Source organism: Xenopus laevis, chromosome 7S (genome assembly GCF_017654675.1).
Source record: "Xenopus laevis strain J_2021 chromosome 7S, Xenopus_laevis_v10.1, whole genome shotgun sequence".
NCBI classification, from domain to species: Eukaryota; Metazoa; Chordata; class Amphibia; order Anura; family Pipidae; genus Xenopus; species Xenopus laevis.
Window position 1 is genome coordinate 3,574,912 of NC_054384.1, and position 220,773 is coordinate 3,795,684.

The window sequence follows — 220,773 nt, forward strand, 5'->3', positions numbered from 1 at the left end:
GGTGCTGGGAGTTGTAGTACAACCGTGGGTTATATAGGCAGGTACATCATTCTCACCTGTGGCCGTCCGGAGATCTTCACATTGACTGATGTGCGGGAATTTTAGGATCTCCTTCCACTTTTTGCTCTTCCCCTTGCGTTTCCCACCTCCGCCTGGTAAGAAAGAACAACAATAAGACTTTAATGGATCCCAAAATATAGGTTGACAAACGGCTGTATTTTTGGATGCTGAATGGATAAATACTTTATAGTAGACAAATGTCTAAAATTTTCAGAAATAAGAATATTTAAAATAAGATTTTAATGGATCCCACAATTAGCGGCAGCTGCTGGTGTTGCTGAACTAGAGTTCATCATGGTCTCAGCCAGACAGACCGACCAACAACCAGAATTTGGCTCCCGCCAGCAGGGGGGGATAGTGAGTTGCACAAGAGATTCCAGTAGGAAACACAGGGGCAGAGGGAAAGAGACTGCTATGGACTGTAAAGTGACTGCTTAGCACGACACAATAAAATATACACATTGTTGTTGCTCATTTATTATTAATGTTCCTAATCAGGCAGGAGCAACTCCCTGCAACTCCCAGTAGAGCACACGTGTTACATGGACTCTTTGCTCACGGTCGGCCTTTGTCATATTGTTGGAGGAGGAAGGGTTAACCACGCTGATTCCACACACACATCTCTCACATATAATTTGGGCACCAATGGGTCGTCTCTACATGAATGTTTAGTTGGATGTAGAGAGGGATATTCTGAGACAATTTGCCATTGGTCTTCATTCTTTATTATTGTTGCTGGGCCCCAGCCAATGGATGACTCTATAATGGGCCAAACACCAGAACATAAACAGCGCCAAGTGCAATGGCATCACAAGTGGCAAACATGGATGGGAATTAATATACTTTACTACACTGCTGAGCTTCCAGAAACACAAAGGGAAAGCTACGAGCCCCTTAACAATAAATCGGATTCGATATTTATGAATCATATGAAACAATAAGCACCACAGTCAGAGCCAGGGGTCGGCCCAGTCACACGGAGTGAATCTCAGAGCTGAAACGTGAGCAAAATCCACTCCATGCACCTGCGCAGCAACACTCCAGCCTTGCTTTATGGCACAGATAAGAGTGTAGCCCTTAGACGAAACACACTGCGCTTTCATTGCCCCCAATTACTAGAGGTGATGGAAATACCGGCGAGTAAATAAAGACAGGCCTTGATCCAAATTTGAAATGAAATATAAATTAAAATTAAGGAAAAAATATTCACGACCCATTTGCTTCTGCGGAAAATGTAAATGAGAAAACAATTGATTTAAACACCTGCACATTCGCTCATCTCCCCAAATTGTATATTGGAAAAATGAATTTATTTAGCCCTGACCCTGATCCTCCCCCCATCTTTGTACAGTTACACCCAGACTTACCCTGGGGGCTCCGTTGGCCCAAACCCATATCTCCCAACTGTCCCGTTTTTAGAAGGACAGTCCCTCTTTTGACACAACCCGCAGTCCCTCGTTTGTACTGGAAAGTCCTGTTTTTCTCTGCACTGAAGAGCCAGAAAATGAAACAATGTTTGTAACTTAATTGGCTTTTGGCAGAGAGCCCAGAACAGCCACAGCTGCAGATAAGATACTTTTGTAACAATTTCTAGATAAGCAAATAAGTAATTGTAACAATATAAGATAACAGGTCCCTTGGGAGAAGTTAGACTCACAGCTTAAAGGTCAATTCACCTTCATTAGCAAAACTGTAATAACTGAAAAAAACCACAGAAATATGTTCAAACTTTCATAACCTGCCAAATTTTGTAAAACGAACATCGTAATTAGGGGGTGTGGCCATTAAAATGGGTGTGGTCACACACTACATGTGCCTACTTTTTGTCCCTCTTTTTGTTTTCAAAATGTTGGGAGGTGTGCAAACCCCATTCCCGCTGGATCTCCCCCAGGCCGCTGATCTCCCTCCCCCCAACTTACTGAATTTAGGGTTCATTTACGAGGAGGAGGTTGGGTAGGTAGTGGTCCCTGTAGGGGTGTGTGGGGTTTACGGCTGCCCTGCACCCACCTCTCTGACCCTGGGGTTACCCCAATATCCACCCCTTTCAGTCAGGCCCATTAGCAGCAGACATTGAGGGATATAAAGGCCAACGTCACGGAACTGCATGAAAATCCCAATTTATTCCCCTTTGTGAAAAGTTCTTCTCTTTACCATCTGCTGATTTGCTTTTAAAAGAGAAAGAACAAAAGCCTCCAAAAGAAATAAAATAACAGAAGTAATTGTTGGGAAATGAAGACGATGGCAATAGTTTTGGGGGGCCCCTGATGCTGCCATATTGACTTAGGGAAACTTGGTACTGGTTGGGCCAATCAGGGTTGGTTTCTCACTCCGAAATATAAATGTATTTCAAAGGGTAACCTGTTCTGACACTTTTCATCTTCTAGTCTGTCATTCAATCTATTGCCTGGTTGCTAAAGTATTCAGGACCGTAGCAACCAGATAGTTTAATGGCAAACTGTAGAGAGGAACTGCAGACTTACACGGTCAGTTTGGGCTGAAAGAATTCGTATCCATCAAAGCAACACTATTTCTGAACCTTGTCTATACAGGTGTGGGACCTGTTATCCAGAATGCTTGGGACCTGGGGTTTTCCATATAACAGATCTTTTTTCGGTTTTCCGGATAATGGATCTTTCTGTAATTTGGATTTTCATACTTTAAGTCTACTAGAACATCATGTAAGTATTAAATAACCCCAATAGGCTGGTTTAGCTTCCAATAAGGATTAATTATATCTTAGTTGGGATCAAGTACAAGCGACTGTTTTATTATTACACAGAAAAAGGAAATCGTTTGAAAACATTTGGATTATTTGGTTACAATGGGGTCAATGGGAGACGGGCTTTCCCCGATTCAGAGCTTTCTGGATAAAGGGTTTCCGGATAAGGGATCCCATACCTGTACCACCATTAAAGTTCCTTTTGAAGGACAAATTCCCATGCGTTTCCCACGTATAAGATGAATGGGAATGAATGACATTTCGGCCGGTGGATTTTACACGTGCCCAGCCTTAAAGGGGTGAGATTATTTTGGTTTTGGCGAAAGGGTTAATGTCGTGGGTTAATTTGTGCCGTTAGGTTGCAGAAGTCTCCTGCAGGGGAGGGCAGGGGGTCTCATTCTCACACTTCTGACTCCCGTCCCTGCCAGATATTTAAGCCATTTTGTTCCAGATAATTTTATTTTAACATTTCCAACTTCCTGAGTCCGGCACCGTGTCCTGAGCTCAGCACAATCCTGTTCTGCTCCCCCCGAGGAACAAGCAAATCGGGGGAACAGGGAGGCCTAGGGGTTACAATAGATGTTCTAACTCTGCACCAATGCAGCTGCCATGGAACTGCAACTCCCAGCACCCCCTCCTAACTTTATCCCTACAGTCACTGGAGGGGCAGTTTGTTTGGACCCCCAGTGTATAACTTCCCCACCCTGGGGTGCACCCTCTAACTTCTTACAAGTATCTCCTGCCCAGGGCAGCACAGAGGATACCAGGGGGCACTCAGTTACTCATAACTCATGGTACTATTGTTTGTTTATTTATTTATATATATTATACTACCCTATAACAACCCTATAACTACCCTATAACAACCCTATAACAACCCTATAACAACCCTATAACTACCCTATAACAACCCTATAACTACCCTATAACAAGCCTATAACTACCCTATAACTACCCTATAACAACCCTATAACTACCCTATAACAAGCCTATAACTACCCTATAACAAGCCTATAACTACCCTATAACAAGCCTATAACTACCCTATAACAAGCCTATAACTACCCTATAACAAGCCTATAACTACCCTATAACAACACGATAACTACCCTATAACTACCCTATAACAATCCTATAACAACCCTATAACTACCCTATAACAACCCTATAACAATCCTATAACAACCCTATAACTACCCTATAACAACCCTATAACTACCCTATAACAAGCCTATAACTACCCTATAACAAGCCTATAATTACCCTATAACTACCCTATAACAATCCTATAAAAACCCTATAACTACCCTATAACAACCCTATAACTACCCTATAACTACCCTATAACAACCCTATAACTACCCTATAACAAGCCTATAACTACCCTATAACAAGCCTATAACTACCCTATAACAACCCGATAACTACCCTATAACTACCCTATAACAATCCTATAACAACCCTATAACTACCCTATAACAACCCGATAAACTACCCTATAACAATCCTATAACAACCCCATAACTACCCTCTAAAAATCCTATAACAACCTGATAACTACCCTATAACAATCCCGTTCTGATGCTACAAATAAGCCTGTGCCTCATACATGCCCCAAATGCTAAAGTCTTAAAGGAGAACTCAGCGCTAAATACATCACATATTACATCACAGTATTTTATATACTGTACTTACTGTACCAGCCCAGAGGATCAGCAGCTCTATAACAGTAATGATCCAGCCTTTCATAGTTGCCCCAGCAGCTCCCCAACTTGGACCTTGTTAGGCCTCTCTTGTGAGTCAGTGGCACTGCACATGCTCAGTGGGCTCTGGGCTGCTATTGGGAAGTGAAGCTTAGGGGCAGTGACCCCCAACCAGTAGCTCACAAGTAATATTTTGTTCACTAACCCCTTGGATGTTGCTCCCAGTGGTCTCAAAGCAGGTGATTATTTTTGAATTCCAGGCTTGGAGGCAAAGTTTTGGTTGTATAAAAACCATCTGAGTTATACAGGGAACTCTGAGTGTCACTCATGTATTATAAGGGATAATGTACCCCCTACTGTAAATGATAAGGATATTAGAAGTCACTGAGGGGTTGTTCTGTGACCATATAAAGACACAAGGCTGCAGGCTGAGTTATACAGGGAACTCTGAGTATCACTCATGTATTATAAGGGATAATGTACCCCCTACTGTAAATGATAAGGATATTAGAAGTCACTGAGGGGTTGTTCTGTGACCATATAAAGGCACAAGGCTGCAGGCTGAGTTATACAGGGAACTCTGAGTATCACTCATGTATTATAAGGGATAATGTACCCCCTAATGTAAATGATAAGGATATCAGAAGTCACTGAGGGGTTGTTCTGTGACCATATAAAGACACAAGGCTGCAGGCTGAGTTATACAGGGAACTCTGAGTATCACTCATGTATTATAAGGGATAATGTACCCCCTACTGATAAGGGAAAATGTGTATAATGATATGTGTTATACATTATAATAGGCCAACTTTTGCATTATATATATATATATATATATATATATATATATATATATATATATATATATATATATATATATATATATATATATATATATATATATATATATATGTATATATATATATATATATATATATATATTTAATTTATTCATTCCATAATAAACATGACATGCTGCTAATGAATAACTTGTCTATGAGCAGAATATCAATGATAACCCTAGGCCGAGATACAGAATACAGGCAAGATGTGCACAATACAGATACAATACAGGATAATAGATAATACATATTATCCCACTGAAAGAGGCTTTTCATTTCTACAAGATGTTTCATAACAAGTAACTGAAAGTGAATGTGACTTGCAGTACCACTGCTCACCTGTTCCCAGAGTCAACCTTTACATAGACAGTGACAGAACAGCGCCCCCACTCACAGATAAACTGCCTGCAATGCACAAACCTTCAAGCAGGGCATCTTACAGCAGCAAAATGATCTCATGTTAATTATGTTCAATTGTATAAATAGAAATTACACACACACACACACAGAAAATCTGGGTTCATAAAGTACTGTGACCCCTCTTAGCTCCCCCCAACTCTGGTCTGGGAATATTATAAATTATTATCTACTGCTGATGTGTGTGTATAGGTGTGAGTGTGTATAAGTGTGTGTATAAGTGTGTGAGTGTATAAGTGTGTGTATAAGCGTATGAGTATAAGTGTGTGTGTGTATAAGTGTGTGTATAAGTGTGTGAGTGTATAAGTGAGTGTATAAGTGTGTGTATAAGCGTATGAGTATAAGTGTGTGTGTGTATAAGTGTGTGTATAAGTGTGTGAGTACACACACACACACTGATACACAATAGCTATATATACACAACACAATATGCATGGGTGACGCAAGGCAGTGCACACACACACACACTGATACACACACTGATACACAATAGCTATATATAGACAATACAATATGCATGAGTGATGCAAACCAGTGCACACACACACTGATACACACACACTGATACACACACTGGTACACACACACTGGTACACACACACACTGATACACACACACTGATACACACACACACTGATACACACACACTGATACACACACACACTGATACACACACTCATACACAATAGCTATATATTACAATATGCAAACCAGTGCACACACACACTGATACACACACACACTGATACACACACACACTGATACACACACACTGAAACACAATAGCTATATATACACAACACAATATGCATGAGTGACGCAAACCAGTGCACACACACACACACAATGTACAGTACACACACACACTGATACACACACACAATAGTATAAGACACAATACATATGGGGGTACAAGGCTACAGACACACAGTGTCCCCGGTTGGTGCAGATGATTGGGGGGGGGGACTGAGTGAGAATCAGAGACCGAGGGACACGCACCCCCCTCTCACCTTCTCTCGCTTTCAGCAGCACCGTGTTCGCTACGATGTTTTCCAGCTCCATTGACAGCGGCTGCGGGAGAGCGAGGGGGGGGAGGGGGAGCGACACAGCGGCAGGAGGGAGAAGTAGGGGAGGGAGGGGGAATGGGGGGTGTCAAGGGGGAAAGATGATTTGGGGGGTGGGGGAGAGGCAAGTGAGGGGAACAGGTGACAGTTTGTGGGGAGAGATTATAATGAAATGGAAATGAGGGGATGAAGGGGGGGCAGGTGATTGACAAGTAAAGGAGTGACGGGTAATGATCAGACTGGGGACACATATTATATAGTGAATAAAGTAGCCCCTCTTGTAAAATATAAGGATATTATAAGTCACTGAGGAGTTTCATGACCATATAAAAGTACGAGGCCGAAGGTCGAGTTATACAGGTCATGGAACTCCGAGGTAACTTCTAATATCCTTATATTTTCAACTGGGGGTACTTTATTTATTATAATACACAAGTTTCAGTGAGTCATGTGACAGAAATGACATCACTACTCACCGTTTATAACTGATGACATCACTACTCACCATTTATAAGGATATAATTTACAGGATATTCATGGCTATTGTGTATTATATATATATATATATACTGTATATACTGACACGGCGGGGTGTTGGGGCACAAACAGTGTGTGTGTCTCTTTCTGCCCGGGGGCACACCCTCTCTCTCTCTGCCCGGGGGCTCCCCCCCTCTTTCTCTGCCCAGGGGCACCCCCTCTCTCTTTCTCTGCCCGGGGCACCCCCTCTCTCTCTGCCCGGGGGCACCCCCACTCTCTCTGCCCGGGGGCTCCCCCTCTCTGCCCAGGGGCACCCCTCTCTCTTTCTCTGCCCGGGGCACCCCCCCCTCTCTCTACCCGGGGGCTCCCCCTCTCTGCCCAGGGGCACCCCTCTCTCTTTCTCTGCCCGGGCACCCCCCCTCTCTCTACCCGGGGGCACCCCCACTCTCTCTCTGCCCAGGGGGCACCTCCTTTCTCTGCCCAGTGGTGCCCCCTCTCTGTGTGGCCAGGGAGCTGCAGAAGCTGCAGGAATAAAGACGCAGGAGCAGCAGCGAGTGAGTCATGAGTGAGTCATATAAAGGCTGATCAGTGACTGAGGCTGAAGCTCTGCAGAGACACATCCCTCCCAGTCACGTAACACAGAGAGTACATGGAATTATCCCTTCAGCTGCTACAGAACCTCTTGGGGATCTGCTCTCAATAACCCATCAACTGCCTACAGCAAAACCCTGGAATTAGACTCATTCAAGCGCATTCACTGCATCCGTGCCCTGCACCCCCACCCTCTGTGTAATTAGCCGTCACCTAATTATCTAACCCACCATGTCTTGCTGGAACCCCCAAAGCCATAGGAATTGGCAGCAATAATCTACCTGTGTGTCCCACTCACATTCATTCTTTTACCCTTCCCTCCCCACAGTCTCTAACATCCTCCACATTCAACTGTTTAACTCCTGCCCTGCCACATGCCAGTCTCTAGCGCTCAGTGTCAATGAGTTTGGACAAAGGAATCAACTTGATGGACGTGTCAGTTCTCAGCCCCTTTTACGAAGTACGAAGGCCACTGACTCATTTCAATAGTGACTGCAGCAAAGGCAGCGAATATCGAAAATATCCAGAATGTCGACTTTACCTGCACAGAAACATGGAAAATTCTGCCATCTTCTGGCACAAGGTGAGGATGCAAAATACACATACAGTTGTGTTCAGAATAACAGCAGCGAGTTTAAAATAGGGATGCACTAAATCCACGACTTTGGATTCGGCCGAACCCCCGAATCCTGCACAAAAGTTTCGGCCGAATACTGAACCAAATTCGAATTTGCATATGCAAATTAGGGGTGGGAGTGGGAAAACATTTTTTACTTCCGTGTTTGATGGCAACAGGTCACGCAATTTCCCTCCCGCCCCTAATTTGCATATTTGTTCGGCCGCGCAGAAGGATTTGGCCGAATCTGAACCCTGTTGAAAAAGGCAGAATCCCAAACCGAATCATGGATTTGGTGCATCCCTAGTTAAAAAAAACTCAAAATCCTTATAGTAGGTTGAATTTCCATCCAGGCAAATTCATTGGGAACACTGCACTTTCTATTCCTTAATCAATACATGAAGAAACATGGATGGAATCAGTGTTATTCCTTTAGAGAAAGTAAAGAAAAGGGAATATTAGGCAACGGCCCCTCATTGTTCTTTCCCAACTCAGTGACTGGATCAAGTGAAAGATGTTTGTGTTGAATGAGGGAACTAATATTGAGTTGTGTAACAGTGTTTGTGCTGCACATCTGTGTTGTATGGACTCCACCAACTCCCAACAACCTCTTCCACAATTCCTAATGCATTTCTTGCTTTTGCCTCACACCCCATGTCACTTCTCTATTGGATTGGGGGGCCATAACGTCAATGTTGTTGGGGTGGAACCAAGATGTTGCTCAGTTACTGGTGAGTTTGGGCTCAGTGTCCCCCCATTTCAAGGGCATTTGCTCTTGGACATAAGGCAACATGACAAGTATTTGGAGTGAAACGGATCCATGATCCCTGGTATAAAGGGAGAAATAGTCCCAACACCAGAGTATGAGAAACACCCCCATATCATGATGCTTGTGCTTCACTCTCTACTGGGGCTACAATTCTGTGTTTGGGGGTGTCTGTGGCCCCGACACCCAAAAAGAACAATCTCTTGTTTCATCAGTTCATTTCTCTTTAGGCCAGTCAATGGGTTCTTTGGCAAATTGTAAGCTCTTCAGCACGTCTTTTTTTCAACAATGTGACATTGCTGGGGCGTCTTGCTGATAACTTGGCTTCACATAATAATAGTAATTTCTAATTGTAACAGTATCACAGGTAACTTTACTCCTTCTTTACTCATCTTGCCAGAGCTGATCATTGGCGGAGTCTTTGCCATTTTGCACACTGTTCTATAATACACAAAAGCCATGAATATCTTGTAAATTATAAGCCTTATAAACGGTGAGTTCTGATGTCATCAGTTATAAACGGTGAGTAGTGATGTAATTTCTGTCACATGACTCACTGAAACTTGTGTATTATAATAAATAAAGTACCCCCAGTTGAAAATATAAGGATATTAGAAGTTACCTCGGAGTTCCATGACCTGTATAAAAACACTCGGCCTTCGGCCTCGTACTTTTATATGGTCATGAAACTCCTCGGTAACTAATAATATCCTTATATTTTACAAGAGGGGGTACTTTATTCACTATATCCATTCCAATGGACGTTTTCTTCTACAGCTTTCAGTGCCATGTTAATGAATTTGAGATCATTTTAGCTGAACAGCCTCTGATTTTCTGCACTTCTTTATATGTTTTCCTCTCTCCAATCCAAACGTTTGAATCAAAGTCGTCTGTTCTTCTGAACAATGTGTGGAAGGAGCCATTTGGGTGAGAGTTTCAGAGAGAAATTCACTATAACCAGCAGCACAACATTTGCTTCTTCCTTCCTTAAATAAGGGCCGGAATTGACCGGGTTTTCCCCACATGCTATTATTTGGAAGAAGCTATTATTATTATTATTATTTTGAACTAGACTCAATGCATGAGTCAATGACACAGAATCCGCAGACATAACGACAGTTGGGTCTGTGGGTTTCTATTACTCCACTACACCTACTAGTACATTATTTGCCATGTGGAAATAGAATTTCTACCAAAAACACTGATAGATCAGGTAAGTGATGTCAGACTACTATTATTCTGAACACAACTGTATTAATTGAACAGGGGAGCTTAAAAGGCAATTGAATGATAATAATTTGTATTAATAATTTTGTAAGCGCTATGGGCTGTACCTTGTACCCCTTTCTGGGGCAAAGATCCAGGAACCCCTTTCTAGTACACCCTGTAGAGTTAATCTCACCTAGAAAGCAGTTCATGTCTCTGTATTTATTTTTTTTTGACTAGAAGAAAAACCAGAGCATCCAGGAGCGACCCACACAAACACAGAGAGATCATGTACATCCCACCCATGGCAAGAAGCTCTGGCTTCAACTCTGATTAGTCAGCTCAACTATATATATACACAACTATCTATACAGTACTAACTGTAGAACTTAAAGGCGAACTAAACCCTAAAAATAAATAGGGCTTAAGATGTCCTATTTTCTATAGTGAACTTATTGCACGAGGCTAAAGTTTGAGCTTGTCAATAGCAGCAATGATCCAGGACTTCAAACTTGTCACAGGGGGTCACCATCTTGGAAAGTGTCTGTGACACTCACATGCTCAGTGGGCTCTGATTGGCTGTTGAGAAGCTAAGCTTAGGGCTCGTCACTAATTATCCAGCAGAAAATGAGCTTCCCTGGCTGTATTATAAGCTGATGCTACAGGTTTGCTGATTATTCAATTCTGATGCTAATTGCACTGGTTTCTGTGCTGCCATGTAGTAATTATGTGTATTAATTACTAATCAGCCTTATATTGTGACATTTCTATTCTATGTGTACTGTATATTGTGAGTGGCTCCCTAAGCTCAGTAAGTGACAGCAGCACAGAGCATGTGAATCAGTGAATCAGCAGAAAAGAAGATGGGGAGCTACTGGGGCATCTTTGGAGACACAGATCTTTACTGCTAAAGGGCTGTGGTTGCCTTGGGCTGGTACAGAAGCACAAAACATCATGTACAACATTTCTAGCTACTTCTTTAGTTTAACTTTCCTTGTCCTTTAAGTCAGCAAGACATTCAGAATCTCCTTTCAACAATACAACTAAGCAAAGAACTTGTCACTTATCACTCTGAACCTCAGGTTGGCATCTGACAAACCTTCTGATGGACCAGCAATTTGACTGATGCCGTCATATATTACCAGCCAATTGACTGCATGATTACTCTACTGATCCACCCAATTGTGCCCCATGTTAACAAAGAACTTCCAATCCAAGATGATGTCTTTACTAGGTAATTAGCATCAACTCAGTTCTACAGGCCCCCAATTCTGTGAGCACTACATTCAAAAGAAGCCTCGTACAATGTATTTGTCCTTTATTAAAGAGATGAAGTGCTATTATCATTAGTCAGTCCTCACATGCACCCCAGTCTGCTACTTTTATAATCAATGCCTTTCACTGATGAATGTGAGGCATGTGCCATCGGAAGAATTCACAGCCTTTTTGGGGTTAGTGCACTTTCTCAAAGTAGTCCTTGGATCCTTCTGGACTGGGTTTGATCTGTAAGGAAACGAGAAAGTTTAAGGAAAAACAGCAGACAGTGTAAGGTTGTGGCACATGGGAGAGTTCTGGGTGATTGTCAGGCAACTGCATGTTTCAGGCACTTTTCAACTGCATTCTTGAGCCATTTAAAAATGTGGACTTTAAAGGGGAACTAAAGCCTAGCTAAAGAAGTAGCTAGTAATGTTGTACTTTATGTTTTGTGCTTCTGTACCAGCCTAAGGCAACCACAGCCGTTTAGCAGTAAAGATCTGTGTCTCCAAAGATGCCCCAGTAGCTCCCCATCTTCTTTTCTGCTGATTCACTGATTCACATGCTCTGTGCTGCTGTCACTTACTGAGCTTAGGGAGCCACTCACAATATACAGTACACATAGAATAGAAATGTCACAATATAAGGCTGATTAGTAATTAATACACATAATTACTACATGGCAGCACAGAAACCAGTGCAATTAGCATCAGAATTGAATAATCAGCAAACCTGTAGCATCAGCTTATATTACAGTCCAACCTCATTTTCTGCTGGAAAATTAGTAACGACCCCTAAGCTTAGCTTCAACAGCTGTTCACCTTTTAAGTTAACTTTTAGTATGTTATAGAATGGCCTATTCTAAGCAACTTTTCAATTGGCCTTCATTTTTTATAGTTTTTGAATTATTTCTCATTCTTCTGACTCTTTCCAGCTTTTAAATGGGGGTCACCGGCCCCATCTATAAAACAAATGCTCTGCACAACTACAAAATGTAGTATTGTGTAAGTAGATGGATTTAGGTAAGTACTTACTGTTGGTGAGTCAGGAGTCCAGTTGGCTGGACAGACTTCCCCGTGCGTCTCCACAAACTGAAAAGCCTTTACTAGTCGCAGGGTCTCCTCCACGCTCCTTCCGACGGGAAGGTCATTCACACTCATGTGCTTGATTATTCCATTAGGATCAATAATAAAAAGCCCCCTATGAAAATAAATCAGATTTGATAAAAAGTGCAGACAGAATATAATGCCAAACCAATGAATTTGTGTTCATGGTAGGGATGCACCGAATCCACTATTTTGGATTGTCCGAACCCTTTGCGAAAGATCCGGCCGAATACCGTACCAAACCAATCCTAATTTGCATATGCAAATTAGGGGTGGGAAGGGGAAAACATTTTTTTACTTCCTTGTTTTGTGAAAAAAAGTCATGCAATTTGCCTCCGTGTCCCTAATTTGCATATGCAAATTAGTATTTGGTTCCCGTGGGCAGAAGGATTCAGCCGAATTCTGCTAAAAAAGACCAAATCCCAAACAGAATCCTGGGTTCGGTGCATCCCTAGTTCATGAAGCACCTTCCCAGTCATGGAGGAAAAATCTTAATGCTCTTGCTGTGCTACCTAAATCCAAGCTTCCTGGTAAAGGGTTAAATCCAGTTGCTAGGGAAGCTGGAAACACTAATCCTTTACCACCGAACATAACAGAAACCTACCTAAGAGCGATGCCGGCAGTCTCCATCAGAACCCCATAATCCCGGGAGATTTGTTTATTCAGGTCAGAGAGCAGGGGGATGTTCATTTGACCCAGTCCTCCACTCTAGGTCAAAACAAATACACAGAGTAAGGAAATCAATTCCAAAGGGAACGATGTATTAGGTCTGTACAGCGCCGTGGGCTATGCCAGTGCCATATAAATAAAAAACAACAGCCGTACCTTTCTAGGTGTGTTGGTCCATGCAAGGTGACAGAAGTGAGAATCCACAGACACTGCCACGACCTCACAGTTGACATCATGAAATTCATTGGCCTTGTTACTGAAAGCCACGATCTCCGTGGGGCAGACGAATGTGCTAGAAATATAGAAAATATGTATCACCAGTCTGTTGTTTTACTTACAGGCTCCCGGCAGTGAAAATTTGTATATCCAACGCATATCAAACAACACATATCAAACAATAAATACTTCTTCATCCTTTGGAATCCAAATCCGGCTCATTAAAATTCCAGGTTTTACAGAGTACCAGAAGGATTACCTGGAATCTGCCTATTAAAGGAGAACTAAAGAAGTAGCTAGAAATGTTGTACATGATGTTTTGTGCTTCTGTACCAGCCCAAGGCAACCACAGCCCTTTAGCAGTAAAGATCTGTGTCTCCAAAGATGCCCCAGTAGCTCCCCATCTTCTTTTCTGCTGATTCACTGATTCACATGCTCTGTGCTGCTGTCACTTACTGAGCTTAGGGAGCCACTCACACTATACAGTACACATAGAATAGAAATGTCACAATATAAGGCTGATTAGTAATTAATACACATAATTACTACATGGCAGCACAGAAACCAGTGCAATTAGCATCAGAATGTAATAATCAGCAAACCTGTAGCATCAGCTTATATTACAGCCAGGGAAGCTCATTTTCTGATGCATAATTAGTGACGAGCCCTAAGCTTAGCTTCTCAACAGCCAATCAGAGCCCACTGAGCATGTGAGTGTCACAGACACTTTCCAAGATGGTGACCCCCTGTGACAAGTTTGAAGTCCTGGATCATTGCTGCTATTGACAAGCTCAAACTTTAGCCTCGTGCAATAAGTTCACTATATAAAATAGGCCATTTTTGGCCATTTTCATTTTTAGGGTTTAGTTCTCCTTTAAACTGGAAAAAACAGTATTTTCAAATACTGCCAGAGGGCAGCTGAACCAATAAAATAATTGTTTTATAAAGACGTTATAATGACCTATCATGGATTTAGAAAGCAACCAGTTTTCATAGGAATTTAGCCATGGGAAGCCACAATATATGGATTAGGGTTGCACTGAATCCACTATTTTGGATTTGGCCGAACCTCAGAATCCTTTGTGATAGATTCGGCTGAATACTGAAACAAATCTGAACCCTAATTTGCATATGCAAATCAGCAAGGGTAAAAGAAATCGGTAGCGGCTAAACATTTTTTACTTCCTTGTTTTGTGACAAAAAGTCACATGATTTAAAGGATTCGGCCAAATCCGAATCCTGCTGAAAATGTCATAATCCTGGCCAAATGCTGAACTGAATCCTGGATTCGGTGCATCCCTAATATGGATGGTTACTTTGGTTTTAAAGGGATCCGGTATATAAATTCCAAAAAAGGTACAGTTATGGGACCTGTTATCCAGAATGCTCGGGACCTGTTATCCAGAATGCTCAGGACCTGGGGTTTTCTGTAATTTGGATCTCTGTATGATAAAAGTCTACTAAAAATGAATTTAAGAATTAATTATATCAGTTGGGATCAAGTACAAGCTACTGTTTTATTATTACACAGGAAAAGGAAATCAGTTTAAAATATTTGTATTATTTGATGTGAATGGAGTCTATGGGATAAGGCCTTTCTGTAATTTAGAGCTTTCTGAATAACGGATCCCATACCTGTACTATACTGTGCTTTCACCCAGCCTGGGGTGGTGCATGGAAGCAGTGAGACCCTCTGCAAGAATGTACTGTCAAATCTTCAATGGAAAATGGCTGCTTCATTAGGGATAACAGACAGTGCACAGTCAGGATAAGCTGGAACGCAGCGATAGTGATTCTCTATTCTAGTTCTATGGGTGTTCCCTGCATGGGATCTAATCAGCCTTGGAAGTCTGGACACAAGCAGAAGGCCCTGCCCCTGCCTATTTATTTCACTGAGCAGGAAACCCTGTAGCTACATTGAGTCCATGCAAAGTTCAAGGCCCAGTGAGGGGCACTTTAATTAATGGGTAACTATTTAAGTGATTTCATCATCTAATGAAGAAGCAGTGAACCCGCTCTGCAATGATTTTTACTTGGTCTACAGAGAACACACTGGAGGAACTGGTATAATATTAAAAGCAAAAACCTGCCCTGGTCCAGATCTGCAGCCAATCGGCTTTCACTGCTCTGGTACAAACCAAAAGGAAACCTAATTGGTTGCCATGTGGAACTAAGACTGGGACAAATGTACGTGACTCTTACAAGTCCAGAGGGTAAAAGAAGAGAACCAAATATTTCCCCTTGAAGTCTTCCAGGCTCAGCTCTTTAAACTCCCCATTGACTACAGCCGTGCCTTTAAATTGTGGAGCATGCTGGGTAACGGCAGGAAGGAACCGCCCTGAACCTGTATAAAAAAACAAAAAACATTAGTATACAGGTATGGAGCCTGTTATCCAGAATGCTCGGGACCTGGGGGTTTCCGGATAATGGATCTTTCTGCAATTTGGATCTATGCCTTAAGTCTACTAGATAATCATGTAAATATTAAAACCCAATAGGCTGGTTTTGCTTCCAATAAGGATTAATTATATCTTAGTTGGGATCAAGTACAAGTTACTGTTTTATTATTACACAGAAAAAGGAAATCAGATTTTACAATGTGTGTTACCTGATTATAATGGAGTCTATGGGAGACGGCCTATATTTCTATACTGGGAATAAGCTCAGTGGTTGATACTCACTGGTGCTGAACTGGAGTTTCTGAGCGGCACAAATAGAAGGTGTAACGGCAGTCATGTTCCTCGGCACAGAAGACCCAGCGACCCGGGGGAGTTGCCCAGTAAGACGGCCTGTGCGACCCACCTGCACCCGGACACAAAACAAGGTGGGTTCAGGCACTTTGGCAACACACGGGCAACACTAGCCATTCTTCCTATTGCCAACTGTGCAGTGTATGAGTAGTGCCCTCATTACAAGGGCTCGTGGCCAATCACAAGACAAACTTGGTGCTCAATTCAAGGCCAAAAGAATGGACGACACTCAGTTCAAGGAGGAAGCAAGTTTATTTCACGCCCCACGCGTTTCAGGATTCAATCCCTTAATCACAAGCAAACTTGGTGCACTGGTCTGGGACAATTTAATTGGCAGCCTGCTGGCACGTGGGGCTGGGAGTGAGGGCCGGCTAATTAAATATGTGGCCACACTGATGCTGGACACTGGCACAGGTTTGGGGGGGGGGGGGGGGGGAAATCATAAAGGGGGGGGGCTGCCTAAGTGGCTGCACTGATGCTGGACACTGGCACAGGTTCAGGAGGGAAATCATGACGGGGGGGGGGGGTTCCTAATATTTGATGTGGCAGCACTGGACAGTGGCACAGGTTGGGGGGCACAATCAGGAAAGAGGGGCTCATGTTATGTGACTTGTTGCCAGTACAGTTACACGGGGGCAATGGGGAAGGTTATTTTTATTCCCTGTATAATATTGTACAATTGTACTGCAGGATTTAGTCATTAAAATGTGAAATGTTAAAAAGGCAATTTGGGACAACTTGGCAACTGGAGCACTCGCCTTGGCTACCGAAATACCTTGGGCCTAGTGACAGGTCTTGTGGAACTACAACTGACAGAAAGGTGCCAGGCAGCGACAGGGGCACACGGGGAATACGCTCCTATCGCACTGGCCCAGTAGAAGGAGGGACAGGGAGTCGCACAGGGGGGCAGGGAGTCGCACAGGGGGGCAGGGAGTCGCACAGGGGGGCAGGGAGTCGCACAGGGGGGCAGGGAGTCGCACAGGGGGGCAGGGAGTCGCACAGGGGGCAGGGAGTCGCACAGGGGGGCAGGGAGTCGCACAGGGGGGCAGGGAGTCGCACAGGGGGGCAGGGAGTCGCACAAGGGGGGCAGGGAGTCCGGCAGCTTCACACACAGACATTAGGGCGGCAGCAGCAATTTCTCTTTAACCCGGAGCTCAGCAGTGTAACTCCTTGTGTGCTGCTGAACTACAACTCTCAGTCTCCTCCGGGAGCAGAACGCGCCAGGGTGAAGCCAAGGAGTAACTACGCCAACACATTTGTCAGAAAACTCCAGCCAATAGCATTTCAGCTGGGCCCCAGACAGCAGTAGGCAGCGCACATTGTACATATCCATACGCACCCACGATGCCAATAACCTTCCACAGGACGCCGCCATCTTGCCTGCAGGACACTCTGACCACCCGCCGAGCTCTCAGGCTTAGTGGGAGGAGCTTGACACAGTCTCACGGTTGTTACAGTGCGGGGCGGAGCTTAGTTGAAAGCGAACAGCGTGATAGGAAGATAACAGCTCTCTCATTGGCTGCTCACTGACAGAATGCTGAGTCATAGGGCTGGGTTTATACGGAACGATTCTATTTGTAGGGGATCTGCGAGAGCGTTTTGGCGCCAGTTGTTGCTGCTGAAGCTTTGGTTATAGTCTCTGCTTCAGTTATGAGGGGATGTGTATTGCCCGTACCAGTGGCCACACATAACAGCAAACAAGCCCTGGCCTGACTCACACATTGTTCCTTACTGTGGCTGCTGTCACTTGTTTTCCCTCACGTTCACGTGTGCTTTTGTGGGGAGAGAACAAGGAAATATCTATGGTTTACATTACTTCAGCTTAACTTGTCAAAATGGAGAACTGGGGATGTTTGTTGCTTGTGAGGTAAATCATTCCCAGCTGAGGATTTGTCTGTTTTCTGGGAATCCCATTAATTTCCTCTCAGGCACCAAACATGGAGAAGCGTCAGTTTCCCTGAAAATTGGTTTGGCCAGGTTGCCGCCTTTTTCAACACGATTCGGCCGAATCCTTCTGCCCGGCCGAACAGAATCTGAATCCTAATTTACATATGTAAATTAGGGGTGGGAAGGAAAACGCATGACTTTTTGTCCCAAAACAAGGACGTAAAAAATGTTTTCTCCTTCCCACCCCTAATTTGGATTCGTTTCAGTAGGATTCGGGGGTTCGGCTGAATCCAAAATAGTGGATTCGGTGCATCCCTACAAATTCCCCTAGTAACCATGCACTGATGTGAATAAGAGACTGGAATATGAATAGGAGAGGCCTGAATAAAAAAGATCAGGAATAAAAATATCAATAACAATACATTTGTGGCCTTACAGAGCATTTATTTTTTAGATGGGGTCAGCGATCCTCATTTGAAAGCTGGAAAGAGTCAAAAGAAAAAGGCAAATAATTTAAAAAAAAAACTATGAAAAAAAAAATGAAAACCAAGGAACCCTAAAATGCTCCTGGTGATAAGTGCATCTGCACCTTGTTTCTCACAATTAACTCAAGCCCCAAAAATGCTTAATGATTGAAGAACTTTATGTTATTTATGTACCTTTGTGTTTCCTTTATGCCAAGCTGAGCCGGTGGAAATGTAAACTCTCGCAACCAACACAACAAAGATACTACAAATGTCTCCTTACATATCCTTAATCATTGCTGGATGAACATGTTTTTTTTCAATATGCATCAGTTATTAATACTGCTCTGGCAGATTTTTGTTTTTTCAAAAGAGCAAACTGATTTTTTTATATTTAATTTTGAAATGTGACATGGGGCTAGACATATTGCCAGTTTCCCAGCTGCCCCCAGTCATGTGACTTGTGCTGATAAACTTCAGTCACTCTTTTCTACTGTACTGCAAGTTGGAGTGATATCATCCCCTCCCTTTCCCCCAGCAGCCTAACAACAGAACAATGGGAAGGTAACCAGATAGCAGCTCCCTAACACAAGATAACAGCTGCCTGGTAGATCTAAGAACAACACTCAATAGTAAAATCCAGGTCCCACTGAGACACATTCAGTTACATTGAGTAGGAGAAACAACAGGCTGCCATAAAGCAGTTCCATCCTAAAGTGCTGGCTCTTTCTGAAATCACATGACCAGGCAAAATGAGCTGAGATGCACCTACACACCAATATTACAACTAAATACACTTGCTGGTTCAGGAATGACATTTTATATTGTACAGTGAATTATTTGCAGTGTAAACAGTGTCATTTAGAAATAAAAAACTACATCATAAAAATCATGACAGAATCCCTTTTAAACATAGGAAAGAAGACCCCCATGCAGAATTTATTTTATTGTGAAATATCTCTGCGATGGTTTGTGTTTGGCTGCAGAAATCTGTTATTGATCTCTGATATACCGAGGCTCATCTAGATCTTGTCTCATCATCTAGGAAACAAAATGCAGATGGATGTAAATATAAAAAACAAAAAAGAACCCAACAGACCTTATGGCGTAACATAAATAAGGTTTGTTCTAGTCTAGGAACCCAAAGCAACCAAACAGAATCAAACATTACCTTTTAGTATTTTAACTGACCAGGGGCTGAAGAGTAATACCATAAGGAAAATGGTAGAATAAGTAAAAACAATAAGGAATAAAAAGCAGTAGATTGAGTAGAAGGGGAGAAGGAAGAAACCAGTAGAAATAAGGAGATGTACAATACAAAGTTATATATAGTATCTTGACAATAGACGTGGCAGGTCTAATGGCTACTGAGGGCTCCTGGAGCAAAGTGAAAATACCAACTGATACTGTCTAGAGTAGAAATAGAGAATCAGATCATCGTCCAACTTCTAGTTAACCATTAAAAATATATAATATTAATATATAATATTATATTATCAATAATAAAGAATCCAAGCATCAGTTTTAGGTAAAGAAAGCAAAAGGAACTGAAAGCCATTGAGCCCTGAGGAGAAGATTTCCTCGGCACATTAAATCTGGCCTGAAAGTGCAGTATCAAGGAATAGCCAAGAGGGGCGCTGAGATGTTGGGGGATATGGATGAACTGAATCTGTACCATGTTCTTACCTGAGCTGCATGGGGAGTTGTACTCGGTAACGGCATGTTCCGCTGGAAGCAGAAGAAGAACAGAGCAGTAATTCATTTAGTCATCAATACCTTAGTGTGTGATATTCAAAGTAGGGATGCACCGAATCCACTTTTTTGGATTCGGCCGAACCCCCGAATCCTTCGTGAAAGATTCGGCCGAATACCGAACCGAATCCGAACCCTAATTTGCATATGCAAATTAGGGGTGGTAAGGGGAAGACATTTTTTACTTCCTGCTTTTCTGAAAAAAGTCATGCAATTTCCCTCCCACCCCTAATTTGCATATGCAAATTAGGATTCGGATTTGGTTCGGCTGGGCAGAAGGATTCGGCCGAATCCGAATCCTGCTGAAAAAGGCCGAATCCTGGCCGAATCCCGAACCGAATCCTGGATTCGGTGCATCCCTAATTCAAAGTATTAAGACTTGTACATCAAGTTCATGCTGATAAAGAGAATTATCTTACCTGTCTCATAATAATCATAGACTTTCACTGTGGCCGGCTTAAGGTCCTTCACTACAATGTCTTGTTCCACCATAAATGTGAGGTGAACTGAATCATGTCCTACCTAGTAAGGGATGGAGAGAGGAAGAAAAAACTTCAGTATCCAGTGTTGTCTTCTATACAAATAAAATGAAAGATGCTGAGAAGTCAGAGATTGATGTGACCCACCTCATTCAGGTACAATGTCACCATATCAGTTTGGATCTCACTCCGCTGTATCTTTTTGCTACTCACTAGCTGAGAAAGGGAAACCAGACCTGAGATCAAAGTCCAAAACACACAAAGGATTTCTAATGAATGTTCTTACAAACTGATGTTCTGCAAAAGCCTGGGGTCCAGAACAACAGTATCTAGGAAGTTGCTGAGATGTCATAGAAGGAAGGAAAGTGGAGGACATGTTCCATATATTATAATGGCTCACAGAAGCCATGAATAAGCTGCAAAATATATCCTTAGAAATGTTACTTAGTGATGCTTGGTGCTTAAAGGACCAGTAACATCAAAAAATTTTTTAAAAAAATTCGTTAGTACACAACGAAAAAAAACACATACACAAATTATACTTTAAAAAAGCAAAGTCTTTATTAAGAAATAACTTACACAAACTCTGCTTCCTGTCTTCTACAGAAACGGCGAAAGGGCGACCATCCATTGAGCGGTACTTGATTTCTCCTCCCTGGCTCTCTGCTGCTGGATCCTTCAGCTGCCACATTCTGTGCTTTCTGTAGTGCAGCGGCGCTTCCAGCAGGAACTTGAGGCGGATCTGCGGTGCCGGTGTTCCTGTGGGCCATGATCTCTCTATCACTGCTGTAACAGCTCAGGCCCTACAAGATCCCCCTCCGCTGGGGGAGGTGAGTCCTGGTCAGTTCCCGACAAAACTCTCATTGCTGTAACAGCTCAGGCACTGCTGAGCTGCGGGGCTCTGCATCCAGCTGACTACAAGTCCCTGCGTCCCACTGCCGGTAACGCTTTCGCAGAAGCAGATGGGACGGATGCATGGTGGGACTTGTAGTTTTGTCGGTAGCTGCGAAGCGCCAGAGAGAAACAGTTGCAGCGGGTGTGCGCAGCTGCGAGGGCGCACTACCGGTTGTCCCAGCAAACTGTCCCTTGCCACACAGCCGCCCTACAGGGAACTGACCAGGACTCACCTCCCCCGGCGGAGGGGGATCTTGTAGGGCCTGAGCTGTTACAGCAGTGATAGAGAGATCATGGCCCACAGGAACACCGGCACCGCAGATCCGCCTCAAGTTCCTGCTGGAAGCGCCGCTGCACTACAGAAAGCACAGAATGTGGCAGCTGAAGGATCCAGCAGCAGAGAGCCAGGGAGGAGAAATCAAGTACCGCTCAATGGATGGTCGCCCTTTCGCCGTTTCTGTAGAAGACAGGAAGCAGAGTTTCTGTAAGTTATTTCTTAATAAAGACTTTGCTTTTTTAAAGTATAATTTGTGTATGTGTTTTTTTTCGTTGTGTACTAACGAATTTTTTTAAAAATTTTTTTGATGTTACTGGTCCTTTAATTATGTCACTTGTATCACATAATAATAAGAGGATATTACAAGTCACCATGGAGTTCCATGCACGAACATGGAGAGCTCGACCCAATCCCAAGTAAAACACTTGTTGTAAGTGTAGGGTGCTTATTCGGAAGACCCTTCCCTCGCATAGGGGTCAGTGGGATGATAGCAAAGAAATCCGGATGCACACCTGTTAGTTGCAATTGTGTCCAAACGGTGATTTATTTAAAGCCCAAAATATACATCACAAAGGGGAAACATTTTGGACCCCTCCGGGTCCTTTATCAAGGCTTGATAAAGGACCCGGAGGGGTCCAAAACGTTGCCCCTTTGTGATGTATATTTTGGGCTTTAAATAAATCACCGTTTGGACACAATTGCAACTAACAGGTGTGCATCCGAATTTCTTTACCATGGAGTTCCATGGCTTGTATAGATAAGGACATATAACTCGACTTCTAATATTCTTATACTTCCTATGGAACTCCCTTAAAGAGATACTGACACCAGAAAATAAACTTTTTTTAATATCTATCATAACATTATCTTTGAATGCTCGTTATATTTTTGCCATAAAAAGTATCTGCCCGATGCTTTTACACCTTTCTTACCCCCTTTTTTCCCTATGAGGGGGCTGCCATATTTGCAGGAGTCCGTTAGCATTAGAAACTCAAGACAAGTTGAGAAGGGACAGCCAGGTTGGCGAAACAGTCAGGTTCAGGAACTTCAAGAAATAATTACTTACAAAAGGAGAATTATCAGCAAAAAACGATCAACATGACCTATAAGTAACTTTTCTTGTAGATTAATATTTTGAAAATAATTTTTTTAGTGTCAGTATCACTTTAATTCCCACCAGTCTTAGACCCCACTGTTGAATTCCTTCAATGAGTCTCCGGTCTCAGACCAGTTATAACCTAAATGAAACACTTAGCACCATCCCAAATATAAATATCAACATAATAAGCTCATTTCAGTCCTTCGTCAGAAGAAACCAAAGTTTGAACTTCTTTCTCAGAAGTAGGTAAAATATCCTTGTTCTGCAGGATAGTAACTTACCTGCTTTACTGAGCTCTTCATTGGGATAAAGCCAGAGAGCATCTTAACCTCAACCAGAGCCATGTTGGATTTCTCCCGTGACCCTGTGTATCTGCAAGAACAGCAGTATAAAAGCTCAGCAGTTGTGGGACCCATTCTACCCAAGTGAAGCAACATAGTATGCATAACTTTATTTGTAAAGCACATAAAATACAATAATTTAAAGTACAATGAATACAAGTACACACAGGGAGGACAAGTCAGGTAAGAATTACAAACAGGGGAAAGTTGTGCTCACCATTATTTTTTAAAACCATTAGGCGGGGGTGCAATGAGGGTGTGACCACAAAATACATAGTCAACTACAAGAGGTCCTCTGCACTCAACCCATTATCAATATATTTAAGACAGAGACATTTTGTGCTACTGCTACTAAAAAATGCCTTACCCTTTAAACAACACAGGGATTGTTTGTCCATATATTGCAATATATTTAAGCTGGCCAACTACGTCAAAGTCATCCCATATCTGGCCAGTCCTACGCTCAATTTTATCTGATTCATTAAGAATTCTATTGCTTAATTATACATTTTACAAAGGGACTAAGTCCCCCTGCCCTGTAGAGCTTACAGTCCAAGTGGGTGGATGGCTAACATACAGGGGGAATTCCCTTAGGGCAATATGCAGTTGATGCAAACTTTATTAGGAATTCCACCACTCCACCAGAGAATACTCACTCAATATAAATGTCTATGCTCATTATTGGAACCAGGGAACATGGGGTTGGTGTCTCCACTCGTACTGAGAAGGTGGCATCACTTCTAGGTGGGGGAATGTTGTATCTCAGAACAGTCTGTGCGACAAGAACAAGGGGTTGGACTGGGAATGGAACAGATTGAGGAACAGTAAGAGAGTGAGTGTCCCCTCACCTGTACATACACACAGCCGCTCCCAGTGACTGACACAGAGAACTCCCCAGGGATATCTGACAGTGAGGATTTTTGTAGCAGGAGGCGGTTAGTGTGATCCACATGGAACTGTTGATGGAATCCAGTCTTGGAACTGACTGTGACTGTTACATCTCCCTTGTCAGTGAATGTGGCCTCGGCATACTTAGCAAGAGCCTGTAGAGCTACAACTGTGTCCTGTGAGATAAAGTAGAAAGTTATAATAGAGGGATGAGATAGCAAGTTCAGACCTTTCCAGACCCATCACTGTTCAACCCTTTATCTTTTTTAAAAGGTATTTATTTATTTTCAAGACATTTCCACACATTTTGCATATACAAAGTCAACTTTACAATCCTATTTTGCATTTGTATTTGGTATCTCCTGGAAAATTTTCTTCATTTTCAACCATGGGATCCCCAACCTAAAAGAGATGATTAAAAAAAGGGAAGGAAACAGGAATAAAAGGAAGTAAATAGAGAAAATGAGTAAGGTATAGTATAGTGGGGGGAGGTTACTTATTTTAAAAGGCGATCATACAGACAACAAAACATTTCCGCTAACCCTTTTATTAAAAGAGAGGAGAAAGCATAATACAATGATGACCTCAATTCATTATTTTCTATCTTAAATTAGTTACTGGTACCTAAAGTACCCTTTATGAAACGAAGTAGGTAAGACTTGAACAGTAGTTTCAAGGCAGTCCAGTGGTTGCTCCGGTGTATTTGTAGTCCTGTTTGTGTATGACTCATTTAGTAGAATCCAGAGTGTCCAAATTTTGTTGAATTTCTACCCTTAACTTACCCAAAAGTTAAGGGTAGGAGAGGACTCATCCTTCCATTTAATGGCTATGGCTTTTTTTGCGTGGAACAGTAGGAAGGTGAGTAGCGTACTTTCTGCTCTCGAGGTGGTTGTATCCTTTAGGAAATTCAGCAGTAAAACCTTAGGGTGAAATTCCACCGGCATTATCTAAAAAGCACTAGCCTTTTTAATTGTAAGTTGTGGCCTTAACTTATTAAGGAATGAAATTTGGTAAGTGCATAAAAAGTTAATTTTATTACTAACCCACTGCAAAAGATATAAGTCTATGTAGAAGGCCAGAATAGCAGGTCTATCCTATACCTATGAAAGATGAAGGTGCAGCTGGAAGCAACAATGTTCTGTTTCTAACTTCAATTTCCCCAACTTCCATTTCCCCAACTTCCATTTCTTCAGCTCATTATTGGTGACTTTTCTCGAGAAACTGAAGGTGTGTATGTGGCACTGGAGAAGCATATTGAATGTGTGAAGGCATCTGCTGCACCTTATTATCTGCAGGACTTACACTTACTCATTAGCTCCAGTGTTACCAGCAGTATGATCTCTTACAGACTCATAGTGTCACCTACAGTATCCCCCACCCTCTTAGTTGTAGCTGCATTACCTCCCACTCCTTCACTGTCCCCACAGTAACTCAAGCATCTTTTCTGTTACTAAGATCTCTCATGACATTTCCTTCTTGTCCCCAGCAATAGTTTATACTCCCTCAGTGTCACCTTCAGTAGCTTACACTCTGTCACCTGCTGTACCCTGCAGCCCATTATTGTCAGCTGAAGTATCTCTCACTCGTATCTCACACTCGTATCTCACACTCGTATCTCACACTCGTATCTCACACTCGCATCTCACACTCGCATCTCACACTCGCATCTCTCACTCGTATCTCTCACTCGCTCAGGTGTCATCCACAGTAACTCACGCATGCAGTACCTCAACTAACTATCTCAAAACCACCTTCAGGATCTCTGTCTGTAGAGTATCTTACATTATTGTTACCTGCTGTTTTTCATAGTCCCTTATGCATCAACCACATCACTACACAGTCTAATTTAATGTCATCTGTATTCTCCCACACTCCCTTAGTACCTCATGCTGCATGTTACAAGCAGAACTTTGGACATCCCAATTATTACCGACACTGCCTCAGTTCTATTCACAGTACACCTATTCAGTTCTACCTATAGTACTTTATACACCTTTATATTATTATCCTTTCATTTACCTGAGTAGAAGAAAATCCCCCATAAGGATTTTGCTGCTTGCTCAGCCAGTTGACTATCTCAAAAGCTTTGTCCAGGTCCTTGTTGGGGCCAGAGAGCAGGGCCAGCAGTACATAGGAGGTCAACTCCACCTCGGCCGAGGGAGCCCGGGACCAGTATGGGAGGTCAGAGGTTGCAGAGGCAGGTTTCCTCTCCCAGTGTAGTTGTCCATCTAAGAATAAAAAGAATAATGTTTGTTTCTCTACTGTTGTTATGGTTGACTATTTGCTCTGGGTCCAAGGTCACCTCTAATAAAGGAGGAAACTTTGGTTTGACATTACAAAACTCATAGGGTATTCATTTTTATGGGATTTTTACTAGAGTATTTATTAATGGGTCAAAGTGAAAGTTCACGCCTTTCAAAATCCCATAGAAAAAAATGGAGAGTGGCGGAATTTCAATCTAGAGGACTGTAGGGACCTCTAACTTCACTCTTTGATAAATATACCTCATACAGTGTACCCTTGAACAGCATGGAACAACATTCCTTAGAATTCATATCAAAGACTAAAGGAGTGATAGTGATCTTTTCGAATGGAATGACACAGTTCATTTCCGGTATCAATCAGAACATGGAGACCGATGGATGTTAGACATTAAGGAGCCTTGTACTTGCCACCTGGTAGAAGTGCAAATCTTTGCAAGGATTAATTTATATTCCCACTCCTTTTGCTCCTGCTGTTTATTAATACAGTGACTTGATAGTCATTAATAGTTTGGTCACTGCTGCAGGAATCCACTGCTACTGGGAGATCAGTTCTTAAAAGCCCAATGTGGATCTGGATTGATCCACTGCCATAGACCTTGTCCAGTTTCAACCACATGTAGCCCATAAGTTGGACATTTCCTTAACAGTATGAGGTAGACCTCACTGGATGATTTGAAGAAGAATGATCTTTTACTATGTGTTCCTGTTGCCAATATGGTATAGTTACTTGACCTGTAACCTTCAACATTTGTCACATTTTTCAGTTTTACATTAAGGTTTGTTTAGGGTGCCATTAGAAAACATACACACACAAGACATATTCCATACCATTCCTGACAGCCTTCTCCTCCAGTTTGGCCAGCAGCATCTTCCTAAGTTTAGTATGGCCACTCAGAGTGAAAGTGTAGGCCAGCAGAGCCTGGGTGTAGACACTGCTCACATTTTTGGCAGCCTTCCTCAGACAGGATAAAGCATCCCTAACCATTCGGTCCTACAGAAAGAAACAGGGTCATTTGTGCAGAGCAGTGTGAAAGGAAGAAAGAAGAACCTAAGATACATTAACTATAATAAACCTTGTTTTTTTTATCAAAGCAACTCCCTATTAGATCATTACTGGTCACCAATAGAGACATACACACAACAGTACGTAGCCTGACACTTTCATATACAATGCATTTATATATTTTGCTATGGAGTCACTCTGTAAACTTTTTTTAACCCTATAGTTTCATACTTACCTTTATGCTAATCCTTATAATCCTTTAGCCAACACAATTTTGCTCACCTCTTTCTCCAGACCTGCTTCCATTAGAGCAATGGTGACATAAGCATTGAGAGATATTTCATCATCCACTCCACCCTAAAAGAAAAAAAGTGCTCATTCAAATATACACTGATTATCTATGTTTTTCTTCCTATGTAGAGTGATTTTGTGATTAGGCCCACATAGACTAACACAGTCATCAATTTTACTAGCCAGGATACAATGGCTGAAGTACCTTCAGATCATTATTGAAGAGTTTCCCCACACTCCGGAAGCAGCCTCTTCTATTGCGATTGTTCTTCAGCCAAGAGAAAGATTGCTTTAGATGGTCACCATCTATGAAGATGTAGGGACGAGCCTTGTTGAAGGACTTCACTACAAATGCAGTCAGCCTACATAGAGAGCAGAGAACAAGAACAACGGATAATGTCTTCACTTCACTAAAAGTGAAGTTAGAAATGAAGAATGCAATGGCCACAGGTCATTGGCGACAATAGACACCCAATCATAGAGATTTATGTGGAACTGGGAAATCTTTCTAGTGGGACTCTTATATACTCATAACTAAAGATTCCTCTTACACATCCCCATATGCTGTCTTCATGTCCCTTAGGCTTATTTACAAATTATTGCACAGAAATTAGTCCAGCACCCACAGTTTTCAATAAAACGGCCTTTATTGGACCAAGGGCATTACAGCAATGTTTCAGACCAAATGGTCTTTTATCAAGCTTCTATCAAGCTTTTATGAAACGTTGCTGTTAATGATGTTTATTAGTGCTGCCCTACAGTTATCCATATAATCGAATGATTATTCACTATACAAAGTTTATTTTTCACGGAGACTATGAAAACCTCCAGTTGAATGAACCTAATATTTATGATCATTCTTATAAATACTGCACAATCCCTCACCAATAAATAAGATCACTCTTCAATATATAGAATTACTCACCATGTGTTTCCTTCAGGGTCCCTTGACCCAAATGCACTGTATGATCCATCGTTACGTTTGTACGTCAGTTGTCGTTGGTACCCTGAGCAAAAAATAAAACATATTGTATGTACTTTTGTGCCAGTTAAAAAGTATGCACAAAGTGCCTGTGCTTAATGATAGTCAACCATACTTGTGCCAAGACAGCCCTGCACTTGCTTTGGCCATTGGGTTGCACCTATAGGTGTTCTTTGTTCTACAATTTCCAGAACTAAAGGGCATTTAAGTGTATACCCATGTCCTGTCCACATGCACATCTGACATTTCAGACACAGGTGTGTTTGGTTGTGCACCTTTCACTAACTGACACAGTATCTTGTGCAAAATATTTTTTATTTTTTTTATTTTGAGTAATTTTGTTGAAAGTATAGAAGAGAATATTGCATTGTGGTTACGAAACACAATCAAAAGCACCTCTATTTTGCACCTGTTTGGTAAACAGGCCCAAAGTTCTTTAAATATGACAAGACAAAAGCCATCAGCAAGTTGGTTGCATATTGAACTTCACAGGGGGGAAGCTTTCCTTTACAAACTCAAAACAGAGGCCAATAACTACTGTTTAAGCAATCACAATTACAAATGCCCTTTTTGCTAGATATACTGTACATCCCTCTTAATGTCACCACAAAATCACTCATGTGTCTAGGTAGGAAATTTCATAATATTATTGGCTTTTATGGTGGAGAAACTTTCCTGCACTGTTGGGCAATCTCCTACAAACTCATAGCTCATGGTCATATTATAGTAGTAAATGGCTACTTTTCTTAAGTGCACAAAAAAATAAAAGATCCAAAATCCCTCACCTCTTTCAAGGAACCTTTTAGCTTTGCTCTGGATCTCAGGGCTCAGTTGGTGAGTATTTTCCAGATACTGTAAAATGAAGATATTGGGGGCAAAAAGAATCATGTTCTGCTCCCCGCATCCATACGGCATGGCCAGGAGACGGTCCAGGTTCTGCAGGGCTGTTCCCATCAGGTCTCCTGAAGAAAACAATGTGTATATCACAGTATAGTACAGAACACCACTCTCTACTGGATCTGGTATAGTGCAGTTATTGCTTTATCAGGCAGGGAGAAATTTCAACAAAAATGTATTTAAGTAATATTAACAAATAAAGTATAATTACTCTCACTGCACAAATTATCCCTATTCGTGAGTTTTTTTGTGGTCAGTGCTTATTTCTGCAGACAGGAGGCATCAGCAAGTTGAGACAAGGTTATGCACTTTGGCAAAAATAATATAAATGCAAGTTATACACTAAATGGCAGTGTGTTGGGAGTTTCCTTAAATGAGAAGGATCTAGGGGTCTTTGTAGATAACAAGTTGTCTAATTCTGGGCAGTGTCATTCTGTGGCTACTAAAGCAAATAAAGTTTTTGTATAAAGAAGGGCATTAACTCAAGGGATGAAACATAATTGTGTCTCTTTATAGGCAGGGTCGGACTGGGGGGCCCGGGGCCCACCGGGACTGCTGGTCCAGGGCCCCCCGCTCCCCTACTGCGCCGCACCGAGTTCGGCCGCTGGAACGCCGCCATGCGCATGCGCGAGCGGCGATGCGCATCGCCAAAAACTTTTTTTCTCTAAATTTTTATATGTAGAGGGGGTCTGGCCCGGCAGGGGCCCACGAGGGTCGGTGCCCACCGGGTTTTTTCCCGGTGTCCCGCCGGGCCAGTCCGACACTGTTTATAGGTCCCTGGTGAGGCCTCATCTGGAGTATGGGGGCAGTTTTGGACTCCAGTCCTTAAGAGTATAAATGAGCTGGAGAGAGTGCAGAGACTAAGTGCAACTAAACTGGTTAGAGGGAGGGAAGAGTTAAATTATGAGGGGAGACTGACAAGGTTGGGGTTGTTTTCTCTGGAAAAAAGGCGCTTGTGAGGGGACATGATTAGACTTTACAAGTACATTAGAGGACATTATAGACAAATAGCAGGGGACCTTTTTACCCATAAAGAGAATCACGTACCAGAGGCCCCTCCCCTTCAGACTAGAGGAAAAGAAGTTTCATTTAAAGGAACAGAGTAGGGGGTTCATCACAGTGAGGACAGTGAGGTTGGGGAATGCACTGCCGGGTGATGATTCAGTTAATGACTATAAGAGGGACTTGGATGATTTCTTGGACAGACATAATACAAAGGCTATTGTGATACTAAACTCTATAGTTAGTATAGATATGGGTATATAGAATTTAATTAAAAGTAGGGAGGGGTGTGTGTATGGATGCTGGGTTTTCATTTGGAGGGGTTGGACTTGATGTACTTTTTCTTTTTACAACCCCATTTAACTATGTAACTATGTATCTGTCTCTAGATGTCGATTATTCCTTTCCTCTCAAAGCTGAGCATCTGCCACAGACATTGAACCCCCTGACCAACCCTGACTCAGGACTGGAAACATGACGAAGTACTGACACAAAAGTGGTTTCTTATAAGATTTCAAAAATGTGCCAGTGCTCTTTGTAACTTACACATTTATCTCAAAAAAATAATAAAATGAGGTTCTCCTCACCCAGTGCTGATACATAAGCTCTCTCGGAATCCTTCAGGATATTCTCGGGAACTTTCAACGATATCTCCTCTGTCTTAGAATGGTCTGGAACAGAAGGATACAGAACAGTAGAAAATATTTTTAGGTCTATGAACTGTACAGAACTACAGATACTTATATATGCTGTATAGCACGTGACTTGTGGATGATGGTCATTAACTTTCCTTTAATAACAAACATAAGACGATATACTTATAAAGGTTGTCCATTTAAACCACTAACAAAACTCAATGTAGACGGCACTTCTGGACAAAGTTTAATGTAGCAGGTTGCTGGACAAATAACGCATTTCAGGATCAAATCCCTTAATCATAGGTTCATTTAAACACATTTAAACACATTGGCTGTCATGTTGACCACTCTTGGTGTTTTAATTAATGTTATTGATCCTATTTTATGGCTTAACGATATGGGGATTTAACTCAATGCCTGGATGGCCAAATCAGGTAAAGATCTGCTTATCCAGCAACCAGTAGACAAGCAGATCTCTATGTGTATGGTCAAATTAAGATGGCATTTGAAGTCCCAACATTCACTATATTTTTCTGAGAGATGAAATCTGGACAGCCCTATATATATATGTGTATATATATATATATATATATATATATATATATATATATATATATATATAATTAAAATTGGCAAATCCTCTGTGTTTGGTTGAAATTTTCATTGGCAAAGATGCTTCATACCTGATTAATTTCTGTTTCAGCCAAATGTCATCAAACTTTTTTTTTTTTTAAACCAAAATTTAAATTCCATAATTATCTCACTTATTATTTTCTATTGGAGGCTGAAGAATGTAAATGACATATTTCACAATACCTTGAAAATACAGTATAAGAGGAGGTCAATGAAACTAGATGAAGCTAGACTGGAACTGTTGAATATTGTTTTCCCTCTAACATAAGAGAAAGCCAAATAGTCAGAAATTGTGTGAATTGACCATCAACATGGAGGAGATCTGAGCATATGTGAAAAGTGGCTCTTCTCACTTTTTAATCTACATGTTTCTTGTGGCCACATAACAAGAAGAGACCAGGGCAAGTATATTAATACAAATGACGTTAACACTAATAATACAGCACAAAATTATGTTATGTTTGACCCTCCTTCACATCTTACCTTCTCCCTCTTGGCTGCAGATCAGAGAGCCATGAGATTTCTCTACTAGGATCCCCCCGGGCTGATATAAATCAGAAGACCAAAGCATTAGTAATGTATAAAAAGACCTTCTTCCAATCTTCTGCCACACCTCAAATCTAAATATTTTCAGGTAGGTAAGTCTAATCACATTCTAGATCAAAAGTCCATGCAGTTGCAGCACCCATGCATGATGGGTACGGGTATCTACAACATCATGGATGTTTAGCTTGCCTATCTGGCAGAATAACACATACAATAAAAAATTACCAGGGTTGTGGAAGTGCACTAAGACAAATTTATCGTGGAAGTGCTTCTGGCCAGAAGTCTAACACATTTTGGACAATTTGGCCCTCACCCACTGACTTCCAAGAAGCCAAAGATTCTATGGCAAGAACTGAACCCCATTTCAATGATCAGAGTTTCCTTGAGACTCACCTGCACCAGCAGTGGCTTAATCACAGTGTCTGAGTTCCCCTGCTTGGGCACAAGAGGAATCTCATTATTGCACATGTCCTGAGTGTTCAGAGCCTCCGTCCTCACAGTGATGTTCACCTCTCCTAGTTAGTGGGACAGAAACATAGAGGTTTTGGAGATGGTGTAAAATAGTAAAAGTCCTTTTATTAATAGGAATGAGCAAATAATTTGGCAAAGTTATGAAGTTCTAGTTGTGTTCTTTCTTCCTAAAATTTGACCCAGAAAAACAATATTTTCACTGAGATCTGAGAGATTAGCCATAATTATTCAAGAATTTTCAGCTAATATACCTGCTTTTTAATAAACCTGACTCCATATAGGAGATTAAAAAAATTTTGGGTAATTGTATATAACTGCAATTACATTTTATACTGTATTGGGTGGTATTAACGAAAGGGGTACAATTTAGTGAACAATATTGACCAATATTGGCCAAACAATACAGAACTGTATGTGATATATTTGTATTATGGTGGGCAATATGAGTTAAGAGCATATCATATACTACAAGAATCTGGAAACTCCATTTTAAGCAAACAATTTTAAAAAATAATTTCCTTTATTACAATCATTTTGGGTAACAAAGCCTATACCTGTACAACACTTTTCATTCCACACAACTGGGTCTATTTAGCTTTAATTAAGGGGCATCCAGTCCAAACAAATAATGTCATTAATAGGGTTGTTTTAATGGGTTTTAGGTAACAGAGGTTATACCTTATGCTGTAATAAAGGCTTTGCATTTTCTATATTACATTTTTGGCGGTGTTGTGGATTAGAATCTCTTACTCCTTGACAAGAGGGTAAATATTTCTGGTTAAAGGAAGTGCATATCCGGTTGCTGGAGCAAATTTATAATTGTTTTGTTTATAACCACCTTTACAACATTAGTATTAATAAAAAAAAGTGTCAACAAGTGAATATTTGAAATGCAAAGAATACATTGTCTTACAAAAGGTTGGAACTCATCAAGCCTTTTAATCTGGACCAGTGGGTGCTGAGCTTCATGCCAACTTGTTTGTTGATGGCAATACAATTAATTGGCTCCGAAATGGAAGCACCTACCCTCTGATTATCGTTGTTAGAGGAATTTCACTAGTTTAACATCTTACCATAATAATGACAGCACTTCATGTATGTATTTACTGGACTAGATTAAGGTCACATGTCCTGTACATTTAGCTATCAACTGTATATACAAGTGTGAGAGTTCCATATCTCACCCAGGTTAGAGGCTTTAAGGTTCCAGTAGAAGGTCTTGCTTTCCTCTGCACAGACACAGCTGCTATACTGACAGTCAGTACATGGTTCCTCCTCTAGTTCTAGTGATGGCAGTAGGGTGGTCTGAACCTGTTATTATAAAGATGAGATGAGTTGAAATGTGCACTTTGTACCAGAATATTTTTGAAGTTTGTCTGTCGTCATTTCCGGCAGTTCACTGGCATAATTTCTGTGAGAGTGACGTGTTCACCTGGCGCAACTGAACTACTGAAGATACTGACTAGTACAGTTCAATTGGAAACGTAGGAGGGTTGAAAGGACTGAGGAAGTGCAAAGAGAGCATTGAATGCAAGTGGTTAATGGTGCAACTCGCTATAGGAAAAAGCACAAGTTGCCCACTGCAGAAGTAAATGGGTTGTAATGTTTACTCCGCAGCAGAGACTTTCATCAACTTTATGCGCAATACAAAAATGTATGTGTAATATATAGGGATGTAATATATATAGGGATGCACCGAATCCACTATTTTGGATTCGGCCGAACCCCCGAATCCATCTCGAAAGATTTGGCCGAATACCGAATCCGAATTTGCATATGCAAATTAGGGGTTGGAAGGGGAAAACATTTTTTACTTCCTTGTTTTGTGACAAAAAGTCACACAATTTCCCTCCCTGCCCCTAATTTGCATATGCAAATTGGGATTCGGATTTGGTTAAGCCGGGTTGAAGGATTCGGCTGAATCGTGCTGAAAAAGCCTGAATCCTGGCCGAATCCCGAACCGAATCTGGGATTTGATGCATCCCTATAATATAATCTAAATTTGCCACCAAACAGGGTTAGATTAGCCAACCAGCAGATTAGCCAGTGGGTCCCATCATCAGTGGCTACACATGTTTATCCCAGCCTTTATCATTGTGTGCTCGTGTCATAGCCTGTTCCCCTTCCACTATAAGAAAGGTGAGGAAAAATGGAGGTATGGAGAAAGAAAAGGCAAAAAGGTACTACTTGGGATATTCTAAAGAAGGAGAATAGCAAATAGGCTTGAAAGGAACTCTTAGTAGGAAACAATTTCAGCTCTAAAACTTGTTTTGGGATACTTGTAAGAAAACTGTTGATGAACTGATAAAATCTAGATGCATTTGTCATAAAAGGAAGGAAAACATCAGCCACCTTTATACACTGCTTCAGGTAATTAAAGACAGAGGCCTTGAGAGTGAAAGACTCTCCTCGCACCACAGAGTACGGCAGAGTGAGCTCCACAAAGAAGGGCTGGAAGACTCGAAGGGAGGTTGGTGGGGAGATGCCAAATCCACTGGGTCCCATACAGAAAGCTCCAGCATTCCAGTCTGTGATGGTGTCTGGGGCTGAACGATGGAGCTCTGTCTTTCCATTATCACTGAGGGTTGGACAAGATAAGGATTTTACTGAAAAACAATCAAAATATTCCAACTGACAGATCAAGAAGAGGACTTTGTTTCGGAAGCTTTTGCAAATAATAAGGTCAATTTAGAAACTTAAGAAACTTTCAGAAAATGAAATGATCTTCATTTTTAAGTTTGAACCATTGGACACATCCAGGATTTTCCATGTTGTAGGCTGATTATCTGCTCTTTAACTTGTTTGGGCAGTGGGGGTTGGTATAAAACAACGATGATGACATGATAATGGAAATCTTGGGCATGCTGGGAACCGTAACAATTGCAGGTCTCCAGTTGGAAAGATGAGTCTACAGAATGCAATTTACCTTTGTAGAACAGAAAGAAAGAAGTTGTAGAGGAAGAATAGAGAAGTAGCAAAAGAAGAAAAAATACAGCTAAGGAACTACAGGTATGGGATCTGTTATCCAGAATACTCAGGACTTTTTCTGTAATTTGGATCACCATGCCTTCAGTCCACTAGAAAATAATTTAAGCATAAATAAAACCCAGTAGGATTGTTTTGCCTCCAATAAGGATTAATAATATCTCAGTTGGGATCAAGTACAAGATAATGTTTTATTATTACACAGAAAAGGGAAATCATGTAAACATTAAATAAACCCAATAGGCTGGTTTTGCTTCCAATAAGGATTAATTATATCTTAGTTGGGATCAAGTACAAGTTACTGTTTTATTATTACAGAGATAAAGGAAATTATGTTTTAAAATTTGAATTATATTAAAATGGAGCCTTCCTGTAATTTGGGTTTCCAGATAACGGATCCCATCCCTGTATCTGGTGAATCATCCTCTTTTTCACAAGTTCTCACTTCTCCTCTGTTATTTTCCCTGTGCTTTATCTTTCCCTGCCATGGCTTCAAATGTACAGCGCCGCGGAATATCTTAGCACTTTATAAACATGTATGAATAACAATGGCTTGATTTGTTTGCCATATTTTATAGTACTTACCCCACAAATACTAACTGCCAGATCCAGGTCTCTGGGAAATACGCCCGAATTTTATGAGCAGCTGATTTAGTGATTTCATTCTTCAGTCTTTCTAAGCTTGGCATTCCCACATCTAAAGAAAATGTAAAAAAAAATCAAAAAACATTTTTACATAGATTATTCCATAGATCTTATAAGATTTACAGTCTAAGATTTGGGATGTATCATGTGCAGGATGATAAAGTGATATGGCTCCTCGCTCGCTGAGAGATTCAATCCCAAGAAATATTCAATGATTTCTGTAATACTCAAGCAATTTCTTTCTTAGACTTCAGTAGCCCTTCTAAAAACATCACAAAGATATTTCCATATTTAATGGAGACGTATCACTGCGTGGAAATGCAATAACAATAAGGTCTTACCGTATGAACCATAACCAAAGAACATAAGCTCAGTATATTCAAGATGGCAGGTCAAAGACTTCTTCATCTCCGCATTACTGACAATCTTAAGGCGCATGTCCTTTTATTAAAAGCAGACAAGAGATTGTTAAAGTGAAGCTGTTGTCAGAAATGTCACTGTGTCAGAAATGTCAAAATGTGTTTGTGGAGAAACAATTAACACTGAAGAAATGAGATGAGTCTCTTGGATGGGACCACGGCTTATGGGACTCAACACTCAACAAGTTACTGCCGCACCCCCTTAACATTTTGCAAGTGGATGTGGGGATCTTCTCCTGGGAGTATCTTCCTGTCGGAGCCTCCACATTTTAAATAACTTCTGTCCTTATATTTTGGAATGGGGGCATACATTAATAGTTATGTAATAGTGGGACAAATATTAGTACAATATTAATAGCAGATTAGGAGATGTGTTTTTGTTAAAGTAGAATGGGCAGGGTCATGGAGATAACACAGTGAATATCATTCTACAATACTATAGATTTAGTCCAATAAGGAGTAACACTGGTCAGGAAACTCTGAGTATCACTCATGTATTATAAGGGATAATGTACCCCCTACTGTAAATGATAAGGATATTAGAAGTCACTGAGGTAGGAGGGAATGAAAAAGATAATAAAAGAAAGTGATATATTTTGATAAAAGAATATTGTAATTTGTAATTATGCTGATGTGTATTTGATATTCTTTATTTTATACGCAATAAAAAAGAATTTAAAAAAAAAGAAGTCACCGAGGGGTTGTTCTGTGACCATATAAAGGCACAAGGCTGCAGGCTGAGTTATACAGGGAACTCTGAGTATCTCTCATGTATTATAAGGGATAATGTACCCCCTACTGTAAATGATAAGGATATTAGAAGTCACTGAGAGGTTGTTCTGTGACCATATAAAGGCACAAGGCTGCAGGCTGAGTTATACAGGGAACTCTGAGTATCACTCATGTATTATAAGGGATAATGTACCCCCTACTGTAAATGATAAGGATATTAGAAGTCACTGAGGGGTTGTTCTGTGACCATATAAAGGCACAAGGCTGCAGGCTGAGTTATACAGGGAACTCTGAGTATCACTCATGTATTATAAGGGATAATGTACCCCCTACTGTAAATGATAAGGATATTAGAAGTCACTGAGGGGTTGTTCTGTGACCATATAAAGGCACAAGGCTGCAGGCTGAGTTATACAGGGAACTCTGAGTATCACTCATGTATTATAAGGGATAATGTACCCCCTACTGTAAATGATAAGGATATTAGAAGTCACTGAGGGGTTGTTCTGTGACCATATAAAGACACAAGGCTGCAGGCTGAGTTATACAGGGAACTCGGAGTATCACTCATGTATTATAAGGGATAATGTACCCCCTACTGTAAATGATAAGGATATTAGAAATCACTAAGGGGCTCTGTGACTATAGGCACAAGGTCTGGCTATGGAGATCACAGTATGAATAAAATACATCTTTGTGTTTGTCACTGATACCTTAAATAGGCTGTACACATCAACATAATCGTAGAGAGGCGTGTACCATTCATTGGTACAATCATCATCGCCATCTTGGACCCGAGTGTCATACCCCCCATGATCAGGGAAAGGAAAAAGATTGTGAATCTGGAAAAGAAAGTAAATGTGAGAGTTAGAAAACAATGTTGCCTTCTCATGCATCAAAGGCCAGAAGTACAAGTGATGTTCCGATAGCCTGGTTCATTCATTCTCCTACCTAAAACATCCTTGCAATGTAGAAAATAAGCAAGCATTTGGGGGCTCATTTGCCAAGGGCAGGGTCCCAATTCAGGCATTGCAATATTTGTACCACTAAGAGTCCATATTCTTCATACCTGGCTCATGCCCATAGTTAGTAGTGCTGCACTCCATACCTTATTCTGGATTGTAAATTGATGCGAGTTGCAGGCAGCTCCGTGTATTAGCTTTTTTTATTATGCAGAGAGTTTATTAGAAATCCAGGTCAGGCTTGGCAGGGTACATTGGCAGCAGAAAACACACCACATAATGTTTATGTAAAGAAGGGCATTATCAGAGGGATAGGGGCCTTTTAAGCAATATACCAGAAATAATGACTATGAGCCACAAAGGAAGTTGGTGAGTTTGACAAAGAGTGGAGATTCTGAGCCTGATATTGTGTCCAGAGCTTCTAAGCCACGTCCAATAAATATAATACTTTACTGAGAAGAGCTCAGTTGCTCAAGTTGTGTTCCTTACGCAGTTTACTTGTTCAGAAGGTCTGGGACATGTATGGGACAGAACAGAACTATAATCCTGAAGGTTTAGTGCCCTGTGGCAGAGTTTTGTTATTTCTAAAACGAATGCTCATGTGTGAAGCTGCATAATGGAAGATACGTGAAAAATTCCCCATTGTGCGTTTCCCTTATGCTTGGTATGAGATGGATATGAGTATGGCTCCTACCTTATCAGCTGTCAGTTCTTCCTTGGGTTTCATTAGCACCACACTCTTATCCACCACTCTCAGGCCACAGAGGGACCCGGCAGCTGCCTGAACCTGTAGAGAAACATCTGATCCTGGTAGAACTTCATCTGGGGAGAACCCAACTGTTACCTGGACAAACACAAATGTACAGGCAAAACAACTGCCCTTGTTAGAGTCTAAGCAATAAATATTTGAGAACAGCAGTGAGAGGAGAGCTAAGGTATTACAGGTACAAGGGAGTCACAGAAACATCTATACAACCTACTTTATTCTTGAAGCATCTTTGCAGTTTGAATGTTGCAGAATCGGCCACTAATTCTCCATTGGGAAGGAAACAGAACACAAGAGCGCGGAGAGTTGGAGAGACGTCGACACTAAGTGTAAGTCTGATGGAGACCCGACCCCTCAGGACTGAAGATCATACCCAGTAACAAGGGGAAAGAGGAAAAGGTATTCAATAAGTTATAAATTAAGGACTGGGGAGGTGCAGAACAGGCCATCAGGGGTAGAGTAGCAGGGCAGGTAGAACACAAGTTATAAGCAATGTGTTATCTAAAGGAATAGGAAACAAGTTGCTGATGTGGGGAAGCTGAGGAAAAGCAGATTTCTCAGATAAGGGGAAAGGCTTACAGTCTCACCTTCACCCTCATTTGTGACGGGCACTTCCAGAGATCCTGAATCCTTTATAAGCCCTTTAGAAGCAATCTATATAAAAGAAAACATGATGAATATACATTATTTAGCAGGTCTGGCCTTTTTAGGTTTTATGGGATGCACAAATGACTGTAACTTGTTTTTTTGGCCTGTAGATATAAAGACAAGCACAAGATATTAAGACTGCTGCTTTTCTAGTTGTCGTGGACATGGATACATCACAGATTTTGTTGCAACTGCCATTTTGGATGACGTCAGTCACATCCAGTGAACTCAATCTTCTGTTTGCCTAAAGCTGAGCTTTGCAGCCTCCAGTAGGGAGCATTGTACTACACTCGGCCTATCAGATATAGAACAGGGATTTCTCAGCCGACACAGACACCATGAGATGCAGAGGGCCAAAAATCCCCAAATAATTACACGCATGCATGGTGTGAACATGGGGGCACATATAAGAGCACAAGATGAAAGAGTAGCAGAGCCCATTACCAGGTAGTGTAGCTCCATGTGCTTTGCATCCATCCCCAGTTCAGAGTTTTGGATAAAATACTCCACTTGGACATCTCGTTGCCCCTCACATGGGAGCTCCCCCTGCAGGGAGTGCAGTTTCAGGAAACTCTTGCTGCTGGAGTGGAAGGGTATTAGGTCGAGAGATGAAATCAAATAATGATCAGGATTAATAAGTCCACCCTGAAGGTACGGAGATCCAGGGTCATGCCTTTTTGTACTGGCCTGTGGAACATGAAAAGAAACTTTATTAGTGGCACATAGAGAGTAATGTATGTCCTGGTGATGGTTAGCAGTTATGCTGTTTTTTATTGGATTTGGATTTTTGGGGTCGGTAAAGGGAACTTGGGCCAAGATCTTAACATGTTCATAATTTATTACTACATGATGGCTAAACAGACAGTTAGATTGCCCTCATAAATGGGGCAGTGCTTTTTTATATTCATCTTATTGCTGAGGGCTTAACTAGGGAAAGCTAGCATTAAAGTGGACCTGTCACCAAACTGGTGATGATGGCTCTTGTTTCTGGTACTGCCCATGTGATATGGCTCCAACTAAGAGAAAGCAGTCTCTCTATGGTTCCTCCAGGCTCAACAACTTCTCCTACCCTCCTAAGGTGGCACCTCATGTCCATCAACACAGGAGGTTCTATATTACGGTTAGCTATTGTTCAAATTAAAGCGTTGGACTGGCCCACCGGATACCAGGACAACTCACGGTGGGCCCAGGTGTCAGTGGCCCTCAGGCTGCTAAACATTTGGCCTATTTCATGGCCATTCCCAATTTCAATGAAAACAAAGAGGCTAAATAGATGGAATAATAGATTATAATATGTAAAGAAAATAGAGGTTGAGGGAGGAGAGAAAGAATAATAGTACCGAGAGTGGGTCCCTGGTCTAAGGTTTTTGGGTGGGCCCCTGGTGTCCCAGTCCGACTTTAAATTAAAGGGACTGGCAATAGAAAAATGAAAGCTTTTCTGATAGGGTGGTACCCTGCTTATGAAAGAAGGCATTATACTGGCTCAACTCTGAAGTACAAATGAGGAAGGACTATTTGTTGTGTGTCTGTGTGTGATTTTAATTAGATCATGAGCTCAGGTCTTTTTTTGTTAATCCCTTTCACAATTGTGGCAAAAGAGAAGACTACTAGAAATGACTAACTTTCATTTTTATACATTTGTGAACAGTATGGCCTTTCTATCACTAATAATAGTGTCCATGAGTGAGCAGTCATAGGATGTTGGTAATTGAGGAGCGATGTGTAGTTCTAGGGGTAGGTGCTGAGCAGTCATAGGAAGGTAATAGATGGTTTATTTGAAGCACTTAAAGAAGCAGTTGCCCTTAACCATGGATGACACTGCTCTTTTATTAGAATATCAACCCTAGGGCCATGAGAAGGTTGATGTTCCCATCCATTTACATCTTCCAAGGTTTAGAAATTCAGTATATGAGCAATTTTCCTCAATCCCATCAAGGCAGAATGTTTTTCTTTTTCTCATAGCTTTATCTCATAGGCTGGGGAATGGTGCTGGTATTCATTACTTATTTTTCTAATGCAATGGGCATATAAATCAATATGAATAAAGACATAAATAAGATTTGTGCAACGTGTAGCCTCTCAGATGTTGCTAAATATCAGCTTCCAGCATCACAACAACACCTGACTAGGAGTCTTACACCGACATCATTTGGAGGAGGAGTACAGGTTTACAAATCCTAGAGAACTGCGACTCCCCTACCGTAAGCTGCATCTCTCCCTCCCACTCTGCTGTGTTCTCCAACTGGAAGGATACGAGTCCTTTCTCATCCGACACCAAGGTCTCATTTACTTTTTTAGGGCGACTGGTTAAATAGACTGTCTGGTTTGGGATGGGATCATCATTGGCATCGACCACCTTTATCTGCACAGGGAAAGAGCAGGACACAATTTAGGAAACAGTGACTTTAGGCTGTGCAAATAAATATATTAATAGTGATATTAAGATCTTACTGTCCCGCTGTATGGAATCCCAGGCTTGTAATTAGTGTCGGCATCCAGGAAACTACAGCTCATGACTACAGCTGAAATTATGGTTTTACCACTTCCAGAGTATTCCACTCCTATGAGAAAAGGTACATGTGCAGAAACACTGTACAACTAGGACTCCATTCAATGAAAGATGCTTGTTCTACAAAAAAAAACCCTATCTATTTATAGTGGTCATTTGCTATTACTTCTACCTACCCCCAGTCCCATCCCCACTGTTACTATAGGTACCATCTCTCCCTACTATACCTGCTATCCCACAGTCACACTCCCTTCCCAGAGACTATTATCCACTGTTACTATAGGCACCATCTCTCCCTACTATACCTGCTATCCCACAGTCACACTCCCTTCCCAGAGACTATTATCCACTGTTACTATAGGCACCATCTCTCCCTACTATACCTGCTATCCCACAGTCACACTCCCTTCTCATAGACTATTATCCGACTGTTACTATACGCACCATCTCTCCCTACTATACCTGCTATCCCACAGTCACACTCCCTTCCCAGAGACTATTATCCACTGTTACTATAGGCACCATCTCTCCCTACTATACCTGCTATCCCACAGTCACACTCCCTTCCCAGAGACTATTATCCACTGTTACTATAGGTACCATCTCTCCCTACTATACCTGCTATCCCACAGTCACACTCCCTTCCCAGAGACTATTATCCACTGTTACTATAGGCACCATCTCTCCCTACTATACCTGCTATCCCACAGTCACACTCCCTTCCCAGAGACTATTATCCACTGTTACTATAGACACATCTCTCCCTACTATACCTGCTATCCCACAGTCACACTCCCTTCCCAGAGACTATTATCCACTGTTACTATAGACACCATCTCTCCCTACTATACCTGCTATCCCACAGTCACACTCCCTTCCCAGAGACTATTATCCACTGTTACTATAGGCACCATCTCTCCCTACTATACCTGCTATCCCACAGTCACACTCCCTTCCCAGAGACTATTATCCACTGTTACTATAGACACCATCTCTCCCTACTATACCTGCTATCCCACAGTCACACTCCCTTCCCAGAGACTATTATCCCACTGTTACTATAGACACATCTCTCCCTACTATACCTGCTATCCCACAGTCACACTCCCTTCCCAGAGACTATTATCCACTGTTACTATAGACACCATCTCTCCCTACTATACCTGCTATCCCACAGTCACACTCCCTTCCCAGAGACTATTATCCCACTGTTACTATAGACACCATCTCTCCCTACTATACCTGCTATCCCACAGTCACACTCCCTTCCCAGAGACTATTATCCACTGTTACTATAGGCACCATCTCTCCCTACTATACCTGCTATCCCACAGTCACACTCCCTTCCCAGAGACTATTATCCCACTGTTACTATAGGCACCATCTCTCCCTACTATACCTGTTATCCCACAGTCATACTCCCTTCCCAGAGACTATTATCCACTGTTACTATAGGCACCATCTCTCCCTACTATACCTGCTATCCCACAATCACACTCCCTTCCCAGAGACTATTATCCACTGTTACTATAGACACATCTCTCCCTACTATACCTGCTATCCCACAGTCATTCCCTTCCCAGAGACTATTATCCACTGTTACTATAGGCACCATCTCTCCCTACTATACCTGCTATCCCACAGTCACACTCCCTTCCCAGAGACTATTATCCACTGTTACTATAGACACATCTCTCCCTACTATACCTGCTATCCCACAGTCACACTCCCTTCCCAGAGACTATTATCCCACTGTTACTATAGACACCATCTCTCCCTACTATACCTGCTATCCCACAGTCACACTCCCTTCCCAGAGACTATTATCCACTGTTACTATAGGCACCATCTCTCCCTACTATACCTGCTATCCCACAGTCACACTCCCTTCCCAGAGACTATTATCCACTGTTACTATAGACACATCTCTCCCTACTATACCTGCTATCCCACAGTCACACTCCCTTCCCAGAGACTATTATCCACTGTTACTATAGGCACCGTCTCTCCCTACTATACCTGCTATCCCACAGTCACACTCCCTTCCCAGAGACTATTATCCACTGTTACTATAGACACCATCTCTCCCTACTATACCTGCTATCCCACAGTCACACTCCCTTCCCAGAGACTATTATCCACTGTTACTATAGACACCATCTCTCCCTACTATACCTGCTATCCCACAGTCACACTCCCTTCCCAGAGACTATTATCCACTGTTACTATAGACACATCTCTCCCTACTATACCTGCTATCCCACAGTCACACTCCCTTCCCAGAGACTATTATCCACTGTTACTATAGATACCATCTCTCCCTACTATACCTGCTATCCCACAGTCACACTCCCTTCCCAAAGACTATTATCCACTGTTACTATAGGCACCATCTCTCCCTACTATACCTGCTATCCCACAGTCACACTCCCTTCCCAAAGACTATTATCCACTGTTACTATAGGCACCATCTCTCCCTACTATACCTGCTATCCCACAGTCACACTCCCTTCCCAGAGACTATTATCCACTGTTACTATAGACACCATCTCTCCCTACTATACCTGCTATCCCACAGTCACATTCCCTTCCCAAAGACTATTATCCACTGTTACTATAGGCACCATCTCTCCCTACTATACCTGCTATCCCACAGTCACACTCCCTTCCCAGAGACTATTATCCACTGTTACTATAGACACATCTCTCCCTACTATACCTGCTATCCCACAGTCACACTCCCTTCCCAGAGACTATTATCCACTGTTACTATAGATACCATCTCTCCCTACTATACCTGCTATCCCACAGTCACACTCCCTTCCCAAAGACTATTATCCACTGTTACTATAGGCACCATCTCTCCCTACTATACCTGCTATCCCACAGTCACACTCCCTTCCAGAGACTATTATCCACTGTTACTATAGACACCATCTCTCCCTACTATACCTGCTATCCCACAGTCACACTCCCTTCCCAAAGACTATTATCCACTGTTACTATAGGCACCATCTCTCCCTACTATACCTGCTATCCCACAGTCACACTCCCTTCCCAGAGACTATTATCCACTGTTACTATAGGCACCATCTCTCCCTACTATATCTGCTATCCCACAGTCACACTCCCTTCCCAGAGACTATTATCCCACTGTTACTATAGACACCATCTCTCCCTACTATACCTGCTATCCCACAGTCACACTCCCTTCCCAGAGACTATTATCCACTGTTACTATAGACACCATCTCTCCCTACTATACCTGCTATCCCACAGTCACACTCCCTTCCCAGAGACTATTATCCCACTGTTACTATAGGCACCATCTCTCCCTACTATACCTGCTATCCCACAGTCACACTCCCTTCCCAGAGACTATTATCCCACTGTTACTATAGGCACCATCTCTCCCTACTATACCTGCTATCCCACAGTCACACTCCCTTCCCAGAGACTATTATCCACTGTTACTATAGGCACCATCTCTCCCTACTATACCTGCTATCCCACAGTCACACTCCCTTCCCAGAGACTATTATCCACTGTTACTATAGGCACCATCTCTCCCTACTATACCTGCTATCCCACAGTCACACTCCCTTCCCAGAGACTATTATCCACTGTTACTATAGACACCATCTCTCCCTACTATACCTGCTATCCCACAGTCACACTCCCTTCCCAGAGACTATTATCCACTGTTACTATAGACACATCTCTCCCTACTATACCTGCTATCCCACAGTCACACTCCCTTCCCAGAGACTATTATCCTCTGTTACTATAGACACCATCTCTCTCTACTATATCTACTATCCCACAGCCACATATTATCCCACTGCTACTATAGCTAGCTGCTGACCTGCCTTTACAATCAAAAAGCTAAAATAAAGTTCAATTTGAAGCTTTCCCAAGCTCTTCCTGCCTACAGTTTCTGCTGTGCAGGGAAGCTAACGCTGCTTGAAACCCCCCCCAAAGACAGACAGAGTTAGATTCATGGACGTCCTTACCTGTCCCTTCCTCTGTAATAGTAGATGTTCCCTCTAGGCTCATTTGATGAGTGTAGTAGGCAAGACTGAAGTTAACCGAGTTCACTTTTAATGTGGAACACCCAGAAGGTTCCAGCTAAAGGGAAAACATGATTAAAGGGATTGTTCAACTTTGAGTTAACTGTTAGTAGGATGTAGAGAGGGATATTCTGATACAATTTGTAATTGGTTTTCATTTTTTATTATTTGTGACTTTTGAGTTTTTTTGCTTATAATTCAGCAGCTAAATTTCCCTATCAACCATTTATTGATGTGAATAAGAGACTGGAATATGAATAGGAGAGGCCTGAATAGAAAGATGAGGAGTAAAAAGTAGCAATAGCAATAAATGTGTCGCCTTACAGAGCATTTGTTTTTAGATGGGGTTTGTGGCCCCGTTTGAAAGCTGAAAAGATTCAGAAGAAAAAGGCAAATAATTCAAAACTATAAAAAAGAAAAAATGAAGGCCAGCTGAAAAGTTGCTTAGAATTAGCCATTCTATAACACACTAATGGGGTTATTTATCAAAGTCCGAATTTATCTCAATATTTTCTGCTGCAAACTCCGATCAAATCCACTCGGGTTTTTTACTCTTATTTATTAGTACATTTTCCCGAAAATTTGCTTTGCGGGAAAAAAATCAGATTTTCACGATTTTTCATCTGATTTTCATGATTTTTTTGGTATTTTCACCCGAAAACTTTGGGGTATTGCACGAAACTCATTGGAACTTCTCCCATTGACTTATATGCAACCTCGACAGGTCTAAGATGCTGGATTTTCAGATTCTGACTTTTCCATCCTCTGGGTTTAAGAGTTTTTCATGGTGTTTGCATTCGGTGTTTAGTAAATAACCCCCTAAAAGTCAATATAAAGGCAAACCACCCCTTTAAGCATTTTTAATCCAGCTCAATCAAATTGTTTAACCTTTCTCATGAAATATGTTTGAAGGCATAATCTAAATGTTGTAATCAGAGAATCCCTGTGTCATAAGGCCCATTATATATGGTCAAGAGGAGTTAAGCAGTAGTGATGGGCGAATTTATACGCCAGGCATGGATTTGTGGCGAATTCTCGCATTTTGCCACCTGCGAATTCTTTCGCGAGAATTGCTGCGAGGAAAATTCGCTCATGTAAAAATTGTGTGAATAATTTTGACACCCATTGACTTTAATGCATTTGGACAAAAAAGTTGCACATGTAAAAATTGGTGAGCGCATTAAAAATTGTCAAAGATTTGCAAAACTTCCCATAGGTTATTAGAGTTGGCACATTATAGTCAGGGAAGAAGAAGAGAGTCACCTCGCACACCCTGGCCGTCCAAGTTCCGTGACACCTGGTGCACAACAGGTTATTTCCAGCAGGGAAACCCTTGCTCGTTTATTTTGCGGATGCAAAGTTTCGGGGCGTAACCCCTTGACATGCTTGACAAAGGGGTTACGCCCCGAAACGTTGCACCTGCAAAATAAACGAGCAAGGGTTTCCCTGCTGGAAATAACCTGTTGTGCTGGTGATTTCTTCCTTCCCACATTATAGTCAGGGCCATTCCGGCCATGGGGCAAGAATCTCGCCTCAGGCGGCTCGGAGCGGCCAGTTACTAAGGGCGGCAAAAAGCCACCTTTGGTAACCTTAAGAGCCAAATTTCCAACTCTTCTAGTGCAGCGAGCGCAATAGCACTCACTGCACTAGAGATTCAATGGGGGTCATTTATCAACACTGGGAAAATTTGCCCATGGGCAGTAACCCATGGCAACCAATCAGATTGCTGCATTCATTGTTCTACCTGCAGTTGGCTTTAAAAAGCTAATCACTGATTGGTTGCTATAGGTAACTGCCCATGGGCAAATTTGCCCAGTGTTGATAAATGAGCCCCAATGTCTCAATCCGACGCAACAAGTTAGAAGCATGGAGCGGGAGGGGAGCGGCATCAGGGCCCCTGAAACGCGCCTGATTATAGTTAAATGAACCTCTGACTGTTCTCTCCAGTGTTGGACTGGGACACCAGGGGCCACCCAAAAACCTTAGACCAGGGGCTCACTCTCAGTGCTATTGTTCTTCCTTGTATTACTCAACCTCTAGTCTCCTATTCTCTTTTCTTTACATATTATAATGTATTTAGTCTCTTTGTTCTCATCAAAATAGAGAATGGCCATGATATAGGCCAAATGTTTAGCAGCATTAGGGGCCACTGACACCTGGGCCCACTGGGAGTTTTCCTGGTATCCAGATGGGCCAGTCCGACACTGGTTCTCTTTGTTGTTGAGTGGAGATAGGAGCAAGGGTATTAGTTGGAAGTAGTTTGTACTGGCTATAAAGCTCATTTACCATTGACCCTCTCAAAAGAACAAGGGCACCAAGGGGTGAAAAATTCACCACTACTTAGGACAAAGAACTTGATAAACTACGTTACAATAGTGCAATTTGCGTTCTTCGCCTTGTGCTGGTGCTGTTGGGTACTTAGGTTCAACCACAGACAGGCAGTAAAAGGTGTGCCCTAGTTTACATATTCATAGGAGCACCTGTCCCTATGAATACAGTGCTGCCCAAAGCAAGCAGCAGTGTATTCATAGAAAGGCGCAGCTCTTTTATGGGAACACCGGTTTCTTGTACTTTGCCCCTGCCCTCTTTTTAAATTATCCTAATGTTTTATTTTGTAATTATGCAAGAGATCCTGTTGCTTATATACTGTATTGTTGCACCAATTCTAATCGAAATCTAATCTTGAATACCAGTAGTTGAGTCCATATTCTTAAATAAATGCATTGATGGTATGTTTGACTACTCTGGAGCTTTGAGCGTCAGCTCTAAAATACTTGTTGTCAGTCCACAAGTTAACCTTTTCAACTTGTTATTTATATTTCACAAGGTGAGCACATACCATTCACTATCCAGGTACCAATATATCACAAGTTCTATAATTAGATACAACTTCCAGTTCAGTATGGTTGTCTCACCTTCCCACTGAAATCAACACACAGGTCGAAACGATTTTTAGGCAACCCGTACAATCGTTTGGCATAACGGCATACTTTAGCCTTATATGTCCCTTGCACGCGCTTGCCATATGTGTACCTGTATATAAGAATACAAAAGGAATCCATTACTGTAAAGGCAACTGTGGAAGACTTCAGTGGTATCCAGGAATTGTACAGAACAATAGAGATGAGTGAAACATTAGAGTAAGTATGGAAACCCTTCGATTTTCAATGGTTTGCTACATGTAAAACTATTTGTGCCACCCCCCTATAAAACCCATTCAATGTTGCAGCTTATGGACTTAAAATACAAACTGATGCAAAAAGAAATCCAGGAGTACACCATTGAATTGCTCAGTGAAGTCAGTGTTTTATTATGCTCGTGTGTATCCGAAAAAAGGGCAACGTTTCGGCCCGCTCTGGGCCCTTTATCAATCCCTTTTGGGGGATACACATGGGCTTAATAAAACAGCAATTCAATAGTGTACTTGTGAATTTCTTTTTGCATTTATCTATGACCCCATGCAAGGGAGGACTCTTCTTCATCCAGCACTTTCAACAAGTGATTACTAATCAGGTAGAGCACTCTGCTATCAAACATTAAAATACAAACGGAGTCTCATTGACCTCCCTATAACTTGGGTATCATATGTATTTGTTTTTTCTTTTCTTTAATCCATGAGCAACAGAAGACATTTACCTTTATCTTAACCAGGAAACCTTAGACTAGATTGCTACATATTTAAATATTCTTTCCAGTCTGTTGCCATCTTCTCTCAACATCACGTGCTACAGTGTAGACCCATATAAATATTCTCCTTCTCTCAACCACGTTGCCTATGGCTTTCTGCTTGTTTTCTGCTACTATACTAATCTTCTCCTTGTTCCTCCCTCATCAGCTTTCTTTCTCTGCTCTGGCCTTTATTATTCTTCTACTTCTGACCACAAGAAGTCTACTATGTTGCTACGTGGTATCAGGTACTTGAGTCAAAATAATGTTTAGTCTCTTCTCTATCACCTATTTTGCCATTGCCATTGCTGCAAAAGGGGAAAAGGAATAATATTAGTGAATTTGATGCAAAGATAATGCTGAAATGCCTCACCTGCCACATATTTTAAGCTGGAATTGTTCACTGTTAAAAAGAACCACCTTGGGGAACTGGAAGGTGACCTCGAATTTAGGAAGGACTGCAAAAATGACATAAGTCAATATGAAAAATAAAAACAAATAGATGATATCTCATATGAAGTTAGTCAACCACTTGCTCACCATATTCATCCACACTAAAGTAATGCTCAGTGTCCCCCACACGAATGGAGTATTGCCCCAAAGTAGGTTGAGGGGTCAGTGGAAATGAGAGTTCAGTGATTCCCTGCTTGAGATTCACATTCAGCCACTGGGCGATACGGTTCTTTTCTGGATCCTGAAAGGAACAAACCATTATTCTCAAAAATTCACTTTTGTAACTTTGTTGCTTTTTTTTTACATTAAAACATTATCCATTGCTTTACTGACATTTTAGTCATTTCCACATTTGATGGATATAACCAATGTCTGCCATACCAATTCCTTTTTTAATTGTGCTATATATATTAAACCCATTTAGTAACTTGCTCTGCATTATGTTATTTAATGTATTTATCATCCTTTCCATTATTCTTCTTTTGAGTTTTCCTTCATCCAAGTTTATTTTGTGAAAGTTCTCGCCATTTTCCACTGCTGGGAAAAAGGTCTGTCCAGTATATTCTCACTTTTTGTGCTGGTAACACCCATACTAACACCCCATATTGCCTAGTGTACAGAAGTGGGGCCTGAAGGTCACCTTCTCTGATTGGCCCAGCCCAACACTGAAAAGTACAAACCATTATCTAGTCCTCAAATTTTGCTCCTGATTTACACGGCTCCTGTGGTGCTCCATCACTCTCTTCCTATGGAGCATCTTGAGTTTATGACCTACAATATCAATAGTATCTAGACCTGTCTCACTTTTATTCTTCAATTTTTACATTTGGCCCTTTAAAGGACATGGCAACCCCCCTAAAAAAGAAGAATATGTTTACTCAATTCAGAAGCACTCTCAATTCTACTCAGTAAAGGGTAAGTTTCCCTCTATTGCTATCATCCACTTGTAAATATATTATTATTTTTGGCGTTGATTTCCCATAATCCCTCAGACCGTGATTCTGTACAAATTCATTTTACACATTCTTGTAAGAGTGCAGGTAAAGAGAATCTTCTGACAAGATGGTGATATTGCCAGGGCCAATGGGCGGGCTTATGTTAGCGCATGTACAGGACAATCTTATTGGCCATCTTGTATACGTCATAGGAGACAATATGGGGGATGAAATTGAAGCTGTAGAATAAGAAATTTGGATTTGCGATGAACTATAATGGAAGCACTCTAGCTCAAAAACAACAAAGGGCAAGAGGTGGCCTAAAAGTTGGAGAATTGTTGTTAAAGTGGGTTTATCTTGTTATTTGTTGTGGTTGTGGTGCTGCCGAGTCCCTTTTTACTTTACTGCAGTTTGGTCTTGAGTCATTAAAAGCAACAGTTGTGAATTAAAGTAGATTTTTTGAGACCCGGACCAGACTCGGACCTGTGACCCGCAGCCCGCGATCCAGACAATAACCAGCATATTTACCTACTTGGATCCGCTACCCAACCCGCAATTGCCTTATCCGCAACCCAACCTGCAACCTGCTGACCACCATTAAACAGGAAGTCCTGTTGCTGCAAACCAGATGTGACATCATCAGAAGTGGGCGGGGACAGATTTTTTTTTTTAAACATAGATAATAAAACATAAGATAAGAATAGAGATGAGACCTGCAACCTGACCCACAACCTGCAGACCTGCAAACCCGCATCTATACCCGCCCTCGAAAATCCTACTCTCAACCCACAGGGTACCCTCTTTTTTGTGTGGGTATCCCTGGGTAACCGACCCACTGCAGGACTCTAGTTATGGGGAAAGACTGACCAAGTTGGATTTGTTTATTCTGCAGAAGAGGCAACTATGTATGTATGTAACTATGTATAACAATATCACACACAACAACACCTAAGTATGACAGGTCGCCTAACTAATGTGATACTAACTTCAAACTTGCATCGACCAATTCTGAGTCCCAAGACAAAGGGATGTGGAGAACTAGGTACCAATTTTGAGAAAAACGTGTGAACAAATATCCCACGTACCTGTAATTCAATGAGTGGAAGCTGCAAGAAACAGAGAGAGGACAAAACTTTAGGAAAATATTCCCAGTATTACGTTACATATAGGGACATATGTATTCATTGTTTGTTGCACAAGTAACCTACCACGACTAATGATCAGTGAAAATTTTCGCCAGGTTTTGCGGCGAAAAAATGCCCTTAGACTCCAATGTATTGCGCGCTATAAAAGTCGCCACTAAACAAAGTTGCTGTAGATTGGAAATAGTTATAGTGAAAAAAAAATGCCCATTGACCAACGCATTTTGTGAATTTTCCAGTTTCACAAGTTTTTTGGTGATGCAATTCACCCATCACTTACCACGAGTTAGCTAATGATTTGGTTCTGTTAAAAAAGTGAAATCTGAATGGTAGTTGTAATAAACCCCAATAGCACAGAAGCAAGCTCCACCCACATCTGGTAGACAATTCACTACTAACTGATTAGTGGGGAGCAGGACCGCCATCAGAAATCGCAGGGCCCCATACGACAAAATTTCCTGGGCCCCTTGGGCTGCACCCACCGCAAGCCCCACCTACAGGTCTGCCCTCCCCACCCCCACAGGTCCGCCCCCCACCACACAGTAAGAAAACAAAAAAAATATTGGTGGCTATGGTTCCCACATGTTAATAAAAAATAAAAAGATATTGGTGGTCAGGGCCCCCCATAAAAAAACATTTGTGGCCAGGGCCCCTTAAACGTCCATGCCTTCCCGAAGTCAGCAGCTCTCAGAAAGATGGGGGGCCCGGCTAATCAAGTAAGTGTGGTGTGGTAGGGCCCCCCTTACCCTTGGGGCCCCCTACAACTCTCCTCCCTATCCCCCCCCTGATGGCTGCCCTGGTGGGGAGGCACCGAAATCAATATTTTGGATTCGGCTGAACCCCAGAATCCTTTGGCAAAGATTCGGCTGAATACCGAACTGGATTAAACCCCTAATTTGCATATGTAAATTAGGATTGGGAAGGGAAAAATTACCATCATTTTTTTTTCTTCCTTGTTTTGTGATGAAAAGTCATGTGATTTCCCTTTCCGTTCTCAATTTGCATATGCAAACTAGGCACAGGGATTTGGCTGTATCTGAATCCTTCTGAAATAGGCTGAATTCTGTCTGATTCCCGAACTGAATCCTGGATTCAGTGCATCCCTATTGATTAGAAAAGCACTACTTTACTTTGCCTTCTGTTCCTGCAATTCCTGTTTATTCTCCACTTACCTGATTCTCTCCTGGTTGTAGATTTTCTTTCAGCGAAACAACTCGGAATTGAACTGTGGAGAGTAATAAATGACACCATCAACTTGACCGTGCAAGTCCAATATGCTCATCTGCTTATTTCTTACTCGTCCCAGTCCCGCCCCCGAGGAGCACAAAAGCAGAGAAGTAAAAGCTAAACTTCCCAGGCATATACCAAACCATTTCATTTGTATTTCTGCTCTTCTGCTTCCGAAACAAACATCCATTTGGGATCAATGAAATTTCTCTTGCCAGTATTTAGATTCATATTAATGGTTTACAAGCTCTGAATCTAATTACTATTTGGATTGTTTTAACCATCTCTACACATCAAGGATTAAAGGAGACATATCGGGTATATAAAAAATCCCTAATTTTGTAGGCAATAATGAATAATACACATTGCTGGTTTACTGGAGGCTAAAAACATTCTTTAAAAATGGTCCCTTTATTGGAGTTCCCTATAGATCTGTAATGGTCCCTGTCTCTGTTTCAAATGAGAGGTGGGTGTGTCTCACTGGTCCCTGCCAGAAGCACAGAAGGAGGGGGACAGCCAATCACAACCCTGCAGTGACACAAGCAGAGACAGGTTTCAGTTCCCTATCAGGTCCACCTAGCTGCTGATTGGTTCCTGTCCTAAAGTGCCAATTAAGTGAGCAGAAAGTGGAACAGATGGGCAGGGCTATTTGGGTTTTGGGAGAATTTCAATAAATCAGCCCCAAACACATTTTTTAAGCACATTCCTTGTATAGTTAGAGGAGTATAATGCACTGGTAGATTTTTATTTTTACACAAGATGTCTCCTTTAATATATTAATAGAATATAGGCAGGGATGGAATGTCCAAATCTCACCCTACGAGCTAAATTGGAAATAACTATGTATTTCACAGATGAATTGGCTTCATAGGTATGTTCAATATTACCTGTTTGTCCTGGTTTATAAACAGCTTTGTCCGTCTGGATGAAAGTTCTGGTTCTTCTCCTCCTCACAAGAACTTTGCTGCTGTTGGTTATGGTCTCCCCTGCAGCCTCAATAAGAATTTCCATGGTGGCCACTTCTTCATTCCCTTCGGAGGGGGGAGGCACCTGGATGGGAGAAATGACTGAGAATTTTTGGGGTTTGAGCCATCTAGCTATGAAGCCGTTAATTATCTTCGTCTATTATAATACGACTATCATTCACACAACTAAAAAATAAAATATCTTCATTTCTTTCTGTTTTGGTTTTCATTTCGTATTTGGTTATATTTCTGGTTGCAGCCAGTTGCCATTCTGGTTTCTATAGTTTGTATGTAAATGGCTGTCGCTAACGAAAATTCACCAGAAATTCCACAGGGACTTCACCAATTTACTAACAAGCGTAGACAACAATTACTAACTAAAGAGACCATCGTTAGCGCAGTTTCGCACCAAGTGAACAATTGTTACTCCGCAAATTCACTAAAGTCCGAATGTTCCAAAATGTTACCAAATTTTTCAAAATGTGATCCATGCTCCCAATTTCGTTTGAGCAACTCAAGGAAACTTTAGCTGTAGAGGTACCAACTCTGAAACATGTGGTGGTGAGACTTGTTGATGTGTTTATAGTGGTACTGGTAAACCCCAGCTTATTCTTAAAGGATAAGTAAACCTTCAAAATAAGTGAATGTAAAATTGATGAGCGTTGCTTTTTTGTCACAAAACAAGGAAGTAAACATTTTCCCCTTCCCACCCCTAATTTGCATATGCAAATTAGGACTTGGTTCGGTATTCGGCCTAATTCTTCCCGAAGGATTTGGGGGTTCGGCCGAATCCAAAATAGTGGATTCAGTGGATCCCTAATTCCTAATAAGCCCTGGCATTTCAAGTGCACGGAGGCCCAAACAGCCTCCCACCTCCACCATCCCAATAAATATTGACTGTCTCCGGCATTTGCCAGCACCCACAGATTGCCAGTCTGGAGCTGATGATGGGTACCTCAAATGTAACACAGCTGAAGAAGGATTTCTGCTGGAGGTTCTTCTCTATCACCGTTGTGTTACGTTGGGCCATGTTCAAGGTAACCTGTATCCTGATGTCTTCCTCCACTCCACTGAGGTGCACACAGGCTTGTTCAGAACTATGGCAGCTCATCTCCGAGGGGAAGATCACAGCATAATGCCTGTGGGGGAAATCATTGATTGTCAGTTAGATTACCCCAAAACACTTCCTGTTATCTTAAGCCACCAAATCAATCCAACAGACTTCTGGTTAGAGATACCACTAAGCACCTTCTCCTAAAGTTAAATCCTGCAATGAACATGAATATGCGCAGTTCATGAATAAAATGTTGGGTTTGAGGGTGCCTAGACCTATAACTATACAACTGTCGACCCTGTGCTAGCCATACAGTTAATGCCTCCTGCCTGTCAGGGGCCTATTGGCTCCCAGCGGGGGACGTCCAGGTCAAGGAGGAAGCTTCTGGTAAAAGTCCAAGTTCTCAGTAACAGACAAGGGTTCAGGAACAAGCGTAGTCAAATCCAGGCAGTATTTCAAAAGGCAGGCAGATAATCAGCAAAGTCATGGTTCAGGCAGTGCCAAAAGAATACAAATAACACAAATTTAGGAACACCCAGGAATGCTTGAAACAAATCCTACAATTGGGCATTGAACAGGCGTCCTCCTGGGCGTCCTTTTATTTTGAATTTGGCGCCAAAACGCAGTTGTTGTAAATCATAAAGCTTGTGCGCTGATGTCAATGCGCCGGAGCCTGAACCCACGCGGCGTCCATGGGCACCACCATCTTGGATCTCCCTCGGACGCTGCAGAGAGCTGCGGAGTGCTCCTGATACTGCCAAGTCATTGGATGGTCTGGAGTATTTAATAATGATGCTGGATATAAACACCAAGCTGCTCCAAGCTATGAATTCTATCATTGGCTGTGATGTATTTTGTATATTTTTCTTGCACAGATGAATTATTGGACTAATATGGCAATACCTATTCCTGTGGACTGGAGGGGCAACTGGTTAAAATTGACATTTTTTTATTAATCATAATGTGAAAGAGAGGTCACCACCGCTCAACAGAACTGAAATGTCATATTTCTCTATTAATTTGTATGAGATTTTTAGAAGCATATTTATTACTGTAGGGATGGCAATTTAACCTTTGATTACAAATGCCTCTACCAGACAACATACAGTACATAGTGGCTATTTCTGGGGTTCAAACCCCACCCTGTTTCTGGACAACAAATGGGGCCCAGTCTTACAATTTGAAGACGGTTTTTATACCATAGAATAAATATTAAAATTTGTGGCAACACTTCTATAAAAATACTCACAGCTTTGCCTCCAGCGTCCCAGAGAGCTGAAATAGGAGCAGCCCCAAACACGGGGCCCTGAGCAGCAACATGTTGTGTGTCCTCAGTCTGTCTGTGTCATTTAAATATCTATCCCACCCACAACCCAACTTGCCTCACAATCACTCCCAGGCTTCTGCAATGATCATTGGATGACAAATATTTTTCTACTGGACTCAAGGTCTGCGTAGGGGTTAGAATAAACACAGATATTTCATGTTTAGTTCCAGTGAGCTTTTATACAACCCAATAAACTCGTGCAAACTAGAAAGCTCGGATTAGGAATCTGAGCATCAACAGGATTCGCAGGAATTTACAGGGAAAATGAAGCTTCTGAGATGAGGAGCCAAGTTCTTCTGTATGTCGGAACATCTGTGCCTTTCCGTATAGTCATAGTGATTTCTGGTAACCTTCCTATGGTTACTCCCTGGCAATATCCTAGGAACATGATGGGTGTGGTTGGTCTCCTCTTGTTGAAAATTTTTAATTTTTGGTTGTTTTTTTTTCTTTCAAATTTCGAGTTTATGTGAGTTTTTAAAAACTCCCATAAACTCGAAATTCGACCTTTGATAAATCTGCCCAGGGGCATAACTACACAGGAAGCAGACCCTGCGGTTGCTGGGGGGTCCAGGAGGTATAGGGGCCCCATGATCCCCTAATTCATACACAATTTCAATAAATATTGGTAAAACAATCTGGGGGCCTGAAAAATAATTTGTGGTGGGGCCCAGTAACATCTAGTTACACCACTGAATCTGCCCCTTAGTGGCTGATTTATCCATGTTCGTAGTTTTATTTCTGCAGTATGATTTTTTTTTTTTTTCTAAAAATCATGAAAAATCATTTAAAAAACACTGTCTGTTGTTTAGGATAGCAGCTGCCATATTAGCTTGCTGTGACATCACTTCCTGCCTGAGTCTCTCCCTGCTCACTCATAGCTCTGGGCTCAGATTACAGCAGATAGGGGAGGAGGGGGAGAGGAGCAAACTGAGCATGCTCAAGCCCAAGCCCTGGAGGTTTAAGCTGAAAACAGTTAGTCTGATACAGAAGCCCATGAGTACACAATAGAAGGAAAGAAATGTGCTGTTTGACAGAGGACTCAGAGCAGCATTACTTTGAGGGGTTACTGGTGTATTTATATAGACCTTTCTGATAAAGTTTACTTACTTTTAGCCTTTCCTTCTCCTTTAAACTATTCAACTTGAGGTATTCAAGTTCTTTGTTGAGCTTGGAGACTAATTAAAATGAGTTAATCACAAATTCAAGGTATTTGAGTTTTTTTCCATGTCTTCCATGTTTTTCTTCGATAAAAAAAACCTCTAAATTCAGACAAATATAATTTTTTTTATAAATAGGCCTCCAGTTAAAAGCAAGTCCAGATCCCTGTGTGTCTTTTCCCTGGTTCATTATCTCAGCCACATGCCCCAGTTATTTCTGCAAACCCTGTGTAAGGTGCCAAAACAGATTTAAAGAGAAACAAGACATGCAAAGGAGTACACGAGAAGCTTACAACATAAAACAATAATCACAATAGAATAGTTAAGGAGGATTTGAGAGGCATTGAGAAACTTTTTTTAAGAATATTTTCTCTTAATAAAAGATATCTTCAGAAGATGTTATCCATTGTTATCTCCCAACATTGATGGACAAAAGGAATTACTGGTGGGACCACAAGAATTTAAAATAGAGAAGATGTTGTGGCAGAAGACAAAAGGCCATTGGGGATGAAAAAACATATTTAATTGAATGTAGTTCCTACAAAAAGAATTTAGGAGGGGTTAAAATGCTGCTTTTGACAACAGAGTCGAAAGTATGTGAAGTATTTGAAGTTAAGTAACTAATATATTTGGGGGCCCATTCATTAAGTTCGAGTGAAGGAATAGAAGTAAAAATGCTTCGAATTTCGAAGTTTGTTTTTTGGCTACTTTGACCTTCGACTACGACTTCAACTTCGAATCGAACAATTCGAACTAAAAATCATTTGACTATTCGACCATTCAATAGTCGAAGTACTGTCTCTTTAAGAAAAAACTTCGACCCCTAGTTCGCCACCTAAAAGCTACCGAAGTCAATGTTAGCCTATGGGGAGGGTCCGCATAGGCTTTCCTAAATTTTTTTGGTCGAAGGATAATCTTTCGATCGTTGGATTAAAATCCTTCGAATCGTTCGATTCGAAGGATTTAATCGTTCGAACGATTATTCCTTCGATCGTTCGATCGAAGTATTTGCGCAAAATCCTTCGACTTCGATATTCGAAGTCGAAGGATTTTCATTCCCCAGTTGAATATTGAGGGTTAATTAACCCTCGATATTCGACCCTTGATGCATCTGCCCCTTAGTGTAATGAGTGCCCTGTGATGAGGATTATTCCAGGGTTGTCTGTCTTTAATGGGCAGACTTGTGTACCTATCAGAGTAAATATATGTACAGGTCTGTTATCTGAAATGGCCACCTCCCATAGACTCCATTTTAATCAAAGAATCCAAATTTTTCAAAATGATTTCCTTTTTCTGTGTAATAATAAAACATTATCTTGTACTTGATCCCAACTAAGATATAATTAATCCTTATTGGAAGCAAAACCAGCCTATTGGGTTTAATTTATGCTTAAATTACTTTCTAGTGGACAAAAGGCATGGTGATCCAAATTACAGAAAAATCCCTTATCTGGAAAACCCAGGTCCTGAGTATTCTGGATAACAGATCCCATACCTGTAGTTCCTTATCTGTATTTTTTCTTCTTTTGCTACTTCTCTATTCTTCCTCTACAACTTCTTTCTTTCTGTTCTATAAAGGTAAATTGCATTCTTTAGACTCTTCTTTCCAACTGGAGACCTGCAATTGTTACGGGTTCCCAGCATGCCCAAGATTTCCATTATCATGTCATCATCGTTGTTTTATACCAACCCCCACTGCCCAAACAAGTTAAAGAGCAGATAATCAGCCTACAACATGGAAAATCCTGGATGTGTCCAATGGTTCAAATGGTTTTTGAAGTTTCTAAATTGACCTTATTATTTGCAAAAGCTTCTGATACAAAGTCCTCTTCTTGATCTGTCAGTTGGAATATTTTGATTGTTTTTCAGTAAAATCCTTGTCTTGTCCAACCCTCAGTGATAATGGAAAGACAGAGCTCCATCGCTCAGCCCCAGACACCATCACAGACTGGAATGCTGGAGCTTTCTGTATGGGACCCAGTGGATTTGGCATCTCCCCACCAACCTCCCTTCGAGTCTTCCAGCCCTTCTTTGTGGAGCTCACTTTATTCTTCATATATCTTGCCTGAATTTCAGTCGATTTTACTCCTCTCCATGAAGTCAATAATGGATCAGTACAATTTCTCTTCTCTATACACTGCACTTTCTTCTTCAGAGTAAAGTTCTACCGATTTGTTTTCAAAGTTCTTTTCTTAAACTACATGTGATTAGATTTCAAGTATAGTTTTCCATAAATCCCTACTCCTAAGAAAATAAAAGAGAAACAAACAGAAAGTGACAAAATATATTCATTTTATTATCTGCCAATTTACTGTAGATGTTCCTTCGTTTGTGTTCCGCTTATGGATCTTTGAATGATGTCTGTAGAGATCTTGCGTTGTCTTTCTCTTCATCTAGGAGGAAAGAGAGGGAGGATAAATGTGACAGATACTGTACATTCAGTTTTACATGACATTGGTAGGGCCAAATATCTGCCTCTCCCCCCAACTAGCGTAGAAATAATGAACTCTTACCACGTGCAATGTTTGTTGGCCACAGCTTTATTACAAGACATAAGCATTGACAATACATAACCATAAATATAAATAACAGGTACATATTAACAATGTTATAACAATAAATATCAAAAGTGATATAACGATCACCTAATAATCAGGCCCGGACTGGCAATCTGTGGGTTGTGGCAAATGCCAGAGGGGCTGCTAAAGGTGCCATACACAGTCACTATTTAGTGGGCTGGTGGGGACTGTTTGGGCCTCTGTGTACCTGAAATGCCAGGGCCTATTTTAATTCACAGTCCGGACCTGCTAATAATACTCAGCATCTGCAAGATCCCTGACAATGGACCTAAATTATGTGCATGACAGTTGCACCAGCCGCTTGTGCCTTCCAGCATGGTGGTTACGCCAGATTGCATGCCTCACCCAATGTACCATAACACCTTAGTAAATTTACTAAGCAGCAAAGATTTGCCAGCTACGGCTTCGCACCCATTGCAACACTTTTCCAGGCGAAAATTCAATGGGACAACGCTGATATACAAAATTTACTAAATGGCCGACGGACTCTGGCGACTTTTCGCTAGCATTATTTCGGTAATGCGAGCAAATAAAAGAGTAGATACGCTAGCATTTAATTCTGCCTAGCACAAATTCATTCGAGGTCTTGCACTCTACTAATTTGCATACGGCGGGAAATTTAAAGTTGAATGAACGTCTTTATGTTACATGTTACATCTAATACATTGACACTGATAACTAGACATGTCCAGGGAACCTTAATAAATTCAATAGAGTTGTTTTAATGCCCTACACATGAGTCCACTGTATAGTTTATGTTCCATATGTTAGAAAATGTATGGGGGAACCCGGTTACCCAAAAACAATTTTTTAGGGCTTTTGCAGCCAATCATTTTTTGGACTTTTCCACTAAAAAATATGGTGTAAGTAACAGGGAATTGAGGAAGATCTCTGCACTTCAATGCACTTCTCCTGGTCTGAGCTGGTGACGGCACACTTACGGCTTCTCAATAAGTCTGTATGACTGTAAATATTAAAATTCCGTTTTTTTTTTTGTTTTTTTTATTTCACAGCAAAGTTTGACCTTACATTGGAAAAAAAATAAAAATGAAAAATGACTAAAAAGAACAAAAGGTTAGCGTATAAGTGGAAAATAAATTCAGGGTAATAGGATGAGAATAAAAAAACAAAAAAGATAATTTTGGCAAATCAGGCACAATAGCGACTTCAATGATGCTGGGAATCTGTGAAAAATGATGCACTATAGGGAAATAACATGTTGACTGTGCTCAAAATTGCACTTGTGGTCGTAAATGAGCCCTTCAGTCATTCCAGGGATATGGGAGATAACTCATAGTATAAGTGAGGGAATACAGGGATATGGGAGATAGCTCATAGTACAAGTTGATCCAGGGACTGGTCCCATTGCCATTTTGGAGTCAGGAAGGAGTTTTTGTCCCTTCGAGAGGCTTCACATGGGTTTTTTTTGCCTTCCTCTGGATCAACTGGCAGTTAGACATGTTAAAAAAAAGTGAAAAGGATGAACTTGATGGATGTTTTTTTTTCCCACCTAACTTACTGTTACTGTTTATAAAAAAAAATATACTTGCTCATCTAGAAATGAAATAACGAGTAAATATTGAACAAAACAAAATGAATTGCATCAATGATTTCAACGTTTTTTCCAGTAGGGTCCTTAGTAATGAGATTTAGGCTAATGATGGGTTAGATATGTATCATTTGGATGGGGTTATTTTTCTATGGACTATAAACTATTCACCTCCCTTTAATAGTACAGATGCAGAATATTCAATATATTTCAACATGGTGTCTAACTATAATCTACAATTGAGAAAATTGTTTTGACGCTGTGTTCAACCTGTATATAGCAAACTATTCATTTCAAAAGAACCTCAGGGAATGTGCCAAAATGCCTTAAAAAGTCTGCTCCATTGGAATATGAACCCCAGTAAATTCATTATATGGCGTTGGTGGGGGGCTCTCACCAGAGCTGCAGGGGGAGTTGTATTCGGCAACTGCTTCTTCACCTGGAAGTTGAGCAAAAACAGGAGAGTCAGTGGGATCAGAAACCCAAACGCTGTACTATATGTGTAATTAGTGTAATTAGAAAACAGCTATTTCATTAACGATCTGTGTGAATGGACAGTCAATTACTTCAACAGAACAGCGGAATATGTTGACACTCTTCAAATATGTGATAAGAATTATTCTCAAAATCCACTGAGCTGAATGAGAGACACTCTGAGACACATAACACAAGGCATTTGAATAGAAATGATTGATTGATCAAAACAATAAAAAAAAGTTTAAAGGGATACTGTCATATTTTTATGGTGTAGTTTTTATTTCTAAATTAATTTCTAAATTAATATTGGTGTGTAGGTGCATCTCAGCTCATTTTGCCTGGTCATGTGATTTCAGAAAGAGCCAGCACTTTAGGATGGAACTGCTTTCTGGCAGGCTGTTGTTTCTCCTACTCAATGTAACTGAATGTGTCTCAGTGGGACCTGGATTTTACTATTGAGTGCTGTTCTTAGATCTACCAGGGAGCTGTTCTCTTCCCATTGTTCTGTTGTTAGGCTGCTGGGGGGGGTGATATCACGCCAACTTGCAGTGGAGCAGTAAAGAGTGACTGAAGTTTATCAGAGTCACATGTCTGTGGGCACCTGGGAAACTGACAATATGTCTAGACCCATGTCAGATTTCAAAATTAAATATAAAAAAATCCATCTGCAGATTTCAGTGCAGAAGTCTGCTGGCGCAGCACTATCAACTGATGCATTTTGAGAAAACAATATCCCTTTAAATAACTGTTAGTTCCATTTTATGTCACTTGCCTGTTTCTGCTCAAAAGAAAGAAAAAAGTTTAAACCCAGAGAAGTCCCTTACCTGTCTCATAATAATCATAGACTTTAATAGTGGCCGGCTTTAGATTCTTCACCACAATGTCTTGTTCCACCATGAAGGAGAGATGGAGAGGCTCATGTCGCAGCTGGAGGAAAGTGAGAGAGACACCAAAATCTCATGTTGCACTTCTTAAGAAATTAACTGAGCATCGTTTGAGAGTCATAAAGGCTCTTTTATGACAAGCACAATATTGTATCCATTAGAATGCACCTGCTTAAAGGAGCACATTGCACCTCGCTTATGGTGCTCTAACCCAGTGGTCCCCAACCAGTAGCTCGTGAGCAACATGTTTCTTACCAATCCCTTGGATTTTGCTCCCAGTGGCCTCAAAGCAGGTGCGTTTGTAGGCAAGTTTTAATTGCATAAAAACTAAGTATAGTGCCAAGTAGAGCCTCCTGTAGGCTGCCAGACCACATGGGGCTACCAAATAGCCGATCACAGCCCATATTTGGCACCCCCGTTACTTTTTCACGCTTATGTTGCTCTCCAACGGTTTTTACATTTGAATGTGGCTCACAGGTAGAAAAGGTTGAGGACCCCTGCTCTAGACTATAGGGGATGCATTTTATGGTTATGGAATAATGTACAAGCGAGGAGTGGATGCACATGTCATACCCACATGCCAACACGTACATGGAAAGTGCACCCAAATGGCATCTATTCACCCTCAAGCACAGATCTTTCTGCCTCAAGAATAGAATGCAAAGTTTGCTGACCTAGGGCTCAATTACACTGGAAAACTTCTTCTTTGGCCTAAGCAGACATCAGCAGGCAGGACAAAAGCCAGACCAGGTGAGAAGCTGTACCTTGTTAGGGTTCGAAGGCGAATTAAGAGATTCATATCAACTCACTTTAGGAGTGAGAGATAGCCAGGCTAGCCAACAAGAACAGTTTGGTGTCTGGCAAGGAAAGTGATTTTGGGTAGAGCCTCAGGCGATTGTGCTCAAGTTAGGGATCATATTGGTCAAGAGCACCTATGGGAGCTATAGTGAGACAACATGGGAATCGCTTATGCACTATATGCTGGACACATCAGAGAAGTAGCGGAAAGCTAAATTGGGAGACACGACCCCCTCAATGGCTAATGGCATTCTGCTAGTTCATTTCCTGCATGAGACGAGCGCTGGAGGTTTCTGGAGAGGGATTGCTGTGCTTGTGTGAGGATGTGAGAAGATCAGTTGGAGAAATGCTTATTTGTGTAACTAATGTACTCTGGTTCCAGCTTCCAGTGCTCCAGTCTGTACCTGTTATACCTGTGAAAAGCTGCTTAATAAAGTCTGTACCTTGGTTCATTGAATTATGTGGTCTGATGTTGTCTACTTTCTACACCAAACACCTCCACTATCAACCTCCCTGAGACAGGAGTCTATCACCTACAGGTTGTCCCTTTACAAGCCTACCTGTGTAGCAACTACATATTTATACTGAGCACTACAACTCTCACACCAATATGAAACTTATATAGAGTAGTTCACTCTACTATTCATTTGACAGCAGAGGCATTAGACACACAGAGAAAGACAATGGACTCCAAAGTGACTCACCTCATCTAAGTATAATGTCACCATGTCTGTCTGAATCTCACTCCGCTTTATGGTTTTGCTCTTCTCCAGCTGTGAAAAGGAACCCAAGTCTGAGAGCAAAGTCCAATAACACACACATAATGGATTCTTACGGTCTCTCTGGCACTAGTAATTCACTTTGTCTATATTGATGATTGACATACTCTATTCTTGGAATTCAACCCCCTGAGTAATGATATTTAGACTTCATAATAATTTGTACAAGAATGCATTTAATAGAATACACTTCAAACCCAGCCAAGCAGAATAAAGAGACAAATAAATGGGATTCAGAGAACTGGGACTTACTTCTCTCACTGAGCTCTTCACTGGGATAAATCCAGAGAGCATCTTACACTCGATCACAGCCATGTTTGATTTCTCCCGAGATCCTGTATATCTGTATAAACAGAGTCACAACAAAGGAAATAAAAGAACAAGCTTTGTTTTCATATTGGGATGATAATGAATGGAAAATACATGGATATGTATATGCAGTGAAAGCTACAGGTGGTGAAAGAGCACAGATTTATACAATAGTGTCACATGGTACAATTAGGGATAGTAAGAACTAGTTGTGGAAGTATGAAGCATATCTATAGTAAGGCTTTTCTTGTTTAATAAAAACAAAGGTCTGTCTTGTAACTAATACAGATTAAAGGGAATCTGTCATGATTTTTATGGTGTAGTTTTTATTCCTAAATGACACTGTTTTCACTGCAAATAATTCACTGTACAATATAAAATGTCATTCCTGAAGCAGCAAGTGTATTTAGTTGTAATATTGGTGTGTAGGTGCATCTCAGCTCATTTTGCCTGGTCATGTGATTTCAGAAAGAGCCAGCACTTTAGGATGGAACTGCTTTCTGGCAGCCTGTTGTTTCTCCTACTCAATGTAACTGAATGTGTCTCAGTGCGACCTGGATTTTACTATTGAGTGCTGTTCTTAGATCTACCAGGCAGCTGTTATCTTGTGTTAGGGAGCTGCTATCTGGTTACCTTCCCATTGTTCTGTTGTTAGGCTGCTGGGGGGGGGAAAGGGAGAGGGTAATCAGTGGCGTAACTACCGGGGAAGCAGGGGGTGCAATTGGGCCAGGGCCCGCACCCTCAGGGCCCCCCCAGCAGTCATACGCCCACTGGAGTCGGCTGCACGGCCCGCACCAGGGCCCGCCCCCACCTAGTTCCGTCACTGGGGGTAATATCACTCCAACTTGCAGTACAGCAGTAAAGAGTGATTGAAGTTTATCAGAGCACATGACTGGGGGCAGCTGGGAAACTGACAATATGTCTAGCCCCATGTCAGATTTCAAAATTAAATATAAAAAAAATCAGTTTGCTCTTTTGGGAAATGGATTTCAGTGCAGAATTCTGCTGGAGCAGCACTATTAACTGATGCGTTTTTAATTTTTTTTCCATGACAGTATCTCCTATCCCTCTAAGGAATAATTCACATGCACCAGAGTATGTAAAAGGGAGAATGCTCACTGGGCAGTGATGTTTATCTTTATCACTTTTAATGAACCTTGAGGACATTTGTCTGGTTGTGTCTCCACTCGTACTGAGAAGGTGGCATCACTTCTAGGTGGGGGAATGTTGTATCTCAGGACAGTCTGTGGGACAAGAACAAGGGGTTGGACTGGGAATGGAACAGATTGAGGAACAGTAAGAGAGTGAGTGTCCCCTCACCTGTACATACACACAGCCGCTCCCAGTGACTGACACAGAGAACTCCCCAGGGATATCTGACAGTGAGGATTTCTGTAGCAGGAGGCGGTTAGTGTGATCCACATGGAACTGTTGATGGAATCCAGTCTTGGAACTGACTGTGACTGTTACATCTCCCTTGTCAGTGAATGTGGCCTCGGCATACGTAGCAAGAGCCTGTAGAGCTACAACTGTGTCCTACAGATAAATAATGAAATACAGATGTTAAAGGACCAAAAAACAAAAATGTGCGTTGCCTTATTTTAAAGTGTTGACAAGTATAGTTGGAAAAATACAGACAAACAGTTGAAGGATTTTAGTTTAGAAATTAAGATGTTTGAGATAAATCGGTGCCTGAGGCTGAATCTGAAAGAAAAAAACTAAAGAACTTTGGGAGAAATATTTATGAAGACAAATACTTTTTTTTGCCCAGGACATTTACTTGGTGCTCTTCACAATTACCTGAGTAGAAGAGAATCCCCCATAAGGATTTTGCTGTTTGCTCAGCCAGTTGACTATCTCAGAAGCTTTGCCCAGGTCCTTGTTGGGGCCAGAGAGAAGAGCCAGCAGTACATAGGAGGTCAACTCCACTTCAGCTGAGGGAGCCCGGGACCAGTAGGATAAATCAGAGGGAACTGTGGCAGGTTTCCTCTCCCAGTGTAACTGTCCTTCTGTGGATAGAAAATTGTATTTATATTTTCTATTCAGAATGTAGACACGTGACATAACATGAAATGGCTATACACATTATAAACTCAGATATGAGCCATGAATTGCAGAGACTTGAAGGAGGTGCTGCATGATCTGGGCTAATCCTACAGCATCATTGGTCAGTTCAAGGGACAGCAATGCCAAAACATTGAAGTGGTATAAAGGAGTCGTAGAGCAGAAGATTTGTCTTTAAGGTGTTATAAAGATTGTCCTTGCATAGACTGGTCTCCATTAGAGAGATATAAATGTATAAATGCAGCACGGGTTGACCAGGCTCTTAGGCTACAGAATGGACAAGTTTGCCCAAGGCTAAATAAGGGGAATTCCAATCTTTTGTCAACATACTAAACCCACGTTTTATTGTTTGTACAGGAGGACATAATTCAAACACTTATTCCTTGTGGAACTAACAATGTGCATCACACACGTCCAATAAACATACCATTCCTTACAGCCTTCTCCTCCAGTTTAGCCAGCAGCATGTCCCTGAGTTCAGTATCGTCACTCAGAGTGAAAGTGTAGGCCAGCAGAGCCTGGGTGTAGACACTACTCACATCTATGGCAGCCTTCCTCAGGCAGGATAAAGCATCTGCAACCATTGAGTTCTACAGGAAGAAACAGGATTAACGGGAACTGGACAGATACATTTTTCCCGCAGCTGGTACAGAGAAAATGCATTACATTCAATAAGAAGAAAATCAAATTCCTTACATATATCAGTCTGTGTAATTTATGATCTAGGCCACTTACCTGGACAGATACACCAGCTTCCAGCAAAGCCATTGTTACATAAGTAGAGAGAGAGACTTGATCATCTATTCCTCCCTGTAACACACACACATGGTGTTGGTACCAATAATACCAGCACAGAAGCCAACACAATAACACTTTCTACTGGTATCATAGCTGAAGTACCTTCATAGCATTATTGAAGAGTCTCCCCACACTCTGGAAGCAGCCACTCTCATTGCGATTGTTCTTCAGCCAAGAGAAAGTTTGGTTTAGGTGACTTTCATCTATGAAGATGTAGGGACGAGCCTTGTTGAAGGACTTCAGTACAAATGCAGTCAGCCTGGGTGAGAAGAATGACACCAGGGAAAACACATTTTTGAATTTGCTATTGTCAAGCCTGTGACTAAATGTCCTAGTGACACGAAATGCGTTAGGCGTGAGATGTTTAACATTTTCTAACTTTTACCAATTATTAGTCTGATCTATGCGTGACCTACTCGAGTGCCTTGCTCCAACATTTGTTAATCTACATACGGATTGTCCACTCTCTTGAGTTGAGGGCCTGGGGCAGGAGCACCTGGGCCACCTATTTAACTTGGTGAGTTAGTCCATTGGCAAAGTGTCAGGCTTAAACATATATATTCTGTTTGCCTAAGCACTCACCATGTATTTCCCTCTTTGTCTCTTTGCCCAAATGCGCTGTATGATCCATCATCCCGTTTGTATATCAGCTGCCTCTGGTACCCTGAACACAAACAGATTTTCCAGTATAAATAATTATGACTTCGTTGTGCTCTTTCTTATTAGTTACATCTCTTTTAACCTATTAGCTTTGTGGATCTGATACATCAGACCTAATAAACTGGATCTATTGTATTTCATTTCTCTTAGATCATTTACACAACCAACTACTGTAATCGAAATAATTGGCATTACCCCAAATTGCCGTGTCCTGTAGAAAAGCATGGGAAACACTCTCTGGGCCATTTACAAAAACTTGGGGCAGAAATGGGGGTCCCATTTAGATCTCATTCGGGCAACACATCTTCCCTTGGTCTGACTGTGTGAACTTCACAAAAATAATTTGGCACAAGGTGTAGACGCAGCATCATGGGGTCCAGGGCAGCCCTGTCCTTATCTCCTCGGGTCAGGTTATTTGTGCAAAGAACTGTGCAATCATGTTGTACAGTATATACATAAAGTATAAAAATGAAGGCTTAAATAAGAAGGAGTGAAGGCAAACAGGTATTATGTAAAAAGGATAAGGAATGCACACATTTAAAATAATCTTGATTAAATCCATAAATTCCTCACCACTTTCAAGGAACCCTTTGGCTTTGCTCTGGATCTCAGGGCTCAGTTGGTGAGTCTTTTCAAGATACTGAAGAATAAAAATATTGGGAGCAAAGAGAACCATGTTCTGCTCCCCGCATCCATACGGCATGGCCAGGAGATGGTCCAGGTTCTGCAGGGCTGTTCCCATTATGTCTCCTGTAGGATATAGATAAGAATCCAGCATGACAAGGTGAACACTTCATGCTGTGGTATAGCTTTCTAATCATCCCATGGACTATTCCATACGTTTTGAGTTTGGAGCATTGGTGACATAAGAGCTTTAAACTGAGCATATAAGAAAAAATATGTGAGTGGCCAAGGTAGGCTGATTAGATCATTTGTGTCTCAAGCCTACAATTGGATCATAAGAGAAGTTTATGTAAAACTCCTTGCAGAATATCACATAAACAATGTAAATAAATCCATACCTGATTTCTAGTAACTCATATCAACCAATTAGACACGAAAATTCTACTTCCTGATTGACCTTTAGGCTTGGCCCCTGGCAGATACCCTGACCTTCCCATATGGGAGCCAGTCATACAGTTGGAGGACACCCACTTTAGAAGGTTACAGAGACAGAAGGCAGAGCTCTAGTACCTAGAACTGTGACGTATGCTCTTTCGGAATTCTTCAGAATATTTTCTGGAACTTTTAGCGATATCTCCTCTGTTTTAGGATGATCTGGAACAATACAGCACATAAATATTGTATGCTCAGGAAAATGAAAACATTTAGACCTGGTTTCCCATTCATACATGGATTTGCCTTTGCTAGTAATTGACATTATACCATGAATAGTTCATCTCACACAGCCACACCCATTTCTTCATATCACCATATGCTTCTTTTTTTGGGGCACAGAATAGTATAACAAAAATATATATATATTTATATCACAGCTGTGGTCTATCAAGAGTGGGAGGAATACATCAGAAACACAGTCGTACATTAGGGTTCACATTAGCCTTGTACATTGCAAACTAGTCTTAGCATATGTTAATTAGGGTCGGCCAGGGAAATCACGTGACTTTTTGTCACAAAACAAGGAAGTAAAAAATGTTTTCCCACCCCTAATTTGCTTATGCAAATTAGGATTCGGATTCGGTACGGTATTCGGCCGAATCTTTCTCAAAGGATTTGGGGGTTTTGCCGAATCCAAAATAGTGGATTCGGTGCATCCCTACTATTTAGTCTCTTTGTTCTCATAGAAGTAGGCAATGGCCATGAAATAGGCCAACTGTTTTGAAGCAGGAGGGACCACTGACACCTGGGCCTACCGGGAGTTTTCCTGGTATCCCTGTGGGCCAGTCCGACACTGCTAAAGAGGTACAAATTAAAGGAATACCGTCATGGGAAAAAATGCTCTTTTCCAAAATGAGTCCTGCTGCTCCAGCACACTTCTGCACTGAAATCTGTTTTTCAAAAAGCAAATGGATTTTTTATATTTAATTTTGAAATCTGACATGGGGCTAGATATATTTTCCCAGGTACCCCCAGTCAGGGCAGCCATCAGGGGGGACAGGGGGGAGAGTTGTAGGGGGCCCCGAGGGTAAGGGGGGCCCAGCCATGCCACACTTACTTGATTAGCCGGGCCCCCACCTTTCTGAGAGCTGCTGACTTCGGGAAGGCATGGACGTTTAAGGGGCCCTGGCCACCAATTTTCTTATAATGTGGAGGGGGGGGCTGGCCACCAATTTTGGCCACCAATTTTTTTTTCTCGTTTGGGGTCCTAGCCAGCAATATTTTTTAATGGGGGGCCCTGGCCACAAATGTTTTTTATGGGGGGCCCTGACCACAAATATCTTTTTATTTTTTATTAACATGTGGGAACCCTAGCCACCAATATTTTTTTTTGTTTTTTTACTGTGTGGTGGGGGGCAGACCTGTGGGGTGGGGAGGGTGGACCTGTAGGTGGGGCTTTTTGGGTGCAGCCCAGGGGGCCCAGGAAATTTTGTCGTATGGGGCCCTGTGATTTCTGATGGCCGTCCTGCCCCCAGTCATGTGACTTGTGCTCTGATAAATTTCAGTCACTTTTTACTGCTGTACTGCAAGTTGGAGTGATATCACCCCCTCTCTCCCCCCCCCAGCAGCCTAACAACAGAACAATGGGAAGGTAACCAGATAGCAGCTCCCTAACACAAGATAACAGCTGCCTGGTAGATCTAAGAACAACACTCAATAGCAAAATCCAGGTCCCACTGAGACACATTCAGTTATGGAATGACATTTTATATTGTACAGTGAATTATTTGCAGTGTAAACAGTGTCATTTAGAAAAAAAAACTACATCATAAAAATCATGACAGAATCCCTTAAACATATTCTTCATCGGACCCATCTTTATCCCATGCACACTGTACCTTCTCCATTTTGGCTGCAGAGCAGAGAATTATGAGATTTTTCTTCCAGTACTCCTCCTGGCTGAGAAAAAAACGTGTATATTAATCAGTTAAAATGGATCTATTGATAGAATTATGTTGTATTTACGTAGTTTATACAATATGTCACAAACAAGGAAACAACCGGACTCTTCAATTACAGTTGTACATTTCAGGATCTTGACATTTTCTAAAGGCCACAGCTTTCCAGGAGACTCACCTGCACCAGTAGAAGCTTAATCACAGTGTCGGATCTCCCCTGCTTAGGGACAATAGGGATTTCATTATTGCACAAGTCCTGAGTATCCAGAGCCTCTGTCTTTACCGTGACATTCACCTCTCCTGGTGACAACAAGAGAAAAAAAACCCAATGAAAATGTTGAAAAAATTGAAATGGGAAAAGAAAGCAGAGAGAAGAGTAATGTAACAGTGGAACTCTGCAATGACATTACGAAAGACAACCAGCTCCAATACAACAGACCCAGTAAGTATGTTTTACACCACTGATCCCCAACCAGTAGCTCGTGAGGAACATGTTGCTCTCCAACCCCTTGGATGTTGCTCCCAGTGGCCTCAAAGCAGGTGATTATTTTTGAATTCTAGGCTTGGAGGCAAGTTTTGGTTGTATAAAAACCAGGTGCACTGCCAAACAGAACCTCATTGTAGGTTGACATCTCACCCAGGTTGGAGGCTTTAAGGTTCCAGTAGAAGGTCTTGCTTTCCTCTGCACAGACACAGCTGCTAAACTGACAGTCAGTACATGGTTCCTCCTCTAACTCTTGTGATGGCATCAGGGAGGTCTGAACCTGTTATTAAAATGAATAGATCAATTTCATTTTTAAAAAAAATGCTGTGTAAAATATACAGTAAATGGACAGAGAATGTGATGCTTTGTGAATTTATCTATACCCTCCTGAAGGTGAGAAATTAGATTGTATCGCTGATTGTTTTCTGAAAAATAACTGCTCATTTTTACCTTAAATTCAGCAAGATGTTTGACAAAAGGTTGGCCGAGTGGAAATAAAAGACTGGAAAAGTTGTGCAACGCTAAATAGAGAGGATCCTGGAGAGGGTCTCAGAAGTAAAAATGGAGGGTACCCCACTCTATGACACACTTCGCAAGCAAATATTACAACAATTTAATAATACTGCTCCACAAAGTAAAACTGCAAAGAATTTAGGGATATCATCATCTACAGTACATAATATCATTAAATGATTCAGAGAATCCAAGGGACAAGGCTAAAAGCCAATATTGGGTGCCATGATTTTCAGACCCTCAGGCAACACTGCATTAAAAACAGACCGGTTTTGTAATGGAAATCAGTGCATGGGCTCAGGAATACTCCCCAAATCCATTGTCTGGGAATACAGTTTGCTGTTGCCCCCACAAAAGTTACACCTGTACCATGCAAAGTTGAAACCACAGAAACGCAACCCAGAAACACTGATGCTTCTTCTTGGCCTTGATGCTTTTCTTGGTTTAAAAATTTCCAGTGGTCTCACCAATCAAAATTTGAAATTCTGTTTTTGAAAATCATAGACTCTGAGTCCTCTGGGCTAAAGAGAAGAATGGCTATCCAGCTTGCTATCATTCCACAGTTCAAAAGTCAGTATCAGTATGGGGCTACCTTAGTGCACACAGCATGGGGAGCCTGGACATTGGTGATGGTATGGGGGTGCATTACTTTGTAGACGAGGCATGGAGCACAATGGCTTTAAAAGGGTCATTTGATGTTGTTCTGGAGGGAATGGGGACCTTTGCAGCTGCATATGGTGGTTTTGTTGTGGTTTATGGTATACATGGTTCCTTATGAAAAGAAAATATATTTTCTAGGTACCTTCATACATTCCCTTAGGTAATTAAAGACAGAGGCCTTGAGAGTGAAAGACTCTCCTCGCACCACAGAGTACGGCAGAGTGAGCTCCACAAAGAAGGGCTGGAAGACTCGAAGGGAGGTTGGTGGGGAGATGCCAAATCCACTGGGTCCCATACAGAAAGCTCCAGCATTCCAGTCTGTGATGGTGTCTGGGGCTGAGTGATGGAGCTCTGTTGTACCAGACTCACTGAGGAAGAGGGTGATGAAAAAAGAAGACACAGACATAGAAAGTAACTTGTAGACATTACAGTAGGTCATTTATGGAGAAACCATATATTTAATGCCACCTATTTTATATGAAGTAAATAAATAGGTATACTCCATTCTTTCTTTTCACCAAAAAACAACTGTGTAGCCATGGGGGCAGCCATTCAAGCACAGGATACACAGTAGATAACAGATAAGTACTACTATAGTTTATATAAACAAGCTGCTGTGTAGCCATGGGGGCAGTACTACTATAGTTTTATAGTTTATTTTTGACGATCCCTAAGCAGCCTAGATCACACTGAGCATGTGCACAGTCTTGGTCTTGCAAAGATGTTTAACAAAGTTACAAGATGGTGACCCCCTGTGGCCAACGTTGAAAGCATAAATCATTTTTTTGATTTGGTATGTGATACAGTAAGTTCATGATTATGTTTAGTATACAAAATACAGCATTCCCAACCTTATTATACTTTAGACTGTACTTCCCCTTTAAAAGAACAAATATTATATAAAGTCTTATATTCTGCCCCATGTACTGCAAGTCTGCTTTATCTCAACCCTCCACTTCTGAGTCATTGCATTATTCATTCCCTATATCCCCTGGCACTCACCCCACAGGTAGCAGCTCCCATATCCATGTCTCTGGAAAGTAGGATCGGATCATTTCAACTGACTCAGACTCTGCTTCTGGGATCTCTGCTTCTGGGACCACAATAGGTCTAACTACCCTTGCATTGCGGGGTATCCAATGGACGTGGTAGTTCAATTCTGCACAGGTAACAGAATAAACAAATGTGTTACTGTTTATTAAAAGTTGGTGCTCAAGGCACACTGTAAAAAGTCATATTTTGCTTTATAATGGGCTGAATTACCCTACAAATAAAGGTCATTGCTGACTGGGGATGCCTATGAGTCGGTTTCTTGTTGTGCCAATAAGGGTGGCAGTGATTGACTGTCTATGGCACCTTACAGCTGGAGTTTATATACAGATTGTCCTGGTCTGGTGGGGTGCACAATTAAAGCTATATAACTAAATAGTCTGATTTTTTACAATAACTATCCATTTGGGGTTTCACCAGTCTATCCAGTAAGCAGCAGCCCTGCTTGATTTCTAGTTATGATTATGAAGTGAGGATATATAAAATGTATAAATGGTCTCACCAGCTGAGCGGTCTTGAGTTTGTACTTCATACTTTCTCTTAATAAAATAATCATATGGACACTTCTCAGGATTCATAATGTCAGCGCTGGTGATGATTTTTAGTCGCAAGTTCTGAAATCAAAAGGAGCACAGGTAGAAGCCAATAGTTGTTCCATGTCACAAACTGTTCTAAATGTTAAGCCTAGTACCTCAAAGAGACTGAAAACATAAACTTTCTCTGCTCTAAAGCGTCTGGAAAGTCTACTATGCGATGGACAGATGTATTCATAGGCTCGATCATCATCATCATCTCCAAGCTCAGGGGAGAGGAAGAGACCATGAATCTGGAAAACAGGGAGACAGAGGCCGGTTACAAGCTAGTTTACTGCTGTCCCTATTGTAGTTGCCTTGGGTAACCTGAAAGTTCTAAGCTCGGTTCTAGTTCTGATAAACCATGGAAATTATAACCCCAGTGACCTGTGCCTAACACTGTAGACTTTTGTGAACCAAATATTTGTTGAGCAGGCACTCAGATGAAGGCAATCTTCCACAGCCTTACGCATTTCATGTAACACTTAGCCATAGACTGTAGACTTTTCTGCCTGCCTTTACTTTACTGGTCATTTATGAACACAAGTGCAGAGAAGACCTGTACCTACAACATTTATATTGATCAAGTGGTAAGTACAATGTACTGGGACTTGAGTACACTACATTTTGTAAAGATTTCAATAACACCTGTGTACTGCCCCTTATTTCATAGTCAATAGTTGAGGAAAGATACCTGTTATTCAATTTGTTATTTACAGCACCTTGAGTAATGCTTGAATTGGTTGGTGCCGTTTAATCAGCTGCATCCAGGCAAGTGAATGTTCATACCTGTACATATGCATCTCTTAGGCTTGATTCCAGATAAAGATAAGAATATATCTTACCTTATCAGCTGTCAGTTCTTTGTCAGGTTTCATTAGCACCACACTCTGATCCACCACTCTCAGGCCACAGAGGGACCCGGCATCTGCCTGAACTCGTAGGGAAACATCTGATCCTGGTAGAACTTCATCTGGGGAGAACCCAACTGATATCTGGACAGGAAGACAAAGCATTCAGATTTAACCCAACCCAGATATTCACTCTTTCAATTAATAATCCCACTCCCTAAAAACTGCACTAATCACCCCTATACTGTCACCTGACCACTTTTCTACTTCCTACAGCCTTCAGGATAAGAGACTGGTGTTTAACCATGTGCTGGTGCTTACTGTAGCCCCTACACATTTAGCCATGCTCACCACACTCACCAAAATGCACAGAATCCACATGACTCTCAAATTACGTTCTCACTGCCAAGGCCAAGCCAACATCTCCAACTAATAGTTATAAAGAGCTCAGCTTTTCACACTATCAACCGTTCATCCTGCCACCGCTTCATTTTGTTAGATGACCATTCAAATGTATTTCTACTTTTTGCATCCAAGCTCTATAATTTGAGGTATCTGCCAGTATATCTAGAAGTCTAGGCCTACAAACATGGGGCATGATGCCCAGGAAATTTGGCCAATGCCTTGTGTCTTATCAAAAATGTGTAATGGTAATTTATTATTTCTTTTGAAACCCTTCTAGAAACTAATTGGACTTATGGTAACTGTTGTTGCAGGGTTTACATCATGTAGCAATGCCCCTGGGCATGTCTGGTTTTTTTAGTCAATAGCTCTAGTTCCAGGTCTATGTGCAGGAGACACATTTCAGGAGAATAGTCATAATGACCCATCCAATACCCCGGTCCTCTTGGAACTGTGGCTGAATGTATTTGTATAGCAACTTTTTTTTATGTAGCTTTGTTATGACCTACGTATGTAGAGCCCTGACCAAAGGTTGGACCTCAAAATAGGTCCTAGAACCAAACAGACTGCAAATCTACAATGCATAGAATAGTTTATAGTTTTATATGGAATCATTTATATTGCTTATTTGTTTGAAAATAAATATTTCATTTTTGAATTATATTTCAAAAATTTGAATTTTTACAGTACTATCTTGTTGATAGGACCCCAGTTATACCATCAGCCAAGCACTAGTTTGAATGACTAAATTATGAGTTTTCATCAAATTTCTTATTGTCACTTACCTTATTCCTAAAACATTTTTGTAGCTTGAATGCTGCTGTATCCGCCACCATCTCTCCACCAGGGAGTAAAATGTAGATTAGAACTCGAAGAGTTGGAGAGAAGTCGGTACTGAGTCTGAGTTTGATGGGGACCTCGCCCCTCTGGACTGAATCATGGGAAGAGAGAGGAGAACAGGCTTCAGTATTCCATGGATTCAGAGCTAAGTGCAGCCCATCAGCTCTACAGTATATGACTATAACAGCCAGAACATATTCAATAGTCAGGGTTTGCAAAGGCAAAATAAGGAAAGACTGAAGGCAAGTTAGATTTTTTTTTCCAAAAACCATAGAATCTAAAAATTGGTAGGTATTTGAAGGTGGATTTTTGGTTTTTCTTGGTAAAAACAAAAATAATAAATAACTACTCTCACCTTCCTCTTCCTTATTTATTGGAACTTCCAAAAAGTCAGAATGCTTTATTGCACCTTTGGAAACTACCTGAAAAATACATATTAATTTAGTTATAGCAATGTTCTCCTAAGCAGCTCTGAAATGAATGTAATATAGGGGTACCCTCGCACCCCTTTAAAAGAGGACACATTAAATAGACATGCTGCAAGTCGGATGCATGAGTAATGAGTAATGGATCAATAAGTGTCGTCTTCTGAAAGGGTGAGGTGATAACCTTAATGAAGAGGAAAAATGGGATACACACACATACAAACCATCCATCTCTACATTAACCCCAAGTGAATTTTTTGTTTTTTAATAATATTTTTTTTATGTATATTTTGCACTAAATGCATCAATCAGGTTTGCTCCTTTGATATCCCATGTACCATATGTACCATTATGGTCAATTTGATCTGCCTGTGGTTTTTTTTGCCAATACCATCGCAGTGCCCATTACCAGGTAGTGTAACTCCAAGTGTTTTGCCCGTTTTCCAAGCCTAGTGCGCTTGATAAGATATTCCACCCAGACTTCTTTTTGCCCCTGACATGGGAGCTCCCCCTTCTGGGCGTGAATCTTTATGAAACTCTTGCTGCGGGAATAGAAGCGTCTGATTCTAAGGTTTGCTGAACCATACGTAAGGTATTTATAGAAATCAGCAGGATCAGGCTTTTCCTTCAGTGTCTCAGCCTGTGAAGGGAACAAAGTAAAAACACAGCTAATCAATACAACATGAGGATAATCAGTATTACTTTCTAATTGCTTTACTATTCACAGTGGTATAAGCCTTGGGCATAGTATCCTACAGTAGGGGAAATTCCTATCATGATATATCTCTATAGATGATTTTCCTCATCTAATTGTATCCTCTTTTCTCCTTACCTGCATGGCAATGACATTTTCCTTTAAATAAAATCATACAGACAGTGGAATACAAGGGGAACTTGAAGTTACTCTTTATTTTTTTTTATATTAAATACAATGAAATTATTGTCAACCCTCAGCAGAACAACCTACTCCTATTTAGTCATTTAGTCTAACCTCTGTGTCTTTTTTATTCTTTTCTTCAATTTTCCACTCTTTGGGCCTGCCTTTAATGTATCTCAAGGATGAGACTTTTCCTGCCCCAAAGACCAATTCTAGGGAAGGTTTGATGTTAATTGATTGATCCACATAGTGAGGGATTTGGCATTTCTGTTGCTTCTTAGCTCTCCTGGCCTCATTTGAGTTTCAGCCCCCTCAAATCCAGGGTGTCATCAATTTCAGCCTACGTCTCAGCATCCATTATCATTGTAATATCACATTATTTCCAAATTCCATTTGAATGCTGAATTGTCTATGCCAGCCTTTAACAATGAGGTTAGTTAGGAGCTAAAAGCCTTAAAAGTGACCCACAGGCAGAAAGAAGGGTGAAGCAACATGAAGTGCCACCATCTCATTGAGTTAAGAAAATATATTTGTCACAAGGGCCCAGAAGGTTAAGAGTGTATTCAACCAGGGGGTTGAGTGCAGGCAGTTTCTTGGGCAACTGAAGCATGGACCTCCTTAGAGGTGATCTGCAGGAAGCTTTATGGTCATTGACCAACACCTTCATCTCTCATTACAAGTTGGAAGTGGTCTTAGCAGCTAGAGCACAGATTAGTTTGAAGTGATACATTCCATCATAAATATACATTAAAAGAATCCTTTTGGCTAACATTGGTGTTTGGGGAGAAGCTTGCTGTATCTCACTGAGTACTGGCAGGGAGAGGAACAAAGGAAAAGGGATGTAAGAAGCGAAAAATCTAAAATCTAAAATATCTGGAAATTAGACTCCATGGAAAATGTATTAACTAATTAGGGATGGGATATTTTGATGAGGAGTAAGGAAAGTTTATCCTGTCAGGGAGAGGAACTTGTATCTTATCATATACAGGTCAACATCACATGTCCATTGGCATCTTACATACCATCAGGTATATCTCTCCTTTCCACTCTGCTGTGTTCTCCAGCTTGAAGGGAGCAAGCCCATTCTCATCTGTCACCAACGTCTGGTTCACCAGCCCTCCTGCATTGATCAGATAAACTAACTGTTTTGGGATGGGGGTGTCACTGGCATCTACAACCCTCACCTGCAGAAGTGGCAAGGTGGAAAGTTAGGTTTCCAACAGACAACTCACCAAAGAAGTGTTTGCTTTTCAGAGATCATATAGCACACCTCTCAAAATGTTAAGATAAGTCATGCCCAGTTGTTCCATGAGAAATTTAGCTGGAATCTCATCCCATAATCATAATCTGTTACATTCTACAATTGTAAGCTGTGTATAAAAGGAGAGTCTTACTGTCCCTCTGTATGGAATCCCAGGCTTAAAAGTATTGTCTACATCCAAAAAGCTCACAATGGTGAGTTTGGTTGAAATTTTGGATTTACCAGATGCAGAAATCTCAATTCCTGTAATAGAAAGAGAAGAGATAGAGATGTGTGACCAAACTATGTTGAATAGTGTACAGTATGCTAAAAAAATAGTTTTCGCTTCACTCTTAATTGCTCCTTGTTGGTTTCTCATATCATCTGGGGAAAGAGAAGATAGTTAACCAGATTCTCTTCCAAGAGTCACTGTAAGAAGCCTTGAAAAATAGAATATAAATAGAATATGTAAAGGTAATATAAGCCTTCAAAACAAATTAGTGTAAAATTGCACTAGGCACTTTTGCAATTTACATATATTATTTTCTTAGCAGACTGCAAGATATATGGAAAAATGTAAACTGTTCATTAAAAATGTTGTAACAACAGCACCGCCTGCTAGTCAGTTCTTTTGAGTGTTGGGAGCAGATTTCAGAAGAAAAGAAGAGGACAGTTCTGATGTTGTTCTGTTTAGGAAAGATGTGAGAAACCTCAGCGAATTGTTTGTGTTTGCAGGGAAACTTCAGTTTTACATCCCCTGATTTAAAGTATTCCTTCATTATACACCATTTTTTGTGGTCAATGTTACCTGTCCCATCTTCTGTAACCAAGCAAGTTGCCTCCAGGCTAATCTGCCAAAACCTAAACTGGAGACGGAAGTTAGAAGAACTCACATCCAATGTGGAGCAGCCGGTCTCATTCAGCTGAGGGAAAGAAATGGGTATAAGGACAAGTAGTATTTCATTGTAAAAGTAGCTATAGAGGGGCTGACCTGCTAGCACTGGCCAAAAATGTTCTAGGGTGTATATAATTAATAAGCCAAAGTTTCAAGACCCCCTCATAGGGACACTGATGACTGAGCTCATCAATCAAGCCAGTGGTCGATACATGATGTGGTACATAAAGATTTACTCAAAATGAATGCAAACAAGGCACCAGGGTCAGATGGAATACCCCCTCGGTACTGTGAGAACTTAATTCACATTTAGTCAGGCCTCTATTTCTCAGACTCCATATGGTATGGTAAAGATTGGAGGAAAGCTGATGTTATTCCTTTATTTAAAGAGGGATTATGATCTCAGACTGGCAATTATAGGCCAGTAAGTTTGACATCTGTGGTGGGCAAATTATTTGAAGGCTTGTTAAGGGATCACATTCAGTAATTAGCATGGCTTTATGAAGGATAGGTAATTTCAGACAAATTTGATTGCTTTTTATAATGAGGTTAGTAAGAAGTTGGACAGTGGGGTTGCAGTAGATTCGATCTATTTGGATTTTGCCAAAGGGTAATCTTAAATTTGTCATGAAGTTTTGCTCTTCAATGCTCAAAAGGGATATTATTGAATTAGTATAAGTCATAGAGGTGGGGCAGGTAATGGCTAATTGACAGATAAGCTTTTGAAATAACTTTAAAATGGGTATGAATGGAGTGTTTTAATAAAAAAAGATTTGAGGTTTCATGTTTAATTTGAAAAAGACTTTTATTATACAGGTTATTAAGTCTGGGTGACAAGTCCTGCTTAAAATTTTGCTTAGTAAATATATATGTCAATGTATTCCCCTTGTAAGCAAGGAAATATGTTGCAAAGAAAAACCTCTATGGCTTGATAGAAGTGTTGGTGTTGAGTTTGTTAAGAAGAAACATGCTTTTAATGTATTCAAGTGAACTGGGACAGCTGGGGCTTTTATCAGGTACAAGGAGGCCATCAGGTCTGGACTGGGAGTCAAAATAGGCCCTGGCATTTTAGGTACACAGAAGCCCAATCAGCTCCCCACCAGCCCACTAAATACTGACTTTCTATGGCATCTTATGCAAGCCCCTCTGGCATTTGCCAGAACCCACAGATGACCAGTCCGGGCATGGAGGCCATGCCAAAAAGGTATCAGAAGCAAGAAGCATTGGGACCCTTAATATCACAGGGACGTCAACTGTTTGATGAGAGCAGGGATAAAACAGAGATTTAATTTCTGAATTGTTACTTTGCATGTCATACTTTCATACTTACTTTTCATACTTTTATACTCTTCATACTTTTCAACTGAGGAACCAGCTGATGATAACTGTGTGGCATGTCCATCCCCTTCATGTGGCTTTTTTTCAACCCAACTTAACTATGTAACTATGACTCTTCAGATCTACAGTCAGTTAGTATAGATATTGGAATATATAGCTTATATGTGAGTATAGATGGGTCTGTATAAGTATGTGTATAAAGTGCACTGGGGTTTCTTTGGGGTTGAACTTGATGGAATTTGGTCTTTTTCAACTCAACTTATATAACTATGATTCCAAAGACTGAAAGGAATCAATTTCTCAACAGCAACAGGTTTACAGTGTAATGCAAGTCCTACCTTGCCTTGTTTCATCGTGAAGTGATGAATTCTAGAACTTTAAGTCTGCTTTCCAGGGAATCTGTGCGCCACCTACTATGGAAAATGAAGGACTATGAGTCCCAAAATCCATCACTTTACAATGGAACAACGTGAAGGGGGGAATTTGAATTACAGTGCAAGCATACTAACTAACCCAATTCAATGAGCTCATGTCAAACAGAGGGGTTTATTTTCCCTTTCAATAATAAAAACTATATATATATATATATATTTATATGATATCATTATTTATAAAACTAGGGGCAAAATCTGTTTGCTGGAAGATTGTCTTCCTAACTTTATTAAAAACTATATAACTTATGAGCAACCATCCCACAGCCCTCCATTTATTGGTAAAGTAAAATCAGGAACATAACTCATATTCCCTGGCCCCTCAACAATAATATATTCCTGGCCACCCACTACCCATGCAAATGGACTAGGCCATGACTTCCCTGCTGCCAATGACTAAATGGCTCCTTCTTCTGCGCTAAGACCAGTCCAAATGACTAAAGGTATAAATATATCTAGTATAATACTTCCACTCCATGTTTTTCTCACCTTTCCAGTGAAATCAGCACACAGAGGATACCGACTCAACCAATACGTGTAAGTCCTCCGGCACACATTGACTTTATAGGTTCCCTGCACTGGTTTCCCATAAGTGTACCTGCAGGTTGGAACACAAAGCCTTCCATAACAAGTCCCACAACTTATTCAAAATAATGCAGAAATATTTCCAGCTCCTACTCCCTGTGAATCCCAATATCAATTGTATGTGAATTTCTAATAGGGCAAAAATATGTTAGAAAGTGGGTAGGGTGCGGGTTAAGACGTGGCTGGATATAACTGGACTGAACATTCCATTTTTCAAATCAAGAATTTTGTAGGCAATTAAATAAGCTGAAAGGCTTAAGAAGGCTTGTTAGTGTGACAGTGTGATTGGCTCAGATAGATTTAGGTGGTTATTTATCAAAGTTCATTTTTTTTATGGTCGGACTTTTAAAGGTGGAAAAACAATCTTTTTCGTAGAAAAAAAGCCTAAATTTTTTCAGGATTTATTAAAGTCCGATAGTGTCAAAAGTCCAAATAAAAAAGTACTCCAAATCAGAGCTCATGTAGAAGTCAATGGCAGATGTCCACTTGATATCCTGATCTGCACTGGATTTTGTTCAATAATCCAAAGATTTCATGATTTTCGGGCTTCAAATCCAAAAAAGTTGCAATTTTATGCCACAAATCCAAAAAAGCTGCCGTTTTCGGCCACAAATCCACCAGAAAAACTTCCTAGACTGGTGTTTCTGGCAGTTCTAAAACTTTCCCTTTTTTATAACCAAAGGAAATCAAGCAGCCCAGATACAAGAGCTCATTTTAATTCACTTCTAAAAGGAATATTTCCTAATGGAGATGATGTAATGTAATGGAGATGATGTAATGTAATGGAGATGATGCTTGAGATCATTTAAAATGGGGCTTTACTGCTACGTCTAAGGCATATTTTTATATATATAGTATATTGTGATTTATGATGTTCACTTTCTTTAAGGAAGGAAAATATTATGAATTTCCCAGCTGTGTGTATATTGGACAAACTAAGAATTTCCCCAGATCTCACCTGGCACAGATCTTAACAGGGAATTGGTTACTGTTAACCGCAATCACTCTGGGGAGTTGGAGAATGACCTCAAATCTGGGCAGAACTGTGGAAATAAGTGTAGAATTGTGAGAATAAAGTCAATTGTATTTGAGATATGTTTGAGCTGCTCCTCACCATATTCTTCTACACTGAAGACATGGACAGTGTCCTTTACACGAATGGAATATTCTCCAAATGAGGGTTCGGAAGAGAGGGGCAATGAGAGCTCAGCGATTCCTTGTTGGAGACTCGTGTTCAGCCACTGGCCAATGCGGTTCTTCCCTGGGTCCTTGAGAAGAGCAAATGTTCGGATGCTGTAGGTCAGGCATAAGTCACTATTGTATTTATCTCATTATACATACCTGTAATTCGATGGTTGGAACCTGCAAGAAAGAGAAATAAGAGGAGAATTTAAAAAAGATTCTCCCACCAGGAACAGATGCCTATTTAAGCTGGTTCAATGTCATGTACCCAATGCCTCTTGAATTTTTCGAGGTTTTCATATTTTTTAGCGCATCGCTCAGCACTTTTTTTTCATACTTTTTATATTCGGACCTTTTAATGAATTCAATGACAATCGTGGTTTTAGAGTTTGTGAGATTAGTTGTGGTTTCAAAAACCACAAAACACTCAAATGTCATCTTTAATAAAGAAAGATTTTAGTTATTCAAAATTTTCATTTGAGGTTTTTTTTGTTCCATCCTGAAAATTTCTAGTTCAAGAATGTATTTGCAATCACATTTTTTTGCCACAATGTTCTCAAATTTCTTGTAACTCCTCTTACTTCTGTCCTTACCTGACCTTCTCCTGGTTGGAGGTTTTCATTAAGGGAAACCACTCGGAATCTCACTGGAAAGAAAAAGAATATTACATGAGTTCACTGTCTCCAATTGTTTAGATCTAGCAATTGAAAAAAATCTCCAAAGTTTGCATGAAAATATTCGGCAGCTAAACCCGGGAAGCTTCAAAACATACAATGTTCAGTCCAATTTCTTTTTTGAGGTTTTCTTTTTTAAGGTTTTTCATATGTGAGTTTTAGGGGGTGATTTATCAAGGTTTGAAATTAAATTCTGATTCTAATTAGAATTATATTTTCAAAAAACTCCAAAGTCGGGTATTTATTAGGCACAAAAAACAGGAAAAACTCAAATGTATTAATTTGGCATCTTAAAGCTGGCGAGTTCATGTAGAAGGCAGTGGGAGTTGACAAAATTCCAGCCATTTTTTAATTCCAGATTTTCGAGTTTTATATAGGGCCAATATAATGCACCTTGACACTGGGGCAGTTAGACCTTTTGGGTCATCTCTATATCCGTGTGGATAAGTAGATCTAAAAAAAGCATAGGATGATGTAACATGTGGGATAGGGTCCCCAAGTTTTTAGGGTATTATACCATTTCATATTGATTTAAAGGTTTTAATATCCTGATAGAATCATTTTCAGTAGCGGAATTGTTGTGTTCTCAACTTTTGTCTATTATATGGCTGTGGTCTTAGCTTTGGCTGGATTTATGATGGTATATGGTTGGTTGGCATGAGTAAGAGAGATTCAGGTATACATAAATAAAACTGAAGCTACACATGACTATGTATTCAAGTTTATTTACCCTTAACACCAAGATGAGTCTGTAAGAAGCTCACCCCATGGCAGTTTACCTGTCTGTCCTGGTTTGTACACAGCTTTGTCTGTTTGAATGAAAAGATTGGTTCTTGCTCTCTTCACCAGGACTTTACTGCTGTTGCTTATTGTCTCCCCTCCACTCTGGATAGTAACCTGCATGGTGGCCACTTCTTTCTTCCCTTTTGATGGAGGCGGCACCTGTATTTATTCAAAGTGAAGATGAGCTAGCGTTCAATTCTGCCAAGCGCAACTTCGTTAGAGGTCTTCGCTCAGGCTAATTTGCATATGGTGGGAAATGATAAAGTTGAATGGACGTATAGGCAAATACATTACATTACACAAGTCCACGGAACCTGAATAAAGACAATAGAGTTGTTATATTGCCCTACACATGAGCCCACTGTATAGTTAAAGTTCCATATGTTAGAAAATGTAGGGGGAACCCGGTTACCCAAAAACTATTTTAAGGACTTTTGCAGCCGATCACTCTGAAAAAAGGAAAAGACGCCAGTAAGTAACAGGAGATTGAGGAAGATCTATGCACTTCAATGCACTTCGACTGGTCTGAGCTGGCGAAGGCAAATCTGGCGGAAGAGGTAACGTTCAGTAAAATCCGCATCTTATTGAATTTGTGGAGTAACGTCCAATCGCCAGAGAGATAATCCGCCTGTGATAGAGTGTGAATGATCGCTAGCTTCTGTCTCTTTCACTTACGCCTGCGCCCATTAGTAAATTGGCAAAGTGCCTGAAAGCGGTAACTATGGCGAATTATTGCGTTAGTCACTTCGCCCTTTAGTAAATATGCCCCTTGGGATAGTCAAGGAACCAACAGCAATCAGAATCAGAAAAGAGTTAATCTTCATTCGCTTCAGGGGTAGGTGGTGGCACCTGCATCGAAGAAATGTTCTTATAATTGTAATTTCTTAATTCTCTAGAGAAAACGAAAGGGTATAAAGCATACTGGGGTCATTTAAGAAGCAAGCGATAAGTTCAAGATGCATAAATGGCATTATGCCACGTTTTTAACCAAAATGAAGCATCATTTAACCGCAATTTAAGAGCCAGGGACCAGTGATGGACGAATCTGACCAGTTTCGCTTCTATGGGCGTCAAATGGGTTTCTTTTTTGCGTCGAAACCTGATGAAAAATTTCGCTCATCCCTAGCGGGGACTGAAATGTCGTAGAAACTAGGAAATGAATGCAGGATTGTGGGAAATAATTAAAAAGGCAAAGAAAACTCTGCATCAATTTTGACACCCGCGTCAATTCTGACGCTCACGTCAATTTTGACTCTGTTGTTAATGTCAATGGGCGTCCGAATAATGTTGACGCATGCTGGTTTTGATGCAAGCGGATTTTTCCGACGCGCATCCAAAATTTTTTGACGGAAGCAAATTTTCGCTGCAGTTTCGCACATTTATTTGCCAACGGTGAATCCCCGGAAATTCGCAGCGAATTCGCACCTGGTGAATTTATTCGCCCATGACAACAAGTTCATAAACAGTTGGTTTATCAAATATCTTTGATGAGTGAACTTTTGGTCTTAAAATTGAAAGGTAATATTTCTGTTTTAGGGATAGGGGGCTACTAATTCTAGTTATTGGGGCTTCTTCACAATTGCAACTTGCTTGTATCTGAAGGGGAACAAAACAATACAACTCCCAATGGTAGAAGTAGCAAACAAAGAACTTTTTGGTTTCCACGAGATAATGAAATGGGGAAGTCCGAATTTTCTATTTAAACGCTATCACAAATAAAAATTGCAATTAAACATTTTTAGCATGTTGTATCAAAAACAATCAAAATTGGAACAACTCTATAATGTTGAGTCTTGAAAACAACCTCTGTCTCCATGAAAATCACATTCCATTGATGACATTTTGCTTCAAACCCAACATAAAATAATTGAAACGTTGAAAACACAGGTCACGTTGGCTTCTGTAAAAGTTTGGTATGGTTTTATTTTCTACAATTTTTCATTTAGGTTTTGAATTTTTCAAAAAATCTTAGTTTTGGAAACTTAAATATATGGGCTGCCATTTTATACATTGTACCTTAAATGTAACGCAGTTGAAGTAGGATTCCTGCTGGGATGACTTCTCTATCACCGTTGTGTTACTTTTGCCCATATGTAGGGTGAGTTGTATCTGGCTTTCTCCTTCCGCCCCCTCCAGGTGCACACAGGCTTGTTCAGAACGAGGAAAGACCATCTCTGCGGGGAAGATAACTGCATATTGCCTGTGGGAGGGTCACAAGTTACTACCGTTGGGCACATCACTGAAATTGAATGCAGGACACTGTCTACAAAATGCACAATTACATATGTACAATATTCAGGAGAGTGTTGATATACTTAGGGGCAGATTTATCAAGGGTTGAATTTCAAAGTAATGGAAGTTTTTTGAACTCCCATAACTTCGAAATTTGAATTAAAAATCGAAATTTATCACAAAAAAAAGGTTTTTGATCGAATTCGAATCATACGAATCAAAGTAACAGCGCATCCGATGGAATTCGATTCAAAGTTTTTCCAAAAAAAAGAACTTTGATTTTTCAAAGTCCACCAATTGACTCCAAATAGGAGGAGGTCTCCCATAGGCTAGTACAGCAATTCGGCTGGTTTTAGATGACGAATCATCGAAGTCGAAGATATAGTACATGATACATTTCGATATTTGAATTTTTACATTTTTTTCAAATTCGAATCGGATTTGGACTTTTCCCTAGCCGAAGTGCACAACAAAATAGCTTGAAATCCAAATTTAATTTAATTAGAATTTTCACTTCGACCCTTAATAAATCTGCCCCTTAAAGGAGAATTCAACCCTAGTTAAAAAACTAAAAAAAAAGTTAAAAAACCCTACCCCCCCTACCCTTCATAGACCCCCACTCCCTCCAGCCTAAGTGTTACCCTGGGCAAATGCCCCTAAACTTATACTTACCCCTCGGGGAAGATTCAGGCATCGGAGTTCACAGGCGCCATCTTCAGCCGCTTCTGTAATCTCCGTAATGAGACCGGCGCTGCTGCAATATTCGTGAGTTTCTGCGCATGCGCAGTTGTTGCGAAACAGAAAATTGCTCCAGCTGCGCATGCGCTGTTACACCGGTCTCATTCCCAAGATTTTCAAAGAGAAGAAGATGGCGCCCGTGAACTCCGCTAGACATGAATCTGCACCGAGGGGTAAGTAAAACGTTGGGGGCATTTTCCCAGGGTAACACTTAGGCTGGGGGGAAGGAGGCAGGGGGTCTATGTAAGGTAGGGGGTAGGGTTTTTTTTAACTTTAGGGTTGAATTCTCAACTGGAGAATGCACTTTGCAAATTCAAACCTGGGCAGTAAACCATTACAACCAATCAGTGCCGGCTCTTTATGGAATGATAAATACAAGCCTTAGATTGTTCACCATGGGTTACTGCTCACATAAGGGGCAAATATCCAGCTAATATCACAGTTCAGAAGCAAATAACGGTAAAATCCCACAATGAAAGTCAATTCTGCACACTGGTCAGACACAAATTCTCTAACAAATGCTCAGATATAGTTCTCCAAACACAACAGTTTCATCCCCAACTCCATAGAGATACTCACAGCTTTGCCTCCAGTGTCGCAGAGAGTTGCAGCAGCAGGAGGAGCCCCACATGGAGGGCCCTTAGCAACATTGTGTTTGTAGCTCCGTGTTGTCTGTCCTTCTGTCCCACCAGACACACTGCAGTTCTACTTAAATGAGCAGCTCACCCTCCTTCCAACACAACTGACTGTCACACGCAGAGAGAGCAATGACTGCAGAATGAGAACTATTTGTTGGACTGGCCAGTTCAAGGCTCTGAGAGGTGGGACCACAGAGGGAATCCAGCCAAAATAAACAGCTGCTATAGTGTGAGGCCCCAACTGCTCTGTACAAGTAATACGTTTGTACTAACTAGGAGGACAGGACAGTTTACACAGTTAAAATAATTTATAGATAAAGTAAGGGCTACTACTGTATGGAATAGTAGAGTCTGTACATTCCTCCATCTGCTGAGCGTCCCCTCTCTCTAGGGAAAGTAAATATGTGAGTGTTGGTCAGACAGTTATAACCAAGAGATAGAGGTGAAAGTCCCTTTGCAGCTTTATCTGACTCAGTGAGTGATCAACTACAATCCAATGTCAGTCACTTCTGTTATAGAGAGGAATCCCAGTGCCCCAATGATGAATGAGTAGTGGATATATTAAGTCAATTACATTTTTTTTAATACACAATGCAGCATTTTTCCTTAATTCCAGAGTAATTGAGCGGATAATTGCACATAATTGCACCAGGCGGGTTCTTGGAGAGCGTAGGTTTGGAAGGAAGAGAAGACTTCCAGAGAGAGGCAGAAGTCCGAGAGAAGTCTTGCAGTTGGGGATGGGATACAGAGATGTGAAGAGAAGAGAGAGGAAGGTCAGAAGCAGAACATTCCTTGGGGCGGATTTACTAAAGGGCGAAGTGGCCGTCGCTAGCGAAAATTTGCTAGAAATCCAATCCGCAGGGACATCGCCAACAGGCGCAGACGACAATTCGCTAGCAAAGGGGCAACTTTTCGCTCAAGCGAATGGTCATTGATCCGCAAATTCACTAAAACGCTGACGATTTTTTCCTTTTTTTAAGCAGGATTGCCTTCAAAGTCCTGACTTGAACTTTTTTTCCCAGACATTTTATAACATATGGAACATTGATTTTCCAGTGGGCTCATGTGTAGGGCATTATATTAACTCTTTTGTCTTTATTAAGGTTCCCTGGACATTTGTAATAGAAAGTGGTAAATTCAAGCGTTTGCACCAACTTCTCTAATTAAGACGTCCACAAAGCTAGGCACAAACGAACGCTAGCGCATCTTCACTATAAATTGCTTGTACTGCCGACATAACGCTAGTGAAAAGTCGCCAGCGATTGGCGCCCAGGACGCAACGTTGCATATTAGTGAATTAGCATAGTGGTATCGAATTTGCGCCTGTCGAAGTGGCGCGATGTGTGCGAATCGGTCACCGGCCCTTCAGTAAATCTACCCCCTTGTGTGAAGGACAGTTTTGATTTTAGGGAGGTCTTCATTTTTCGGGGGAAAATTTACTAAAGGGCGAAGTGACTAACGCGGGTGAAAACTCGCCAGTGTGACGTAATTTCGGTAGCAATTTACTAACGGTCGCCGTCATAACTTCACTAGTGAAGGAGATAGACTCTTGCGGTACTTTGCTCCCTAGCGCCTGGCGAATTTGCGCTCTGGCGAATGGACGTAACTACGCAAATCCACTAAGATGCAGATTTTACTGAACGTTACCTCTTGCGCCAGACTTGCCTTCGCCGCCTCAGACCAGGCGAAGTGCAATAGAGTCGATAGGAGTTCCTCAAAAAATTGTTGAAAATTTTTCTAAGTCCCAAAAAACGCTGGCGACTTTTCATTTTTCAGGGTGATAGGCTGAAAAATAGTGTAAAACTTTGTTGGGGTACCCGGCTTCCCCCTACATTTCCTAACATATGGAACATAAACTATACACTGGAGTGGGTTCATGTGTAGGGCAATATAACAACTTTATTTTATTTTATTAAGGTTCCCTGGGCTTGAGTAGTGTAATGTATTTGCTGCAACATATGCGTCCATTGAATTTTAACTTCCCGCTGTATGCAAATTAGCCAACGCTAGTGCAACTTCACTTTACTTGGCGCAGTAACACTAGCAGGATTTGGCGCCCTGGATGCAACTTCATATTTTAGTGAATTACCGTTGTCCATGGCGAAGCTACGCCTGACAAAGTGTTGCGCTGTGAGTGAAGCCGTCGCTGTCGAATTTTCGGAGGTTAGTAAATTTGCCCCATAAGCTGAATTTAGTGCAGCCCGATGAATGATGAATTTTGTGCAACCTAAATTCTACAGTTGCACCAATAGGAAAATGAGGGGAAATGAAACAAGTAGTAAAAGTTACCAATTTCTTCATCTGTTGAGATGGAACAGCCTGATCCTGAGGGTCCAAGAAGAGGAAATGTGCAACATAAAGTGGTAACTATTTTGGATGGATTATTTGGGTTTGTGAAAGGATGTTATGGAGGTGGATTAAGGGTTGGGTCACAAATGCTTCATATGTAATTCTTAATATATCTTGGTTATACTTACAATGTAGGAACTGAATATTCAGCCCTGGAGAACTTTGTGACTAGATCTGTCATTTCACAAAATAAAATAGACACATACAGAAAGGAACACAATAAATGTATTTTATTATCTGCAAACGTAAAATCCAGGGATTTAAAATATATCCGTTCCTCAGTTTGCGCTCAACTTTATGGATCTGTGAATGGTGTTTGTTGAGTTCTCATCTTGTGTTGCCTTTTTCCTCATCTAAGGAGCAAGAGACAGTAGATGAGTAGAACAGTTTCTTCAGTTTATTTATTAAAGCCCTCAAAACTCCAAAAATTTGAGTTTTTTTTACTATAAAATCCGAATTTTTAGTGAAAGAAAATCTGGAATTTTTCTAGATTTATTATACCCCGAGGATGGGAAAAGTCTGAATCTGAAAATCCGGCATCTCAGACCTGCCGAGGTTGGATATAAGTCAATGGGAGTGGACCTGAAGATATCCTGATCTGCACTGGGTTTTGTGCAAAAAGATTTCGTGGTTTTCAGGTTTTTGGACGGAAAATCCGAAAAATTCATACGATTCAAATTTTTGTACAATTTTTCATAAATAAGGGGAAATAACCGGTGCCGATTTGGTCGGAGTATATTTCAGAAAATAATGAGATAAATTTGAATTCTGATAAATAAACCCCATAGAGTTACGTTACCATACTAATCTTCATGCAGTGTGATGAGTAAAAGAAAAAGAAGAAAATGATATTCAAAACTCTAGTTTGATCAGAAATAATTCTATGCATGGATCTAGACATGGTTTTATAGGTTAGATGTGGAAGATAAATCAATAAATAAAAGGAATGCACCGAATACAGGATTCGATTCGGGATTCGGCCACTATTCGCCTTTTTCAGCAAGATTTAGATTCAGCCGAACCGAATACTAATTTGCATATAAAAATTAGGGGCGGGAGGGAAATTACGTGACTTTTTGTCATAAAACAAGGAAGTAAAAATATACAAATTAGGATTTGGATTCGGTTCGGTATTTGGCTGAATATTTCGCAAAGGATTTGGGGGTTCGGCTGAATTTATAATAGTGGATTCGGTGCATCCCTAATAAATAACATCACTGATTTTGTCAAAGTAGGACCATCGTTATTCACCTGGGAAATGAATTTGTAAAAAGCCCTATGGGGAGCTTATTGGCAATGTGGGTTTTACCCACAACAGGAGGCCTATATGTTGTAGCATGGCACAATACAATGCCTCATATTGTAGACACCCACTGAACCGTATAATGGGGAAAAAATGTTCCCAGCATATGCCAGATGATTCAATAGGGTCTGTTCCTTTGTTTGAATTACACTAAATACATGAAATAACATTGGTAGGAGGTTGTTACCAGAGCTGCAGGGAGAGTTGTATTCGGCAACTGCCTCTTCTCCTGGAAGTTAAGCAAGAAGAGTAGAGTGAGTGGTGCTCATTTATCTACAGTGGCATCTTTGCACCTGGCCAGTCAGCCAATGTTTTTCTTTACCCAGCGGCAGAAGGAACAGTGAAAGAAACATTTTATTGGTTACCAATTGTTACTGCTTGGGTGCAGGGCCGGATTTACATAGTTGTCGCCCCTAGGCCCACTGCCGTTCGTCGTCCCTGTCCCCTCCAGCGGGACAGGAGCAATGGGGATTGGCGCATGACAATTTAGAAAATGATTGTATCTCCAGTGTATCCCCAGTGTTTTTGAACCAATGTGGGTGTGGTTGATCAGCATGCCGCCCCCTAAAATCCTGCCGCCCTAGGCCCGGGCCTAGGTGGCCTTTCCACAAATCCGGGCCTGCTTGGGTGCCAACTGTTGGTACATGAGTCGCATTCAAATCACAATGTTCCAAGTCCAAACAGACTTTTAGCCCCAGGGATGCCCCTTACCTGTCTCATAATAATCATAGACTTTCACAGTGGCCGGCTTTAGGTTCTTCACCACAATGTCTTGTTCAACCGTGAAGAAGAGATTTAGAGGCTCATGTCCCAGCTGGAGGAACATGAGAGAGACACACCAAAATATCACATTACTTATCCATCTTCTTAAATAATGGACTTTATAAATATAGCAAATCACAATAAGGCATATTTTACTACTTTTTATATTGGGTAGTTCACTATCTTTGGTTTATCTAGTAGTCTAGAGCAACTGGACTTGCTGAGTTGCTCTAGAATGACTTCTACTAGATATACCATGACCTGGATGAATGAAAATCTTCATAGTCATATCTTTGTACTACTTTTCTCTGTTAGAGCAAGGAAATTAGACAAACAGAGAAAGACAAGTGGACTCTAAAGTGACTCACCTCATCTAAGTATAATGTCACCATGTCTGTCTGAATCTCACTCCGCTTTATCGTTTTGCTCTTCTCCAGCTGTGAAAAGGAACCCAAGTCTGAAAGCAAATTCCCACAACATGCACAAAAGGAATCCTAAAGCCTCTTTGACATTAATAATACAGCTGGACTACAATTATGTTCCTGTTGTAAAGGACTATCAGGTCCCTAGAGAACTGGGACTTACTTCTCTCACTGAGCTCTTCACTGGGATAAATCCAGAGAGCATCTTACACTCGATCACAGCCATGTTTGATTTCTCCCGAGATCCTGTATATCTGTATAAACAGAGTCACAACAAAGGAAATGACAGAACAAGCTTTGTTTCAGTAATGGGATGATAAAGGTCAACTAAAGGTGTGTGAACAGTCTAAAAAAAGGTTAAAGCTTTGCTTCATCTAAATAGTGGAGAGCACAGGTTAATGTGTAGTCAATGATAGGCACATGTGGTTAAAGAGAACTGATTTACAACATGTATGATGGTGTCACATGGCACATGTAGCGTTATAGGAATGATAATGACCAACTTTGCTTGTATCAATATAGCTTTGCTTGTTGAATAAAAACAAGGATATTTTCATGTCTGCGTGATGTTTCATGTGACAGTTATTTCTTTGGCATTCCAAAAATTCCTGTTACTTTTCACAAAATAACAGATGGTTACAGTAGGGAAAGAAGGATTCATGCTGTTAGAATCCATAAATAACAATAACAGAGAATGCTCACTCAGCAGTGATGTTTATCTTTATCACTTCTAATGGATGTTGAGGACATTTGTCTGGTTGTGTCTCCACTCGTACTGAGAAGGTGGCATCACTTCTAGGTGGGGGAATGTTGTATCTCAGGACAGTCTGTTGGACAAGAACAAGGGGTTGGAGTGGGAAAGTAACAGATTGAGGAACAGTAAGAGAGTGAGTGTCCCCTCACCTGTACATACACACAGCCGCTCCCAGTGACTGACACAGAGAACTCCCCAGGGATATCTGACAGTGAGGATTTCTGTAGCAGGAGCCGGTTAGTGTGATCCACATGGAACTGTTGATGGAATCCAGTCTTGGAATTGACTGTGACTGTTGCATCTCCCTTGTCAGTGAATGTGGCCTCGGCATACTTAGCAAGAGCCTGTAGAGCTACAACTGTGTCCTACAAGTGTTTGATGGTAAAAACACAAAAACACAAGTTGCCTGATTGAAAGAGCTGATGATTACAGTCACAAACACACAGACAGTTAAAGGATCTTTTAAAGAATGGAAATATTTAGGATTCAATTGATGTTCTCCATACAGTAATTACCTGAGTAGAAGAGAATCCCCCATATGGATTTTGCTGTTTGCTCAGCCAGTTGACTATCTCAGAAGCTTTGCCCAGGTCCTTGTTGGGGCCAGAGAGAAGAGCCAGCAGTACATAGGAGGTCAACTCCACTTCAGCTGAGGGAGCCCGGGACCAGTAGGATAAATCAGAGGGAGCTGTGGCAGGTTTCCTCTCCCAGTGTAACTGTCCTTCTGTGGATAGAAAAGGGAACCATCTTGTCAGAATTCAAAGACACAAGGCACAGCATTAAAGGAGTATACACCTTAGCAGTTTATATGCAAACAAAGGCCAACTTAAAGTCGTGGATCCTGCTGTGGTCCTCACCAGCATATAAATAAGATAGCATTAGCAAGTGCCACCTAGGCCTCCTAGTGCAGAATATATGATATTGCAGGCATTATGACTATTGCTGTCTTTATATGTTCCAGGTTTATCTCTGTTCTGTCTTCTCTGTAGGACATACTAGCACTCGAAAACTTGTCCATAACCATCTAACAACTCCCCACAGCAGTATCAGTGTGAATTACTGTATCTGCAAGTTGGGTCTAGTCTGGCAGATCATTTGTTTTATAGGTTAAATCCTGCTCCCCAGCCTCCTTTCTGGTCTTATTACTGCTCCTCTTTTTTTAACAGTTTTTAATGGATTTTTATCAGGTTACAATACAGTGGTAAGTATGTATTTTACAAGCACTCTGGATTACAGGTTCCATACCTTATATAAATAAGGAAAACCTTTTTTTTCTGGCAGGAAGGAGTGTTAAGGTAAATTTAAAAAGAGGATAATGACTGAGCAGGTTCCTCTACATATGTAGATATAGCTAAAATTTTTTACTTAGGAATATGAAATCTGTCCATTATTTGCTGGAAGGATCAAAGTGAAGATTTATCATATACTGTATGTCTCCAACAATATCCTTAGTGATAAACCTTATAAGACCAGAGTTAGGTGCATTTATATTTATAGCATCCATAGATACTGTAGAGTTGTGGTTAAAACCTGGAGTTTAAGTTCTGGATAAAGTGGTAATGTCCAAAACACATTATGGGCAAGATGCAATTCAGTGAGAAAAAGTTATCTCATGGTTTATCACGTGAAAACTCATGGACGAGATTCAATTTGAGGAGAAAAAACTTTTCTCCAAATTCAGTTCCAGTTTATTGCCATAGACTTCAATAGAGTTTTCACGTGATATTCCCATAGACTTCAACTCTATGGGAAAAAACTGGAAATGAATTTGGAGAAAAGTTTTTTCTCCTCAAATTGGATCTCGTACATGAGTTTTCACATGATAAACCATGAGATATGTTTTTCTGAATTGAATTGCATCTCAAATTGGATCTTGTCCATGAGTTTTCACTGAATTGAATTTGGGCCCATGTATGTTATTACCTTGTAACATCTCAATTCCTGCACCTCTTGTATCAGAGAAGGGTGCAGGGAGCTGGTCAAGAAATGATATGCATCCACTACTGTTTTGTCCAGTTCTAATCTTTGAAGTTTCTTATTTGGGACAGTAATAAAAGCAATGCACCAAGATAAAGTATATGAGCAGCTCACTCTTGGTCTTCCACTACTACAGGTTGCAAGCTGTTAGATCAGACATTTTTGTTTAAATTCTTTCCATTGTGTTTTCATCTAATAACAGGTACATGAGATGTAGCTCATATTAGCAAATCATGATACTAAAGTACAAAAGTCTTCTGTGTATAAAGCGTGTAGTGAGGATCAAAATGTGATGGCCCATGGGTGCACTCTAAAAATACTATAGAGGAACTATACAGAGGACACAACAGCACAAATAAAGACTTGTTCCATACCATTCCTTACAGCCTTCTCCTCCAGTTTAGCCAACAGCATCTCCCTGAGTTCAGTATCGTCACTCAGAGTGAAAGTGTAGGCCAGCAGAGCCTGGGTGTAGACACTACTCACATCTATGGCAGCCTTCCTCAGGCAGGATAAAGCATCTGCAACTACAGGGTTCTACAGAAAGAGACACTTGGTTAACAGAAACTGAACAGGTAAACTTGCTCATAGCCATTTAAGAGATATTATAAAATTATAACAATATATATATCCCCTGTATTAAGCTCAATTAAGCAGGGATAGTCCCCTAAATTTGCTCATAGCCTGTGCAGAGAGATCCCATAGGTATAGAGCACATTGTAGGCACATACATTATACATTATAGGGAATAAGGGGGATTACTAATGTCCTGCATCTGGAGCACTTACCTGGACAGATACACCAGCTTCCAACAAAGCCATTGTTACATAAGTAGAGAGAGAGGTTTCGTCATCTATTCCTCCCTGTAACACACACACATGGTGTTGGTACCAATGATACCAGTATACAAGCCAACACAATAACACTTTATACCTGTATCATGGCTGAAGTACCTTCATAGCATTATTGAAGAGTCTTCCCACACTCCGGAAGCAGCCGTTGTCCTTGCGATTGTTCTTCAGCCAAGAGAAAGAATGCTTTAGGTGACTTTCATCTATGAAGATGTAGGGACGAGCCTTATTGAAGGACTTCAGTACAAATGCAGTCAGCCTGGGTGGGTGAATGAAACCAGGGAAACACAAAGGATAAACAGTAAAAATTGAGAAGATGGACTGTAAAACTGTTAATAACCAAGACATGTTCACAAGCCTTACAACAATTACATAAAAATTGTTTAAGGTTAAAATATGGGCAACTGCCTAGAGTAGATACCAGCACTTAGAAGTTTATGGATAGAGTTATATCTGCAGATATGTAAAATGTTTTACTTGAAGAACCCCAGCCTCGATAGAACAGGGCAGATATATTGTAGTGTGTAAGGAGTATGAACACCCTGATAAGCAGAAACTCTATGAGGTTTATTTCCTTCACAATACAGAGGCTGGTTTGTTGAGCACTCACCATGTGTTTCCCACTCTGTCACTTTCCCCAAATGCGCTGTATGATCCGTCACCCCGTTTGTATGTCAGCTCTCGCTGGTACCCTGAACACAAACAGATTTTATAGTCTGATATAATTATACAATTAATTTGACCTTGTTATAGGTTAGGTCTCTTTCGCTCTTCTATAGTAACTTTGTGTCTGTTACATTACCCATTTTGAATTTGTGTCCATTACTTTAGTGCTCACATGTATATGCTGTGTCTGACACTAAAAAGATGGGCAAACAAGAGCCAAGATGGAGCGCTGTTGGGGACAACTTTAGAGGGCAGAGGCTTGGCTCAATATAGTGACATTTAGAAGTAGCATTGTTCTAAATAAATAAAACAAATAAAATGTAACCAAGACTTAATTAAAAAACAGAGAAAAAACAAACAGCAGAAGAAGACCGTGAATAGGGGGAATAAAAACAAACTGGGAACAACAAAATCCCTCACCACTTTCAAGGAACCCTTTGGCTTTGCTTTGGATCTCAAGGCTCAGTTGGTGAGTCTTCTCCAGATATTGTAGAATGAAGATATTGGGAGCAAAGAGAACCATGTTCTGCTCCCCACATCCATACGGCATGGCCAGGAGACGGTCCAGGTTTTGCATGGCTGTTCCCATTATGTCTCCTGTAGAAAATAGATAAGAATCCAGCAGATGCATAACTAGATGGACACTTACCTGGTTCACTCTCTCTGACAGCTGACAAATGTGAAGTTCTAAGTGGTCATTTATGTGCAAGTGCAAAATTGCCAATATTCATCACCACTGTATTCATGAGCAGTGGGGGGACTCACACAGGCACTACCCCCATCTGCTCCCTGACTATCCTCTGAACTTTCTCTAATTGTTCCATTATTGAAACATGCTGGGGCCACAGCAAGGTCCTATACTTATGTCTGACCTATACTAGGCAGGCTTATTCCTGTGGATGTTGCACTTTGCTTTTCGCACAATTTTTTATCCTCTGAAAGATACGGAGTGTAGCCTGACTCTCGACAGAGTCATTTTTGGACATTGGTGTTGTATCAAGCTTCATAACTGATGAGGTCCCAATTAGTTCATAACTGGGATTCACATATATGACTTCAATGAAAGTTTTCAGAGTAGAAATGTTTTTAGAACAGCAAATAACTATTCACCGAAAAGTTTGAAGTTATTGATCAAAATGGGTTTCCAGGTGTATCAACAAATTAACATTCTCCCCAATCCCACCAAATTGGCCTTCAGCCTAGACTTCTAGCTGCTGTGGACCCCCCAGTTCCACAGTTTGAAAACACCAGCTTTAGACTATTAGAGAAATAGAAGGTAGGGGGCTCTTACCTAGGACCGTCACATATGCTCTCTCTGAATCCTTCAGGATATTTTCAGGAATTCTAAGGGATATCTCCTCTGATTTAGGCTGATCTGGAATAAAACAGCAGAGAAATATTGTACGTTCAGGAAAACTAAAATCTTGGGACATGCTTTTCCATGCAAAAGGGTTAAAAAAAGACAACAAGTCAGGGCTTGAATTTTATGGACTGTTGCCTTTTTTTCAACCCAGATTTTCAACACATGTTATGTCATGGTACTGGGTGACTTTGTGCAGTGTGGACACAAATAAGTTTATGTCTCAGCAGTGGTGTAATGCCAGCGGGATGCCCTTCTTCATTTTGCGAGCACTTTACCTTCTCCATCTTGGCTGCAGAGCAGAGAGCTGTGAGATTTCTCTTCCAGAACTCCCCCTGGCTGACAATACATATATATTTATCAGTTAGAAACATATAAAAATGGTCAATGAATGCAAATATGTTATTATATATATATAATTTATTATAGAATACATCACACAATGAAAACAACTGTTATAATATATATTGTTAAGTTTTATAACCTGGAAACTAGGTCAGTCTAACTATGGTCCTTCTGGTGTTGTTGGTTTATGGTGTTACTGTTAACATGTGTGTTGGGATCTGCTAAACTGCCCAAGTCTTAAAACACTGGGTCTAAAAGGACTAGTACATCATTGCTAGTTGGGCATCAGGGAGGTTATTTCTAGACCCACTCCACATAATTCTTATCATAATGATATTGTCATTTTCCAGAGCCTACAGCCTTCCAGGAGACTCACCTGCACCAGTAGAGGCTTAATCACAGTGTCGGATCTCCCCTGCTTAGGGACAATAGGAATTTCATTATTGCACAAGTCCTGAGTATCCAGAGCCTCTGTCTTTACCATGACATTCACCTCTCCTGGTGACATTGAGAGGAAAAACAATGAGATGGTTTAGAGAATAAGAAAAAGAAGACAGAAAGGAGAAAAAAATAACATTATAACAGATGAACTCTGAAATGGCAGAAACAAGACAGTCATGATCCAGGGCCATACTTTGCAAATGTATATTTCAGATAACCTAATCCTGACCATGTTGGCATCTTACTGGGTCATGTAGGTCAAAACTACTGTCTTGCCAACTGATATCTGATCAGGCTTAGCAAAACCTAATTTGGGGTGCATAGAAAATTCCAGGACATGGACATTGTCCTCTCACTGCAGGTCTGAACTTGCTTCCCATGTGATCCAACTGTTAGCCTAGGGTGGATAAATCAGGCAAAGATCTGTTTGTCTTTCAACCTTTCCACATGAGATGTTCTTCCATTGAATGTCTTGGCTTATCAGTACTGGCCAAGACATATCACTAGTTGCACACATAAAAACAAAGCTTTAAGCATGTCTTCCTTACATCTGGCATAATGGTTGGTTTGCTGGGATACATTTCACCTTGAACTAGTTGCTGGTATCATTCTAAAGAGGGTGTGTTGAATCTACAGTGAGGTGATGAGGGTGTGCTTGAATAGTGGGCTTCTCTGAGCAAAATACCTTGAACATATAGCTTTCACTTTTTTGCAAGGCTGTCTAAGCTTTCCTCAAGCCTTTCAGATGAAACGCGTCGGCAAGAAAGGTTTGTGACATCATCCGGGTGCACGCTGCAGTTTGGTACGCCGGCTATTGAGATCCATTTGGGACAGCGGTATTTGGAGCAGGACAACACGGAGTAAATGACTATAAGCATTCTAAATGTTGCTAAATCTAGGTCTTGAAGTTGCCTGCTTCATAATCAAAACGTTTGTGAGTATTCAATCTTAACTCTCAGAGGTGTTGGGTGCTAATGTTGGTTTAAAGGGCAACTTAACCCTGTTTGGATAAGAGCATCTTCATTCATTTATGTGTGGTACCACAAAAGGGTGTACTATAAGTACAAAAGTTACTACATTTATATTATTATAATTTTTTTTGCTGTCTATCCCTGAGCTGTTTTAGCGCTGGTCTATCTTCAAACTTTCTTTTGCTTTGATACCTGAAGGAAAACGGACATTGGGAACAGGCTAAGGGAGTGAACTACAGGGACCCTTTAATTTCTAGTTTATCTCTTGGCAAATGTCATTGTTTGCAAACACAATCTAGTGTTTAGATTGTCTAGTGTTTAACACTGCTTTCTAAATGCTTAGAAGCCCATTATGAATTTTATAGAAAGTAGACAAAACCACAGCCTCAATATTCCGCAGTTCGTTCTATCACCAAGTTTAGGTTTCTGTTTATGTGTGAGGGCTCCCGAGTCACATCTCACCCAGGTTAGCGGCTTTAATGTTCCAGTAGAAGGTCTTGCTTTCCTCTGCACAGAGACAGCTGCTAAACTGACAGTCAGTACATGGTTCCTCCTCTAACTCTTGTGATGGCAGCAGGGTGGTCTGAACCTGTTATTGAAAGACAATCAAATGAAAACTCTCCTTGTACTCCCAGGAAAACAACGACTGTTTAGCAGCAGAGACTTTTTGGACAAAACGACACATCTAGGTATAAATGTATTCTAGTTCTTTGTTTATTGGCTATTGGCAAATGTGGCATCATCAGTGGTTTTACACTTGATTACCCAACTCTTTGTCATTCTATTCTCATACCAAGGCAGGTTGCCTTTCCACTGAAAGGCAAGGTAAAATGAAACCCAAACATAACATTGTTTTTCCTCAGAAGTAGCAGCATTCATAGGTTACATTACTACTTAGAATAGTGCAATGAAGGAGAATTACAAATAGGCTTGAAAGAAAAGAAAGGAACTTAAATAAAAAACTCGTTTTTTGATACATTGAAGATCTTATGCATGTGCCATCAAGTCTAAAGGAAGAACAATGTCAGTCACCTTCATACATTCCCTTAGGTAGTTAAAGACAGAGGCCTTGAGAGTGAAAGACTCTCCTCGCACCACAGAGTACGGCAGAGTGAGCTCCACAAAGAAGGGCTGGAAGACTCGAAGGGAGGTTGGTGGGGAGATGCCAAATCCACTGGGTCCCATACAGAAAGCTCCAGCATTCCAGTCTGTGATGGTGTCTGGGGCTGAACGATGGAGCTCTGTTGTACCAGACTCTCTGAGGAAGTGAGAAAAGTCGCAGTCAGATAAGTACAAAGTTACTGCACTGGTTTCTGTGCTGCCATGTAGTAATTATCTGTATTAATTACTAATCAGCCTTATATTGTGACATTTCTATTCTATGTGTACTGTATATTGTGAGTGGCTCCCTAAGCTCAGTAAGTGACAGCAGCACAGAGCATGTGCAGTGAATCAGCAGAACAGAAGGTGGGGAGCTACTGGGGCATCTTTGGAGACACAGACCTTTACTGCTAAAGGGCGGTGGTTGCCTTGGGCTGGTACAGAAGCACAAAACATAATTTACAACATTTCTAGCCTACTTTAGTTTAACTTTCCTTGTCCTTTAAACCTAAATTTAAACATTTATGGAAAAACCATAGAAAGCTAGGGAACCTAAATTTTAACATTTATGGGGGAGCCATAGAAAGCTAGGAGCACCATACATATCTGCAGTAAAAAAAATCGGTAAACTCTAGTGATGGGCGAATTTATTCGCCATGCGCGAATTTGCGGCGAATTCACGCATTTCGCCGCCGGCGAATAAATTCGCGAAATTGCCGCAAAAATTCAACAATTCTAGGCGCCCATTGACTTTAATGGGCGTCGGAATTGTCGCAGGCATCTAAAATATTTGGACACCGGCGTCAAAATTCATGTTTCGCAAAGTTTTCGCGAATTTAGGGGGAAATCCGCGTATTTTTCGGCGAACCGAAACGGAAGAAATTCGCCCATCACTAGTAAACTCTATCTTTACCATTAACAAAAGACCTACACTCATCTACAAGCCAACCTTTATCCACATAAATCTGACAATTAGCGTTTTAACACAATGCCCATGGTTACATCAACTATTTCCCTAAAGGCAACTTCTACGGAACCTTTGTAGATAGGCAATTCCTTCTTTAATAAAACTTTTGAAGAATATATTAACAATAAATAAATAAAGTAATAGGCATTACTAATTTGGTGCTTTGCAGTGTTAATTGGCCTCAAGGTCCCATTTCTTATCTATGTTTGTTTCATAACCCAACTTAGGTTTAGGTTTGGAGTGTTTTGCTGTCCTAGATCTACAGAAGGACGACTGTTATGAAGATGTATTTAGGTAGTTGGCTGAATATTTTCTGGAAAGGCTGAAGAGAGAAATCAAAGGACGAGGGACATAGAAGTGGGCTAGATTATAAGAGACATATTTATAGGCACTCATAGACCAGTGTCTAGGACAGCAGCTTCCATAGGGAAACATGACAGGAGGGGAACATTTTCTTTTGTGTTCCCCCAAATCCTCACCCTTATAGTCACTGCAACAAAATCCAGCACAGAGCTTAGAGGATGGGAGTAGCCTTTCAGAACATCTCTACTTCTACATCAGTTTGGCACATTCACTGATGAAGGGGCACCTTAGTCAAAATGAACCAGTGAAGTTATGGCAAAGGCAGAGCACACAGAGCAGCACCAGACAGAGGGGAATGTAACAGCATTGATGAAATGAGACTATGGAGGAGAACATGTCCTACGGCACTCACCCCACAGATACCAGCTCCCATATCCATGTCTCTGGAAAGTACGTTCGGATAATTTCAACTGCCGCAGGATCTGCTTCTGGGATCACATTTGGTTTTTCCAGTCTTGTATTGGATCTCCTGTCATCAAGAGTAGCACCAACTATTCTACTAACTAAGTGAATAAACAAAAGCATTGGAGTCTGATACTTTACTTTGCCTGAAACAAACTGGATATACTAGCAATGGACCTGTCATAGGATAGAAAAAACCCTGGTAGGTTTTATTTACATTGTCTATAAATGCCACCCACCAGGGTACAACTTTATAGTTATAGCCCTTGTAGGCCTGTAGCTTTGACCTGGTGTGACATAAACATAATAATAATAGCCTTACATATAAAGCCTTCATGATGTTTCAGATAACTTTTGTAAGTCACAGAATCATAATGTGGACACTTCATAGGACTTTTAATGTCGGCGCTGGTGAATACTTTCAGCCGCATATCCTGAAATGAAGAGAAATGCAACATAAGCAGCCAATAGCAATTCTATATCACCTAAAGTTTTGGGTTAAGTCATGTACCTTAAACAAGCTGTAGACATCAACTTCCTCTCTTTCACGCCTTGACGGTCTATAATAAAATCTGCTTTGATCTTGACATTGATTATCATCAGCATCCCAAAGGCGAGAATCATAGTCTCCAGGTTCAGGGAAGAGACCATGTATCTAGAAAACAACAGGGAAGAGGCAAGTTACAAGGGACTGCAGTGTATTTAGAGGGGTGCAGCAAACTATTGCTAGTGCACTTAGTTTACAAAGGATGTTTTTAATTGCTTGCACATTTGCACTTTGTATGTTGGACGTAACTGTACCAGATATTGCCTTCTGCACTTCCCTACAGATACTATAAGGTTACTTGTGGGCATGCAATGAGAATTATTGTGGACGAGCTGCAAATAAAACAAACGTCACTTTGCCCCTTTCTGGTGTATTTATTGCCCATGCTAAATACATGTGATGCTCTACGTGGCAGTGCCTTGCATACCTCCTAATATTTCAAAATTAAACATCTTATATCATTTTATGTACATAATATTGCCAAGCCACCAAAACTGGTCAAGGTAAATCCCAAAACCCCGTATTTACCTCTGGTCATATGTTTCACATTGTAGGCTGCCATTAAGGTTTACCTTGAGGTTGTTTGGTGGCTTGGCAATCTGATGCTTTAACCTTGATATATATATATATATATATATATATATATATATATATATATATATATATATATACGTCTCTCAGGTTTGGTTTCAGACGAAACTAAAAATATATCTTACCTTGTCGGGCATTAGTTCTTTGTCAGGTTTCATTAGCACCACACTCTGATCCACCACTCTCAGGCCACAGAGGGACCCGGCATCTGCCTGAACTTGTAGGGAAACATCTGATCCTGGTAGAACTTCATCTGGGGAAAATCCAACTGATACCTGGACAGGGAGATAAATCAATTACATTTAACCCGACCCAGATATTCATTCTTTCAGTTTCAAATTAAACACTTCTCAAATTACCTACTGGCACCCATACAGTCTGACCATGCTCCCCACACTCACCAAAATCCCTCCTACATGACTAACAAAAGACCACTCACTGCCAAGTTCAAACTGACTTCTCTTTATAGATAATAATAAAGCTCTGAGCAGCTTTTCACACTATGCGTCAACCTTTACTATCACAAACTATTAATTTTGTTAGACTTTGTGACACTGCTTTTGTGTTTCTTTCTACATTTCAGTGTTATACAATACAATACAGTAGGGAAATCTTCAGTTTTCTCATTATATTCTGTGGGGTTGCCTCATGGCTCTCTCCGAGGCCCTTACTATTTTATTTTTGAAATGTATTGACCACACCACCCCTGATCACATCATTTCAAGTATTTTCTCTTCCCACCTTACCCCAGCTCTCTAAACTGAGGTATGTTGCTCGGCCTACAAACGTTGAGCACGTTCCCCAGGTCATTTATCCAGTGCTCGTTTTATAATTTTTCCAAACAAATGGCACTTATGGTGACCTTTGCTGCCAGTTTCCAGCATGTAACAAAATTCAGCAGGTATTGCAATAGCAGTTGGTCACATTTTTTACTGTATAGCTCTTGTTGCATGTCTGTGTTCAGGCAATTTGGAAAAGCAAAGTATCAACACCACAAGTATCCTCTGCATGAATGTCCCAATGCTACCTGAATAACGTATTTTACAACTCGAAGCACCAGTAAAATTCCAGGTTGCTCAAATTTACAAATATGTCAAAATTAACCTAGAGTTAAGTGAAGGTAAAAGTTTAGTTTGAGAAGAAGCTCAGCCAAAAAGAGTGCTCAGAACAATGAGGGGCCCAACCTAAAGTTCATATAGGGATTCCATATCTTCTCTCTAGTGATGTGCCAGTTGAGAAAAACTCTACCAGAACCCAGAGAATCAGCACCCGACCCTAACCCGCCGAGTTCTCCTATTTATATACCCGCTACCCCATGCTATAATAGGGGACGGGGCACAGACATGCGAGTATATAAAAAGGAACGGGTCCAGCGGAAGTGGGTCATTAGAAGGTCAGGGTGGACTCAGTCTAAAATTTAGCCTGCCTGTGGCCTGCAAACTTTGTGCAGCACTCGACCCAAACCTGCTGGCTTCGGGTCGGCCTGCACATGACTATTTCTCTCCATGATACATTTGAAAATCCATCACAAAAGCCAATAATGGTAAGATTTTGATGAAAAAATTTCTGCCCTAGATATTTTTGAACTATGATTAATTAACTGATACGGTAATGTTTTTACTTATCTGTACGATTGTTAAAGAGAACCCTGACCCAATGTTGCACCTCAAAAAGGGCCTGATAATAGTATTTTTACTATAGTATAGTAAAAATAGCTTTAGTTGCTTTTTTTTTTAAAGACGTTACACAATGTTTGAACTGTTATGTTTTTTAGTTCTAAAATTACCAGGTCTGGAGGTTAAAGTGTTTCTAAGACGCCACTCATCCTAGCAGACAGGCACTTTTTTTAAATGACAAATTGTGAGGGAGAGACTGAATACAAAGGTAAGTCGTCAGATATTATAATTATAATAAAAATATACATTACCGTTACAGAAAGATACCCTTTCATACTTCTTGTTAGAGACAGTCGGAATATGAAAGACCACTTGTAAAATTGCTTACAGGACTTCAATTTATAAGCTACAAAACTGTTTTATTAAAATTTCAAATGTTTTATTACAATGATCAAAAAATCAGATGTTAAAATTTCTTATGTTAACTCACCTTATTCCTAAAACACCTTTGTAGCTTGAATGTTGCTGCATCTGCCACCATCTCTCCACCAGGGAGTAAAACGTAGGTCAGAAGTCGAAGAGTCGGAGAGAAGTCGGCACTGAGCTCAAGCTTGATGGAGACCTCGCCCTTCAGGACTGAATCATGGGAAGAAAGAGGAGAAATGGTTCAGTAACAGCTAAGTGCAGCCCATCAGCTCTATATGGATATAACTGGCACAATACAGGGAATAGTCAGGGTTTGAAAAGGCAAAATGAGGAAAGACTAACGACAAGACAGAGTAGGCATTTGTAAAGAAAACACTGTTAATTACCATAAGTTTCTTTAAAAAGGATAAAACACATGGTAGGAATTTAAGGGGGTATTTATTTGGTGGGGGAGGGATATAATAAAAAAAAATTGCTCTTACTTTCACCTTCGTTATTTCTTGGAATTTCCAAAAAGCCAGAATCTTTTATTGTACCTTTAGAAACTGCCTGAAAAATACATATTCACTTGGTTTTTAGAAAAAAAATTCTGAACAGCTCTGAAATAAGTGGGAATTAAGGAAATACATACAGACACCTTATAGACAAGGAATAGACATTACTGCAAACCTTCTGTCATTACATTAATAAAAAATAATGAAAAACAAAACAAAAAAACTGGACCCTCTCTTCCAAACCTTAATTTATCCAGTTAATGAAAAAAAAAATTCTCTTATCCCAGGCAACGCATCTTTAGCCATCTCTTACTGTGTATGTTGTGAAAACCATTCAAATCTAGACCTCTGCATAAAACATGGAAATAATCACTTATTATAATGTATTAAACCAATCGAAATAAAGTTACACAGGTTCCTACAAATTTCCTTGACTTGAAAACAAACGTAGTTCTCACCTTGGATATCATAATAAAAATAATAATAAATTATACCCCCTAGGAGTCCATTACTGATACCTTTCATGTAGTCTTATGAGAACATCTATGGGAACAAATATGGTGCCCCTATGTGTCAGTTTGTTCACTGAAGAATTATTTGCCATATATTACAACAGTGGACAAGATCCATAACCTTTCCTGCAAATGAATGGGTTGCTTATATTTTGTGCAGGAAATGCATGAATAAAGTTTGCTCCATCTGTATCGTATGCACCATATGTAAGCCTTAGATGTTCCAAATGATCTGCCTTTGTGTTTGTGGCGATACCATAGCAGTGCCCATTACCAGGTAGTGTAACTCCAAGTGTTTTGCCTCCTCTCCCAACTCAGTGCCCTTGATAAGATATTCCACCAGGAATTCTTGTTGCCCCTGACACAGGAGCTCCCCCTTCTGGATGTGGAGCTTCAGGAAACTCTTGCTCCGTGAATAGAAATGTTTCAATTTAAGATTTGCTGAACTGTATTTGGGGTTGAGATCATCACGGTTCAATCTAAAGGGATTCTCCTCAAGTGTCTTGGCCTGTGTAGGGAACAAAGTAAAAACACAGCTAAGTAAATACAACATATGGATTTAGTTGGTTAATCATCCATTCTGGGAGATCTGGACATATTATCTGGGCTGACAGAATCCAAAGTCGCTGTAGTACACAAATCCGTTTTGGTGAATACACCACGTGATTTTATTGGCTCATTGTGGACTTCAAAACATGGCAACGATTTGGGCCACGCAGGGCCCTTTATCAAGCCTGAACTTACACTCTAAGTGCTGTTTTAAATAGTTTAGTAAGGGGGAGTGGTGTGGTAAGGAAGTGGGAGGGACAAAGGGAACATCCAATAATCAATGGTTAAGGCATGTCCACATTTACATATCATCAAATGTAATTAGAGTGCTCCATTTTACACTCAATCAATTGTCCAAAAAGTGTCTCTAGTATCAAATTGTGATCCATAGTGCAAAAACCTTGTGCAAGTCCATCTATCTTAAAGAAATTTCAAATTAGACAGTGTAAATACATTGAGAAAGTGATACAACAATCTGAAACTCAACAACGGTACCTCTACTGCATGTTATACCTGTTCTTTCTAAGGCACTTCGGGTTATGCAGTTCGTGGTACTGGTATTCATATCCAAACATAAAGCATGTAACGGGTATAACATGCAGTAGAGGTACCGTTGTTGAGTTTCAGATTGTTGTATCACTTTCTCAATGTATTTACACTGTCTAATCTGAAATTTTGCACTATGGATAACAATTTGATACTAGAGACACTTTTTGGACAATTAATTGAGTGTAAAATGGAGCACTCTAATTACATTTGATGATATGTAAATGTGGACATGCCTTAACCATTGATCATTGGATGTTGCCTTTGTCCCTCCCACTTCCTTACCACACCACTCCCCCTTACTAAACTATTTAACACAGCACTTAGAGTGTAAGTTCAGGCTTGATAAAGGGCCCTGCGTGCCAGAAACATTGCCATGTTTTGAAGTCTACAATGAGCCAATAAAATCACGTTGTGTATTCACCAAAACGGATTTGTGTGCTACAGCGACTTTGGATTCTGTTGCAAATTGTTTTGGCCCTGAGCAGGGGGTCTCATATGCTGTTTAGCACCAGACACCTGAAAAGGTATACGGAGTACAGGTGAGCTCTCTAACTTCTGTGTGATATTATCTGGGCTGAAACTTAATTTTCTCCCCATGGTTTTAAAGCTCCCCAGTCCAAAATCATACTGGAACAGTGTATTGATTGGTTTCTATCCTACCACAAAATAAATTATTTCTTTGCAAATCTCCTCCTACTATTGAACAGACCCACATTACAATTTCCTGGGACATACCGTTAAGTGCATTATTCCCTTCCACTCTGCTGTGCTCTCCAACTTGAAGGAAGCAAGTCCACTCTCATCCGTCTCCAAGGTCTGGTTCACTCTTCCATTTGTGTCGGTCAGATACACTGACTGGTTTGGGATTGGGGTTTCGTAGACATCTACCACCCTTACCTGCAGGAACAAGATGGATAGTTAGTTTTGCTACATAAACTCACCCACAAAATGTTTCATTCTCAGGGTGCATATAACATACTTCCTAACATTTAAGGTTAAAATTGGGACATTCTATGTGATTCTCACAATCCATACCAGGCACAACCAGTAATGCCCTGAAACATCACATTCTGTCTAAAACTGCCAATTTTCCCATAAGCACTGCCTAATAGCCCTACCCACTGATGACAAATTGGGACAATTGGGGGTTATGATATAATATTCTTTAAAAGTTAACATGAACGTAAACGGCATCGGGAAATTAATTATGCTTAAAATTAAAGACTTACTGTCCCGCGGTATGGAATCCCAGGCTTATAAACAAGATCAGCATCCAGGAAGGTCACATTGGTGAGTTGGGTTGAGAGTTTGGATTTGCCAGATGCAGAAATCACAATTCCTGTGAGATAAAGATAAGAGAATCTAGCGATATATATACGTATCAGTGGCTAAACAATATCAATAAGCCCACCGTATATTGAAAAACAGTGTTCCACCGTAAACTTTTAAACTTTTTCTTTTGTTGTGCTTTAGAGCATTTGTGGTACGAGAAGATATTTAATCATAGTCTGTCCATCTCTCTTATCATCTCTGTTAAGTGTAACAAATTTAGCGTGAAAATTACTGTATCATTTAATCATATCCTCATGCCTTGAGAAGTAAATAGAGAAGAAACAAAAGAGGCCAGGGTTGGACTGGCCTACTAGAGAACTAGATGGTTTCCTGGTGGCCTCAATCCCAGGATAACTGGTATCAGTATAATCATAGTCTATATCTAATTACAGTGAGAGTGTTCCCACTCTGGTGGAACCTAGGAAGAAATAAAATACATATACCAGTCTTTAAATACTTACGGTAAATTCATCTGATTGTTACATTGTTGACATTCCCTTTCATGATTATACAGAGAAAGTGAACAGATATGTATAATACACTTTCTGTAGGCCAAAGGTGAAGGTTAATGGGAGTGGGTTGTTCATTGGTAATGTAATTAACTACCTATCCAGAACCAAACATGGAGGAACTTCAATTTCCCTGTTTGACCCAAAAAAGTAAAACTAGAGATTTAGTAGAAAAATAGGTGAGTATTTTCAGCACAAACTCTATTTATTGCACTTGGTGTTTATCAAGGGGGTACTTGTTCAACCCCATTAAAGAAGACTTATTGAGTGTCTCTTGTAAATATGCTCTCCCACGGCAGTATTTAAAGCTAATTAAAGTTAATTAAATAAATAGGACTACTTGAATAGTTTCAAAGTGAAGGCAGCCTCCCTTTGGGATAATAACTTCAGCCTGTAAGTGCCGCCAGTAATTCAGCAAACTTGAATGACACAGGATTAAGGCAATTGTTTTGTTGGAAGCAACATTCTATGAGTTAGAGGTGACTGTTATTTGATTTTGTAGATATTCAAAAAATATTCAGCATCCCTGAGCATGAATCCTGCCAATTCTGCTATATATACACCAACCACTAAAGGTACCTAAATGTAAAAAAAACCCCATATAAAAAGAATTGGTAAAATGAAAGTTGCTTTGCCTGGGGGTTCCATGCACCCAATATGGTTCTCACCTGTCCCGTCTTCTGTAACTGAGCCATGTCCCTCCAGTTCCATCGAATAATGCATCATGTGATGACTGAAGTTAGAAGACGTCACATCCATCATGGAGCAGCCGGACTGGTTCAGCTGAGGGAGAGAAACTGAATTAAGGATAAGGACAATTCGTATGTCACTGGAAACCATATAGGGGCTGGTGCACTAGCAAAAATGGACCTTTTTAAGTTTTTCCCCTGGGGACCATAAATACATGCTTTTCCCTTCCAAATGTGGTGTTCAGTGTTTTCAACTTCACAAGGATGTCTGTGTAATGAAGTAGGAGTAAAGTATATTGAGATTATGGTTTCAAAGGTGCAGGAAGGGCCAGAAAATCAGTGTGACCAATGTCATGGCAGAGATTATAGATCCCAATAACTTTAGGGTACCGAGTTAAAAAACAAGGTGCTGTGTCCTTGGCAGGACGATCAGACCATAGCTTTATGAATAATTATATAACTAATAAGTAACCTCCTTCAGTCTCCCAGCTGTTAGTCAATTACAGTCACAGGCATGAAAATAAGTTCTTGTGGCCCCAGCAAAAATACATTTGGAGGTCACATACAACACATGCAACTTGACTAGGCCATGACATGTAAACCCCTCTGACTGCTGCCAATGGGTCACTGGGAGCCCATAATTATTTCAAGTGCTTCTTTTTTTTTTTCAAACAGTGGGAATTGAATACATCCCTTTATACAGAACATACCCCTCTGTCTCTAACATCTCCTGACTCTCTGACGGCAACATATTCATCCCATACAACACTTCCACTAGATGTTTCCTCACCTTCTCACTGACTTCTGTACACACCAATTTCAGATTCCGATGCCTAAACTGCTGTGACCTCCGGCACACACTGACCGTATACGTTCCCTGCACTGGTTTCCCATAAGTGTACCTGCAGGAAGAAACACAAAACCCTTCCACATTAAAGTCATATATCCATTTTAAAAGAATGCATTAATGCCTCAATATTTAGGCAACAAACTCCCAGTGGATTTTGCATCTAAATATCAACCATACCTTGCAACTGTCGCAATGGGGGAGGAAGGTTGATATTTTTTTCCAAAAAAATGTCTCAAACCTGGAAGCAAAGTATTGTCCTTCATCTAGTCATTACATTGCTTTACACTACCCATAGAGATCAGTCCAATTGAGAAAACTATCTATGCTGGTATTTCAGTCAAGTTTAAACCTCTTTCTTGCATGACCAATGGAAAAAGTGCAGCCCAGGAACAAATGTGAGTTTGGATTCACTTACCAGAAATGTCATAATGAGACTAACGTAAATGGGCTCTGGTATCATTTCAAATTGGACTTACACTTGTAGAGGTTAGTAGGAGATAGTGGAGATGGCCTGTATTGAATGAGGTTAATAAGTTCTCTATGAAGATAATAGGGGTCATTCTCCTTGACTTTATCTTTCTCCAGCAGCTCTTGGATGACTACTTTATTATTGTACCTTCTATATATTTATAGTAAGCTTGAAATACATTTTAGGTCAGTTGCTGTAAAGGAAGCAAAATAAGTGGCATTTTTCATCTGTGAGTATATCCAAGAATTTCCCCAGATCTCACCTGGCACAGATCTTTACAGGGAATTGGTTACTGTTAATCGCAACCACTTTGGGGAGTTGGAGAGTGACCTCAAATCTGGGCAGAACTGTGGAAATAAGTGTAGAACTGTGAGAATAAAGTCAATTGTATTTGAGATATGGTTGGGCTGGTCCTCACCATATTCTTCTACATTGAAGACATGGACAGTGTTCTTTACACGAATAGAATATTCTCCAAAGGGAGGCTCAGAAGAGAGGGGCAGTGAGAGCTCAGCGATTCCTTGCTGGAGACTTACATTCAGCCACTGGCCAATACGGTTCTTCCCTGGGTCCTTTATGGAAAAAGTGAATTGGCATTAAAGGGGATGTAAAGCAAAAAAATAAAATCCCATTTTAACTTTATTTAATGAAAAATAAATCTATCTCCAATATACTAATTAAAAATGTCTACCGTTTTTTATAAGAAACCTGACTGTATGCAATGAGATTCTCCCTTCATTTACTTGCTCTGACAGTTGCAGATAGGAAACTTCAGACAGTCCCTAACTGCTCTGCAGGGAAACAATCATATTTTCAAACAGCAGTGGACAGCTTCCCCACCTTACTTCCCAGAACTCAATCAGCTTTGTTTGTTTCCCTGTAGAGCAGCCGGCGGCTGTGTAGAGATTTGTATCCTCAGACCCAGTGCAGTCTGTATATTCTGATTAATAATCAGTCTTGCTGTATTGGCTTCTGTGGCAGATATTATTTGACTTGTGCTGTTTTGATTATTTATGATGATCCCTAAACTTAACCTCCCAACTGAAGCCCCGACCACACTGAGCATGTGCGTAGTCTTGGTCTTGGTTTAGCAAAGTTGCTAGATGACAGCCCCCTGCGGCCAACTTTAAAAGCATAAATAATTTGTTTAATTCGGCTTCTGGTGCAGTAAGTTCATGTTTATATTTAGTATACAAAATACAGCATTTCTAGCATTATTCTATTTTAGACTTTAGTTCCCCTTTAAAGGGTTTCTGTGGAAAGATGTTTTTTCAAAACACATCAGTTAATAGAAATCTACCCTGAAATGTTCAAAAGAGCAAACAGATTTATTTATATTTAATTTTATCTGACATAGGGCAAGACAAATTGTCAGTTTTCCAAGTTCCCCCAGTCATGTGACTTGTGCTCTGATAAACTTCAGCCTACTGGTGTACTGCAAGTTGGAGTGATATCACCCACTTTCCTCCCAGCAGCCCATCAACAGAACAATGGGAACGTAACAGGATAACAGCTCCCTGACACCTGCATTACTAGTTGCAGATATGAGAATAGCAGTCAATAGTAAAAATCCAAGTCCCACTGACTCCTTCAGGTACATTGAGTAGGAGAAATAATAGCTTGTCTGAAAGCAGTCCTTTTGTAAAGTACTGGATCTTTCAGAAAGCACATGACCAGGCACAATGACCCTATACATCAATATTACAGCTAAAAAAGTGCATTTGTTGGTTCAAGAAAAAAAAAAAAGATAGAGGGAATTAATTGTAAACAAATTTAGAAATAAAAGCTACATCATAAAAATGATGGCAGAATCCTTTTAAACTCTAGTCTTTGTTGAACCCACTTTCATGTAGACCCTCATTCATGTAAAGGCAGTGTCTGCTGTAACATGTATCTACTGACAGGCCACAAAGTCTGATCTCACCGCAAAGAAGGAACTTGGACAAGAGATGATATTCTCCAACATCATGAGACATGAGTGGACCATGTGTTGACCAGAGAACAATCTCTTGGACCTTTATTACAAATCAGTAATATCGCCTGATCTTTTTCAGGTAAATTTCTCTGGCATTTACCATGGTTGGCCTTGATTGCTAAGAATAAGAAGGTGTGAAGTGCAAAAATTACTGCAATTTCTATAAAAATGAATGGAGTGCTCTGAAATTTCCATCTTGAGGAAGTCCACTCCATGTGTGCTCACAGGCTGATGCTGTGTCTGTCAGTGAACTGGTAAGAAGAAGTAGATCAACGTGGATCAACATTGGAGATATAGCCTTGTGAGCCACTAGTCTAAAATCGTAATGCACATACCTGTAATTTGATGGTTGGCACCTGTAAGAGAAAAAAAGAATAGGAGCATATTAAAAAATATTATCCCAGAAATAAAATTCCCAGCATCTTCCTGACCTTCACTGTCTGGGACCCACTGTTACCAGCATTGCCTGCCACCCACAAGTGCAATTTCAGGCAAAAATAACCATGTTTATTCCCAGAATGCAGTGTTTCCCTATAATACCAATGTAACTGCTGTTGCATGGGGGGAGACGCATCTAATGCAGTTGCAGGTGATGCCTAAAAATGCACACAACTAGGCATGCACTCAATCACAAATTGGATATTTTGAGCAAATGTCTGGATTGTCATTTTCAGTGATCGCCATCAAAATAACAATTCTTTAGGCATCTATTGACACAGGACACTGTGGGAACCCAGAAGAAACCACCACCTTTGAAGATGGCAGTAGCTCCAGGGTCTGAATCAATACTCTATGTCAATTGTCTGCGACTTCTAGGGTAACTGACTTCTAGTGTAACTCCTCTTTAATTCTGTTCTTACCTGAGCTTCTCCTGGTTGGAGGTTCTCTTTAAGGGAAACAACTCTGAATCTCACTGCAAAGAATAAGAAAATATCAAAATAAATCACCGACCATATTACTTATATGCAAAAGTATTCAGACCCCTTGTTAAGGCTTCTGTTTTTCTTGAAGATTCAACCTTTACTTTGTACATTTGTGAGTTTATTTTTGAAATTCCAATTAGGAAACAGAATTCCCTGCTCTCCAGTTTAACTTTGTCTTGTGTTTGGGATCAGTGTCCTCCTAAAATAGAATTTTCACCTAAGCTTCAGATTTTTAGAAGGCGGTAACAGATTCTTCTTCTTTTTATTATACTGTAGATATTTGATTTATTGAAATATGGATGGCTCCACATATATTATTGTAAACTTTGGCCAGAATGCTCTATCATGGTCCTATCTAACCACAAACCACAAACCCCATCCATCTTGTTTGCAATGTTTGTAGTCACAATAGACAAAGATGAAGTTAGAAAATAAACGGTTGTATTTATGATAGGTACTATTTGCTCCCTCTGCTCACAACATTCAAATCCAGAAGGGATTTTGGAGATAACATTTTATGTGACCCTTTGGCTTGATTGTCCATGGATCTCCATATTTCATATCCATTAAAAAGATTATTATGTCCCGTTGGAATATTATGAAGCAAAGGAATTGTTGTGCAGCCTATAATATGACTGTAACCTTGCCTGGATACATGAAGTGGGCACCATATTGAGTATGTGATTGGTAGAAGTACATGGGTAAGAGAGATTCATATATATATATATATATATATATATATATATATATATATATATCTACACAATATGTAGTTATTTATGGCCATGTATTCCAGTTTCTTCCCCCACAGGCCAAGATTAGTCTGTAAGAAGCTCACCCCATGGCAGGTTACCTGTCTGTCCTGGTTTGTACACAGCTTTGTCTGTTTGAATGAAAAGACTGGTTCTTGCTCTCTTCACCAGAACTTTCTTGTTGTTGCTTATTGTCTCTCCTCCACTCTGGATAGAAACCTGCATGGTGGCCACTTCTTCCTTCCCTTCAGAGGGAGGCGGCACCTGCATTAGATAAATGTGATTACATTTATTAAACTTTTTATACTAAAGATAACTTCAGTGTTCATGGAAAACTCCCCCTATCCATTTCCAAGTGTTTGACCTGACACCCAGCAGTGCAAAATACATTCCTAATGCCATTGCTTGATTCCTTCCTAACACAATGAATTGCATTTCCACCAAACTTCAGCACAATTTGGCCTGAGAATAAATGGATTTCAGAGGAATTTCTGGCAGAGTTTAGTCAACTTGTATTTAATGTTCTGTAGTGAGGAATGAGTCACTAAATGCTTCTTCCAAAGAACTCATTTCAAAATATTTACCCTTCGCTAACCCAGTGAGTGACCTTTGCAGATGTAGTAAGAGATGGACAAACAGACGTTTGCAGCTGTCGTGTTATATCTGAATTGGCTCTTTCTCTAGTGAAAAATATGAAAGCCTTTAGCAAAATCTTATGTGCAAAGAAAATGTTCGGGAAGAGTAACAGATTGATTGCAAGATGTCTGTAATAGGCTCGTATTGTGGTTCTGGTGTAGGAAGCCCCCGACATTGGCTGTAATTATAAATTACAGCAACTGTTGTAAGAAGGATTATTGAAGTTTAAAGGCTAACTACAACTGGTCTCATTGATGCATCTGGCACACACAGAGTCACAGGTACCCATGGGAAAAAAAGAGTATGACTGTGTTTGCCAGATGCACCAATAGAACTTCTTCTTTCTCCCCATCAAGTGTATGACCTTATTGATGCATCTGGCGACACAGAGTCACAGGTACCCAATGGGAAAAAACAGTGTGACTGGGTTTGCCACCAATAGAACCTCTTCTTTCTCCCCACCATGGGCTGCCATTCTATGCGTTGTACCTTAAATGTAACGCAGTTGAAGTAGGATTCCTGCTGGGATGACTTCTCTATCACCGTTGTGTTACTTTTGCCCATCTGAAGGGTGAGTTGTATCTGACTTTCTCCTTCCGCCCCCTCCAGGTGCACACAGGCTTGTTCAGAACGAGGAAAGACCATCTCTACTGGGAAGATAACTGCATATTGCCTGTGGGAAGGTCACAAGTTACTACAGTTGGGCACATCACATTGATTAAAGGGGTATAACATTTAACGGGGGACACTGTCTACACAATGCATCATTCAGAAGCACCAGTGCAGGAAGCTCAGAAAAATGCAGCTTATATTGGCTGTAACAGGACAGTCCCAATGCTCTGGGGGACAGACAATTTAGAAATAAAGGTCAAATTCCACAATGAGAGCCAATATTGCTATATATGTCAGACACAGAAACACATGGTTTAACAAATGCACAGCAAAGAAACCATCATGGTTAGGGTGAGAAGGACCAAAGAACTTGTTACAATACAACAAATGCAGGATAACATAGTAACATAGTAAGTAAGGTTGAAAAAAGACACACGCCCATCAAGTTCAACCTTTTAGTTTTTTTGTTTTTTTTTAATCTGCCTAACTGCCAGTTGATCCAGAGGAAGGCAAAAAACCCACCTGAAGCCTCTCCAATTTGCCTCAGAGGGAGAAAAAATCCTTCCTGACTCCAAAATGGCAATGGGACCAGTCCCTGGATCAACTTGTACTATGAGCTATCTCCCATATCCCTGTATTCCCTCACTTGCTAAACACCATCCAACCCCTTCTTAAAGCTATCTAATGTATCAGCCTGTACCACTGATTCAGGGAGACAATTCCACATCTTCACGGCTCTCACAGTAACAAACCCCTTCCTAATATTTAGCTGGAACCTCTTTTCTTCTAATCGGAATGGGTGACCTCGTGTCAGCTGGAAAGACCTACTGGTAAATAAAGCATTAGAGAGATTATTATATGATCCCCTTATATATTTATACATAGTTATCATATCACCCCTTAAGCGCCTCTTCTCCAGTGTGAACATCCCCAATTTGGCCAGTCTTTCCTCATAGCTAAGATTTTCCCTTTACCAGCTTAGTTGCCCTTCTCTGTCCCCTCTCTAATACAATAATGTCCTGTTTGAGTGATGGAGACCAAAACTGTAGGGCATATTCTAGATGGGGCCTTACCAGTGCTCTATACAGTGGAAGAATGACCCCCTCCTCCCGTGACTCTCTGCCCCATTTAATTCAGCTCAAGACCTTATTTGCCCTTGATGCTGCTGACTGGCATTACTTGCTACAGACAAGTTTATCATCTACAAAGACTCCAAGCTCCGTCTCATTAAGGGTATAAGTGGATATTATTACATCCCAGGTGCAGGACTTTACATTTATCAACATTGAATCTCATTTGCCACTTAGCTGCCCAGATTGCCAGTTTGTCAAGATCGTGTTGCAAGTGCCACATCCTGGATGGAATTAATTGGGCTGATAGTTTTGTGTCATCTGCAAACACTGATACATTACTTACAATACCCTCCCCTAAGTCATTAATAAACAAGTTAAATAAAAGTGGCCCCAATACCGAGTCCTGACGGACCCCACTATGAAACTTACTCCAAGTAGACAATGTACCACTAACAACCACCCTCAGTACCCGATCCTGTAGCCAGTTTCCTATCCATGTGCAACGATTTCATTAAGCCCAACAGACCTTAGTTTAGAAAGCAGTCGTTTGTGGGGCACAGTATCAAACGCTTTGGCAAAATCCGAATAGATCACATCTACTGCCCAAGATAAAGCCTTCTAAACCATCAGGTACACACATGCCTCGTGCTACACACACAGCATTGCAGCAAATCCATCAAAGAAAGCCTTAATCTTCACTTAATGAATTATGGGCAGATACAGGCACAAACATACTGTACATATAATACAGACTCATTGCCAACTCCATAGAGATACTCACAGCTTTGCCTCCAGTGTCCCAGAGAGTTGCAGCAGGAGGAGCCCCACATGGAGGGCCCTTAGCAACATTGTGTTTGTAGCTCCGTGTTGTCTGTCCTTCTGTTCCACCAGACACACTGCAGTTCTACTTAAATGAGCAGCCCACCCTCCTTCCAACACAACTGACTGTCACATGCAGAGAGAGCAATGACTGCAGAATGAGAACTATTTGTTGGACTGGCCAGTTCAAGGCTCTGAGAGGTGGGACCATGAGGGAATCCAGCCAAAATAAACAGTGGTTTTATTGTGAAGCCCCATAAACATTTCTGTAGAAGTAATATGTTTGTACTTAGTAGGAAGAACAGGTACAAGATAAGGAAGTTTCACAATTTCAAATAATTTATAGATAAAGTAAGGGCTGCTAGTGTATGGAATAGTAGAGTCTGTGCATTCCTCCATCTGCTGAGTGTCCCCTCTCTCTAGGGAAAGTAAATATGTGAGTGTTGGTCAGACAGATACAACAGATAAAGATGAAATTCCAAGTGGATAACACAGCTAAATTCTACCAGTCACATAGTTTAGGCTTAGAGCTAAGCGATTGTGAAGCTTGAGGGACTCAAGGCCTCCAATTTCACCATTGGCCAATGAGAAAACATGTCGATGGTGGTCACCACCTGCTCCTTACCTCTCTGCCAGTTTGTTCTGAATAAATGGTGATAGCTAACTTTACCAAAAAGTGCCAATTCTATATTTAGCTGTTTTGTTAATGTCTCCCAATATTTCAAAATCTTTGTCCAAAGCGGTTGATATTGAGCAAAGCCACAGACAATGACAATTAACCAAACTGGCTTCTTTTTCTTGAAATGAAATACAAGATGATGTATCTCATTGGACCATTTTGAAGTGGTAGGACACAAGAATGAGTTTTCACAATGTAATTTGGAACATATATGGTCCATTTCTCTAAATCACTTGTTTTATTATTTGCTATTGAATTTATAAATCTGTGCTGTACAGGTTCCAATATGATGTCTTTTCCACATATGGTTGAAGGGGTGACTTATACCTTGGTCATTTAATTGGTTTAATATTTCACTGGCAGAAAGTATAGCCTGTAAGTAGTACAAATGTTGGTTTTCTATAAAAAGAAATGGAGCACATGCTCCTGAAAATGACAAGTAAGTTCTTGAGATAACAAGTCTCTGGTGCAACCAATTCCCTGTTCTTCCTATTGATTAAAGATACGTAAGGCTACTACAGGTATGAGATCCGTTATTTGGAAACCCATTATCCAGAAAACTTCAAATTACAGAAAGGCTGTCTCATATAGACTCTATTAAAATCAAATAATCCAGATTTTAATGAATGATTTCCTTTTTCTCTGTAATAATAAAACAGTAATTTGTACTTGATCCCAACTATTCCTTATTGGAAGCTAAACCAGCCTATTGGGTTTATTTAATGCATAAGATATGAAAATCCAAATTATGGAAAGATCTGTTATCGGGAACGCCCCAGGTCCCGAGCATTCTGGATAACAGGTCCCATACCTGTAGTGAAATTACCGTTTCCTGTCAAGAGAAGATATCAAGAGAGATGTGGGAAAAGCTTAAGTCTATATTGTGTTGCTCCCCATGCTTTGTATGTGTGAATAATGAGGGGGTTAGCTTTTTGTGTAGAAGCAAGTTCACTGGATGGAGGATGAAGAAGATAAATTAAGCTCAATGTTCCCATCATATAGGAATTAACATCTAAGGAAGTATAAGTATTTCTATAGTATATCAAATCTCCAAAAAAATCTTGAGTGCCACCTCATTATATTCCTTTATAAGTGGAAAGTGGATGCCTCAATGGAGTTTAGGCTTTTGCTGCTTCAACATAGCAATCCCGTAACTTCCCCCAAATGAATTCAAGAAAAATTTTGTTTATCAGGGTGAGATCTTTAGATTTCATATACTAAGACAGAATCTTTAGCTTGTAGAGTAATTTGGAAAAATGTAGAAGAGATTTGCTTTCCTCCATTTGCTCATCTTGGAGGCCACAGATTGTTTGAGATATGAGAAGTTTTGGAGTAATGATTAGAGGATTTGATCCCCAAATATGTAATATTCTGTTGCACATTTTTAAATGGAAAGTGTAAAGTCTAATTTCCCTTTTTTAACTGACCAAAGCCATATCTGAGAGACTGATCATTTCACCCCAGGGGCCATGTCCCATTTTGTTGTGCTAATCTGGTCATGAGCAGGGGATAATGGAGGGTAAGAAACAAGGTCCAGGGGCAACGGTGTCTAGATGGACTCAGTAACCAGTTATAGACATTTTGCTTCATGTGTTTCAGGCATTTCCTGGTATCCAAAGTAGCTCTGATATACTCTGAATATTCAGCACTGGAGAATTTACGTTTCATTAATTTGTAATTTTGTAATTCTACATATATATAAAAGAGACACAAAGAAAGTGACACAACATTATTTTTATTATCTGTAAATATATTGTAACATAACTATACAATGTTTTTGTTCAACTTCATGGATATGTTAATGGTGTCTATTGTGACCTCATTTTGTGTTGCCTTTCTCTCCATCTAGGAAGAAACAGATCATGGATGAATGTGACAGATACTGTACATACAGTTATATGTTACTATACTGACTGGGTTGGAGAGGACGATATAGAAGAGTAAAGGAGTAAAACCCATAAGGATCTAAAGATCTCTAGAGCTAGTATAAATGTTTTTGAAATTATGATTTCAAGAAGTTGAAATTGAAATAAATCTCAAAATTATGACTTTAAAGATTAAAGATTGTCTTTTTAGTTCACAATCATGTCTGAATTTTGACATTACACCACAAGAGTGAAAGTAAAAATGGATAAGAAAAGTACAATGGGTCGGAAAATAAATGTAGGGAAATAGGATAAGTATAAAGATTGATTAATGAGGAGAGATGAATGGAACAAAAAGATAATGTTATTAGAGACGACTCAAAGAGGATAGGGAAGAGTAGTAAAAACACACAGAAATAATACATGTTTTTTATTCCGGGGGATTAGGTAGAATTAATTACAAGAAGAAACTAGAAATAGTCTAATTTCCTGCAAACAGTAGGTGCCTGGCCCAATTTGTCCTTTAAAACATATGGATGACGCAGGCTTTAAAGGGGACACACAGGGGCACATTTACTAAGGGTCGAATATCGAGGGTTAATTAACCCTCGAATTCGACCCTCGAATATAAATCCTTCGAATTCGAATATCGAATTCGAAGGATTTAGCGCAAATCCTGCGATCGATCGATCGAACTAAAAATCCTTCGAATCGAACGATTCGAAGGATTTTAATTCATCGATCGAATGATTTTTATTCAATCAGAAAATTGCAGCAAAGCCTATGGGGACCTTCCCCATAGGCTAACATTGGCCTCGGTAGGTTTTAGGTGGCGAAGTAGGGGGTCGAAGTTTTTTTTAAAGAGACAGTACTTCGATTATCGAATGGTCAAATATTTGAACGATTTTTAGTTCGAATCATTCGAAACGTAGTCGAAGTCGTAGTCGAAGTAGCCCATTCGATGGTCGAAGTAGCCAAAAAAAACCCTTCGAAATTCGAAGTTTTTGGCATTCGAATCCTTCACTAGAGCTAAGTAAATGTTGTTGGTATTTTGTATACCAAGACCTCGTTTATAAAAGCAAAACTCAGAGAAAAGGCTATTCAAATAAGTGAGGTTATTTATTAGACAAAGACAAACAAGACAAGAGTTTTGCCTAGGAAGTTGTCACAATCACACCACAGCATAGTACTTAAGTGTGACAGGAGACCTTCCCAAAGACACTCCTCTTACAACAAACTTTTATACCTTTTTTAAAGAGCATTTACCATAAGAGCAAAGGGTACACGGAAATACCATACATGGTCAAAAGCCCTCCTCCTATATTAGAAGGCATGTGAGCTTACTATAGTAAATATTGCAATACCTGTTACATCATTTTATGTTTCCCTGATTCCAACATACACAAACCATAAAATATGTCTTCTAGTTTGAGACAGGATGGGTGTTTGCAGTTCTGAAGCAACACTTCTGTATCTCACTGTTGTTTGACTTCTGTCTGCAGAGTCTTGACCTTTGGTCAGCAAGTCATTGTATGATTACCTGAGACCACTACCATCAGCCTTCCCTTCCCCCTTATCTGCCTTAGGTCTGGCCTTTGTATGTACCAGGACAAGGGGTCTTTAATTTATATTAATAGTCCTAAATACCAGCCATTACCCGTCATGGAATAGGGTGTTCTCATTATTCTATTGTTAATATCATTATTTTATTGTCAATGTGCCCCACAGTGTCAATTTTAGGGTGATAACCAATACCCAACTTGTGGGTGGAACTGCAGTTTATCTGTCATTTTGTGAGGGCAAAATTACAATTGACTAAATGTTGAAAGGCCCACGTCCTACTGTGATTTCAGGGACAGAACGTTATGCTCAGTAATCATTTCTATCACACACACTGACTGAGAATCTGTAGGGCGTTCTAATAAAGAAGTAGTATACATAGCTAGCTAGCTTGATAGCAATAGATAGATAGATAGAGAGATAGATAAATAGATGATCTATAGATGATATATAGTTTGATAGACAGATAGATAGACAAACAGATAAATAGAGAGATAGATAGATAGATAGATAGATACATAGATAATAGACAGACAGACAGACAGATGATAGATAGATATAGCGAGATAGATAGATAGATAGATAGATAGATAGATGTTGGAAAGATGGTAGCGAGATAATACATACATGATCTATAGATGATAGATATAAAGATAATCTAGTTATATAGTTAGATAATAGATAGATAATAGATAGATAATAGATAGATAGAGAGATATATAGATAGATAGATAGATGATAGCTAGATAATAGATAAATAATCTATAGATGATAGATATAAAGACAGATAATCTATAGATGATAGATAGATAGATAGATAGATAGATAGATGATTAATAGCTAGATAACTAGATAATAGATAAATGATCTATGAATTATAGATAGATGATTGATAGATGATAGAATAAATGATAGACAGATACACAGAAGATGATAGATTACTGATATATAGATGATAAATAGATGAAAGAGATAAAAGTACACTGCAGTGCATGTGATATTTCTCAACATGTGCTTCATATTGCAGCTCCCCCATACCTGTACAATGTAAAAATACATTCCTGTCTGTTCTATATATAGGGCACCCATTCATTTCACAAGAACATATATGAAATCCTCTAAATGAATGAAAGGACATCGGTAGGGGGTTCTTACCAGAGCTGCAGGGAGAGTTGTATTCAGCCACTGCCTCTTCTCCTGGAAGTTGATCAAGAACAGTAAGTATATACAGTATAAGGTGAAGAGGTTAGTGTACAAAGCTCGTACATTTTAAAAATACAGTACTTATGAGAGGCATACATTGTAATGAATATATAAATACAAAGATTATGAAGCGTGTGGTGAGAAATTTTGGAGGGAGAAGGTCGCTGTCCCATAAAGCTTACAATCTAACACTAGAGTCAATGTGCTTAGGAACCCAACATAGAGTATAATGGGATTTGTCATTCATGATCTGTGAGCTTCAATTGTACTTTGATTCGTTCTCAATATCATTATGTTGCCAGTGAGTTATTTCTGTCCAACCCACATCTCAACCCACAGGGCAATTGTTTGACAGCTCTCTGCCCATTACTTTCCTTTAGTGGCAATAAATATACATTGCTCCGCCTCCAATTCAACAGGAAAAGGTGTGATACTGATTTATTGAAATGAGGTGGGACAGAGTAACATCTTTGAGCTGAATGTCTAGATAATGTCTGATCTCTATTCTTTTATATATTTTATATCTTAGTCTAAGAAATGTTTTTCTTGTGAACCTGTGCACATTCCTTACATCCTTGTTTGGGTTGAGGTTTTTTCCCAAGTCCAGAAACAGTTTCAGTTCCAGAGAAGTCCCTTACCTGTCTCATAATAATCATAGACTTTCACAGTGGCCGGCTTTAGGTTCTTCACCACAATGTCTTGTTCCACCATGAAGGAGAGATGGAGAGGCTCATGTCCCAGCTGGAGGAACATGAGGGAAAGAGACCACAATCTCAAATTACAAATGAATTTAAAAAAGATAACAGCATATTTTACTCTTTCTGCACGATTGAAAGGTGTTAAGTAAGAGTAAAATAAAAAAAATCCCTGATGATGTTGAGAAAACAACTTGGGTTCTGTAATTATATCTTTATTTAGTCTGTGTTTTGAGACTTAAGTTTTCAGTAAACTAAAGGAGGCCATACATGGGCAGATAAAGCTGCTGATATTGGTCCTTTAGGCCGGAAGCTTATCTGACTGTGTGGGACCTTCTGATGGGTCCCCCCTAGGGCCGAACGTTCGGATTAAACTGATATCACCCTGCTGTTAGTGGGCATATCGGGGAAAGATCCGCTTGTTTGGCACCTCGCCAAATGAGCAGATCTTATCGTTTATGGCCACCTTTAAAGTCTCATTTGGCCCATTAAATACAGCTTGTGGTTGCACCTTTGCTTCCTTAGAGGAGTGCACTACTCCCTGTTGCTCTTAACCTAATATTCCTAGTGGCTGAAACTTGCACTTATGGAATAATGAACCAGAGAGGGGTTTGCAAACCTCTAAAATTGTGAATGGATTAAAAATGGTCCAATAAGATCAGCGCAGCTCCCAATGATTTCTATAGGACCTCTACAACTTCTACCTGGTGAATTTTTCTTTTAAAGGTTCTTGTGGTTTTTACGCTTAATAGATCTTACATTTTTAGAGCTTTTCAGAAATATATAGGAAAACCAGATATTTTTCAAGATTCCTGGAAAAAATTGAAATTCGACTGTTAGCAAATCGGCCCCTTGCTCATAAATTGACTGTGTTCAAAGCCAAGCATAAATCTTTTTCATTCCAATAATCGGTACCAATTATATTGGAATGATGGGGAAAACCAGTTTTCTGAGGGTCACCTCTATTGAAACCATTTTAAATGATCCTTATAGGTGCTATATATCAATCCCATCAAAGTTCTGAGTGTTTTGGGGATGCCTATAACCATTAGCTGGGGGTATGGACACGTGCAGATGTGAACGCCTCATGTTTCTCTGCCATTTGGGTGCATTTATATCCTCCTAGGAAGTTCGTTATTTTAAATTTCTTTGAGAGCAGAGGCATTCAATACACAAAGAAACACAACCACAAAGTGACTCACCTCATCTAAGTATAATGTCACCATGTCTGTCTGAATCTCACTCCGCTTTATGGTTTTGCTCTTCTCCAGCTGTGAAAAGGAACCCAAGTCTGAGAGCAAAGTCCAAGAACACACACATATTGGATTCTTACGGTAATGCAAGTTGACTGACATAATGGCCAATGTATCTTGACTCAACGATTAAATGGCTCGCAGGCCTCACTAAACTCTTAATATTGATGGCATAAGGATTGCTCTTATTAAGAACTTCTATTCTAAAGAAATCCATGTGATACAATCAATCTACCAAAGTAGGACTAATAAATGGGCTTTGGAGAACTGGGACTTACTTCTCTGACTGAGCTCTTCACTGGGATAAATCCAGAGAGCATCTTACACTCGATCACAGCCATGTTTGATTTCTCCCGAGATCCTGTATATCTGTATGAATAGAGACAGGGCAGAGCGAATTTACATTACATAAAGGAATAAAAGGGTATGATCAGCTGAAGGTGTGGGGAATACTGTACAGAAGCAGATAAGCATGAAAGTGATAGTAAGGTCAGTTACAGTAATAATTGGCTTCATTCAGGTGAAGGTCCTACAGACTCTGCTTCATCAATACAGTAGACAGGACATGGGTATGTGTATGCAATGGCGACACAGAGAACTGATTTACTCCAAGTGCATCATATGGCATATGTAGCATTATAAATATAGTAATGACCAACAGTGCAAGTGTGCAGTGTATCTTTTATAAAGTCTTCCTTGTTAAATAGAAGCGAGGGAATTCTCATTCCCGAGAGACACATCTCCTGAAAGTTCTACAGAATCCAAGTGTTCTGTCATTATACAAAATAATAGATTTTACTTCAAGAACAATTCATGCGCACAAGGGTATGGAAATGATTCGTATTAAGGGAGTTGTCAAATAACAATAATAAAGAATGCTCACTGGGCAGTGATGCTTAACGTCAGCACTTTTAATGGATCTTGTGGACATTTGTCTGGTTGTGTCTCCACTCGTACTGAGAAGGTGGCATCACTTCTAGGTGGGGGAATGTTGTATCTCAGGACAGTCTGTGGGACAAGAACAAGGGGTTGGACTGGGAATCTAACAGATTAAGGAACAGTAAGAGTGTCCCCTCACCTGTACATACACACAGCCGCTCCCAGTGACTGACAGAGAGAACTCCCCAGGGATATCTGACAGTGAGGATTTCTGTAGCAGGAGGCGGTTAGTGTGATCCACATGGAACTGTTGATGGAATCCAGTCTTGGAACTGACTGTGACTGTTACATCTCCTTTGTCAGTGAATGTGGCCTCAGCATACTTAGCAAGAGCCTGTAGAGCTACAACTGTGTCCTACAAGTGTTTGAATGAGGTGTAGTTGGTGAAAAAATAAAAACACAAGTTGCCTGATTTAAAAGAACTGATGACTACAGTCACAAACACACCAACAGTTGAAGGATTTTTCTAGGAATGAAGATATTTGAGATTAATCAGTGCCTGTGGCAGAATCTGGTTCTGGGTTATGAATGATGAATAATGCTTTAGTGTTTAAATAAATGTGAAATGTGAATAAGTGTGATAAAATGTATTCAAATTGCCTATAATGGCAGGTATCAGTTGGTACATTCAATTGGTGCTCTTCACAATTACCTGAGTAGAAGAGAATCCCCCATATGGATTTTGCTGCTTGCTCAGCCAGTTGACTATCTCAGAAGCTTTGCCCAGGTCCTTGTTGGGGCCAGAGAAAAGGGCCAGCAGTACATAGGCAGTTAACTCCACCTCAGCTGAGGGAGCCCGGTACCAGTATGGGAGGTCAGAGGCTGCAGAGGCAGGTTTCCTCTCCCAGTGTAACTGTCCTTCTGTGGATAGAAAATGGTACCCTTGTATCTAAATTTAAAGGTATGACATTAAATATGGCATTCAATGGGGGTGCACTGTAGCAGTTTATATGCAAACAAAAGCCAACTTTAAATCTTGGACAGTGCTGTGGTCCTCACCAGCATATTTACAAGATACCAAATGCCACCTAGGCCTCCAAGAGCAGAATATATGATATTGCAGGCATTACAACTATTGCTTTTATTTGCATGCTCCAGGTCAATCTCTATTCAATCTCTGTCTACACTGCAGGACATACTAGCATTCAAAAATTTTACCTGTCCAGAACCATCTAACGACTACCCACAGGAGTATTTAGTTTGAATTATCTGCACGCTGGGCCTAGTCTGGCCAACCTCCTTTCCTACTTTATTTCTGCTCCTCAGATGAAGTTATTCCTTGAATGGGGGAGCAGTTAGCCTGTCAAGAAATTATATTCATCCACTACCTTCTTGTCCAGTTCTAATCTCTGCCGTTTCTGAACCAGTTTATTATTTGGGACAGTATCAAAAATAATGAACCAAGATAAGACATATGAGCTGCTCAGGCTTGGTCTTCCACTACTACAGGTTGCAAGATGCTGGATTCTAAGTAAACAACCATTTTTTTTAAAGTCGTCCCATCATGGATGTACCTTTAGGAACCTACGGTCATAGGTATATCTGTATATCTGTATGCTGTTAAAGAAAAACTATACCCCCAAAATGATTACTTGAGCAACACATAGTTTATATCAAATTAAGTGGCATATTAAAGAATCTTATCAACCTGTTATATATATATTTAAGTAAATATTGCCCTTTTACATCTCTTGCCTTGAACCCCCATTTAATGATGGTCTGTGTGCTGTCTCAGAGATCACCTGACCAGAAATACTGCAGCTCTAACTGTAACGGGAAGAAGTGTGGAAGAAAAAGACAGATCTCTGTCTGTTAATTGGCTCATGTGACCTAACATTTATGGTTTGTTTGTGTGCACCGTGAATCATACAATTCCAGGGGGCGGCCCTTATTTTTTAAAATGGCAGTATTCTATTTATAATTACCCAATGACACATACTACTAAAAAAGTATATACTGATAAAATCATAAAATATACGATTGTTCCAACCACATCATCTGAACAATAGATTGGACAGGTTTTGAATTCCTCATAATGAAATAATTCAGTGGATGGAACAGATGGTCAGATAATCATCAAACCTATGTTCACTGCATATGGCAGGGTCGGGTTAAATGCCAAGATAAACAAAGAAAAAACCAACACAACAAAGATACGGCAAAAGTCTCCTCACGTATCATTGTTTGTTAAAACGATTGAGTCTGTCCAGCTTTAGGCATCCCAATGAATATACTTTAGATGCATTTATAGATCTCCACTGCAGTCCTTACTCTGATGGAATATTGTTTTTGGCCTTCTCTTGACACTTTCAATACATTAGTAGGGATGTCGCGGACTGTTCGCCCGCGAACTAATTCGCGCGAACATCGACTATTCGCGTTCGGCGAATGTTCGCGAACGTCGCGCGACGTTCGCCAATTTGGGTTCGCCTTAGCTGGCGCTTATTTTTGCCCTCTCACCCCAGACCAGCAGATACATGGCAGCCAATCAGGAAGCTCTCCCTCCTGGACCACCCCCACACCCCCTGGACCACTCCCCTTCCATATATAAACTGAAGCCCTGCAGCGTTTTTTCATTCTGCCTGTGTGTGCTTGGAAGAGCTAGTGTAGGGAGAGAGCTGGGAGTGATTTGAGGGACAGTTGATAGTAACTTTGCTGGCTAGTAATCTACTTGATACTGCTCTGTATTGTAGGGACAGAACTCTGCAGGGATTTGAGGGACATTTTAGGTTAGGTAGCTTTGCTGGCTAGTAATCTACCTTCTACTGCAGTGCTCTGTATGTAGCTGCTGTGGGCAGCTGTCTGTCCTGCTGCTGATCTCTCATCTGCATCTGTTCTTCAAACAACTGCCACCTAGCTGTCTAAATATCAATAATAATACCGTCTCCAGAAACACCACCCGAGTGACGTTTTTCAAGCAGCAATAATATATTCCATATCCAACGGCTGTAGTGTATACGTTGACCTTGCAGGCATTATTTGCCCAGTCTTTAACCAAGTGCCACCTAGCTGTGTGAGCTTTTTCACATTCCGTGTCCAGAAACATCACCTGAGTGACGTAGTGTGATTTCTGCCCTTTACAGCACAAAACGCAGCGCTGTGTCAACAATGGATTTTTCAGATACATTTTTGCCCTTGATCCCCCTCTGGCATGCCACTGTCCAGGTCGTTGCACCCTTTAAACAACTTTAAAATCATTTTTCTGGCCAGAAATGTCTTTTCTAGCTTTTAAAATTCGCCTTCCCATTGAAGTCTATGGGGTTCGCGACGTTCGCGAACTATTCGCATGTTTTGTCGCAAGTTCGCGAATATGTTCGCGAACATTTTTTCCGCCGTTCGCTACATCCCTATACATTAGTAGGGAGCTGCTGCTGTAATAATGTATTGGCTATTTCCCTGGTGCAGGTGATCTGTTTTACCCCACCAACATTGAGCTTCTATTGTACTTAAAACATCTCAGTATATAATGTGTGCAGAGTGGATACAAATGTGATTGGCCACTCTAAAATTACTATAGTTGTTCTGCAACATACAGAGGAACAACACAAATAAAGACTTGTTCCATACCATTCCTTACAGCCTTCTCCTCCAGTTTAGCCAACAGCATCTCCCTGAGTTCAGTATCGTCACTCAGAGTGAAAGTGTAGGCCAGCAGAGCCTGGGTGTAGACACTACTCACATCTATGGCAGCCTTCCTCAGGCAGGATAAAGCATCTGCAACTACAGGGTTCTACAGAAAGAGACACATGGTTAACAGAAACTAACCAGTTATGTTTGCTCATAGCCATTGCAGAGATATTGTAATATCATGCCACCATATATATATATTACTGTACTAAGCACAATTCAGAAGAAACAGCCACCCAAATTGTCTCATAGCCTGTACAGAGAGATACCATATCTATGCAGCACATTGTAGGCACATACAAAATGCATTATAATAAATAACTACAGTATATTACTTTTTAATCAGTCATGATCTAGGCCACTTACCTGTACAGATACACCAGCTTCCAGCAAAGCCATTGTTACATAAGTAGAGAGAGAGAGACTTGATCATCTATTCCTCCCTGTAACACACACATAGTGTTGGTACCAATGATACCAGTATACAAGCCAACACAATAACACTTTATACCTGTATCATGGCTGAAGTACCTTCATAGCATTATTGAAGAGTCTCCCCACACTCTGGAAGCAGCCACTCTCATTGCGATTGTTCTTCAGCCAAGAGAAAGATTGGTTTAGGTGACTTTCATCTATGAAGATGTAGGGACGAGCCTTATTGAAGGACTTCAGTACAAATGCAGTCAGCCTGGGTGAGAAGAATGACACCAGGAAAATATATTGAAATTTGCTAGGGGCTAATGTTCATCCTTCACAATACACAAGATGGTTCCCTAAGCCCTTACCATGTGTTTCCTTCTTTGTCACTCTGCCCAAATGCGCTGTATGATCCATCATCCCGTTTGCCTCTGGTACCCTGAACACAAACAGATTTTATAGTTTGATATAAATAATTATACATTTAGGGGGTTATTCACTGAAACTCAAAATGTTCTCATTATTTTATTAAAACAAATTCAACCAAACCCACCCACAATTTTACCTTATTTAGCAATAAAATAACTTGAAAAAAGACTTGATCAAATCGTGAAAAAAATTGGAGTGTACGAATTTTTCATATTTGATGCCCGAAATGATCAGATTATCGACAAAAATCTTACAAAACTCAGAGCAGATCATGATAATGTCCAATTGTAAAAGGGACATCTGCCGTTGACTACTACATGACCTCTGCAGCTTTGAGATGGCGTATTTTTGGATTCGGACTTTTAGCAGCCTTGGGGTATAATAAATCTCAAAAAAATTTAGGGTTTTTTTCCAACAAAAATTTTTTTTCCTTTTAAAACCCTGACCAGAAAAATTCAGGTTTGACTGAAACAACTTTAGAAGGCTGGCTCTTTATATTTATATAAACATTTAGTTCTGCTTTAGTTCTAACAGTGCTACTAACAGGAGAAAACTGAAATGTTCTCTTTTACTATAAAAAAAATTCAGACACGGCTCAATAAAGCCATCTTTGACCCGATGTAACATATTTCTATATAAATAAACCATAATAATCTAATAAAATGATACTGAGACTTAATTGAGTCTTAATTAAGAAGCAAAAAAAAAACAGGTCAAGAGGAAACTAAATCCCTCACCGCTTTCAAGGAACCTTTTGGCTTTGCTCTAGATCTCAGGACTCAGTTGGTGAGTGTTTTCCAGATACTGTAGAATGAAGATATTGGGAGCAAAGAGAACCATGTTCTGCTCCCCACATCCATACGGCATGGCCAGGAGACGGTCCAGGTTCTGCAAAGCTGTTCCCATCAGGTCTCCTGTAGAAAATAGATGGGAATCCAGCAGATGCATAACTAGATAAACATTTTTCTGGTTTCTTCTCCCACAGGCTAGTGAAGTTCTAGTCTTTTTAAACCAAAATTCCATAAAGAAGTCATCCTCCAATGGGACATTTAAGCTTCTCTGATAAAGGACGGATCAATGGCCAGAGAGCCATACAAAGGCCAATTGGTTTCCAAGTCAGTTTGGAATGTTCGAATTGGCAGTGTACCCCTGTTAATCCGTATCCTTTGTTTATCTCCACAAATACCCCATCAGCCACACGTTGGCCTTAATTTTGCTGAAAAAATTGCAAATTTTATGTTCAGATTTGGTTTGGTATTCAGCCAGATCTTATGTAGAGGATTCAGTATTTGATGAAATCCAAAAATTGTACCTTTGCTGCACCCCTACATGAAACTAGAGTCTGCTACTTTTCACCACAGGGAAAATCCAAGACTTTCTATTCACTTGTATAAGACTATTAGTGGGAAAGGGTATAAACAAACTGTGTTTTTAGGTTTTGATTAATATGCCCCTAATAATCCTATAGAAGTGAAAAAGAGACTGAGAGTTCCTCTCTGGTGAACTACAGAGAACCATGTTTCCACTCTAGAAACTATGGTCTTTTGTAACCTCTTGGAAAAATAAAGTGCCTTTCTGAGACTACTACTGTTTTAACACCAGTGATTTCGGGACTTTTTTTGGTTCAAGTCCTCATTTCGAAGTCTAACTTTGCATTAGGTCTCAATGAGCTCATAACAAGGTTTTAGATATATAATAATTTACTGTTGTAACCAAAGTTCTAAGAATATCTAAAACAGCATATAACTATTCACCCAAAGGTTCCTCCTAATTGTTTAAGATGGGCTTCCAGGTGTATTAAGGGGCACGTTCTAGCCACTGTCCTGTACCCCACTATGGGAGGCAGCCCCACAGTTTGAGGACATCTGCTTTTAAACTGTTACAGCAGGTAGGGGTCTCATACCAAGGACCGTCACATATGCTCTTTCTGAATCCTTCAGAATATTTTCAGGAACCTTAAGGGATATCTCCTCTGATTTAGGATGATCTGGAACAAAACATCACAAATATTTTATATTAAGGAAAATGAGACCAGACCTTCCATGCACATATAGCAATTGTCAACAGTAAAGCACATTATACAGATTATGCCCAATGAAAGGTGTATCTGTCTCATACAGTTATGTCCTTTTATTCACTGAAATGAATGATATGTTGATGGCACGATTTGGTATGTCATGGTATTGGGAAACTCCATACACCATGGATACAAATGCATTCCATAGGATGCCGGCACTATAAACATAGAAGTTAGACATATACATTAGGGCTCATAGACAAAGGGCATGGTCTTTGTGCTCTGTACTTTGCAATCTACTTGAGAAAGCAGCTCACAAAGGAGCCCTGTAGTTAACCTTAAGAGGTGCTAAGTACTGTACAAGGCTTGGGAGCTTCCACCCACGGTTGCTTCCACATGTTTTTGCCCCTTACCCCCTCATAGTTGAATAACCCTTTCCGTTCTCTTTTGCATATGGAGCAGGCGTCCTGTTTTTGAAGCACCAACATTGCACAACAAACATATTTAATACCCAGAGGCCACAGGTCACAGAGCAGTGTGCATAAAATACCAGGTCGATGGATACTAAAACAAAACCAGTAGAAAGTAGCACTGATTTGACATTGCTTTCCATATTGTCAGGACTGTATGACTTATGATTTCCTTTTTGATTTTACAAATCATACAACTGAATTCTAGAAACTCAAAGAGCTACAAAATCCTAACACAGAAACTCAATAAAATCCTTGGATGTGGCGTGTTTTTCTGTAGAACCTCTAGTGAGAATGGGCCAACTCCAGGTCTGCTACTGGTGCACAAACGTTGTACTCATGAGCACTGAGTGATTAAAGGGGTTGAAAAATATTTAAAACAACAAAACATATTCGTTATCTGACCCATATTTATCCAGTGAACCCTTACCTTCTCCAGCTTGGCAGCAAAGCAGAGAGCTGTGAGATTTTTCTTCCAGGACTCCCCCTGGCTGACAGTACATATATATTAATCAGTCATTATATATATATACACCATAAAAAATGGTATAAGAATGTAAATATGTTAGATTGACATCATTTAGAAAATACATCAGACATAGTAATAAAAAAAGAATTATCATTTAGGATTAGTGTTTGGGATTTGCTTATGAAACTGAAAAATGAGATCAAATAGGTCAAGCACATCATTGTAAGTTGGGTTTTAGTTCTGTACCCCCATATTTCCTATTTCAACTAATATTGCCAATGGTTTTCAGTAATTTTCACAAAATTGTATCACACTATTCAACAGCAAATACTGTAGACAGTCAAACGATATGGCCAAAAATGTTCTTTGTCCAGAACAAATACAAGAAACAAATACCACGGTGCACTCATCTGGCATTGGGAGAATCATATAAAAACTCAGTAGTGATGGGTGAATAAGGTCATCAGGTATGAATTCGCATGGATTTCCACGTTTCGCCGCCGGCGAAAAATCCGTTGCATCGAAAAATTTGTTGCGCGCATAAAAATTGTTGCACATCAAAATTATTCAGACGCCCATTGACTTTAAAGCATTTGGAAAAATAGGTACGCGTATAAAAACTGTAGCGGGTGCCGAAATTGACACGAGTCAAAATTATTTTGACGCCCATTGACTTCAATGTGTTTCGCAAATTTTTCGCTGTTGCGCAAATTTCATGGGAAATTCAGATTTTTTTGCTGAAGCAAATGGGACAAATTCATCCATCACTGAAACTCAGCAATGGCTACAAAAAACTTGGAAGATGGCAATATGGTTGTACATTTCAGGATCTTTCCAGAGCCTACAACCTTCCAAAAGACTCACCTGCACCAGTAGAGGCTTAATCACAGTGTCGGATCTCCCCTGCTTAGGGACAATAGGGATTTCATTATTGCACAAGTCCTGAGTATCCAGAGCTTCTGTCTTTACTGTGACATTCACCTCTCCTGGTGACATTAGGAGGAAAAACAATGAAATGTTTAGAGAATAAGAGAACAGAAGGTAGAGAGAAGAGCAAAGAATATTTTGGGATACACATTGTATCACTGGTATTCTTCACAACAGGGAACCAGCTCTAGGTTTATCAATCCCAGTAACTATAATCTACACAAAGGTATATTTCTGATAACATTCTAAACATTACCAAGCTGGCTGCTTATTGGGTCTGTATGAGGCCAACAACACTGGCTTAGCCAGATAGCATTTAGAGAACAAATCCCAAGGGTGGGACATTGTCCTCTTTCAACAGGACTATGTGATTCAGCTGCTGGGCCAAGGTGTATAAATAAGCCAAATATTTACTTGTTGGGAAACCTCACCAAATAAGACGTTGTTTCATTATATGTTCATGTATACAGTTACTATTGGTGCAGACAAAGGCATATTAACAGTTACTCGTGTACAAAAATGGCTTTAAGAATTCTGTATATCTGCCGCCATGCTCTAAAGCTCTTTTTGACTTGACCTGTTTGGTGGTAGCATTCTAGATAGAGGGTTAGAACAATGACTATATTTTATGTTGCCAGCGAGGGTGTGCTTGTATATAGTTTTTCTGGGCAGAATAGAACACCTTTCACTTTTTTGTATACGGCTCTTAACCAGATGTGTTCCCCTGCTCAGCCTGGAAGAGCACCCTATGCACATTGTATGGCCATGCAGAGCTGCTTTTGTTGGAGACTGCAAGTCAGCCAGGGCAAGATGGAGACTGACAATATGGTAACAGATATCAACAGTAACACTATATATAAGAGTTGATCAACCTACAGCCTTTCAGTTGCTGTTGAAGTAATTCAACAACACCAGAATAAATTAATTTTCATTTTTATGTTTTTAGATATATGAGAGTTCCTGAGTCACATCTCACCCAGGTTAGAGGCTTTAATGTTCCAGTAGAAGGTCTTGCTTTCCTCTGCACAGAGACAGCTGCTAAACTGACAGTCAGCACATGGTTCCTCCTCTAACTCTTGTGATGGCAGCAGGGAGGTCTGAACCTGTTAGCAAGAAAGAGGTCAGATTTATTTACATTCAGGAAGATCCTATGCACAATAAGTACAGATCGGATGCACACAGCAACTTGACACTTCATTTTAGTTAGGAAAGAGGAGTCATTTTGTGAAGCTTTTGTGAAGCTTAGTTATTCTGTATCCTTATGCTTAAACTCATGGATTAGACTAAGGAACATGGTTCCATATGAAGAGTTAGGATTTTGTCAGTCACCTTTATACACTGCTTCAGGTAGTTAAAGACAGAGGCCTTGAGAGTGAAAGACTCTCCTCGCAGCACAGAGTACGGCAGAGTGAGCTCCACAAAGAAGGGCTGGAAGACTCGAAGGGAGGTTGGTGGGGAGATGCCAAATCCACTGGGTCCCATACAGAAAGCTCCAGCATTCCAGTCTGTGATGGTGTCTGGGGCTGAACGATGGAGCTCTGTTGTACCAGACTCTCTGAGGAAGAGAAATATGAGAGAAGATAAATACAATGTAAACCCTAGAAATCACGAGTTTGCGCCTCAAATGCCAGAAGTTTTTTAAAAATGTAGAAATGTTTCGAGAGATGAAAGAGAAAGTTAGTGGCATCATATAAATTTGGAGGACATAAATCATTTTTATTTTTTTAAAACAAAAACAAATGTATTAAATCCATACACAAAGAACAGGACACGCCAACCGTTCAACTATTATGCATATAAGTCCAATTAAATATTAGTAACATTTTACTATTTTTACAAAACCCATGGTTACATGAACAACTATTTCCCAATTCCCAACAAAACCTTCAGAGGATTTATAAATAGGAAATTACTTCTTTGATAGAAATGGTTGAAGGGTGTCAAAGTAATAAACATCAAAAGTTGTGTAAATAGGCGGCCACTCAATAAAACTTTTTTTCACTTATTGCATCACAATATACACTTTAGGTATAGAATGAATAACTGGTGGCTGAACATATGAACATTTCAAAAGAGCACTGGAACCAGAAGAAATAAATAAATAAATAAAAGTCTACCTTAATTTTGGCTTTTAATCTAAAAATGATAAATTCAGAAAGCTGACAATTTGAAATTGAGTTAAAATTCTGATTATAAAAAGTGACAATTTTGACTTTCAATCTCACAATTTTGACTAAAATAAATATTTTTTACTATTATTCTAATGTTTATGACTTCTAGAGGGTTATTTACTAAAATCCAGTCAATCTTTTTGGTGCTAAACTCAATTTTTTTTTAAACTTGAATTTTTGGGATTTATTCAAGTCCGATGCTGCGAAAAGTCTGAATCCGAAAATCCTCCATCTCAGACCTGCCAAGGTTGTAAATGGGAGAGGTCCCTATCTTATTTGGAAGTTTCTGTGGTCTGCGCTGGAATTAGCCTGAAAATCTGACTATTTCGGGTTTTTTGGGCAAAAAGCCAAAAATGCGGGAAAGAGCCCAAAAAAATCATACGATTTGGGAAAAACCTAAAAAAAAATGTACAATTCAAGTTTTTGCTTGATTTTATCAAGTTTTCACCCGATCCAATTAAATTGTACTTTTTTAAATCATAAATACATTTAAATTGTGGATTCTAGTTTGGCTAGACTTTTTTTTATTTAAATAATCAGAAATATTTGGATTTTAGTAAATAACCCTCCCCAAGTCAAAATTCTGACATGAAAAAGTCAAAATTTAGATCAACATTTAGAATTAAATTTAGAAAGAAGCCGCAATTTTGACGTTAAAGTCCAAATTGTGAATTGCAAAAGTGAATCAGAATTGTTTTTGGTGGCCTCTTCTGTTGAAATCCCCATTGAAATGGAACTATTAATCCCAAATTGTAGATAGATATAGCTAAAGGTATATAAATTATGTGGTCTATAGCCATATAGTTATAGGAGTAACAGTGACTTCTAAAAAGAGTCTCTTTTAGATGAAAAACTGATTCATGTCCTTTATGGACACATATGGCCACTTAGGCTGTAGATTTGTATGTTCTTGAAGAGTCATATGTATGAAATGCGTGTGATTCTTTAGTTACTGTTGCCCCGGTTATGTAATGGTCTGTAAACTGCAAATTTTATTGGGGGGCCAGATAGCAGTGTATGACGGGGTTGGAGGACAGTTATAGAGACTTGGTATGGGTGCCCGTCCGCTCTCCGGCATATTCCCTGAATCCCAACTTGAAAGTCATTTAGGTTTAGGTTTGGGGTGTAGATTGTTTTGCTGTCCTGGATATTCAAGGAAGTACAGCAGGGTGACTGATATAAAATGTTGTTGGGTGTCTGTATCATTTATAGTTGGCTGAATATCTTCCAGAGAGGCAGAAGAGGAAAAACAAGGGATGAAGGAGACCAAAGGGGAAGAGGGATATAAAGAGCTAGGATCAAATTTATGAAACAGAATCTCAAAAGACACACTCTGTAAATGTCTCAATTCATCAAATTTTATTATTATGAGCTCCCAAATTAATCAAACACAACCCAATATATACCGCAACCTGCATTCTTACCCGCTTGGACCCGCTACCCAATCCGCAAGTACCTTATCCGCAACTCGGACCCACGACCCGCTGACCATCAAGAATCAGGAAGTGCTGTCATTGTAAACCGGAAGTGACATCATCTGAAGTAGATGTTATCAGAAAAAAGGAGTAAAAATCGCTATTGAGAAGACCCGTGGCCTGACCCGCGACCCGCAGAACCGCGTCTATACCCGCACTCGGAACTTCTACCCGCAGGGTACCGCAGGTTTTTGCGAGTAACCGACCCGCTGCAGGACTCTAGCTAATGGCTTGCTCCACACTCCATTGCTTGGAGTTTTTACTAACTTATGAGGTTTAATTAGATGATTGGTATATATTGGGTTGTGTTTGATTAATTTGGGAGCTGGCGACTAGCTGGCTAATGTATATTTCATTAATGCGGGTGAGTGCACAGCCGCTTATATTTTTATATAAAGAGCTAGATTAGAAGAGGCAGAATTGATTTTGTCATGTAAGTATCTCGGGAGTCACTGAGGAAGTGTGTCAGCACAAAACGCGTCTGGCTCTAGACCTCTTTTTTACGGACGTTGAAATAAACGATTAAAGTCTTTTTATTCCTGACTGTGACTCTTTGAACTCCGGTGTGCGTGGCCAAACAACTCAACAGTATCTGTGCACCAGCGCCAAGAACAAGAGGTTTTATGAGGAAGCACAACTGAAGGGAAAATGCTCAATGAACGGCAGAAAAAACAATTGTGAGGAAATGAAGCCTTAGATAAAAGCAGGTGGTGGCAGAGGAAACTAGAGAGTCACGTGGTTCAGAAGGAGAAGTAAAGATAAACAAAGAGGAAAAGAATATTATAGAAAACTTCATATTCTCCCCCATAAACGTTTGCTTCATCACATCCCCCCAGCACACCCCAGTTCCCTGATATTGCTTTATTTAATCTCTATATCCAACGGCACTCACCCCACAGATGCCAACTCCCATATCCACGTCTCTGGAAAGTAGGTTCGAATAATTTCAGCTGCTGCGGGTTCTGCTTCTGGGAGCACGTTTGGTACAGCCGCCTGTACATCAGCTTCCTCAGCGGAATCAAATGCTGCACAGGTAAATGAATGAACAAATGCTTTATTAAAGGTTATTAAAGGTTATTCTTTATTGTATTCCTCAATTATATATAGTTACTGAATGTGCTGTCATGGTGGAATGTATAGCCTGGAGTTCATGTGAATGTATTAGGGATGCACCGAATCCACTATTTTGGATTTGGCTGAACCCCCGAATCCTTTGTGAAAGATTCGGCCGAATACCGAACCGAATCCGAACCATAATTTGCATATGCAAATTAGGGGGGGAAGGGGAGAAAACATTTTACTTCCTTGTTTTGTGACGAAAAGTCACGCAATTTCCATCCCCACCCCTAATTTGCATATGCAAATTAGGATTCGGATTCGGTTCAGCCGGGCAGAAGGATTCGGCCGAATCCGAATCCTGCTGAAAAAGGCCGAATCCTGGCCGAATCCCGAACCGAATCCTGGATTCGGTGCATCCCTAGAATGTATCTCTATTGTGGAAAAAAACAGCGGCCCTGTTCTGCTTTATGGTAGACTCGTTTGGCTTCCTGTTTTCAGCTTAAACCTCCAGGGCACGGCTTGAGCATGCTCAGTTTGCTGCTCTCCCCCTCCCTCCTCCCCTCCCTGCTGTAATCTGAGTCCAGAGCTATGAGTGAGCAGGGAGAGACTCAGGCAGGAAGTGATGTCACACCAAGCTAATACTGCAGCTGCTATCCTAAACAAACGGAGAGCTTCTAGAGCTTTTTACTCAGGTATGGTAAAACATTCTACAGAATAAATATAGCATTCTAGCTTGTACTATTGTGGATGATCTATTGGCAATAAACTGCCTCAGTAGCTTTCCTTCTTCTTTAAATATGATAAAAATGGGGACAACCATATATAGCGCCACTTTCTCTTTCACTTCTCTTAGTGCGGTTCTTATCTTACTTGTCAAAATGAATTTATAATAAAGTCACCGAGGGTGAAATTTAAAATAAACGTTCATATAAAGAAATATTGGGATGTAGGCTGCCCTAATGCTGATCTGCATCCCCACTTGAGGTCACTAGTATATCTTTCTTGTTGTGCAGTTGCCCTGAACCAAGATGGCCACTGGTGCTTCACCTAATAGTGATCTTAAAGGAAACAGACTGGGGGTCATTTATAAACACTGGGCAAATTTGCAATCAGATGATTGCTTTCATTGTTTTCCCTGCAGCTGGCTGATAAAAGCTACTCACTGATTGGTTGCTATGGGTTACTGCCTAGGTGCAAATTTGCCCAGTGTTTATAAATAAGCCCCACTGGCTTTTAAAAAAAAAATGTTGGGGGTCAGAGTAAGTTTAAATATATAAATATATGTAGGGAAATGTTGCTAGTAATCAGGAGGATTGGTCCAATTTCAGTTGTGTTGTGTCTAGATGTTTGAATGTTGAACCAGCCAGCCCATGGCGTACTTAACGTTGTACTTAAAGGACCAGTAACATCAAAAAATTTAATTGTTTTAAAGTAATAAGAATATAGTTCAGTGTTGCCCTGCACTAGTATAACTGCTGTGTTTGCTTCAGAAACACTATTATTGTTTATATAAATAAGCTGCTGTGTAGCCATGGGGCAGCTATTCAAAGGAGAAAAGGCTCAAGTTACACAGCCAGCAGATAGCAGATAAGCTCTGTAGAACATAATGTTATCTGTTATCCATTAACTATCCTGTGCCATTTAGCCGTTTTTCAATTTCCGCCATTGCTACTCAGCAGCTTGTTTATATGAACTATAGTAGTGTTTCTAAAGCAAACAGATCAGTTTTACCAGTGCAGGGCAACACTACATGATATATTCATTACTTTAAAACACTTTCAGTTTTTGATGTTACTGTTCCTTTAAAGGGATACTGTCATGGGAAAACATGTTTTTTTTTCAAAAATCATCAGTTAATAGTGCTGCTCCAGCAGAATTTTGCACTGAAATCTGTTTTTCAAAAGGGCAAACAGATTTTTTTATATTTAATTTTGAAATCTGACATGGGGCTAGACATATTGCCAGTTTCCCAGCTGCCCCCAGTCATGTGACTTGTGCTTTGATAAACTTCAGTCTTTACTGCTGTACTGCAAGTTGCAGTGATAGCACCTTTCCTTCCCCCCAGCAGACCAGATAACAGCTGCCTGGTAGATATAAGAACAGTACTCAATAGTAAAAATCCAGGTCCCACTGAGACACATTCAGTTACATTGAGTAGGAGAAACAACAGCCTGCCAGAAAGCAGTTCCATCCTAAAGTGCTGGCTCTTTCTGAAATCACATGACCAGGCAAAATGAGCTGAGATGCACCTACTCACCATTATTACAACTAAATACACTTGCTGGTTCAGGAATTACATTTTATATTGTACAGTGAATTATTTGCAGTGTAAACAGTGTCATTTAGCAATACAAACTACATCATAAAAATCATGACAAAATCCCTTTAAAACCCATTGCTTACCGGAGGATTTGCATCCCTTAATAGGATGAAATAAGATGAACATTGTCAGTAAATGAAACCCATTCGAGTACAACTTTATAGTTATGTCTTTGTCGTGACGTTCTTTAGCATAAAAATGCTTTCAATGGCCTTACCAATCATGCGGCCTCCAGTAGGACGTTGAAGCCTTTGTAGTATCGTTGGCCTTAAAAAGTCCAAATCTGGACACTTGAAAAGTTTCTTAATGTCGGCGCTGGTGATTATTTTTAGTTGCATTTTCTAAAACGAGAAGAAGCTCGCCATTAGCAAGCAGCCAAAAGTAATTCTATGTCACATATAATAGTGCTAAGTGTTGGAAAAGAACAGACAGAGATGGTTCCAGTGCAGGTTACTTAATGCAGGGAGGGTCTATTGTTGCTTAGCAATGTGATCTCATGTTTGACCAATAACCCTGTGTGATTTTCTTCTTCCTCTTCCTGTGTATGTTCTTCCGGTTGGACACATGTTATGCTGAGTTCTATAAAGCAACCACACAGAAGTTGTTGTGTCTGTCCTCACTTACAGAGCTCTCTGCTAACACTAAGCTTGTGCGGTACCTTGAAGAAGCCGTAGACATCAGCTTCCTCTTGTACATGCCAGGGTGGTGTAGAGCGTTTAGAAATGCTATTCCGAGGTCGCCAAGGATGGCGGGGTCTGAACGGGAATGGACAGTGATCCTCAGCTGCCTGAATCCGATAATCATAATGTCCAAAATCATGGATGGGGAAGAGACCAGGAATCTAGAAAACAGAGAAACACTATCAAGCCATTGTATCCATGCTCCTATTGCAGTAGGATTGGGTGACTTGAAAGTTCAAAACCTTTCTGTAGTTTTTATTTGCCATTGCTAAGTCTGTGTGTGATGCTGTACACGGCAGTGTCTCCAAACAATTAAAAATGAAAAACTGAAAAAAAAAATCCATCAACGTACTGTTATGCCCAGACACGGCCCATAACCCGATAAACATTGGCCATTTATAGTGAACTCTGCTCTTGTAAAAGTCCACCATTTGGTACTGTCCTGCCTGGACTGAAACTACTGGGAGGTATAGTAGTGTGATCACAATTCTACAATTCTCAGGACCTCAGGAGTATGAACTGTTTAAAGAAAAATCATCCCAAAATATTATTTTTATATATATATCAAGTTTCCATTTCAATGCTCTTCTAATTAGTACTGGATCATATCTATTACTAAATATATTTCTCCATATATATTTTTCATTTTTGGGGGGTCAAAAGTACCTCTGTACATAACATCTACCCAGAATGAAACTACAACTCACTACAGTCCATCAGTGAGGGTGAGAGCTTACCTTTTGATACATAAAATGCTTTGATAAACATGCCTTCAAAATCCCATAGGTGGTATACTGGCAAGCTCTAGCTTCACTCTTCGATAAATGTGCCCCTTGGTTCCAGAAAAAAATAAGAATATTTCTTACCGTGTCACCCGTCAGTTCTTTGTCAGGTTTCATTAACACCTCTCTCTGATCCACCACTCTCAGGCCACAGAGAGACCCGGCAGCTGCCTGAACCTGTAGAGAAACATCTGATCCTGGTAGAACTTCATCTGGGGAGAACCCAACTGATACCTGGACAGGAAGACAAATTGCTAACATTTAAGTTGACCTAGATATTCATTTCAGATTCAATTGAAACACCCCCCCCCCATTAAAAATGCACATTTACCCCTATACTGTTACCTGACTGCTCTTTAACTTCCTACAGCCTCAAGACTACAAGATTGACTTGTGTATAACCATTCAGGGGCAGATTTATCAAAAATCGAATATCAATAATATTAATTAATATTTTTTTGCACTCAATTCGAGTTATATTTTCGAAAAACTCTAATGTCTGTGAGTTAACAAAAAAAAAATCAAAATTTTTTATCAGAAAACTCGATAAATTAAAGTTTTTGGGACATAAATCTGATCAATTCGAGTTTTTTTAGGACATGTTCTTGATTTTTCGAGTTTTTTTCCCCATTGTTTTCCATGTGAGTTTTTCACATTCAGATTTTTCCATAAACACGCAAACATTTGAAATTCACGTTTATCCAAGGTAGAAAAACCCTCATAAAAAACCTTGATAAATATGCCCCTAAATGTGCTTTTGTCTACTGGAAACCCTACAGTCTGGCCATGCTCACCACACTCACCATGTCTCCGTGTATGTTTGTATGTACTGTATGTATGTATGTATAACGTTATTTATAGAGCGCGAAAAAAAGTAAATTATAAAAATATAATAACTAGAAAATGTGTAGCTTCACAAATTACATTAATAGCCAGATATGTAAGTCAGGCATAGCCAAAATAGGCAAAGGTAAATCAAAGAAGAAGGACAAAAAACTAAATAGAAGACCAATTGTAACATTGCTTACAAGGTGCAAAATACTAAACAGATCTGGGTTTTTTAAATTATTTTTAATTAAATTTTTGTTGTAACTCACCTTATTCCTAAAACACCTTTGTAGCTTGAATGTTGCTGCATCTGCCACCATCTCTCCACCAGGGAGTAAAACGTAGGTCAGAAGCTGAAGAGTCGGAGAGACGTCGGCACTGAGCTCTAGCTTGATGGAGACCTCGCCCTTCAGGACTGAATCATGGGAAGAGAGAGGAGAAACGGTTCAGTAACTCTTGGATTCATAGCTAAGGGGGTTATTTATCAAAGGTTTAATTTTAGAGTTATGTGATTTTTTTAACCCTAATAAATTCGAATGCACTCACAACTCGAATGGGAGGTTATTTATGAAAAAACATCCCAAAAATTTTTAATCAAATTCAAATAGAGTTTTCCTCCGAACAAAAAAACCTGTAATGTCAGGAAGGCTATGAACATCTTCAAATGGGTCAACAGACCTCTACCATTGACTTCTACATGAACTCGGCAGTTTAGAACTGTTTCCATGGTTGAGGTGTGATAAATCTCACATTCGAATTCAAATTCGAGTAAGTGGTTTTAAATTATAGATTTTGACCAAAAAAAACTATTCGACAATTCTAATTCTATATGGCTACAACTGGCATAATACAGGGAATAGTCAGGGTTTGCATAGACAAAATGAGGAAATTGTAGTAGATTTTTTAATTTTTTTGCAAAAGGCAAAAAAAGAATATTCTCACCTTCACCTTCATTATTTATTGGAACTTCCAAAAAGTTAGAATCCTTTATCGCACCGTTAGAAACTGCCTGAAAAATACATATTCACTGGGTTATAGGAATGTTCTCCTGAGCTGCTCTGAAATGACTTCAGTGGGAATAAAGGAAAAATGTGACACATGCAGACAACTTATAGACATTTTATAGCCATTAATTCCTACAAACCTTCAGTCACTGTATTTTTAATTGAATTATTAATCCTCAAACAAGCCATTCGATCATAAATTGCCTGTATTTAAGACAAAAACAGTTGCCTATACTAATATTTGGCCAGATACACACTGCTCTGAAAAGGACCCCTGTAGGTTACTACAGATGAAAGACTCCAAATGATGTGTTTTTGAACTAAATGCATAAAAGAAGTCTGTTCCATCTGTAAACCAACACCATAGTTAAGCCTTTATAATTCAAGGTGATCTGCCTGTGTGTGTGTGGCGATACCAAAGCACAATAACCATAGCAGTGCCCATTACCAGGTAGTGTAGCTCCAACTGTTTTGCCTCCTCTCCCAACTCAGTGCGCTTGATAAGATATTCCACCCGGACTCCTTGTTGCCCCTCACACAGAAGCTTCCCCTTGTGAGAATGGAGCTTTAGGAAACTCTTGCTACGGGAATAAAAGCGTTTGAGTATAAGCGACGCTACCCCATGCCTAGAGTACCTGACGTCATATTGATACTCTCTATAAGGCTCCTCCTTTTGGGTCTTGGCCTGTGGAAAGAACAAAGAAAAACACAGCTAAGCAAATACAACATAAGGATAATCAATATTGCTTTCTGATTGGTTTTATAATCACAGTGGTATAGCCCTAGGACATGGCACCTTACAGTATGGGAATTCCATAACTATGTATCTCTTAAGATACAAATACCATATAAATGATACGTTACCCCACCCCCCATTACTCATTGGACATTATCACAAAATCTCATTATTATATAGACAGTGGGATATAAGGAATTTCTATGTATTGTATTATATTTGTACTTATTAATTAATATGTCACCTGAGATGTACCCAGTGCTTTAGAAGGTTTGAAGACAACCAGGATATAGTTACAGACTAGAGAGGCATGTCCTGGTCACAGACCCAATGTAGACTGAGAAGGTGACAGTTAGTGACAAAACTGGATGCAGGGGTCTTGAAATGATATATTTCAGAGGGTGAGATGCCTCACTGCCATAGCATCTAGTATGGCTTCTCACCCTCTGAAATATATCATTTCAAGACCCCTGCATCCAGTTTTGTCACTAACTGTCACCTTCTCAGTCTACATTGGATCTTTTTTTAAAAGATTCCTCCCTAGACCAAGACCACACTTGAATATTGATTGGTCCCTAATGAAATTGACCATTGTGTCATGTCTGAGAGATGTTCTTCTGTGAAAATGAGATTGTAAGCACACTTGGGGCAGAGTCTTTTAGAAGATCCAGAGATGACCTCTCTGACCCCCTAAATATTGGGGTCTTAAAAGACCAACAGTTATAAATAAGAAATTGTGGGACAGCTGGTATAGAAAAGGCAAGATGGAGACAGTGGGTCAAGATGACCTCAGTAACATTTTGGGGGTTATTTATAAAGCTCCAAACTTTTCTGGTCAGACTTTTAATGGGGAAAATACAATTTTTTGGAGGAGAAAATACTAAACTTTTTCGGGATTGTGTTAAAAGTGGTCCAACTCAGACCAGCAAGAACATGTAAAAGTCAACGGCAGATGTTTCGTTAACAATTGGAAGAGTCGCGCTGGGTTTCCAAAAAGATCGTAGCTTTCCGGTGATTTTACGAAAAAATTTTAGCTTTCAGGTGATTTTATGAAAAAAATCGTGGGTTTAGAGAGCAAAATCTGAAAAAACCGTGGATTCGGACTCCGGTGATTTTACGGAAAAATTTTAGCTTTCGGGTGGTTTTATGAAAAAATTGTAGGTTTAGAGAGCAAAATCCGGAAAAAATGTAGATTCAGATTTGTGAAAATGTATTGATAAATAGGGGGGGGAAAGTCAGTGCTGATTTGGTCGGAGTCGTTTTCAGAAAATAGTGAGAACTTTTTCGGATTTTGATAAATAACCCCCTTTATGTCAGGGTTGCTCATCCTCTTGTCCTTCAGGTCTTGTAGAGATATATTTCCCAGCATTGTAAAGCACTGCTGAATGCATTAGACATATACAGGTATGAAGATCCAAATTACAGAAAGATCTGTTATCTGGAAAACCCCAGATGAGCATTCTGGATAACAGGTCCCATACCTGTTCAAGTGATGATGATAAAAATCTGTTAAATACACAGATTTATCATTTATCAAAGGTCAAATTTCGAATTCATGTGAGTTTTTCTAAACTCCTTTAAATTCCGAATATACAAGAAATTCGATTGGGGGGTTATTTAATTAAAAAATCTAATATCTAAAACTCCCACTAATTTTACCGACTCAAAAACTCGACTCAAATTAGACTAAGCTCGATTCGAGTTTTGTCTCCGAAAAAAACTCGAATACCAGGAAGACTACTACAGGTGTGGGATCCATTATCCGGAAACCCGTTATCCAGAAAGCTCCAAATTACAGAAAGGCCGTCTTCCATAGACTTCATTTTATCCAAATAACCCAAATTTACAAAAATAATTTTAATTTTTCTCTGTAATAATAAAACAGTAGCTTGTACTTGATCCCAACTAAGATCTAATTAATCCTTACTGGAAGCAAAACCAGCCTATTGGCTTTATTTAATGTTTACATGATTTTCTAGTAGACTTAAGATATGAAGATCCAATTTACAGAAAAATCCATTATCAGGAAGCCCCGGGTCCCGAGCATTCTGGATAACAGGTCCCATACCTGTAACATGTCCAAATTGGTCCCTGGACCTCTCCTATTGACTTATACATGAACTCAGCAGGTTTTAGGTGGCGAATAGTCAAATTTGAGGTTTTTAAAGGGTCAGAGTATGATATATCTCAAAATTATAATTTGAATTAAAACTCGCATTGAGTTTGGAAAATTCACAATTCGAATTTGAGAGTTTTGACCATAAAAAAAATTCTAAAATTTGAATTTTCAATTCGACCCTTAATAAATCTTCCCTATAGTGACATTCAAGAAGCACATTACATTCCCATTGGCACAGGGTCGGACTGGGCCGATGGGACACCGGGAAAAAACCTAGGGCAGCATCGGACCTAAATACAGCCGTGGGTGTGGGGGCCCCAAAGCAGCAGCCCCGGTGGGCCCCGGGCCCCCCAGTTCAACCTTGCATTGGCATCTTCCATACCCTCAGGTACATCTTTGCTTTCCACTCTGCTGTGTTCTCCAGCTTGAAGGGAGCAAGTCCATTCTCATCTGTCACCAAGGTCAAGTTCACTGTTGCGTCTGTGCCGGTCAGATACACTGGCTGCTTGGGGATGGGGGTGTCACTGGCATCTACAACCTTCACCTGCAGGGATGGGGGGCAAGAAGGAAAATTGGGTTTGCTACACACAAGCCACCCAGGAGACGTTTGCTCTCAGACAGCATATAGTATATATATATATATATATATAGTACAGCATTCCTCCCAACAACTGAAAATAAACATTGGCCTTTCTATGCAACTCCCTTTAATTACACCCCAATAAATGCCATTCATCCAGTCACCCCTCTATTGAGCTACAACATCATATTCTGAAAAAAAGTCCATTTTATCTGTAGAGAAATAATTATAAAAACGAGATTCTTAACTGTCGCACTGTATGGAACCCCAGGCTTATAAGTATCATCCGCATCCACGAAGGTCACTCTGGTGATTTCATATGAAATTCGGGATTTACCAGATGCAGAAATCTCAATTCCTGTGACGAGAGAGAGAGAAATCAGAGATCTGTGGCTAAACAGCCAGTTTCAGGCATAAAATACAGTTTCCACTGTAAACTCGACTTTAAATTGTTTCTTTTTGCTTTTTTTGGAGCATTTGGAGTATTTTAAGCAGATTCTTTCTCCCAGTTAAACCAATTAACTCTTCCTACTCATTTATCAGTTCTATCAATTTAGCAGGACAATTAGGGGGTTATTTATCAAAGTCCCATTTTATCTCAACATTTTCTGCTACAAATCCGGATCAAATCCGCTCCAGTTTTTTACGTATATTTATTATTAAATTTTCCAGAAAATTTGCTTTGCGTGAAAAAAATCTGATTTTTTAAAGATTTTTTTAAAGATTTTTCACCCGAAAACTCAGATTTCTTATGCTTTTTTTGCCTGACAACTCTGGAGTATTGCACGAAACCCAGCGCACTTCAAAAAATCGTTGGGACTTCTCCCATTGACGTATATGCAACCTCGACAGGTCTAAAATGCCGGATTTTCTAATTCGGACTTTTTCTTAATCTGACTTCCATCCTTGGGGTTTCATAAAATCCCCAAAATTCGTGATTTTTTTAAAAGTCCAATTTTATAAAAATTTGCATTTGGAGTTTAGTAAATAACCCTCTTAAAGTCTTTAGCATCTACTCATGCTCATGAATACTATAAAATGTAGCAACCTTTTCAAGGGGACAACAGGCATCTTAATGTCAAATGGCTTGTGATCTTCTGAGTACTTTTGCAATTTACACAAATTATTTTTCTTTTTTTAGCTTTCATGATATTAGCAGTTTTACACTGCTACTGCAGTTATACACTCTTCAAATATTAACAGGAGTGGCACCTGCTGTTCTGTCCTGCCAGAAAGAATGCTAGAAGAGTTACTGAAACTAGAGGCATCTCCTGCTACCTCTCTGCTCTATCGTTAAGTGTCATTGGAACAGTACAACTGGGCAGAGTCAAAAAGGCAGGCAGTTAGGACAGGGCTAGCTGCAACTCCTGACACTGCTCTCTTCACTGAGTACTGTAAATTGGGAGTGCTAGTCCCAAATGCCCCGTAGTGCTCTTGCACTTTTCCCCCTGGAGTCATAAATTACTCTTATTGTCTCAGAATATCACCTTATATTTCATACTACAGGTTAACTACAAATTGTTCTGCTGGAAGGGGCTACTATGGGCCACTAGGAGGTATGTTATTTGCTGTCTGAGAGGCAAACATCTCCTGGGTGAGCAAATTGTTTTCCTGCCATTTTTACCTGGAGTTCCATGCACCCTGAGCAGTTCTCACCTGTCCCATCTTCTGTAATCGAGCCAGTCCCCTCAATGTTCCTTTGCCAATGGCTTGATAGAAGATTGTAGTTAGAAGACTTCACATCGAATGTGGAGCAACCAGACCGATCCAGCTGAGAGACAGAAATTGAATTAAGGACAAGAAGCATTTGACTATAAAGGCTCTAGCACTGACAGAACATTGTGTAATACACATCATACTCAATGAAAGAAACACCATGAATTAAAGAATTAGTGAACCTTTAAAATAAGTGAATGTAAAATTGATGAGGGGGCTATTCTAAGCAATTTTGTCATTTACATTCATTATTTATTTTTAATTCCAAGATATTAAGGGATACGTCTTGTTTAGATGAATTAATTTTGTTCCAACAGTGCCACCTGCTGGTCAGTTTCCCACCAGTCTGACCAGCAAGTAGTCAAGGAAGTTGTCAGGAGAAAGAAAGAGGTTGCTCTGATGTTCTTCTGCTTAGGGAAAAAATTAGAAACCTTTTTCAAATCTTTCCTAAGCAGATGAACATCAGAGCAGCCTCTTTATTTTATTTCTTTATTTACCCTTTAAGGTTGTGGTACAATCTCAAAAGGGCAACCAACAAATTATATTTCTTGGCTCCCACCTCCCATGTAAATTGACTGGATTATGACCTGTGACATCTCCAAGTGCTGCCAATACTTACTAAATGCTTCTGGGACGCTTTACAAAAAACTGTTGAAACCCCTCTGACTGGGACATGGTCATCCCTTAAGGTGAACATACAAGGAGCAATTCCATACATTATCCAACTGATTGACCCATGATGGGCCATATGAGTTGCCATATAGAGTATAGTCACCCTTATGCTGTTAATTCAGGCTGACAGCCCAAATGATCAGAACAACAGGGAGTAAAGAGTAGTTGTGACTAGTCTTCACTTCTTCTGTTGATGCACCATGCACTCATGCACATGGCACTTCAGCAGATGAAATTTCCAAATGTGCCCAATCTACAAACCAATTGATAGTCATGGTATATAGATACTGGTCAGGATTGTATGGGAAACCTACACGTTCCAAACATCATCTTTGTTTCAGTATTGTATTGTATCAGTATGTTTGTATGTCTCGCTTAACAATACTTGTTGCCTCACCTTCCCACTGAAATCAGCACACAGATCTCCCCCTTGGTCATTACCAAACCTCCTTCTGTAATGCTTCCGACACACGTCGACCTTATAGGTTCCCTGCACTGGCTTCCCATAAGTGTACCTGCAGGAGGCAACACAAAACCCTTTAATAACAAAGTCCCACAATTGTTTCAGAAGGCAAAATGCCAAATTCCAGTAATATTTCCAACTCTGGCTGGGTAAAGCTGTGTGTGGTCTGGGCAGATCGTGGTGCTGTCAACAAATATACAGTTTTCAAATAAGGAAATAAGGACAATACAACATATATTTGATGTAGATGGAAAATGGGGTGCATGTGGTCCCAGGTACTAGAGGAAACATTGTCTGTGAAGACAACGTGGATCACTTAACATTACAGTCAGTGGTGTAACTGGATGTTACTGGGCCCCACAGCACATTCATTTTAGAGCCCCCAACATATCCAGAGATTGCTCTGTTTTACCAATAAATGTTGAAACTGCTCATTATTTGGGCCTCCTGGGGCCCCCTAAACCTCCTGGACCCCCATGCAGCCACAGGTTCTGCTTCCTCTATAGTTACACTCCTGATTACAGTTATATGTACACTTATGGGTGCCAAATAGTGCCCACCAGCTCTATATTGTGCATGGCACTTGTACCCAGTCCAATTGATTCATATTTCTACCTTGTGCCCAGGGATGGATTTACATATTGGGCACCCCTCCCTTTTATTCAAGCAAATTTTCATTGTCTGGACCGGAGAAATGGGGATTGGTGCACAGGAAATTTAAAAATCTATTTTATCTCCTGAGCATCCAAAGTGTTTCTGAACCAATGTGGGTGTAGTTGGGCAGCATGCCGCCCCCTAAAATCCTGTTGCCCTAGGCCTGGGCCTTGGTGGCCTCTCCACAAATCGAGGCCTGCTTGTGCCAGTTGCACCTTTGTTAGCGCATATACTACAGAGAAACAATAAATACTAAGATGCAAAGTAGAGGCAGAACATTCTCTTGGAGTTTATAAGCCCAGCTTTCTTTCTCCAGATGGGTGGCTACTTTATTATTGCACCTATGGTAGATTTGTAGTAAGTGAGATACACAGTTTAGGGCAGTTGGAGTAAAGGAAGTAAAATAAATGAAATGTCGCAGCTATTTGTATATTGGACAAGAATTTCCACAGATCTCACCTGGCGCAGATTTTAACAGGGAATTGGTCACTGGAAGCCACAACTACTCTGGGGAGTTGGAAAGTGACCTCAAATCTGGGCAGCACTGTGGAAATAAATATAACTGTGAGAGTAAAGTACAATTGTATGTGATATATGGTTGGGCTGCTCCTCACCATATTCTTCCACACTGAAGAAATGGACAGTGTCCTTTACACGAATGGAATATTCTCCAAGCGAAGGCTCGGAAGAGAGGGGTAGTGAGAGCTCAGCGATTCCTTGTTGGAGACTCACGTTCAGCCACTGGCCAATACGGTTCTTCCCCAGGTCCTTGAGGAACAGCAAATCATCATTAAACTCAAATCTTTATATGTAGCAACTCATTTATGTAAAGGCAGTGTCTACTGTAACGTACATCTACCAACAGGTCACACTGCTTGAACCCACAGCCACTATGGACACAAATGTCATGATCTTCAGCTCCATGAGTGTCCTCCAGAGAACAACCTTACATGGGCTCTGTAAAAACTCCTGACTTTCATTTTCTCTCACATTTACTTTTGCTGGACTTGTTCACTAAGAATGTGCAAGGTACAATAATTGTTGCAATTTGCCATGTTTCCACCCAAAATGCAGTGTCATTTCCCAGTATTCCAGGACAGTTGAAAGCTCTGTTTCACTTTTTGTTAAATATGCTCCAAAAAGGGGGCGTGGTCTGCATGGAGACCGGATAGGCAGCACAGGCCGCACGCTCCGTCTCAAGGGAGCTACAAACTGCAGATAACCTGTGCTCACCTGCACTATCTGCACCTTTACCTGACGGGGGAAGTACCCGTGACAGCAGCCGCAGCCTCCGATGGTGAGGAGAAGTAGGCGCAATCACGCAGCGCGCAACTCTGTGTCTCCCCGCATCATGGCCAATAAAGATGGCGCCGAGCGCCATGCGGCGCGCCAAGCCTCAGACGACATGCAGGGCCCTGGAGGAGCTGCTGCAGGGAAGCTAGCACGTTTCGCTAGAGACCCGCTGCCACAACCTACACCAGCAGGTATGTCCACCGCTGACAATATTATAGTGGAAAATACAGCCATTGTGCCAGATACAGCTGCACCCTCCTCCCCTGAAATCCTACAATCTCTCTCAGGGCCTACCTTAGCAGAGGTCCTGCAGGCTATAACTTCAAACCATACTGCTCTGGTTGGAAAAATACAGTAGATGAACTCAGGACAGATTTTGCAATTTTGAAACATGATGTACAAAAGTTAAGGGAGAGAACAGGGGAGGTGGAAAGAAGGGTTAGCGACATAGAGGATTACACAACCCCTCTACCTAACAGGATTTTGGCCTCAGAAAAGCAAATAGCGTTGTTGGAAAACAAGGCAGATGATTTGGAGAACCGGCTGAGAAGGAATAACATAAGGATACTGGGCCTTCCTGAGAGGGTAGAGGGTAATGCCACAGAAAATTTTGTTGAAAAATGGCTGGCCGACACGTTTACCCGAGCCACTTTTTCTTCAGCCTTCACGGTAGAGAGGGCACATAGGGTACCGGGCAGACCACCACCACCGGGGGCCCCCCCACGCCCTTTAATTGCCCGCCTTCTGAATTACCGTGACAGGGACTCGGCTCTACAAGCGGCTAGGAGAGCGGGAGAAATACTTTTTGAAAACCACAGAATTTCACTTTATCCAGATTTCTCTTCAGAAATTCGGAAACAGAGAGCAAAATTCAATGAAGCCAAGCTACAACTCAGGCAAAGGCAAATCCCATACGCCATGATGTTTCCAGCTCGACTGAGAGTAACAGACAAGGGCAAAGCCAGTTTCTTCACTACACCTGAGGAGGTCATCAATTGGCTGGAGATGAGGCCACGGTAGTCTCCACGGAGAGAGTAATGATCTTTTTTTATTCTGCGCCAAGTTGGCTTGACACAAGTTTACTTTTTGGATTATAACGCCGTTCTGGAAGTTATGGACTGTATACTGGTTTTTTCACACTGACTGTATAGGAAGGTATTTTCCTCGGAAAGGTAATGATATGGTATATCTCATGAAGCAGGACAGTTAATAAATAATTCTTTCATCCCTGAGCGGAAGTGACAGGCCCAAGGACATTTAAGTGCGCCTAGTAAGGTCAAAGTGTGAACACTAACCCCCCCTTCAAAGTTCAACTTATTTTAGTTAGGGGATCAGAACAAACTCACTCTCAAAAGGTTATGGAGTGGGTGGGGTGGGAATGGGTAAGGGGTAAAGTTGTGGGGAAGGACAGAAATGTTAATTTTTTTTATGGTGTCTTGCGATTCAGAACCTATTGTGCTTTCATGTTAACGGGCAGTTTTATTCTCACTGTGTCTCCCCCTGAATCCGTTACATTTCTTATCTGTCGGACTGATGGCTACCATTAGCGTAATGTCATGGAATGTTAGGGGTATGGGGGATGGGATAAAACGTAGACTGGTTTTCGATTTTATTAGAAGGTACAAACCTCAGATAATTTTTCTTCAGGTGACCCATCTAGTGGGTACGAAACTGTTATCCATGAAAAAACCCTGGGTTGGCTCAATGTTTCACTCTTATTTTTCCAGTTACTCTAGGGGAGTATCTATTTTGTTGGCCAAAACCTGCCCGCTAACGGTAGAAAAAGTCATCTCTGATAAATATGGTAGATTTATCCTCTTACATGGGAATGTATTTGGCAAGAAATTTAACCTAGCGAATATATATGCCCCCCCTCCACCTACTGAGGAATTTTTTAATGAAGTGACAGAAAAAATGCTACGTCTGCCCATAGCGCCATTTCTTCTTATTGGTGATTTTAATTCGGTGGCCGATGCTGAACTGGACAAATTGCATCCTCCCCGTGTATCCTCAGGGCATTTCAACAGGTGGGTCTCCTCCATTAATCTGGTGGATTTATGGAGAGTGCGTAATCCTGCGATCAAGCAGTTTACGTGCTATTCCCCTGGTTCCAACAGCATGTCAAGAATAGATCTCGCTTTGGGTTGTCCTGAGATGAATAAGTGGGTTAAAAAGGTTGAGACGCTTACAAGAGGCATCTCAGATCATTCTCCCTTGTTACTTACTTTCACGTACTCACAAGCTCCCGTGGATAGAATGTGGAGGCTGAGTCCTTATTGGGCAAAGCACACTCATTTAAACGAAATCATTAATAATAGTATATCAAATTTTTTGGCTCTGAATGGTGACGAAACTCACCTAAATGTAAAATGGGATGCTTTCAAAGCCTATATTAGGGGTGAATTTATCAGCAATATTGCAGCCCTAACAAAATTAGCACAAGCAGACATAGCCCAAAAAACAGTAACAGCTCAGGTTGATGAAGAGTCCTATATCAACTATCCTACAAACCATTCGTATCAGAGATGGCAGGCTAGTCAGAACGCCTTAAAACTTGCTCAAGTGGAGCTCACAAAAAAACATATGCTCTATCAGAAAGGTAATATATTTGAGCATGGGGATAAAAACGGGAAGTTACTAGCGCTACTAGCAAAGGAAGAAACATCTAATATGGTAATTCCAGCTGTACGGCTATCAGATGGAACAGTAGTTTCTTCAGTAGAAGAAATAAATCAGAGGTTTATGAATTTTTATGCTGACTTATATAGCCCCAAAATAAACACCACCCCAGAAGAAATAAGGGAGTATTTACGTGACATAACTATACCAAATTTGACTGAGCAACTTTCTTTGGAGCTAGCTGAGAATATCACACTAACAGAGGTTGAGACGGCCATAGCTTCATTCCCAGCCGGGAAAACTCCAGGTACTGATGGATTACCAATGGAGTGGTACAAACAGCATGTTAAGCTACTTGCACCTATCCTGACAGAATTATATAATGGGGTAAAAAAGGGGCTCCGTTACCAATATCGATGAGAGAATCTTTGATAATCTTATTATTAAAACCAGGTAAGGATCCGTTAGAATGTAATTCATACAGGCCCATTGCACTCCTTAACGCTGACGCAAAAATCTTAGCGCAAGTCCTGGCAACACGCTTAGCGCCCCTACTCTCTACCCTAATTTCCCCTGATCAGACAGGTTTTATGCCTGGCCGATCCACGGATATAAACATCAGGAGACTGTTCACAAATATTTCCATTACACACGATAACTCAGGTAGTAGACTGATTGCCTCTTTGGATAACAAAAGGCCTTTGATTCAGTTGAATGGGAATACCTCTGGGCCACGCTGGGCAGGGTAGGCATACCCCCATCATATATTGACTGGATAAGAGCATTATATCAATTGCCTGTAGCGAAAATCCGCACCAACAACAAATTGTCCACTCCATTCCCTATCCTTAGGGGCACTAGGCAGGGCTGTCCTCTTTCTCCGCTATTGTTCGCACTAGCCATGGAACCTATGGCCTGCCGGGTCAGGTCCTCCCAGGCAATTGAAGGGCTTAAGCTTGGGGATTTAACCGAGGTCATTTCAATGTACGCTGATGACACTCTATTTTATTTACCAAACTCTCATCTGGCACTAACGCAAGCTCTAGCCATTATAAATGACCACACTAACTACTCTGGACTCAAGATTAACTGGTCCAAGTCTTTCCTGTAGATCCTCTCCCTTCAGATAACCCCCAAAGGACTCTGGGACTTAACTGGGCGTCCACCTTTAAATATCTAGGGATTTGGATTCATGATGATCTAACTAAATACACGGAACTTAATGTTCTGCCCCAAATAAGATACATGGAACAGAAAAGAAATGCATGGGCGAATCTACCATTGTCTTTGATTGGTAGAATAAACCTATTTAAAATGGTAATTCTGCCGAAATTAACTTATATATTTCGACAATCTCCCATAAGAATTCCACACTCTATCTTCTCTAAATTAAAAAGTCTCACACTTATGATGTACTGGAACAATACTACTCCCAGATTAGCTCTCACAACGTTACAACTCCCAACCCAGCAGGGAGGTTTAGCAGCCCCCAATCTTTTCCTTTATTATTTGGCAACACAGTTGGTGGTTGTGAGAAATTGGGCCACCTCTGATGACACAAATGCGTCTGTAATACTTGAAGCTAAACTGGCAGGGTCCTTTGAAGGACTAAAAAATCTACCATATCGAGGTGCCTCTTATAACATCATGATCTCCCCTTTGATGAAAGAAACAATAAAGGCCTGGCAGTTGGCTATTCAATATTACCCTAAGCTACAACATCAATGCTCTAGCTTTACCCCATTATGGTGTAACCCCTATCTGAAGCAGCTAGAGTTGATTCCAGACCCTCAGCTTTGGGCACGATATAATATAAAATACATGTCTAATGTCATAGCAGACGGCAAACGAATTGGTTTTCAAGCTCTGAAGGAAATTTACACTTTACCGAATACTATGTTTTTCAGATATCTGCAATTGAGACACGCGTTTGTAACTCAATTTCAGCGTGAAACTGTAGACATTACACTGAATGGCTTGGAGGCGGGGATACATAAACAGGTGTTAGGCAAGCCACTATCGTATTTTTATGCTCAATTACAGAATGCTAGGGGTGTTCCACTAAATAAACTTCGAACAAAATGGCAGCGCGACATCCCTGAGATCACGCAGGAAAACTGGGATGAATCACTTAATTTCATTTTTGAGGGAGTGGTTAGTAGTAAAGACAGAATGACACAAATCAATTACCTGCATAGAGTGTACTTTACCCCACATCGTCTACATAAAATGAATTCCGCCATTAGCTCGGAGTGCCCCAGATGTCAACATTCCCCTGCGGATTTTTTCCATATGGTGTGGGTCTGCCCTGTGATCAAAATATACTGGAGGGCAGTTGTGCAACTCATTGCAGCTAAAACTGACATCTTTGTGCCATTAGAGCCCAGAGTACTTTTATTAAGTCAGGTAGAAGATGTGTCCCCGAGGAGGTCTCACTGCACATTAATCTCTATACTCTGTATGTATGCTAAAAAATTGATTGCACTAAACTGGAAATCTAGTGGTGGACCCAGGGTTCACGACTGGGAACAGCTAGTGGAAAAATCCCTACCTCTGTATAAATTTACATATATGAAAAGGGGCTGCCCTGAGAAATTTAATAAGATATGGGGATTGTGGATTGAACAGGATCCTGAACTAGATCCACCTTGAATTACTAACTGAATACATTGCACTCACAATATCCTCTACCTGTATATTAAAATCTGGGGGCAGGTGGGAATGTCATGTGACCGACTACTGGTTTACTATCTCTTCACTGTGTTAAACTTAACATGTATTGTGGATAATATCACGTGTATAACAGATGGGTTAGGAATAGACCTGTATCTTTTTATTGTGTCACGTTGCGTAATGATAAAGGTAGTTGTAAGGTACTAGATACACTGTGGTTACCTAGAATTGCTGAGTTAGAACTGTATTGTAATAACAATCATTGATATGAAAAGGATCTGAAGAATGACACAGACACCATGTTATTGTTTATGACGTTTAAGTTTTAATTTTATGTGTTAACTGACTGTATAATAAGTTTCAATAAAAGAATTGTTAAAAAAAAAAAATATGCTCCAAAAAGTTACACTGTCAGACTTATCTTTTACTTTTCATTGGGGAGCCTAAAAACCTTCTAATATTCTTAATTTATTTGTAGAAATTCGTAGTAACTTTCACCAGTCAAACATACAATGGCTACTGATTCACAGTACAGCATTATGCATACCTGTAATTCGATGGTTGGCACCTGCAAGAAAGAGAAATAAGAAGAGAATTTATAAAATATTCTCCCCACTTGGAGCAGACATCTATGTAAGTCACTGCTGGTTCAGATTCATGTACCCAATGTCTCTTGCTTTGTGAGGTTTCTCCTTTATTAATGCTGTGGAATATGCACCCTACAGTCTATAACTCCAATTGTTAACTAATATTTTTGTAAAAGCTCTTAACTCTGTTCTTACCTGACCTTCTCCTGGTTGGAGGTTTTCTTTAAGGGAAACCACTCGGAACCTTACTGGAAAGAATAAGAAAATATAAAAATGATTCACTCATCTGACGCCAGCTCAATATTTCTTATGAACAGAGCATTGTAAAAGTACTGCTTTTGTAATACTGAATAATCATAAAATAAAAGTTTGTTCTTCTGGAAATTTCTATTTCAAAGCCTGAAAAAGGTTCTCCTGGAGTCTTTTTATCTGAATTTTGGACCATCCATTCTTGTGTCACTTTATACAAGATGCTCAGTACCTGATGAAAACTGCCTGCAGCATTATAATATTGCAACTAGTCTTCACTGTAGTTATGGTTCTTACTAGGGTTTGGGCAGCGGAAGTTCTTTCTTGAACTCACGTAACCGAAATAAAGAGTCAACATTAAAACTGGATTACTCATGCTTTTTGAGAACATTGGTCACAACAGACCAATATAGAGTTATGAAACTGTTGTATTTATGGTAGTTACCCTTTCAGAAACTCTGCTCACAGTATCTCCAGCATAAGGGGCATGACGGTCTATAGAAGTCCACCATACTGCACCTTACCATTAGGGAATATACTGTAGATGCATTGGGCCATCTTTACATCCAGGGGGCAAAGCAAACAATCCACAGGCTAGCCCCTCCATATTGTATTATAATCTCTAGATTTGAAATCTTTGTTTTATCCTCTTAGATTAATTTTTCATGGAAGAATTATTTTAAAACAAATTTTGTCTGTAATGCTGTGGCCTCAAGTTACTCATAACCATGTATTCCAGTTCCTTCCCCCACAGGCCAAGATGAGTCTGTAAGAAGCTCACCCCATGGCAGGTTACCTGTCTGTCCTGGTTTGTACACAGCTTTGTCTGTTTGAATGAAAAGACTGGTTCTTGCTCTCTTCACCAGGACTTTACTGCTGTTGCTTATTGTCTCCCCTCCACTCTGGATAGAAACCTGCATGGTGGCCACTTCTTCCTTCCCTTCAGAGGGAGGCGGCACCTGCATTAGAGACATGTGATTATTATCTTGTTGCATATTAATTCTCATCTCTTAGATTAAAAGATCTCTTAAATTTAAAAAGGTTTCATTAAAGGATATGGAACTTATGAAGAAAGCGCAAAAGTGCACGAATTTGAAACGACAAATGGAAATTAGCGCTCCTTTCTCAGGAAATGGGGTCCATTCATTTCTACTCTGTTATGTGTGTTTCTTAAAAAGTTACAATTTCCTTGTACAGGTAGCGGATCTGTTATCCGGAAATCTGTTATCCAGAAAGCTCCAAATTATGGAAATGCCATCTACCAAAGACTCAAATTTTCAAATTGAAGAATTCACATTTTTGAGGTCAGTGAGGTTGGGGAATGCACTGCCGGGTGATGTTGTGATGCTGATTCAGTTAATGACTATAAGAGGGACTTGGATGATTTCTTGGACAGACATAATACAAAGGCTATTGTGATGCTAAACTCTATAGTTAGTATAGATATGGGCATATATCATTTATGTGAAAGTAGGGAGGGGTGTGTGTGCTGTGTTTCATTTGGAGGGGTTGAACTTGATGGACTTTGTCATTTTTTCAACCCAACTTAACTATGTAACCATGTAACCATCTAACGAAATTTCATTCACTCCCAACCTGACTTTAATGTTGTTGAAGTTCAATAACATGGGCACTGCCCTCATAGAATATTGATTCAACTACCAGCAAGGACACCCCGAAAATTCAGGGATGTCTGTGAGGGCCATGACTTGCGTGAGTTTCTGCTTAACCGTTGCACCAAAGTTGTGCTTTTGTCAATTTTGCACATCTATTAAGGATGGTCATCAGTATAATCTAGAACAGGGGTCCCCAATCTTTTTTTACCCGTGAGCCACATTCAAATATAGAGAGAGTTGGGGAGCAACACAACACATGGTAGACCCAATGTGGTCTACAAGAGGCTCTACTTGGCGCTGTACTTAGTTTTTATGCAATTAAAACATGCTTCTAAGCCTGGAATTCAAAAATAAGCACCTGCTTTGAGGACACTGAGAGCAACATCCAAAGGGTTAGAGAGCAACATGTTGCTCACGAGCTACTGGTTGGGGATCACTGATCTAGAACATAGAATCTAGACGTAGCCACAGTTCGAGCTAGTAATTGATTTGTAAGTGCATTCAGGCAGAACCTACATCTGTACCAGGGTCCCAGAATCAGCAGAAAGGCCCACAAGACTGAACAATTATAAGAACATGGCTTCTTGCCACCACAAGTGGTCCATGAATGGTCATCACATACTAATCAAAGGCTTTTTAAATCTTTACAGGTAAGTAGTCCAGAAATGAATATAGAACCTACTTCCCTCACAGGACCCTCCCGATAAATGCAGTAGGGGGTCACAATGTAACCGTGTTGGTTCTGTCTGTCCTGCATTATAGTGGAACTTCCACTTTTAGCTGTAACTCTTTGGTGTTTTAGGAGCCAAACCATAGTTCCAGGCTGGCAAATTTTAAAAATATTGGTCGGCCAGTCATGCCTACATTCAGGTTAGAAGCAAAGATAAAGGTGCAAGATCCTCTTCCCCTTTGCAGTTGTTTTAAGAGGTACCTAACAGTTTGTTTAATTCCTTCCCCTTTAAGCACTGAATAGAATTCAATGGATGCAAAGTCAGAGTTACAACTGAACTAGTATTTACTGTTCCTGTAGTGGGGGCTTCATAACTGATTCACTAAATGATTCTTCCAAAGAACACATTTCAAAACTATTTACTTATTAGCGGTCCCTGACCTTTAAATATGCAGTAAGAGATGTTTGCATAACAAGCTGGCATATTATGTTTAGTAATGGCCAAAAAAGCCATGGTGAGAAGTAATAGGTCTGAGTGGCCGTACTGGGAGAGAAAGCCCCCAGCATCAAATTTAATAATGGATGAAATAATTCTTGGTAGGTTGAACTAGACCGCTCTCCTCCTATTGGTGTGGCAGTCTGGGGTTTGGAACACCTGATGAAGAACATATATGTGCATGTGTCTCTACCTGTGTGGACATGTTGATAAGTGCCCAAGAGATGCAAGACTGAGCGTACCAGCGAAAATACCCATTTCTACAATAATGAAGACTTACTGATGGTTTACATTGGTGTCACTTCGTATGAATGAAGCTCCAACAAATCTGGCAAGGACTGGTGTAGATGGGCATAAATAAAACCTATCGACTATCTATATCATTCTATGCATTGTACCTCAAATAAAATGCATCTGAAGTAGGATTTCTGCTGTGATGACTTCTCTATCACAACACTTCTTGTGTTACTTTTGGTCATCTGAAGGGTGAGTTGTATCTGGCTTTCTCCTTCCGCCCCCTCCAGGTGCACACAGGCTTGTTCAGAACGAGGAAAGACCATCTCTGCGGGGAAGATAACTGCATATTGCCTGTGGGAAGGTCACAAGTTACTACCGTTGGGCACATCACATTGATTAAAGGGGTATAAAATTTTACGGGGAGCTAGGGTTGCCACCTGTATGGATTTGACCCAGACAGCCCGGTTTTCAGAAGGGCTGCCTGGGTCAAGACAGTCTGCCCGGTTTTCCAAAAAAGGAAAACCGGGCAGGATCTCCCCTGATTGACATGGCGATCAGCCAATCGTTGATTGCCATGTCATAGCCCCTTCCATGCGAAGAAGCATACCCCACCAGCACAATGGTGGCAACCCTATGCAGGACTCTGTCTATACAATGCACAATCAATTATATATATATATATACACAGACAAGTGTATGAATGCAAGTGCAAGTGCAAGTTCATTGAGGGCAACTTTATGGAAGTGCAAGGAGCACCTTTGGCACAAGTACCTTTAATGAATGGTGATTACGCATAACTGGCTGGGGGGATATCTGCGCAACTGGAACTGCATTTGTTTTTTTTTAATGTTTTTATTTTTTGATTTTCATGGGAAGGGGTACAAGGGGGTAAAACAAACAAAACAAAACGTGGTTCACAAGCATAGTTGAATTATACATATAATATCTCAGTGTCACAAAATATCACATTACAATGTCATATCGAACCTGTGCTAAGGACACATTACTGCCATCTTGACTCCAGCCTGGGAATTTAAAATCTTATGCTAAGGAAAAGGGGGTAGTTCCTGCACTGCCAAAGGTAACTTACGCTGGGATCTCCACCAGGTTTACGTCTAGCCACGGGCTCCATATTTTATCGAACTTTGCTAGGCAACCCCGAGCCATGGAACTGCATTTGTGGTCATAAATGACCCTGACACTAAAAGGCACTATGTTTGCCCGGGTGCAGTAACCCATAGCAACCAGTAAGGTGTTTTTTTTTAAACAGGTGACCATAATGCTATGGGTTACAGCACCTGGGCAAACATGGAGGCTTTTATTATATATCCCCAACAGTTTCTGTGCTGAGTGTACAAGAAGCCACAGTTAATGCAGCTCACACGAGAGAGGTGGAGGCTTATTTATTAAAGGTCGAATTTCTACGGGGGGGGGGGGTAAAGTACACCTTGTTAGCCTATGGACCTTTACCAGAAAGACCTATACAGAAAATGAATCCACATATAACCAATGTCACTGACATACAGATAGTATTTAATGGGGAAATCCCACAATGAGAACCAATTCAATACTTCTGTACACCAGTCAGACACATGCACAGACATCCATATAATACAGACTCATTGCCAACTCCATAGAGATACTCACAGCCAGGGGCGTAACTACAGAGGAAGTAGACCCTGCGGCTGCAGGGGGGCCCAGGAGGAATAAGGGCCCCATGAGGCCCCAATTCATATAGAAGTTAAATAAATATTGGTAAAACAGGTCAAACTTTAGACATATTGGGGGCCTGAAAAATAATTTGCTGTGGGGCCCAGTAATATCTAGTTATGCCACTGCTCACAGCTTTGCCTCCAGTGTCCCAGAGAGTTGCAGCAGCAGGAGGAGCGCCACATGGAGGGCCCTTAGTAACATTGTGTTTGTAGCTCCGTGTTAACTGTCCTTCTGTTCCACCAGACACACTGCAGTTTTACTTAAATGAGCAGCCCACCCTCCTTCCAACACAACTCACTGTCACACGCAGAGAGAGCAATGACTGCAGAATGAGAACTATTTGTTGGACTGGCCAGTTCAAGGCTCTGAGAGGTGGGACCATGGAGGGTGGCAGACAAAATACACAAAGCTGTTTTATTGTGTTTATTAGGTCCTACACACATCTCTACTATATAAACATATACTAACTGGGAAGTAATAACCAGTCCAAATAATCTATTGATAAAGTGTTGGAAAGAAATTTTGCACATTCCTCAACCTGCAAAGTTTCCCCAGTTTGGAGTGGACTCATACTCTCATTGTTTCCATCTATATGCAATAGCCAATACAGTCCAGATATCCTTTGACAGTCCAATTGGGTACCAAAGACCACAGGTTGCCCTTTCAAGGGTCCAAACATTCGTGATGGGCGAATTTTTCATCTACCATGGATTTGCGGCATTTCTCCATCAATTTTTTTTCCGAAACTGCAGCAGAAAATTTGCCACAGAAATATTCGCCGCTACAATATAAGTCGCAGAGAAAAGACGCCTATAAGAAAAAACGCCTATTGACTTTAATGCATTTGGACAAAAAAAAGTCGCCATAAGAATATACGCCCATTGATTTTAATGCATTTGGACAAAAAAGTCGCCATAAGAAAAAAACGCCCATTGACTTTAAGGGCAGAGACACATGCAAAGATTCGGGGAGACTAATCTCCCCGAACTGCCTTCCCGCCGGCTAGAATCTAAATCGCCGGCAGGATGGCACTCGGAACACTTTGTTTTCCGAAGTTGTCTTACGAGGAAACTTCGGGCTACTTCAGAAAACGAAGCGCTCTGAGTACCATCCCGCGGCTATTTAGATTCTAGCCGGCGGGAAGGCCGTTCGGGGAGATTAGTCGCCGGAAGAAGAGGCGATTTGTCGCCGGGTGACTAAATCTCCCCGAATCTTTGCATGTGTCTCTGCCCATTAACTTTAATGTATTTGGACAAAAAAAGTCGCCATAAGAAAAAATGCCCATTGACTTTAATGCATCTGGAGCAAGAAAAATTGCCGCACACGTAAAAAATTGTTGTGCATTAAAAAAATTCTGATGCCCATTGACTTCAATGCACTTTGCAAATTTTTCGCTGTTTCTCAAAGTTTTGAGCAGTTTTGTGAATTTTTCGGCAAAGCAAAATGTGGCATATTCTTTCATCACTACCAAACATGCATATCTCACAGTATTTTTCAAAGCAGAAAGCATTAAGCACTTGTCACCAACCATTTATTGCTATGGGTGGCAAGTTGGTAGGGGCATCAAAGAAACAGAAGACCTTCTGGTTGGTGGGCAGCTCAGGTGTATGGAGGGATCAGCAGAGAAACACTACCAATTTCCATATTTTACAATAGAGTATGTGTGAAACAGATGATCACGGTTTTGAAGTAGGAAACACAAAAACATTTGGTGCAGGACCCAGTACCTAAGAGTGATGCTCAGTGGGGTCTATAAAGGACTCTGGGACTTAACTGGGTGTCCACCTTTAAATATCTAGGGATTTGGATTCATGATGATCTAACTAAATACACGGAACTTAATGTTCTGCCCCAAATAAGATACATGGAACAGAAAAGAAATGCATGGGCGAATCTACCATTGTCTTTGATTGGTAGAATAAACCTATTTAAAATGGTAATTCTGCCGAAATTAACTTATATATTTCGACAATCTCCCATAAGAATTCCACACTCTATCTTCTCTAAATTAAAAAGTCTCACACTTATGATGTACTGGAACAATACTACTCCCAGATTAGCTCTCACAACGTTACAACTCCCAACCCAGCAGGGAGGTTTAGCAGCCCCCAATCTTTTCCTTTATTATTTGGCAACACAGTTGGTGGTTGTGAGAAATTGGGCCACCTCTGATGACACAAATGCGTCTGTAATACTTGAAGCTAAACTGGCAGGGTCCTTTGAAGGACTAAAAAATCTACCATATCGAGGTGCCTCTTATAACATCATGATCTCCCCTTTGATGAAAGAAACAATAAAGGCCTGGCAGTTGGCTATTCAATATTACCCTAAGCTACAACATCAATGCTCTAGCTTTACCCCATTATGGTGTAACCCCTATCTGAAGCAGCTAGAGTTGATTCCAGACCCTCAGCTTTGGGCACGATATAATATAAAATACATGTCTAATGTCATAGCAGACGGCAAACGAATTGGTTTTCAAGCTCTGAAGGAAATTTACACTTTACCGAATACTATGTTTTTCAGATATCTGCAATTGAGACACGCGTTTGTAACTCAATTTCAGCGTGAAACTGTAGACATTACACTGAATGGCTTGGAGGCGGGGATACATAAACAGGTGTTAGGCAAGCCACTATCGTATTTTTATGCTCAATTACAGAATGCTAGGGGTGTTCCACTAAATAAACTTCGAACAAAATGGCAGCGCGACATCCCTGAGATCACGCAGGAAAACTGGGATGAATCACTTAATTTCATTTTTGAGGGAGTGGTTAGTAGTAAAGACAGAATGACACAAATCAATTACCTGCATAGAGTGTACTTTACCCCACATCGTCTACATAAAATGAATTCCGCCATTAGCTCGGAGTGCCCCAGATGTCAACATTCCCCTGCGGATTTTTTCCATATGGTGTGGGTCTGCCCTGTGATCAAAATATACTGGAGGGCAGTTGTGCAACTCATTGCAGCTAAAACTGACATCTTTGTGCCATTAGAGCCCAGAGTACTTTTATTAAGTCAGGTAGAAGATGTGTCCCCGAGGAGGTCTCACTGCACATTAATCTCTATACTCTGTATGTATGCTAAAAAATTGATTGCACTAAACTGGAAATCTAGTGGTGGACCCAGGGTTCACGACTGGGAACAGCTAGTGGAAAAATCCCTACCTCTGTATAAATTTACATATATGAAAAGGGGCTGCCCTGAGAAATTTAATAAGATATGGGGATTGTGGATTGAACAGGATCCTGAACTAGATCCACCTTGAATTACTAACTGAATACATTGCACTCACAATATCCTCTACCTGTATATTAAAATCTGGGGGCAGGTGGGAATGTCATGTGACCGACTACTGGTTTACTATCTCTTCACTGTGTTAAACTTAACATGTATTGTGGATAATATCACGTGTATAACAGATGGGTTAGGAATAGACCTGTATCTTTTTATTGTGTCACGTTGCGTAATGATAAAGGTAGTTGTAAGGTACTAGATACACTGTGGTTACCTAGAATTGCTGAGTTAGAACTGTATTGTAATAACAATCATTGATATGAAAAGGATCTGAAGAATGACACAGACACCATGTTATTGTTTATGACGTTTAAGTTTTAATTTTATGTGTTAACTGACTGTATAATAAGTTTCAATAAAAGAATTGTTAAAAAAAAAAAATATGCTCCAAAAAGTTACACTGTCAGACTTATCTTTTACTTTTCATTGGGGAGCCTAAAAACCTTCTAATATTCTTAATTTATTTGTAGAAATTCGTAGTAACTTTCACCAGTCAAACATACAATGGCTACTGATTCACAGTACAGCATTATGCATACCTGTAATTCGATGGTTGGCACCTGCAAGAAAGAGAAATAAGAAGAGAATTTATAAAATATTCTCCCCACTTGGAGCAGACATCTATGTAAGTCACTGCTGGTTCAGATTCATGTACCCAATGTCTCTTGCTTTGTGAGGTTTCTCCTTTATTAATGCTGTGGAATATGCACCCTACAGTCTATAACTCCAATTGTTAACTAATATTTTTGTAAAAGCTCTTAACTCTGTTCTTACCTGACCTTCTCCTGGTTGGAGGTTTTCTTTAAGGGAAACCACTCGGAACCTTACTGGAAAGAATAAGAAAATATAAAAATGATTCACTCATCTGACGCCAGCTCAATATTTCTTATGAACAGAGCATTGTAAAAGTACTGCTTTTGTAATACTGAATAATCATAAAATAAAAGTTTGTTCTTCTGGAAATTTCTATTTCAAAGCCTGAAAAAGGTTCTCCTGGAGTCTTTTTATCTGAATTTTGGACCATCCATTCTTGTGTCACTTTATACAAGATGCTCAGTACCTGATGAAAACTGCCTGCAGCATTATAATATTGCAACTAGTCTTCACTGTAGTTATGGTTCTTACTAGGGTTTGGGCAGCGGAAGTTCTTTCTTGAACTCACGTAACCGAAATAAAGAGTCAACATTAAAACTGGATTACTCATGCTTTTTGAGAACATTGGTCACAACAGACCAATATAGAGTTATGAAACTGTTGTATTTATGGTAGTTACCCTTTCAGAAACTCTGCTCACAGTATCTCCAGCATAAGGGGCATGACGGTCTATAGAAGTCCACCATACTGCACCTTACCATTAGGGAATATACTGTAGATGCATTGGGCCATCTTTACATCCAGGGGGCAAAGCAAACAATCCACAGGCTAGCCCCTCCATATTGTATTATAATCTCTAGATTTGAAATCTTTGTTTTATCCTCTTAGATTAATTTTTCATGGAAGAATTATTTTAAAACAAATTTTGTCTGTAATGCTGTGGCCTCAAGTTACTCATAACCATGTATTCCAGTTCCTTCCCCCACAGGCCAAGATGAGTCTGTAAGAAGCTCACCCCATGGCAGGTTACCTGTCTGTCCTGGTTTGTACACAGCTTTGTCTGTTTGAATGAAAAGACTGGTTCTTGCTCTCTTCACCAGGACTTTACTGCTGTTGCTTATTGTCTCCCCTCCACTCTGGATAGAAACCTGCATGGTGGCCACTTCTTCCTTCCCTTCAGAGGGAGGCGGCACCTGCATTAGAGACATGTGATTATTATCTTGTTGCATATTAATTCTCATCTCTTAGATTAAAAGATCTCTTAAATTTAAAAAGGTTTCATTAAAGGATATGGAACTTATGAAGAAAGCGCAAAAGTGCACGAATTTGAAACGACAAATGGAAATTAGCGCTCCTTTCTCAGGAAATGGGGTCCATTCATTTCTACTCTGTTATGTGTGTTTCTTAAAAAGTTACAATTTCCTTGTACAGGTAGCGGATCTGTTATCCGGAAATCTGTTATCCAGAAAGCTCCAAATTATGGAAATGCCATCTACCAAAGACTCAAATTTTCAAATTGAAGAATTCACATTTTTGAGGTCAGTGAGGTTGGGGAATGCACTGCCGGGTGATGTTGTGATGCTGATTCAGTTAATGACTATAAGAGGGACTTGGATGATTTCTTGGACAGACATAATACAAAGGCTATTGTGATGCTAAACTCTATAGTTAGTATAGATATGGGCATATATCATTTATGTGAAAGTAGGGAGGGGTGTGTGTGCTGTGTTTCATTTGGAGGGGTTGAACTTGATGGACTTTGTCATTTTTTCAACCCAACTTAACTATGTAACCATGTAACCATCTAACGAAATTTCATTCACTCCCAACCTGACTTTAATGTTGTTGAAGTTCAATAACATGGGCACTGCCCTCATAGAATATTGATTCAACTACCAGCAAGGACACCCCGAAAATTCAGGGATGTCTGTGAGGGCCATGACTTGCGTGAGTTTCTGCTTAACCGTTGCACCAAAGTTGTGCTTTTGTCAATTTTGCACATCTATTAAGGATGGTCATCAGTATAATCTAGAACAGGGGTCCCCAATCTTTTTTTACCCGTGAGCCACATTCAAATATAGAGAGAGTTGGGGAGCAACACAACACATGGTAGACCCAATGTGGTCTACAAGAGGCTCTACTTGGCGCTGTACTTAGTTTTTATGCAATTAAAACATGCTTCTAAGCCTGGAATTCAAAAATAAGCACCTGCTTTGAGGACACTGAGAGCAACATCCAAAGGGTTAGAGAGCAACATGTTGCTCACGAGCTACTGGTTGGGGATCACTGATCTAGAACATAGAATCTAGACGTAGCCACAGTTCGAGCTAGTAATTGATTTGTAAGTGCATTCAGGCAGAACCTACATCTGTACCAGGGTCCCAGAATCAGCAGAAAGGCCCACAAGACTGAACAATTATAAGAACATGGCTTCTTGCCACCACAAGTGGTCCATGAATGGTCATCACATACTAATCAAAGGCTTTTTAAATCTTTACAGGTAAGTAGTCCAGAAATGAATATAGAACCTACTTCCCTCACAGGACCCTCCCGATAAATGCAGTAGGGGGTCACAATGTAACCGTGTTGGTTCTGTCTGTCCTGCATTATAGTGGAACTTCCACTTTTAGCTGTAACTCTTTGGTGTTTTAGGAGCCAAACCATAGTTCCAGGCTGGCAAATTTTAAAAATATTGGTCGGCCAGTCATGCCTACATTCAGGTTAGAAGCAAAGATAAAGGTGCAAGATCCTCTTCCCCTTTGCAGTTGTTTTAAGAGGTACCTAACAGTTTGTTTAATTCCTTCCCCTTTAAGCACTGAATAGAATTCAATGGATGCAAAGTCAGAGTTACAACTGAACTAGTATTTACTGTTCCTGTAGTGGGGGCTTCATAACTGATTCACTAAATGATTCTTCCAAAGAACACATTTCAAAACTATTTACTTATTAGCGGTCCCTGACCTTTAAATATGCAGTAAGAGATGTTTGCATAACAAGCTGGCATATTATGTTTAGTAATGGCCAAAAAAGCCATGGTGAGAAGTAATAGGTCTGAGTGGCCGTACTGGGAGAGAAAGCCCCCAGCATCAAATTTAATAATGGATGAAATAATTCTTGGTAGGTTGAACTAGACCGCTCTCCTCCTATTGGTGTGGCAGTCTGGGGTTTGGAACACCTGATGAAGAACATATATGTGCATGTGTCTCTACCTGTGTGGACATGTTGATAAGTGCCCAAGAGATGCAAGACTGAGCGTACCAGCGAAAATACCCATTTCTACAATAATGAAGACTTACTGATGGTTTACATTGGTGTCACTTCGTATGAATGAAGCTCCAACAAATCTGGCAAGGACTGGTGTAGATGGGCATAAATAAAACCTATCGACTATCTATATCATTCTATGCATTGTACCTCAAATAAAATGCATCTGAAGTAGGATTTCTGCTGTGATGACTTCTCTATCACAACACTTCTTGTGTTACTTTTGGTCATCTGAAGGGTGAGTTGTATCTGGCTTTCTCCTTCCGCCCCCTCCAGGTGCACACAGGCTTGTTCAGAACGAGGAAAGACCATCTCTGCGGGGAAGATAACTGCATATTGCCTGTGGGAAGGTCACAAGTTACTACCGTTGGGCACATCACATTGATTAAAGGGGTATAAAATTTTACGGGGAGCTAGGGTTGCCACCTGTATGGATTTGACCCAGACAGCCCGGTTTTCAGAAGGGCTGCCTGGGTCAAGACAGTCTGCCCGGTTTTCCAAAAAAGGAAAACCGGGCAGGATCTCCCCTGATTGACATGGCGATCAGCCAATCGTTGATTGCCATGTCATAGCCCCTTCCATGCGAAGAAGCATACCCCACCAGCACAATGGTGGCAACCCTATGCAGGACTCTGTCTATACAATGCACAATCAATTATATATATATATATACACAGACAAGTGTATGAATGCAAGTGCAAGTGCAAGTTCATTGAGGGCAACTTTATGGAAGTGCAAGGAGCACCTTTGGCACAAGTACCTTTAATGAATGGTGATTACGCATAACTGGCTGGGGGGATATCTGCGCAACTGGAACTGCATTTGTTTTTTTTTAATGTTTTTATTTTTTGATTTTCATGGGAAGGGGTACAAGGGGGGTAAAACAAACAAAACAAAACGTGGTTCACAAGCATAGTTGAATTATACATATAATATCTCAGTGTCACAAAATATCACATTACAATGTCATATCGAACCTGTGCTAAGGACACATTACTGCCATCTTGACTCCAGCCTGGGAATTTAAAATCTTATGCTAAGGAAAAGGGGGTAGTTCCTGCACTGCCAAAGGTAACTTACGCTGGGATCTCCACCAGGTTTACGTCTAGCCACGGGCTCCATATTTTATCGAACTTTGCTAGGCAACCCCGAGCCATGGAACTGCATTTGTGGTCATAAATGACCCTGACACTAAAAGGCACTATGTTTGCCCGGGTGCAGTAACCCATAGCAACCAGTAAGGTGTTTTTTTTTAAACAGGTGACCATAATGCTATGGGTTACAGCACCTGGGCAAACATGGAGGCTTTTATTATATATCCCCAACAGTTTCTGTGCTGAGTGTACAAGAAGCCACAGTTAATGCAGCTCACACGAGAGAGGTGGAGGCTTATTTATTAAAGGTCGAATTTCTACGGGGGGGGGGGGTAAAGTACACCTTGTTAGCCTATGGACCTTTACCAGAAAGACCTATACAGAAAATGAATCCACATATAACCAATGTCACTGACATACAGATAGTATTTAATGGGGAAATCCCACAATGAGAACCAATTCAATACTTCTGTACACCAGTCAGACACATGCACAGACATCCATATAATACAGACTCATTGCCAACTCCATAGAGATACTCACAGCCAGGGGCGTAACTACAGAGGAAGTAGACCCTGCGGCTGCAGGGGGGCCCAGGAGGAATAAGGGCCCCATGAGGCCCCAATTCATATAGAAGTTAAATAAATATTGGTAAAACAGGTCAAACTTTAGACATATTGGGGGCCTGAAAAATAATTTGCTGTGGGGCCCAGTAATATCTAGTTATGCCACTGCTCACAGCTTTGCCTCCAGTGTCCCAGAGAGTTGCAGCAGCAGGAGGAGCGCCACATGGAGGGCCCTTAGTAACATTGTGTTTGTAGCTCCGTGTTAACTGTCCTTCTGTTCCACCAGACACACTGCAGTTTTACTTAAATGAGCAGCCCACCCTCCTTCCAACACAACTCACTGTCACACGCAGAGAGAGCAATGACTGCAGAATGAGAACTATTTGTTGGACTGGCCAGTTCAAGGCTCTGAGAGGTGGGACCATGGAGGGTGGCAGACAAAATACACAAAGCTGTTTTATTGTGTTTATTAGGTCCTACACACATCTCTACTATATAAACATATACTAACTGGGAAGTAATAACCAGTCCAAATAATCTATTGATAAAGTGTTGGAAAGAAATTTTGCACATTCCTCAACCTGCAAAGTTTCCCCAGTTTGGAGTGGACTCATACTCTCATTGTTTCCATCTATATGCAATAGCCAATACAGTCCAGATATCCTTTGACAGTCCAATTGGGTACCAAAGACCACAGGTTGCCCTTTCAAGGGTCCAAACATTCGTGATGGGCGAATTTTTCATCTACCATGGATTTGCGGCATTTCTCCATCAATTTTTTTTCCGAAACTGCAGCAGAAAATTTGCCACAGAAATATTCGCCGCTACAATATAAGTCGCAGAGAAAAGACGCCTATAAGAAAAAACGCCTATTGACTTTAATGCATTTGGACAAAAAAAAGTCGCCATAAGAATATACGCCCATTGATTTTAATGCATTTGGACAAAAAAGTCGCCATAAGAAAAAAACGCCCATTGACTTTAAGGGCAGAGACACATGCAAAGATTCGGGGAGACTAATCTCCCCGAACTGCCTTCCCGCCGGCTAGAATCTAAATCGCCGGCAGGATGGCACTCGGAACACTTTGTTTTCCGAAGTTGTCTTACGAGGAAACTTCGGGCTACTTCAGAAAACGAAGCGCTCTGAGTACCATCCCGCGGCTATTTAGATTCTAGCCGGCGGGAAGGCCGTTCGGGGAGATTAGTCGCCGGAAGAAGAGGCGATTTGTCGCCGGGTGACTAAATCTCCCCGAATCTTTGCATGTGTCTCTGCCCATTAACTTTAATGTATTTGGACAAAAAAAGTCGCCATAAGAAAAAATGCCCATTGACTTTAATGCATCTGGAGCAAGAAAAATTGCCGCACACGTAAAAAATTGTTGTGCATTAAAAAAATTCTGATGCCCATTGACTTCAATGCACTTTGCAAATTTTTCGCTGTTTCTCAAAGTTTTGAGCAGTTTTGTGAATTTTTCGGCAAAGCAAAATGTGGCATATTCTTTCATCACTACCAAACATGCATATCTCACAGTATTTTTCAAAGCAGAAAGCATTAAGCACTTGTCACCAACCATTTATTGCTATGGGTGGCAAGTTGGTAGGGGCATCAAAGAAACAGAAGACCTTCTGGTTGGTGGGCAGCTCAGGTGTATGGAGGGATCAGCAGAGAAACACTACCAATTTCCATATTTTACAATAGAGTATGTGTGAAACAGATGATCACGGTTTTGAAGTAGGAAACACAAAAACATTTGGTGCAGGACCCAGTACCTAAGAGTGATGCTCAGTGGGGTCTATAAAATGAGATGCATCATTTGTTTTTACTGTTACATGGCCATGATTCATCCCACATGTGCTTCCTACTGGTTCCAACTCTTCAGATATCTCCTGATTTCTCAATGATACTCCTACAGTATTGCATAAAATGCCTCCATATCTTGGTGACCTTGAGTTGTGTTGGTGGTGTTTCATGTTTAACATCATTTCCTTTCCAAATCTTCAACTTTGGCTTTGTTCTTTTAACCCTGAATACTAACAAATTATAGCCGTTCTGGCATCAGCCAGTGCTTAGACAACACATCTGATTCCCATTGAAATAGAAGCGCATGGTGATGGGCATACGGTTCATGGGAAGACCCAAAAATATAGAAGTCAACAAATTGGAATTGGGATTGTTCTGGTATGTCATAAACTAAGACATTTAGCTTATTTGCTAAATTGCAACAATGTCGGTGTTTAATCATCTCAGTTCTTCCCAGGAAGATTCCTGGCAATAAATACAGTATAATGAGAACACCTGGAGGCCAAAACAAAGGAAACCCTAAGTATAAAAGCAAAAAGATTTATTGAAATCAGATTCTGCCACACACACAGGTGTTACCCTTGGATTAACTAAGCATTTAGTATCACAACAGGCTTTGAGTGATGAGTAAACTTAATTTGCAATAGGAGAAAACATTTCTTGTCTGGAGATATCTATGTGAGCGGAGCTCACGTTGGTTGGTTTGCATTTCCTTGTGTTGATATACAAAAACATAAGCAGTCACTTTGGTGTGTGTGTAGGGTGATTGCTGGGAAAATGCTTAAAGGGACTTCTCCACAGACATTACCCATGACAATCCATGACCATAGAAGAGAGAAAATCGGATGATCGCAACACCGGATCGTTTAAAAGTTCATATCTTTATTCGTCAGCATTTAAAAACACACATGTGGCATTATGGGCCTGACGCGTTTCGGGGGCTTCTGCCCTACATCATAGACCTGAACCAAAACGCGCTGGGCGGCATAGGTGGACGGTGGAGTGAGTAGCTCCCATCTGTTCCCAATGTAGATAGGCAAGTTATGCACGGGGGAACTGATGGAAAGGAGGGAATGGAAAATATAGTAACCATTACACAATGAGCCACTTTTAGTGTAATTAAGAGGTAGTGATTCTAGCGATGGCGAAATAAGAAGACCACCAATCCACGGTATGCTGTTTTAATAAATGTATTTTTAAGGACAAAGTCTGGCACTGCTTTGATGGTTTAAAAGTAGTGAGTCTGTTTAAAGGTAGAGTGTAATATTTTGATTGATATTAGGATCCACAGTCTGAACTGGTTTGCTTGAAGGAAAGGGTTAAAGGGGTGGTTCACCTTTAAGTTAACTTTTGGTATGTTATAAAATGGCCAATTCCAAGCAACTTTTCAATTGGTCTTTATTGTTTATTTTCTATAGTTTTTTCATTATTTGCCTTCTTCTTCTGCCTCTTTGCAGCTTTCTCTGACCCCATGTAGAAACAAATGCTCTGTAAGGCTATATATTTATTGCAATCGCAAGTTTTTATTCCTCATCTTTCTATTCAGGCCTCTCTTTTTCATTTTCCAGTCTTTTATTGAAATCAGTGCACAGTTGCTAGGGGAATTTGGATCCTAGCAACCAGAATGCTGAAACTGCACTGGAGAGCTACTGAATAAAAACCTATGTAACTCAAAAAACACAAATAATACAAAATTAAAACCAATTGCAAATTGTCTTATAATATCACTCTCTACATTATACTAACAGTTAACTCAGAGGTGAACAAACCCTTTCAATCTCCACTGAAATAACTCAGGATTAAATACATTTCTACTATCAATTAAAGGGGTTGTTCACTGTTAACTGTTAGTATAATGTAGAGAGTGATATTCTGAGACAGTTTGCAGTTGGTTTTCATTTTTTATTATTTGTGGTTTTTGAGTTATTTCGCTTTTTATTCAGCAGCTCTTCAGTTTGTAATTTCAGCCTCTTTCTTTCTCCTGACAACTTCCTTGACTACTTGGTGGACAGAAACTGACCAGCAGGTGGCGCTGTTGTAACAAAATTCATTCATATTAACAGTACATGTATCCTTAATATATTGGAATTTTTTAAAAAAAATAATGAATGTAAGCTACAAAAGTGTTTAGAATAGCTGTTCTGATGTTCTTCTGCTTAGGAAAGATTTGAGAGAGGTTTCTAATTTTATTCCTAAGCAGAAGAACATTAGAGCAGCCTCTTTCAAAATTAAATACAAAAATCTGTTTGCTCTTTTAAAAAAACGGATTTCATAATAGGATATACTGGCCTGCTGTTTAGAAGCCAAGTCGGTTGCTCTAGGTTGCAAATAATCACATACACTGAAGTGCATAGGAGCCTTTGCTATTTGTGAATGCGCATTGCATGATTCATTATGGATAATGCTGGCGGAACTATGTGTGTCCACATGTATGAATTGTGACTCCATAAAATATATAATGGCCTCTATTGAAGCTAAAGACTCTGGACATTTAAGAGTATCAGAAAGACAAATAAACTCTGTGAGTGGGCTGATCTATGTAAAGTCCAGAGTCAACTCACCCAGATATCAATGACCCACAGAATGATCCAAAGGACAATACAGAAATCATTCCTCTAAGGCTTATCCTTTACTGATCATTGTAAAAAGACATCAGATGGAGACCTTCATTTAGAATAGATTTATTTGCAAGCCATGTGGTTTTAGGAGGCAAATAGTCAAATTCAAATTGTTCCCAGGGACCAGGTATGATAAATCTCGAATTCTAATTATTCCCAACTAAAAATCCAACTCGAAAATTCGAATTCAAATTTCCAATTCAAACCTAAATAAATCTGTCCCAATCTATAAAATCATGCCCCTTAGTGCTCATTTACCCAGTACTTGGGTATTGCTGAACTCTGCACCTGATCTTAGCACTAGTCAGGACTGGGCTAATTTGCCCCATGTGCAGCACTCAGTTGTACATCTGAATATGGGTTGGTATGAGACATGCATATGTACCAGCCCCTCCCATCCTTATTGAATATGGCACTACAGAATGGAGGCAGCACTGTATTGATGGTGAAAGTACAGGTCCTAGTGTTGCATTCTGGACTGCAAAGACCCAAGCCTAATGGTGCTAAACGTGGGGCAAGGTACAATGCTAGAAAAAAACATAAAATGTCGTTTTTGCCTAAATTGCCTTTAGAATTTTAAAATGTCGTTTTTGCCTAAATTTGACTAAACTCGAATTGATTTTTTTCTCCGAAAAACACTTGAATGTCAGGAAGGCTATTAACATCTTCAAATGGGTCACAGGACCTCTGCCATTGACTTCTACATGAACTCGGCAGGTTTTAGGAGGCAAATAGTCAAATTCAAATTGTTCCCAGGGTCCAGGTATGATAAATCTCGAATTCTAATTATTCCCATCGAGTTGGAGTTTTGACTAAAAATCCAACTCGAAAATTCTAATTCAAATTTCCAATTCAAACCTAAATAAATCTGTCCCAATCTGTCCACAATATATCCATTGGATCCTTAGCCATGGTGGAGTATATACAGTATATATACTAGACATTAAGCCCGTTAAATTAACGGGGCCAAAGTGCACATCTCCAACTTTGATAAGGAAAACCCTATAGATGGTGGAAGTAGAGAGCAAAAAGTATAATTTTGTAACAAAGCAGGTTCAGTAGTTTACTAGTCTTCCAGCTGAAATGATGAACAATGTTGATTTAGATGTCATTGTTTTGAATGTATCAGATAATGGGAAGGCATCACTCGCCGTTTGATCTGAATCCATCCATGCAAAAGGCATGACAAAGGCTACTACAAAACTGTACAAATTTGGCCCTGAAGCGGCTGACTGGTACTAAGCTTTAATGTTTTCATATAATTATTTTTATTGAAGGAACCATAACACTAAAACTTCCCTGTCCATCATAATATCAGCTCTCATGGCTCCGGGAATTGGATGCCTAAAAAAATCCTGATTACTACTGTATTTAGTTGACCATCACCCACTTTGTCTATAACAGGACCCATTTTCACCAAGAGTTTGTCATTGATCTGTCCAGGATAAGGATGAGTTGATGCTAAAACTCAAACTAGGGTCTTAATCTTTCACATGCCTTTTTCTCTCACTTATACTTCCCTTCCACTCTTTTGTTCTACAGACAGATGACCGTGGCTGCGTTACCAAGGAAATTGACCTTCACCCTTTCAAAGTATCATCAAACTCCATATTGATCCTTGCATCACTGACAGAAGACTGGTAGGTGTATATTTAAATGCTCTGGTTAACACCTCTTGGGTTTATTGTACACCCCACTTAGAATCTCGACCGCTTTTTTTTTCGAGTTTGAAAAATGTGAAAAGTTCGAATTTTATTATATTTGTCCAATGTGAACTGATTAGGACTCTTTCCATAACCTTTATTTAATGGTGATATTTAAATTTTTGTAACCTGCTGATAAACTTGAAGATGAAGGGGATGTCCAACAAAATCAATTTTTTTAAAAACTATAACTTCAAGTAACTTTCTAAATATGTATTAATTATTTCAATGGAATGCTTGAGGCCTGGGGTTTTCCAGATGATGGATCTATCTGTAAGAGTGGCCATAAATGTTAAGATTTTTAAAAGATCTTATCATTATAGTAAGACCAAGCTTATCCTGAAAAATCCTGATTGTTTAAATGTACGATTTGTCCATCAACTAAAATGACCATTTCAATTTATATCATCTAGTTGAAGTCAGGAAAACTGTGGGTAGATGCCTGCTTGGCCCTGCAAATAATTGGACAATACACTGTGAAGGATGAAAATTTTCTAATCTGACCATTGATTTAGAGATGCACAATTGTTCGGGGCCTACTAACCTCACGATAATTTGACAGATTTGTCAGATTGGACTAAAGTTGGTCGTTAGGGAGAGAAAAATCATAATGTCTATGGGCACCTTAAGTCTATTATAAAAACAAGAATCAGCAATGTCATGTAGAGCATTTGTGAATTGACAGTACGGAAGTGCAGGATAACACACTGTACGACCCAACAATACAGAACTGTTGCCCATGAGAGGACAGTCATATCAGGAAAATTTCTCCCACTCACATCCACAAATCTTGAGGTTCTCAAGCAAAATCAGAAACAATGAGAAAAAAAAAAATACACTGAAATTATAAAGAAAATAGATGTTTATTGAAGTGCTGGCCTTTCAAGGGGTAATGGCGAGAGACTCTGCCGTAACACATCCCGCAGCACTACGACAGGCGGTTTGGCGGAGTATGAAACTTATAGTACATGGCAGTGACAAATATATGACAGACCTGAGATAGAGAGTAAAAGTGCAGCAAAATCATGATACTGGCAGGACGTAGGGCAGTTACATTGCACAGGGTCTAGAACCTGCGGCTGTCCAGAAAGTTCTCAAATCAAGGTCTAGCACCTAAAGTTTTATACTGCCACGGGAATTGTAACTTCATGCCTCAGAATTAGAGAATACACACAGCTGGCTCAAGGTGGAGGAGATTCTAGATAAAACAAAAAACAAAGCACTGGCTTGATCTGAAGGAATAGCAGAACACTCTTCTGGTTGAGAGAATAAGCAGCTCTGCTTTTAGGTTGAAGAGGTTTCAGCATAACAGAATACACGCCTCTGGCTTTGAGCTGAAACAATCTCACAATAACATGATAACACACTGCTGGGTTTGGGCTGAACGGATCTCAGGCAGTGGCTTTATCTTACTTAAAATATGGTCCAAAATCTTTGCAATGCAGCGACATCTGTGCAAACGACTAGAACACCGGAAACAGCGAGAGGTTTAAAAAGTAAAATGATTACAAATATGGAAGACAGACAAAAAAGCATTTCTTCTGTAAAAATAAACCATATATATCACATTAAAAAAGGGGCTATGTACAAGAGGTGGGTGGTTCCCAGGGGAGTAATGATGGGGAATCACTTAGGGAGCCCGTTGGTTGAGATGCCTGGGAAAAGATACAAGTCACGGCACAATGTGCTGCAATATTCCGACATCTCTTTGCACCGGTGGAATTCAGTGCCTGGAGCATGTCCCTCGCGTTCTTTAATTAGTGCGTTCACCTGTAAAGAGAGATATTAATGAGAGCCTAGGACAGGAAAATACCTCTTATATCATAACCCCCCTTAGAAATCTCCACTTAAGACACTCCAGAGGGGAACTTTCTAGATTACTTAACCCAAAATGTTTTTATGTCTGTTATAGATTAACATCTGAAGCGCCACAGGCAGAACTGCCCTACTTAGTACAGACGATGGAACCCCATAAAGGAGAACTAAACCCTAAAAATGAATATGGCTAAAAATACCATATTTTATATACAGAACTTATTGCACCAGTGTAAAGTTCCAGCATGTCAATAGCAGCAATGATCCAGGACTTCAAATTCTGATGCTAATTGCACTGGTTTCTGTGCTGCCATGTAGAAATTTTGTGTATTAATTACTAATCAGCCTTATATTGTGACATTTCTATTCTATGTGTACTGTATATTGTGAGTGGGTCCCTAAGCTCAGTAAGTGACAGCAGCACAGAGCATGTGCAGTGAATCAGCAGAAAAGAAGACGGGGAGCTACTGGGGCATCTTTGGAGACACAGATCTTTACTGCTAAAGGGCTGTGGTTGCCTTGGGCAGGTACAGAAGCACAAAACATCATGTACAACATTTCTACCTATTTCTTTAGTTCTCCTTTAAGCCCTGGGCTCTGCCTTGCTACAAATGAAACCAATACACACCTTGACCAACATGTCAGCTACATGAGTGTCTTTGGAGTACTGGGAGAACACAGATACAAGATCCTGCACAAACCAGGAACCTCGCTTGGTGTTGCGCAAAGACACGGTGCCTAACGAAAGAGATGGAGAATAAGCAATATGTAAGTGCTGTGAAACTGTAGGGGTCTGACAGGAGCCTGTGGCCCCAGAGTAAGAATTTACCTTTCAGGCAGGCATAGGCGCAGATCATATCTGACTGTGTGGGGAGACGGAACTTTATGTCCTCTCTGCCAGCATCACTCTGCTCACAGCCTGGTGAAGCGGACTGCTCTCTACCATCCTGCTGATCTACCCCCCGATCAGCCTCCTCTGAAACAAATAGAGATAGGAATTTGAACAACAGGATTCCTTAGGCACCAACCCAGTTCCATAATGCCAAGGATGGCTCCACGGTGCCACTGGAATCATTAGACACAATCCCATAGCTATTGCCCAGTCGTGTGCACCCAGCAACTCTATACTGACAATACCAAAATGGTAGCCACATGCACATGCTGTCTCTCAAAGTGTGGATGACAATGGTTAATCTTGTATTTTCAGTGGAAATGTAGAAAGAGATTGATAGAAATCATCACCTCCTCGGCAGGCCTGAATGAAAAACATCTTGGGCTTGTTCTGCAGCTGCAGGCAGTGAGCGTTATCCAGAGCTGTGAATATGTCCTGCAGCTGCAACACAGAATGCAGAGGATCAGGTAAAAAAAGGCCCGAAATATCCCAACAAACCCTGCACCTGAGTAATGCGATCTTATACAATTCCATACCCAGGAGCCTTAATGGACAAGCAACTTCTTGGAATTGACAGAATAAAGACTATTAGTTTAAGTCAGAAATGTAGGAGTCAGAAGGCTAATGACCTTTCAGGCTTCTTTTGTACATCTGAATAAAAACTTGTGCACTTTTTTACTTTTGGCCTTTACACTGGAGTTTTTGTTGAGTTAAATCCTATAATGTTTCTTGCAGCCAAACCAGAAGTTTTGTCAAATACATTAAAAACTGTTTCAGAAGGCTTTTCTTGGCATGTCTTGCAAGAGAAAGGGTTTTTTGGCTCTTTTTAGCCCGTCTCATCCTAACCAGGCTAGGTTCTCTACTTTGCTACTCCACAAGTCCTACCTACTCAGAAGCCATGTTCCAATAATTTGCACTGATGAAATCTAAAACGATGGAAACAGGCTGTCTGCAAATTTGGTTATATGGCTCTAACTATTAGGCATGCAAATCAGTTCATTATGTCTCTTTGGACAACTATGCCGCTGGCTTTATAGCACAGCGGTTCTGGATGCATAGTTGGCCAAAGAGACATAACAAACTGATTTGCATGTCTCCGCCCATAATGCCTTATGTGACATTTAAAATCTCATTTTTGGTATTAATTAGTGCTATGCTTATGGCATGAGGCAAGTAAATACCTTCTGTTTTCAGAAAGTTTTCTTTAGCATGTCTTGCAAGAGAAGGGCTTTTTAGCTCGTTCTCTACTAGTCAAATAGATTACCTAGTGCAGTGAATTGCCAGCAGGGGGCAATCAAGACCTGCCATTTCTCCCTTTGCATAATGGTCACCTGAATCTGTGCAGCACAATGAGCTCAGTGTTTACACACGGAACATCCTCCCAGCCAAAACGATTTCAAATGTTCTGCTGCGTAAGAATAAGGATAAGTAACAAGAACAAGTTTTTTATTTTGTATTACCTGGACAAGTTTCCCATCTGTCCCATACACAGCACCATCAAGCCCATGGGAAAGAATTGCAACAACACAGGAATCCAGAGCACTATGAACTGGCAGTGCAGAGAAAGCGTGTAGTTCTGACATCATGTTCTGAAAGGAAAGAATACAAAAAAGCTTCAGGATACTGCAGCAATGCAGTAGGGGAGGTAAATCTTAGAACAGGGTAGCATAAAGCAGGGGTACAAGAGAGGGGGTGCAGATAAAGAGCAGGACACAGAAGGGGAGGTGCAGATATAGAGTTGTACAACGCATTGGAGCACATATCAGGGCTGGAACTAAGGGTAGGCAGAAGGGACACATGCAATGAAGGAACACCTGTCAAGCAGGAAACAGAATAGAGGTGCTGCTATTAATTAGGATACAACAGGGTGGAGTATATTGCAGTACAGTGCAGGTGAGTGGCATCTATAGAGGGCAGGACAGGATACAGCCATGCTGGAAGTATGTGCAACAAAACTCATTACGTTTTCCCAGTTAAACAACAAAGAAATATTATATGCATTTTATGTTGTTCCTTTGATGAGCCGTGCTTTTTATTCTCAAAAACAGGGATCTTTCTCATAGAACTCTTAAAGGAGAACTAAAGTCTAACAAATAATACATAGAAAAGCTGGTATTTTTGTTGAGAATAGGTGTGAACCCTAAACATTATTGGTATCTTAAAGGAGAACTAAACCCTAAAAATGAATGTGGCTAAAAATGGCATATTTTATATAGTGAATTTATTGCACGAGGCTAAAGTTTGAGCTTGACAATAGCAGCAATGATCCAGGACTTCAAACTTGTCACAGGGGGTCACCATCTTGGAAAGTGTCTGTGACACTCACATGCTCAGTGGGCTCTGATTGGCTGTTGAGAAGCTAAGCTTAGGGCTCGTCACTAATTATCCAGCAGAAAATGAGCTTCCCTGGCTGTAATATAAGCTGATGCTACAGGTTTGCTGATTATTCAATTCTGATGCTAATTGCACTGGTTTCTGTGCTGCCATGTAGTAATTATGTGTATTAATTACTAATCAGCCTTATATTGTGACATTTCTATTCTATGTGTACTGTATATTGTGAGTGGCTCCCTAAGCTCAGTAAGTGACAGCAGCACAGAGCATGTGAATCAGTGAATCAGCAGAAAAGAAGATGGGGAGCTACTGGGGCATCTTTGGAGACACAGATCTTTACTGCTAAAGGGCTGTGGTTGCCTTGGGCACAAAACATCATGTACAACATTTCTAGCTACGTCTTTAGTTAGGCTTTAGTTCTCCTTTAAGGTTGCCATAGACACACCGATATTAATGTATGAAAGATCTTTTGTACAATAATCATTGTGTGTGTAGTGGGAGATAAGACAACTGATCTTTGATATCGGTCGTCTCATCGATTGGGCAGGACTTGATCGGGCACATTTAAAGGTGCTTGAACATCGAAACGTTAATGCTGAATCGTCAGATAGAGCTAAAGAATTCTTTCTTATTACTTACATATCACAACACTTTGTCTCAACATAGCTTACAGCTATAACATATTAGCAGAGAGGCTAGGCAGCAGATATACAGAGGGTAAATGAAATATCAGGGTCCTAACATTGTACTTTACATGTTTTTTTTACCTGAGCATTAAGGTTACATCTGACTTCCACTTGAAAGCCCAAACTGCTGAATAACTTTTGCAGAGATGTAAAATCAACTTCTCCGCCATATCGGTAATCAAGATCTGGTGTCTCAAACTTGACGTTGCTGATGATGAGGGCCCGGCCACGAGGGCAGGAATGCATTTTGTAGGCCTGAAGATGAGAGGAGCATGAACACAAGATGGGACGGACAATAATAGATCTAAGCACAACTGTGATCAAGAGAACGCCAGCAGATTTGCACAATACCTGGCCCCTATTCATAAACAGAATGACTATTCTGCTGGGGTGACAAGGTTCAGACTAGGGGTACATAATGAGAACCTGCCTGTTCTCTCTCTCTGGCAACAGATTTCCTGTCATTTCTTACATAAGAACATCTACTTTCTCTAAACTCCCTTTTCTAGAACTCAAAAAGCAGTACAAATAGCTCCAGTGTGGTTGTTGTACTGATGCAATTTAACACATCTTAGTAAATCATCCCCACTGTGCATTAGCTGAACACCTTGAGGCTTCTCCTGCTGCTTACAGTAGATGACATGAGTTTATTAGTGCAATCATTAGATGTGGACTGAGAGATAAACACTGACAAGGAGGGTGAGAGGCAAAACCCACATAGCGGAATTCTGCACAATACTCTAAACATGATTGTGGTCATTGTATTTATCTTGTCTACTGAGCCATGTGGTAGAGTCCTGCGTGGGTCCATTTTTTTGAAACCTGAACCCGCAACGACCCAACTACACTTCTGACCCGCAATGGGCCAACTAAACTTCCGACCTGCAACGGGCCAACTAAACTTCCGACCCGCAACGGGCCAACTAAACTTCCGACCCGCAACGGGCCAACTAAACTTCCGACCCGCAACGGGCCAACTAAACTTCCGACCCGCAACGGGCCAACTAAACTTCCGACCCGCAACGGGCCAACTAAACTTCCGACCCGCAACGGGCCAACTAAACTTCCGACCCGCAACGGGCCAACTAAACTTCCGACCCGCAACGGGCCAACTAAACTTCCGACCCGCAACGGGCCAACTAAACTTCCGACCCGCAACGGGCCAACTAAACTTCCGACCCGCAACGGGCCAACTAAACTTCCGACCCGACGGACTCACGAGTGATGAATCTTCACAAAAAAACATTTTTAAAAACGGGAAGAACCACAAGGGAGGGTGTTGGGTACCCAGCCAGATTACCCAAAGACTGCCCATACGGCTACGGAATCTGGGACTTTTTGCCCAAAAACCCGGCCACTTTGCGGGTATTCTGTGGGTACTCTACACAATACAGGACTCTAACATGAAGCCTTTGCACTTGTAACACATGTACAAAAAAATATATTGTATAATTCAATATATCATATGTTTATTATATATGGTAGACAAACCTTCATCTGTACAAGCAGCATAATTTGGTACTTGTGTTCAGGCACTCTGGAGTCAGTAGGACTGCTATAAGCGGCCAAAGAATGGTGCTTTATATTGGGCCCACCTGAAGCTAATTGGGGCACTGTGTACTTGAAATACCAGGGCCTGTTTAGAATCGCAAACATGCTTCTTGTCATGGGACAAAGGTTTGTATAGAAATGATTTATCTACATGGCAAGTTGCCGGTCACACTCACCTGCTGATGGCGGGAAAGGAAGAAGTTGACGCTGCATAGCTGTACTGAGACTGGACCATCTCCATCATCCATGGACTCTTCATTGTACTCTGAAGGCAACAAAAAGAGATAAGATAGGTTACTAAAGGTGGTCATACACAGGCCGATAAAAGCTGTCGGCAGCTTATTGGCCCGTGTATGGGGCCCTCTGACGGGCTTCCCAATCGATATCTGCCGAAAGTCATCCAGATGTTGATCGGGCAGGGGTAAAAAGCCAGTCAGATTGCGGACTGCATCTGTTCATTGATGTGGTCCTGTGATCTGACCACATGTATACCTTTCATTTTGATCCGATTGTTGGGCCCATGATTGGATCAGCCCGATATTGCCCACCTCAAGGTTGGCATATAGGGGAGAGACAAGCGGATCTGTTTGTGTATGGCCACCTTTATTGAGTGTAGTTACTGAGGCCAATACATCAGGTAGAATCCGTGGAACCAATCTCACCTCTGCAGATCTGCCGCCTGAGCCAACTGGGAGCGCTCTCCTGCACAGGTAAAGGAAAGCTGCGGTGATGTACCTGGGGTGGAAGCAAAGAAGAAGAAAAGACATTTATACATTTTGATTTACAACACAAAAATAAACAGTTTGGGCCAAGTCCTTTATTTGCTGGATTATTATAAAACAATGCTGGCAAGTCACTAGCTAGATTAATTAATAATTAGTTATTATCACTCTCAACCACTCCCATCTTGAATCGCTGAGCTGTGAGCATAACCACAGACATCTCTGAAACTGCTGGTCAATATATACCAACTGCTAGTGTGTGTCTAACTGCTTCCCTGCAGGATAATGTATCTCCTAATTGAGTTAACATAATAGGAATGGAGGTAGCGAAGAGAACTGGCGGCCAATGTACATATAACAGCTTGCACAGGCTCAAAGAAAGCATTCAGAGCAGTGGGAGACATTACCCCGGCAGGCCCCTAAGCTAATGTTGGGACTGCAAGACTCACTGCAAACTAATGGAAAAACCTTAGGGAATGTCATTTTTCTGCCTATCTGCTCAGGTATTATTATCATTTATTTAAACATTGGCAAGTTACATAGGGCTTTAAAAAAACTGTAAACCAAACAAGGGACTTACAATAAACATTGGCTGGGAAATGGATGACACTGAAGTATTGTGTAAATAATGAATTGATATACCTGTGTTACAGAAATCGAATGATTTATAAAATATTCTGTTACAAGAGGGGCACCCTGATGATATAAATGACTGAGTGACCCAAAAGAATCAATAACAAATGTATGAACTGGAAAAAATAAAACACCAGGTAATGTTATGGAATATGATTATGCCAATAACTGCAGTCTGTATATTTTTATGTTTGGCAGAACAGGTATGGGACCTGTTATCCAGAATGCTCGGGACTTGGGGCTTTCCAGATAAAGGGTTCTCTATATTCTTAAACTAACTAGAAAATAATATAAACATGAAATAAAAACAATAGGCTGGTTCTGCTTCCAATAAGGATTAATTATATCTTAGTTGGGATCAAGTACAAGAGACTGTTTTATTATTACACACAAAAAGGAAATCGAAAACGGAGGGGAGCTGCCTGCTTGGCCCTGCAAACGATTGGACAATAGATAGATTTCACTGTAACCGATGAAAATTTTCTAACCTGCCGATCAATTTTCTGACCGATGTCGGACGAAAAATCGTTAGCTGCATGATAGTTTGATTACCAGTAACTTTACGATAATTTGACAGATTGGTGGGATTGCACTAAAATCGGTCGTTCACCAAAGAAAAATCTTTGTGTCTACAAGGTTTGGCTGCTTAGCTCAGAAATCTGGCAGGGAAAAACAATCTGCCAAAAAACAAAGCGTGTTTGCTATGTGTACACTGTAGCACACAGGATGAAAATGCCTTTTAAAGGGTATGTAAAGGCAAAAAAAAATAAAATCCCATTTTTACTTTCTTTAATTAAAAAGAAACCAAATCTCCAATGTACTTTAATTCAAAAATGTGTACCGTTTTTATAAGAAACCTGACTGTATGCAGTGGAATTCTCCCTTCATTTACTGCTGTGGATAGGAATTGTCAGACGGTCCCTAACTGCTCTGAAAGGGAAACAATCATACTTATGAACAGCAGGGGGAGTCCCCGCCTTACTTCCCAGCCATGCAGAACTCAAGCAGCTTTGTTTGTTTCCCTGTAGAGCAGTCGGCGTCTGTATAGAGATTTGTATTGGATTTTATTTTTGCCTTTACATCCCCTTTACTGTTTCCAACTCCAGCTGTAGGGACAAAGATCACGGAGCCAGATTTAAACAGATAAACTGGGATTCTATTTGGAGGATTATTTTGCTGCAGCCACTGGTTCTGCAGAGTTGGAGAAAGTTTGTATTAAACAATACAAAAACTATAAAATCCACATTAGATTACATGACAACACAGGAGCCAGTGCAGTCTGTATATTCTGATTATTAATCAGTCTTGTTGTATCGGCTTCTGGCAGATATTATTTGACTTGTGCTGTTTTGATCATTTATGACGATCCCTAAGCAGCGAAGATCACACAGAGCATGTGCACAGTCTTGGTCTGGCAAAGATGTATAACAAAGTTACAAGATTGTGACCCCCTGTGGCCGACTTTGAAAGCATAAATCATTTGTTTGATTAGGCTTGTGGTGCAGTAAGTTCATGTTTAGTATACAAAATACAGCATTTCTAGCCTTATTCTACTTTCATCTGGTTGCAGTCGGAGAGATTTATCAAATTAGTTGGTTAGGCCAAAGTATGTGTCTGGACTCCATCCATAACCCTAGAGAAGTCATGGCCGAAGCCCAGGCTCTGTTTGTTTTTCCCTGTGTAAACCACGGTGCTCCATACAGATCTGTGCAGACAATACTCCCTTCTCTTTTCATGGGCAATTCCCTAGTTAATAAAACATTGTGTCCCTAACAATTTGGCTCAAATGTATATCCACTTGCACCTATAGACATGTGTCATTTTTACTCTGCCACTGGCAATTTAAGGGTGTATAGAGATCACATGGTTCCAGCAGAGTTTGTTTATTTACAGTTCACGGCAGAGAATTGGCTTCCAAGTTCAGGCATTAATCTAGTTGTCAGATACTCACTTTCTGTGTATCAATTTCCTCTTGGTGCTGCGCCTCCTTCTCTAGTTGTTCAGCTAAATGTTTCTGGCCAGTGGCATGCAAAGCATTACAGAAGTCTGAAAAAGCATTTGGGCCCCTTTTCGGAAGCTGGGTTAGTAAGGTGACATTTTGCCTATAATCACTGCGGTGTGCCTGAGAGACAGAGAGGGTAGATCTTAGTTTATTACATGCAATAAGAACACAATATAAACCAAAACAATATCCTATATATGATCATAGTCTGTACAGAGAGATCCCATACAACTATGGCAGCATAGGTATTCCCTGTACTAAGCACAATTCAGCAGGAACAGTCCCCTAAGTTTGCTCATCGTCTGTACAGAGAGATCCCATAAAACTATGGCAGCATAGGTATTCCCTGTACTAAGCACAATTCAGCAGGAACAGTCCCTAAGTTTGCTCATAGTCTGTACAGAGAGATCCCATAAATCTATGGCAGTATAGGTATTCCCTGTACTAAGCACAATTCAGCAGGAACAGTCCCTAAATTTGCTCATAGTCTGTACAGAGAGATCCCATAAAACTATGGCAGCATAGGTATTCCTCTGTGCTAAGCACAATTCAGCAGGAACAGTCCTTAAGTTTGCTCATAGTCTGTACAGAGAGATCCCATAAAACTATGGCAGCATAGGTATTCCCTGTACTAAGCACAATTCAGCAGGAACAGTCCCTAAGTTTGCTCATAGGCTGTACAGAGAGATCCCATAAAACTATGGCAGCATAGGTATTCCCTGTACTAAGCACAATTCAGCAGGAACAGTCCCCTAAGTTTGCTCATAGTCTGTACAGAGAGATCCCATAAAACTATGGCAGCATAGGTATTCCCTGTACTAAGCACAATTCAGCAGGAACAGCCCCTAAGTTTGCTCATAGTCTGTACAGAGAGATCCCATAAAACTATGACAGCATAGGTATTCCCTGTACTAAGCACAATTCAGCAGGAACAGTCCCCTAAGTTTGCTCATAGTCTGTACAGAGAGATCCCATAAAACTATGGCAGCATAGGTATTCCCTGTACTAAGCACAATTCAGCAGGAACAGTCCCTAAGTTTGTTCATAGTCTGTACAGAGAGATCCCATAAAACTATGACAGCATAGGTATAGCCCCTTAGTTTATTTATAGGCTGTCAGAAAAAGACTATTTCAACACTGGTATATTACAGTATAAAGCAAAATTGTGCTATAAAATAAGTTGGCATAAATAAAAAACGACTATATTTAATCATTTATAACATATTGTGGGTGTGACACACACTCAGGGACATGGTGCTATTTGATAGTTTAATAATAACAGATGGCTGCTCTTTGTTGCATCTACTAAAGACAGACAAGTTGCCTTTACAGCAAGACATTCATTCTGTGCCTTTATCTGTATTTCTATGAATCTCACCATGATGTTGCTGTGCATAATGGGAGTCAGAACTCCGCTGGACACAAGATGATCAAGCAGCTCCTCAATGATTATTTCTTCAGCCAGAGTAACTCGCAGCCGCTGCAGTGCAATTTTGTGGTGTTGCTGCATCCCTCCCAGCATCCTGCAGGAAAGATATAGCCATATGATTCAGTATAGAGACAGATGGTCAATATAATGGTAAACTAGCAATAAACTGGTGCGGCTATAGAATGGAAACACTCAACAGCATTCATCACACCCTAAGTATAGAACTACAGCCACAGCCACGACTGAGGACAGGGCCGCCATCAGGGGGTACAAGTGTCCCAGGCCTGAACGGGGGCCCGGCAGTGCTAAACTTTTCGAAAGAACTGGGCCCCCCTTGACAGCGCTGAAGCCGTGCCGTCTCCTTCCTAAGTCTCGAACAGCCAAAATGCCGAACAGCCCGAGTCCCAAAGCGGCAAAAAGACCCATTTTAAAGCGTTTGTTTGCCTTTAAATGTACTTTTAGTATGATGCAGAGAGAAATATTCTGAGACGATTTGCAATTGGTTTTTATTTTTTAATAGTGGTTATTAAAGTTATTTAGCTTTTTATTCAGCAGCGCACCAGTTTGTCATTTTGGCTATCTGGTTGCTAAGATACAAATTCCCCTAGCAACCATGCAATGAGTGGAATAAGAGACTGGAATATGGAATATGAAGGGTCTGAATAGAAAGATGAGTAATAAAAAGCAATAACAATAAACGTATAACAGAGCTTTTATTTTGTTAATATTTTTGAAGGGGTCAATGACCCCCATTTGAAAACTGGAAAGAGTCAGAAGAAGGCAGCAAATCATTTAAAAACTATCAAAAAGAAAAAATGATGGCCAATTGAAAAGTTACTTAGAATTAGTCATTGGATAACATATTGAACTACCCCTTTAAGGAGCTGTAATAATTTTTTCTATTAGTTATTTAGGAATGTTGTTTCCATTATTTCTTGCCCGGAATAGGGGTAAAATCTAAAACTGAAAGTAAAAGAAGGCATGTTCTTCCATGGGTGCAGGTGGCCCATAAGCTGCTGCAGAAATGTTATTACTTCTGTTTCAAATCCAACGTCATTAGTCCTGTGGGCCACACGTTGAACATTACTCAGTGGCACATCCCAGTAAGAGACCCTGTAACTGTCACAAAACGACTGCTTTCAACTTACTCAAGCAAGAGATGATATCAAGGGGAAATGATATGAGGACACAATGCTTTTCATGTTCTAACCAAGAAATCAAGAACAGGCACTTTCACGTGCACTTCCCCTGTGACTGGGCACAGCAGCAGCATAAACTATACTGTACATCTCCATGAGTCTGCTGCACTCACAGCCATTAGTCTGACATTATATATATATATATATATATATATATATATATATATATATATATATATATATATATACATATACATACATACATACAGAGAGAGAGAGTGAGTGTGTGTGTCTCAGCTGCTCCCAATCACACACCTTATCAGCCCCATGTACCCAACATAGCCCGTGGCTCCCAATCACACACCTTATCAGCCCCATGCACCCAACATAGCCCTGGGGCTCCCAATCACACACCTTGTCAGCCCCATGCACCCAACATAGCCCTGGGGCTCCCAATCACACACCTTGTCAGCATCATGTACCCAACATAGTCCTGGGGCTCCCAATCACACACCTTATCAGCCCCATGCACCCAACATAGCCCTGGGGCTCCCAATCACACACCTTATCAGCCCCATGCATCCAATATAGCCCGTGGCTCCCAATCACACACCTTATCAGCCCCATGTACCCAACATAGCCCTGGGGCTCCCAATCACACACTTTATCAGCCCCATGTACCCAACATAGCCCGTGGCTCCCAATCACACACCTTATCAGCCCCATGCACCCAACATAGCCCGTGGCTCCCAATCACACACCTTATCAGCCCCATGCACCCAACATAGCCCGTGGCTCCCAATCACACACCTTGTCAGCCCCATGCACCCAACATAGCCCCGGGGCTCCCAATCACACACCTTATCAGCCCCATGCACCCAACATAGCCCGTGGCTCCCAATCACACACCTTGTCAGCCCCATGCACCCAACATAGCCCCCGGGCTCCCAATCACACACCTTGTCAGCCCCAAAATGCATGTGATGTCATAATGGACAGAGACAAGGTGCACAGCTGCAGCCCAGGTGATGTCATTGTGATGTCATAATGGACAGAGTCAAAGTGTACAGCTACAGCCCAGATTGGCTCATTCTTGATCAGGCAATTGAGAAAGAATTTTCAAAATGTGGAAGAGAGTTAAGGCGTGTTTCTCTTGCTTTTGCAAGAAACAAACTAACAAATCTACCGAGTCTACGGATCGTGATGAATACATTGTGAACATCTTGGAAGGAGGTGAAGACCACTGCAATAACACCTATGAGCAGTCAATATTGGAAACTGGTAATACCAACAGCCAGGAAGAAAAAACACTCACAGAGGACCTGAGCAATACCATCAGCCAGGTGGAGCTCGAGGAGAGCGATGAGTACAACTGTCAGCATGAAAATGAGGAGTCATCGTCTGAAACTGGCAACAACATTGGCCAGGAATGCCCAGAGGAAGATTATCTGGGCAGTGACTTCAGGGAGGATAAGGCTGAAGAGATTGTTGAGGTATGGCAACAAGAAGAAATAAAAGAAACGACCATACAAATCGATAACCAGGAGGGATGGCAACAAGAGCGAATAAGAAAAGTGGCCATAGAAGTCATCAATGACCAGGGGGAGAATGAACTACATCTCCTTGAACAACGGGAGATTCTCCAAATGGTTAAAGGCCAAAGCGATACTGGCGTCTCTTATGTGGCAGTTCATTACCATGCCTCTGGAAGCACCATGCAATATGATGAGCAATGGGAGTCATCATTAGTTTCAGATGATGACTGAACAGTGACATCAGCCAGAACGAGAACCTGGAAGACGAATATCTGGCATCATCATCAGCCAGTAAGAGTACCCAGAAGAAGAATATCTGGCATCATCATCAGCCAGTAGGAGTACCCAGAAGAAGAATATCTGGCATCATCATCAGCCAGTAGGAGTACCCAGAAGAAGAATATCTGGCATCATCAGGTGGCATCAACATCAGCCAGTAGGAGTACCCAGAAGAAGAATATTTGGGCAATGACGTCAGTGATGAAGAGAATGGGGAATTTCAGAATCAAATGCACCAAAATCAAGAACTGTAGATTGTCCAAATGGGTGCTGGCCGCAGCCAGTATTTATGGGCAGCTGAAAGAACCTTCCAGTATCAAGGAGGCTGGAGGCATTGAAGAACTGAGGCTGGAGGCATTAAAGAACTGAGGCTGGAGGCATTAAAGAACTGAGGCTGGAGGCATTAAAGAACTGAGGCTGGAGGCATTAAAGAACTGAGGCTGGAGGCGTTAAAGAACTGAGGCTGGAGGCATTAAAGAACTGAAGCTGGAGGTGTTAAAGAACTGAGGCTGGAGGCATTAAAGAACTGAGGCTGGAGGTGTTAAAGAACTGAGGCAACCATCGGGGGGAGGGACGGGGGCAAAAGGGCCCCTTTGTCATCTTTGGGCCCCAGTATAACATCATTGTCCCCGATGGTAGCCTACAAGAAAGAAAGCAGAAGATCACAACATCTATTCTTTTGAGATGATGAATAAACATTTTGGCATTTAAAAAATAAATTAAAAAAAATTAAAAAAAGACAAATATGTGCATGCGTATTAGCTAAGACATTTTGGCTGAGGCAAGCTGATATGGTACATGATGATACTTGTGCAAAGTTGTCTAAGAAGAGCAAGTACAGGGTCGTAGAGAAAAACAAGTACAGAGGCCTACAAGGGTCGGCACGTAGGCATGTTAACCCTTCAGGCACCAATGTCATCTTTCCTACACAAAGAACTAAAATAAGCAGTTGTTTGAATGCCAACTAATTACCTTTTCTTAGAATATGCGGTTATTAAATACTGGGAGGTTCTAATAACATAGAGATGATGTTACATGTGTCGCTCATCTTCTTTTGGGCCAAACCAACATGAAAGGGCTCATTTAATAACACATTTAATTACACAGGTGCGAACTTGTGCAAGGGCAGTTAGAAGTGCCAGTTACATGTTAGTTCTGTCTTGGTCGTAACTGGAAATATCTTTTGACGTGAAGTTTAAAATAGAGTTAACTTTCCCTGGCTTGTCAATCCTCACTGCTAATGACACGTTTATCAGCCTGCTTGTATATACAGTACAGTGCTTGTATATGTATGTATGTGTGTATATATATATATATATATATATATATATATATATATATATATTATATATATATATAGCGCTTGTATATATATTGCTTGTATATTTTGGTGCTTGTATCTATAGCGGGGTCGCCAGGCATTGGACTGCACTGCCCACTTTGGCTTTCAGCACATGCACAGTAAAGTTTACATAACTCGCATGCACTAAAGGACCAGGTACCCGTCACCCCCCAAGTTATTGGCGTGGGGAAAACGTTTTTTTTCAAAACGCATCAGTTAATAATCAGTTAATCTTGAAATCTGACATGGAGCTAGACATATTGTCAGTTTCCCAGCTGCTCCAGTCATGTGACTTGTGCTCTGATAAACTTCAGTCACTCTTTACTGCTGTGCTGCAGCACAGCAGTTCCATCATAAAGTGCTGGCTCTTTCTGAAAGCACATAACCAGGCAAAATCATCATCATTTCATCATCATCATCATTTATTGATATAGCGCTGTCAAAATACGCAGTGCTTTACTGCAGTTATAGCAAACAGGGAATAAATGGTGGATAACAAACAAGGATTACAGAATACATTAGGGTTAGAAGGACCTAGAGATTAGAGTTTACAAACTAAAAGGTTAGGGTACAATTGAGACATTAGGATTAAATAAACACTTTGTCATTTTTGATACAGCAATGATTAATTAAGGTACATCGAATAAGCCTCTTTAAACAGGTGGGTCTTTAAGGAGCGCTTGAAAGTTTGGAAAGAAGGAGAAAGTCTGACAGCTGGAGGCAGAGAGTTCCAGAGAAAAGCAGAAGCCTGAGAGAAGTCTTGGAGGTGAGAATGGGCAGAAGTGATGAGAGGAGAAGTGAGGGAAGATCAGAAGCAGAGCGTAGGTTTCGTGAAAGAGAGTATTTGGAGATTAGAGATGAAATATAGGGAGGGGTTTCATTATTAAGGGAATGTGAGTGTAAGTAATTTGAATTTGATTCTAGAGGAGAGTGGGAGCCAGTGAAGGGACATGTATATGGGAGCAGCTGATGTTGAGTGGCAAAAATGAGCCGAGATGCACCTACACACCAATATTACAACTAAATACACTTCTTGGGTCAGGAATTAAATCTTATATTGTAGAGTGAATTATTTGCAGTGTAAACAGTGTCATTTAGAAATAAAAACTACACCATAAAAATCAGGATATGATCCCTTAAAAGTGCCCAGCCGGGGATTTTTTCCTTCTTTTTAGCTTTTGAGCGGATTCCTCATTAAGCAGCTGCCCTAGGCACAGGCCTATATATAAACATGACTCTGCTCACACGTGAGTGTTATATAGAAGTACAAATGCAGGTGTGCCAGCAGGACAAACAACTGTTTCCTTGTTATTACTGTAAACAACCAATGAACAGAACCATTGTACATATCTAATATAAGTCATTCTAAAACATAGTCTAGAATCGTTGTACAGTATCCTGCACAGAATATCTTGTTATCAGCTATGTAAATGTTGGGCCTAGAATGGCCGCTGCTTAATATAATCTGTCGTAGTGTTTCTATAAACTGCACAATCTAGTAGGTACTGATCCAACCTCTGTACAGGTGTGGGACCTGTTATCCAGAATGCTTTGGACCTGGGGCTTTGCAGATGACAGATCTTTCTTTAATTTGGATCTTCATATCTTAAATCTGCTAGAAAATCATATAAACATGAAATAAAGCCAATAGGCTGGTTTTGCTTCCAATAAGGATTAATTATATCTTAGTTGGGATCAAGTACAAAGTACTGTTTTATTATTACACAGAAAAAGGAAATCGTTCTAAAGTCTATGGGAGACTGCCATCCCATAATTCGGATAACTTCTTAATTTCTGGATAACAGATCCCATACCTGCATCATATATATACTGGTATTATTCAAAGCTGCAGACTTTTTTGGGTTGAAGCCACTTCTTGGCACTTTCGACATCTGTTCAGGGCCCCATCCAATCACAGATTAATGTGCCAATCACTGTCCTTATAGGGCACCTGTTGGGTAAAAACATTATCCCTAACCAAAGGTGCGGCTAATAGAGCCCACACTCAGGTTGGGCCAGCTCCAGAGGGGGCTCTCGGTGGCCCTGTCAGTCAGAGCACATGTGCATTTGATATAACATGCATATAATCAGCAAGTTGCACCACTCGCTCATTATGCACGTGTGTGCCCCAACATGGCAGCTCCCTCTCAGTGTGAGTGGCCTAGCGCTGGGGGGGACAATTTAAAAAAAAAACATAAGATTACCCCCAACTAGAGCACGGGCTCTATAAGTTTGCACCTTTGGTTGGGGATACTATTTTTGCCCTACAGGTGGCCTTTAAGGATTCCTTTCCTGTAAAACAGTGGGTCCCACTGGCATCGTTTCTATAAAGGGTATGACCTGGAGGATGAAGGAAAAGAATTGGGCAGATCAGACAAATTGGGTTTTGAGCAGATCACCCGCAGGCACAATAACAATGTAGGGAAAAGGGTTATACGGAATATCAAAGCAGCTCTAGTCATTTGGGAATATTTCCATAAAAAGGTGACAAGACACATTTCCTCATTTGCCCAAAATCTACTCAGGGCTAAACTCCCGTTTTGTCTGGAGAAATACACTGACTGTTAGATGTGATCATGTAAAGCGCGAACACTTTAGCTTATAGAGAGATCAGATTTCATAGCATCCTACAAAGCTTTGTGCCGGTATTACAGGTATAGGATCCCTTCTCCGGAAACCCAATATCCAGAAAGCTCCGAATTACAGAATGGCTGTCTCCCATAGACTCCATTTATTCCAAATAATCCAAATTTTTAAAAATGATTTCCCTTTTCTGTGTAATAATAAAACAGTAGCTTGTACTTGATCCCAACTAAGATATAATTAATCCTTATTGGAAGCAAAACCAGCCTATTGGGTTTATTTAATGTTTATATGATTTTCTAGTAGACTTAAGGTATGAAGACCCAAATTACGGAAAGATCAGTTATCTGGAAAACCCCAGGTCCCGAGCATTCTGGATAACAGGTCCCATACCTGTACCTGATAAAATCTGATCTAAAGCGCTTGTGGAGTTTTAGCCTTCGATTGTAAGTTCTATGGGGCAGGGACCTTCTTTTGCTTGTCTCACGTGTAGCTCCTTATCTTTAATGTTACGGTACTTTGTGTTTATATAGTGAATAAAATACCCCCTCTTGTAAAATATAAGGATATTATAAGTCACTGAGGAGTTTCATGACCATTTAAAAACACGAGGCCGAAGGTCACTTGTCATATCCTCATATTTTACAACTGGGGGTACTTTATTTATTATAATACACAAGTTTCAGTGAGTCATGTGACAGAAATGACATCAGAACTCACCGTTTATAACTGATGACATCAGAACTCACCGTTTATAAGGATATAATTGACAGGATATTCATGGCTCGTGTGTATTATATATACATACAATCCCGTGGGCATTTTGGCAGCAGCAAGGGCTGGAGTTAATGGGGGGCACACTATTCCCCCAGGGACAAAAGGGAAGGGGTATTGGGGCACATACACCCCAGTAGTAAGACATGGGTAAGAGATATAGGACACAGACACATCCCCAGTAGAAGTAAATGTGAGGGGCCACATTCCTCAGCAGCACAGTCAGTGACAGAGGAGTAGGAAGACCAGGTTCTCATATCAATACTATGGGGACTGCACTTGGGAAGCTGCACAAAATAACACAGTCGGTGACGTCACACTCACCTGGCGCGGGACCCTCAGAGCCTTGAAGCTCCGCCTTCTGGGGATTCACGTGACGGCAGTAAACAAAACGGGTCACTGAGGGGAGGGATTGAGCCCCTACAAGCGCCAGTCATCGCATGGATACGATACTAGCCGTGATACCCTCCCCTCCGCCTTTCACCCGGCAGTAACAACAAGAAGCACACACTGAACCCGAAACTCTGCCCCGCCCAAGCGGTGACAGGCGCATGCGCGCCCCGCCCCCAATCCACAGCGTAAACGTCACCAGGATTTCGCGGGCTTTTCGCTAAGTGGTATCTGGATTTCCTAACACAGAACTCTGTAAACAAACAGGCAGCGTGTCAGGCAGAGAACAGCATCATTCTAAGCGGCACTCGGTGCCACGGGGAAGAGAGGAGGATGGGAGTGCGACTAGTAGTTCAGGCAAAGAGGAGAGATCAGTTACAGCCCTGCTGATCCAACCCTCCCAGAACCAGTCACAGAGTCTGCTCCTCCCACATCAGCAAGCTCTGCCCCGCCCCAACCCTCACAGAACCAGTCACAGAGTCTGCTCCTCCCACATCAGCAGTCTCTGCTCCGCCCACAACCCTCAGAACCAGTCACAGAGTCTGCTCCTCCCACATCAGCAAGCTCTGCCCCGCCCCAACCCTCACACAGCACAATTATAATGTGGCACTGTTTGCTCCTGTGTTTATGTCCTGGAGTATGTTGTGCCCACCAGGCAATGACTGGCAATCTGTGGCTTCTGGCAAATGCCAGAGAGGCTGCTATAAGGTGCCATACACAGTCACTATTTAGTGGGCTGCTGGGGACTGTTTGGGCCTCTGTGTGGCCTGATTAGGCCTCTGTGTGGGATGATTAGTCCTCTGTGTGGGATTATTAGACCCCTGTGTGGTCTGATTGGGCCTTTGTGTACCTGAAATGCCAGGGCCTGTTTTAATTCGCAACCCCTGGCGCTGATACTAACGCCTGAAACAGAGAACAAAACTATAAAGTAGCTGTGGGTCTGTCATGGCCAAGTGCTGCTGTGCGTATGGATCTGTGGGTAGGGTTGCCCCTGGCTGCTATTTTACCAGCCTGGCAGGTAAAAATTATGGTTGATCCCAATGTTATTAATAGGGAATAAAGATAAATATATAGGAAGGTCAGTGATCCCAATGTTATTAATAGGGAATAAAGATAAATATATAAGAAGGCCGGTATTTGTTTCCAGAAAAGGTGGCAACCCTAACTGTGGGGAATGTGTATTATATCCAGCCGCAATAATCTTATACACGTAAGGGACCTGTTATCCAGAATGCTCGGGACCTGGGGTTTTCTGGATAACGGATCTTTCCATAATTTCGATCTTCATACCTTAAGTCTACCAGAAAATCATGTAAACATTAAATAAACCCAATAGGCTGGTTTTGCTTCCAATAAGGATTAATTATATCTTAGTTGGGATCAAGTACAAGCTACTGTTTTATTATACTCATTCTATATGGTAATGACCTCTGCCCTCTCTCACATAGATTTGGCCCTGGCCTCTCATCTGGCAATGCAAATAATAGTCTCCTTCATCCCACAAATTTGCTCTGACCATGACCATTACTTCAGCTAGTAACTTGACCGGGCACTGGGAGGGGGACACGATATTGGAAATTGCCCCCGATGGATTACTGATGAATTTTTCAGTGAGACCTTTAACGCTCAGTACCTGGAAATTGAGGTGACAAAGTTTGGGACTAGTGGTTGGCTGATCCACAGACCGGCACTGCAACATAGACATTTGCTTGTCACAATTGTTTTATGATAAACTGCGCTTGGAATACCCATCACCTTATTTCCTCTTCTCTATTCTTCCTTCTAACTTTTTCTATCTCACTACAAATAAAAATGTTAATAAAGGAAATCTTACAAAAAAAGGACAGTAGCCAAAGTTCACTGGTTAATTTAAAGATAAACTCTCCATTTAATGTATAAACAGCCTGTAGATAGAGATTTAAGCAGACCCAGACTTATATGATTTGGAGGCCTAGACACTGGGTGCCACCCCTCACTCCTCTCTGCCCTCCTCCTCTTTAACAATCACACAAAGACCCCCTGCTGCCCACTCATGAGAGTCTTTCACCTGCTAATTTACTTAAATCGGGAAGCTGTAGTACTAAGAAGCACAATCTGTTCCTATACTGGTAGTGTGTCCGAGACATGAGAACTCATTGAAGTGTGGAGGGATAATGTTTGATGCCAATGTAATTAACAGGAAAAATGGCAAGAATATAGTGAGGCCGGTATTTTTTCCAGAAAAGGGGGCAACCCTAGCTGTGTCCCGTTTCCTCTCGCCCGGCTCAACGTCATCCCAGCGAGCCCTCCCGGTGGGGCCCAGTCCAACCCTAGATACTATGGTCAACCTGCCTGGCCGGTACAAATGATACATGATACTAATGTTATTTATAGGGAAAAACCATAAAAATATAGGAGGGCCGGTATTTTTTTTCCAGAAAAGGTGACAACCCTAGCTACGGTGTGTATAATGGGAGAGGTGGATGAGATGTAGCGCTAAATATAACTAGAAGTCTTACGAGGGCCACTTTATATTACGGTAGAAAATTAGTGATAATGGATGAGCCCCTATCCCCCTACGGTTACTCTGTGTTGATAAACAAAACACTCCCACTTATTAAACTGACATTGCTAGATGCTCGTCTGGAAAATTTGAAAAAATCTGGTCCCCGTGACTGGAGGCCTGAAGCAGGTCTGGACTGGGAGTCAAAATAGCCCCTGGGATTTCAGTTACACAGAGGCCCAAACAGCCCCCACCAGCCCACTAAATACTGACTGTCTACGGCACCTCATAACAGTCTCTCTGGCATTTGCCAGAATCCACAGATTCCAGTCCGGGCCTGGTCTGAAGTGTCTCTCCCGGATTCCCCATAATAAGTCACTGCTACAGATCTGTACAATCGTGTGTGTCTGGGTAGGGTTGCCACCTGTTGGTTGATCCCAATGTTATTAATAGGGATAAAAGATAAACATAGAGGAAGGCCGGTATTTTTTTCTGTAAAAGGTGGCAACCCTATGTGTGTTTGTGAACATATGAGCCAATGTAAAGCGAAACATATGTATAACCGCTATGAACACACAGGATTTATGTAAATAGCAACAAAATGCACAATTGTTTCTTTGTTGGTTTATTGTAAAAGAAAACGTAAATAAACTACTTTTAAAAAAAACAACTGATGAAATATTGGAAAGATCTGGGGACAGCGGCCATAGAAGGCAACTAACTTTTGCTGTTGTTCCCTCATAAAGTATCAGTTGTGAGCACAGGGGACAAGCTAGAGAGCAGACACCACCAGCCTGACGAGCCCTAATGCTCTGACTGACAGCAATATCGGATTAGGCTGGTGGGACCCCAGAAAACCCAATATTCATGGACACTGCCAACCCAGACCCGTTCTGTCCTGTTTCCACTCGCCCGGCTCAACGTGTTCCCAGAAATGAATTATGGAGTCGGGAAGTAGCTGTTGCTGGCGCCAGTATCGGTACAAGGTTTGGCACTGGGAGAAGGGCCTTCAGTTCACACTAGGGTTGCCACCTTTTATGGAAAAAAATACCAGCTTTACTTCATATTTAGCTTTTTTTCCCTATTAATAACATTGGGATCAATCATCTTCTTAACAGGCCAGGTGGCAACCCTAGTTGACACAGCGAGCCCTCCAGGTAGGCCCCAGTCCAACTCTAAATAATATGGTCAACCTGTTTGCTTCCTGGTAACTGTGACTAGAAAATATAAATGACGTCTGATGAAATATCGCAAAAATCAGGTGGCAGACAACTAATTTGAATAAAACTGTCTTTATTTGCTGTTTATTCCCTCATAAAAGTATAAGTAATGTGAGCACAGTGAGACAAGCTAGAGAGCAGACACCAGCAGCCTGCCGTATCCTAATCATACTACTGCGTGTGGCACCAACACTGAGGTACTTGATCACTCCCGCCAAACAACTACGCGCCGCATCACTACGTTTCTATACGCGCAGTGGTGACGCAAGTCTCGCGAGAGGAGACTCGTGACATCGGGATTAGCTGTCCGGAAGGAGCCGAGGATGGTTCCTCATTCCTCAGGTGGACAGCGGTGTGTTCCAGTGTAAAGGAGCGGCGACTTCAGGAATCTGTGACTAGCCTTAAGCAACGTTTCATGTCATTACTATGCTAGAGCCGGTTTGGGGGGGGGACACGAAAGTTCAAGTCATTGGGGTAAGCGAGCGCCCAGCTGTAGATTGTTCCCCTCATTCCCACCTATGAAGGTCGCCGCCCCCCGGAAGTGAAGCTGTTTTGAAGACAAAGTGACTGGAAAGGAAATCCAAAGCCACTTACAGGTAAAAAGAGTAGGTGCCACTTCCTGTTTGCAGATTTTCCTTTGCCTCGGGCACATCCGGTTCTGCTCTCTCTGCAGGGTGTCCTTATTAGGGAGCATGCTGGGAAAAGATCCTGTGGCCTTGATCACGTGAGCTTCTTGTGTGAGTCACATGGTGTCCTTCTGCAGTTTCCTCGTCATTTCCTGTCAGGCACTGGGAACTGCTCCCCGAAATGGCATTTTGAATGGAATGTTTTTCTTGTTAAAGGGATACTGTCATGTTTTTTCCAAAACACATCAGTTAATAGTGCTACTCCAGCAGAATTCTGCACTGAAATCCATTTCTCAAAAGAGCAAACAGATTTTGTTATATTCAATGTTGAAATCTGACATGGAGCTAGACATATTGTCAGTTTCCCAGCTGCCCCCAGTCATGTGACTTGTGCTTTAGGATGGAACTGCTTTCTGGCAGGCTGTTGTTTCTCCTACTCAATGTAAATGAATGTGTCTCAGTGGGACCTGGATTTTACTATTGAGTGTTGTTCTTAGATCTACCAGGCAGCTGTTATCTTGTGTTAGGGAGCTGCTATCTGGTTACCTTCCCATTGTTCTGTTGTTTGGCTGCTGGGGAGGGAAAGGGAGGGGGTGATATCACTCCAACTTGCAGTACAGCAGTAAAGAGTGATTGAAGTTTATCAGAGCACAAGTCACATGACTGGGGGCAGCTGGGAAACTGACAATAAGTCTAGCCCCATGTCAGATTTCAAAATTAAATATAAAAAAATCTGTTTGCTCTTTTGAGAAATGGATTTCAGTGCAGAATTCTGCTGGAGCAGCACTATTAACTGGTGCATTTTGAAAAAACATGTTTTCCCATGACAGTATCCCTTTCAGAACGTCGTTTCTTTCGTTAAGCTTACAAGTGTTTTGCAGATGCAGTTCCCCAAGGGGCTTAAAATGAATCTGGGTAGAAATGCTGTGGGGTATATACGGAACTTGTCCTGTAAAGGTTCGGCTGTAGCAGAAGCTCCCTGTGGTGGATCTAGTGACTGTCTAGTGTGAGTCAGCGGCTCTGCACGTGCTCTGTGTGTGGACCTGCCCCCCTCCCCCAACGGCAAAGGTGCACAGCAATGCCCACCTAGTCCTCACAATCTTCAGGCCACCTACATCCTCCCTCCAAGCTCATAGGTAGGAGAGCAGCTGGGGAGGGGAGGAATGATTTCCAGCTATAGAAGGAGCAGACCCCACAAAAAAAATCTTTTAAGGGGCCTGGCACACAGCCCAGCCCCCTACATGCTCCCCATCTTCCACCCGCCGCTCACTCCACGTCTTCCACCCGCCCACTCCACGTCTTCCACCAGCGTCTCCAGATCGCCTATGTCCTCCCTCCCAGCTCACAGGTGGAAGAGCAGATGGGGAATCATTTCCAGCTAAGGAGGAAGCAGATCCCATGGTCCACCCCCCCCCCTCAAAAAAAAATCAGGGTCTCCTTCCTCTGTAGTTACACCACTGGCTCTGGGCAGCTGTTGAGAAACTAGGCTAAGGGGTCGTAGGAAATCATCCAGCAGAATGTGAGATTGTATCTGTTATAGAAACTGATGCCGATACCTTCTCTCTTGTCCCCAGGATGGGCGCCCCCCTGTGGTTTGTCTCTATTGCTGCTCTTTTAGCTTTTTCTGCTGCTGATGTGCTTGACGACTGCCAACTGGTGGGTGGAGATAAGAAGTCCGCTGGTGAACAAGCCGTCTTGGCCAAACTCGCTCCTCTTAAAGGCAAAAGGTAAAGCTCCATCGCTAAACAAGATCTATTGTCTTTCATGGCCTATATGTATGCGTTATTCCTGGAAACACATTATCAAGTTTTCTATTAAGGTTTCCTTTTTCTTTTTAGGTTTGAAGCCAAAACTAAAGAAGGCTCAGACGATTACAAATATTCCTTTGTAGTATGTGGCCGACTGAGCAACGACAGCAAAAGCACCAATGAGGGTCTGGTGCAATCTAAAGAAGGGTCCACAGATACCTCCGTGATTGGCCGCATCAACGACACCCACATCATAAGCGGAAGTAAGACAGGACACCGTTAATGCTGAATAATGAACTTTCTTTTTATTGAGATTTTGGATTTGTTTTTTTTAGAATAAACAAAAAGGAAAACGGAAAAGAAAAGTTGAGCTCAAGTCATCAGAAGTTGCACATTAGTGTTTGTATATATCTCAAATAAAGCAGCACTTGAAAAAGTGAAAAACTTTACTCAAATGCCATAGGCACTTGTAGTAACTAGGGATGGGTGAAATTTTTCCCGGTGGAAATGACGCCCATAGACTTGTATGGCGAAAAAAAAAATGATGCGTTTCACAAAAAATGTGCGTTGGTGACATTTCGCTAGTGAAACAAAACAGGTCAAATTCACCCATCCTTAGTAGTAACATCAGCTCCATCCAATTGTTGTGTAATATGAATGGAATGATATCAAAGTACAATACCAAATTAACATGTAAAATAGAGGCGCACCGAATCCACTATTTTGGAATCAGCCGAATCCTTTGCAAAAGATTCGGCCAAATACAGAATCCAAATTTGCATATGCAAATTAAGAAGGGGAAAACATTTTGTACTTCCTTGTTTTGTGACAAAAAGTCACACGATTTCCCTCCTGCCCCTAATTTGCATATGAAAATTAGGATTTGGATTCAGTTCGTCCGGGCAGAAGCTTCCGGCCGAATCCTGCTGAAAAAATCCGAATCCCGAACTGAATCCTGGATTTGGTGAATCCCTAATGTAATTGAGTATGAGTCTCCCTGGCTTTCTCCCCATCATTTCCCTCAGAATAATGAACCTTTTCCAGCTTTTCCTGGGAAAAAGTTTAGAAAATTTGTTAGTTGAGGTGGATAAACTGTTGGATGTTGATCTTATTTGGCCAGTGATCATAGTGTAGGTCTATGCAGTGATCATAGTGTAGGTCTATGCAGTGATCATAGTGTAGGTCTATGCAGTGATCATAGTGTAGGTCTAAGCAGTGATCATAGTGTAGGTCTATGCAGTGATCATAGTGTAGGTCTATGCAGTGATCATAGTGTAGGTCTATGCAGTGATCATAGTGTAGGTCTATGCAGTGATCATAGTGTAGGTCTATGCAGTGATCATAGTGTAGGTCTATGCAGTGATCATAGTGTAGGTCTATGCAGTGATCATAGTGTAGGTCTATGCAGTGATCATAGTGTAGGTCTATGCAGTGATCATAGTGTAGGCCTATGCAGACCCAGAGGTAGAAGACTTCATCAACAAGACTGTGTAGTCCTCAGCCAAAAGATTTTTCACACTTGCCCAATAGGTACCTGGCCACGTTTTCAGACAGATATTGGTTGGGCAAACCCCATGCGCCGGCCAATAAGCTACCAATAAAGAGACAAAGTCTGCAACTTATATCCACCTGTGTATGGGCAGCTACAGTTGCATTAGTAATGCCTCTTTCCAATGCTGAATTGCTAACATGTTTGTCTGTAGGTCAGGGGTATAAATCAAAGGAGAACTCGACCGCCCACTAATAAAATCCCCTACCCAGTACCCTAAAAGTGCACCAAAAGTGATGGAAATTGCCGAAGGGAAGGAAGAGGAGCCGGAAGATGTCTCCCATGAGCTCTGCTTTGCTTACTCTGCACCTATAGGGAGTAAAGGATTAGGGGCACTTATAGGTGTTATCCCCTATGCAGGGGGGGGGGACTATATAGGGTAATAGGTGGGGGGGTTGAGTTCTCCTTTAAAGGGGTTGTTCACCATTAAATTAACTGTCAGTATGATGTAGAGCAGAGGTGCCAAAAAGGTAGATGGGGATCTGCCAGTAGACCTTTAGCTGGTGATCAGTAAATCTCAAGACACTGTCAACAAACAGCTTGTCTATATCCCCCTCCTGTTTCATTCAGATATTTATAATGTTACGGTTACATAAAAAATAGTTGTTTGTTAAATATAGCAATGTACATTTTCCCATAAATCAGTATTTAAGTAATATTTTTCCATGGAACAGAATGCTAACAATGCTTTTATGGATGTAGATCCTAATAGGACATCATCACTAAGAGTAGACCTCACATTAGTAATGTATGGGCACTCCTGATGTAGATATTCTGAGACAATTTGCGATTGGTTTTCATTTTTTATTATTTGCGTTTTTTGCTTTTTATTCAGCAGCTCTGCAGTTTCAGAGGTCCAAATTCCCCCAGCAACCATGCACTGATTTGAACAAGAGACTGGTATGAATAGGGGAGGCCTGAATAGAAAGATGAGTAGTTAAAAGTAGAAATTACTATACCTTTGTAGCCTTACAGAGCATTTGTTTTTAGATGGGGTCAGCGACCCCCATTTGAAAGCTGCAAAGAATCAGAAGAAGAAGGTAGGGATGCACCGAATCCACTTTTTTGGATTCAGCCGAACCCCACGAATCCTTTGCAAAAGATTCGGCCGAATACCGAAACGTATCCGAACCCTAATTTGCATATGCAAATTAGGGGTGGAAAGGGGAAAACATTTTTTACTTTCTTGTTTTGTCACAAAAAGTCACATGAATTAGGATTCGGTTCGGCTGGGCAGAAGGATTCGGCCGAATCCGAAGCCTGCTGAAAAAGGCCGAATCCTGGATTCGGGCATCCCTAGAAGAAGGCAAATAATTCAAAAACAATAAAATAAATAATGAAGACCAATTGAAAAGTTGACCATTCTGTAACTAAATAGTTAACTTGAAGGTGAACCACCCCTTTAAGGTAAAGGTGATGATGGTATCCCTTTAAATCTGACAGCAGCAAATGGACTTCTGAGGTGAGGTGAGAAGTGATAAGCAGAAAGCTGTGAATTGAAGGATTAATGTCCCTCATCCCTTCCCTTATCCACAGCCGACTGGATCCTGTTGATCTATGGAAGTGGAGACAAGTACGACACTCACTGCAATAGCGAAGCGAGGAAAGCCATGGTCATGATCTCGTGCAGCAAGAAGACACTTGGGGTGAGAGGAATGGGACACGCTTAGTGCCAAGAGACCCTCTGCTTACTTAATAAAGTCTCTCATAAATCAGCCCGTCTGCACATCCGTAGCAACAGCCATTAAAGGAATTCTGTCATTATTTAATGATGTAGTTTTTATTTTTAAAATACTGTTTGCAAATAATTCACTCTACCATGTAATCACTCCAGCTTGCAGCGCAGCAGTAAAGAGTGACTGAAGTTTATCAGAGCACGAGTCACGTGACTGGGGGCACCCGGGAAACCGACAATATGTCTAGCCCCATGTCAGATTTCAAAATTAATTATAAAAAAACAAAATCTGTTTGCTCTTTTGAAAAATGGATTTCAGTGGAGAAGTCTGCTGGAGCAGCACTATTAACTAGGGATGCACCGAATACACTATTTGGGATTCGGCCGAATCCTCTGTGAAAGGTTCAGCCAATACAGAACCAAATCCTAATTTGCATAAGGAAAAAGTGGAAAAAAAATGTTGTGACGAAAAGTCATGTGTTTTCCCTACCCACTCCTAATTTACATATGCAAATTAGGATTCGGTTCAGCCAGGCACAAAATTCGGCCGAATCCCGAATCGAATCCTAGATTCAGTGCATCCCTACTATTAACTGTATTTTGAAAATAAACAAAACATGTTTTCCCAGGACAGTGTCCCTTTAAGTGTTACCTATTTGTCTTGTATTAATCCCAAAGCCCCTTTAGCCTGATCTATGTTTCCGTATTGATCGTTTCTCCTCGTTTGCTGCAGGGTGACTTCACAGTTGTTCAAGAAGAGAGGAACAAATCCAGAGAATGTTTCTACCTGTTTGAAATGGACAGTAGCCTTGCCTGCCCTCCTGAAGAGTCGCATCTCAGCGTCGGCTCCATCCTCCTCATTGTGTGAGTTTGATCGGCTCTGAAGGAGCTCAGAAGGTTTTAGGGCTGGATCATATTGTGTAACAACATAGGATTCCATTGAATATTAATGGCAATCTATTCTGAATTCTTGAGTTGCATTTCTGCTAAAGCCTATGAGAATCTTGCAACACTTTCATACCACTTTCTCAGGTGTTTTCAAGAAAATTGAGTCTTTATATGGTCACCAAACTCCTTTATGACTTCTAATATCCTTATCATTTACAGTAGGGGGTACATTATCCCTTATAATACATGAGTGATACTCAGAGTTCCCTGTATAACTCAGCCTGCAGCCTTGTGTCTTTATATGGTCACAGAACAACCCCTCAGTGACTTCTAATATCCTTATCATTTACAGTAGGGGGTACATTATCCCTTACAATACATGAGTGATACTCAGAGTTCCCTGTATAACTCAGCCTGCAGCCTTGTGCCTTTATATGGTCACAGAACAACCCCTCAGTGACTTCTAATATCCTTATCATTTACAGTAGGGGGTACATTATCCCTTATAATACATGAGTGATACTCAGAGTTCCCTGTATAACTCAGCCTGCAGCCTTGTGCCTTTATATGGTCACAGAACAACCCCTCAGTGACTTCTAATATCCTTATCATTTACAGTAGGGGGTACATTATTCCTTATAATACATGAGTGATACTCAGAGTTCCCTGTATAACTCAGCCTGCAGCCTTGTGCCTTTATATGGTCACAGAACAACCCCTCAGTGACTTCTAATATCCTTATCATTTACAGTAGGGGGTACAATATCCCTTATAATTTATGAGTGATACTCAGAGTTCCCTGTATAACTCAGCCTGCAGCCTTGTGCCTTTATATGGTCACAGAACAACCCCTCAGTGACTTCTAATATCCTTATCATTTACAGTAGGGGGTACAATATCCCTTATAATTTATGAGTGATACTCAGAGTTCCCTGTATAACTCAGCCTGCAGCCTTGTGCCTTTATATGGTCACAGAACAACCCCTCAGTGACTTCTAATATCCTTATCATTTACAGTAGGGGGTACATTATCCCTTATAATACATGAGTGATACTCAGAGTTCCCTGTATAACTCAGCCTGCAGCCTTGTGCCTTTATATGGTCACAGAACAACCCCTCAGTGACTTCTAATATCCTTATCATTTACAGTAGGGGGTACATTATCCCTTATAATACATGAGTGATACTCAGAGTTCCCTGTATAACTCAGCCTGCAGCCTTGTGCCTTTATATGGTCACAGAACAACCCCTCAGTGACTTCTAATATCCTTATCATTTACAAGGAAGTAAAAAAAAAATGTTTCCACTTTTTCCTTTCCCAGCCCTAATTTGCATATGAAAATTAGGATTTGGTTCGGTAGCTTTCACAAAGGATTTGGGGCATCCCTAGATTCTAGGTATTTTATGTACAACGCTTTAGAAGATAAAGTCTGCTATATGTGACCATGTTGAGAATTTGTAGAGAATTTAAAATCAAATACATTTATTAACCCCTAGGTTTGCTGTTCTGGTTGCCGTTTACATCGTTGGTGGGTTCCTTTACCAGCGCTTTGTGGTCGGGGCCAAAGGGATGGAGCAGTTTCCCAATATCACCTTTTGGCAAGAGCTCGGCAATCTGATGGCCGTGAGTATTGAACCTTTGGGGGCACCACTAAAGTATGCTTAAAGGAACAGTTCAGTGTAAAAATAAAACTGGTTAAAGAGAGAGGCTGTGCAAAATAAATAATCTATCTAATATAGTTAGTTAGGCAAAAATGTAATGTATAAAGGCTGGAGTGAGTGGATGTGTAACATAATAGCCAGAACACTACTTCCTGCTTTTCAGCTCTCTAACTCCGAGTTAGTCAGCGACTTTAAGAGGGGCCACATGGGACATAACTGTTCAATGAGTTTGTAATTGATCCTCAGCATTCAGCTCAGATTCAAAAGCAACAGTTGTGATCCAGTCACTGATTGGTTACTGCCTGGTAACCAATCAGTGGAAAGCAAGAGAGCTGAAAAGCAGGAAGTAGTGTTCTGGCTATTATGTTACACATCCAGTCACTCCAGCCTTTATACATTACATTTTTGCCTAACTAACTATATTAGTAAAATTTTTTATTTTGCAAATACTATTTATTTACCCAGTTTTTATTTTTACACTGAACTGTCCTTTAATCCATTTTATGGGCCAATTTTATATGTAATAGCCTCTATTTCTACAGACATTGCCCGGAGATGCCTTGTGTGCCTTTGACCGAAAGTCCATGAATCTGCGCACCACGAGTTCCTAACATTTTTGTTGCTTTTTTTATCATTGGTACCAATTTGATTATTTTTGGGTTTTTTTTTCAGGATGGCTGTGACTTTGTGTGCCGCTCGCGGCCTCGAACTTCTGATACGGCATATCGAGGGGTGGGGGATGATCAGCTAGCGGAGGAGCCAGAAGAAAGAGATGATCACCTGTTACCTATGTGACGAGAAGGAATGGTGTCACCTGGATAGAATGAGATTTGGGAGAAGCCCAGCCCTGTGGCCCCTGATCCTATGTTTTCTCCCTTCTGCTTTGTGCCTCCTTACCTAATGCTTCTCTAAAGAGCTGGGGCCGGACCTTTATTTTTGGTGTTACTGCTGTCATGGCTACGATCCTGTACTGGGTACTTGTGCCTGGAGCCAACACAGCGTAGCACTTGCTGTGCAATCCAGGGCTTCTGTACAGGGGAATGAAAGAAAGGTACTGTATAAGACCCCAGCCTGAGCTAGAGTCCTGCGCGGAACCAATTTGTTAAACCCGACCCAGACCCGCATACTTACCCGCTTGCGACTGCAAGTACCTTGTCCGCGACCCGCTGACCATCAAGAAACAGGAATTGCTGTCGTAAACCGGAAGCGACATCATTAGAAGTTGGTGTGATTAAAAAAAAAAAAAGAGTAAAACAGGAAGTGCTGTCGTTGTAAACCAGAAGTGACATCATTGGAAGTACGAGTAAAACTCGCTATTGAGAAGACCCGCAAACCCTGAGAACCGCGGACCCGCGTCTATACCCGCTCCCGAAACTTCTACCTGCAACTCTCAGGTATTTACGGGTACCCGACCCGCTGCAGGACTCTAGCCTGAGCTTTAAGATGATCTGGTACCGCAGGGATAGTGATGTAATCAGCCCCGGGGGCAGTACTTTGGGCTGCACAAGATGATTCGCTAATTCGCTGACCATGTTACCGCTGCAGAAGATACCAAAAGATGCCTAGAAAAAGGTGATTTTTTTTGTAAATATCTTTATCTTGTACAGGAACAGAGAAGAGAAGCACTGTTGTTTTGATTCATTATAGGCCTTTAGCCTGGTCCTGCCAGTCCAGGGATGTGAGATATAGAACCCACCCCAAGATAATGCCAAAGGTATTAATACTAATGGGACAACTACTGATTTATTTAATAAGCAGCAACGTATATACCACTGCCATGAGCACTGTATCCATCCATTAAAGGTCACACACTTAGTACTTCACGCTCGCTTTTCCACACTTGTCCCCACCCCCTTTTTTTTTTTTTTATTTGTCTGTCACCTTAAGGTCACTGCTTTTTCTGTTGGGTGTTTATAATGTTCTGTGAATTTTGGGGGTTTTCTGAGATTTGTTTTGTATGAAATCGGTCCTAAAATAAACGGTCCCACAGTACGTCTACTGACATTGTCCTCTTGCTCTACTCTATGGGTTACTGGCTTACATCCAGGAACGCATCTTATTGCAGTCGCACCTCGGGCAGCTCAGGACTATTCACAGTAAATAGATTCATTTGTTTGAACCCAGAAACAACGTGTAAGATAAAGGTCAGGGGCCCATTTAGTGCTGTAATCAACGGCAACCAATCATTGTTCTTCCTCCAGGAAGTAAAACATGGAATCTGTGTTCTTTAATAGGATGGAAAAGCCAATTCCCCTGTGGGACCAATGATGGAAAGGCAAAGTTCTGATCCACACAAACCGATCTGTATTGTAAATGAGATGCCAGTGGGCGGGTGCAAGAGCCTGGAAATCTCGGCTGTTAACGGCTGCCGTATTTGCACCCCACATGGTACACTGACCAGCTTTCCTACTTTGTGGAGGAGCTTGGGAGAAACCTTTTTGTTTCAGCACATTAATATAACCCACGCTTAAAGGAGAACTAAACTCTAAAAATGGATGTTGCTAAAAAAAAGGGGGGATTTTGGATCCTTTTCTCGTAGCCCCAAACTTCCATTGCAAACTTTAGTGGTTTTGTCATCCTTCACCTCTGGAGGCAGGACAGAAAACCAGTTGATTCTTGGCCCTTCCTCTTGTATATATGGGCTGGCTCCACCTCCTCTCCGTTCTTTCGGAGAGCTCAGTCGGTGCAGACAGTATAGATGGAAAGAAGACCAAGAGACAACAGGTAGAGAAGATCATGACAGAAGAGCTCCGGTTTCCATACTGGTAACTGGAGTCCGATGTGGACTCTCTTGTCCTGGGGCTCCTCTGTAACCTGTCACACGTAGATCTGCGCACCCTATAAGTTCTGGCCTCTAAGTTGTTCGTGGATTTGAACTAGATGATCCAAAATGAAGAATAAATCAAATAATATACTGATGTGCTGTCCTTTACCACTGAGGAGAGGAGGTGGAGCCAGCCCACATATACAAGGGGAGCAGCCAAGAATCAACCGGTTTCTGTCCTGCCTCCAGAGGAGAAGTATGACCAAACCCTTAACGTCTGCACTGACAGGAGGGCCGCTAGAGAAATGTCCTATTTTATATAGTGAACTTATTGCACGAGGCTAAAGTTTGAGCTTGTCAATAGCAGCAATGATCCAGGACTTCAAACTTGTCACAGGGGGTCAACATCTTGGAAAGTGTCTGTGACACTCACATGCTCAGTGGGCTCTGATTGGCTGTTGAGAAGCTAAGCTTAGGGCTCGTCACTAATTATCCAGCAGAAAATGAGCTTCCCTGGCTGTAATATAAGCTGATGCTACAGGTTTGCTGATTATTCAATTCTGATGCTAATTGCACTGGTTTCTGTGCTGCCATGTAGTAATTATGTGTATTAATGACTAATCAGCCTTATATTGTGACATTTCTATTCTATGTGTACTGTATATTGTGAGTGGCTCCCTAAGCTCAGTAAGTGACAGCAGCACAGAGCATGTGAATCAGTGAATCAGCAGAAAAGAAGATGGGGAGCTACTGGGGCATCTTTGAGACACAGATCTTTACTGCTAAAGGGCTGTGGTTGCCTTGGGCTGGTACAGAAGCATTTCTAGCTACTTCTTTAGGCTTTAGATCTCCTTTAAAGCAGAGTCCCTACAGAATGATTTTGCTGAGATGAGAGGAACCTGACTGTGCAGAACCCTGACCTTAACCCAACCAGACGCCCAACCTCACTAATGCACTTGTGGTTAAATAGAAAAAAGGTGCAACATCTAGTGGGAGCCTTCCCAGAAGAGATGGGGCAGTTATTGCAGCAACAGGAGGGGCAACTTCATGTTATTAAAGGGGTGGTTCACATTTAGGGCAGAGACAGACCAGAATATTCGGGCAGATTTTGTCGCCCGGCAACAAATCACCTCTTCTTCGGGCGACTAATCTCGATTTGCCTCCCCGCTGGCTAGAATCTAAATCTCAGATGGGATGGCATTCATTTTCTGAAGTCGTCCAAAGTTGCCTCACGAGGAAACTTCGGAAAACAAATCGCTCCGAGTGTCATCCCGTCGGCGATTTAGATTCTAGCCAGCGGGGAGGCAAATCGGGGAGATTTGTCGCCAGACGACTAATCGCCGCGTGTCTCTGCCCTTAAATTACCTTTCAGTATGTTATAGAATGGCTAGTTCTAAGCAACTTTTCAACTGGCCTTCATTTTTTCTTTTTTTATACTTTTTGAATCATTTGCCTTCTTCTGACTCTTTCCAACTTTCAAATCAGGGTCACTGACTCCCATCTAAAAACAAATACTCTGTAAGGCTACAAATGTATTGTCATTGTGACCTTTTATTACTCCTCTTTCTATTCAGGCCTCTCCTATTCATATTCCAGTCTCTTGTTCAAATCAGTGCATGGTTGCTAAGGGAATTTGGACCCTCGCAACAAGATGGCTGACATTGCAAACTGGAGAGCTGCTGAATAAAAAGCTAAATAACTAAAAAACCACAATTAATAAAAACTGAAAACCAATTTGCGAATTGTCTCAGAATATCACTCTCTATGTTATACTAACCGTTAATTTAAAGGTGAACAACCCCCTTTAAGGATGCACAGAAATCAGGATTTGGATGGGGATTCAGTGAATTCATCTCTCCTGGAAACTCTTTCACCATTAACGTATCAAGCTTCCAAGTAGGAGTGACCATATTTTGCAGACATTATATTGGTGGACTTTCCAGTTCAACACAGCAACAGTTGCTACTATTCGCTTTCATTTTGAGAATATTTTTAGGGATGCACAGAATTCGGCCTTTTTCAGCAGGATTCTGCCAAACCGAATCCAAATTTGCAATATGCAAATTAGGATTTGGTTCGGTATTCGACCAAATCTTTCGCAAAGGATTCAGTCGAATCCAAAATTATTTTGTGCCACAGGAGGGAGGGGTCTTAAGGCGGCCGCTTATTGGCCCACGTGTGAGAGCATCTGACGGGCTTCCCTGATCGATATCTGGCCAATCTCGATCGGGCAGGTTAAAATATCCCACGGCCGCATCTATGCAGTCAAGTGATCCGAACGCCCATATTGGATCCATTATGATCCGATGGTTGGGCTCTAGGGCCCACTTCAATGTGGGCATATCGGGGAGAGATCCGCTCTCTCTACGTCTATGGCCAACTTTAGGGTTTTTAACTGCAGGTGTTGGGACATTCTGAGCAGAGACCAAAGCAATGTCGTCTTTATTGTAAATAAGTGCTGAGAAAATGTAACAAAACAAAAAGAATTTGCTAACGACCCCCTGCCCTTTCTTTAACTGCATCTTGAGGTCATTGAGCGAGGGGTCCAGGTTCCAAAAAAAAAAAACGCTCTAACCATGGTAAAAAGCTACAGAAAATATATATATATGTGCTTTAGAAACATAAGGAGGACACACTCATGTCATTACGAAAACAGAATTTCCCAAAGAGCAGAATGGAAAGAAGGAACGCTTGAAAAAACGGAAATGGCGGGATAGAGGCGCTAAAGTTTGCCGGTTCAAGTGGAAAAGGGAAGTGTTCCTAAACGAGGACAAGTGGATGGTATGGGAAAGACTACCTGGAAAAGTCTGTTCCTTCAGCTTTCATTGGCTCATAGTGTCCAACATACGCAGCTCATTCCACTGTACGACTCCTGGGAGACATTACGACAAATACTAACGGCCTCCACAGATACAATAATCAAAAGGCCAAGGAGAAAAACAAAATAAAAAAACAGGTGCAGTAAAGTATTTCAAAGTTATTTTCTATTACAAAAAAAAAAAAAAGGTAGTAGTTAGGCAAAAATGTAATGTATAAAGGCTGTGACTGGATGTGTAACATAATAGCCAGCACACTACTTCCTGCTTTTCAGCTCTCTTGCTTTCCACTGATTGGTTACCAGGCAGTAACCAATCAGAGACTTGAGGGGGGGGGTCACATGGGTTATAACTGTGTTTGTAATTGATCCTCAGCATTCAGCTCAGATTCAAACTCACGGAACAGTTACAGTTAGGCCCATAAATCTTTGGACAGAGACAACTTGTTTCTAATTTTGGTTCTGTACATGACCACAATGAGTTTTAAATGAAACAACTCAGATGCAGTTGAACTGCAGACTTTCAGCTTTAATTCAGTGGGTTGAACAAAAAGATTGTATAAACATGTGACGAACTAAAGCCTTTTCTTAAAACAATCACTTTATTTCAGGGGCTCAAAAGTAATTGGACCATTGAATCAAAGGTTATTTCATGGGCAGGTGTCATTGTCATTATCAATGAAGCAGATAAAAGTCCTGGAGTTGATTTGAGGGGGGGGGTGTATGTGGAACAGACAACATGAGGACAAAGGAGATCTCCATGCAGGTGAAACAAGTTGTCCTTAAGCTGCAAAAACAGAAAAAACCCATCCGAGAAATGTCTCCAATATTAGGAGAGGCAAAATCTACAGTTTGGTACATGGTGAGAAAGAAAGAAATCACTGGTGAACTCAGCGACGCAAAAAGACCTGGACGTCCACGGAAGACAACAGTGGTGGATGATCTCAGAATCATTTCCATGGTGAAGAGAAAGCCCTTCACAAGAGCCAAACAAGTGAAGAACAGTCTCCAGGAGGTAGAGTCTCCATATCCAAGTCTACCATAAAGAGAAGACTGTATGAAAGTAAATACAGAGGGGGCACTGCAAGGTACAAGCCACTCATAAGCATCAACAATACAATGGCTACA

At 40.8% G+C, this 220,773-nt stretch overlaps 8 protein-coding genes and 1 pseudogene across 13 annotated transcripts in view; 1 reads left to right on the plus strand and 8 right to left on the minus strand.

The window, feature by feature from the left end:
- Positions 1–6,882, minus strand: part of grk5.S (G protein-coupled receptor kinase 5 S homeolog) — a 27,951-nt gene extending 21,069 nt beyond the window's left edge. For both annotated transcript variants that reach the window (XM_041570817.1, XM_018227257.2), the window contains exons 1-2: positions 6,752–6,882; positions 57–152 (exon numbers count right to left, since the gene is read on the minus strand). In XM_041570817.1, coding sequence (XP_041426751.1) covers positions 57–152; positions 6,752–6,803 — 148 coding nt within the window. In that variant the 5' untranslated portion in view covers positions 6,804–6,882. The remainder of the gene's footprint in view (positions 1–56; positions 153–6,751) is intronic.
- Positions 6,883–11,762: 4,880 nt separating this feature from the next.
- On the minus strand, positions 11,763–17,883 carry prdx3.S (peroxiredoxin 3 S homeolog). Its single transcript, NM_001092661.1, is given in 7 exon segments — positions 11,763–11,964; positions 12,750–12,915; positions 13,426–13,529; positions 13,647–13,782; positions 15,909–16,050; positions 16,388–16,508; positions 17,796–17,883. Coding segments are annotated over 7 exon segments (756 nt in total). The 5' UTR covers positions 17,832–17,883; the 3' UTR covers positions 11,763–11,913.
- Positions 17,884–19,640: 1,757 nt separating this feature from the next.
- LOC108697147 (alpha-2-macroglobulin) lies at positions 19,641–57,815 on the minus strand. Its single transcript, XM_041570821.1, has 36 exons — positions 57,692–57,815; positions 56,344–56,527; positions 55,311–55,473; positions 54,369–54,421; positions 53,140–53,160; positions 51,207–51,360; positions 51,040–51,124; positions 49,916–50,033; positions 46,944–47,058; positions 42,873–42,982; positions 42,622–42,783; positions 40,866–41,108; positions 40,361–40,427; positions 39,988–40,133; positions 39,702–39,851; positions 38,759–38,887; positions 37,236–37,335; positions 36,835–36,946; positions 35,617–35,842; positions 34,449–34,575; positions 33,187–33,308; positions 32,731–32,791; positions 31,564–31,647; positions 29,863–30,039; positions 29,021–29,102; positions 28,301–28,457; positions 28,087–28,161; positions 27,630–27,792; positions 26,557–26,765; positions 24,498–24,713; positions 24,306–24,421; positions 23,590–23,680; positions 21,186–21,254; positions 20,979–21,081; positions 20,494–20,535; positions 19,641–19,848 (listed from the first exon to the last, which is right to left on the minus strand). Exons 1-36 carry the CDS (start codon positions 57,760–57,762, stop codon positions 19,826–19,828), a joined length of 4,326 nt encoding a protein of 1,441 aa, XP_041426755.1. The 5' UTR covers positions 57,763–57,815; the 3' UTR covers positions 19,641–19,825.
- Positions 57,816–61,201: 3,386 nt separating this feature from the next.
- On the minus strand, positions 61,202–90,400 carry MGC68875 (uncharacterized protein). Of its 3 annotated transcripts, NM_001086527.1 has the most exon segments (38): positions 61,202–61,319; positions 63,452–63,493; positions 64,356–64,458; positions 65,918–65,986; positions 66,245–66,335; positions 67,421–67,545; positions 67,622–67,837; positions 68,102–68,310; positions 68,793–68,955; positions 69,101–69,175; positions 69,266–69,422; positions 69,746–69,827; positions 70,397–70,573; positions 71,018–71,101; positions 72,781–72,841; positions 73,019–73,140; positions 73,478–73,604; positions 74,640–74,865; positions 75,500–75,656; positions 76,050–76,161; positions 76,239–76,373; positions 76,965–77,114; positions 78,158–78,303; positions 78,568–78,634; positions 79,047–79,277; positions 80,537–80,698; positions 80,909–81,018; positions 81,563–81,677; positions 83,326–83,364; positions 83,367–83,417; positions 83,908–84,016; positions 84,962–85,046; positions 85,118–85,271; positions 85,345–85,365; positions 85,779–85,831; positions 86,639–86,801; positions 88,659–88,842; positions 90,192–90,363. In NM_001086527.1, coding segments are annotated over 37 exon segments (4,398 nt in total). In that variant the 5' UTR covers positions 88,815–88,842; positions 90,192–90,363; the 3' UTR covers positions 61,202–61,266.
- Positions 90,401–92,811: 2,411 nt separating this feature from the next.
- Positions 92,812–121,352, minus strand: LOC108697325 (alpha-2-macroglobulin). Its single transcript, XM_041570820.1, has 36 exons — positions 121,170–121,352; positions 119,193–119,376; positions 118,169–118,331; positions 117,253–117,305; positions 116,728–116,748; positions 114,836–114,989; positions 114,680–114,764; positions 113,889–114,000; positions 113,078–113,192; positions 111,798–111,907; positions 111,304–111,465; positions 109,745–109,978; positions 108,947–109,013; positions 108,529–108,674; positions 106,548–106,697; positions 105,796–105,939; positions 105,607–105,718; positions 105,235–105,385; positions 103,484–103,709; positions 102,914–103,040; positions 101,416–101,537; positions 100,973–101,033; positions 100,626–100,709; positions 99,755–99,931; positions 99,279–99,360; positions 98,771–98,927; positions 98,606–98,680; positions 98,192–98,354; positions 96,356–96,564; positions 95,990–96,205; positions 95,789–95,913; positions 95,250–95,340; positions 95,033–95,101; positions 94,614–94,716; positions 94,090–94,131; positions 92,812–92,952 (listed from the first exon to the last, which is right to left on the minus strand). Exons 1-36 carry the CDS (start codon positions 121,235–121,237, stop codon positions 92,927–92,929), a joined length of 4,386 nt encoding a protein of 1,461 aa, XP_041426754.1. The 5' UTR covers positions 121,238–121,352; the 3' UTR covers positions 92,812–92,926.
- A 2,323-nt stretch (positions 121,353–123,675) lies between these two features.
- LOC108697148 lies at positions 123,676–167,382 on the minus strand (annotated as a pseudogene).
- Positions 167,383–170,763: 3,381 nt separating this feature from the next.
- LOC121396190 (alpha-2-macroglobulin-like protein 1) lies at positions 170,764–176,327 on the minus strand. The gene is made up of 5 exons (XM_041570823.1): positions 176,161–176,327; positions 174,478–174,667; positions 172,094–172,256; positions 171,244–171,296; positions 170,764–171,029 (listed from the first exon to the last, which is right to left on the minus strand). Exons 1-5 carry the CDS (start codon positions 176,229–176,231, stop codon positions 170,925–170,927), a joined length of 582 nt encoding a protein of 193 aa, XP_041426757.1. The 5' UTR covers positions 176,232–176,327; the 3' UTR covers positions 170,764–170,924.
- Positions 176,328–182,953: 6,626 nt separating this feature from the next.
- On the minus strand, positions 182,954–202,642 carry LOC108697326 (caspase-2). Its single transcript, XM_018227259.2, has 11 exons — positions 202,150–202,642; positions 194,123–194,267; positions 192,694–192,864; positions 190,050–190,122; positions 189,564–189,652; positions 187,918–188,091; positions 186,277–186,405; positions 185,167–185,257; positions 184,754–184,900; positions 184,553–184,662; positions 182,954–183,879 (listed from the first exon to the last, which is right to left on the minus strand). The coding sequence occupies exons 2-11, from the start codon at positions 194,264–194,266 to the stop codon at positions 183,736–183,738; spliced, it is 1,272 nt and encodes a 423-aa protein (XP_018082748.1). The 5' UTR covers position 194,267; positions 202,150–202,642; the 3' UTR covers positions 182,954–183,735.
- A 3,542-nt stretch (positions 202,643–206,184) lies between these two features.
- Positions 206,185–216,058, plus strand: m6pr.S (mannose-6-phosphate receptor (cation dependent) S homeolog). Of its 3 annotated transcripts, none has more exons than XM_041570552.1 (7): positions 206,185–206,513; positions 208,118–208,270; positions 208,382–208,554; positions 211,377–211,486; positions 212,249–212,379; positions 213,902–214,028; positions 214,739–216,058. In XM_041570552.1, the coding sequence occupies exons 2-7, from the start codon at positions 208,119–208,121 to the stop codon at positions 214,859–214,861; spliced, it is 816 nt and encodes a 271-aa protein (XP_041426486.1). In that variant the 5' UTR covers positions 206,185–206,513; position 208,118; the 3' UTR covers positions 214,862–216,058.
- Positions 216,059–220,773: the final 4,715 nt, after the last annotated feature.

Excerpts from the sequence above, each read along its gene's own strand:
- LOC108697326 (XM_018227259.2), bottom strand. The coding sequence starts at position 194,266 with ATGCTGGGAGGGATGCAGCAACACCACAAAATTGCACTGCAGCGGCTG. Across the intron at positions 188,092-189,563 it reads TCCTTTCCCGCCATCAGCAG|GCCTACAAAATGCATTCCTG; the intron begins GTGAGTGTGACC and ends TCTCATCTTCAG. Across the intron at positions 184,663-184,753 it reads CGCCTATGCCTGCCTGAAAG|GCACCGTGTCTTTGCGCAAC; the intron begins GTAAATTCTTAC and ends CTCTTTCGTTAG.
- LOC121396190 (XM_041570823.1), bottom strand. The coding sequence starts at position 176,231 with ATGTTACTAAGGGCCCTCCATGTGGCGCTCCTCCTGCTGCTGCAACTC. Across the intron at positions 174,668-176,160 it reads GGGACACTGGAGGCAAAGCT|GCAATATGCAGTTATCTTCC; the intron begins GTGAGCAGTGGC and ends ACCTTCCCACAG. Across the intron at positions 171,297-172,093 it reads GTACAAACCAGGACAGACAG|TAAGGTTCCGAGTGGTTTCC; the intron begins GTAACCTGCCAT and ends TATTCTTTCCAG.
- LOC108697147 (XM_041570821.1), bottom strand. The coding sequence starts at position 57,762 with ATGTTGCTGCTCAGGGCCCCGTGTTTGGGGCTGCTCCTATTTCAGCTC. Across the intron at positions 55,474-56,343 it reads TCAGCTGTGTTACATTTGAG|GTGCCTCCCCCCTCCGAAGG; the intron begins GTACCCATCATC and ends TCTCCCATCCAG. Across the intron at positions 32,792-33,186 it reads TTAAGCCACTGCTGGTGCAG|CCCGGGGGGATCCTAGTAGA; the intron begins GTGAGTCTCAAG and ends GATTTATATCAG.
- LOC108697325 (XM_041570820.1), bottom strand. The coding sequence starts at position 121,237 with ATGTTGCTAAGGGCCCTCCATGTGGGGCTCCTCCTGCTGCAACTCTCT. Across the intron at positions 117,306-118,168 it reads GTACAAACCAGGACAGACAG|TGAGATTCAGAGTTGTTTCC; the intron begins GTAACCTGCCAT and ends TATTCTTTGCAG. Across the intron at positions 101,034-101,415 it reads TTAAGCCTCTACTGGTGCAG|CCAGGGGGAGTTCTGGAAGA; the intron begins GTGAGTCTCCTG and ends ATGTATTGTCAG.
- MGC68875 (XM_041570351.1), bottom strand. The coding sequence starts at position 90,262 with ATGTTGCTAAGGGCCCTCCATGTGGGGCTCCTCCTGCTGCTGCAACTC. Across the intron at positions 73,141-73,477 it reads CCTTAAAGCCTCCAACCTGG|GAGAGGTGAATGTCACGGTA; the intron begins GTGAGATGTCAA and ends TGTTGTCACCAG. Across the intron at positions 68,311-68,792 it reads GGAGAAGGCTGTAAGGAATG|AAGGACAGTTACACTGGGAG; the intron begins GTATGTTTATTG and ends TTCTATCCACAG.
- m6pr.S (XM_041570552.1), top strand. The coding sequence starts at position 208,119 with ATGGGCGCCCCCCTGTGGTTTGTCTCTATTGCTGCTCTTTTAGCTTTT. Across the intron at positions 208,555-211,376 it reads CACCCACATCATAAGCGGAA|CCGACTGGATCCTGTTGATC; the intron begins GTAAGACAGGAC and ends CCTTATCCACAG. Across the intron at positions 211,487-212,248 it reads GCAGCAAGAAGACACTTGGG|GGTGACTTCACAGTTGTTCA; the intron begins GTGAGAGGAATG and ends CGTTTGCTGCAG.